The sequence below is a fragment of the Erpetoichthys calabaricus genome, chromosome 17 (assembly GCF_900747795.2).
Source record: "Erpetoichthys calabaricus chromosome 17, fErpCal1.3, whole genome shotgun sequence".
Lineage (NCBI taxonomy): Eukaryota > Metazoa > Chordata > Cladistia > Polypteriformes > Polypteridae > Erpetoichthys > Erpetoichthys calabaricus.
Genome location: NC_041410.2, coordinates 45,606,523 through 45,894,880, shown reverse-complemented (window position 1 = coordinate 45,894,880; position 288,358 = coordinate 45,606,523). Strand labels below are relative to the sequence as shown.

Genomic DNA, 288,358 nt, shown 5'->3' with positions numbered 1-288,358 from the left:
AAAGTGGTAAATGCTGTACTGTCCCAACTTTTTTTGAAATGTGTTGCAAGCCTGAATGGCAAGAATGGATATTTATTTACAAATCAAATGATGTTGACAAAAAAAAAACATGAATTATTTTGTGTTCATACTGTCTGCAATGAAATAAAATTTGAGGAGAATTTATAACTTGCTTTTTTCTTTTTTTAGTCACATTTTCCACACTGTCCCAACTTTTTCTGATTTGGGGTTGTAAATCATAGAACTATATCTCTTCCTACATGCCCTTTCAAACCGCTGACTGGCTAGATATATCCTGTGAATAGCCCAGTCAGTATTTGCACAACAATCGCTACACGAGTTGCTGCAACAATGTTGGGTGAAAAAAGCGAACAACAAGACAAGACAACACTCCTACGCACAATGCTTTTTCCGTAAAGCAGTATTTGACTGACAAAAACATTCCTGTCCTCAATCATCCTCCCTATTCACCCGATTTAGCTCCCTGTGATTTTTACTTGTTCCTGAAAATCAAAAGTGACCTGAAGAGAACGCATTTTTCTCCAATGGATAAAGTGAAGACAGAAATGGCAAGCTTCTTGAAAATCCTCAAGCAAGAAGACTTCGAGCACTGTTTCAATCAATGGAAGATACGTATGGAGCAGTGTAGAGATCAGGAGGGGGAGTATAGAGAAGGTGACAATGTTTAGAATGCTGTAATTCATCAATAAGTATATATTTTTTTACCAATCCAGTTATTTTTGTGTCTCACCTCGTACATTGAATGCAGAAAACTCACACTATTGATCCAAGAGTTTGTGATATGCTAACGCCCACCTGAGAGAGTAATCACGGAGCACACTGCCTTTTTTCTATGTATTGTGCCTACCTGATGTCAAACACATGCGCATGGGAGGCAGCTAAAGGGCTTGAGTAAGGGCAATTCCGAGTCAGGCCAGGATGTGGCAGAGTGCACTGATTCTTTTTCTCCTTGGCCTACAGACCATCCACAGGAGATTCCACCTGGCGCTGTTGACGTCACTTCTGTGTCCGAGCTTATGGAGGAAGACCTTGTTGGCTCCGGCCCCTTTGATGTCAAGCCTATGGCTGAAGACTCTTATGAGCCCGACCCCTCTGACTTCACTTCCTGTCTACCCCTTTAAAAGCCTCCACCTTTTCCTTATTCCCTCAGTTCTGTTTTGGACTCGGTTTTGTGCACATCAGTGCTGTATAAACATTTTTCCAACTTTGCAGCCAGGATACCAATGGGTGGCTGCTCCAAACCTTGCTATAGCTCTGTGTGGAGTTTCTGACATTGACCACACGGTAATACCTGAACTATTCCGTTTGCAATGTTTTGTGTATCTCTCACCCTCATACACCTTTATTGTAAGAGCATCCCTTTTCTATAATGGAACGTTCGATTAGAAGAAAATATGAAGCTGGTTTTAAATTAAACATCATTGAAGAGGTGAAAAAAATTGGTAACTGCGCCTACTGCAACAAAATTTGATTTGTCTGAGAAACTGGTCTGAGATTAGAGGAAGCAAGAGGATGTAAAAAAAAATAAAAATAAAATGTCGTTTTTTTGAATGGGCATATAAGTCGGGATCTGATTTTATGACCGAGGTTTCGGGTTTCAAGACCCAACTTATATGCGAGTATATACGGTAAAAAAATATATATAAAGTCTTGAAAGAGATTAAAACAAGACTAGAAAGAGATCTAACATGTTTTTGACACCATATTCTCAATTTTGACTCCTTTTACCTCATGTCTTTAAGGAATTTTAGGAGAAACATCTGTTAAAAGATGATTCTTAAATGAAGCATAAATGAGAATCTCTTTGAAGTCCCATGAGCCATCATAGATCAGCCACTGAGCAGTCAGATTTTCCTATGGGGCCTGCGTGTGTAATACAATGACATTTCACTGTTGCGTGTACCTCAGCCCTTTGAAATAACTCTGATTTATTCTTTTTGTTTACTGCCTCCCAATGTCTCCTTTTAGCATGGCTTCTCTTGCTGTGCTATCAGATCCTCGTATAAAATATCCTGTGCAGACAACCTGTCTTTGAGAAGTGCAGGTTTGCCCTTTGGCTGTGGAGCTGGCTTGCTGCCCAGCAGGAGGTGCCATTGATGGCTGTTCATTCCACCCTTCAGGCTTGGCTGGTCGGCACAAGAGTGCAACACTTATAAAAAAAATGAAAAAAAAAGCAATTGTCAGAGACATAAACACTGCTGTCAATGGTTCTTGTGGAAGTAAATGATTAGCTTTTTAAATGTTTATTTTCTGGCATTTTCTACTATAGCTAAACAACCGAATAAAAACCCGTTTATAACCTGATTACACAGCAAGTTTGAAAAATGTTACTTTTATTAAGGTTCCCCGTCTGTTTAATCATGAAGCAACAAGCTGCCAATTATTTTGTTCCTATTTTGATTGTGTGTTATACCATTACGTTTATTTTCAAATTCTCATTTAAAGCTGTTCATTGCTTAACTATAATCCTTCACACTGTTGCAGAGGTTTAATGAAGCTGTCCAAGCCACCAGCTTGCAAATTCAAAGGTTTATACAAGTTTAATGATGAAGTCAAATCATTTCAAAAAGAAGTTAAAGCCATATTACGTGATCAAAAAAAAAAAAAGTGCATCGTACATATGCGCTTTTTATTGAACATGAAATATAATTATGGAATAGGACAAGGATATTATGTTGCAGGCAAATTGCATATTAGCAAAAACATTTTTCTTATTGCTAATGTAATAAAGATTACACTTGCAAATGTTACTTAAGATAAACAAGTGCGGCAAGTCAATTATGGAACCAATATTAGAACAATTATATAAAAAAATGTGATGAATGCCGTGCAATAAAATTTTCTGTCTAATAATTTTTAAAACTCAAATGGGGAGCGGGAGATTAGCAGGAAAACAGCAGGATCCAGTCCATGAAGGAATGCCACGCAATTCCACATCACACTGAAGCATGCACCTCTCCATCTTGAGCCACCTCATTCACCTTATGGATGCTGCAGGAAAATGCCAGTGACCCTTGTTCTCAGATCTAGGAAGCAGCAGGGTTACCCACTGCCCCTGTGCATTACATATATGCGTGGTAGCTTAAGGGCTCTGGTGAGGGTAGCTACCAGTCGAACCCGGGGTTTGGCACTGTGGTCTAATGCCTTCTCTGTTCCTCTCTCTGCAGAGCAGGACTGACAGCCATTTCTGTTTTTCACCCTCCTTGACCTGCCCCATCCTGAATCCAACATGGCCGGTTCCATGTTATGTGTTGACTTTGCAGGATGGCAGAAAGCATAACTGACTTCAGCATTGATGCGTCAGTCTTGCATTCCATAGACTGAAGAACAGAGAAGGCATTAGTCCACAGCGCCAATCCCTTGGTTTGGTGGGCAATTACCATCACCAGAGCTCTTAAGCTGCCTCCCATGCACATGTGTGTGACACTGTATTACTGTAGATACTCACGTTGAAGTTCTCCTGTGGATAAGTCGGGACTTAATTTTACTGTATAATTTCAGGTATTTTATAATGTTGTTCATATAAGTCGAATATGGAAAACTTACGCTATTGGTCTAAGGGATTATGGTATGTTAACGTCCACCTGAGAGAGTAACCACGGAGCACACTACCTTTTTTTTTCTATGTATTGTGCCTACATGACCACACGGTAATACCTGAACTATTCCGAAGCGACATTTGCACTGTTTTGTGTTTTTTGTATCTCACACTCTCATACACCTTTATCGTAAGAGCATCCCTTATCTATAATGGAGCGTTTGATCAGTAGAAAATATGAAGTTGGTTTTAAATTAAAAGTCATTGAAGTGGTGAAAGAAATTGGTAGCAGTGCTGCTGCAACAAAATTTGATGTATCTGAGTGTTCTTCTGGGGGCGATAGCTCCCTAGTTGGAATAAGTTCTTTTGTATTTGCGGCATTTTAAGTAACCAAAAACTATATAGATATGATATTAAAAGGCGATATCCCTCCCATAGTGATATGGCGGTAACAAATCACATAAGAGAAAATAACTTAGCTTTCTTTAATGACGATTTACGCGGCATTACAGACGGGAAGCCATAGCAAGACATTACCAAGGTGGGATCTTGATCTATACAGTCTGCCATTTTCCGTCACTGCGCTGGAAGAGTTTTCAGGATGGATGACGATATCACCCATCTATCTGTTGACTTCAAAGTATTTGACTGCTGTCCAAGTCTTTTATACTGTCTTCTCCATGTGCAGGCCCTTACTTCGGTTCTAAACAAGGCCAGGAGAGGATTCAATTACATCTCTAACATACAGAAGTAGTACAATGCCCATTTTCGTAGTTGTACCTTTCTCTCTTCAAATGTTTGCCTAGCAGTTCTAAATGCTGAGAGCCCCTGTGTGCTAACTATGGCCTGGCCTGTACATGTGAGTGGATTTTTGTACAGAGCACAGTGACATTAAAAGTATTATTCTGATTACACTGAGAAACTGGTGCAAGATTAGAGGAGGCAAGAAGATGTAAAAAAAAAAAAATCTAAGTGTCGTATTTTTGAACGGCGTATAAATCGGGGTCTGATTGTGATCGATTTTTCGGGTTTCAAGACCCGACATACGCGAGTATATACGGTATTTTCATTTTGCATAGGGGTTTATGTATGTACATATTAACATTAAAGACACTTATGCTTGTTTGAATATTTGTTCAAATGTATATAGATAATATAGCATAAACCAAAAATTAATAAGGATCTACACATGCAAAACAACAGAATATATTTTAATGCATTTACCTTTTAATTCAGTCGATGCTGATACATATGCACTATGGGTCAGTTACAGCGTACCCTGCTAGCGGCAGATCAAGACCAGACTACGCAGTATAATACTAAGAGGTGATGATCCTCAGGTCTAATGCTGCGTCCATTTGAAGTGGGAAGTTGGAATCTTCACTTACAATGCTCCCTTAAGTCAGATTTCCAACTCAGAAACTCTGGGCTGGTCTGTCAAATCTGAGCTTGTCCGCCTTCAGTTTAGCATATCCTGACTAGAGCTGCTGATTAACTGTACAGACTGCATCTCTGTTTTTGGTCATCAGCACTAAAACATACAGTGCATCCAGAAAGTATTCACAGCGCATCACTTTTTTCACATTTTGGTATGTTACAGCCTTATTCCAAAATGGATTAAACGCATTTTTTTCCTCAGAATTCTACACACAACACCCCATAATGACAACGTGAAAAAAGTTTACTTGATGTTTTTGGAAATTTATTAAAAATAAAAAAAATCGAGAAAGCACATGTACGTAAGTATTCACAGCCTTTGCCATGAAGCTCAAAATTGAGCTCAGGTGCATCCTGTTTCCCTAATCATCCTTGAGATGTTTCTGCAGCTTATTTGGAGTCCACCTGTGGTAAATTCAGTTGATTGGACATGATTTGGAAAGGCACACACTTATCTATATAAGGTCCCACAGTTGACAGTTCATGTCAGAGCACAAACCAAGCATGAAGTCATAGGAATTGTCTGTAGACCTCCGAGACAGGATTGTCTCGAGGCACAAATCTGGGGAAGTTTACAGAAAAATTTCTGCTGCTTTGAAGGTCCCAATGAACACAGTGGCCTGCATCATCCGTAAGTGGAAGAAGTTCGAAACCACCAGGATTCTTCCTAGAGCTGGCCGGCCATCTACACTGAGCGATCGGGGGAGAAGGGCCTTAGTCAGGGAGGTGACCAAGAACCCGATAGTCACTCTGTCAGAGCTCCAGAGGTCCTCTGTGAAGAGAGGAGAACCTTCCAGAAGGACAACCATCTCTGCAGCAATCCACCAAGCAGGCCTGTATGTTAGAGTGGCCAGACGGAAGCCACTTCTTAGTAAAAGGCACATGGCAGCCCGCCTGGAGTTTGCCAAAAGGCACCTGAAGAACTCTCAGACCAGGAGAAAGAAAATTCTCTGGTCTGATGAGACAAAGATTGAACTCTTTGGTGTGAATGCCAGGCATCACGTTTGGAGGAAACCAGGCACCGCTCATCACCAGGCCAATACCATCCCTAAAGTGAAGCATGGTGGTGGCAGCATCATGCTGTGGGGATGTTTTTCAGTGGCAGGAACTGGGAGACTAGTCAGGATAAAGGGAAAGATGACTGCAGCAATGTACAGACACATCCTGGATGAAAACCTGCTCCAGAGTGCTCTTGACCTCAGACTGGGGCGACAGTTCATCAGCAGGACAACGACCCTAAGCACACAGCCAAGATATCAAAGGAGTGGCTTCAGGACAACTCTGTGAATGTCCTTGAGTGGCCCAGCCAGAGCCCAGACTTGAATCCGATTGAACATCTCTGGAGAGATCCTAAAATGCCTGCGCACAAACGCTTCTCATCCAACCTGATGGAGCTTGAGAGGTGCTGCAAAGAGGAATGGGCGAAACTGGCCAAGGATAGGTGTGCCAAGCTTGTGGTGTCATATTCAAAAAGACTTGAGGCTGTAATTGCTGCCAAAGGTGCATCGACAAAGTATTGAGCAAAGGCTGTGAATACTTATGTACATGTGATTTCTCAGTTTTTTTTATTTTTAATAAATTTGCAAAAACCTCAAGTAAACTTTTTTCACATTGTCATTATGGGGTGTTATGTGTAGAATTCTGAGGAAAAAAATGAATTTAATCCATTTTGGAATAAGGCTGTAATATAACAAAATGTGGAAAAAGTGATGCGCTGTGAATACGTTCCGGATGCACTGTAAGTAATATGATAGTTATAATTTGTTACTAACCCTCACCTATTCTGTTTCCCTTCTCGGTGCTCAAATGTGGCACTTGGTGCCACGGCCCACCTGCCAAGTTGTTTTGCCTGCCTAAGGTAAAGTCATCTCTGATGGAGGATTGCAGGAATCGTCGGGTAGAGGGGTCCTTTGATTGGATTGGCTGGCCAGGCACTGTCTCAACTGTGGAATGGCCAAATGGGGGAGGCAGCTTGATGGCTGAGGTCTCCAGGACTCTAAACAAATCCAAATCGTATTATGTGATATCATCGACTGTTAAATTCTGCTCTGTACTTGTAATATTTTTATTGTACTATTATATTGTATTGAGGATTACTTGTGTTTTGTTCCGTGTATTGTATTGTATTGTATTGACCTCCTTCATTTTGACAGTCACTGCATGCCCAACCTACCTGGAAAGGGGTCTCTCTTTGAACTGCCTTTCCCAAGGTTTCTTCCATTTTTTTGGGAGTTTTCTCTTGTCTTCTTAGAGAGTCAAGGCTGGGGGGCTGTCAAAAGACAGGGCCTGGTAAAGCCCATTGTGGCACTTCTTGTGTGATTTTGGGCTATACAAACATAAATTGTATTGTATAGTAAGTATTATGACGTCAACCCAAAATGATGACGTACACCGCAAGCTTTATTGAAAGCTGTAATATTATACTGTTAATTAGCATTCCTCTTATATACACAGTGCTGTCCACCTTCTATCTAAGGACATGTTGCTTTGGTGTTTGCATGCACAAAATACCACTTAATGCATTTTTATCAATTGCTATTTATTCCAACAGAGCAAGCACAGCAATGGCTTTTCCTGGATGTGTCCATATTGGTTTACTGAATGTTTTACTGGAACGCAATCAATTTGGGTGTGACATCATCATTCCCAGCTCCAGCATCAGACTTCTGAGGTAAATGGAACGTTGCATTCATGATGTCTCAGTGATCAGCTGAACAAGATCAATATGAAGTTTCACTCATCCGCAGCTAGTCTTTTGTTGAGTTGTGTTTATCCTCAGTTTGCTCATGTTATTGTCATCAGACAGGATTGAAGAAGGTGGCCAAATCCTTCTATATATTACCAGCAGTGATTTGATTTTTACCTCCACTCCGCTGGGGTACTCAGGTTCAGTCCTGAAGGGCTGCAGTGCAGTCTCCTGAGATTACTGTGAACAAAAATGGAGCAGAAGACGAATATGCAAGTTAATAAAATCATAGTTCAGTACAGGCAGGGGTCATTACCAGGAAGGAAAAAGGTTTTGTTGCCAAAACCAAATCGCTAAACCTAAAACGAAAGTCACAGTAAAGGAGTTTAAAAGGCTAGCATTAGGGCCTACTTGAAGTTGAGGCTAAATAGCTCTAAAAGTCGCACAGTAATGTAAGTATGTCCATCGGGGAATAGTAAGTGTTCTGACCGCTGCCATATCTAGAGCATCACTTCCTGCAACTGAACTAGTCACATGACACTATTTGGAGCATTGCCTAAACAATGAGGACAAACAAATCTTTGTCAGAAATGTAAATTAAAAAAAAAACTTTAAATCAATAATCCTAAACATAAAAAACACTGAATTAAAATAAATACACATATGAAATATATTCTTTATTATAGCTGCAAAGTTTTGTTTTAACCCAAATTCTTAATTTTTAGACAATTATTGCTGCTGAAACAATATTTTCTTTAGCAAAATTTTTCTGCTTCATTTTAGTTAACTTACTTGTTAAGATTCCCAAGACTTGAAAATTTCATTTAGTTTTTGACATTTGCATTTACTGGTAATAGTTGCTTCTAGTGTCTATAACCAAATGTCAATTAACAGTAAGACGAAAATCACAAAGAAATCCGCGGTTTGCTTGGTATTGACACATTTGTATGTGTTTTATTGCTGTTTTTGTTCCCTTTTCTATGTAATTTCAGTTTATTTTGTTTATTATTGGTTATTTGTGTACTGTCTGTTTATGTTTGCTGTACTTAACTTACTTGTTCTTTGTGGGTGGAGCCCAAGGAGGCGGGGCCACCCTGACATCATTATGTTTGGGTCTTCCTCCTGGCTATTTAAATCAGCAGAGAAGGCTCAGGAGTTGGGGATCATTATTTTATTGTGCAGTTCTATAAATATTGCTACATCTGTTTAGATTTACTAGTTTTTCAGAAGTTCCATCGTCTGATTAAGGGTTGAGGATTGTGTTTTTGGACATGTTTGCTGTGGATAGATTTTTTAGGCAACTCCTTTAGGCTCTTTTTTTCTCTGTTAAGCATTCTTCTGTACTTTTCAATTGTTTTGTAAGTAAATCATTTTAAATAGATCCTTTGTTTCCCTTTTTGTTTACAAGCTAGGGGTTCACAGTTATCCACCCTCTTGTGGTCACTCCAGGTTGTTTTACTAGCTCCACTTAAGCAGAAGCCAGCAGGTAGTATTTGTGGAATGACTGATTTAAAGTGAGCCTCTTCTGGGAAGGTTGCTGAAGATCCTGGCCTGCTTCTAAGCTTAGGTCTCACACTCTTTTTGCCTTTGTTAAGACTCCTAATCACCATCCATCCTGGCCTCATTTACACCTGTGTATATTCATTATGAAAAATCTGCTGCAATTGCCAAATCATTTTGATGATTTTCTTGATAAAGAAAAACAGTGCAACATAAAAATGATCTGATGTGGTTTAATGAAAAGATTAATAGCCATTCCAGATGGCATAACAGATCCCAAACTGTGTGCCCACCAGCTCACTTCTCCCACTGTATGAGGTAAGTTAACTGTAAAAATAAAATAAAAACAAACAAATAAATACAAAAATGCATACTTTTATTTGCTCAAATATCTGTATTATTAACAGCTACTTCTGAAAAAAATATAAGTGCACAACAGAAATAGGAAAGGCATTCCCATAATACTGTGCATCTGAGTTGAAGACAGGACTCTTGACCAATGGGAACATGAGGGCGAGGCAAATATTCTGCTCAAAGGCACAGTATCATCAGATACTGATCAGGTCCTTTACTGCTGTCCAGGGTTGGTCACTATTCTGTCAGAAAAATTGTTATGCCCGATCTCCACAAAAGTCTGACAAAATTATTTTTCTCGCCCATCCCTACAAGCTCTATGGGGTAAGTAACATATAAAAAAATTTCATTTTTGTTTGCTGTATTCCTTTAATCACCTCTTCCTTAACATCGACTTGCTTCAGTTCAGATAAGCTATGCCTGTATTTCTATAGTAAATCAATTTTTCTGCTTCTTTGCATTTAACAATGCAGATGTCTAGAGTTTTCTAATTGCTTTAAATTATGACTGTTTGAGAACAGAGATAGAATTTACAACATGTAAACTCGCAACTTGTATCAAGCAGGAGCTCTTGCAATGTCAAGCCCTTTCCAGGTAATTGGCAAAGTGAACGTCCAGTGCTTTATTAACTGATGACACTGAGATATTAAAATATTAATCATTCATTTGCTTTTTAGCATTGGCTGACTATAAGTAAATTGCGATATCCAGCTCAGGGCCATCTTTACAGCATCATAGGTCCCTGGGCAAGGTAGTGTGCTGGGGCCCCTGTTTTGATAGCAAAACAGAAACATCTGGCAACAGTGGATTCAGAAATTCTGATCGCCTCATTTACTGTACACTGTATTGAGTTGTAGATTTCATTTAAAAAAAAACCAATATTGACATTTACGCTCATCAGTTTAGACTATAATGTTACCTGAATTAGGTCTCTGTGATAAACAGATTTAATTGTCTAAGCCTGTCATGGTAGGACACATCCTCAAGTCCTGGGATGCTCTCCCCTGCACAGCTTCAAGTGCTGCTCGTTTTTCCAGTGTGCTGATCAGAACTGCACATAATACTCCAGATGTGGCCTCATTGGTGCATTAGAAAGTCTAAGCATAATGTCCCTTGATTTATATTTAACGGTTTTCACAATTTAACCTAACATTTATTTGACTTTTTGATTGCTTGCACACAATGCTTAGATAAAGAGAACATTGCATTAGCATAAACCCCTGAATACTTTTCAGAGGTTGTTTCCTGTCATCCTATGTTTTATTTATTATCCATCTAAATAAAAGGATAAGTGTGTCTGTCTATCTGTCTGTGTGTTTGTCTGGTTGCTGTGTCTGTGTCACTAAAAATGTTTGTGATGCGCCATCTGTTGGAATGAAAAATGCAACATATTTCATTACTACATGCATTACAAAATACATTCCAATAGGTGGCGCACTGCAAATGTTAAAACTGAAGTCTAAATTGATCTAGGTTGACCAATCTCAGACGAGTAGCATTGCTAGTTTATAATAAAGTTTCTGGGTGTCTGTCTGTATGTTCATCTGGTTGCTATGTCACTGTCATTACAAAGGATGGCACATCACAAGCATTTTCAGTATTAAAATGTGTTGAATTTGTTATTCCAATCAATGGCACCTCACAAACACTAACACTGCTTTTACAAATTCCATACCAAATATCATATAACAGAGACATATGCATTGCAATTGTCTTTCCAACAGATCACACAAATTTGTAGTAATGCATTCTTTACGAAAAATGTAATGTGTATTGTGGCCAGACTAATCAGTATTCCAGATGTTTCTTGCAAGAAATGGACGACGTGTGCTCCGGACCAGGAAGGAAGAGGACGATCCAGACTGTTATTAGCAATAAGTCCAAAAGCCATGTCTGTCATGGTGTGGGGTTACGTCAGTGCCCTTGGCAAAGGTCACTTATATTTCTGCGATGGCAGCATTAATGCAGAAAAGTACTTGGAGATTTTAGAGCAACATATGTTTGCCAAAAACCTTTGCCAAAGACGTCCATTCATTTTTCAACAAGTCAATGCAAAACCACATTCTACACACATTACAAAGGCATGGCTGCAGAAGAAGAGGAGGGTATGGCTACTGGACTGCCTCCAGTAGAGAATGTGTGGAGAATTTTGGAACAAAATATCAGTTAATGATGACCCTGTACTGTTGCACCCTTAAGGTGTGTTTGCAAGAAGAATGGGACAAATATAACACCTGAAACTCTTCATTGCTTGGTATCCTCAGTGCCAAAATACCTTTTACGTGTTGTGAGAAGGAATGGCAACATTACAAAGTGGTGAATGCTTTACCATCCCAATTTTTCTGGAATGTGTTTCAGGCCTGAAATATGGGAATCAATGTACAGGGTGAGTCAAAATTATTTTAGCACTAATGGTACTGCTATATATATATTGAGACAGATAGGGAGCGCTGTCGTCCCCTTGAACCCTCAGACCAGACGCCAGACACCAGCTAAAAGTCCAATTATTATTTATTTTATAATAATAATGTGCACCAAGCACCCTCCACTCCACAATACTCATAAATAATACACCAATACAATAACAATAATCAATCCTCCACTCCCAGACGCATTGCCACCCTTCCTCCCGACTCAGCTCATCCGTCTGGGATATCCCAGAATCCTTTATACTCCATGACCCAGAAGTGCTTCTGAGCCCTCAGTCCATGTGATTATACAGCACTTCCGGGTCAGGGAAAAACTCCTCATTTTTCTTCAGCCCGGAAGTACTTTATTTCTTCCGTCCTCGTGACAGGGAAGTACTTCCGGGCTATACGAATAATACATGTCCTTGAACCTCCCTGCAGCATCCTCCGCTGGCCCCCGCGGCATCCAACAGGGCTGTGAAGGAAAACTCCAAGATCCATGATGCCCTGCTGGAATTTGGGGTATCTCCACGCTGCAGGAAAGGCTCCACCTGGTGGCTTGGGGGTATTGGCTGAGATAAGCTGCTGGCCATAGTCCACAATATATATACTTATACACAATTTTTATAGAAAATGTATGTGCCACATATGGTAGATGGGTTGAACATGATGGCGAACAGGTTGAGACATTCCTATAAATCATCTTGCACATATGAAGTATGTTTTGTGAATAAATTGGTTCCGCCATTCAAATGTTAACATAATTTTGACTCACCCTGTATATTAACAAATGAAATTAAGTTGACCAGACGAAACATGAAATATGTTGGGTTCATTCTGTCTGCAATGAAATAAAAGTTCAAGTAAATTTAAGAATCTGTTTTTTTTTTTTTTTGCATTGTCCATACCGTATAAACTTTTTCTGATTTGGGGTTGTATAACTTAGTGGAAAAGTGAAGGTCTATATTATCTCATATTAGAAGAAGATCTCCTTCTCTTAGTGAGGATCTGTTTTCAGAACTTGGCAAGAACCCATTTATGTAATCCTAAAGTAAACTCACCAGGCCCAGGCTCAACCTTCTTATTTTATTTGCTGTTTTATCCTATACAAAGGAGGTTGAGTGCTGCGTTTCATACACACTTGCTGTTATTTTGATATGTTCTATTGAGGTGTGTTGTGTTACACTGTTTGCTTATCAAATTAAAGGATTAACAAATGTAAAGAAAGGAGGAAATGTGCATTGAGGTTGGTTAGCTGTAAATATCCTCAATAAATCTTCTGCAAGCAAAGTCAACAGCAACAGATGCATATATTTAATAAGTCAAAATCCCACAAGCAGCCACTAGCAGACGAGGAAACTGCAGGAATGAATGAGCTTACAGGGTGTAAGGGTGATACCCCATATGTATTGGACCATGAGGGCAAAGCTCACAATTTGTAAACGTAACACACCATCACAACTTGTGCATGATGAACAATACGCAGTGCCTTCAGAAAGTATTCAGACCCCTTCACTTTTTGCACATTTTCTTAAGTATCGGCCTTATCCTTAAATCGTTTCAATTCATCTGTTCCCCCATCAAACAACACTCGATTCTTCCAGAATGACAAAGTGACAACAGGATTTTAGGAATTTTTGTAGATTTATTAAATTGACACAAGTATTCAGACCCTTTGCTATGACACTTGAAGTTTGGCTCAGCTGCTTCTCAAGTGAAGGGGTGTGAATACTTTCTGAAGGCACTATATACAGGGTGAGTCAAAATTACAGTAACATTTGAATGTCAGAACCAATTTATTCACAAAACATACTTCATATGTGCAAGATGATTTACAGGAATGTCTCAACCTGTTCGCCTTCATGTTCAACACACAAAAACAAACGAGCAGCAGTACCACACATTTCACAGGGAATAGATGATACCACAGTCTGTATTCTGTCCTTCAGGTCATTGATATCACAAACTTTCCTGCTATAAACGCGCTCCTTCACCATACCCCATCACCAGAAATCACAGGGTGTCAAATCAGGGGAGTGTGGAGGCCATGGCAAAGCACCACCACGACCTATCCATCAACCTGGAAAGGTGTGGCCAATATAAAAATAATCCATTAGTGTTAACATAATTTTGACTCACCCTGCATTTATTGTATTATTTTGTATTTATTTAAGATCTGGATGTCACATTGGCTCAGTGGTTAGTACTGGAGCCTCGCAGATCCACCATCTTGGATTTGAATCTCATACCATGCCACTGTATGTGGAGATAGCATGTTCTCCCTGTGTCTGCTCCGGTTTGTTTCTGGATATTCCAGTTTCCCTTCCACGTCTCAGGTGTTAGAAAGGTTAGGGTGTCTGGAAATTGTAAATTGGCCTGTGTGAGTGTGTGGATGTGTGTATGATCAGCATCCTAGGTTCAACTCCTGGACCAGGTTGTTGCTCGTGTAGAGTTTGCATGTCTTACTCAATTTCAAACTGGATTTTCCATCTACAGTCCTAAAGTTAACCAGTAATGCCTTATGGTCAGCTCTGTGAATGTTCTTGAGCGACCCACTTGAATCAAATTGAACATCTCTGGAGATACCTCCCTATGGCTGTCCACAGATGGTCCCCATCCAACCTGACAGAGCTTGAGAGGATCTGTAGAGAAGAATGGCTGAAAATCCCCAAGTCGAGGTGGGGAATTCCAAGAAAACTCCTGGCTGGAATCACTGACAAAAGGTGTTTCAACAAAAAACTGGAAAAAAGGACCTGATTACTTATGTCAATGGGATGTTTCAATTGTTCATTTTCATTACATTTGCAAAAATTCCTTTTTCCACTTGGTCATTTGGGGTATTGAGTGCTGTTTGATGAGGGAAAAAATGAATTTAAATGATTTTAGAATGACGCGGAAATGTAATAGAATGTGTTAAAAGCAAAAGTGGTCTGGATATGCCTTTTTTAAGAAAAATAAGAGTCCCTTAATCTGTGAATCTACTGAAAAATCTTCTTTCCACAGACTGAAGTTAAGGTTAAGGCGAAGGTTCTTGCAAATAGAACAGTGAAAGCAGTGCCTCCCATCTTTTCAAATGACACAACTGGGTTTATTAAAAGCAAACAATCACTTTCAAACCTACAATGTATGTTTAATGTGCTATATACTTCATCATCTGAATCCCCTGAGAGCGGACTGTTTCAGGCTCCTGAAAAGGCATTTAACAGAGGTGAATGTGATTACTTATTTAAAACTTTGCATGAATTAAAGTTTGCCTAACATATCCTTAAGGATTAAATTAGGATACTTTATCCCTGAGGCTGCAATTTGTATAAATACTAAAACCTCTGATTTCTTTGCTCTAGGGGCCAAGCCCTGCACAAGGATCTCCTTTACCTACAATTCTTCTCACTCTAGTATTTGCCAATTGCTTGTACAATAGGATTTCTACAGGAAGGACTTGGAAACAAGTATTCTGTACCTGTCCACTAACTGTCTTGTATTCCTTTTCATCCACAATACGGAGAAACCACACAGTGAGGGCAACAGACTCCACCCCTCCTGGTCCCTGAGCCATAAAAGCACAAATGTCCAGCATAAGGCGTCACTTCACAACCTCCTCAGTGACATAGATGCAGATTGTCTATATTTTGTCAAGCCCACATTATTTGCTGGCTACTAGTTGTGTGTTTTGCACCATCGAGCATTTGTTTTCCGCAGCTGTGCTGACAACACACAGCTGCATTTATCAATAGCGCCTGATGACCCCGACTCTCTTGATTCACTGACCCAATGTCTTACTTGTGTTTCTGAATGGATGAGTAGTAATTTTCTCAAACTAAATAAGGAGAAATCGGAAATCTTAGTGGTTGGCAAAAATGAATATAATGAAGGCATTAGAAATAAACTTGATCCATTAGGATTAAAAGTCAAGACGGAGGTAAAGAATTTAGGGGTAATTATTGACTCTGATCAAATTAATCAGATTACTAGGACAGCATTTTTTCACTTAAGAAATGTAACAAAACTTAGATCTCTTATAATTTTGCAAGATGCTGAGAAATTAGTTCACGCTTTTGTTTTTAGTCGACTAGATTACTGCACTCCTCTCAGGACCACCCAAAAAAGACATTAATCAATTGCAACGAGTGCAGAATGCAGCTGCCAGAATCTTAACTAGGAAAAGAAAATCCAAGCACATCACTCCAATTCTGATGTCACTACATTGGTTACCTATGCCGTTTAGAATTGACTTTAAAATACTGCTTATGGTTTACAAAGCCTTAAATAATCTCCCTCTATGCTGTATTTCAGAATGCCTCTCACCTTACATTCCAAATCGTAACCTTAGATCTTCAAATTAGTGTCTGCTTAGAATTTCAAGAGCTAAATAAAGAAGTGGTGAGGTGGCCTTCTGCTGGTATCTGCTGTAGATTGCCTACAGGGGGATGTGTGGTTTCATGGCTTGGAACCCCTGCAGATTTAGTTTTTTTCTCCAGATGACTGTAGTGTTTTTTTTTCTATCCTCCCTGGCCATCGTACCTTACTTTTATTCTGTATTGATTAGCATTGCCTAATTTTATTTATATATATATATATAAACATACTGTATATATATATATATATATATATTTCTCTTCCTTCATCCTGTAAACCACTTTGAGCTGAATGTTTTGTATGAAATTTGTGCTGTATAAATAAATGTTGCTGTTGTTTTTGTTCTTAACTTTAAGTAAATGGGAACAGCTGGGTTGGCACCAAAAAATTATTTTCTACCGAGCCTTGTCAAGGCTGACCATAAGCTTCAACGGTTCTCTGAAAAACAACTGAAAAGCCTCAACCCCTCTTAATCTAAGTCAGTTACACAAAGCCACAGACTATCCCCGAGGAACTGGACTCTAAGACAGGACACCTGTCCATCACATTTTCATAGTCACAGTGGATCAATTTAGAGTTGTCAAGTGTCGTCAAGACACATCCATCTTGAGGGAAGTAGAAAGAAAACCCATAAACAGAACAGGAAAACTCCACACAAGGTAGTAACAGTAGTCAGAGATGAGCCTGATGGATAGTTCCTTCGGGACATTTCTGATATGGACAAGTGATGCCAAGGCAAGTGGAATCCCAGCATTCTTGCGGACTACTGCTGGATACTTGAGAGGGATATTCCTAAGGCCAAGTAAGCAGATCATTTTACACTTCTACCTTTTAGGTGAGACACTGCCTGCATGTACAGTGGTGTGAAAAACTATTTGCCCCCTTCCTGATTTCTTATTCTTTTGCATGTTTGTCACACAAAATGTTTCTGATCATCAAACACATTTAACCATTAGTCAAATATAACAAAAGTAAACACAAAATGCAGTTTTTAAATGGTGGTGTTTATTATTTAGGGAGAAAAAAAATCCAAACCTACATGGCCCTGTGTGAAAAAGTAATTGCCCCCTGAACCTAATAACTGGTTGGTCCACCCTTAGCAGCAATAACTGCAATCAAGCGTTTGCGATAACTTGCAATGAGTCTTTTACAGCGCTCTGGACGAAATTTGGCCCACTCATCTTTGCAAAATTGTTGTAATTCAGCTTTATTTGAGGGTTTTCTAGCATGAACCGCCTTTTTAAGGTCATGCCATAGCATCTCAGTTGGATTCAGGTCAGGACTTTGACTAGGCCACTCCAAAGTCTTCATTTTGTTTTTCTTCAGCCATTCAGAGGTGGATTTGCTGGTGTGTTTTGGGTCATTGTCCTGTTGCAGCACCCAAGATCGCTTCAGCTTGAGTTGACGAACAGATGGCCGGACATTCTCCTTCAGGATTTTTTGGTAGACAGTAGAATTCATGGTTCCATCTATCACAGCAAGCCTTCCAGGTCCTGAAGCAGCAAAACAACCCCAGACCATCACACTACCACCACCATATTTTACTGTTGGTATGATGTTCTTTTTCTGAAATGCTGTGTTCCTTTTACGCCAGATGTAACGGGACATTTGCCTTCCAAAAAGTTCAACTTTTGTCTCATCAGTCCACAAGGTATTTTCCCAAAAGTCTTGGCAATCATTGAGATGTTTCTTAGCAAAATTGAGACGAGCCCTAATGTTCTTTTTGCTTAACAGTGGTTTGCGTCTTGGACATCTGCCATGCAGGCCGTTTTTGCCCAGTCTCTTTCTTATGGTGGAGTCGTGAACACTGACCTTAAGTGAGGCAAGTGAGGCCTGCAGTTCTTTAGACGTTGTCCTGGGGTCTTTTGTGACCTCTCGGATGAGTCGTCTCTGCGCTCTTGGGGTAATTTTGGTCGGCCGGCCACTCCTGGGAAGGTTCACCACTGTTCCATGTTTTTGCCATTTGTGGATAATGGCTCTCACTGTGGTTCACTGGAGTCCCAAAGCTTTAGAAATGGCTTTATAACCTTTACCAGACTGATAGATCTCAATTACTTCTGTTCTCATTTGTTCCTGAATTTCTTTGGATCTTGGCATGATGTCTAGCTTTTGAGGTGCTTTTGGTCTACTTCTCTGTGTCAGGCAGCTCCTATTTAAGTGATTTCTTGATTGAAACAGGTGTGGCAGTAATCAGGCCTGGGGGTGGCTACGGAAATTGAACTTAGGTGTGATACACCACAGTTAGGTTATTTTTTAACAAGGGGGCAATTACTTTTTCACACAGGGCCATGTAGGTTTGGATTTTTTTTCTTCCTAAATAATAAACACCATCATTTAAAAACTGCATTTTGTGTTTACTTGTGTTATATTTGACTAATGGTTAAATGTGTTTGATGATCAGAAACATTTTGTGTGACAAACATGCAAAAGAATAAGAAATCAGGAAGGGGGCAAATAGTTTTTCACACCACTGTATATAGAGTGCAAATATTTGCTTACCAGTAACGGCGTACTGCACAATATCGTGCAGTGAATACACTTGACTTGACCATACTCCATACCCATATGTATCCGCCGCATGGCCGCCCTGCTGCCCGCTACCGAGAGTTGATTCTACAATTAAATAAAATAAAAATAAAAATTCTAAAACTCTTTGCTTTTAATATAAAGCTGTAGTGCAGAGTTTCAGTGTAATATATGTGTACCAAATTTCAGGCTACAGGTTATTTGATTTTTGACCTTGACCTTCCTGGGTTGATCTTTGACCTTGGAGGTCAATCATCACCCCAAAAGCAGATAGTAGACATCACATAGTATATGTGTACCAAATTTCACATCAATAGGTCAAACGGTTTGCGATCTACAGGTGATTTAAAATCCTGGACAGACAAACGGACAGCCATGGTAGCGTATTATATAAGGAGAAGATTGTAAATTCTAATCATGTGTCACTTAAAATCCTTATGTGGTAGAGAATGTCTGATTAAATACTTAAATTTTGAATGAACAACAATGTGAGATTCACCTATATTGTGGAAGAAGGACACCCATAAAATTGAAAATTACTTAAACAAAAAAGAAACATTAGTACATCTTCTCAGAAGCAAATCAAAATATCGATTGATATGATGGTGGTGGAGCTGGTTTTCAGGATGACAAGGAGGAAGAGGCAGACTCAGTAGGGTGGAAACCGGAGGCAACATCATGGGAAGTCTGTCTGTGTATCCAGCAGGGGACGCTTTCTCCCTAAGATTTCGTTCTTTATTGAATGCAGGACATACCTGTGCCTTATACACTTCTCTTTAGTAAACATGGTGGAAGTAATCAGACGAGAGAAATGTGGTACAAAAAGAAATATATATACTGTACTGTATATTTAACCAGGAATTGAAATGTAACTTTCACTCCCAACATACAATGTATTTATACATACATTTCCAGGCCGAAGAGAAGCCAATTGAACAATACAGTCATCATCCCGTTCTTCAGTTTGGAATGCTAACAACTATATGTCCGATCTGGCAGAGTGTTGGTGGGATTTGGATGGCTTCTGGCTTCTCAGTGGTTCCTTTCCAAAATACTCATATATTTTCAATAATTACTGAATTTTTTAAAACCTGCCAAGTTTGGGTAACTGCCACCTAAACTGTACTCTTCTCAGACCGACATAGCACCTTTCACACCTTCTCTAATCACTCCTAACTTCTGCAGACTGTGGCCCTGGCCCTGTATTGATCAGCACACAGGGCACATCAGCATTTTGTAAATAGCCTACCTGCCCATCTCCCTGGTAGCTTCTCTCTGTCATCTGATCTGCATGGTTTCAGCTTTATGGCCTCGTAACATGATGTGTTTGAAATAAACTTCACAGATCACAGTGGCACACTTCAAACCTATGGCTACAGTCTGCCAATCAACCCTTGTACAGAAGGAGGAACAGAAAAAGCAATAAGCGACAGCACCAACCCCTGTATTGGGCAAGCCCTGAAGTTGTCTCCCAAGCGTACATGTGTGACAATTATTCATGTAACAAAAAAATATGTAAACTCTGTTCACAGTGTAATGTGGAAAATACTTTAATCATACTGTATTTACATAGAAACATGTATATACAGTAATAATTATGCATTAGGATACCAGATCAGTTCAGGTTGGGGAGCATGCGCTGGTTCAGCCTGTTTCTGCACCCACCACATGGAACAGTTTAGAAACCTAGTTTGGCAACCCCCCAGGCAGACACACGGTTCAGTCCCACCCTACGGAAATGACTGTCTATCTGCCACAGCCAGGTGTTATGTGAGTGTCCCCTTGGCCTAGTCCAGCCACTCAGGTCCTCAAAAATTAGGAACCTTAACTGACACTCCCTCACAATGCAGGTAATGTGCATCATTCGGTACTCCATGAGCTACCACTCAATTGACTCAAAGTCAAACCAGCTGTACCCAAGGATTCTCCGAAGAGACACAATACCGAAGAAGTCTAGTCTTCATCTCAGGTCACTGGATAGCGTCCATGTCTCAGAACCATATAGCAAAAAAGACACTCAGATAAACAAATTAAGATCAGAATAATTTTATTTTATATAGCACCTTTCATAGTGAGCAAAAACAGTGCTATGAATCTTAATATATACAATCATCGGCAGTAGTGTCTTTCATTGTAATTACCATGAAGGATCTCCACAGGTGCAGTCAAGTAAAAACACTACAATCCAGAGTACAATGGAAGAGTTTATAAAATGCATTGCAAAGAATCAACTGTAATAAAAGAATGCTCAATTTAAAACATAAAAATATTGAAGTGTCCACTCGAGGTACTGTCAAAAGCTTTGTTAGAATTTAGCAAAAATGTATGAATGTTTGATGGGCATCCTTTAGCCTTTCAAATGCTTGAATATTTCTAAAAACTCATTTTATATTGGGTTTTTGCATTGCTTTGGACTCACACTACAAAGCATCTCAGTTTGCTGATATGCACATGAACTGCAAGTGGTCTGGCTCAGAAGTGGTCTGCATACAGAATGAGCTAATAGGAGATCTCCTTATCTAAAGCCCCGTGCAAATACCACTTTTAAATACAGTGAGCGTAGCGCTTCCTGGTGATGTCAACTGAGCTCAATCCCTTAGCCCCCGCCACTAAACAATGCACATTGTAAGAGACAGCCGGCAACTCAACCCGCCCCTGAGTTGGAAGGATGGGGGAAGGCAGCACTGCCTCACCCAAGACATTAGAGGGCTCCCCTGGATGCTTCATGGAGGGCATTCTGGGACTTGGAGTTCGGTATCTCAGCCCTATTGGATGCGTGGGTGCTGCCAGGGGGTGCTGTGGAACACAGATGGGAGACAAAATTCTCGCCTAGCCCAGAAGTACTAGAAGGTTATGGAGATGGAAGCCCAGAAGTACTTCTGGGCTTGATTAAAGAGCTTGAATTGTCCGTCTGACCCAGGAGTGCTGGCAGGTCACATGGACTGAAGAGCAGAAGTACTTCCAGATCAAGAACTATATAAAGGACTGCAAAACATCCAGCAGGCGAGCCAGAGTCAGGTGGAAGTGGACAAAGCTTGCTGGGAAGTGTGGAGGAGAAAGAAAAAGAGAATATTGTGCTTATTTTGTTTACTTGCTTGTTTATTGGTGGCTGTGGTGCTTGGAGGGCACTGTATAAGAAGAAAAGTTGAATAAATATCTTCTTTGTGCTTTTACCTAGTGTCCTACGTGTCTGTTTGTTGGGTTTAAGGGGCAACAGTGAGCATTCACAACAACCGCAATGCAAACTCCATCCTTGTCACCACATTGATTGACATGGACTCACACCATGAAGCATCTTATTTTGCAGATGAGCACTGTAGTGAAACATGCAGTGGTCAGCCACGAACACAAAATGTCTGCCTCAGAAACAGTCTCCTTACTACGTGAGCTAACAGAGGAGCTCCTTCTGTGAGCAGAATGCTTCTTTAGTGATTTCAGCTGAGCTCCTTCTCTTTCAACCTCAACCTTTTCTGCACAACTTCATGACTGAAGTGAATTTCCATGAACTCACATCTGAAGCATCCCAGCTGGTAGATTTGTGTTGTGATTACTGTATGCTGTGACTGCTCAGAAGTGATCTCCTTGAGCTTACAGGAGGCTCCTTTAGTTAGCTTCACAGAGACCGTCTCTGAACACTCTGTGCATCGCCACTACACGTATTTGATTTCATAGCCGTCCATATGGTTTGGGAATTGGGTAAAACATGAACTGGATATGTAACCTGATGAAATGCATTGCATACTCAGTGCCATGTTTACTGTAATGTAATTGGATACAACTAACAAATCAATTCTAAACAATTAACATTACATATAAATTGGTATTCTACTCTGCACCTTTCCTAGTAAGCAGAATTGCAAACTATTTACAAATCAGTTAACGTTCCGTTTAGCATACAGAAGTAGTGATTAATGACAAATAATTAACAAGTAAATCTCTTCATGTACAGAAAAAGCAGTTTATTACAAAATGTGTGGAAGAGCACAGTTTTAATGTCATACCTTAACAGGTCCTGATGTAAGTGTTTATTAGCTTCTTTTCAAAAAGGAGCATTTCTAGATGTTTTACTTGAAAGTTCAGATTTCTTTTTTGATTTCAATTTTTTTATATTTAATAATATAATAATTCTTTATTTATTTGTCACATACATGCTTATGCAGGACAACACACAGTGAAACGCATCTTTTTCGCATAACCCTTGGGGTCAGAGTGCAGGCTCAGCCATTGTACAGCGCCCCTGGAGCAATTGAAGGTTAAGGGCCTTGCTCAAGGGCACAGCAGAGTAGCATCTCTTTCAGCAGTGACAGGGATTCGAACCGGCAACTTTTGGGATGCCAGCGCAGATCCTTAGCCTCAGAGCCACCACTCCGCCCACATAATATATTATGCATTATAGGTGTATTATTATGGTGGCACAATGATAGCGCTGATGCTTTGCAGTAAGAAGACCAGGGTTCTCTTACCGGGTCCTCCCTTTGTGGGTTTGCTCCGGTTTCCTCCTAAAGTTCCTGGCACTCTGTCCAGGGTTTATTCCTGCCTTGTGACTCTGCTCAGCACTAAGCGGGTTAGAAAATGACTGACTGCATGTTATATTTTATTTTTATATTTTTTGTGGATCATCCAGGGGTTACACAGTGGTGTAGTGGTTTCACAGCTGCTTGCAGTAAGGAGACCAGGGTTCATGTCCCGGGTCCTCCCTGTGTGGAGTTTGCCTATTCTCCCAGTGTCTGTGTGGGTTTCCATCAGCTGCTCTGGTGTCCTCCCACAGTCCAAAGATATGCAAGTTATGCAGACTGGCAACACTAAATTGGCCCTAGTGTGTGGTTGGATGTGTGTGTGCGTGTGTGTGTGTTTATTCACCCTGTAATGGACTGGTATCATGTCTGCTTTGTGCCCAATGCTGCCAGGGATAAGCTCCAAAGATCCCCCCCAACCTCCCCCCGTACCCCCCAACAACCCTGTTCAGGACAAAGTGATTAAGAAAATGGCTGACTGACTGGATCATCTAGGCATTACAAAGGTAAGGAGTTGAAGCCACATACATCCATGTCCTGGTGGAGTGCAACCATCTAGCTGTTTGAACGTGTTTTGTCATGGAGGGGTCCTAGAGTGACCCTTTTTAACTCTAGATTGTATAGACCATAACAGAATGCCCCAAATCCTATGCTTCTACCACACTGTCAGGATTTACTGCTATTGTAGATCAATACTACCCCCTTTCATGTAATCCAGATAATTAGACAAGGTATCAGAGGAGGAAGGGGAAAATGTTGCATGCTTATTCATATATCATACATAATATGCCCTAAACACAAGTAAAATACAAATGGTAGCAAAATAATAACAACAACAATAATAACAACAATAATAATAACAGGGTGGCATGGTGGCGCAGTGGGTAGCGCTGCTGCCTCGCAGTTGGGAGACCTGGGGACCTGGGTTTGCTTCCTGGGTCCTCCCTGTGTGGAGTCTGCATGTTCTCCCCGTGTCTGCGTGGGTTTCCTCCGGGCACTCCGGTTTCCTCCCACAGTCCAAAGACATGCAGGTTAGGTGGATTGGCGATTCTAAATTGGCCCTAGTGTGTGCTTGGTGTGTGGGTGTGTTTGTGTGTATTCTGCGGTGGGTTGGCACCCTGCCCGGGATTGGTTCCTGCCTTGTGCCCTGTGTTGGCTGGGATTGGCTCCAGCAGTCCCCCGTGACCCCTGATTCAGTGGGTTGGATAATAATAACAATAATAATAATAACAACATGACCTGGTTCATGTGAAGCATCCAGTATGCTTAAATTACCAGGTGGCACTTTGTCTTAGTCTCTGGGGTAATCATCGACTCTGACCTAAACTTTAAATCACACATAAACCAGATCACTAGGACTGCGTTTTTTCACTAAAGGAATACAGCAATAGTTAGATCTTTAATAACTTTACAAGACACTGAAAAAATTAGTTCACGTTTTTGTTTTTATTTGACTAGATTAGTGTAATGCACTCCTAACAGGACTACCTAAGAAAGACATAAATCATTTGCAGTTAATGAAGAATGCAGCAGCCAGAATCTTAACAAGAAAAAGGAAACCTGAGAATATCACATCAGTTTTAGCATCATTACACTGGTTACCCATGTCCTTTAAAATTCACTTTAAAATATTAAAAATGGTTTATAAAGCTTTAATTAATCTTGCTATATTTTGGAGTACATGTCCACCTACACTTAAAGTCGTAATCTTAGAGCTTAAATTGTGGTCTGCTTTTAATTACAAGAGCCAAGCATAAAAGAAGTGGTGAGACGGCCTTTTGCTGTTATGCACCAAAAATCTGGAATAGTTTATCTATAGAAATTCGCCAGGCTAATACTGAGGAACATTTTAAAAAACTGCTAAAAAACATTATTTTAATTTGGCTTTTTTATAGCTACATTTTAGTTGTATGGGCATTGAATTATTATATTCTTCAGGGATCTTCATTCTGTAATAATCTCTTCAATTCTCTGCTGTTCTCTCTTCTATTTTTATTTATTTTTTTGTTCTTCTGTGGTGGTGTTCTGCGCCACCATCACCCGATCAAGCATGCAGCTCCCTGAGATGTTGGAATGAAGGCGGGTGTGTCAGAGACCAGCTTCATCAAATCCTATCATGTGAAGCCTGAACACTAAGAGGTTTGGTTTAGGAACACGTATGTTAGTTAGAATGCCCAGTGGGAGCTGGATTGACTGCACATTTTGTTTTTTTCTCTGAAGTAGATAGAGAGAGAGATAGATAGAGAGATAGATAGATAGATAGATAGATAGATAGATAGATAGATAGATAGATAGATAGATAGATAGATAGATAGATAGATAGATAATGACAGGCACTATAAAGATAGATAGATAGATAGATAGATAGATAGATAGATAGATAGATAGATAGATAGATAGATAGATAGATAGATAGATAGATAGATAGATAGATAGATAGATAGATAGATAGATAGAGAAAGGCACTATATAATATGTATAGATAGATAGATAGATAGATAGATAGATAGATAGATAGATAGATAGATAGATAGATAGATAGATAGATAGATAGATAGATAAAGGCACTATATAATATGTATAGATAGATAGATAGATAGATAGATAGATAGATAGATAGATAGATAGATAGATAGATAGATAGATAGATAGAGAAAGGCACTATATAATATGTATAGATAGATAGATAGATAGATAGATAGATAGATAGATAGATAGATAGATAGATAGATAGATAGATAGATAGATAGATAGATAGAGAAAGGCACTATATAATATGTATAGATAGATAGATAGATAGATAGATAGATAGATAGATAGATAGATAGATAGATAGATAGATAGATAGATAGATAGATAGATAGAGAGAGAAAGGCACTATATAATATGTATAGATAGATAGATAGATAGATAGATAGATAGATAGATAGATAGATAGATAGATAGATAGATAGATAGATAGATAGATAGAGAAAGGCACTATATAATATGTATAGATAGATAGATAGATAGATAGATAGATAGATAGATAGATAGATAGATAGATAGATAGATAGATAGATAGATAGATAGATAGATAGATAGATAAAGGCACTATATAATATGTATAGATAGATAGATAGATAGATAGATAGATAGATAGATAGATAGATAGATAGATAGATAGATAGATAGATAGATAGATAGATAGATAGATAGATAGAGAAAGGCACTATATAATATGTATAGATAGATAGATAGATAGATAGATAGATAGATAGATAGATAGATAGATAGATAGATAGATAGATAGATAGATAGAGAAAGGCACTATATAATATGTATAGATAGATAGATAGATAGATAGATAGATAGATAGATAGATAGATAGATAGATAGATAGATAGATAGATAGATAGATAGAGAAAGGCACTATATAATATGTATAGATAGATAGATAGATAGATAGATAGATAGATAGATAGATAGATAGATAGATAGATAGATAGATAGATAGATAGATAGATAGAGAAAGGCACTATATAATATGTATAGATAGATAGATAGATAGATAGATAGATAGATAGATAGATAGATAGATAGATAGATAGATAGATAGATAGATAGATAGATAGATAGATAGATAGAAAAGGTGCTATAGTAGATAGGTAGATCCAGGAAAGGACATGGTTAGATAACAGAGGAACAGAAGTGATGTTATTCATCATATGGCCAACAGCAACCTGAACTGTGAACAAATAAGATGTTGCATGAGTAACAGCGCCCCCTCATCCTGGCGGTGGTAAGGCTTACCTGTCTGGAGCCCTATGGATGTCTCCTAGTCACACATGCCTGAAAGGACAGCGGATAAGTGAGACCACTGCACTACCAACAATCTAAAAACCTTTCAGAGTTTATGCTTTGACATCTGTGAAGATTATAATAATAATAATGCATTTTATTTATAGGGCACTTTACAATCGACTTTTGTACTATTTATGCTTCCTTTTCAGTTTTATTCCTTGACTATTTTCTCATCACATATTTCAGAGTTTTATGATTCATACTGTAAGCAAACCTATTTATGATTTACACATAATATTATTAACCAGAAAAGTAGCATTTAAAATTATCCTGACAAATGTTAAACAGAAATAATTGCAAGGCTGTCCTAATTATATTAAAGTATGTCTACAGGCTTTAAACAGAATCCATTATTATGAGGTTCCTCTTCTTTTTATTGTCATCACCTTTAAATACAAATACCTTTACCATACAGGTAACAACTGTTACCATACAGAAACTTGCATAAAAAAAATCGACAAGACATTTTTTGTTTTGTTTTACTCATAAGAGGAAGCAGGGCTAACAGGATTCCTATTATTATAAGAAAGAGCACTTAAAACATATTAACCTTTCATGTTTCCTCCCATGAGACATTCAAAATGGGGAAGGAAAGGTGGAACCAGACTTAAGGATTTTTTTAGACAGTGTGCACTTGTGTTAAACGTTTGAAGCATTTTTCAATTATTTCCTTTCTTTTAATTCTTTGGGATTATTGATCTTTTTCTTCTACTTAAATGGCAGTATGAATTGAGTTTACTATTTTAACCAAAATTCCTCAGTGAATTAATGGACAGATATTGTTGGTTTCAATTTATGTATAATCAGTTCTACATTGTTCTCTGAGTGTTTTAACAAATGCATTTACATAGATAGATAGATAGATAGATAGATAGATAGATAGATAGATAGATAGATAGATAGATAGATAGATAGATAGATAACTTTATTGATCCCGAGTATCAGTTCCGTATTAAGTAATTAGTATAATCTGTACTCACATTTGAATGGAGAATTGTTCACAGCACTCTGTGTCTGCACTCAGTGAAGAGTGCTATACAAAAATAAGTTTCTTGTATTTCCTCAGAATTTCTGATGGCACCACTTGGTAGTCCATCCATAATTAAGCAGATCAAATCATAAGATACACGATTCAGATTTTGGTGTTCTTTTAGGGGGGACCAGATGCCTTTAAAAATAGGTGGGGTCAAAAGGACCAGGATAGGTTGTATTTGAAAAAGAGGGACACTGATTTTCTTGGAAAAAGGAGGACAAACAGGTTAGATGAGGACCGTTTAAACAGAGGAAAAGGCAAGAGGCAATATGTTTGAAATAAACAATATTTAAATAATGTCTTTCACATTTACATTTTGAAGAAGACTTTGCATTTATAGACACTCAAAGTGCTTTTCATAGTGAGTGTGGAGCCACTTCAACCACCACCAATGTGTAGCATCCACCTGGATGATGCGACAACAGACATTTTGCCCAAGTACACACATGCCACATTAATTCTTAGATATTATTATTTTTATAATTATTTACATTTATTTGCTTAGCAGACACTTTTATCCAAAGAAACGTATAAAAGAGGTCAATACAGTCAAGTAAACAACAGTCAGAGGGACTGTTTAGGAAAAAGTGTTAAAGGACAAGGATACAAAATTGATCACTACAAGTGAAGAGCCCAGAACAAAATACAAGCAAGACACAATTCCTAGGTTATAAAACCTAACAGCTAATATCAGAGAGAAATTCATCAACTGCTTCTTAGACACATTGAGGGGGTCAGAATTTGAAATCAAGGTGGGCAGCTCGCTCCACTGATTAGGAGCTATGCAAGACAAGTATCTGTATTGAGATGTGATGCCACATTGAAGTGGCACCACTAGATGCCATTTATCAGCAGACCTGAGTGCGAGAAGCACAAGGCATCATGAACGGCTCCACATACAGACTGTAGGTTCTGATGCATTAAAACTCTGCAGTCAACCGTCAAGAGTTTGAAGTTAATACGTGCTACTAATATGTGCCACTTTGTCCAATCTGGACAAAGTTTTGCATAATTACTCTCTGGGACCATATTAACAAGATAGAATAGTTTAGAACACCAAATTTTGACCCCCGGTGGGGTCCCAGTGTATTTTTGGTGTGCTACAGTTTGCACACCATTGCCACCTACTGGCTCATATCAAGTGAAACATCTTAACGGAGTGAAGCCAGACTAGTAGGCAAAATGACCAGAGCTTAACATTGCTTACCCAGGCAATGCCGCATACTGCTCAAACCTTCTTTAATATAAAAAGGAGAATTGTGTGCTTTTGCAGGGGGTGCTGGACGAGGCTTGATGGAGAGTGGAAGTGCTGCTCAACAAAAAGGAGGGTTGTTGTTTAACCCCTGATAGGAGCCTTAAAATGGCCACACAAACAAACATAACAATATATTGTGGCGGACGGCTGGGGCTCATGCCCAGTCGGGACGCCTAGAGGATGGAAGGACTGGGAGAGGAGCAGTATCTACCCTGGAACACAAGAGGGCAGCCACCCTTGGTGGGTGTTGGGGCCACAGGAACAGAGCTTGGAAGCTCAACCCTGTGGGGGGCAGTGGCTACTGCCAAGGGGGCACGTGAACATTTGCTAAGTCCTGGACTGCAGCACTTCCGCCACACCAGGAAGTGCTGCCAAAACAGGAACTTGGTACACCCAGAGTACTTCCAGGTGCCCATGCAGCACTTCTGCCACACCAGGAAGTCCTGCACGAAGGTCATCAGGGAGCACCTGGAGCATATCTGGGTGCATTATAAAAGGGGGCACCTCAATCCATTCAGGTAGCCGGAGATCGGAGGCAGAGGACGGAGCTTGAGAGTGAGGGAGTGAGGGAGGCACAGAAAAAGGAAAGAAAAAGAGAAGAAAAGACGGTGAGCAATAGTGCTGGTGGGTTGTGCACTGTGTGTGCTGTGTACTTAAGAAAGAAAATAAAAGCATGTGTTTGGACTTCTGTGTGTCCTGGTGTCTGTCTGTAGTCGGTCTGATCTTCCACAATATGAAAAGTCCTTACATCTCAATTCATATAACCAGCCATGATACGAAGGCCTCCAAGCACTGCTCTCTAGAACTCTGCTGGTACCTTAGTCTGTGGATCTGTTCTTCTCTATACGAATCAAGCTCAATGCAAACTTGATCTTTCTTCCCTAAAACATAACATGTAAAAGCACACAGGGTTAAGAGTAATTGTTAATTCTTTGCTTATCAGTCATTTGTAGGTATCTGAGCTCAATCTGCCTTTGGGAGTTTCTTTTAATACGTCAAATACTTGAAAATGTTTGATTTATGGTCACACCCCCTAAAAAAGTAATATCATATTTGAAGATGAAGAAGTCAAATTCAAATTTTTTAACCACAAACTGAATCACAGACAGTTCACTGGATGAACAAATTGAACTCAAAAAAAGAAGGGATAAAACTGAAATATACATTTATCAATTCACCTATATAAACCTCAATAACCTTGAAAATATGTCATAGACACTTGATTGGGGTATCCCACCAAGCATCAAGGGCCTTGAAGAAATGACATGCAATCAATGATCTAGGGGTTTGGAGGATTGGAGCCCCCCATGAAGTAAATGGGTGCCGTGTGCTGCTAAGCAATGAAACACAGTTGACGAGCGTTGCCCCCACCTGATAACATTTGCACTGCAGTTCAAAATGAGATGGGCTGCACAGTTCAAATTGCTGGGCTACTGACAGGGCCGCCAGCAGAAGAGATGTGTAAGGAGAGTGTAAGCAGTTCAATTCAGCCCCCCTTGTTCCAACCCAGGCAAAGAAATGTCAATGAAACTTCAAAATCAGTGCCATTTCACGATCAGGTCTTGGGCAGAAATCAATACTAGGCCTCGTCCTTCTCTATGGATCATTGCAAGGTCTAAATTTGACTTTACTAATGCTCCAACCGCAGCATGAATTCCACAAGAACACACATTTCGGCAGCTCATTCACAGGTGAAAATTGAGTGTGCAATGCTCATTTCTTTTTCTACCAAAGGACGAGAACATTAACTAATGAATGACCTACAAGTGATGGCACACTGTAAGACACCGACTGCACCACAATAAAGTCGGACAACACACCTCACTCTGTTTTGGCAACTCACGACACAGCCTTACTCTTTGTCGTAACCTCTGGGGTTACAGGCACTTCAGGTTGGGAACCCCTGCCTTAGAGCAGCATAGTAGTGAGCTGGTTTAACTCTGGAAGTGAAAATGCTGTAAAACAAGATGAAGAGAATATTCCCATTTTGGCAACCATAGCAGGATTTCAACCAAATATTTGGAAGCAAAAACATACAATATGACTGCATGGCAGTGTGATTTAAGTTATATGCACAAACGTTAAGTTATATGAGTCGGCACTAATTATTTCCCAGACCATTTTTATAAAATTTAAAAATGAAAGGGTACCTATTAATATGACTTGACTTGATATCTTTCTCCATGGCATCTTAGGGCTCGTTTATACTTCATGCTCAGAACGTTTACGCGCACATATCATGGGTGCCATGCATTCCCAGCATTCATTTGATGCGTCCTCTGAGCAATTTCTCAGAAATTAACGTGACGTGTGCACGAGTTGCAGTACCAGCAAAAATTCGGGGGGCTCAGTGTGATAAAGTCGGAACGTGACTTCAGAGTCTCTGTTTACTATCTACACGTGTGTTGTGATGTGAGATTTTACATATAACTTGATGAATATTTTGTATGTCTTTATTTGTAATTTAGGCATAGCAATGTAATTTAGTGTTTACCCACCCCCCTTAGGAATGGATCTGTTTGAATTTTATGACAGGATTTGGGGGATGTGTCTTAAACCAGTTTGGCAAGTGTTTCTTTGCTAAAGTCATTTCTACCCCTGCAAATAGGCTAAGGTGTACTTTAACATATGGTTTGGGGGCAGGTGTTAAGATGTTCTATCCCCCATTAGTCTGAGGTATGGCTGTTTGGAATTGGCTTGGATCAGAAGCTTTTAAGTACCATGATGTCCTATTGGCTCTAAGGGTTGGACAGAACATCTATAAATGTATGTGTTTAACCTCACAATCTCTCTCTTACCAACCAACATCTGAAAGAAGCATCTCTCTTACCAACCAACATCTGAAAGAAGCATCTCTCTTGCAGATGAAGACAACACAATGAAGAGCACAGCTCAGCAGCCACATTGAACAGACATGTGGCAGAATGCTGAGCACCAATGATGCCTTAACTAGAGACATTTAAGTAACTACAAGTCTGTGCCGCCTGAACTACATATCACCATTTAATCAGGTTGTATGGTTGCCAATATTCAAATATACTTTGCATTTTGTTATTATTTATGAATATTATCAATAATACATTGTTTAAACTGTAACTTAACTTCTGCTTGTCTTTTTACTACATCTAATTGCCTGAGGTTATAGATATAGAAGGGAAGGTGGGGATAAGTTATGTACAATAATACCTTATGAACAGTGGTAAGTCTGTGAAATTAGGCATTCTAAGGCTACATATTAATAATACAATAGGGGAAAGTACAGCAATATATATTACTTTACCGAGACAAAACAACGTGACAGAAAGCCACTTTGAGAATCCTCCGGGATCGATGTGCCTGCTTCGATGTTTGATGAATGGCTCGATGTCGTGAAGCAAAAAGCCGACATACAAATGCATTTGTGGTGCTTTTTTATTCAAGCATCGCATATTCCCCAACGTAATGACACAATACATTTTAAAGGTCTCACATGCTATCTTCTGTGCCATCTTTTTTTTTTTTTTTGCACCTTCACAACAGCATCAGAATGTACGGCAGCGTATCTGAGCCACAGAGAAAAAAATGAAGGGCATGGTGAAAAGGTCTGTTTTGTGGTTAAGGTGGATATTTTGGCTTTAATCTCAAAATGTCCACCTTAACCTCGCAGTTTATTTTATCATTAAAGTAGACCGCTGTAAATGTCATCTTAAAACCGACCCAGTTGTTAATCGTTACGAGCTTCTGAGGCTTCCTTCTGAACTGACAGCAGCGGCAAGCAGCATCACCATACAGAACAGATTACATTTATGATATTCCAGCTCTCTGTACATTTAGAATCTTTAGATTTATACTTGATATCATTTTCATGATGAAATGCATTAAAATATGTATGTTACATTTTACAGATAAGTCGTTAACTTCATTTAAATAATGAATACTGCTAATAATTACACATGTGGAGGTGGCACCGTGGCAGAGCGGTAACACTTGTGCCTCACAGAGAGTCACGTCCCTTGTGTTCCCTGCCTGGAGTTTGCATGTTTTCCTGGTGGGTTTCCACAGCATGCTCCTTCCAAAGACATTAAGTTTTGGGGATTTGGTGACACTTAAATGACGCTAGTGTATCTGAGTGCTTGTGTTCACCTTGCGATGAGCTGATGACCCGTCCAGGGATTTTGTTTCTTTCTTGCTCCTAATGCTTGCCAGAATGGGCACATCCCCGGATTGATGGATGTAATCATTAAACATCTTTTTCAGAAATATTGTGGCAAGGTGTCCTCAGAATTTAACGGATGTTTCAGGCAATTCACAACTCAGTGAAGCCGAACGTTTCCTCACAGTGATGATATCTCGCACTGCCACCTGGGGGAATATTCCAGAGTTACGTAAAGTACGTGGGCAATTATAAACAGTAAAAGTGCAGCAGTAGCATCCGCTGGAGCACATGTCGTGTGAAGTATAAACCTGGCCTTACAGCATTTGAAATGCAACTGGTCGGATTTCTTTCCTTTTTCCAATTGGAGCACAGGCAGGTCAGGTGACATGCTCATGGTCACACAGTGTCAGTAACATTATTTGAAACCACAACCTCAGCACCTGAAGTTCAAAGCCTTAACCACTACACCACACTGCCTACCTTCAATTTCATAAAACGTCATTCAGTTTTGTCCCAGGCTGGACATAAACCACAGTTCCTGTTTATGATCAAAAATGTAAAATGGGTGACAATGGGAGCAACATTCAGTTTAAGTAGAGTCAAGTGCTCTGAAAACACTTTCATTGCATAGTCCCTCAAACACAGCTAAAGTTAGGAGAAGCTGAACTTTAATAGAGAAGCACATTAATAGCCACACATTTTTTCCAGAGTTATTCATGGGCAATTAAAGGCCAGCACTTGACTATTTTTTTACACAATAAAATTCCTGTTCTGTGTTTTACACTAAACATTCTCAATGGTACTTTTTTATTATGGCAACAACATTTCCCAAGAGAGGAAACAGCTGGAGAGAGTCATTTGCAAAGCATCTAAAATAACAGGTTGCAACCTCCCTTCTGTTATCACCATCCACTCCTCCCACAAAGCTCAGAAAAAGTCCAATGACCCAGCCATCCAGCCAGCCTTCTGTTTTAGTTTGCTCTTCCTCAGAAAAGCTTATGGTGTATCAGAGCCCACATTGTAGGCTGTAAGACAATATGAGGTGTCACACACGTGCGCATGGGGGACAGTTCACAGGTTCAAATTGTGTTATTTGTTAGCCGGTGTGGGGGTTATTAGTGTTCACACCTGATCCTCACTCCTCTTGTTCCTCTGCAGTTCAGCCAAGGACCCTGCCTGCAGATGACATCACCACCGGTCCACCTGCCCACCGGTCACTTCCTCTCACAACCTCTTACGATATCATTTCCAGTTCTCAGAACCCATCTTAATGCCACATTAGTTCCTGTTCCGGCTGCTCTCACCCCACCACTTCCTTTTTTTCCACCATATTTAAGACCAGTATACAACCTGTTAGTCAGTTCTGTTGAGAACTCCACTTAAGTTAACCATGTTTCTGATTTTTCAGTATACGGGGTGGCTATTCACAAACGTTTTTCTGTCTGCTGATTATTTTTTTTACCACAGAAGTTAACTGTTCATTTTAAAATTCATTATTATGCACCGAAGGCACTCCTTGATTGTTATCCTGGTAGCATTGGGCAAAATTAAGGAACCAGCCACAGATGGAAAGCTAGTTCATTGAAGGACACTCTCTTCCTCATTCTTGTCCATCTAATTTAAAAATAATTAGGAAGAAACAAATACACTTGAAGAAAAGCAAATCAGACATGTAAATCCCATACAGACAGTGAGTGAGTCTGGAACTGAACTCAGACTCCTAACGACAACTGAGGTGCCAAGTATGGCACTGCAACGCTTCCCATACACTTCAATGTGTCTTCTGACTTTGCATTTTGTATAACATTTTCTTTTTTTCAGAATGTATATTAGTGCTGATGGTTTTATGGTGAACAGCACTAAGGCGTACAGTGGATTCAAAAAAGTATTCAGACCACTTCCTGCAGAATTTATTGCAAGGGTTTCCATCCCTGAAATGGCATTTAAGGGGGTATGACAAGGAAGAAGGCTGCGTCACGATTTGCCAAAAAGAGAATGAAGTGTGTTGTCTGACTTTATCATGGTGAAATTGGTGTCTAGCAGTGTGCCGACATTTGTAGGTCTTTTATTAGTTTGTGCTCCTGTTATATGATATGAAAAAAATCAAGCACTGTGAGCGCAACTATCACCAGTGAATCACCTGCTGAAATGTGTGTTCTTGCATGTTCCTTGCTGCAGCTGGAGTGTTCATGAAGGCAAATATGTTTTGTTAAGAGAAAGGATTTTGGACCTTGCAATGATCTGTAGAGAAGGGCGTCAACTAGTATTGAATTCTGTTCAAGCCCTGATCATAAAATGTCTCTGATTTTGAGGTTTGATTACTATTTTAGCTGGGGGCGGGGCTTTGGGAACAAGGGGGACTGAATTGGATGCAACACCTGCTGCTTACTCTCAGTCCATCTCTCCTGCTGGCAGTCCTGGCAGTAGCGCAGCAATTTTAACTGTGCAGCACATCTCTTTTAGAACTGCAGTGCAGGTGTTATCGGGGGACAAAGATCATCGATTCTGTTTAATTGCATACCCCGTTGCTTCACAGGGGTCTCTAATCCTCCAAACCACTCAATTTTTGATTGTGTGTTATTTTCGCATGGTGATATGCCAACCCCCATATTGTCAGTTGAGTGTCTAAGCTTCACGGGGGACTTATTTACAAGAGTATTGAGATTTATAAAGGTAAATTGCTGAGTTTATATTTAAATTTCATGCACTGAGTTAAAAGATTAATTTTTTTAGTCCAATTTGTTCACCTGTAGTATTGCATGTGGTTCAAAAATGAGAAATCTGACTTCATCTTCAGATGTGATATTAATTTTTGTAAGGGATGAGAACAAAAATTAAACATTTTCAAAAGGGGACAAGACACAGAAAAGGTTTGGATCCACTGATTTATTGTATTGTAGATTTAATTTTAAATGAATAAATTTTATATTCTTGTCCATCGAACTTCACTCAATAGCCAAGAATCAAACAAGTTAGTCAAGGTGCACATGGTGTAACATTCAGGTGCGTTCAGCAACTAAACTAATTGATATGAAAGTTGGAGTGCAGCACATTTTTATTTACTTTATCCAAGAGTCAGGTATTAACATTTTTGTTTATTAAATAGCTTTGAAACAATAAATCATATTCAAAAGTAACAGCAATAATGGAATGCCATTCCATGCGTTAGTAGATATCACAAGCACTTGACATTGGAGTTAAAAACAGAGCACAAAGAGACTTGTGGTGGCTCAATGGCTTTCATGCACAGCAGACTGCATTTCAGGAGATGTGAAAATGGCATCGACTGATGTGTCTTAGTGTTGGGAGGTCTGTGACTAATTGTTCAATTTTTTTTGACATAACATTTTTTGAAAGTATACCCAATAGATAGATAGATAGATAGATAGATAGATAGATAGATAGATAGATAGATAGATAGATAGATAGATAGATAGATAGATAGATAGATAGATAGATAGATAGATAGATAGATAGATAGATAGATAGATAGATAGATAGATAGATAGATAGAACTTTATTTGTCCCCAGGGGGAAAATAAGTAGGACTCAATAATTAGCAATTGAAAAATATCTATTAATACAAAATGACCAATACTAACATAAAATCAGTATCAATATTACCCTATGAATGGAGAACAGGAACTAAAATATGTTCCCCATCTAGCTATTAATATTAGTTAAACCACAGTAATTTGTTAAAATTATATAAATAGGTAAGAACTTGTAAAGAAACTCTATATCATATTGTATGATATGAATGTGAAGGGTATACAATGGGCAAGAAGATCAGAGGGTTGCCACGATTGTTCATATATATCTAGGACTGAAAGATCAGGACTGGGTGCCAAAGATCAGGGGCTTAAGCCACTGGAGCCTCCCCATCTCCCAATACCACTTCCATTGTTGAATCCATCTTGTGTTTATATCAGTTAGGGCAGCTACGCTTTTCCTGTGTTATTATTTCATTCAAACACCATTCAGCTGTGAAATAATAATGTCAGCTTTTTACAATAATAATTTGCAGATAATATTGCTCATTCAATTCAGTCTTACATATGCTTACATAATTGATTTCCTCTTCCATTTATTTCTAGAGAACTGACTCTTTTTATCCACTGTGGTGGACAGCTGGGACACTTGCCCGGCCAGGACGCCTCCACGCTGGGAACACTGGGGGAGCAAGTGTGGTCAGAGCATTACCTCCCCTGGAATGTTAGATGGCAGCAAACCCTGGGTTGCAGTGGTGCCTTGCACTCCGGCAGGACTTCATGGAGAGTTGGAGTTTGGTAAAGCCCTGTTGGAATCCGTGGGTGCTACAATTACTGCTGAGCCCTGGAGAAGTGCTACCGGAAACACATCATCAGACACCTGAAGCACTTCCGGGTGACTTATAAATGGGGCCAGCAGATACTACTCCGGGAGCCAGAGTCGGGAGGAGGAGGAGGATGAAGCTTGCTGAAGAGGAGTGGAGGAGAAAGAAGGACTGAGAGATAAAGAAAGAAAAGAGAGTGAGAGACAAAGAAGATAAAGAGTAAAGAAAGTGTGTGTTTGGGCTACCTGGGACACTGTAAATAAAAACCATGTGTGTTTTGATACTGATGTCATTAGCGTCTGTCTGTGATCCTGGCTGGAATATTCACACCACTATTAGTTAACTTACCTAAAGCACCAGGAGAAGGGCATTGCTCTGTGAGCTGTTGGCACATTTCCTCTACCCGGTGTCTGAGTCGCTTTCATTGGGCATTCGAGTGGCTGTCAGACGAGTAAAAGAGAAAAATAAACAAAATATACAAGTTCAAGCAACCCCTCTCAAGGTAAAACTAAAACAGTAAACTAATTCCTAGTTAAAGATGCACAGAACGCTGCTCCATTTTAAGATTGGATGAGTTAGCAAATTCGTCAGTGCTTTTCAATTGGAAATTTAGAAAACGTAAAACTTCGTACAGCACCATCTGTTGGAGATATCTGAAGAGAAACTGTCTCAACAAATTTCTGTGAAGAATACATGTGCCACATTTCAAAAAAAAAATAAGCCCACAGGGGACTAAGTTGTTTCTTGAGGACTGGCAGACTGACAGGCAGACATGGGCTTTCACAGTAGGTGCTTTGTGCATTATATGCACACATAAAAATTGAAATCATGTTTTCAGAAAGGTTTGAAAATTCTTTTAAAAATTTAAAAAATAAAAAATAATTGGTCAGCGACAATAGTTGGGTATCATATATTTTGTTCTTGTTGCTTTATTTAATCAACATCTTGTAAAATATGAAAGATTCACTGGAGAGTTGACCAACACTATTGATCGGAAACTGAAATATAGCTGAGTGGAATACAAAACATCAAGGATACAAAGACATACAGTACGTCGCTGCATTATTTATTCTTTCACAAGGCTGCATTAAGACATTACTCAGCCATTTTCTACATTTGTTCACACACACAGAAATCCAAGAAGTTTCTGGAAAGTATACTTGGTGTTGACCTACTGAAGCAACTTTCCCGAGATATTTTTGCTTTTGTACAATGAATTGTCTGGACGATTGGACTGGTCACCCTTTGTTCTTCTCAAAGTGGTCTCATTGTTGTGTTCCACAGGCATCAACAACTGCAGTAATCACAATGATTTTATATTTCAGATAAAGCTGATAGTTATGTGATTATGGCAACAGTAGTCAGTTCCGCAGAAGACAGAGTGAGATAGACCTCAGGAAGTAGCAAAAAGAAGGAACAGCGAGTAATGGAGATGTGGCAGCAGCGTAATTGTTATTTGATACATGCCTGATAATAAATCGAGAATTTTGTTAGTTCAACCCTTGCCTTGTATTGAATCTCTTCCTCATGCTACCCAGAGCGAACAAAGAATAAGAGCAACAATTCTCTTTCTTTAATAGTATTCTGCACAGTGAAAAGCTTTTCAAAAGCATTCACAGTGTCTCTTGATGAAATTTTCAAAGAACTCAGTTGGAAAGACAGAGGCATCAAAATCGATGGCAAAATACTCATACTGATGACACGGAGATCACCACCCATACCGTCAATGGTGCAGAATGGTGTCTACATGATTTTGATGAGGAAAATAAAGCAGTGAGCCCGGAGAGCAATAGAAATGAAATGCAGTGCATTCACAGAGAGATAAGACTAAGGGCTGACTTGACATCTCCGTCAAGTGATTATCTTCACACACACACTCGACTAAGAGATATGGTGCCAAGAACTGAAGCATGGTTTACTTATAATCATATAAAGCTAATATAAAAAGAGATCAATAACACCAAAGCAAGGGTAAATAATTCAATGTTATGATTTTACCATCGATGATATACAACTGTAAGGTTATGGAATCTACACAAAATGGATGCGAAGGAGCTTAGAGTAACACAGCTTACAAATGGAGAGATGGAAGCTGAACGTATCGTTCAGAGATCATGTCGAAAATGAGGAAATTCCATGTATAACTGGCTTCAAAGACATTGTGGAAGTGCTAAAACAAAAGAACACATGGGCAGTATGTGTGGCATGCATTCTGATGACAGATGGACACAGAAAGTGACATTCTGGTGGCCCTGCAACTTCATGTGCTAGTTGGGAGACCTCCAATGACATGACGAGATGAACTACAGAAAGACCTTGGTGCTAGCTAGAACATCATAGACAAGGATATATCAAAATATCAACAACTATTGGCCTCCTCACTTCAGATGGTTGAACCCATCTGGGTGAAAATGAAGATCAAAGTATTGAAGCATAATACAAATGTCAAAAGATAGAACATTCTGTAACATAAAATACTCTAGATTAAAATAGGAGTAGAACCACCAATTAACAATATTAAACCTCATGTGCCAACACATTGTGGAAAATATGGAAATATTCTGTTTGTCAGATTAAATGGTCCAGCACAGATTCTACCATATAACAATGAGCAAGGGGTGGGCAGTCAGTTAGGTGAGGTCTCCAGGACTGTGACTCTGTCGGACTTTGTTATTACAAACATGGCTAATTTTCTTCAGAGATGCTGCTGAATATTTCAAGATGGCACTGCTGAGTATGGTTACCGTTTTGCTGGCTCCGATCAGATTGTGTTGCTTGCATTGTGTTATTTCATGTATATTTCATGTTTATCAATAACTGGTGTGACAACAGGAATGTAAGTGTCTTATCACGCTCCAAAATTAATCTCCATTTACAGTACCGTATATACTCGCGTTTAAATTCTCCAGCGGATAAGTCATATAATTTGCAGTATTTTATAATGTCAGTTGTATAAGTCGAATGTGGAAAACTCACGCTATTGATCCAAGAGATTATGATATGCTAACATCCCTCTGAGAGAGTAACCACGGAGCACACTGCCTTTTTTTTACTATGTATTGTGCCTATGAAACCACACAGTAATACCCAAAACTATTCCAAAGCGACGTTTGCACTGTTTTGTGTTTTTTGTATCTCACATCTTCATACATCTTTATTGTAAAAGTATCCCTTATCTACGATGGAGCGTTTGATCAGAAGAAAATATGAAGCTGGTTTTAAATTAAAAGTCGTTGAAGTGGCGAAAGAAATTGGTAACTGTGCTGCTGCAACAAAATTTGATGTGCCTGAGAAACTGATGCAAGATTGGAGGAGGCAAGAAGATGAAAAAAACAAAAATTGTGTCACATTTTTGAACAGGCGTATGAGTCGGGGTCTGATTTTATGATTGATTTTTCAGGTATCAAAACCTGGCTTATACGTGAGTATATATGGTATCTACCTGTGAACTTATCCCAGCACCCTGTGCCTGCATACAGTGAAGAACTCTATACAAAATTAAACTAAATTGAATTGAATTGAAATAATGTGAATAAGACAGTAATTTGCTTCCTTCAGTCTGGAAAAAATGCAAATCCTTCATTTACGTCTCCATAGTTAAATGCATACGGTTTCTCATTTCTACAGTATGCCCTCCTTAATTAGTCCAAATTTTGCATTTGTAGATTTGACCTCTAAGCTGCATTTCTTACTCTACTCTCTCTTTCAAACACATTGTCGGCTGTTTAAATTTTCCCATTTAGCCTTCGTCTCGTGTCTTGTGCTGACTTGCCCCTTTGAATACCCACACGCTCATTCTATCTGTTCAAAATGACTCAGTTGCTTTTACCCTCAAGCTTTAATGTGTTAACACCATTCAGAAAATGATAACCCTTTGCCAATGTACTCTGTGTTATTATCACCTGTCTGTGCTTTATGCTTTCCTGGAAATGGCTAAAAAACATTTGATTTTTTGATATCAAATCTTCAGCAACTCCACTGATATCCAGTATGGCGCTTTACTGGAAAAGTCAGATGACCGTTTTTATTTGTTATCCTGAACTCACAATTCATATTCAAACAATCCATCCTTATTTTCTGTATCACTATCGTTAGCCCGCTGATTGGGTTGCTGTCTCACAGCTCCAGGTAACTTTGTTTTATTCCACCCACTATTCATATAGACATTTCCATGCATCTTTGTGTTTTCGAAATTCCAAAGATGGGCATGTTAGGTTTATTGGCGGCTCTAAATTTGCCTTATACGAGTGACTGTGCTCTGCATTGTATTAAAGCTCCATTCACTCCTAGTGTCAGACCAGCTCCCCATGACACGAATCAGAATTTTAATTCTTATATTCTGTAATTTGTGTGGAGGAGTATTGATTTCTCCATGTGTCTGCCCATTTGATTCTGTAAAAAAATGTCTTGGTTGCCTGTACCAATGAAACGTTTAGTGTATATCTGTATGTGCTTGCAGAAAGCTAGGTATACTGGCTTAAAAAATTAATAAGATAATCAAAAAACAATTGCTGTCATCATTATGTCAGTCTGTCTGTCCACATGAAAAAACTTGGCTTGTACTTATAGGTTGTTTTATTATCAGTTTTGTTTTTTTAGGTGCATTCACATATAAGGTAAAAAGCACCTATTGTGGTAGCCATGTCTGTCTTGAACCAAACGTGGACAGCTTTTGTTGAAAATAAGCACACTTATTCTACAAAGAATTTTGCCTGGACAGATCAATTTTCATTAAGAGATATCTCAAAAAAATTGCACAGTGCAAAATGTTGATATTGCAAAATCTCTCTTTGAAAAGCTTTGGCGAATCTGTGAACTCGTCTATCTTAAAACTTGTGTGACTTCAACTACAAATTAGTTTGCTGTTTCAATTTACTTTGAAAGCAGTTATACCAACTTGTATATTTTTGACTCTTGCTCATCTGATAACCCCTCAGATCCTCTATTCAATGCCATGGAAAAGGCGTGCACATGCAGCAGCTCATACGGTGATACCCTTCTTCTGCTGCTTTAGGTAAGTTAACCATAAAAGTTAAAAAAGTCACTTCTCTGGAAATGAATGGAAGACAAAAACAAGACTGTTCGGCTGTGAGTTCCTATTAGTGGTAGTTGGTGTCGGTAAGTCATGAAGTGGGTTGTGGTGGGTTACCTAAGCATGATATACAGTAGTTCTGCTCCCAGCTCTGATATGCTCAGTTCACCAACACTTCCATGTGAAAAAGTGAATCATGGCACCAATAAAGTTTGAGAAACATTGATATATGAGACTGAATTGGCTGAACTAGTGCCTTTGCAAAGGAGCTCTGCTAATGCCTGTTGGTATTTTACATTGCAGTTTGCAGAAAATTGAAAAAGGTACAAAATCAAAACAAGAGAACAAGCATAAATAAGCAGTAAAGTCTAAACCTCAAATTGATCTTTACACAAAGTATGTATTTTGAATCCCTCAATAATTACAAGGGTTACACTAATAATAATAATAATAATTCATTACATTTATATAGCGCTTTTCTCAGTACTCAACTAATATTTTCATCATAAAAGGTACAGTCAGTATTTGCCAGATGTATATCTCAGTTTTCGGCTTTACAGTGGCATCTACAAACAGAGTATAAAAAATATTTTAAGTGTTTTTTTTTGCAACTTCTCATATTTAATTGCCAAGCTAAATGTTGCTGCCAAGTGTTAAAAATATTTTAAACATGCATACTTTTCTAGCTGGTGATTTCAAAGATATGAAATAAATGATGAGGAAAGTGTAAAACTTGTGAACGTCTGTATATAAATGATGTGTGGTTTAATTATTCTTGCCATTGTATTATACAGTGCCTGTGAAAAGTATTCACCCCTTGGAAGTTATTCCATTTTATTGTTACACAACATTGAATCCCCTTGTATTTAATTTAGATTTTTAACAGAAAAAGACTCTTTAGCCTGATTTGGATGGCATTAATTTAACACCAGGAGGTGGCGTGAAGTAATTACTACTGGAGGACCCCTGTAATTTTAGTCCCGTCAGAATCTCTCATGTCAGTAACTTTACGGACTGTGCTTTCACATCTCACCAAAGATTACGAAGCCTTTTACCTTCTGTAAAAAGTCCATAAAAAAATAACCCCAGGTTAAACTAGTCCCACACGAATCAACATGTTAGTGAACCTTGGACACGTGGAATAAATTACAAAGTAGTGTGGTGGAGAGTATGACTTTAGGGAGCTTCAAATCTCGACCTGATGTCACAGTTTTCGAATGTTCTAATTTTCTGAAAAAATTCCACCCTTTGAGCAATTTGGATTTTACTAAAATCACATAGGCCCTAATAATTAGTTTAACCACTGCCTGAAGAGGACAAAAAGAACTGTTGAATACCAGTGAGGTATCCCCTAGGAGTTGTGAATTGACATATTGTTGTTACAAATAAGTGTTGCTAATGAACTAACAGTACACACCGGTATGCATACAACCACTATGTGGGAAAGGCAAATATTGGTATAGAGTACCAGGCCCACTTCAACCACTGACTTTACCTTACCTTCTGGTGTAAATGCTAATCCCATCTGAATAAGGCTCAAAATGTAAAAGGGAAAGCAGATTTCTGAACCCCAGTAGCTATGAACTCAATGGAAGATCTCTCCCATTGCGACATGTCAGAGCTTACATTATTAGTAATTTCCATGAGTTACAGTGGTATTTCTGTAACATACATTGAGTTTTATGGGACAAAATATATTTTATTATAGAAATAAAATTCCTGAGTCATTACTGTCCTTTTCTAAACTCAAATTTTAGTGTTTTGAGCAAACCCTTGAAGGAAGTAAGAAAGAAACCTACCAGAAGAGGGTGTCAATCACATACAGAACACTGTTTTTACACTAATTCTCTGGTGTAACCTGATTCTGTTTTTCTTTTTTTTAATTTGGTGTAAACACCCAAAAACCACATGGCATCTGATTTTTGAGCTTGGATACAGGCTGCCTTCAGGGACGTGCGGTCAGGGGAGGCATCATGAAAAGTAAAAAAACTAATAATGATAACATAAAATAAATTTGTGCACTAGTCTGTGCTATAAGTTTGTTTTCCCTATGATTCTAATACTTTTAATTATTTTTATAGTCAAAATCGCTAAATTGGCGCATTTTCTGTTAAAATACATGGGAGTAACACAAGGTGCGTTAGCGACAAGCCTCACCTCACCTCAGACTGCGCTCTCCCTCACACACTGGTTTGATGCCTGCAATTGGCGCGTGCTTGCTGCTGTCTCTCTGTATGTCGCCAATATAATGTTTGCAGACATGTTTATTATACACTCTGACTTTCCACAGTCTGGCTAATATCTTTAATGAATGTGTGTGACATATTTAGTCTTGCTGATCAGACATAAAACCGCAGTGAAATGGCTCAAGGTGAGACAGACAATACCATACTGCACTGAAGGGGGTGCATGTGAACCCAACAGGTGCTTGTTGCTGCTGTTCTTCTACGTAGACGCTCTATAAGTTAGCGATATCAGAAAGTCAAGGGCACTGCAGTGGCCCGTTTGTTTTTATGTTTTGTTTTGACTGACTGCCAAAATAGAACATTAAAGTTTTTAAAACTAAAGGAAAATAAGGAGGACTTTTACAAGAAAGTGACTGAGATTTTTGTGGAGAAGGATTATTTATTTACAAATAAAGGTAAGGTCATAAACGGTTTTCATATTAATAAAAAATGCGAGAAAAACAAACAAGAGAAAAAGAAAAAACAATCCAATATTTAAAAACTAAATTTTGTTTTTCGTGTTATCCTTTTGTTGAACAGTCTGTATTAAAATCGATTAAAGCATCACAATTAAAAGCTTTTAAAAACAACTAAATATTTCAATTAAGGTCAAAATTGAAATCCGTTTTTTTTTCTTTTTTTCTACACCACTCAATCCTTTTATTTATATTGAATGGGTATGAATTATGGGGTTGAAACGTCAAATTTAGAACACATGGAAGGTTAGGAGCAAATGCGCTCTCTCCACTCTCTCTCTGCTATAAATGTAATGTTCTTTCTTAGCCAAATATGCACCTTACCGATGTGTGTGTAAAGAAAGCTGATGAGATTTGAAACATCACCAGTAGTCAATGTGCATGCTGCCAATTGAATAGTGAATAAGCTAATCTTTGGGGTTCATATATTTGTAAATCTGACTCTGAAGGAGTCAGTGCCTCACCAGCCATGAACTTCACCGCACGTCACTGGCTGCCTTTATATGTGGTTGTGACTGGGTGGAAAAATGACAGGTTGCACCTCCAGTGAAGAGTTGAGACATCAACTGGGTCATCCCATTTAATTTAAGCAGTCCAACAAAAAAACATGCCTCTTGGCATCACTATAAAGAGCCTCTTGGACACAACAACAAAAGTATTCATTCAGCTCTTTGGCTCAGATTGACTACTTGAGCTCGGTCCAGTGCAAAAGACAACTCCTTCCGGACAGCCGGGTTTCTTATATCACACAAACAGGAAGGGGTGTGGCTAAGTGCCCTCACTGGATGGTTTCTTAGTTCTTTGGGCAGAGAAGGAGAAGAGAATGTTAGCAATAACACCCCTTGTCATACTGGCAGGTTATCACATACATCGATCAAGCCAGTGATGAGGTCCTCTGACACACGTGCATGGCAATGGTGCTAAATTCCATTTCAATTGGAGATATCCACATCTAATCTGAGTTTAAACAGTCTGATTTTTTGCTCAAGGATGTGGCTTGATTTTGACATTATTGTGTAATGTATGACATGTTAAAAGGAAAAGAACCATTCACAGAGACAATTGAGCAAATATTACAAAGTTATTTGTCTCATTCGAAGGTTCTCCAGCCAATCTTTACTCCTATTGCGCATACATATTCTCCAAATGGATGTAGAGGAAATCACAGCACAAAATGCTGGGGTGCAGCATGCCATTGGCCTTCTGCACTGACTGAGCATATTTAGAAAATGAGCTCTGCTTCTAAAAACTTAAAAAAATGAAGAGCGAGCATCAGCAGAAAACAACACATGGGGATCCATATTTATGCCTTCTCTGCTTTACAACGCACATGCATTTCATATAAGCTGAATGTGCATATAAATGCAAAGCACAGACATCAGATCACACTTCTTCACCAATCCTGCTTCATGCATTGAGACTGGGTAATGTAAATGCAGCATAACATTAGTACTATTACTTTTTAGCAAATGCCTCCATCCAAGGCTACTTACAAAGCAAGCTGTACTACATACTAGCTGTGGTCCCGTCTAAGAGAAGTTGAAATCTAACTAATCACTGTAGGCCTAAGGGTTAAAGTTTGTTGTGCACCACGCAATGCGTATGTCTCTGTTTTATGCCATTTGGTACAGAATTTGTAAAAGCAGTGTTAATGTTTGTGATGCACCATCTGTGGGACTGACATAGCAACTGAACAGACACACAGACAGATACACAGACACTTATACTTTTATTAAGGTGGACAAGAATGATTAGGGGGTGCAAATATCAAAAGCAACAGAGAACATTATAAAAACTGAGCAACTGAGAGTAGTAATAATACTATATAATTATACCTACAGATTTAGACCCCAAATCCGTGTCCTAAATGCTTTTTCAGTACAACTATCCTGTAGAAGAGAAGCTAAGCAGTTCCGAAATATTTAATGAAAAGGTATGTATTCAAAAGATTCCTAAATATGAGAAAGTTTAGTGCAATTCGAATAGCCAAAGGGAGATCATTCCAAAGCTTTGGATCAAAAATGGAGAACATCTGTACAGTCTTGGCACATCTGGGGAAAGGAGGAGGGATAGCAGACATGTAGAACAGAGACTTCTTGAAGGAACATGCGGAGAGACCAAAGACTGGAGAACCGTCTGGAGTTTTTTTTTTTTTGTTTTTTCTGTCCTCCCTGGCCATCGGACCTTACTTACTCTTATTCTATGTTAATTAGTGTTGTCTTATTCTAATTCTTACTCTGTCTTTAATTTCTCTTTTCTTAATTATGTAACACACTTTGAGCTACATTATTTGTATGAAAATGTGCTATATAAATAAATGTTGTTGTTGTTGTTATTGAGGAGCAGGACCCTTCAGAGAACTGCATGTCACAAGAGTTTTGAAATGGATCAAAACAAGAAGCAACAAGAAGCCAGTGACCAGAGACCAAAGCAGAGGAGTAGTAGGAATGAAATGAGGAACAAAGAGTACCAGTCACACATTCTGAAGGTGCTGGACAGGTTGGATAGCTATTGAAGGAAACCCCTCTAGGAGAGAGTTGTAATAGCCCACCAAAGAGAGAACCAGTGCTTCAATAAGGAGTTACATGTCATAATTAGTGAGGAAGGGTTGAATCTTCTGAATATTTGAAGAAAGAAGCAACATGATTGGTTCATTAAACAAATATATTCAATGAGTGAAATGAAGGAGTCCAGGGTCATGACGAGATTCTTGACCTTAACTGATAGTGAAAGGGGCCATTTTCAAAATCAATTCTTAGAGGCAAATGTGAGAAACATGCCCATACATACTCAAGCCAGGCCATTTAGGACCTGGCATTCAAACTAACAATCACATCTTTATACTGTGAGATGAACACTGGCAACTCATAAATGAAAATGTAAGCTTTACATAGGGTCACTATACAGAGAATTTATATTAGAATTGAAGCTATGAGAAGTGAAAATGCCATGGTGCTCCCCTATGCTGTCTTTTTTCTACAAAGTTAAATCATTTCATATTTTAAACTTCATCAACAAACCTTAAACAAACAAAAAGAGTCTGAATTAATGTAAACCACCCTAATTTGGTGCGTTCGTAAGAAATGTAATGATTTACTTCATAAGGTAAAAGTACATAATAAACAATAATTGCTGCATCACATGTTTAAAATATTAAAGTGTGTACTTTGATTTAAATATTTAAAATCTAAGTATTCTTAATTGTAATAGAAATCGGTCATTTTTCACTCTCTGATAGAGGTCCATAGAGGGCTAAAATCCCTAGATCGAAAATCAAAAGTAACATCTTATTTGTAGTCATTGACCTTGAAACAAAGGGTCACCTTCCAGGTCCGTCTAAAGTAATTAGTACCACCCCGGGACGAGAGGGAGTGCTGTCACTAATGGTCTTATCATCTTTTTGCCTCAGAGCCTTGAAAAACCGCCCCCTGAGGGCACTGAACTAATGGAAGGCCCGCCTCTTCCAGTCCACCTGGTATAAAAGCACAACATTCCTGAAAGGCGGCATCTCATTTCGTTGCTGACCTTGCTAATGTGCAGATCAGAACCAGAGCTTGCTGCCAAGTAATTCTGAGAGAGCAACTCTACCACTCCAACAGCACATCATTGATTTTCTTGGCCTGTTGGTTCCAATTTAACAGAGTTTTGCCCGGTTGGCACCGGAAGCATTTGGCTTTGCCTGCCTCTTTGTTGGCAACTGCTTCTTCTTCTTCTTTTGGCTGCTCCCATTAGGGGTTGCCACAGCGGATCATCTTCTTCCATATCTTTCTGTCCTTTGTCTCTTGCTCTGTCACACCCATCACCTGCATGTCCTCTCTCACCACATCCTTCTCTTAGACCTTCTTCTTTTCCTCTTGCCTGGCAGCTCTATCCTTAACATCCTTCTCCCAATATACTCATCATCTCTCCTCTGCACCAAACCAACGCAATCTTGCCTCTCTGACTTTGTCTCCCAACCGTCCAACTTGAGCTGATCCTCTAATATCCTCATTTCTAATCCTGTCCATCCTCGTCACACCCAGTGCAAATCTTAGCATCTTTTTTTTGGCAACTGCTACAAGTCTAAAACATCACCCCACATACTTATGTTTGAAATTTGTCATTTTTATCTTCTGGAAGATGCTGTTAGAGGGCTAGGTCCACCATTAAAGAATAAAATATCAAAAATGATATATTTGTGATTAGCAACTTTGAAATATCTTGAAACGACTCCTCATGCCTAAGTTACCGATCTCTGTTTTTTTGAAGTTTTGTGAAAAGGAGTAACTTTGTCCCCTCGTATCCCATTATGGGGTGAACCTCTGGGGTTGGTGGACACGGTATGCACAACTTCAAGTGCTTCTGATCAACTTTGCTGAAGGTAATGTCATAGAATAAAATCCTAAACCAATACTGTCCAAAGCCAGGAAATCATGCACAGTCCAAAAGCTTTCTGGTTTCAGTTCAGACTTATATTAAACACTAGGGGGTTCGCCCCCTGCTCGCTTTGCTTGCTAGCCCCAAAGGCCTGTGCTGTGCACCAGCCACTTCGCATCTCTGTCACTCGGGTTGTGAAGAGAGGGGTTGAATGCACTCCAAGGAGACGCGATCGCTCCTCTGAAACCCCCTCTTAACCAGTTATACAATGGGAAACAAATAGTTTTTTTTTTACCTCCTTTTTGCTCGATCAGCTGTTGGATTGCATCTGCATCTCGTGTGGCACTTCGAACATTTAAAAGCCTGTACAGCAGCTGTCCTACTCTTTGTCTTTTATTTCTGGCCCCGGGTGTGAGTAAATCTCTTGGCACAAAGTCTCGTCTTGCAGGACATCAGTTCTTGATATTTTTTAGTTTATAATTTAAAAACAGAATAAGAATCTGAAAATCTAACAAAATCACATTAAAGTTCGATAAATTCTGAAAAAAATGATTCCAAATATATATATTGTGGAAGCCGGCCCGGACACAGACAGGTGGACACGTTGACGTCACCCAACACATGTTTATTGTACATATTTACAATGCACAAACCCCAAATACCCCAAAAGTCCAGGCCAACCTTGAATGCCTTTTCTTCTTCAGGCCGCCTCTTCTCCTCTCCACCCGAGCTCTGTCCTTCTCCTCACCCGACTCCAGCTCTCGAATGGAGGGAGGCAGCCCCTTTATTAATCACTGGGATGTGCTCCAGGTGATTCCCAGCAATCTTCCACCGGCACTCCCCAGTGTGGCGGAAGTGCCGGCTGCGCACCCGGAACCACTCCGGGTGTCCCCGCTTCTCTTCCCCCCAGCACTTCTGGGTGTGACGGAAGTGCTGAGGTCCAGGGATCCAAAGGCATTGGGGCGCCCCCTGGCGGTGACCACGGGCTCCTACAGGGTAGAGCTTCAAAGCTCTGTACCCGTGGTCCCCATAGGTACCAGGGCGGTGACCACGTGGTCTGGGGAAGGCGTAAGCCCTCTTCTGGTCCTCCAGGGCGTCCTGGCCGGGTCGCCCCCCCCAGCCACCTGCGACAATATGTAGGTTTTAAAATAAGCGCAATTTAAAGCGTGACAAAACATGTGATATAAAAACGTCACATAAAAGTGTTGCACTTTTAGGCAATAGATAGAGAGTAGATAATAATAAAAAGCCATGTTCTATCCGTAGAGAGAGACGCTGTTCCTGAGCACAAAGACACACCAGCTATGCAAATGGATGACACCTAATGGCATTTGGCTGCCTCTGTGTGATCACCCTTCAATCATGCCTACTTCTCATTAATTTCTGTCCATCCGTGCCCCTTATTCAGTATGTTAATGATTAGCACCTCTTGGCATTTTGCCGTCTTTGTCTGGTCTGCTTTTGAACCATCCCTCCTTATTGCTAATCCGCCACCCAGTCTATAGCATCGGCTTTCTGGGTGTCATTTTACATTGGCAGGCAGAGTGTAAGACTCAGTGCATAACAGTGCTTAAACCATATTGGTGAGATTACAATAATAATGTCTTATACAATGCAGAATTACATAGTAAAACAAGTACTTAATTAAAATAAGTGCTTAATCATAGTCAATATTCTAATTTCTGTGCCTAGTTTATTCTAATTATCCAGTGGAATTGTATATAAAATTATCCAGTAAATATCCATGTAGATACAGTAGGTTTTCCATGACACCTTCTCTTTATATGTAATTTTCCAGCACAAAATGTGGTCCAAAAAGTGCATAAAAATTAAGAGTTTTTTGTGCTATAATTCAGACTGCCTCTAAAAAAGATTGAATGTTTTACATAATTAGACATCAAGATGAGTTGAACGATATATCATTTATGCAGGTTTTCTCGTACTGGTGATTTAGGAAGTGTCGGACAAATCATTTCAAAGTGTCACCAATTCATTGAATCTCTCCATGGGTCCTATTCTGCTGGCATGGAACATAAACCAGGCAGCACCAGCTCAGGACACACGTCGACATTCGCTCATCCTGGGTTGGTGAAACTGAGTACGGATGGAGAGAATGGGGAAATTCCACAGGTAGTGAATGGTGTGGGAACTGAACCCATAAGTCATGTTGTTGTGAATCAGATCTGACCATGAAATCACTGTGTTTTATTTACCATATTGTAAGGCTTTCTTTAAAGAAACAAAACAAAAAAATATCAAGTGCAGTGTAAAATAGATCTGTAGAAATATAGGGTGGTCCAGATCTACTTATGCAATTTTCATTACATTATAACTTATTAAGTTTATTACATAGATAATTCACAGGACCTGCTCTGCATTCCAAAATGGCGGGGAGACGGTTGTCAGTCGAACAGTTGCATAATTAGATCTGGACCACCCTGTATAATATTTTGGCATGGAAGGTGGTTAATCTCATTTATAAATATTAATAAAAAGTAGCAACTTTAAACGCTAAGGGAAACTATTAATAAGCTGATTTGATAAGACCTCTCATGAGGGCGGTGTTGACCTTAAGTTAGATACTCCATTAGACAGTGTTAGCATGAACCTTAAATACACAAACGCTTCCAAAGACAGCTTAATAGCTTGGATGTCATCCATTAGTCCAATCTTAAAATAAAAGTTTTAAGAGCTTTGAATACATTTTCAGTTATACTTTAATACAAAGTAAAATCAACACCCCTTATTCATACATCAGCTCTTTATACTTTCTTACAATGCCAATTAACAAAGCCTTGAAAAATCTGATTTTTAACATCTTAAGTAAAAAGAAAAAGAACAATGCACAAGCACATAACTCTTCACCTACAATTTGATCTCAGAACAGCTTAATTTTCAAATTTGATAGACTACAAGATAGGAGTAAGGGCTGTAAAGCTACTAACTTATAGTCTTTCTTTTGACAGGTAACAGGCATAAAAGTGCTCGACCATTAGAGCATTAAATTAATTGTGATGAGAAGGGACCATTCAACCCCAGCAGCCTGTCCATCTCACTCATGGAGATTGTCTGAAATAATATCAAGCTGAGATCTGAGGGTTCCTAAAGTCATGCTGTGCACCACACTACTTGGTAATTTATTCCATTTGTCTATGGTTTTTTGTGTTGTGACTGTAGATAGCGCTATACCAACACTCAACCCGACATAGACAGACACTGGAGGCACACTGCTATACTGTAAACACAAGTGCTTTTATTGTACTTCACTCATGGAGAACGTCTTCCCCGTTCCCACAAGTCCACAACACACAGTCCAAAGCAGAATACTGCACAATACTTTCCTCTTCACTCTCTATCTTCACCACTCCTCTCCGGCAAGCTTCATCCACTACCACCCGACTCTGGCTCCCGGAGTGGTGGTTGCTGGCTTCTTTTATAGCCCACCTGGAAGTGCTCCAGGTGTTTGATGACTTATTTGGTGGAAGAGCCCCCCACATAGGCTCAGAAACAACTGCAGCATCCCCTGGTGGCACCCCTTGGATCCCAACAGGGTTGTAGAGAACTCCATCTCACATGAAGCCCTGCGGGAATCTGAGGCACCACTGCCACCCAGGGGGGCTGCCATCTAGCATCCCAGGGGAGGTACTGCTCTGACCAAGCTTGCTCCCCCAATTCATACAGTGAAGAGCGTCCCGGCCGGACAAGGACCTCAGCCGTCTGTGACAGTGTGAAGTAAAACTTTTTAACATTCATGCAAAATTTGCCCTTGAAAAATGTCCAACTGTGTCCTCAGGTTCTCTTTTAAAGTAACAGCTGAGATCCATTGTACTAATTCCTTTCTCTTATGTTTCAACAAGGGATCCAACCCTGACTGAGGTTCAAATTCTTGCTTAATGTCTTTTGTCTCTCCAGTTTTTGTTTCATTTTCTATGCTAATATTGTTATATAATATGCAACCTTGGCTGTTTGTTTGTCTGTCCAGAATTTTAAATCACCTGTAGCTTGCAAACCGTTTAAACTATCAACCTGAAATTTAGTAGACATATACTACGTGACGTCTACTATCCACTTTCTGGGTGATGATTGAACTCCAAGGTTATTCCTCTTTTTATTTTATTTTATTGTAGACTCAACTCTTGGCAGTGGCCAGCAGGGCGACCGTGTGGCACATGTGTATGGGCGCCGTTCTCATCTCTACCACCTTCGCTGTCACTTCCTCTCCCTCTTCATACCTTAAATCATTCTTGAGGACAGATTGAAGACTTAAGTGCCAGCTTAAGTGAAAAATTAAGGAAAAAGTAATTGCAACACAAACACTGACTTAATCAGTTTTAACGTGAAAAGATGCCAACGAAAGAAGAGAAGAAGTGGGCCGCTATGGTGGAGAAAAGAAGAGCTGCTCAGGAAGCAGCAAGCACATCAACCTCTGAGCAAACGAATGCTAAATGTACAGAGAAAGAGGATGAAAACTAGAATTGCTCAAGTCAAGTGTATTCATGTTGTTCAGTACGCCATTACTGGTATTGTTATATTTGTTTTATTTTTGCATTATTCTGTGTTTTCTATTAGTGTTGTGTATAATGTATTTTTGGGGGGCATTCCCCAAGAGCTGGGATCACCTGTTCATTTCTGTAGTGGGACTGCCCTCAACCATATAAAAGCTGAAAATGCAAGTGGTCCCTTGCAGTTCATTGAATGCTAATGGTGTTGTGAACTATGGATTCCTAAACAAAAAGAATCCCAAAAAATACATAAAAATGCCCACCTTGGGGAAAGGACTGTCAAACCCCAGATAGTTACAAAATGGGCAAATCTTTTATAATAAAAAATGCTCTGAAAATGTTATAACTAAGAGTGCCAAAGCATGAAAGTTGCAAACTTCCAAAAATGCCCACTAGAGATGGAAATCCTGTCAAAATAAAATAAAATAATAATAATCATGGCTAGTAACACAGAGGGACATGTAGAATCTCTACAAAATAAATTCCTGCTGAAAAGCACTCTTTAACACAAAAAGCTCTGTGGAGCACAAATGGCAAAAAGGAATTTCCAGAAAAGGCAAGGCAATCCAAGGCAAAACAAGTCCAAATCACGAATCCAAAGCAAAGTCAAAACAAAGCACATGTTCAAAAATCCAGAAAAATCACAAAGCACGGAAAGAATGACAAAAAGCATAATAACTCACTGACTCCCTAGCGCATTGGAGATGAACCATCAGGAACTTTACAGGGCTGAGGAAAGTCCCTGGTGGTGATGGACAGGTGGTCCAGCCTCTTGGGGGACCACCCACAAAATACATGCAACATAACAAATTATTCTTTAACACACATAAACTAAGTAAAAAACAATATAAATATCATAATCAAAAGAATCGAAATTGAACAAAATGGACATTAAACAAGACTTTGAACTCCAGCTTGGAATCTTAGCGGAAACAAAACAAATAAGAAGCTCTGAAGAGCACAAAAGATACAGAAGGCAGTACATTCAAAAAGGGCAACCCAAATAGCAAACACAGTCCAATATAATGTAAGAGGCAAAGTCGAAAAATAGTGCAAAAGGGCACAAAAATTCAGAAAAGCAGAAATTATTAAAAATAGCAAAACACATGGGAGAGCTCATCAACCATCTAACGTATTCAATGAACAACAAGGGACTGTGGGTTTTCTTCAGCCTTTATAGGGCTGAGAGCAGTCCATCGATGGTGATGGACAGGTGGCCCCTCCTCTTTGGGAACCACCCACAAAACACATGGTGCAATGAGGGAGGTACTTAGGCATAAAGGATGATCTTAACATAAAAAATGAGCAAAAAAGACACTTGAACCCCAACCAGTGGGGTTGGTTTTGGTGAGTCCTTGTGATTATTGTGTCTTTCATGGATTTATTGGATTTTTTTTGACCTCCAGGTCTCATCAGCGTGTTATATAAATTAAGCGTAACCTCCCTTGACTTATACTCCACACATCATGAGATATACCTGAAATTCTTTTTACTCTTCTTGATCATTTCTGTGTACTGTCCTGATGTAAACAGTGATGAGTCCACTATGACTCTCAGGGCCTTGGCATAAGGGGTCATTTTTAAGTGTCAAATCTCCTATTGTGTATTTAAATGTAATATTTTTACTTCCTATGTGAAATTCTTTTTTTTCTGTGTTCAAATTTTTATTGATAAAATTAAAAAGTAATACATTAAAAGGAAACCAACAATAATAATAACAACAATAACAACTGATTTTTGGGCTATATAAGAACAAAAACAAAACACCTCTCACCAGCAACACTTGAGACGGCTATTTAAACAGAAACACAGTAAGAGAGAGGGAGAATTTAGGAGCACGCGCTGATACAGCGTACTGCCGCACCCACCACATAACAAACCATCTCAAGATCCCAGATTAGGACCCGAGTGCAGCCATGTGACGGGTGACACCTCAGCACCACACCAGTTCAGATGAAGTGGAACAGTGTGAGGTTTTTTTGTGGTGGCTGGAGTGCCATTTCTGCCACCAATCGGTAGGTTTTTCCTGCAGGTTGGAGGGCCCACAGGGCTGGATGCAGATTAACATCACACCTGCAAATGCAGGTAAAGGGCGTTGCTCAAGGGCCCAACGAAGTAGAGTCACTTTGGGCGTTTATGTGATTTGAACTGACACCTTTCCGATTGCCCGTGCAGCTCCCTAACCTCAGAGCCACCACTCCGCCCAAACACAGTAAGACAGAGAATAAAAAAGAGTCAACAAGTAAACTGGCACACACACCATGAAGAAGCACAAGCTGCAGTAAGGGAGAAAAAAATGAGGAAAAGTGGACAGGAGAAACTGCATCATGCAGCAACCACCAGCCAGCTCTTTGCTAAATGAACAGCATGAAGCCATTTGTGGATAGTATGGCCAGAAGAGTTGTTGATCTGGGATGCTGAAAGTTCAAGAAGGATAAGATTGTAAAATAAAGAATTCCAGATTGAGGTTAAAAGCAATTTAGCTGCAATGGTCACAGTCATTAAAAGCTGTCGCTGGAAGAGAGAAAGGGAAAGCGAGGACAGAGAAGAAAGGTCTAGGACAGGGGTGTCCAACTCCAGTCCTGGGGCCTCATGTATAAACGGTGCATACACACAAAAATGTTGCGTAAGAACGTTTCCACGTTCAAATCGTGATGTATAAAACCTAAACTTGGCGTAAAGCCACGCACATTTCCACGGTAGCTCATACCCTGTCGTACGCAAGTTCTCTGCTCAGTTTTGCAGACTGGCGGCACCCAGCGTCAAAGCAGTGCTACTGTTCCTGTGTGGTTATCCTTTCTTTTTCAGATCTACATCCCTGACGCGGCTTTATAAATACACTGAAATTAACCGCATATTGTTTATTAGTTTAATGCATTTGATTGTAATTAACCTGTAAAATATAATGGTCCACAGAATGGTCAAACTATTCCAAATACCATAACTCCTTTAGCGTTGTTACTCTCATTGCACCTTCCTCTTCTTCTTTCAGCTGCTCCCATTAGAGGTTGCCACATCGGATCATCTTTTCCATATTACTCTCACTGCACCACTCAGAGTATTTATATCACTGTATCTGAATGTGAATCACAGATCTACAGCAGCTGATCGGAAAGAGAATTATCGGTATACAGCATCAAGCACACGCTGCTTCAGCTATTCGCTATTTGAATTGCTCTCATCAGACAACTGCTTCAGGGTCCTTCCTGTGCTGACCTCACGGTTCACAAACAGTTTCATCCCAAGAACTATAAACGCAATCAATCAGTCCATCAAGTGCTCCTTGTAGAACTGTTTGTACTTATAAGTACAATTACCTCACTGTAAACTTGCGATACAGTTATAATATTGTACAACCTGAGCCACTTTATAAAGCACGTATTTATATATGATGACGATATCATTTTTAAGATGAAATGCAGCAAAATATGTTTATTATATTATACAGATAAAACTTTAACTTTAACTACATGGTGCCGCAGCGCTTAGTGAGGAGCTGGAGCTTCGTTCACGGATTGTTCCTGCCTCGCGCTGTATTCTTGCTGTAGCTGGAGTGACACTGGAAGGATAGATGGATAGAATAATTAAACATTACAAAGATATTTCAATGTTCCTTAAAAGTTTTGAAGAATCGGCGTTCTAAGCTTACAGATGGCTTAACGTCTATTACAGAGCTGATTGTGTGGCGATTGGGTATCTGGAAAAAGAAAAGTAAGGACAGGAATTAAACGTTAGTATGTTTGAAAGAGACAGTACTGCTACAATAAAGTATTTCATCGAAGGATGTGCATGGCGCAGCAAGCATCTTGTGTGAGACATTAACAATCACTGCGCCACCTTGTTCCCATGTTTAATAACACGCTTTAACTCCTATCATCATGAAAATGATATCACGCATACATCTCACTATTTTAATTATTCAAAGAGCTGTAATATCACGAATGTAATGGATTCTGTGTCCTGTCGGAGGAAGAGAAATCCTGGAAGCACGTAGTGATTCACACAAATAGAGCACATAGAAGATCAAATACAAAACAAAGCATTTAAAGTGCTACTTTAGTTATGATGGGATTTGAGAAACTAGTAAATTAAATGATTTTAAGATTAAGTTTATGGTGTTCTACTTTAATGACAAAATAAACTACATGATTAAAGTGGAAATTTTGAGATTAAAGTTGAGATTTCGTTCTGTTTTCACATTGTGTGCCTTTTTTTTTCACTGTACCCTAATAAGCTTTCATATGACACTCAGACGGTGGGCTACGACTCGCCTTTTCACAGCGACTTTGATATGTGACTTCATTTTTATTTCGGGCACTGTGCGACGTTGTGAACTTGAGCTGTCAAGTTTCTCCGACACGCTATGTCACTCGATCAACTTCCTTTTGTTGTTTATACCACTGTTTAAATCAACAAATACAGTAGTACGTTTTTCTTTGCCTCCACTTTTTCTATTTTCCCTCATACTTTTGCCATTGTCTTTTCACAGAAGGCTGATCTTAAGGGCTATTTATATTGATTTGCATATTCAAAGACGCATAAATCTGGGAGTAATTGGGGTAGGACAGCAGGCGCGCACATTTGCATTAATTTTCATGCTAACCGGGATTTATGTAGCGGAAGAACGTGGAAGCTGGCGTTCACACAGATTTATGCATCTGGACTTTTTTGTGCATAAGCACAATTCCGCTTTGTGCTTACATCATGTTATTGTGCAAATTCTACGCACGGCATTATGCATGAGGCCCCAGTGGCTGCAGGTTATCATTCTAACCATCTTCTTAATTAGTGAGCCATTTTTGCTTCTGATTAACTTGTTTTGCCTTAGTTTTAACTGACATGACTCAGACCCCTTAGTTGTTTCTTTTTCCTTAATTAACAGCCAAACAATAACGAGACAGAAAAAAAGCCGCCACATGACCAGCTAACCTGAAAATAAAGAAAGGTGAAGGTCTTGGTCATGTTGGTCTGCCCAGGTCAACAAAACATCTTGCCAGTGGTCTTAAACAAAAACAGAAAATCAACAGTCTGCTGTGGTGGAATGAGAGCAGCAACAAGTCATGATATTCAATAACGGCTTTAATTAACAGCAAGAATTGGCTTCTCATTAAGAAACTGGTTGGAGTGAAACTGGCTGGAGTTTGACATTACAATGCAGCTGATCACCTGTTAGCTGATTTCACATCTCATTTCTGTTTGGCTGCCATTTAATGAAGAAACCAATCAATTCAGAGGACTGAATCCTTAAAAACAGCGCTATTAAAATGAAGTGAAAAGGAGTTAATTAGCAGTCAAAACTGCTCGCTGATTAGGAAAAGAGTTAGAATGAAAACCTGAAGCCACTGCAGCACACCAGGACTGGAGTTGGACACCCCTGGTCTAGGAGGAAAAGATCTTGAGGGAACAAGCCACAGCCAGAGGACATTTCCCAGAACATATGGAGGAACTTGCCAGTGAGTTTAAGAGGACAAAGGTGACCTAGGGGATTTAATTCTAGTTCCCCTGGATAATGTTCCAAGGGAGTATGGTACAGTCAATGAAAAAAATTAAATTGTGCTTGATGGTGATTAGGATTTTAGAGCAATTTTTGACCTTTAGAAAAATGGTTTGCCAACAAAATGCAGAGGAATTGGAAAGGTCTGTCAGCCAATTAGACTTTACTGGTTGAGTTTTGAGGGAAGCTTTGCAGAGGAGGGAATAGAGACCAGATACTGGTTTGGACTTATGAGAAAGAGATGAAGAAAATGAGTATAGGGAAGGAATTGGAAGAAGAGAAGTGAGGAGAAATCGACATATTGATATCTGTGCTCAGGACATGTGGAGTTTCTCCTCTCTACATGAAATTTTCTTTACACTTCCCTAAATTAAGGAGGAGTGAAGGGTGGGTGTGTGGATTAGTCTGCTTTCGATGGATTATTGAGACGTACAAGGTCACTGCTTGCATTCGAAATTAACCACATTGGCTCTGGCTTTCTATAGATACAGTAGATTCAGAAATCGGATGAAAGAATGGTTTCCAAAATGATAGTCTGGTACACTTGAGCAATCAGCAAAGAGCACATTTAAAGATTTTGATATTAGCGCACATGAGCATTGTTATCTTTCATGTCTGCAGTGATACTAAATTCTTCCAATAGACTCGATAGTGCAATTTCTATGACACTGTCAATGGCGATTTAATAGATTGATAACGGATATTAGTCAGGTATTCAGAACATCTGAAATTTAAACATAGTAATGAAACGTCCCCTTGATTCGGAGCAAAGTAATTGAACGAGTGTGAATCGCCTTAAGACGTTAGTATAATGGTTCATTCAGGATTGCTTGAGTTTACTTTTTTTATAATTTTGAATATTATGTTATTAATTATGTTTTTGGTTTTGTTCTGTATGTACTTTATGGATTTAATCTGGCGTATTTCATCTATTTTTCCACTTTTTATTATGTTAAGTTCCAATGTAATGTTTTTTGTAATCTCTTCTAGGTTGAGCCCAAGAAGACAGTGTTGTATAATCCATCCATCCATCCATTTTCCAACCCGCTGAATCCGAACACAGGGTCACGGGGGTCTGCTGGAGCCAATCCCAGCCAACATAGGGCACAAGGCAGGAACCAATCCGGGGCAGGGTGCCAGGACACATACAAACACACCCACACACCAAGCACACACTAGGGCCAATTTAGAATCGCCAATCCACCTAACCTGCATGTCTTTGGACTGTGGGAGGAAACCGGAGTGCCCGGAGGAAACCCACGCAGACATGGGGAGAACATGCAAACTCCACGCAGGGAGGACCTGGGAAGCAAACCCAGGTCTCCTAACTGCGAGGCAGCAGCGCTACCACTGCGCCACAGTGCCGCCCGTGTTGTATAATGTAGTCACAAAAATTTCATAAAGGTTGTGAACCTCTAAAAACTCCACTCATCCCTAGGGGGGCTCCAGTGCTCAGTGTTATGATCATGGAGATGTTACTGCCGATGTGGGCTGTCTGTGGTGTTTCTACCAGACACTTGTATTGTATTCCTGATTCAACATATTTGATGGAATACGTCTCCTCTTTAATAATGTAAGTGACTTCAAATCATTTTCTAACACAACCTAAAATAATTACCTAAAAATTTTAAAAACTCTCATTTTATATAATCCAAGTAAGCTAGTGCTTCAGTGTAGGTGCTAATTTACAGATTTTTTTCTTTTCACTCCACGATGTGCATGCATAACTGTGTGTGTGATGAATAAAACTCTTGAATCTCCTGAATCTCTAATAAGATTTATTTATTTTTTTTACTAAAACAAAGCAATCGTCAAGTAAAACATGGCATTTTCTTATCATTTATTCTATTCTGAAAGGACACCTTAGAAGAGTGGAGCACGTTTTAAGATAAAGAACGCCTCTGGTAACCTGTCCTGCCACAACCCCACATCATGTCATATACATAAAGTTTTTATTTTTTTCACAATAATCACATTCAAGTGCCATCATCAGAAGCCAGCATGCATCAACAGTGTTTATTGAGCTAATTTAAAGTTTTGCTTATTTTGCAATTCTAATAAAAAGGTTGACTGGAATATTTTACAGTATTTTTTGAAGCTGCAATATTGCAGTTTACGCTAGGGGCCACAGTTAATATACTTTGAAAATATTTGCTCAATAATTTAATCTAATCGGGAATCTATTACAGCCATGTTCTCTCCGGGTACCAAACATTTCTAAAATCTTCAAAGACAGGAGATTAATACTGGACTACAGGAGATTTACTCTGGCATTGGAGGGGTGAATGGGGATGCTGTGGCGAGGAATCTTCCCGTGGATGGTGATTTAATTCTCAGCAAATTCAAGCAAACCTGGCCCATGAGTACAGTAAAAAATTAATCAGACTCATCATTTAGTATTATGAAGGAAAACTGACAGAGACTTACTTGTTTAATAAAGGTAACACAGCAAAGCACAAATAATATAAAAGCTACTTCTGTTGAGATAGAGGGTTTTGGCACGTTTTTATTGTATTTATTGGCAGTATTTAGGTAGAGAATTTTGTTCTACAGCAAAGTGAATTTTCACACCTACAGTTAGAGTACATTTTTCTAACTGTCATGATTTGGGTAACTTTAATAATTATTTCTGCCTTTCATGAATTTCTATCATCCTCTTTTTTTTTTGCTGTTCATGTGCCCCTATTTTGTTTTAGAGGACCTGAGGCCTCATTTATAAGGCTTGTGTACGCACAAAAGGAGGCTCAGAATGTACAAACGCAACTTCCCATGCAAAGGTTGCGAGTTATAAAAGAAAATGTGATGGGGGAATATATGTGTATTTAAGGCATCTCCGACCCACATGTATGAAACGTTTCGGTGGAACTGGGAAATGACGACACCTTTGATTTAGTATGGAAATGCAGCCAAACCATCAAAATAACTCACATGCATTACTATAACATTGTAATGTAATTATAATAATGGCTTATTGATATGTGTTATAATAATTCACGGCAAAGCTTTAGTTTAGGTACTGCAAAAATGCATCTTTTACTCATTTACTCTTATGTAACAAGACCTTAACAAACACTTCTTTGGGTCTTAATAACATTTACAAAGCATCAGTAAAGTGTTTATTCATCTCAGCAGTGTGACCTACTAACAAAAACGTCACTTTGGTGTGGTCTGAGAGGGCTTAACTGAAACAAATTTCTCTTGATATTACATACTGTGATGGGAACCAGGGTAGCAGCGAATGTCAAACGCCAACACGAACACACCAGCACAGTCCTGGGTTCAAATAAAGGATGGTTTATTAAACACACTTCCACAAAGTTGCAAAATCACAAGTAACTTCTCTCACCACTGCACTGCCCTCCTCCAGTCGAGTGTTGCACCACATCCTCCCAGCTCCGAATCGCCTGGATAAAGGAGTGTGGTCCCTTTTATTAAGGACCCGGGAGTACTTCTGCTGCCAGGGCTACTGCCTGATGGAATCATTTATGGGTCATACAGAAGTCCCATTTATTAGGGAGTGCATCTCCTTGCAACTTCCCCTTGCGGCACCAATGGAGCCCAGAAGGGCTGTATTACAGGAACTTCATTTCCCAGTATGCCTTACTGGTTCTGTATTGGGGACCAATATCCAGGGCCACTGCCATCTACTGTCCTGGGGGTATAACATCTCCCCTGCTGCATCTTTTACGACTGATGGGTTATCTGTCCATCTCGTCTAGGTCCTCATTTTACCAGCATGTCAGTATGCCGCACAGCACTTAAATGAATAACCTATATACAGTCGACCCTTGATATACGACCGGCCTGACATGCGAACAACTTGATTTACGACCAAAATTTTTGTTTTGATTTACGACCAACATCTTGCGTTACGACCTGAATGTGGTCACGTGTATCCACTTGTGCGATTGTAAACAAACAGCCGAGAGCATTTGTAAGCGTCAGTCGGAGCCCAGATACATGTGTTTGTGGACGTAATTTCGGTCAGTGCAGTGATTTATATAATTTTTTTCGATAATTGCTAAGGAAGGAAGAGAAGGTAACGAAGGTAAAGAAAGCAATCACAATCGAAACGAAGAAATTGTGCGGAAATATGAGAGTGGTGTTTGTGTGACCGATCTCGCTAATATGTACAGCATGTCGAAATCCACCATCTCAACAATTTTACAAAGAAAAGATTTGTATAAGGAAACTCCTTCCAAACAATAACCACCTTCCATTTCATTCTCCTCCTCCTTCCTTCCTGCAGCCCAAAGATGTCAAATTAAATGGTGAGTACAGTATGAAATTGTTGCTTCTGGTAGGCTAGGCACTTTTTATAACTTTTTGGTTAGTACATTAGAAAAATTATTGGTGTTTTGGTAAATTGTGCACATTATACAACCCTTTTTTATTATGAAAAGGTTAAGTAAGTGTTGCTGTGGGAGGTTCGGAACGCATTATGGGCATTTCTTAAGGGAAAAATAATCTTGACTTACAACCAACTTGAGTTACAACCAGCCCTCGCAAACAAATTGAGTTCGTAAGTCAAGGGTCCACTGTACTGATGTTTTATGTGTTATGAAGACCAAAAGAAGTTTTTGTTAAGGTTTTGTTGCATAAGAATAAATAAATAATAAGATACATTTTTGCAGTACCTAAACTAAAGTGTTTTCTGATTCATATTAACGAGCTACTATTATAACATGTGTTAATGAAACAAATATATGAAATGAGAAAAGTGTTGAATATGATGTACAGACTGTATTTCAGTTCCCTTTTAGGACAACTAAGTTTATATTGGCTACTTATTGTCACTTCCCAGGTAACTGGCTGACAGGTCAGGAATATCTCAGCCAAGCTTCACTCCATCATGTCAGCTGTGCTGGAAGCCGTGAGCTGACTGAGGAGGAGCAGCACTCACTTTTCATAAGGTGTGGGTGTGCATACTTTAAATGTGACATATTTTTGCCAACATAAACATTGCAGCCGTGTCCAGCAGTGTAACCCCATCACTTTACTGAACTCATTTTGCAATAAGGGCATCTAGCAAGAATGAAACTGCTTTTGTTAACTTTAACCTGTTACTTTCAATCACTGTACAAGTCATATGTGATGCCAAGCTTTTCTCCGGGACCTCGGTCAATCCGTGATTCAATTATTTTAAGGCAAACTGCTTTCAGCAGACCTTTGTTTTTCATATGTTCTATACTATTCATTGTATCAGCAGTCGTGTCATTACATGTGCCAGGTAACAGCAGCTACCCACTCAGATGTTGACTCCATACACCTTTCCCAGACCCCCAGAACACAAAGGAGAGGCAGCATAATGAGTGCTCAGTTGCACAGACAGATGCTCTTGAATGCAGGTGGTGGGGTCTCGACACGTCAGGAGGAAGGCCTCTCTACCAGCCAATGAATGTCAGTAGAATCATGATCGCATATGTATGAGACTATTAGCATTTGAAACATCAATTGAAAAAGGCAAAAAAAAAATTATAAATTCACTTGGGACTGAGATGATCAAAACACGAAGAGATGCTGACAATTTAACCCCCTAATCGTACACCAGGCACACTAACTTTGACATTTGTAGTAAATGTTAAGCAAACATCCCAAAATGAACATTATTAACAAACCAGTAACAGTGCACTGCATGTTATACACTTGACTTGAGCATTCCTAGTTTTCATCCTCTTTCTCTGTACGTTTAGCATTCGTTTGCTCAGAGGTTGATGTGCTTGCCACTTCCTGAGCAGCTCTTCTGTTCTCCACCCTAGCGGCCCGCTTCTTCTCTTCTTTCGTTGGCATCTTTTCGTGTTAAAACTGATTAAGTCAGCGTTTGTGTTGCAATTACTTAATTTTTCACTCAAGCTGGCACTTAAGTCTTCAATCTGCCTCAAGAAAGATTTAAAATATGAAGAGGTAGGAGAAGTAACGGTGAAGGTGGTAGGGATGAGAACGGTGCCCATACACATGGGCCGCATGGCCGCCCTGCTGGCTTCTGTCAAGAGTTGATTCTACAATAAAATAAATTAAAAATAAAAAGAGGAATAACCTTGGAGGTCAATCATCACCCTGAAAGCGGATAGTAGACGTCACGTAGTATATGTGTACCAAATTTCAGGTCAGTAGATTCAAATGGTTTGCAAGCTACAGATGATTTAAAATCCTGGAAAGGCAAACGGACAGCCACGGTAGCGTATTATATAAGAAGATGCTTCCAAGAATTATGACAGTAGACAAGTTGTTTGAGATAACATAAATTGAGGTTATGTTCATATGTTGGGCACCGGGGAGTAAATACACAACATCTAACAGTTAAATGAACCTCACGCGACATGTCTACTGTCATAAAACTGAAGCACATTAGTGAATGCCTTCAACATGGTTCACCTATTTGAAACGTGTCCTTTTCATACAGTACCATGCATAATACAACATACTTTTCAAGAAGTTTTCCGGTTATTTGATATAACAGGCATTTTGCTCATAGAGCTAGCTGTGTTATGTACTGTAAATAAACTAAACTAGGCCGCATAATCAGGCCACTTTTTTAATGATTTTTAAGCACAGGGAAAAAATTAACATTTGAAAAATCCGTAATTTAATAAACCACCAAGAAAAGTAACATTGTAACAATGCACGGTACGAACCAACATACAATTGTCCGTGACTGAAAACTGGAGGACCGCTGTCGCGCCTTCTCCTCCCAGAGCGAGGGACGGGGGTGGACGGCGCTCGGGTGCGGAGGGCGGAACGGGAGGAGAGGGGAAGGACGCCCATTCCGCCCCCTCCGTCATGCTAGTCTGCTGATTTCTCGTTCAGTATGCACTGCCTGCTCATGTGCCCACCCCCAACTCGTCACCTGAATCGTTTTCGTCTTTGCACAGTCTACACGCACCTGTGAGTCATGTTGACTGTTCATTTTCCAAACAGCACCTCATTCGCTTTTGTCTCTGGTACAGTCCAAATGCACCTCTGAGCCACGTTGTCTTTTCATTGTTCTTTGCAGTCTGGCTGCTTTTCTATATATAATCCACCAAGTCACCCGACCATGGTAGTAGCGAGGGGTGTGTGTGTGTGTGTGTGTACAAAGGGCAGGGACGTAATCAGTGCGAGCGTATGACCCGCACTTACTGGGAATTCCTCATTCGTGGGGAACAAATGCAAGCCCCGTTTTCCAGCATGAATGGGGTTCAACGGCTCACCCACGCCTCTCTGCGATGGGTAGACACACGTTGATCCATTCAGTGTAGCGCACGTGCAGTTACCTGATGCAGGAATCCTTATAACATTGAAAGAAGTGTTGTTTCCATGAAATGCATTTGAAGCAGTGGCCATGGAAGGCAAATGAACAGTCAACGTGGGTCACAGCTGGATTGATGCCATGTTTTGTGTCACCTGACCATGGTAGTAGCGAGGGGGGGGGGGGTGAACAAAGGGCAGGGACGTAATCAGTGCGAGCGTATGACCCGCACTTACTGGGAATTCCTCGTTCGTGGGGAACAAATGCAAGCCCCGTTTTCCAGCATGAATGGGGTTCAACGGCTCACCCACGCCTCTCTGCGCCGGGTAGACACACGTTGATCCATTCAGTGTAGCGTGCGTGCAGTTACCTGATGCAGGAATCTGTATAACCTTGAAAGAAGTGTTGTTTCCATGAAAAACATTTGAAGCGGTAGCCATGGAGGGCAAATGAACAGTCAACGTGGCTCACAGCTAGATTTGGACCGCAGCACAGACCAAAGCGAGTGAGTATGTGTTTGATGAGCTGTTCGAGTTGGCGGGCAGTGCTCTGAGGTGCATTCCCTATCACGTGGGAGGAGGGGGTAGAGTTTCTGGGCGGGGCTTCATTGTTCCTTTCCCATGGTTTTCGATGGTGGATGCGGTCGGGTGTCGTAACCGAAAAGAATAATGAAAAGTCAACGTGGCTCAGAGGTGCATGTGGACTCCTAGCACAGACGAAAGCGACTTACGGGATGGTCGGTGAGTTTTTGCATCTGGGCACATGAGCAGGCAGTGTGAATGCCTAGAGAGCGAGGGTGGATGTGGGCCGGGGAATAAAGAGTGTTGGTGGGCGGGGAAACCTTTTCCGTGTTCCTGCAGGACCATCTAAGAAGACGCATGTTTGTCGCGGATGCGAATTGCTGTATGTAGCGCGTAAAACAGTTTGCGATGGTGCACGCGGTCGTGCGTCGTAACCGAAAAGTCAACGTGGCTCAGAGGTGCATGTGGACTGTAGCCCAGATGAACATAAATGACGGCGTGTTTTCCGAGGCGTCGCGTCCGAGTTGGTGGGCATGGCTCTGCGAGTTGTCGTCGTATCCAATGGTCTTAGAGTTGGTGGGCGTGGCTGTCTTGCGTGCTTTCCATGGGTGTCTACTTGTCGGCGGCTGAGTGAATTATATATATAGATAATTAGAAAATGTGTTGGTGCGTAAACACAACTGTTGTCGACTATCAGTGATGTTTTTCACTGGAAAATAAGGTTTCCACCCAATGAAAGAAATCCATGACAAACCCATAGGGTCTTTATTGATATATTTAGATCTCTTGAAAGTTTGCAACTAACTGGAAATTTAAACATAGTAATGAAACGTCCCTTTGATTCAGAGCAAAGAAACTGAACAAGTGTGAAATGCCTTAAGACGCTAGTATGATGGCTCATTCAGGATTGCTTGAGTTTACTTTTTTTTATAATTTTGAATATAATGTTATTAATTATGTTTTTGGTTTTGTTCTGTATGTACTTTATGGATTTAATCTGGCGTTATTCATCTATTTTTCCACTTTTTATTATGTTAAGTTCCAATGTAATGTTTTTTGTAATCTCTTCTAGGTTGAGCACAAGAAGACAGTGTTGTATAATGTAGTCACAAAAATTTCATAAAGGTTGTGAACCTCTAAAAACTCCACTCATCCCTAGGGGAGCTCCAGTGCTCAGTGTTATGATCATGGAGATGTTACTGCTGATGTGGGATGTCTGTGGTCTTTCTACCAGATAGCCCAAAATCAGGGTACAAAGAATAATATCTCTTAGTTCTCCTTTGTTAAGCAGAAGGTATAGTCTGCCCTTCTTGAACTGTTATAGCTATAGCCCTAACCTGAATGTTAGCTTAGACAATGAAAGAGATAATAACAGATAATGAAAAGACTGTAAACTAAAGGGTAAAATATACGTAGACTGTATAATGTGATTCACAAAAATAACTATTTTCTCTTCTAAAATTTATAAGAAACTCTTAGAATATTACAATAGCTGTGTTGCTCATACATCTGGTCTAGTTCTGAATTTTCTCATTCCTTTAGGCAGAATAACAAAATAAAATCAGATACAGCATCTTCTGCAAGACATTGTTCCTGTTTTTTCTTTCCACCCACACTGTACTTTTCATTGTACACTTGCTGTCCATTAGAACAATAAGACAGTCTATATCAAATAACCTCGGTAAAAATATAAATCATCGTTGATTCACTAAGCAACATAACATAACCGTCACCCTGCCTTTAGGCAGTTCAAGCAAAACGTGCATTTGATACCAGGCAGAATAAAATTTAACACTGCATTGCATGTTTTACAGGAAATTCTCATAATAATCTGCATTACTGAATATTTTATGTGTCCTTGGATGAACTATACTGCAAAGTATGTCTGGTATTTAGATCTAAATATTAGTATGTGGTGTCTATGAATATATAATTATTTGGTTATATGCACAGTGGCTTGCAATCCCCTTGAAAGTCATCGTACTTTTTTTTTTTTGTTCTTTATTTTGCCTTATACAATTTCTTGTATTAGGCATTTATTAGTTTTCGCATACCCCTTGGGGTCAGAGCGCAGGGTCAGCCATTGTACAGCGCCCCTAGAGCAATTACAGGTTAAGGATCTTGCTCAAGGGCCCAACAGAGTAGGATCTCTTTTGGCAGTGATGGGGATTCGAACCGGCAACCTTCTGGATACCAGCACAGATCCTTAGCCTCAGAGCCACCACTCCACCCCATCAAATTGCATAGGGTTATAGATGTGAAAGAAAGGGGGAATTATTCAACCATAATAACAGTCAATTCGGACAATGACCAGACAGTAATAGTAAACATACAAGGGCTAAAGATGAGATTTGGGGAATTCTGTATTTAGTAAAAAGTCTGAAAGGAAAAAAACAGCACCAACCTAGGACACTATCACCAAAAAACGTCTTTTATATAGAAATTTGGACTGTTAAATAAATGCTAGACACTTCAAAAAATGAAGCGTGGTTCACAAACTGTTAAAAAATACTGCTAGCAAGAACAAAACATCCATCCATCCATCCATTTTCCAACCCGCTGAATCCAAACACAGGGTCACGGGGGTCTGCTGGAGCCAATCCCAGCCATCACAGGGCACAAGGCAGGAACCAATCCCGGGCAGGGTGCCAACCCACCGCAGGACACACACAAACACACCCACCCACACACTAGGGCCAATTTAGAATCGCCAATCCACCTAACCAGCATGTCTTTGGACTGTGGGAGGAAACCGGAACGCCCGGAGGAAACCCACGCAGACACGGGGAGAACCCGGGAAGCGAACCCGGGTCAGAACAAAACATTGGACTTTCAAAAGGTATAATAAAGAAATTCTGACAAATGGTAAAAGCCTGCCAATCTGTGAAGAAAATAAGATGACCCCCTCAAAAAAGGGCTTCATTTTTCTTTCCTTCTTTCCTGTACACCATTGTGCTCTGTGCTTGCAGTGTCTGCTCCATTAAAAACAGATGAAGAATGCAGACTTTAAGTGAAACGCCTGGTTTTTCAAATGGCTTCTTTCAGCCAATCCTACTGGAGAGTGTAAGTGATCAGCAGTAAAAAGAAAAACACTAAGAACAATCCTTCCTTTAATTTTATAGGGTTGAGTAGTTTGAAGCTTGGCAACAGCATGCATTTCTTAGAAAAACACAATTCCAGGGGGTCTAATGCCTCCTGTTGAATACATAATTGGTTCACCATCTTGAGGCTGCTGGTTTTGATTTTGGGCAATAAGGACTTGTGAAAATGTTAGTGCACTAGATTGGATTTTATTGTATGCGTTATAGCTTATTCAAAAAATATCTGAACTGTTTCCATGTCACCCACATGGATGCTGAGTTTAATTTAAATTAGATACATTGTTTGCCCAGCTACACTTCACTTTACTTTTATATAAAATATTGTTTCATTAATAACAAAACATTAAGAATGTACCAGCAGCTTCAATGTTATCCTATCCTTGACATCTTTTCCCCTGAAAAACTATTTTCTTTAAATAAAAGAATTTATTTTCTCAAAATTTTTCTCATTAGTTGGATTTCATACACAATCAAGGTCATAATGACCAAAACAGATATTAACAAAAAAATGAATAAGTTGTGTGATTCGCATATTCAATAGTCATTAAATTAATAGGCATGATACTGATAAATAAAAAAATCAAATCAAATCAAAAATCTATCAGGAACAGAGATTTGCAGTAGTTAACACTCTAATCTTAAAATTCCAGGAGACAGGTTTTGAATTCTGTGTTTGGTCCCATGTCTGCATGGATTTTCCCCTAGTATTCCAGATTTTCCAGAGATGTGCCTGTTAGGGCAAATAACAACTGTGTATTGAGTACTGAGTGAGTTTGCCCTTTAATAGACTGGCGCGCTGTGCAGGTTTGCCTCAATAATGCTGTCAGGATAAACTGTGATCCCCTGGTCCCTAAATTGTCAAGTGAAGTCAAAGTGAAATTTTATTTATAAAGCACATTTAAAAACAACATCTTCCATCCATTATCCAACCCGCTATATCCTAACCACAGGGTCATGGGAGCAAATCCCAGCCAACACATGGCGCAAGGCAGGAAACAAACCCTGGGCAGGGTGCCAGCCCACCGCAGGGCACACACACCAGGGACAATTTAAGATCACCAATGCACCTAACCTGCATGTCTTTAGACTGTGGGAGGAAACCGGAGCACCCGGAGGAAATCCATGCAGACACGGGAAGAACATACAAACTCCATGCAGGGAGGACCCGGGAAGCAAACCCTGGTGTCCTAACTGCAAAGCAGCAGCGCTACCACTGCTCCACCATGCCGCCCAACATCTTCCATAAATACATCAAATACATATAGTATATCTCTATATCTCTCTATTATAAAAAAAAAATCTTGGGAGGGAGACAAGGGTGACGAGACGTGATCTTTTCGGAAGACACTTTGATGTAACGCAAGACAAGGCAGTGAGACAAAAGGACAGCTGCTGTACAAGCTTTTAAATGATCGACGTGTAGCGCGACAAACAGAACACGCAGCACGCCAGCAGCAGCACCAAAACAGCAGCAGCCTGGGACCGCATCTCCCCCCTTCACAACACGAGCAGTGTAATACATCCAACAAGAAAGACATTTAACCACGCCCGGGGCCAGATATAAAGGACAAAGAGTGGATGACAAAGTAGGATGTCATAAAGAATTAAAAAATGTTGGCGCGGTTCACATGCACAGCAGGTTAGAGATAATGGAAGTACAAAAAAAAACGATAGGAAAGATCGCATTAGCGCAAACAAATGGAAAATATTACTCAGTGAACTAATGGAACAACGAAAAGAGAATATATTGTTTGGATTTAAACTTTAAGTCGGAGACTTAAATCGTCTAATTCATGTTGCCAATGAGAATGAAAAGATTCCAAAATCGTTGTTGCGGTATAAAGTCCCATTTGACGGAGACTTTTAACATGAGATTCTTTCAAGTCAAGCCCTACTTACAACTATTTTCAAACAAGACCACTTTGCTTTTGTCAGACACACTTCCTGCACTCTCAGCTCTTATAAATTTTAACAGGACAATAATTTTATACGTTCTAGATGACATGTCAATGACAAAGCAAGGAAGAAAGAGCATGGACAAACATTCGAGAAAGTAATTTTATTTATTAGAGAGAAAGAAACAATATTCACTGACAGGCAGAGATATATACATAGCATTGTCACGATGTAAGTCCAAACACGGAATCAAAATTCAATGCAATCTTGAAGAAAAGTTAATTCCAAATATTGTTTTTACTAAAGTTTTAAAGTAAAAGTGAAAATAATGCATATGTAACAAATTCCATGAAAATAACAATCTCTTTAAATTATATATCCGGTAAACCAAACCTGGGGGTGGGCGAGCGAAGCGAGCAGGGGGTGGAACCCCCTGGTATATATATAAAATCCAATGTCTGTCTGTCTGTATGTCTGTCTGCTTTTCATGAAAGAACTACTTAACAGATTTAGATCGGGTTTTTTTCTATTATTTGCTTAAACATTCTGGTTGATTTTGTGACCTCTCTCATCACACTAAGTATCATAGTTTGCTTGCGGTACCGATTTATTTGCGCAAATCCTAGTAGACACACAGTGGGCCAAGGGGAGGGGTGCGGGGCCCTCCTCACTCATGCTCCAGCCTTGGGGTGTAACTTACATCCGCTTAGCTAGTGAACAAGATATCTACTTAATGGATTTAGATTGTTTTTTTCTATTCTTTGCTTGAATATTCAGGTTGATTTTGCGACTTCTGTCATCGCGCTATGAATTATAATTCGCTTGCAGGAGTGATATATTTGCGCTAATCCAAGACAGAGGCTGTGGGCCAAGGGGTGGGGGAAGCGTGACATCAGGAGTGGGGAGCCGAGCAGGGCCCTCCTCAGTCACACGCCAGTCTCCGTTCGTAGCTTGCGATACCTGTTTCTTTATTGATTTTTAAAGTTTGCCCTGTTTTACTACTACACAGATAGAGCCGTGGGGACGGCTAGTATATATATATCTATACTAATAAAAGGCAAAGCCCTCACTGACTCACTCACTCACTTACTCACTCACTCACTCACTGACTCACTGACTGACTGACTCACTCATCACTAATTCTCCAACTTCCCGTGTAGATGGAAGGCTGAAATTTGGCAGGCTCATTCCTTACAGCTTACTTACAAAAGTTAGGCAGGTTTCATTTCGAAATTCTACGCGTAATGGTCATAACTAGAACCTCTTTTTTGTCCATATACTGTAATAGAGTGCAGCTCGATGGCCGTGGGAGGCGGAGTTGTGTATCGCGTCATCATGCCTCACACGTAATCACGTGAACTGACTGTGAACGCAGTACGTAGAAAACAAGGAAGAGCCCCAAAGAGTGCTGAAGAAAACATTCATTACACAATTGAGAAGGCAGTGAAACAATAAAAAGCGAGTGAGTGACGCATACAAGCATATTCATAAGTGCAGCTACTGCGGAAACAAAACACGGTGTAAACTGTAAGTTTAAATTAAGTTTATAGAAACGCTCCCGCTGCCGTTTGCAATACCATATTCGCGACATACAAGTTTAATGAGAAGACACAAGGTATAAATGAGACTTTGGATCACTTTGTAACAGAGTTAAAATTGCTGTAGCGAGAAACTTTTAAGTGCCGGGTCTTAGCTAACATTAAATAAAGCCGTGGACATCGCAACATCACACAAGAGAGCAGCTCACGTGAACTGACTGAACACAGCACGAGTGATCACTTCAATGAATCAAACCTGTTCAAAAAACACATTACACAATTGATAATGTAGGAAAAGAATATGAAGCGACTGACTCTTACAGACATATTCATGAGTGCAGGTACTTCGTAAACAAAGCACCGTGTAAACCTAAAGTTTAAATTAAGTTCATAGACCTACAAAAGGTTGCCATTGATTTGAGGCAAGATTGCTTTTCTCCTGTATAACTATACGTTGCATTCTCAACAGTAAGCTTGCACGGCTTGGTCATATTACAACCGGAGTGCTGAACTGACAACGTGGTATACAAAGAGAACTATAACAATCGTAATAAACGAACAATAAAACAGCAGAGAACCGGTGGATTAAATAAAAAGGCTGCTTCCTTGGCGAAGCAAGGAAAAAGGATGGCCTTATATGGCGTTCGTTTATAAAACAGCGGAGAAGCTGTATAAAGGCTGCTTCACAAAAAAACAGCAGAGTGCCTTATATGAGCAGGCAGTCAGCTAAAGAAGGGAATCAATAAATAACTATAATTGTAATAAATGAACAAAAAATAGCTCAGAATCCGCGGATTACATAAAGGAAATGGGTACCTGAACAGAAAAGTGAGTCTCAAATAGCTACACAATAACTATAACAATCGTAATAAATGAACAATAAAACAATACAAAACCTCTAAGCAAGGAGAAAGGACGGCCTTATATGGCGTTTGTTTATAAAACAGCGGAGAGGCTGTGTAAAGGCAGCTTCACAAAGAAACAGATCCTTAACAAATTGTTATTGGTATATTTTCCCTCAATTTAAAAAGGTTTTCTTTTCTTCTTAATAAAAATTTAAAAGCAGTACTTTGCCGCTGCGAAGCGCGGGGATTTGGCTATATATATATATATATATATATATATATATATATATATATATATATATATATATATATATGTAGATATGTAGATATGTATATATATATATATATGTAGATATGTATATATATATATATATGTAGATATGTATATATATATATATATGTAGATATGTATATATATATATATATATATATATATATATATATATGTAGATATGTATATATATGTGTATATATATGTACATATGTATATATATATATGTGTATATATATATATGTACATATGTATATATATGTAGATATGTAAATATGTATATGTATATATACGTGTCTGTATGTGTATATATATATATATATGTGTATATATGTATGTATGTGTGTATATATATATGTATGTGTATGTATGTATGTGTATATGTATATATGTATATGTGTGTGTGTATGTATGTGTGTATATATATGTTGATATGTGTATATATATATATGTATATATATGTGGATGTGTATATGTATATATATATATATATATATATATATATATATATATATATGTATATATGTATATATATGTATACAGTAATCCCTCCTCCATCGCGGGGGTTGCGTTCCAGAGCCACCCGCGAAATAGGAAAATCCGCGAAGTAGAAACCATATGTTTATATGGTTATTTTTAGAATGTCATGCTTGGGTCACAGATTTGCGCAGAAACACAGGAGGTTGTAGAGAGACAGGAACGTTATTCAAACACTGCAAACAAACATTTGTCTCTTTTTCAAAAGTTTAAACTGTGCTCCATGACAAGACAGAGATGACAGTTCTGTCTCACAATTAAAAGAATGCAAACATATCTTCCTTTTCAAAGGAGTGCAAAGCAAGCAGTCAAAAAAAAAATCAATACGGCTTTTTGGCTTTTAAGTATGCGAAGCACCGCCGGTACAAAGCTGTTGAAGGCGGCAGCTCACACCCCCTCTGTCAGGAGCAGGAAGACAGAGAGAGAGAGATAGAGAGAGATAGAGAGACAGATAAAAAAAATCAATACGTGCCCTTTGAGCTTTTAAGTATGCGAAGCTCCGTGCAGCATATCCTTCAGGAAGCAGCTGCACACAGCCCCCCTGCTCACACCCCCCTACGTCAGCGCAAGAGAGAGAGAGAGAGAGAGTAAGCTGGATAGCTTCTCAGCCATCTGCCAATAGCGTCACTTGTATGAAATCAACTGGGCAAACCAACTGAGGAAGCATGTACCAGAAATTAAAAGACCTATTGTCCGCAGAAACCCGCGAAGCAGCGAAAAATCCGCGATATATATTTAAATATGCTTACATATAAAATCCGCGATGGAGTGAAGCCGCGAAAGGCGAAGCGCGATATAGCGAGGGATCACTGTATGTAGATATGTGTACACTACTTCTCCGCTGCGAAGCACGGGTATTTTGCTAGTATATATATATATATATATATATATATATATATATATATATATATATATATATATATATATATATATAAATATATTTATATATATATATATATATAAATATATATATACAGTATATTGTCACAGGTGGCTTGGAAGGCGACCCGGCTGGGACACCCAGGAGGACCGGAGGAGGGCTTACACCTTCCCCAGACCATGTGGGGGCGACCGCCCTGGTATCTTCGGGGGCCACGGGTAAAGAGCTTTGAAGCTCAACCCTGTAGGGGCCTGTGGTCACCGCCAGGGGGCACCCCTATGCCTTTGGAGCCCTGGAAGTGCTGGGGGGAAGAGGAGCAGGGACACACTGTGGCGTGTCGGCTGGAAGATTGCCGGAACATACCTGGAGCACATCCGGGGGATTATAAAAGGGGCCGCCTCCCTTCATATTGTGGCATGAGTCGGGTGGAAGAAGATGAGGTCTCTGGAGGAGGCAAGGAGGCGGCCTGAAGAGTAAGGCATTTGAGTTGGCCTGGACTTGTGGGGACTTTTGGGGGATTGAGTACACTTAGAACTGTATATAACGTATAATAAATGTGTTGTGGGTGACTTGAACGTGTCTGCCTGTCTGTGTCCGGGCCGGACATATATATATATATATATATAAGCTAAGTCAAAAAGATAGGCTTTCAGGCAGGAATTAAAAGTGACCAAAGTTTGTGCCAACCTATATATACAGTATATATATATATATATATATATATATATATATATATATATATATATATATATATATATATATATATATATATATATATATATATATAAAGACAGACAATTGCAAAGCTTAAGGGCAGCTACTGCAAAAGCACAGCCCCCATCTAGGCTTAAGTCTAGAACTCGCCATGACCAATAACCTCTGGTCAGAAGACCTCAGTGATTCTGAAGGACAGAGTGAGGGTGTAAGAGGTCAGTAAGATAAAAGGGGGTTAAACCATTTAGGGACAAACAGTAAATTGTTAAACTCAATCCTGTAGTGAACAGGAAGCCAGTGAAGAGAAGACTGGTGTGATGTGATTCTATTTTTGTGTTCCTGTTAAAAGCCTGGCAGCAGCATTCTGAACTAGCTCAAGATGTGCAAGGGATGATGGATTAACTCCAGTAAATAATGAGTTACAATAGCCAAGCTGAGAAGAGACAAATGCATGAATTAGTGTTTCAAAATCATATACAGAAATAAATGGGCTTAATATTAGCTAATATCTTGAGCTGATGGAAACAGGCTTTAACAATGGAATTAATATGTTTATTATTTGAGGGCATTATCAAAAATCAAAAAAGATTTTTTGCAAATGAATTACAGTAAGTTGTCAAGGGGCCAAGTATGATCAGAAGGTCCAAAACACACAATCTTTGTTTTTTTGTCATTTAATAGACTAAGAAAATGTAGTGACTTCCATGTTTTAATGGCTTCTAGATTTTCCAATCAAGGTTTAATAGAATTTGTTTTGATCTGTTTCAGTGGAAAGTATATCATTGTGTCATCTACATAGACATGGAAAGAAATACTGTATTAATAGAGATTGAAATGGACAGATAAATATCTGAAGCAGTCTTTGGATATATCTAATATAAGTACAAACGTGTTCTGAAACAAAAAGTGAGATGTTTTCTAGCACAACAGAAGACGGATCACTGATGCGGGGTATTCATCCAATAAAATCAAAATTACAATTTCAGGATTTTTTAATAGCACTGGTCACTGGTTGTCCAACAACAATGATTGTAGTACAATCAAAAGTGCTTTTCACATTGTATGGTCCATTAAATAATGCTGAATGATCTGCCTGCTAATATAAAAAATGCCCCTTCAGTCTCAGCTTTTAAATCCTGGCTGAAGACTTACTACTTTAGTCTAGCATACCCTGACTAGAGCTGCTGATTAGCTGTGCATACTGCATCTCTGTTTGTTTGTCATTCATGGAGAAATGTAAGTAATTCAACATTTATAAACCTTTACTAAACCTCTTCTATTCTGTTTCTCTTCTTGGTATCTGGATGTGCCACTTGTTGCCACTGCTTTTACAATTTTAATTTTTGTGATTGTCAACTGCTCATAGTTCATCATTTAATTAATAGACAGATATTGCTGGTTTCCATTTATGTTTATCATTTCTGCATGTAGCATACAGGCTTTCAATCTTGGGCAACCCTTTTTTTTCCTTTTGTTCTTGCTTTGCTTTATCTTATTGATATTATGTAAATGATCTGTTATTTTTCAGAATGGTTGTTTTGATTAATCTGGGGCAGGGATTTTACGGTTCTCTTGTCTTTTTTAAGTTAGTGCGCAGGTTGGGAGACCAATGCGAGACCAAAAATAGGATAGGAAGCCAACCAGGTGTAGACCTGCTTAATTGATGCCACAAAATATAAAACTAATCTCTAACAAAAATAAGCGCTTGGTGGTACTAGGTTAGTTAGGCAAGTTGCTCTCGTTTAATAAGTGCATGAGGTGTCTGCATGACCTTCCATGTGACGTGTCAGGTCCAATGTGAGATGCCATTCTCTGGGAGCGTCTCTCCTTTATAGCCAAACCAGAAGGGGCAGGGCTTTCTTTTCTATCTATCTATCTATCTATCTATCTATCTATCTATCTATCTATCTATCTATCTATCTATCTATCTATCTATCTATCTATCTATCTATCTATCTATCTATCTATCTATCTATCATTTCAGTTATTTTTACAAATTTTTCTAAATGGGTTTAACTTTTGAGAAAAATTTCTCTACTGGAGTAAATATACTTATTTCCTTTTATCTTCACATTTGAGCTGATTTACTCATCTGTAAAATCTGTGTACAATTTTGCAATCTTAAGTTATGGTAATGTATTCGTTTGGTGCAATGCCTGGCAATGTGACTTCTGCATGAAATATTTACTATTTAAGGAAAAATATATTAGATTTTAGAGTTTCATAGACTGGAGGGAGAGAGGAGAAGATCTTGGAGTTTCCTGTGAGGTCAAAAGTAATATCATGATATATCATTTGCTTCATCAGTTCTGTGAATCACTGTATAACTGTCCATTTGCTTATTTCTTATTTCAGAGGCAATGTGTTAAAATGAAGGGATTTTTTTTTATCAAGATTACATAAGAGAAAGCTTCAAAGCTGAAATTTTGATGTCAAAGAAATATGTTACTGTGTTCGTTGATCAGGGTCATGTAAAATGAATGCAGATGGATGTCCCAACACAATATTTGCAAAGTCCTAATTTCAGATAACGAGGGCAACAATGTGGTGGTTGAACAAAACAGTAAAAGTGGGAGAGCTTGACTTTAAAAATGACGGTGCTTTGCTAGTTATGGTGTGCCAATCAGACCCCAAAAGTTGTTGTTGAACACCTGGCCACTTGACAGCTGTGATTGCCATCACAGAAAGAAATCATGAAAATGTCACTGTCCACATCACCAAAGAAATGTTTTATTTCATTCTGTTTTTTAACCCACCATGTGTTATTGGTATTTTACTAGTGATATACAGTGGACTCAGAAAGTATTCAGACCTCTCCACTTTCTGCATGTTATCGTGCTTTAGATTTAATTTTTAATGAATAAAACTGTCATTTTTGATCATTAATCTCTATTCAGAGACAATGACAATGTGAATACATGTTTTCAGAAAGGCTTGCACGTTTTTTTAAACATCAAAAAACTGAAAATCTCGTTCATAGAAGTATTGAGACCCTTAATTTCATACTTTGTAGAAGCCCCTTTGACAGCAATTACAGGTTTAAGTCTTCTTGGGTAAGTCTCCACAAGCTTTGCACATCTAGGTTTGGACAGTTTATTCCACTCCATCCCATGCAAGTCTGTCTACAAATGATCGTCACGTTTAAGTCCGGGCTGTGGCGAGCCACTCAAGGACAGCCAGAGACTTGTTCTGAAGCCCATCCAGATAAGGTGCATTTATTACAATCAACTGAAAGCCCAGAGAGGGGGTCTCCTTTGAACTAATTATGTGACGTCTAAAGCCAATTAGTTGAGGATTTAGGTGTGTCATTTTAAAGTAGGAGAATACTTATGTTATTTATACCACATTCAATTGGAAGCCCCCTGACTACAGACAGGTGGTTTCCACTTAACAAACTATGTGATATTAAAACTAATAGGTATGTCATAACTAAAGCAGTGAAATAAATGATTTATGTTTTATATTTGTAATTATTCTAGAACCACAAGGCAATGCGGTCTTAGTAGTTGTCGCTATCCTGGTTAAACTAGGGAGGGTTGTGTCAGGAAGGGCATCTGGCATTAAACCTGTGCCAAATCAAACATGCTGAAGAAAAACAGAATGTCCATACTGGATTGGTTATGGTCCGGGATATGAGCAATCACCACCGATGCTGCTGTTTGTGCTATGGCTGGGCGATTAAGGAGCAGAAGAACAAGAAGGAGAAAACTGGCTGAAAGACAATGAGAGAGGAGGAAGGGAAAGAGTGTGGAGTTCAGATTCGGAACTTTGAATGTTGGCTCTATGACTGGTAAAGGGAGATAGCTGGTCGATGTGATAGAGTGGAGAATGGTAGGTGTACTTTGTGTATAGGAGACCCCGTGGAAAGGGAGTAAGGCCTGAAGTATCGGTGGTGGGTGCATACTGCTCTACCATGGTGTGGATGGGAAGAGTAACAGGGTAGGGGGCAATTGTGAAGGAAGAGTATGTCAGGAATGTTTTGGAGGTGAAGAAAATGTTTGACAGAGTGATGAGCATAAAGTTGGAAATCAAAGGGGTAATGTTACATGGCATTGGCGTATATGCTCCACAACTGGGATGTGAGATTGTGGCGAAAGAGGATGTCAGAAGTGAGTTAGATGAAATGATGGTGAGTATACATACATACAGAGGTGATGGACAGGTATGATGCTAAAGATAGAAAGGGCAGATAACGGTTGACTTTGCTAAAAGGATGGAAATGGCTGTGATGAATACATGTAAGAGTGATAGAAAGTGCACGTAGGTGGACTATGTAGGAGATGCAATGTGAAAGAGATTAAAGACTGTAAGGTGATAGCAGGGGGTAGTGTAGCTAGACAACATTGATTGGTGGTACACAGGGTGAATTTCAAGGTGATAAAGAGGAAGAGAGTGATAATGGAGTGACAATGGATCAGGTAGTGGAAGTTGGAAGAGGAAGGCTATTTTGTGAAATTCAGATTTCACATTGCTCTGGCAACCCCTAAATGGGATTAGCTGAAAGAAGAAGAACAAGATTTTTAATTATTCTAGACCATTTTGTAGCAGTCTGTTTTCACTTTGACATTAAAGAGTTTTTCTTGTAATCAATGTCAAAAAAGTCAAATTAAATCCACTGTGATGCAATGTGGTATATCAACAAAATATGAAAACTTCCAAGCAGGGGAACACTTTTTATAGGTACTGTAACTTGCATGTCTTTGAGATGTAAGAGGAACCTTAAGCAATTTTAGATGAACATGTAAATTCCACATTGCAAATGTCTCAGGCCAGGAATCAAAGTCTGTAGAATAATTTTCAGTGTAAACTTAAAAGTGTGTGACACATGCGTGGTGGTGGATCTCCTCACAGGCTCTGGCGTGGTATGTAATAACCAGTTGAGACTGGTTCCTTCTCTCTCCACAGTGCCCAAGAAACCACCCAGTGAGGCAACTGACTCCGCCCCCTTCTGGTTCACTCTTCATAAAAGCCTGAGCTTCCAGGAAGGAGACATCAATTTTGGCAAGAGCTACCCGTTGGACAGAGCTCCACTTTAAACTGACCTAATCAAACTACTTTAATTTGATTCCCAGCCCTGATTTTGTGGGATACCTATGCTAAAGAGCATTCATTTTTGTTAGGATTTTGGACATTAAATGGGACGACCCTTTCTGCAACTGTTCATTTTTAGATGACTGTAAAAATAAAGAATATTTTTGTGCAATTGTGTGATACTTATTCATGACAATAAGTCTGAACTTAATTATGTCAATTTCATCTAGAAACTTCTCATTTGTGTTATTGTGCTCTCAGGTTAAGCCAGTCAGTGCTGAGGTTACGCAGCGTTCTAAGTCTAACAATTTAATGCATTACCCTTGATGTCTATATAAGCACAGGAGCAGTGGCTGTGTAAAACATAATAGGTAGATAACGTAGCAGACGTCTGTCATTTATCAAAAGGAAACCACAGCAAGTGGAAGCAACCACAAGCTGTAGCTTTGGGAGATGGATGAAAGTGCAAGCACTTGTATTTCTCTGATCACACAAAAACAGAGCAAATGGAACAGGGAGTCAGCTGTAAGGAACAAGCACAAAAGATTTCAAAGACTTCCATAAGAGGTATAGGATTTTTATAAACTTGGAAGAAAGGATGAGATGCAAAAATAAAAAAGGAATTAGACAGTTGAAGGACCACTTTGGCTCTAATCCAAAAAATAAAGGAAATTTCAGAACATTTAATCAATGCAAGTTACTTTTGATTTCTTGACAATAGCTGCTTCTACCAAAATTGCCTTTTAAGCCCACACACTTTGTTGTAGGCAAAGATATTTCAAATCGGATCCTCTATTTCCAATCTTCTCGTCTCTCTCTTGTTCTAACTACGCATGTAAGGATTGTATGTAACATTTGCTCCCAATTAAGATTATACAGAAAGAAATTGCAGAGAATAAAGGAAAATGTAAAGGTACTGTAGATAAAAAATGCGTCCATTTGATAAATCCTTTTAGAACATTAAACAAAATAAAAATCCTGTACCATTTAACTTTTTCGATAATGCAAAAGAATGTAAAGTAGCTTATATCACGTCAAGTAGAATCATGCTGAGTTTATTTACAGTAAGTGATGAAAGAGGCCTTTTTTATTCTTTACAGTACTTTTTAAATGGGAGACTCATCCATTGTTAACATAAAAGCTAATTAAAATGCTTTTCAAGCTCTCTGACTGTACCCTTAAACATTTTTATCTGTAACTTAATTTATAATATTCAGCATTTTTTTTTCTTAAGCCAAAATGATAATTTTCAAAGGGATATATGGTAAAATGTGCTAAAATTCACATCAATTTGTCTTACTATTCACTTTGGATCTAATGACATTTTCTACGAGGGAAAGTCAAAAAGTAAAGGCAATTTGAAAATTACACTATAACTGCATTAGATAGAAGGTGACGAAATACAACACATTTGCAATGGCTTATGGGTAGTTTGAACATGCACAACACGGCGCTCTGCCGTTAGTCTAGTTGATGCGAAGGCCAAATGAACATAGTGGAATTGCACCATTGTCAAGCAACAAAGTGAGATTTCTTTGGGAAGAGGGAGGTAAACCTGCGGAAATTTATTAAAAGTTGTTTGGCTCAGTACAGAAGTTAAACAGACTTGACTCAATGAAAACTTTCTGAATGGGTAGAGGGTTTAAAGAGGGAAGAACCAATGAAGCTTGATCTGGTCGACCATCAACGTCGCACACACAAGCCCACATTGACGTGGTGAAGGCCTTCATCAGAGAAGACCAATGGATTATGTTGTCTGCTGTTACTGCACATTTGAATGTCAGCTATGGTTCTACACAAGTCGTAGTGCACGATGACTTGGGGTAGCGTAAAATTTGCACATGATGGGTACTCAGACAGTCTATTACATCTTCGGTCCACTTATAGAGGCTCTACATAGTTGCAGGTTCGCCTTTGCTGATGAGGCTAAGGAAGCGGTGCAAACCTGTTTTCAAGAGCAGCTGAGAAGCTTCTTCTTCCAAGGAATGAAGAAGTCAGTGGAACAATACAAGAAGTGCATCTTCCTGCAGGGAGACTATGTGGAGTATGAAATGATTGGACAGACACAGGAAGAGGTTTGGGGGCAGCTGCCCTTATACTTGAATTAGGCTGCCAAAATTGAAAGGTTGGTTCAATAGAACAGGTCTCAACAGACTTCAGTCCAACAATAGAACAATCATAATAGGCAAAGCTGGGCAGGGGAAGTGATGTCATCAGGGCAGGAACTGGAAATGACGTCATCAGGCCCGGAACCGGAAGTAATGTCATTGGACCCCGAACTAGAAGTGGCGTCATCGAGTCCAGGTGAAATTTCCCGTGGTTGGTCTACCAATGTAAAAGTGCACCCTGCCACCCTCTGATCTGACATAGAATTATCCTTTTGTGAGCCATTCAGCTTCCTCCCGTGTGTGTGTGTTACAGGAGGTTAAAGAACTGTTATGTCCATCTGCTCACAGTTACTGGTAATAAAGGGTAAGTTGCCTTTATTTTATGATTCTCCCGTGTACATTTTTTATTTGGTTAACAAAATTTCACATGAAATTGGCATTCAAACTCTATCTTACTGTGAAGCCAAAATTGGTTTCTAATTAAGGTAATATATAGAGAATCCCACAGCTCTGGAGGACTCCCACCACTCAAAGCCTTGTGAACCATGAAAAGGGAATGGGAATTGATCCCCTAAAGAACTCAGTTAATAACAATGGTCAACAAAGATGTTGCTCTCTGAACACTTTTGCGGGTATCTCTTGGATTTTGGCCAACCGATGGCAAAAATCAGCTTTCTTATTAGGTACCGTTATATTTCAATCATTTATTTTTATGATTTGCACTCTTATAAGTATACTGTATATACGATATAGCAACTACAACTGGAACATCTTTGGTGATCTAAAAGTAGAGGCACCGTGGCTCTGATATACCAGGTACTGCAAATGGGACAGCCATGCCAAACAGTCGCACTACATTGAAAAGCCCCAATAGCATTTGGTTCCAGGGTAGCAAAATTTCAGCCCAACAAAGAAATTTTTGTTGCCTCTTCATACAAAACTTGCATGATGAAATAATAAACGAAAGTGATTAAGAAGGAAGTTGCAGGATTTTAATATTTGAGATGAATGTTCCCACGAATAACTGATGTCAAGATCAATCAAGGTAGTTTTGTTGGTTCACAAATCAGACATGTTATCAATGACAAGAGTTTTAAAGATCTGCTAGTGAGGCAGAAGGAAACCACATGAAAGCATTCATGGATGTTGTTGAGAATTTTCTTGTCAACTATATATCGGAATATATGATTATTTGAAAATGAGTCACATGCATTTGTCCTCCTACTTTGCTTGGTTTATCCTGTGTCATAAATACGTGTCAAAGGAAAGCACTACCACCCCTGGTAGACCAGGGAGCGCAATCACTTACCACCTTCTCTGCTTTTCCAACCAATGACCAAATGACTCCACCCCTTCCAGTCCAACAGCAAAAAAATGTGGTGTCTCATTTGGTAGATGAGCAACTCATATGAAGGAGCTGCTAAATAAAAGCTTGACCACTGCATACAAAAACCTTACATTAGCCAATGGAAGTTTACATCTTGTTTGCCTCTGCTCCATCGAGTGCTGGTTAATTCCATTAAAAACCCTTTTTAATTTCTGTCCTTAATACTGGATGTCAATACTTGTTATCCCATAATTTGTGGTAAATACACCATGTGTTTATTTTATAGAGGTAATCCTTTTTTATTAAATAAAAGGTGAGAGCATTGTAAACCCTGTTCTGTGTTTTTTTTTAGGTAAGGAAAACAGACGTTTCCACGTCAGGTTGTCTACTCACTACTAATGGGGTCAAACACTGGCTACATGTTGCAGGTAGATTACTTTGTTCAGGTCAGAACTTCACTGTGCTCTGTACATGTGACAATAGTGACCCTATACACCTTATAATGGATGGCTGGGCTGGACTGACATCCATGGGATAAAACCAGAACCCTTGCCTGGCTGTAAGGCTAGTAGTAAATGGACAAGGGTTAACTGCCTCCCAAGAATACATGCCCACCCAGCACACTGGGTAGTCGCATTCTTGGGTCAGTATGCCCAATCGTGTGCCTGCAGGGCATGCTGGGAGTTGCAGTCCCATTAGACAGTCTTGTTGGGAGCTGCTAGGGGAGATGCTAGGAAAGGCTGTTCCTACTTTAAGGGGCTTCTGCCTGACCTGGAGTGTGTCCTCCTTGACACCTGATGTATTCCATAAAAGGGGCCACCTCTGTCCACTCAGAAGTCAAAGTCAGGAGGAGTTGGATAAGACTGAGTGGAAGGAAAAGGAGAAGGGGAAACTTATTGCCCTTCTCCGGTGTGTGACCTGGAAAGGAGGAAAATTAAACCCTATAGAGGTATTGTATGAAATAAATGCCTTGTATTTGATCCCAGGACTGTATTGTATAGCTGAGTCTGGAGGGTGTGGTGTGCTATATGAATAAAATGCATTATTATTGTTATCATTATTATTATTCAACTTTTGTTTCCTCTTGCATGATGTCTTTGCAGTTTTAGCTGGTAAATCCAGGCTACAACAAGAAGCCACAGTGATTCACCCTAACACTTTTCTAAGGATGTGATGCAGTGCCCATAAGTGCGATCTTTTGCACTTCACTAGCTGATGGATGGCCTGGGAGTATCTTCAAGTTTTCATCATGATCTTTCTTTAATGTACCTAACGCTCCAACTATAACTGGCACAGTTCTAGTTTTACAGTTCCACATTCTGCTAATCTCGATTTCCAAATATTTGTATTTACTGATCTTCTCAGTTTCTTTTAACATGATGTTCAAGTTGTCTGGTACGGTTATATCGACCAACAGGCAGGTTCTCTCTTTCTTATAGGATTGTTCTATCTGTTGTTATTGGAACATCCCACATGATTGTAATATCGTTGATATTCACAACCTTTTCTGGCTGGTGTTCATCATAGATAGATAGATAGATAGATAGATAGATAGATAGATAGATAGATAGATAGATAGATAGATAGATAGATAGATAGATAGATAGATAGATAGATAGATAGATAGATAGATAGATAGATAGATAGATAGATAGATAGATAGATAGATAGATAGATAGATGAAGAGTCGTATAGTGTTGGGGAGGAACAATCTCCTCAGTCTGTCAGTGGAGCAGGACAGTGACAGCAATCTGTCGCTGAAGTTGCTCCTCTGTCTTGAGATGATACTGTTCAGTGAATGCAGTGGATTCTCCATTATTGACAGAAGCCTGCTCAGCGCCCGTCGCTCTGCCACGGATGTCAAACTGTCCAGCTCCATGCCTACAATAGAGCCTGCCTTCCTCACCAGTTTGTCCAGGGGTGAGGAGTGCCTCTTCTTTATACTGCTTCCCCAGCACACCACCGCGTAGAAGAGGGCACTCACCACAACTGTCTGATAGAACATCTGCAGCATCTTATTGCAGATGTTGAAGGACGCTAGCCTTCTAAGGAAGTATAGTCGGCTCTGTCCTTTCTTACACAGAGCATCAGTATTGGCAGTCCAGTCCAATTCAAATCATCCAGCTGCACTCCCAGGTATTTATAGGTCTGCACCCTCTGCACACAGTCACCTCTGATGATCACGGAGTGCATGAGGGGCCCGGTGCTCCTAAAATCCACCACCAGCTCCTTGGTTTTGCTGGTGTTCAGTTGTAGGTGGTTTGAGTCGCACCATTTAACAAAGTCCTTACTTGTCTGGTACTTGTACCCCTAGATTCTTTCAAATAGTCCAGTGTACATAACTGGCTACTTTATTATGTCTCTGTGTATATTCAATATGTGCAAGTATTGTACAGCCTGCATCAATATGACTAATATGCTCTTCTGCCTTGTTGCATAGTCTATGTTTACTATCTACTGGCTGTTTTAAGATGTTCTTTATTATTATTATTATTATTATTATTATTATTTATAACAATAATAATAAAGCAACGGATGCATATAACAGTGTTTTTATATTGGAATAAGTAAAAAAAGACAAAACTCAGCATTCCTAATAAATAGCAGCATTGTAGTGATACTCACCACCATTCCAAAGACGCATTTGCTTCTCTTGTTAAATGTTCATTTCGCTTTGTCTCTCTCCCCAGGTCTATTCCTAAAGCCCCATTAGTAAAATGTTGCCTAAAATAAAACTCATTTCTTTCATTTGAATTGATTTTTACCTGAAACTATAGTCTCAAATATAGACATGACAATAAATATGACTTCATTTAACTTGATTCCTCTTTAATGACTGTTCTGATCTTACTTTGGCTACATTGCCTTTTCATCCACTCCCGTTTACTAAGTTGTTCATCTTATGTGTACTTATGTTTATTTTATGTAACTTTATTAATGCCACAAACCTCAAAGGGAAAAGCAATTTCAGAAAATGAGACGAGTTTGTTTTGTCATATGTTGAAAGCTTTTACATTTAATGTTATTATTTTTGAAATCTGTGAAGATTGTTATATACAATAAAAATTGACAGGATGACTGATTGATTAATTGCTTGGTTGATTGCTGTGTTGCATCCAGTTTCAAGTTGCAAGCAAACAACAAAAAGCCCTGCTTTGGAAATGTGTATTGTTCTTTCCAAACACTGAAGGGGTTTGAACAACCTTCTGTCCACCTGTCTGATCAAGAGGCAGCTCTAATGAGCAACACGCAGAAGATTTGAAAGAGAGACAGATCCATTCACTTTATAAATCTGCCCCCTCCACTATCCAGCAAAATAAACTTCAAGTCACTCACCAAATCTCTAATAATAAGGATCCAAATTATAAAGATATTGTGAAAAATGTAATACAGTAGTTAAGTTTGAGGAACTGGGTTGTAGCATATGTCTCAATGTTCACTTTTTGGATTTTGTATCTGGAATTTTTCCTTGGATATCTTGGAGTGGTGAGTGAAGAGAAGGGGAGGGTGAAAGACTCCATCAAGATACCAGGGATGCTGGGATGTCAGTATGATGGCAGACTACTGCTGGATGGTTGGTTCATAGGGACGCACCAGAAAAAGTGTAGAAATCAATGACAGGCCATCAAACAAAGTTTTGGATCAAAAAAAATTAAGAAGTGACAAAAACTAGAGAAGGTATTTGTATAGCAATGAATATGTATTGTTGTTTTTTTTTTACATATATTTTTAAAACTGTAAGATTTGACCAAATATGTTGTAAGAAAAGAGAAGCGACACAGAACATGTTTTGGGGTTCATCAGTGACCCCATATCTTAGTCTCAGATCCTCCCATGCTGCATAGCATATTGGGCAAGCAGTGTTTTTGGTCTTCAGTAAAGCTCTCAGCTTTGTCCCAACCGGTGTCCAGCACTTTTAGGTCTTGCACCAATGTTCTTATCCAAGTTCTGCGAGTGTTCTTTTGTGGGTTTGGCATAGGAAGGTACACGTTTTATTGCGGTCTTTAGTATCTGATGGTTCTCCATTCGAAGGATGTGATCGGCCAGTTGGAGTCTTCTGCAGGCAATGGTGATGTGGAGTTTGCATGAACCACTTCTTTCTGGACCCTCTTCATTGGTTATGTGATTGTAGCATCAGATATTGAGAATTTGGCATAGGCACCTTGCTGGAAGACGTCAAGCTTCTTGTCGAAACTTGCTGACGCCTTCCATGTTTCACTGGCATAAATGGCTGTAGGAATCACAATAGACTTAAGCAGGTGAATCTTGATCATCTGGGAGATGGATGACAGGGACCAGATCTTCTTCATCCTCCAGGAGACTGCTATCACCTCCCCGATGCAGTATTTGACATCTGCTACCGTGTCTCCATCTTTGGTGATCAAACTACCCAAGTAGGTGAATCTCTCTGTTTCTTCCAGCCGCTTAGGTCCAGTCATCTCTCTTAATTGCCAGTCCCAAGCCTGGATGTGAAAAAAGGAGGGGTGAGCATCTGGCTAGCAACCCATCCTCATAAAACCCATAACCACTATGGAAACAACAAGCAGATCCCGTATAATGTAAAGCAAAAAGAATTCTTGATCTTTTATGTTTTACAATGATAATAGAAACCTCCTTTCATATGTGAGACCAACAGAGAACTGGTAAAAATGATGGGAGTTTCTGGTCATATGGTTTCCAGGCAAGAAGGTGAGGGTCCAGGAGGGCAGACTTCGGAAGTGACATCAATGATAAATGGCTGTCAATTTTCCATTCTGCAGAGGTAAGGAAGAGAGAAGGCATCTGACAACAGCGCCAAACCTTGGTTAGGAAATCACCATCACCAGAGCCCTTAAGCTGTCTCCCAAGCGGACGTGCGGAACAATGTTCATGTTAAACTGAACAAGAACAATATTGTAAACTTCAATAAATTGTGTAATTTGTTAAGTTTTAAATAAATTACTTTCAATTACGTACTTAATTTTGATGTGATGGAAACATTCCAGTGATATTTTTATTGTGAATGATAATAAAAAAAACTATTCATGATTAAAACAATTGTTTATGAGTTTAATTTTGCAGACTGTACCATTTCAGGCTTTTGATGTTTCTAGCCACAGGTTCTCCCATCCCTATGCAGCATACTTTTTGAGACATTTTCTTGCCTGTCTTTGGCACATAAGACACCAAGGACGTGACAGTTGTGTGGACTTCACCAGCCTATCCCATGTCTTTGTAGTGCCAAGGCCAGTGAGTCTCAGGTTTGGAGAGATAAGTAATTTTATAGTTTGTAAATCTTGGAAATGGGTTCTACAGACCTGCACAAAAGGTATAGGTTAATTCCCTGCTACTTTGGAGGTTGTCCTTTTAATTGTAATTGACTGCTGGCTGCTGACGAGCTGAGAAGACAACAGTGCAAACAAACATGGAATGCTAATGGTCAGCTACACTTGTGTGACGGGTGGAAATCTAACAATCAACATAGACCTCAAGTTTTTTGTTTGATACATGGGTTCTCCTTTTGTACTGGTATAATACTGTAAATACGCATGCCGGCCTTTTGTTCCCTGGATAGAGCCTCCTGTTTTTGCTGCTTTCTGTATTGCTGGGAAAAGATGGGTGTCAATTTATCAGTATTGTCACTCGTCCATTGTCCACCATGCAAAGTTATCAGTCATTAGCACTACAGTTATAAACCTCGTTCGTGTGGCCTGAGCAGATGCAAGAAAGCTGCTACCGCTCTGCTGTTACCGGCGTATAACGTCAGACAACAGAATAGGCCAATAAGACCAATTTACTTATTTTCATACCCTGATATGGAATTTTTATCACCATTTTAAATTTTTTTTACCATTCTTCTACATATTTTGCCTATTTTTAATCTTTTCATCCTAAGCCAAGCAATCAAACGAATACACAGATACACAGACACACACACAGAGACATTTATCCTTTTATTAAGGTGGACAATAGGTTAATATAACCAGAATATTAAAAAAAATATATAGTATAAAGGAAAAGTAATGAATTCTTACCAATTTCACCCAAATTGTTAATCTTTTCTGGAAAAATAAATAAAACTGGGAACTAAGTGAGGACGCAGTGGTATTGCTGCTGCCTCGCATTTAGAAGACCCGGGTTCGCTTCCCGGGTCCTCCCTGCGTGGAGTTTGCATGTTCTCCCCGTGTCTGCGTGGGTTTCCTCCCACAGTCCAAAGACATGCAGGTTAGGTGCATTGGAGATCCTAAATTGTCCCTAGTATGTGGTTGGTGTGTGTGTCCTGCGGTGGGCTGGCACCCTGCCCGGAGTTTGTTTCCTGCCTTGCGTCCTGTGTTGGCTGGGATTGGCTCCAGCAGACCCCGTGACCCTGTAGTTAGGATATAATGGATGGATGTGCTTGTTTAAAGGCCTTGTCCAATCAAAAGCAGAAGCTGGTTGGGATGAACCCTCAGTCCACACTCTTAAATATAAAGGTGTGTGACCACAAGGGGGCGCCACTGAGCCCCAAACCTCAGACACAACTTAACCCAATTCTAGATTTAATTTTTTTTTTTTTTAACCAATACTTTTGAGCACCAATGCCAGCCAAAACACTTCCAAAGCAAATACATTTCTTCCTCCTTCCGCCTGCAGTGAGTGTTGCCCGCTGCCTCCCGACTCTGACTTCCCAATGTGAGGCGGTAGGCTCCCTTTTCAAGCTGGACACAGGAATGCTTCTGGTTTCCAAAAGAGCCATCCTGAAGGTTCCATAAACAACCTTCATTTATTTAGAGTTGCAACAGGCTCCATCAATAAACATGTATAGACAATACATTAACAGATGAGTGAAATACAGTATTCTTGATTTTAAGGAATCTCGCTGCATACAAGAACACAGGCTGAGTTTAAGTTTTCTTGGTCTCTTAATTTCCTACTTGGTACATTCAAGATTTCTATTTTGCCTCATATTAGGAATGTTTTCAAAGTCCAAAGGGCCAGCTTCATATGTAAAGAACCTCTTTCCAAAATCAAATGGTTCTTTATCAAGCAATGGGTTGTCATGCAAGGGTGGGTAGTGGCGTAGCCAGGGGCGGCACATTTTTGGGGGTGGCATTATTGGGCAAAAGGCTCAGTACAATTTGTGTGTAAGCAGCAGGGTTTGGAAAAATATTACTCATGAATGAAAAAAGTAAAATTCTCTGATTTTTATCCACAAATGCTTCAAAAATAATTTTCACACTGTCCTTCTGTGAAAGCATCAGACACAGCAGTTGAAATTTATGAGGCAATAACAACAATAAACATAAACATTACACCGATTTAATAATTTCTAGGAAGATAAAAAACTAATTTACAATTTATAATTTCGTTTCACCATCAATCCGAATGCGTTCTTGCTCAGCGCAGAAAACATCCCCACCTATCACTTGTACACTACACTGGTTCTGGTTTTCACAGTGTAATTATATTAAACTAATAATCAGAACATGGCTTATCAGTGTGTCTGTACTGCATTCTTGTCTAGTTGATGCTTATAAATAATTATATATGAAAAAATATTGGTGTTTCTCTATATATGAATAAATCTATGCAAAATGTATCTTCATTTTTCTCTATACGTCAGTTTAATTTTGTATTTAAATAGGTTAACATATTCAAATATGTTGGAGGGGGGCAAATTGAAGCACCGTACCACACCGAGCGGCACAAACCCGAGATACGCCACTGCCTGAGGATCACCTTTTGGACTCCAGGGCTAGAGGGGGCACAGTTGCTAACAGTCTCATCTCCATTCCCTTCAAAGTACCAAGAAGATGCCCAGTGGTGACAACTGAGACACACCCACAATGTTCTAAGAAGCCACGCCCTTCCAGTCAGACCATAGCAACTTGAATGTCCCCGGAAGGAATGGTCACATTTGGGGAGAAGGCTCTTTATATGAAGGACATCTCCAACCCTGACCTGCTTTTTTGTTGAGAAGCCACATTGACTGTTACGGGCATTTAATACGCCTTTTTTTCTGCTGTTGGTTAAATTCTGTTTTTTGGACTCTTATATTAAATGAGGTGGACCACTTAGTCCCCCAACTATTCCGGAGTGACTCCTCAGCTCATTTGTTCCCTGGCAGGGTCTATAAGGAACCACACAATCCTGCAAAGCAGCATTAAAGAACCAGAATTTTTAAGGGTGTGAGAATTTTTCTTTCTTTTAGGTTGAAATAAATCAGGCATTTCTGACTTCTTAGTCTGATTCGGTTCACTTTCAGACTGGCTCAGAAGGCAGACCCTTATTCATCTGGTGACAGGAAAGTTTACATGCCTTGGAATTGTATTCTACTCTGATTTGAGTTGGCAGAGTGGCAGTCGAGATCTGGCCATCAGAACCCACTCGTGGACCTCAATCTACATCAACAGAAGGAGCTCAACCACATCGGACTGCCCCGTGTGTGCAATTTACTGTATGAAACGAAGGCTGGAGATTTCCTCAGAGGCAGAATGGGGCCTTCTGAAAAGACTACCCATTCTGATTGAGGTCCTGGATATTTTTCTAAAGATTTCAAAAGCATTATAAGACCATTTGAAAAGATATTTAAGAATAACTGCTGCAAAATGATTCTTGAATACTCTTGTGGAATTTCTTAGCTGCATAAAGCATGAACTTGCATTTAAGTGAAAGGTATCCACCTGTATATAAATACAGAAATCCTATTTATATAGCGCATTTCACGCACTATGAAAAGCAATTCATAGCAGTAATTGAATGCATTTGCTGCAAATTAGGACTGCGCAAGTAAGATCAAACCATTCTGACAGTTCCTCAGGAGGTACGGTTAGCTTTGAAATGTCTTTATGCTGTGCCTTTTACAGTACATACTTAAAAATAATAGTTCTATAAAGGCTCCTTACTTGGTTATATAGATCAGTGCTGATATATTACTTCACAGAGAACCATTTCATTTTGGGAAGAATTCTTTGCATATCAAATTGGTTCTTTCGGCTTTGGTTGTGTTCCTAATAATGCATTTGGACAAAACTGAAATTGTTAATGTACAATAGACTACCAACCTATACTAATAGATCAAAACTAACTAACCAAATAAATAAATAAAATCTGATATTAGCCTTATTATATAGAGAAGGAGACTGTTTAAAAATCATATTTTATTATCATCTATTATTTGTTATTTATGGAGCCTGTTATGGCTATAGATTAAGGTTCTTAGCGGGACCATCATGTGGATTGTTCTTCAGGGAACTAAAAATGTCATCACTACTTTGACACCTTTATTTTTAAGAGTACACATGGGCAATCCCCACCTGAACACCTGAACTAGTGAAATATGACACACAGACAGCATTCCCTTTATATTTGGACAAGTCAGTGATTTTCTAACCCGCTTAGTCCCGAACACTGCTGGAACCTATCCCAGCGAGCATGGGTCAAAAGGCAGGAACAAACTCCAGCCAGTGCGCCAGTTCATCGCAGGGCAATATTTGGAAACATGCTTTATAATAATAATAATAATAATAATAATAATAAATACTCCCGAAACTGTCATCCCAAACCCAAACATTTTCCAAAATGAATGATTACTTTCGCTAATAATAATTACTGCATAACACATGTAAGAGCCGCGAAAAACAGCATGTCATTCCCAAAATCAGTTTCTCTTGCATGAATATTTGGTCCGGAATAACTATAATAAGAGCATCTTCATGCTAAGTCGTTAATTACGGACGTATTATTTCCTAACTGTAAATTATTGCCATGCAGGGTACTGCAAACTCGAGCAGCTTTTCCAAGTCCCCCCACGCCGCCACCGCCGCTGCGCTCACACACAGACTCCTTCTGAAGCTCCATGCCTGTGTACACGTGCAGGTCACAGTGGGCGGGGAAGCACCGAGACGCGCCGGCTGCAGGTCACTGCGATCACATGCAATATGAATGGGCTAGCGGGAAGCAGGCAGCTCGGGCGATCTCTTCCACCTTAGTGATCTGTTACTGGAGCCTCGGAAGTGGAGATTTCACACTTCAGTGCGCGTTATATTACTTGAAATATTTATAAGTACACTAATTTAAAGATCGACAGCAATTCATTCCTTATAGGGCCCCGTTACAGTGAATCAACAGTTTGATTCAATCAGTTTCAGACCAAATTAATCCAATGTCAAAAAGTTCAACTCCCTCTAGTTTCAACACAGATCGGCAACATTTTCAGATAATCAAATCATTTGCGAACGTTGTTGTTACAGTTCCTTCAGGGGTTAATTTTAAAATACCTACTGAAAAGCAAACTATTATCTAGAATATTAGAAACTTAAAATCACATGTATTGCGTGGTTTTCCATTGTATGTTAGAATATGTGATTAAAATTAAGAATATTTGCGCCACGTACAGGGTCTTTATCTTCCCCACAGTTCTACTGGGTTGGACGACCCTCTGCTACAATAAATGGCCCGAACAATGTAATATTAATAATAACTGTAATACATTCTATTCGTATAGTGTCCTTCTAGTAAATCAACCTACTATGAGTGAGGGATTGTGCCCTTTGATGAACTAATGCAACGTCCCAGGCTGGTTTTAGTCTTCATCCTTCACTTTCTGGGACTACCCGCATAACATTATTATAAAAAAGCCCGGCCATTCTTAAACCAGCGCCAGACTGACAATGAATGATTGGGGATCTTGTGAGCCCAAGAACCGGGACCAGTGAAGAGGCGCGCTAACCACTGCGCTACCGTGCCGCCCTTAATGTCATGTAGGAAAGGAAAGTACATAATGTTAAAAGACCTATTAAATCACTGGAGAAAATGCCTCAACTTATTAATAATAATAATGTAGATAAACAAATGCAACAGCGAAACGACAGACGTGTCCCAGACGGTTTGAACTTTGTCCGTTTATAATTTATGTTGCATCCGATTTTACCCGGATGCGCTGAAATAGAGAAGCTGGTTAAATATCGGATGGTTACATTGATTGATATTAAGAATTAGTCATGGATAATGATTTTTTTTTTTGTTTGTTTTGTTTTTAATTTACGGTGTCGTTTAATCGTACTACTCAGTTTTATGTTGTGTTTCAACTTTGCAAGGTACATAGTGATGGGGCTTGTTGTTAATTGTAGTATATAACATAATTTAATAAGAAATATTAATAATATTTGGTGGCACAACGGTGCAGTGCATGGTTCCAGTGCTTCCTCAAAACAGTGAGACAAGGTACTACCTGCTTGGAGTTTGCATGTCCTCTCAGTGTAGGTAGGGTCTTCCTCCATTTGTTCCAGTTCCTATCCACAGTCCCAGCAGTGATGGACCTACATTGTTGGGGCCCCGAAGCATTTAACTGTTATGTAGGTCCCCTTTGAAACTATCAAACAGGTATGGGTAATCACTATTAACTAATTCAGTTGGGTTGTTCTATGACAGTTCACCACTTTTTTTTTTTAATTTAATCACTTCATCTCAGATTTTCATTAAACTTGATGTTTTGGATTATCTCACATGTCAAAGCCACTTGTGTGAATAAAAATGTTCTATGCCCTATAGTTTAGTATTATTTCGTATTGAATTACACTTATTAATATTAATATTTTGTTAAAAAACCTTCTCATACAGTAGACACCCAAAATTTATAAGCAATGTGGACTAAAGTCACTTCTGGAACAAAAATAAATTATAAAATAAATGCAAATGCATATAAATCACCTTAAAAATAAAGGTGTCAAAGTTGTTCTTCAGAGTGATGCTATAGGGGAACCATTTTACCCACTGAAGTCTCCAGGAAAAAAACCTTTATTTATTTATATCCATAACAGGTTCCATAAACAGCCCTGAATATTAAACAGATTTGTGAAATAAAAATGGTTTTGTGACTTTAAAGGACTCTTGCTTCATACGATAATACAAATAAGGTCAACTTTTTTGGATCTGTTAATATCCTGATAGGTAGGCTACTATATTTGAAATATATATATATATTTTTGTCCACATAGGAACCTTTTTCAAAGTATAAAAAGCTAGTTTCATATATGCAAAGCACTCCTCCCAGAATGGCATGGTTATTTGTCAAGCAATGGTTCTATGAGGTGCATTCTATTCAGTACAAAGCAATTAAAGAACCAGTACTTTTTAAGAGTGTACGATGCATGTTTCTTAATGTCACTTATGGTTCTTTACCTGGTTGTGTAGTTCCTAATACAGCCATTGCTTAACATTAACTTATTTAGCTGACGCCTTAATCCAAGGCGATTTACAACATCTGAGAGATACAATTGGTTACATTTCTGTTGGTTTATCCAATTGGTGCACAGACAGGTCAGGTGACTTGCGCAGGGTCGCACAGTGTCACTAGCGAGATTTGAAACCACAACCTGAAGGTGTGAAGTCCAAAGCCTTAACCACTACACCACACTACCTAACACTGCACCATTTCACTCTGGGAAGGTTCCTTTGTGCTTTGAAAACTTTACTAATATGTACGAGAAAGATTAAATCTTTAAGGTACGGTAAGCTATAGGGTAAGTAAACGAGGACTTTGCGTGTGTTATTGTATGCAGCAAGAGTCCTTTTAAAAATCAGAAACCCACTGGTATTTCACAGATCAGTTACCATTTAATCTTGGTTATTTACTGTATGGAGCCTGTTACAGATCTAAATAAACAAAGGTTCTTTCTGGGCCCTTCATGATGCGTCTTTTCAATATGGCATCGCTATGCAGAACCCCTCTGGCACCTTAATTTTTAAGGGTGTAGGGTTACTTCATGCAGAACCCCTGCGATCCTGAAATGGATTAAGCAGGTTAGGAGTCGGATGTGCATTTCATTTGACAAGAGAGACAAAAATACGCGTCCACCCGCTTTTCTGTAACATGGATAACTTGCGCTGATCCCTACAGCATAGCGTGTAAAACAGGAATTGACCAGGGTCGGGATGGCGGCTTATGGAAAGACGCACTCTCATGTCAGTTTTGATTAAGCTTCATACAATATTCTTGTTTCGTTATGTGTAAGTAAACCGGGATATTCAAAGCAAACTCATGATGGCTTGAGAAGAACGTGCGAACTCCAATTGGGCAGTGAGCAAATCAAGAGTCATACCTGGGTACCGGGAGATGTACGCCTGCAGAACCGTCCGGTGACGCACAGTGCTGTCGATAAAGAAGAAGAAAAGTACACAAGTAAATGTGATCCATAAACACTTCACCAGGTTCGGAAAAATCGGTATCGTAATTTTCTGTAATAAGCGGACATTGCAGCAACCGAATCTTGCAAGATCAGGTGCCTGTGAGAAACCCGCCCTGCCCAATTCATATGTGTTGTGAAGATGAACTGGCAAATAGAAAACGAATAGTGTGCAGTACAGACATGAATGCAGGATAGCGGAAATCTCCGAACAGTCCTGGATACTAAGTTATACACACATACACTATTTTGCCAGATTTCATGAATGTAAACAAAAAAAAAAATCTTAGCATTACAGTACAAATTTATATGATGAATTTTTTTCTTTTATTTGCAATCAAATTATTCATCCATTCAGGGTGCGGGGAAGCTGGATCTAGAAGAACAACTCTTCAAGTCCAGAGGCCTTTTAATCCACTTTACTTTTAGCAGATTAATTTAAATGAGTTAGTCTTCATTCAACATTGCCAACGCCTTGTCCAGGGATGGCTCCTAATTGACCGGAATGTTAACGGGGTGGGATAAACCTCACCGTGACGCTGTCTGTAGTTAAACGTAATGGTTCAGAAAATGGATGGAGGGTTTGATGAGCGGAGAGAACTCTGTAGATATCCGTACGACCTGTAACTTGTGTGTATTTATTTTTAATTACTTTTAAAATGTTTTTAATACACTTTGATTAATGAAACGGCATTTTGACTGACACTCATATGAAGCTTGCTGGCGTTTACTTCTTGATGGATCATGCAGGTTTCCACCAACAGTTCAAAGCTATGCGGTGAGACTGAATTGCCAGGAGGGAAGCCGCGAGTTTTATCTTCATGAGAGAGTCCTCTGATAGTCTGGCGTCCCGTCCAGGTTTGAATGCACCTTGTGGTCTCTTGACCTTCACAGGCTTCTATTGTTGAGAGATGTGAATGCGAGATTAGTACTTTGAAAATTCTGCCCTTTGTGTTCTTTGAAATCTAAATGTTAATATTTCTCACCATTAAGAACTGGGTTATGCTTCTTTTAAAATAAGTGGATGCATATTTTATTCCATTTTTTGAGCGACATAACAAAATTATTTTAAATTAACACTTGAAGTGTATACGTGGGCCCGCTCTCTACGCGCATTACGCCGAAAGGTTACTTTAACATTATGATACTTAAGCACAGGTGATTCTTCTGTGTAGGTTGAAGCATTTTAATTTGCAATCGTTTTAATTTCAATTGTATTTTTCTGACCTCACAAAACCAATTAGGATTCACCGTTTTACTACTTTTAAAATACCTGAATTTTCAAAAAGCCGCTTATTTCGAGTTTTGGGTCACGACGAGTTTTAAAATACACGGATATAATGAACGCTCATTAGCGAACTCCCCATAAAAGGGGAAAAAGGTTGAAAACCCTGTGAATTAGCTAAACATGTCTTCAATTAACTTATAACCCGTTACTAATTGACGGAGTTAACTTAATCCAACTTTTAAGGTCGTGTGGAGACGGAGTTTATGCCGTCCGTGTCGGACGCAGTCTGAAGTAAATCGCACAGTTCAGGTGCATCAGGGCAGACATTTTTAAGACGACTGACCACAGCTGTGTATAATTAAAGAGTGCAAGTATATAAACGCGGCTACTTTGCGTATGCATCATTTAATTAGTAGGATCGACATGCTTAATATTACCCACGGTGCTGTTCTCATTATGGAGAACAGGCTAAGGAAATAAAAGGCGCATTACGTGCGCATCCTGGCAGCTATGAAAACCAAATATGTTGCTTTGATTCAGCAACGCTTTACAAGGAAAAGCAAGCTCGGTGTGTACCCTTTTGAAATGAACCGAATAATCTGAGCCTGCTGACTAACATCTCCCAGCGCTGTATTATAAGATGTATACAGAGAACTCTTCATTTTTGCCAAATACTCAAAATTTTTTAAATCGTAATTTGCTGCAGAATTTTTCCCTTTTTGTAGACGGCTTCGTTCGCTGTGCAGCTTAAGTGATTGCTTCTAGTGCTTTAAGCATTTCCAATACTATTTTGGGGACACGTGTGAGATTTGTCATCTACCTCCCCATCTATTCGCTCGTCGATTGACAGCTCGTCCTGTCAGCGCTGTGGAGCCTTGAGTGTAAAGCGTTCTCTCTAGCGCTGCCTGTGGACAATCGCGCACACACCCACCTCTATCGAGACTTAACACATTCACATTTCATAGTTCTACTGTAAAATAGACAGAGGGAGTCTCGGAGCCCGCCATTCACAGACAATCTTGCGTGAAATCAAAATAATAGTAATAATAAAAGCAAGACATGGATTCCGCTTCAGACCCAGCCAGCGATGCGGGCAACAGTGCTTCAGAGCCGGCTACCCCGGTGAGGGACACCCCGGTAAACCTGGAGACTCTTCGGAAAGCTGATCATCCAACCCCCGTTCGAAGACACAGCTGCTCCAGTACCAACAGAGGTAAGCGGCGACTGCATGTGGGCATCGGTCTCAGAAATCCGGAGCGGAGCGCTCAGCAAAGGGCTGAACTTTTGCAGAGATAATTGCTGACACATTGTTTACTGGCGCATGAGTTGGGAAATGCCGGCTTTGAGATGCATGTGCCGGTGCTGGTGTGGTCGATTTCAAGTGGAGAAAAAGTTTTACTGGTCTAGGATTTATAGATTTTTGTTTTCCCTGAATCTTGCTGATGAACAAGTGTGGTGCATCATCTTTGGACAGCTTGTTGGCAATCTTAACATAGCTGTGCTATTGAAAATGATTATTTATAAAGACGAGCGGGTGATGCTTCAGGTGTTGATTGAGCATGAAGTTGGAGGATGTGGCTTTAATGTCAAAAAGTTCCTGATATAACCAAACTGAGAACGCCGAACTTGCGATGGGTGTTTTGATATTTGCATCGGTAGAAAGAAGGCTGTGTCCGTTGTCACAATAATAAAACAGCAGTGTGGTTGGTGGTTCTGTTAATAAATGCATCAAATGTTTTTTATTTTTTTAAATCACTGTTTTATGAAGTGACAAGAGTAACCGATCATAATCTATCATTTATTCGTGGATGCACTGTATGCAAGTGTTGTCAATCACTGCCCGTGACATGATTGCCATCAGGACACCGTGGCCTATATGTGTTGAAACATTTAGCCGGCAGTTGTGGGTAAATAGCCTTCATTTATTTCATTTGATTTTATTTGCGGCAATAATATGGCTGATCATGTGCTGGATGTGTTTTACAGTACAGAATTTAGCCACACCCCCTACAGATTCCATTCACATAATGCAAGTACAGTGGGGGGAAAATGCTGTAAGCAAGTTGAAATGGAAATGTAGCTATGGCAGTGCGAAAATGACCGACACATACTGTACAACTTTATTACGCATACACGAAGAAACCGGCGTGCATTTGTATCGCGACCGTTTGTGGCTGTGGAGTCGGCGGTGCGCTTAGATCAGGAATGTAACTGGTTATGTAACAGGTTTAGCTTTTGACAGAGAGAGGGGGGTGCTGGGGGAGACAACAAAACTGGTTGACGTCCGAGGGGGGCATTATTTTGGAAGGCTGGGAAAACACGGGGGGGGGGGGGGGGGGGGGGGGGGGGGGGGGGGGGGGTGGCAAATCAGTGTTGTGAACAGCGAGCGCCGTGGCACTGGACGTGCAGTGACAGAGCGGGTTGCTATAGAAAAAGGAGACATTGTTTCGCTTGGCAACTTGGTGGCGGCGGCGGTGCTGCTGCTGCTGTTTCGGCTCTTATGTAATCCACTACTACTGGGCGACAGGCATGTTCCCTCTGAACATTTTAGGCTCCTCTCGGCAGCCTTTTGCATGTGCGAACCTGGCGGTGACACTGCTAACCCGATGACCCATATTTATTTACGAAAATGCAATGACATGAAAGGTCCTTATTTATATATTAAAAAAAAAGGGGGGGGGGGGGGGGGGGGGGGATGGCTGAGAAACCCGTTTGCGTCTTATTATGTAACGTGCACGGAACAAGAACCGTTGCAGCGTGGCCAGCTTCACTTATACCGCCGTCCTCCTCCAACCAAAGTACTCGCGCTTCAGAAAGACATCACGTTGTGCTGACGGTGGCTTTGAAATCCTGCACGCAGACTTGTACGCGTGCACCTGAAGAGCAAACAACCGGCGAGTGAAACAGAAATGCCTTCTGCTTTCCATGAAGCCCGAGTGTTGAACTGTGGGCACACTTTAGACTCCCATGACTGTGCAGGACACTAAGCGATCTGCAAAAATAAGAGTCCCAAAGGCACTTGATACAGTGTCTGGCAGATGAATGCATATTTTTATATAGCACCATTAACATGAACATAACATTTATGAACTGACACTGTTACAATACAGCATTAAAGACGGAAACCGAGGAAACCTATAACAATCACACTCTGTCACTTTGATACCTGCAGCGTTCCATTTTTTTTTTATAATCCATATCTGAAAATGTTTCAGAATTTTGTTTTCTCCATATTGACAAGTAAATCATTGTCACTATTGCTATATAATTGCCGTTTCTTTGATTTCTGCGGTTTTCATGCGGATTGTCTTATTTACTCCTTAAAGCTCTCTGAGAGTGCTTGGTGTTAGTTGTGTTGTATAGAATTACACATTGAAATCTCAAATGTTAAATTACCACAAACGTGTAGATGGGTCTGCTCTTTTTGTACATGCTGTACTCTTGTAAGGATTGCCTTAACACAATAAGAATTTTGCCACTTGCAGTTTTGTGTGTGTATGTAAGACTGACTGTTAAATTGAGCATTTTAAGTTTTGTGAATGTTAACAAATTTTTAAATGAAAGTCCTTGTGGGGGGAAATGGATATTTGTATTGCTTTTTCAATATGAAATAAGTTCAAGTGCTGTTGAGGGGGGTGAATCAAATCTCAGTTCTTCCAGTTTTCTTTGTACACTCGTTTGACTCTTAAATGATCATTTGGACATTTTATGTCTTGTACTGAGATAGTTCTTTGCTTTTTTGGTGTTAGTAGTATTACTGTTACTTCATAGTGCTAATATTGATACTGTAGATCCTGAAAGGCTTGTTTTACAAATGTTTTTTGAAGCATTTTAAATCCAGCTGTTATACAAAAATCCTCGGGGGATAAGGTTGATTTTTTGTTTTTCTGCAATGGCAGTGAAATGCTGTATGATGGTGTTGTTGAAAACGAGTGCAGAGATATTCATTGCATTTTCTCGAACTAAGCTTTAGTTTTCTGTGTGTGATGGGTTTACGCTAAAGTTAATGGTCTTGATGTGATTTAGTAAAGAGTGTTGCTTTAGAAACATTTTGCAAACGTCACCACAAATTATGTAGTGAGTTACAGCTGCTTTACCTTTATTCCTTTTGAGAGCAGCTTAAACTGATGTATGGTAATGGAAGCATTTTAATTTAACGTGGATTTCTTGCATTTTAGTTTTGATCAGTTACTTTTGGGGAGTCACAAATATTCTGTCTGTTAACTTTAACCATTTTACACCCCCCCCCCCCCCCCCCCCAACTCCCCTTGTGTAACTTCAGTAGTTTTTGAATTTTGCAATACACACAACCTGCCTATTTCTGGTTTTTGTTTTGTGCCAGCTGAGAATATGGCAGGCTGCAGTGTGTGTGTGTGTGTGTGTATAACATGATGTAAAAAGAATTGTGAAAATTGTGTAAAGCCAGCATCTTTGGGATATGGTTATTTCCACACTGAAATGTAAAAAAGGTAAGAGAAGCAACATTTCAGCTGGATAGCCTTTATCAGAAGTTGCCAAAATATTTCCTGTGAAGTATGGTTTTTTTTTTTTTTTTTTTTTTGGTATACCTATTATCCTGATTTAATAATATGTAAAACACACAAGTGTTTGAAACTATATATTTCCTGGTAGACTAAGAGTTGGCTGTTATCCTGGCATGGGGTAGATGGTTCCTTGCCAGGCTGGGATTCATTGTCAGCGGGAGGCTGGACATCCTGGCCAGGTTGGTAAGTGGTACCTATTAAAGTCAGGAGGCCATTATAATGGAAGGACAAGGGAAGGCTGCTTCCTCATTATACTGGGTGCTGACATTCCTCTGCTGTGCATCCTGTTCAGACATCCAAATCCTTCCTTTTAAAAAGGCTTCCTGGCCAGGTGAGAAACCATCCATCCATCCTGGCTGGGATGCCAGCCAAGCCATGTTGTCTATTACAATATATAAAAGTGGCCCACTCCAGAACTGTGATGCTGGGGTAGGCTGTGGCCACTCTGAATTGGATCATGTTTGTTGCTAGATTTTATTTTAATCCAGTTGCAGAGGATTGCCCATTATGTCCGGACTGGATGTGTGTCTGTGTTTGTAAGTGTAGCAGTTTTCTACAGCCATTTATGCTGTTCATGCCGGTAGAGAATGGAGTCTTGCCCAGCAGCACTAGTTGAATGGCAGAAACAAACCCTGGCTGGGATGCCACCATATCCCAGAGCATACTTGACCACATAGGCAGACTCACACCCTCCGTTATCAAGTTATGTTGCGGTGGATGGCCGGGACCCCCCCCCCCCCCCCCCCCCCCTTTGACACTAGATCTGGGGGAGCAGCCGTAGGATCCATGCTACGTCCCCCAGAACACTTGGTGGCAGCCCCCCTGGGTTGCATCGGGGCCACAGGCATGGGACTTCGAAGCTCATCCCTGTTGGGTTTCATGGCCACCGCCAGGGGGAGCTGCAAGGCTTCCTGAGCCCGTTTGAGTGGTAGTGCAGCCTAATTTAGGTTAATTGCCTCCTGAAGCACTTCCGGGTGGGTTGTAAAGGGAGCCTGCGGCCACTACTCAGGGCGCTAGAGTCGGGAGGAGGAGGACAAAGCTACCTGGGAGAAGTGGAGGAAGAAATACCTGAGTATTTTGTTTGCATTTATTTGGTGTGCTTGTGCAGGACTGTGCTGTGGCTGAGGGACACGGGGAAGATGTGTCCTCCAGCTGAAGAAAAATAAATCATTTTGTTTATTTTTACATGTGCCTATATAGCACCTTTCACAATGTACACTTTACACATACAGTTCATAATTATCGTCAGACCCAAAGCAGGCCATGTATATGATGGATTTGCATAGAGAGACGAGAGGCACTGTTAGATGGGAGGTGGAAAGAAAAAAATTGAATTCCAGGAATTTAAACTTTTTATATATATATTTTTTTTTTTGCTCACCAAGGCATCCCAACATGCTCTCCTCGTGTTTCTTAACAAATCTGTTGAAGTCTGACTTTTTAATTTGTTTCATCAAGTGCACTAAATATCCTGCAAAGTGTTTTAAGGAAATAGTGATGGTGTGTCAACAGCTCTAATGGCTGACTGGCCTGCTTTCCAACATTATTCCTATTCCAAGTCTGTTCAGATTTCAGGTATTTCGTCTCCTATCACTTTTCAGCTTATAAATGGAGGCTTTCTCATACTTTAAAACTATAAATCAAAGGAATTTCTCCATAAACTTAAGTATGAGAGTTTTGTGAGGGAAATGTGTCTGTGGGCCATGGCAGTATTGGCTGGTCATTGACAATGTTTTGAAGAGGCAGCCCCTTTTCTCTACTTATTTGAAAGAAATAAGTATTGTTTGTTAGCAAAGGCACTGCACATCTATATATGCATTTGTAACATACGTTTATAATCATTGAAGGGGGGGAAAAATGATCTGGTTTCTCTAAAATATTGTTTCCTAATTATTCACGCATTCTGCCACCACAATTGTTTTTAACCCAAATCGCACAGCATTGCCTGGAATAGTTACAGCAGATTGTTTTTCCACTTTAATGCAACAGAATCTAGAAATTATCCTGGACAGTGTTTGGGATGCCTTTTAGCAGGAGTCATACAGCATTAATGAGACACAGATTTGCACACTGTCTAAACCCCTTGCTGGGGAAGTCTTTAAAATGTGAAGTTTTCGGATGTTCTGTAGGTCAGATTAAGTCACACATGCAGGATGCAGAACATATTAGATAAACGCAGTGAATGACAAAGTGAAAACACCTGACATGACATTGTCAGTTGGGATTAGAGTTAAAGAGCAGGGAGTCTGGAGCTGATTAAGAGAGTCGGAGGACGCAGAAATGAAATATCTCCCGCCACTCCAGATCTGTGATGCAGAGGAATAAACGCAGAGTATTGAAGTATTTTAATGAAGCAAACTACCCTATTAAGGTTTCATGGTAATCCTACAAGAGAATAAACCTAAGAGAGTAGGTCAGGTGAAAGTGTCTCAGACCAAGGATGAGCATTCACCTTAGCTGACCTTCTCAGATCTTCTGGCTCCTCCGTGTAAGTTCACATAAGGACTTTGAAAACAGAAGCCGGTGCTCAGGGAGGTGATGTGCATCTTCTACACTTTTGTATTGAGGGCATACAGTTCGTGTAGACAATAGAACAAGATTTAAAAAAAATTGAGAGGATCTAAACTTTTACATTGTAAACTGGAATAAGGGTGGTGATCCATCCATAAGAACCTGAAATGAGAGAAAAACAAGAAAGCTGCCTTCTCCAGCAGAGTCCACTGCCTTTTTAGCTTTCTGAGTTGAGTTGTGTAAAATTCTTTCCATTTTGCTTTTTCTCCTTTGTCGTGCTTTTGTGAGTGATGCACTCTTAAATTATGAAATAAAAAAAACCTTGTCTAAATCCATTATGACAACTGGGATTCTGTTCCCTATCTATGTTTTTTGTTAAAGACTTAATGAAATATCCAGTTCTAGGCTAACCAAAGCCATTCATATTTATAATGAGAGGCCATTCAACACTTTAATTGGTTATTTCCGAGAATAATGAAGCAATCCCCACTAGTTTGGACTAACTGGTTAAAGTGTTAAAAATGCAAGTTTATCACATTTTTGCATTCCTTTTTATATTGAGAGAGGGGAATCATAGACACATGGAATAAATTACTGGATAGTGTAGTAGAAAGTGGGATTTTTAGGGGCTTTCTAAAACTTGAATTGATTCAGTTATGTAGAAACTGGATGTAGAAGATTCACAAGTGTTGTTGGGCTGAATGCCCTGCTCTTGTCAAAACTCTTCTGGTGTTGTAATTTAATTGCTTGTATTCTTGATATGCCAGTTTCATAAATGGTAAAGGAATTTTCTTTTTTTTTACAGAAGCTAGGAGAGCTTAAACAAGTCATATTCTGTGCCATTAAACTGGATCAGTCCCATGAGCTTTACAATGTGGTCATAATGTAGAGCTCAAAGTTCAGTTAACTTGGGCTGAAGTGACAGCAGCAGTTACCCAGCTCTGATCTTGGTGCCACTACGTCGACTTGATAGGTAGTGTCAAGTTTAGGACAGTTAACCATTATTCCACTACAGGTTAAGATGAAGGCTGAGCTTGTTTCGAAAAAGTGTTGGGCCCTGGAATGCCAATACATTGCAAGGCACCATCATGCACACCTAGACTTGTCCCTAACTGTATAACTTAGAGCTTCCAATTAAACGAATGATGCCTTTGAGATATGGGAAGCAAGGGCCAGACCCAGATACATAAGACGGCTGGGGTGGGAATTGGACCCCGGTCTTCTGGGGCTGTCAAGCATCAACCCTAACTCTTATTGCCACCATTTGCTGACCTTCCCTGTTGGTCCTATGCTAGTGAAGCATTGTGACTTTCTGGATCTGATTTCCTTTCATGGTCTGAACACACAGAAGTGAAATCTTAACTTTAAGACCCCAGATATGTGTGTTTGCTGTATCAGGTATTGTCTGTAGTTTCCATTCCTAGAAGAGCTCCTGCTATGGCCCAGATGCTGCTACAGAAGGCTGTTACCAATCCAGTGCATCCTTTTATATCTATGGCTTGACATGACTAATGAAAATGGGTGAATAGACGGATAGTTCACCTACACAAGTGAAAGCACTGGCCACTTAACGCCTGCATTTGCTGACCTTGACTCTTATCTTTCTAGTGCTTTTTGAAAAGCACTAAAAGCTTCATTTTGAAAAGACCCTCCCCATTTTAAGGTGCAGAGTGAGGAGACCTACTTTATGACCTTGTTGTGTGCACACCCCGTGCACAGGAGCCAAAAACATCCTCTGTTCCACTGAGATTTTCATCCCATTTTTGGCAGAGCTCCGTTTGTCTCCAAATTTTAGTGCTGTTACCTTGGTTCTCCTTTTTAGCAACCGTCTATAAGGATGCAGCCCGGGAGAGTAATTTTTAAACCATTAGAACGGAAAGCATCATTTTCAAAGTTTTAAAGAAAGAAACTAAATTGTTTTTTCCAGGCTCAAAATCAATCTGATCATTAATAGTGATGCCTTTAGTTTACAACATAAGAGCAGATTAAATGAGTCAACTTTATTAATCCCAAGGGGAAATTTTAGAATATTTTCAAAATGTGGAGTACAATGCAGTTTTCCTCCATGTGCAAGTGCTTTTGTGTTTTTTGTGGATATAGTACAGGGGTGGGCAAAAGTAGGTTTAACGGTGGAGTACGCAGAACCCAGTTTATCCTTGTATTTGGTCTGATAGTGTTGAGTGTAGCAATAACCTTCATGTCTTTTCAATATAAATTACTGTAAACCTACTCTTGCTCACTTCTGTATATTTATATTCTATCTACATTTTTACTACAGTATTCCTATTAATATACCCTTTAGAGCAGGGGTGTCGAACTCCAGTCTTGGAGGGCCGCAGTGGCTGCAGGTTTTCATTCTAACCGTCTTAGTGACCAATTTTTTGCTGCTAATTATTTCTTTTAATTAACTTGACTCGGGTCCTTTAGTTGTTTCTTTTTCCTTAATTAGCAGCCAAACAATAATGAGACACAAAACAAGCCACCATATCACACAATATCTGAAAATAAAGGTGATGGTCTCAGTAAGGTTGATCGCTCAACTCGCCAAAACACTTTGACGATGTTCTTATAAAAAACAGAAAATCTCCAGTTTTGGAAACGTCTGCTGTTGTAGAACGAGAGCAGCAACAAGCCGTGGAATTAAATAACGGGTTTAATTAACAGCAAGCATCGGCTTCTCATTAAGAAACTGGTTGGAGTTTGAAGCCCCAGTTTAAGCTGGTCACGTGTTGGCTCGTTTCACATCTCATTTCTGTTTGGCTGTCATATAATGAGGAAACGAATCAATTCAGAGGACTGAATCCTTCTAACATTGCTGTTAAAATAAGGGGGAGTGAATTAGCAGTGAAAACTGGTCACGGATTAGGAAAAGGGTTAGAATGAAAACCTGCGGCCCTCCAGGCCTGGAGTTTGACACCAGTGCTTTAGAGCTTAGCCCAGTTTGGACTGCTACCTATTTTAGGCCATCCGGGGCAGAATGTGAGCAGATAGACATGACCTGCAGCACGTTTTGCAGACAATCGTCATTTTCAGTTGCAGTGCCAGTGTAACAGAGTTTCCATCTCTATTAACATTAGATCCCTTAATAATGGAAGGATTCCAGTATGGGCCTGCCACAAGAAGCTCTCTTCCTTTATTTACTCCCATGTGTTTAACTTAATCTCTGTTGGCTTAAACTGAAAAGGCTCGGCTCTTTTAATCTTTCTTCATAATTTGTCCCCTGTAGTCCTGGAATCAGCCTAGTTGCTCTTCTCTGGACTTCTTTCAGGGTTGCTTTTTTTTTTTTTTTTTTTTTTTTAAATGGAAACCACCATCCATTCTTGTACATTTCTGATGCCATTGAATCTTATGTTGCAGTCAAGAGTGGCTAAAATTTCCCGCTGCTGACTACAACTTTACTGTACTTTTCTCTGTACATGCATCTATACTGTAACTACATACATACATGTGTCTGTTGTGAATTCATGGAGGTGCTTGTTTAGCCGAGAGACAGGACTTTGTTCAGAATGTCAACCCAGCATGCCAAATTTGAAATCTTACCAATCTCCGAAGATCATAAATGCTAGTTTATACTTGATGTGTTGGTGCTGGGAGCGAGTGCCGTAAGGCAAAAATGATGTCACAGAAAAATTTCTAACTGCAGAATTTTTTTTTTTTTTTCTCCTTTCTAATTATGTGGATGTGGGGGCCATGCATCCAAAATGGTGAATTTCAAGGACAGGCTGGTTATCAGAGTACAAGAATGATGCACAAATATGATGCAACATTTCATCACAACACTAATATGCAAAAACCTTTCAAATGAATCTCATGTAGGTCCCTCACTCATGAGAATATTGTACTCTCCATTCCTTCGTTTCTTGCCGGTGGATCACACACTCCACCCTGCCCTTTTCTTTCTCTTATAGTCACTAATAGCAGGTACAGATCTTCTATCAGCAGAGTCTCTCATCCTCTGCTGTGACATTGTTAGCTATGTGACACTGGCCAAACCCTGTCCTTTACTGACTAGGAGACTATCCTCTTGCTGTTCAAACGAGCTGCAACGAGTATAAATGTTTTGTTTGCTCACCACATGCACACTTTGTGCTGTAACCTGCATGTAGGCTTTACATGGCAAGTACAAACCAGGCTTTATTTTGTAGGCTTACATAAGTGAAACCCCTTCTAGTGCATTTGAGGCAGCCTCTCGGACAAAGTTCTTCCTCTTTTTAAATGTAGCTAGGCAGACTAAACTCCAATGGACAGTGTCTCCCTTATAGATAGATACTTTATTAATCCCAATGGGAAATTCACATTCCTCAGCAGCAGCATATTGATACAATAAATAATATTAAATTAAAGAATGATGATAATGCAGGTGAAAAACAGACAATAACTATGTATAATGTTAAATGTTAACGTTTACCCCCCCGGATGGAATTAAAGAGTCGCATAGTTTGGGGGAGGAACGATCTCCTCAATCTGTCAGTGGAGCAGGACAGTGACAGCAGTCTGTCGCTGAAGCTGCTCTTCTGTCTGGAGATGACACTGTTTAGTGGATGCAGTGGATTCTCCATAATTGATAGGAGTCTGCTGAGTGCCCGTCGCTCTGCCACAGATGTTAAACTGTCCAGCTCCATGCCAACAATAGAGCTTGCCTTCCTCACCAGTTTGTCCAGACGTGAGGCGTCTTTCCTCTTAATGCTGCCTCCCAAGCACACCACTGCGTAGAAGAGGGCGCTCGCCACAACTGTCTGATAGAACATCTGCAGCATCTTATTGCAGATGTTGAAGGACGCCAGCCTTCTAAGGAAGTATAGCCGGCTCTGTCCTTTCTTGCACAGAGCATCAGTATTGGCAGTCCAGTCTAATTTATCATCCAGCTGCACTCCCAGATATTTATAGGTCTGCACCATCTGCACACAGTCACCTTTGATGATCACTGGGTCTATGAGGGGTCTGGGCCTCCTAAAATCCACCACCAGCTCTTTGGTTTTGCTGGTGTTCAGGTGTAGGTGGTTTGAGTCGCACCATTTAACAAAGTCATTGATTAGGTCCCTATACTCCTCCTCCAGCCCATTCCTGATGCAGCCCACGATAGCAGTGTCATCAGCGAACTTTTGCACATGGCAGGACTCCGAGATGTATTGTATGTGCTTCTTAGGGTTCTGGTGGCCATCCGATTCTGTGGTGACGTTGTGCTTCTTTTTGAGCTTCTAGGGGATGGTTTGTTTGCATTCGTAGGACACCCCATATGTCGTCTGGGATATGGCTTAAGGCAGACAGTTCCATAAACAGTTTCCTTTTCTCTCTTATACTATGTCACTGTCCATAAATGCAAAATTATGTATCGGTTTATGAACCTACTACAGTTTTTCATCCACTACTGTATGTATTGTGGAATAAATTGAGAGGAATCCTTAAAGTTTGGGTAACCGCTGGGGGAAATCCTGTTTTTAATTGATCAAAATGGTGGTGCGAGTATATAAAGTTCCTAGGTTTTCAAAATGCGGAGTTCTTTGCACACGTGATCCCTGGTGCACTGGTTGGACAAAAAACCCTAATGTCTATTCTGGGTATTCTGTGTTATTTCCACACAAATGGGATTTGCAAATTTGACAATATATAGGGTGGTCCAGATCTAATTATGCAATTTTTAATGCAATGCAGAAAAACAATGGAAGACAATTGTTCGAAATATCTTGTAATAAACGAAAATGGACTTGCATTGAATTCACTGAATTTTCCATGTAATGTCCCACTTGTCCTCCATTCAGTTGGATACAGGCTCGGAGTCTTCTGGCTACAGCATCACATGCATCTCGGCACATTTGCAGAGGAACTTTCCAGAACTCGACAATCACCAGGCACAGATTCTCCAAATTGTCAATAGGATGCACGTGGACCTTTGTCCTTAAGATATCCCCCCCAAAAAAAAAAAAAAATCTGTTGGGGTAAGGTAGGTGACCGTGGAGGCCATTCAACAGGCCCTCGATGTCCTAACCACCAGTTTGGAAACTGTTGGTCAAGGAAGTTCCTCGCATTTATCACAAAGTGAGGTGGAGCCCCATCCTGTTGCCACCACATATGGTCAAAGTTCTTGTTTTTTTTGTGAATTCTCTATGTAATAAACTTAAGTTATAGCGTAATGAAAATTGCATAATTGGATCTGGACCTCCCTCACTTAAGTCTTCAATCTGCCTCAAAAATGATTTTAAGATCTGAAGAGGTAGAGGAAGTGATGGTGAAGGTGGTAGGGAATGAGAACGGTGCCCGTACACATGCGCCACATGGCTGCCCGCTGCCAAGAGTTGATTCTACAATAAAAATAAAGAGGAATAACCTTTGAGGTCGATCATTGCCCGAAAGCCGACAGTAGACGTCATGTAGTATGTGTACCAAATTTCAGGTCAAACGGTTTGCGAGCTACAGGTGATTTTAAAATCCTGGCCAGATAAATGAACAGCCATGGTAGTGTATTCTAGAAGATGCCTAGTGCACTTCTTTTAAGACCTATACTGCATCTCTCCATGTAAAGGCCATATTCTTAAGTAAAATCTGTTCTTACAGCCGCTCTTTGTAGATCCTATATTCTTTGCTAGCTACAGTACATTACTTGTCTAACACAGGTAATAGAATTGATTTAAAAATGTTTATCTCTATCCTTATGTGTTCCTCCTACTCCTTTCCTCACTATCCTTGTATGTGTGATCCTCTCGATCACATTCCTTTAATGTCTGCTTCTTAGACCATGTCATTGAAAGGTGCCTGGCTTGCCTCCGGTCTGCTTTTAGACTACCACCAATGGTAGATTGGCCATTATTTATCTGCTATGAAAACCTCCTTCGTACTTCTGAAATTACTATCCTGTCTTTGAAGGCAACTTGGGCTGTGCCTCATTAGTATTTGGCAACCCAGTGTATGGTAAGCTATTTTGTCATTTGAAGTAATTCAACTAAAAATCTGACCAATTGGATTGCTTGGAAGGACTGGAGACAGACCGCAGCGTTTTTGTTAGAGCAGATCTGTTCGCAAAACAATGTATATACAGTATATGCATTTTTTTTCTTCCTCCCCCCCTCTTTCTCTAAATATATATGATGTACATTGCAACCTTTAGTTGCCCCTGCACTTGTATGCAAGTATGAAGTAAGTCTTTATTTAATTCAAACCCCCACCAAACAAGCAGTTCTATCCCCTGGTCAGCTTGTTAGTGTTTCCTACCAGGAGTTAATTGGAGAAGAGACATGGAAAAGTCTCATTTTGAGTAAAACTCACTTTTCTCCTAGTAGGAAACTTGATGTGGCCTACTTTCTTCTATCACATTAGAGACTCATCCTGGCTATGCTAAATGCAAAATGTGTCCTTTCATTACCCTCCAAAAAGAAGACTTATTTTTTTTCCCTGAAATTTACCACTTTAGAAATTCTCGCAAGGGGGCATGTGGTGGTGGGGGAGAGTGGGTAAATTAAAATAGTTTGAGGTTTTTTTACAGCATATTTGCCATTATTAAGCTCGGGGTGTTCCCCCCCCCCCCCCCCCCTTTTTAATACTTCTGGTATTTTGGAACAACCACCACACCCTCAAATACACAAGTCTAGTTTTGAAAGTCCCTAAAGTCCTACTGTCTACCAAACTACTTGCTCGCTTAATCCAAGTGTCTTTGGTTCTCTGTGTGAAGAAACTCCCTAATGTTTGTGTGAAATTTACCGTTAACAAGCTTCCAAGTTCTTGAATTCATTTTAAAGTCCATTCTGATCCACTGTACTAATGTTTCATAATTTCAAATTCTTTAATCATGTCTCCTCTTACAGTTTTTGCTTAAACTGTAAAGGCTCAGCTCTTCATCTTTCCTCATAACTCATGCCCTGCAGTCCTGGAATCAGCCTAGTCATTCTTCTCTGGACTTTTTCCAGCACTGCTATGTTTTTATAGCCTGGAGGCCAAAACTGTACACAGTACTCCAGAGGAGGCCTCGCCAGTGTGTTATAAAGCTTGAGCAGAACCTTCTTGGACTTGTACTCCACACATCAAGGCGCTATATAACCTGACATTCTGTTAGCTGCCTTAATGGCTTCTGAACACTGTCTGGAGGTTGACAGTGAGTCTACTACAACTCCTAAAGCCTTCTCCTATGGTGCTCCCTCATCCCTCCTTTAATATTCAAACATTATTTCTGACATGTAATACTTTACATTTACGGACATTAAATTTCATCTGCCCAAGCCTGTATGCTGTCCAACTCCTTCTGTAATGATTCTACAGGTTCTAAATTCTCTGCCAATCCACCTAGTATGGTATCATCTAGACTTAACCAGCTTGTTACTTCTATTCCTATCCAACTCAATTATGTATATTAAAAATAGCAGCAGCCCCAGCACTGACCCCTGCTGGGCACCAATCTTATTAGCCAATTCTGATTTAGGTGCCTCGCACCATCACCCTCTACTTCATGTGTCTGAGCCTATTCGGCACTCGCCTACATCCTACGCCGTGTTCAGTTTGCTGCCCAGCCTCTCATGTGCCACCTTACAAAAGCTTTCTGAAAGTCGAGATCAATATCATGCTCCATTTGATCGTATACTTTTGTTGCTTCCTCAGTGTTCCAGCATGTTAATAAAATACCACCTCAGTCTTGTGAACCCATGTGGACTGTTTGTTATAATTGTATTAATTGAGCTTCTATAAAAAGCTAAGTTTTCCCCCTTGGGACAAATAAAGCATTATACAGTATATAGCTCAAAAGAGCCTATTTTTCATTTGTACCGTTCAAGTGTTTTTGGACAGTGTCTTGTTCAAGACTGGATTTTTGCTTGGTGCTTAAGCTGTCCATATACATTTTTTGTTCAACATAGTAGTTGGTCCTAATAGGATTTCTTTGGTTCACATTCAGCCCAAAAAATGGCTGGAGCTGTGGGTGACATTGCCACCTTTGTATTACCTGAAATCTAATTTAACTCTGTTTGGAGTTTCTACTTCTGTGGTGTTCCTCATAATCTGGTGCCTTGCTGTTCTATGGACCAATAATGCTAGATTCCTCTGAGCTAGGAAGAGTGTCTTGTCCAACACTGATTTTTATTATTTTGTACCCATTGATGCTAGGAAAAGCTACACCTCAGTCTAAAAGTGATCAAGTGTACAAAATGGCCAGCTGGCTTTCTAAATGTAATGGATGACTTTAAAAAGAGAGGCCCATGCCAAATGCAGCAACTTTGTTTCATCCTAAATTATATAATAAAACTGAACTCGCTTCCTACTACTAAGAAACTTCCCTTTCATAGTGAATAATATTCTAAAAATAGGGGAAAAAATCTGAGATATTTCAGGAAATGGTTTATAATGTAAACAGTTAAACTTCTGTTTCATTCTGGCAGTGAATGCATTTTTAAATTTATATGCGTTTTAAGTGTCATTTACACACACAAAAATCTTGCAATTTTAAAAATCATGATGATTGTTGCATGGACGGTGTCGGCAGAGCATACTTCCAAACCAGAAACAGCTTATGCAGTTTAGATATTTTACAGGAAAACATCAAAACCCTGGCATTCTGCACAAAAAAAAAAAAATCTCTTGGCACCCTTGAGACAAGTAGCATAACGCCAAGAGTAATTTGAAACAGAATAACCAAATAAGAGTCCAGATCACAATTGTTATGTCATCCAGAATGTGTAAGCCAAAATCAGCTGTTTTGCTGGATGGAAAGAATTACACCAGCAACCTAGTAAATAGAGCGACACCGAGGGTCCTAAAGCCAGTCGCAGAGGTGTACCCGCTGAGGAGGAGACAACCAAAGTGTTGTGAATCTTGAACTTTTATTAAACACACAGACCAAAAAGTAAAATATTAAAATGGGTATCATTTCACCAGAGACCTGGGTTCGATTACTGCTACTGTGGTGTTAGCATATTTTTCTCCGTGAAGGTTTTCAGTGGGAGCTCCAGTTTCCTCCCACAATCCTAAGACCTAAAGGTTAGATGATTATGGACTCCAAGGCATGTTTTGGATTTGCCTTAAAATGGACAGGTGTCCCATCCAGGGTATGTTTCCCCCAAACTAGCATTTAATTCCTGCATCATTTCCAGTTCCTGGAGATCCTGTAATGAGAGAAAAAACAACTTCAGAAAGTAGTGACGGTTTGGTGATGGTCTTGAATACCTTTCTGTGTGGATTGAGTTTTTGTTTCAGCTGTTTAAGATTTGAAAACCCAATGGTAGATCTGAAACTTGAAAGACCAAGAAGTCCTAGAGGACTTGTCACAATCTGCATAAAGTCAGTGTATAGAAAGGCATATTGGATGATAAGCATCACCTCCCTTGACTTGTACTTTGCCTAAGTTGTATAACACACTTGTGAGGTCTCACCTGGAGCACAGTTTACAGTTTGACTTCTATATAAAAAACAAATCTACAGAATTTTGCAAATTTCAGTACCCCTACAACTTATTGGGGTGGAAGTTCTGTATGCCCCCTGAAATGAAAAGCAGTTGTCCCTTGTGCACTTGCATGCCTTTTGATATGTCGGCATAAAGCAAAGCAAGTGTGAATAGAGATCATGTATTGCTTACTTTACAAAGGTATTCTAAAATGGCCAGGACATGTTTGGTACCCCTAGAAAAGATCCTAAATAATTGGATTAGTTTTCTTCACACATCAATGAATTGGCTGAATGATTGCACAGTTGGAGGAGAGAGTCACTCTGCTGTTTGGTATCAGTTATTTTCAATATAGAATGTGGACCAGAGAAAGCAAACGAGGTGAGCTGTCGGAGTAGATCCAAAAGAAAACTTTAAAGCAAGCAGTGCAAAGGCAATAGCAATGCAGCAGACGTTCATTGGTGGCCAAGCAGCCTCCCACCTGATGTTTCCAGATGCCAGTACCAACGTTTAAGTAATCATGTGGTGCGCCCTGCATGACTGTTGAAGCCCCTTCCCTCTATGCTCTGGGTTCAGGGAAAGGCATTCAGTGTCTGAGCCAGTAGTCTCTGTCACCTGGTCCATGTAATGACATGATTGCTGTTATGAGGAGTATAGGTCATAAAAATAATTAGGGTAAGGTACCTTCTTAACAAGCCAGCCATCACGTACAGCGCCGTCTGCAAATTGTCTGATCAATACTAGTTTACCTCTGAATAAAGGAATCCCCGGTTGACCCAGGCCGCAGAGCCTGTTTTTCAGGGACATCTTGGCATCACAGATTTCCCAGGTTACATTAGGAAAACCGGACACTGATGCAAATTTCCTTTATGTTGGCACAACCAAAGTATATGGAAACTGTATGTAGTACCTCATCAGTTGGTTAATGCCATCCAGCACAGTGGGCATGATGGAGCTGAAACTTGGCCGAGATACTCCTGACTTGCCAGCCAGTTGTCTTTGGCAGGTATCTGGTGTGAGAAAGCCAACCTTCTGCCAGACCTGCATATGGACAGGTAGACCCTGATTTCAGGCAGTCTGTCTTTCTACTGCTGGGGCTAACTCGGCATGTAGTTCCCCAGAAAAATGGCTCTTGAAAGTGCAAATATGCAGATAACCCAGTAATCATTATGAGCAAGAAAAATCCAAACCAGTCCCCAAAAGCTTGCTTCCTTCACATATGACTATTTGCTTAGTGTCATGCATACGTGTTAGAGGTTCACCTTCTGGGTTCCTCCCAGGTAGGTAGTTCCACCTTGGACAGAGGGGAGACACTGTTGCTGTGTCCTAATTTTTCAACACGCTATTGAGAACCTGCCCAGTGATGCCATCCCTTCCCGTCCCTGGGGCATAAAAGCAGGACTGCTTGGTCATGAAGGTACACCTACTTCTGGGTAACTAGAGGCTGAGCTTCTCTATAATGAAGATGTTTCAAGAATTTGTCAGCCGCTTCTTAATGGATCACTGATATTTTGTTCTGCTTTTGATGCCATCAAGTGTTTGGTTTTTATTGAAGTAAACTGGATGACCAGGTTGGTGCCTGAACATTTTACAGTATTTTGAGACTCTCATTCCCTCAGAAAATCAATAGTTTTCAAGCAGGGTCTTAGCAAGTTTTGTTTCAAACCATTAGGCTATGAATAGGCTTTACGGCATGAGATTTAGTTTTCTGTATGCAGGGACTGAATAACGACTTTGGTTTTTTTACCGTACTTTGTTTTCTAATCCTTGGAAATGACGACAAGATATAATATGCAGCATTGGCCATCTTCAAAGGGGGAAAAAAGTAGTCTATACATCCCATTCATCACTCTTGAGACTTGATGTTTTATCACATCAACACTCTTCATATCATCAAACCTTTATTATAAATGTTGTACACATGAATTGTATATTGGCCGGTTTTCTTTTATTGCACAACTTTTATCAAGGGTGTCATTTCGCACCTTCTCTAACCCATATGGTTTCCTATCAAGTTGTGTGTAACTTTTTAGTGTGGAAATTTGTGTATGCACATTTTGAGCCTCAATCTGTGTACACAAGCTTTATAAATGGTGTGGTAGAGAGGAGGGCTCTAGGGGCCTTCAAATCTTGAGTTGATATCAATTTGGACAATCTAGATCAGGGGTGTCAAACTCTGGGCCTGGTGGGCCGCAATGGCTGCAGGTTTTCATTCTAATCCTGTTCCTAACCAGTGACCAGTTTTCACTGCTAATTAACTTTTCACCATTTTAATAGCCCTGCCTTTAAGGATTCATTGCTCTGAATTGGTTGTTTTCTTCATTAAATGACAGCCAAACAGAAATGAGATGTGAAATGAGTCTACAGATTACAAAACTAAATTGGGTCTTCAAACTGCAACCAATTTCACTCCAACCTGTTTCTTAATGAGAAGCTAATTCTTGCTGTTAATTAAACCAGTTATTTAATGGACCTGAGAGCTCAACCTTACTGAGAATCTCATTTCTTTATTTTCAGATACTGTGTGATGGGCAGAGGTGAGCTGATCATGTAGTGGCCAAGGAAAGGAACAATTAAGGGGCCTGAGTCAAGTTAATTAAAATTAAGGCAAATGGTAATCCACACCAAAACTCCTCACAATTAAGAGGGGTGTTAGAATGAAAACCCGCAGCCCTCCAGGACTGGAGTTTGACACCCATGATCTGAATGAATAGGATGGACCAACCTGTCCTCTTCACAATTGTTCTCATCCATCCATCCATTGTCTTCCGCTTATCCGAGGTCGGGTCGCGGGGGCAGCAGCTTGAGCAGAGATGCCCAGACTTCCCTCTCCCTGGCCACTTTTTCTAGCTCTTCCGGAAGAATCCCAAGGCGTTCCCAGGCCAGTCGAGAGACATAGTCCCTCCAACGTGTCCTGGGTCTTATCCGGGGCCTCCTCCCGGTTAGACGTTCCCGGAACACCTCACCAGGGAGGCGTCCAGGAGGCATCCTGATCAGATGCCCGAGCCACCTCATCTGACTCCTCTCGATGCGGAGGAGCAGCGGCTCTACTCTGAGCCCCTCCTGGATGACTGAGCTTCTCACCCTATCTTTAAGGGAAAGCCCAGACACCCTGCGGAGGAAACTCATTTCAGCCACTTGTATTCGCGATCTCGTTCTTTCGGTCACTACCCATAGCTCATGACCATAGGTGAGGGTAGGAACATAGATCGACTGGTAAATTGAGAGCTTCGCCTTGCAGCTCAGCTCCTTTTTCACCACGACAGACCGATGCAGCGCCCGCATTACTGCGGATGCCGCACCGATCCGCCTGTCGATCTCACGCTCCATTCTTCCCTCACTCGTGAACAAGACCCTGAGATACTTGAACTCCTCCACTTGGGGCAGGATCTCGCTACCAACCCTGAGAGGGCACTCCACCCTTTTCCGGCTGAGGACCGTGGTCTCGGATTTGGAGGTGCTGATTTTCATCCCAGCCGCTTCACACTCGGCTGCGAACCGATCCAGAGAGAGCTGAAGATCACGGCCTGATGAAGCAAACAGGACAACATCATCTGCAAAAAGCAGTGACCCAATCCTGAGCCCACCAAACCGGACCCCCTCAACGCCCTGGCTGCGCCTAGAAATTCTGTCCATAAAAGTTATGAACAGAATCGGTGACAAAGGGCAGCCCCGGCGGAGTCCAACTCTCACTGGAAACGGGTTCGACTTACTGCCGGCAATGCGGACCAAGCTCTGGCACCGATTTGTACAGGGACCGAACAGCCCTTATCAAGGGGGCCGGTACCCCATACTCTCGGAGTACCCCCCACAGGATTCCCCGAGGGACACGGTCGAATGCCTTTTCCAAGTCCACAAAACACATGTAGACTGGTTGGGCAAACTCCCATGCACCCTCCAGGACCCTGCTAAGGGTATAGAGCTGGTCCACTGTTCCGCGACCAGGACGAAAACCACACTGTTCCTCCTGAATCCGAGGCTCGACTATCCGACGGACCCTCCTCTCCAGGACCCCTGAATAGACTTTTCCAGGGAGGCTGAGGAGTGTGATCCCTCTGTAGTTGGAACACACCCTCCGATCCCCCTTCTTAAAGAGGGGGACTACCACCCCGGTCTGCCAATCCAGAGGCACTGTCCCTGATGTCTATGCGATGTTGCAGAGGCGTGTCAACCAAGACAGTCCTACAACATCCAGAGCCTTGAGGAACTCCGGGCGTATCTCATCCACCCCCAGGGCCCTGCCACCAAGGAGTGTTTTGACCACCTCGGTGACCTCAGTCCCAGAGTCCCACCTCTGAGTCCCCAGGCTCTGCTTCCTCATTGGAAGGCATGTTAATGGGATTGAGGAGGTCTTCGAAGTACTCCCCCCACCGACCCACAACGTCCCGAGTCGAGGTCAGCAGCGCACCATCCTCACCATATACAGTGTTGACACTGCACTGCTTCCCCTTCCTGAGATGCCGGATGGTGGACCAGAATCTCCTCGAAGCCGTCCGAAAGTCGTTCTCCATGGCCTCCCCAAACTCCTCCCACGCCCGAGTTTTTGCCTCCGCAACCACCAAAGCCGCATTCCGCTTGGCCTGCCGGTACCTATCAGCTGCCTCCAGGGTCCCACAGGACAAAAGGGTCCTGTAGGACTCCTTCTTCAGCTTGACGGCATCCTTCACCGCCGGTGTCCACCAATGGGTTCGGGGATTGCCGCCACGACAGGCACCGACCACCTTACGGCCACAGCTCCGGTCAGCCGCCTCAACAATAGAGGCACGGAACATGGCCCATTCGGACTCAATGTCCCCCACCTCCCTCGGGATGTGGTCGAAGTTCTGCCAGAGGTGGGAGTTGAAGCTACTTCTGACAGGTCGCTCTGCCAGACGTTCCCAGCAGACCCTCACAACACGTTTGGGCCTACCACGCCTGACCGGCATCTTCCCCCACCATCGAAGCCAACTCACCACCAGGTGGTGATCAGTTGACAGCTCCGCCCCTCTCTTCACCCGAGTGTCCAAGACATGTGGCCGCAAGTCCGACACGACCACAAAGTCGATCATCGAACTGAGGCCTATGGTGTCCTGGTGCCAACTGCACATATTAACACCCCTATGCTTGAACATGGTGTTTGTTATGGACAATCCGTGACGAGTACAGAAGTCCAATAACAAAACACCGCTCGGGTGTTGTTCTAATGCTCTAAAATATTGATGTAGCTTAGCCTTTCTTCCAGGCCATGCTTGTCATGTTGACACACACCTTTCTCTTAAGTCAGTACATCTGCAACACATTTCCAAGGCTAGAACTGTTAAAAGAATGGTGCATACCATGGTCTGAACTTTAAAGAGGGATCTGTGATGGGCACCAGAGTTAGTAAAGGGGAACCGCATAGGGAGGACAGCATTGGGTGGAATCTGCTTGCTTTAAGTTGTCAAATGAGCATTACTTCAATTGTCAAAAAAAAAAAAAAAGTTTGACAGATCATGGAGGACTGGTGGAGTCCTGCGGTCTCCAAGGAGTTGATGCTTGAAGCAGGTTGAATCCCTCTTTGTGTTTAAGTGATCACCTGGACTGAGATTCAGCAGTTGAGTCTTTGATTCCAGCTTGTGGTTCAGTGATGTAGGTTTACCTGCAAGCACCAGGTAGAGTTCTGGTGAGCTGAACACATTTTCATCCAATTGCTGTCTGTACAGCAAACCCTGTATAGAATTTTAATGACTAATTTGATCCCTGCCTAGAAATGAGTGATTGTTGGATGTAGTGTGCAGAGTGCTTGGAAGGGGGGGCAAGCCATGACACCTAGTAGTCCAAGACAAACCCCTGGAAGGTCCAGCATTGTAGGACAGTTAGTCTTTCAACCCAGAAACACCAAGAAAAGCCATTTGATCATCAACCTACCAACACCAGCACAGTACCTTGTAGTGGACTGGAATCCTGATCACTTTGGCTCCAGTTTTACTTCTATAAATGCATTGTAACGAATGGATGGATGCATTACACCTCAAAACAGATTCACATTGAAGGCTCTCAGCCAAGTATTTCTGTATAGTACCCCTTAGGCAATCCAAAACAACTAGTGATTTAAAAACTGGAGAGAATGCAACTGGAGTTTGTTTTGCTAAACTGGCCGAATTCCTGAAATTGAAATAGTTTATACTTGTTGGTTTGATGTGACTAATGGGTACCATCACCAGTCGCTCTGGACTCCTTTGAAGCTGGTAGGATGTGTTTAATTTGTTCGTTGTCTGTGCCTGGTGTTCTGCATGAGTTAAACCTAGAAGGGCAGAGATCTGTAGATGGTCTCTGGCTTAATCAGAAGAACTTTTTTAGTTGAAAGACTTCTATATTTTCAATATATTTATAACTTGGATATTTATGGAGGGCATGGATGGGCTGGCATCCCAGCCTTCTCAGATCAGAAGGACAGAATAATGGAAGGACAGTGGGAAACACAATGCTGTGAGGCAGCTTTCCTCTGCCCCTGCTCCTGTTTAGAAACCCCCATTGGTCCAAAGGATACTGTATGTATTCCTACCAAGTAGCCCTGCTGCGCTCCTTAGGCACCACTAGAGGGAGTTACTATGATGAGTCTCCCCTGTCATTTAGTAGCTGTCTGACTCAAGTGTTTCTGAGCTAAACTTCTGGGGTGTTGGAAGTACTCCTGGGTCTGACTCAAAGAGAACATTGGGGACAGCTTAAAGGCTCTGGTGATGGTGATTCCTTGACGATGCACCTGGTGGCACGGTTTACAAACCCCTCTTCTCTTCCTCCCTGTGCAGACCAGGGGCCTAATGCATAATGCTGTGTGTAGAATTCACACTAAAACATGGCGTACGGACAAAAGCGGAAATGTTCATACGCACAAAAAAAATCCAGATGCATAAATCTGTTTTTTCCAACTTCCACGTTCTTCTGCTCCATAAATCCCGGTCAGCGTGAAAAGTAACACACGTGCACACGCCTGCTGCCACTTTCCAACTCCTCCCAGAATTATGCCTCTCTTGAATATTCAAATCAATATAAATAGCCCTTAAGCTCCGCGTTCTGTGAAAAGGCAAAAGCATGGGGGGGAAAATAAAAATTTCAACGAATACCGAGTGGAGGCAAGGAAAAATGTACTATTTGTTTTAAACAGTGATATAAACAACAAAAGGAAGTTGATCGAGTGACCGTGTCAGAGAAACTCAAAAGCTTAAGTTGACAAATTCACAGTGCCCGAAATAAAAAAAAGTCAGATATCAAAGTCGCTGTGAAAAGGCGAGTCGTAGCCCACCTTCTGAATGTCAGAGATTGTTCCTGCGTCACGCTTGATGCGCCGTGCGCAACCTTCAATGAAATAATTTATTGCAGCAGTACTAACTCCCAATTCCTGTCCGTCCTTTTCTTTCTCCAAGTAACCAATAGCCACACAATTGGCTCTGTAATAGATGTTAAGCCATCTGTAAGCTTAGAACGCCGATTCTTCAAAACTTAAGGAATATTGAAATATCTTCGTAGTACATGTTTAATTCCATCCATCCATCCAGGGTCACACCAGCCCCAGCAAGAATACAGAGCGAGGTAGGAACAATCCCTGAACGGAGCACCAGCTCCTTGCTAGCACTGCGACACCGTGTCCTCACATGTTTAATTATTAAAAATAGATTATTACATTATACAGATAAAATGTTTTTTAAATAAACATATTTTGCTGCTTTTTATCTTAAAATGATATTGGCATCCTATTTAAATATGTGCTTTATAAAGTGGTGCAGGTTGTGCAATATTATAACTATTGCAAGTTTACAGTGAGGTAATTGTACTTATAGGTACAAACAGTTCTACAAGGAGCACATGATGGGCTGATTGAGTGCGTTTATAGTTCTTGGGATGAAACTGTTTCTGAACCGCAATGTCCCACAGGAAAGGCTCTGAAGCGTTTGCCATATGCAAGCAGTTCAAATAGGCAGCATGGCTGAGGCAGCGTGTGCTTGATGCTGTATACAGATAATTCTCTTTCCAATCAGCTGCTGTACAGCTGTGATTACCCACTCAGATACAGTGATATAAATACTCCGAGTGGTGCAGTGAGAGTAATATGGAAAAAGATGATCCAATGTGGCAACACCTAATGGGAGCAGCTGAAAGAAGGTGTAGTGAGAGTAACAACACTAAAGTAGTTATGGTATTTGGAATAGTTTGGCCATTTCGTGGACCATTATATTGTGTTAGGTTAATTACAATCCTATGCCTTACACTGAAATTAACCGTATATTGTTTTAGTTTATTTGATAAAGCCACGTCGGGGATGGCCGATATGGAGAACAGATAAGCCACCATGCAAACTTCAAATTGGACCCTGTAAGAGGCAGACTTTCTCTTGTGTATGACTACGTACATGGAGTATGTTCTTTCTCTCTCTCTCTCTCTTATATATATATATATATATATATATATATATATATATATGAATACACTTAATTTATTGGTTAATTTTGCTGTTCATAGTTCATTATCTGCCATTCTAATTGCTGATTTAGATGGAGGATGCACATATGTGATTATTTGATTCATTAAAGCTGTCGGCTGTTTGGAATATTGTCTTTAAGGTAATCCAGCAACCCATGGCTGCAATAAAGATTTTTATTAATAACACACTTCCTTCAGTCTGTTCAGCAGTTAGAAGCGTTTGTCGCATTTCAAATGTCGAAACATTGTGCTTCTAGCCACTTTTATGTTTATGCTGTATGGCTTTTAGGTCCTCGGCATCATTTTGTTTTGTTAAATTATCACACATGATGACCTGCAGCAGATTTAATCTGCATTCATGAATTCCCCCCTCCTTCCCATGTCCTAAGGGTCTCAATCTGTCCTGGCAGAGAAGCAGCCCTTCGGGGAAAGTGTCCCGTGTGCCTGTGTCCGCATGTGTTGTCTGGCTTCTAACATGATACTCCCTCCGTATTCTGCTGTAGATAAGACGTTGGCAAATGCGATACTTCTCTGCCTGGCTGTGCTTCTAAAGTCCTACACCCCGTATCTGGAGCCTCTTTTGAAGATCATTAGAGCGGGCGGTGATACAAATGTATGACATCTGGTTACACACGCTTTATACAATTAATGGAGTCTGTGGCTAAAGCAAACTTAACTGAAGCCAGTGCTTGCCTGCCGTTAATCATCCATAATACACAAGGTTTTAAGTTTCTGCGAAGATGGTAAAGGCTTGCTGTGAATGGGATTTAGCAGTAACCCTGTAACTGTAATTTTGAACAAAGTGTTTGCAGGCCGTTAGTGTTCCTGTGAGCATTTCTTATCGAAAAAATACGGAGAAATCCTTTATTCCTTGGCAAAGGAAAATAAGAATGGAGAGTTTTTTTTTTTTTTTTTTTTTTTTTTGGCTTCCATATCGGTATTGTTTAATTGTTGCAGAATTTTTATGATTCAACAGCGTCTAACAAATCCTACTACAAAGCAGTTTAATTCATCTGTACACCCACCTTTTTATAAATACCTGATCTCTCGGAGCACCACAATGTCTTGTCCTTCCAAGATACTGACTTTAAATTCTAGTCTCTTTTGGTGTTCTCGTTTTTGACTCTGTAGGTTTTTCTCCAACTAGTCAAATTTACCTTCATCTCAGAGGTGGCTTAGTGAAAGTGTTGTATCACAAAATGTGAAAACTTCCAAAGGGGTAAATACTCATTTTTATATAAGTACACTACAGTTTAATGCTGCAAGTAACTTTTCCTTGGATACCGTGGATTTGAGAAATATTCAAGCTTCTTCACTTGTTGCATATTTATATTTAAACCAGTAATGGTGCACTGCACAATAACATGCAGTGAATACACTTGACTTGAGCATTCCTAGTTTTCATCCTGTCTCTGTACTTTACCATTCGTTTGCTCAGAGGTTGATGCGCTTGCTGCTTCTTGAGCAGCTCTTCTTTTCTCCACCCTAGCAGCCCGCTGCTTTTCTTTTTTTTCCATCACCATCTTTTCACATTAAAACTTATTAAGTCAGTGTTTGTGTTGCAATTAGTACGTTTTCTTTAATTTTTTCACTTAAGCTGGCACTTAATTGTTCAATCTGCCTCAAGAATGATTTAAGATATGATGAGGAAGGGGAAGTGACGGTGAAGGTAGTAGGGGTGAGAACGGCACCCGTATGCATGCGCCACAGGGCCAAGAGTTGATTCTGCAATAAAATAAAATTAAAAAGAGGAATAACTTTGGAGGTCAATCGTCACCCTGAAGCGGATAGTAGACGTCATGTCGTAATGTGTACCAAATTTCAGGTCAGCAGTTCAAGTGGTTTGCGAGCGACAGGTGATTTGAAATCCTGGACAGACAGCCGCAGTAGCGTATTATATAAGACCGATACATTTGAAATTCTTGCTCAATGATGTATACTCGATAACCCAGTCAGAAGTGTCCTGAAGCTACTTCAGTGTGGTATGTCATTGTCGTATTGAAAGGAACTGTTTCCCCCCACCCCAAAGTCTGAGGTGTGCATTCTGGAGCAGATCTTATTCAAGGTCCTCTGAATTTGGCTGCACTCGTCATTCTGTCAATTCTGGCCAGCCTCCCTGTCCATGAGAAACATCCCCTTAGCACAATTCTGTAACCACTGTGCTTCACTGTGGGGATGTTATTAGGTAGGTGATAAGCGATTATCTGATATTTGCCAAACGTACTGTTTGGAGTTCCGCCCAAAGAGTCCTATTTTTGTCTTGTCAGACTTGACAATTTATTTTTTCTCTCCTCATGCTCCTTTAAATTAGCTTTGGAAAACTTCAAGCAGCAGTAGGCCACTAAACCATAAACCTATCGTTGATGGAGCACTGCTGAGATGGTCATCCTCCTGACATGTTCCCCCATCTCTACAGAAGACCTCTGAAGCTCTCTTCGAGTGACCATTTGGTTCTTGGTTATTTCCTTGACCAAGGCCCTTCTTGCTCAGTTAAGTCCAAGACCAACTCTAGAGTTTTGGTGGTTCCTATTAGAAATGGTTTTATGTCCTTGCCCTGGTCTGTCTCATTAAAATTTAGATTTCGGACGTCTACAGAGGCTTCCTTGGACTTCATGGCCTTTTTAATGTACATTGTCAGATCTTCCATACAGCGGTGTGTTGTGTGCCTTTCTAAATGATGTCCTAGCAATTTGGTTTGTGTCAGATGGATTCCAATCTAGTAACAAGAATTAAAGGAAACTGGATGCACCTGAGCACAATTTGGAGTGCCATGGCACAGAATGAGAGATTTCAGCAATTATTATTATTATTATTTATTTATTTATTTATTTTTTTTAAATACACTTGCAAAACTTGAACTGTTTGATTTAACCCCAATGCTCTTTCGTAGAGAGACCTATATGGGCCTGGGGGAAATGTCCAAATCCAGATGTGCAAAGCTTGTAGAGACTTACCCATTTAGGATCTGAATACTTCTAGTAATGAGAGATTTCAGTTTTTGATTTTAATAAATGTGTGAACCTTTTCTATAAAGATGTTTTCACTTTGTCATGATGGGTTGAGTGCAGCTTGATGGGTAAAAATGGTAAGTCTCTCAATTTAAAGAAAAAATTACACAGCAAGGTGTGCAGTAAGAAATTTTGAATACTTTCTGAATCCACTATTTATCTCTAATTGTGTTTCTAACTTCAGCTATTGCTTTGGGAGCATTTATTTTGTATGAAGTTTACATGATCTCCCTGATTCTATGTTGATTTTCCTCCCAGCTTCCTTCCATTTCCCACAGATGTTTCATTCATTGGTTATTCTAAATTTGCTCCATCCTTGTGCCTGGTACTTTTTCCTGAGACGACCATGGGTTAAGGTCACTTGATAAGGTTATGTTGTTACTATAGAGCAAAGCTTATTGCCTGTATAAAATGTGTAAGCTATACCACATGCACTTCAGAACAGGTCAGCCACCTGAAGAGAAGCTCAGCCAGGAGAAGCTTAAGTTGCTGCTGGAAGAGGTGTTGGTGAGGCGAGCCGGGCACACTCGCCTTGTCCTCAAAGTGGATCCCAATTCCTCAGTGCAGTTATAAGAACACTGACTCTCTGTGGTCCTTCAAGATCCATGGGCATCCTTTTGTAAAGAGTAGGGTGTATCCCCAATGGCCTGGCTTAATTGCCTGCCATGGCTTTGTCCATTCTTGCCAATCCTACCCCCATCATCCTGTCTAGTAGTTAGGTGGTGAGACATAGCCAGGTAATGTGTGGTGAGTGTACTGGCGCAAAGATTCCCAGTGGATGCTACAAATTGGTGGTGGTTGAAGTAGTTCCCCACTTACTACATAAAGCACTGTGACCCTTAACTGTAATAAAAGGGTATATATATATATATATATATATATATATATATATATATATATATATATATATATATATAATAAATAAAAAAAGTGAGCAGTTATTTAAGAAAAGAGTGAGGTTGATTGCACCTCAGAGTATTGGCTACCATATAAAGAACTTTAAGATCTGAACAAAAACGGTGAAACCTCATTTGCAGGCACATCAAAGACGGAGTGTGGTATTTATGGTAAAAATAATGATATGAAACATCTGAAATGAGGAACGCCGTGTGACCTAGTTTAAAATAAAAATACAAAAAAAAAAAAAATAAGATTACTGTATTGAATCAGGGCACCACTTGTGTTAGATTGATGAATTAGCTCCCAATTAAAAAAGCTGGTCTGTTTTTAATGGCTTGGATGGATCTGTAATCAAATGTCACAGGACTGTTTCTAGTTGTCAAAATGCAGAGGACAATGACAAGCCATTTTGTGTGCCGTCCCCCGACAAGTCTGTATTATTTCCACATGTGCCTTCTCCAGATCAAACACTATCTGTTTTTGTGTAAACTGTTAGCTCTCATCTGAGGAGACTGGATACAATAGTGTGATGGAAACTGTTAGAATAAAATACAGATGTGTCCTTAATAACATAACTCATAACATTCTCCGACCTACTTGAGTCAAGTCAGGGTCTCGACATCGTGCACGATAAGGGGAAACCACAATAAATAGTGGGTCCTTTAATGGTCTTAAACGTCAAACCTACACAAGGGCATTTTTAAGAGGAGACGGGGGCGGGTGGAAAGGAAGGGTATGTACTGCCGTAAATTGACCAGTGATGAAGGAGTCAGTTAAACAATGGACAGCCTCATAATTTAACTTCCATATTGTTTGGGCACTATGACTAAAACAATCCTACTTCGAACGAGCAAGCAGAAGGCTCCCTAATTCAAGCTATTTTAAAATTTACAAAAACATTTCTAAAGTTTTTCTAGCGCAATCCTTACAATTGAATCCTAAACTGTACACTTGAGCAGAGCAGTGGAATTAGGAAAAGTGGCCCCTTCAAACAAAAGGGCTACGAGAATCAGAAGCTACCTAGCAGGTCATAGAGACTGAGGCTTTGAAATAACTAAGATGTTGATATCTCAAAGTATCTAAATATGTTCAATAATTATGTAGCACATTTCTTACCCCAAACTCGAAGTGCTTTGGAAGGTTAATTGCCCACTGATCAGCCACAAGATTAAAAGCACTGATGGGAAGTGAATCCATTACAATATCACCTGTCAAGGGGTGGGATATATTAGGCATCACGTGAACAGTCCGTTCTTCAAAGTGTTGGAAGCAGGAAAAATGGGCAAGTCTGAGGATCTGAGTGACAGACAAGTGCCAATTTGTGAGGATGGGTCTTGTGGGATGTTCATGGCCTGTTGTGGTTAGTACTCCTCAAAAGTGGTCCAAGGAAGGACAACCAGTGAACTGGCCACAGGGACATGGGCACCCAAGGCTCCTTGAGTGCAGATAGTGAAGGTTAGCCCATCTGATCCGATCCCACAGAAGAGCTACTTTAGTACAAATTGTCAAGTTCCTCTTATGGCCAGTATCCATTTAACAAAACACCTAGTGCATAGCTGCAGACAGGTCAGGGTGCACATGCAGACCCCCATCCACCACACCATAAACATCTATAATGGACCATGTATCAATGCAAGAAGATGGCCTGGTCTGAATGGAATTTTATTTTCTTTTAAATCATGTGGAGTGTGTGCAGGTTTGTGTGTCACTTACCTAGGAAAGAGATGGCAGCAGGATGCACTATATTTGGGGTCTCCAACTCCGGTCCTGGAGGGCCCCAGTGGCTGTAGGCTTTCATTCGAACACTTAATTAGTGACCTGTGTTTGTACCTAATTAACTTCCAAATTTAATTGACTTGCTCTTGAAGACTCAGACCCCTTAATTGTTTTCCTTAATTTCCTTAACTAGCAGCCAAACAATGAGATACAAAATGAGCCAAAACAAGACCAGCGAACTGTTGATCACACAATATCTGAAAAGAAATGTGAAGGTCTCAGGAATGTTAATCTGCTCCAGTCGCATAAAAACAAAAGCGAATCGACAATTTTGGAAATGTATGCTATTGCGCAGTAAAAGCAGCAAAAAGCTTAAAGAACGAGTTTAAATAAGAATCGGCGCCTAATTAAGCAACTCTGACTTGGTTGGTCTTCTGTTGGCTCACTCACTTTACATTTCATTTCTGTTTGGGTGCAATTTAAGGAAAGAAATGAAGCAATTAAGAGGAACAATGAAGAAATTCAGATGAACAAATCTTAAACAAGTCAATTAAAATTAATTCAAAAGTTAATTTGAAGCAAACACTGGTCACTCAGAAGGTTAGTTGCTGGGGCCCTCCGGCCCTGGAGTTGGGAACCCCTGTAGTACTGTATATGAAGAAGCCAAGCTGGTGACAGGCTATTACTGTATGTGCTGCAATACTGCAAAAATTGTTCAGGAATGGTTTGAGGAAATGGACAAAGATTCTCGTCCCCAAATCTCCACCCAATCCAGCATTTGTGTGATGTGCTAGAAAAAAACGAGACTGAGCCATAGTGGCCTCGCCTTGCAACTGAAGGACGTAAAGGATGTGCTAATATTCTTGATGCCAAATACCACCAGACACCTTCAGAAGCTCTTGGAGTCCAGATCTCTGTGGGTCAGAGCTGTTTTGGTGGCATGGTTGGGGGGGGACTTGCAATATGTTAGACAGGTGGTTTTAATGTTATGGCTGATCTGTGTATAGATAAAGACCAAAACACATTAGTGAGATTTGCTGCTGAATTAACAATAAACGCAGTAATTTAAAAGCTGTCAAAGCCATTACTTATCCTGTAAGTGAAGATATTATAGCGTCACTGTATTAGAGTTCTGTTTCTGATGGTTTATTTTTCAGTTTGATTTTAGTGTTACAAAATATTTTCACTTGTATGTTGGCTTACATGACACAGGTTGGAAGTATCCTGTGACTGTTTATCGCTCTGATGTCATCCTGAGGGTGTTCCTCTAAATTTCAGGAGGTCACAGCATGCATTATGCCTTGGTAGATGCAGTGTAAAGTTCTTGGTATACCTAATTCTATGGAGGTCCTAGTGCCAGGTTTATGCTCCTGCCTGGACTTCAGCCAAAACACAAAACACTGATTTAATGTTGTGTCCTTTTGATCCTGGGTGCTTAATTCTGTTGATTTCTCAGTTTCAAATTCTTACCTTGTCAGACTATGATTATGTTCAAACTGGTATGCTTTTATTTAAATAGGGCCTTTTTTTAAAGGAAAATGTTTGTCCACACTAGCATTTTTCACATCTACAAAAGTATCCCTTCCCATAGTAAAACAACCAAAAACATATATGTGATGTAGATGTTCGCCTATCCTGGGCTTTTGCGCATTGAAAAAAGGTAAATCCTATGGCCGTTAGCATTAACTTTACCTGTCACTACAGTTTTGTGTTAATTATTTGCCTTTTTCCCTTTTGTGTTGTGTGCACTTTGAATGCTGCACACAATGTAGATGCATACAGATCAGCAACAAAACAAGCACCATGGAATGCAACTCTGTCCCCTATGTTGGAATATGGTTCTCTTCCATGAAGGGTGACCAGTCTGATAGTGAAATGGTGTGATGTGTGGTATCCAATCTGGGAAGGGCTTCGTAATAAGCATGAGCAAAATCGGAACACATTTAGAGTTGGCATTTTCAAAATTCTGCTTCTACCTGTCCACAATATAATGCTGAGCTGGCATTTTCAGAAATATTCAACTCTGGAGAGAGTCTTCAAAGTTTTCAAGGGGTAAAAAAAATCCAATGTAGTGTACACACAAGTTGGAAATGGAGACTGTCTGCACTTTTAAACCAAAACCTAGTGCGAGTGTAGCCTGTGTTTTTCTTCATTTCCTGGTTAACCTTCATTCTCAAGGTAATCCTATGTTATGCTCTTATCAATCCAAAATATCATTGCCACAAATGTAATAAGGTCAAAAGTTGATGATAAAATGTTATCTATTCATCAATCTTCCTTCATTTAACCATGCTTTTGAAGTGAGCCCTGATGATTATTCACATACCAGGAGTTGGATGTTTTTGACAATGACGAGCCATTCAATCATCCATTTACTGAACTCTGCTACACCATTATATTGGCATGGTGTGATTAGTGTATCCGCACTGATGCTTTTGCATGAAGTTTGCTTGGCCTTCGTTTCTGTGCAGTTTTCTTTTTATCCTGGTACTCACGTTTTCCTCCTACATATCAAAGATGTGCAGTTGTGAATGTGGCCTGTAGGAGAGTGAGAGCCTGAAGACCGAGTAGGGCACAGCCTTTCTGCTTAGTGCTGCTGGCCTAGACCCCTGTCCCTTTGTTCTAATACCTATGAGCACAGGTGGGTATGTTCCAGTACAGGAATATGGGAACCTGAGCTTATCTTGACAGAATCAAATGCAAGGAGATATTCAACCACTTTAATTCATTAACCTAATTAGCATGTCTAAAATATGGGAACATACTGGAAATCTTGAGGGTGTCTGGAAAAAATTTATAACACCGACATTGACAAGGCAGTAGTTCAAAATTACAATTGCTAACCAGTGTGTCGTTCAGCATGGGCAGTGCAGGATTTACGTATAAGCTACACAAGCTATAGCTTTGGGCCCCCGCCTTCTTGGGGGGGGCCCCCAAAACAAGTTGTCAGAGTGAGCAATTGTCATATACTTAAATATACTACAGCATTATTTGTCCCAATCAGGCCCGGCCTTAGGCATAGGCGAAGTAGGCGACCGCCTAGGGCCCCGGATCGACTCCTTGGTCTAATTTTCACGCATTTCACAGAGCTTCCAGGGGGGCTCTGCCCCCCTCAGGGGGCCCCTGGACCCCCCTTTCGCCTAGGGCCCCATAATACCTAAGACCAGGCCTGAGCATGGGCCAGAAAAAATAAAGTGTAGAATGGTCTGTACAGTATTTCCACAGAAGCTCAACTTTAGTGATACTGTAGGAAATCACTTAAGATTTTATAATGCAATACATCCAATTGTACTGTGTAGTAGAATTAAGAACATTTAACTGGTATATAGTACACAAATGAGGTATGAAATGAACCAATGCGTTTAAAGTAGTTCACTTGATTACAAGTGAAGAAAATTAAGCTGCATACTGTAGATAGACCTGTATGGGGGGGGGCTGCTTAATGTCTCTGTGAACATCAACCTTTCCTGATCTTTTTGTGTTCATTTCTTTCTCAGTCTTCCAACATATACTATTGTAGGGCAAACAATTTGTCTCCTATGTCCACTTTAAATTTGTGTATGGTCTGCTTTCTACCACACTACGCCGTTACTTGTTTCATGTCTATCATTCCCTGAAGAAAATCTTTCTAATGTTTGTGCAAAAGTTGCCATTAGCAAGTTTCCAACTGTGCCCCAGTGTTCTTGAACTCATTTTAAAGTAAAGCTTAGATACACTGTACTAATCTTAGTCTTCAATCATGTCACCTCTTACTCTCTGCTTACTTACACTGAACTGTTTCACTTCTTCAATAATTCCTTATAGCCCAGTGGTTCTCTGATTCACTCTTGGGAACCCCTGTGGCTGTAGAGCTTTTGTGCCCACCAGTTACATAACCAGTCAGCTGTTTTCCCCTGTAACTGATCTCATTTAATGAGCTGGTCTTTTTCCTGAATCCTCATTCAGGAAAAACACACTTTTTAAAATTTATAATACATTTTCCACCACTTATGTGAGACTGGGTTGCAGGAGAAACAGTCTTGGCAATGAGGGCCATGTGACCCTTGTCCCAGCCACACTCACGAACTTGTACTGTGGGATTCCAAGCAATCTAGGAGAAGTAATCCTCCTAATGGGCCATGGGTCTTCCCTGCAGTCCCCCTCCCAGCTGGTCATACCCATAAAACCTTTTGCAGGAAGCTTCTGGGAGGTATCTGTATGAGATGCCCAAACCACCTCCATTAACTGCTCTTGATGCAGAGTGTCTGCAGTTCTACTTGGAGCTTCTCTTGGATGTCTGTACTTCTCACCTAGCCACACTGTGGAAAGGGCTCATTTTGACAGCTTGTACCAGTGATCTTGTTCATGACCATAGGTGAGGGCCGGGATGTAGATAGACTGGGGAGCATTGCCTTCTGGCTCCGCACCTCTTTAGTAGCACAGATTGTTATGGTGACCACATAACTACGCTTGCCGCCCAGATCCATCTGTTGGTCCTGCTATCACTTCCCCTCCTTTGTCACCCTGAGAGAGTTAAACATTTTAAGTAGTTAAACCACATTTCAAATTCTTATAAACGGGAGCAGTTTAATTTTTTTTTTTTTTCTGTGTAGTTTTTTGCTCTATGAATTGTTTCCTAATGAAAAATAAGCCGAGTAGACACCCTGGCAGGCAGCACTGAAGGCCAAAACTACTTCAGCATCAGACCCTCTAAATATGGGTTCAATAATCGGAAGACCAAGAAAAGCAGAAAGATCATGATGAGGATGAAAATCCTAAAAACTAGCTGAATGAAACAACTACCCCACAACTTAAACAAAACATTCACCATAATTACAGTATTTCCCAATGATAATGAAATTACTGTTGATGTGATGCTTTCACTGAAGTATTGCACTGTTTTGTGAAGATGTCTGCTGCTGTAGGTGTCATTGTGCACTCATCATCTGGGGACATTTAGCGAATTAAAAATGGAAGTCTGCTCAAATGAGTTTCAGTGGTAGGGCGAGTAAACATCATAAGAACTCTGGCAAACTAGACGAGACCATTCAATCCATAAAGCCAATTTGTTTAGCCAACAGCAAGGCTGTCCCAATATCTCATCCAGATTCTTAAAGGATGTCGGTTTCTGCTTCAGTCCTCAATTGCATCACTTCCTGTCTGGAATCCACATGCCAAGCTAAGTGGAAGATGACGAGGAATGGCACAAAGTTGCACCATTTTAGATGGACCCTTGGTAGGATGGGGGTGGGGTGAGTGAGTCTTAGTCAGAGCCTCTCCTCTGTCGTCCTGGGTGGTCCTACCAGGATTACGATTCCCGATGGCATTGCTCAGCGGATCATTGATCACACACATTGTCACAGGTCCGAAGTCCACCACAGGTCTCTAACGTACAGGCACACCCACAATTGACATTGTGAGATGCCAATCAACCTTACACTAACATCTTTGGCCAGTCTAAGAAACCCATGGCATGGAGAGGACATGGATGCCCCAAACAGAAATGCTAGGTTTCAAACCCACCCTTCTGGAGCTGTAAGGTATATTTATTATTTTGTATAGACCTGATGGTAAAGGTGCCTAGCTAGGTGTTTTGTGTTTCATTACCTAAACGAATGTTTACTGTTCTAGTATTTACTGAAATATTTTCAGTTTTCTATGTAAATCCATCAAACTGTCTTTTTGCAGGATGTGCTGGGGTGTTGAAAAGCTGCGTCACTGAAATGAAATGAAGTTTCTTAAGCAACCCCCAAAGCCTTCTCTTCTCTCTGTTGAGTAAGTGTGAAAGATGCTCTCACTGTAGTCTTCAAAGTGTGAAAGACAGAAGGCTGGGTTTGTTTTTCTTTTTTAGTTCCCTTACACAGCCAAACCAGGTACAGTATATTACAGGAGATTCTGAACTGTAGTTTTAAACATGCATTTTTGGTTAATTTTAGATCTCGGAAAACCGAATGGCATTGCAGTGGCCCCTGTGGTTAGTGGTGACACCACACAGTTCAAGTATCTTGTGTGTGGGCAGAGTTTGCACAGCACTTCTGAATTTTCTTTGGTTACTCCAACATCCTCTCATGCCAAAGATGCGCAGATTAGGCAACTCTGGACTGGCCCTGTATGGATATCCCATGATGGACTGGCACCCACTTCTGGACTGGTTCCTGTCTACCATCCAGTGCTGCTCAGATGAGTTCCAATCCCTGACAACCCTAAAACTGAGTGTAGTTCTTCATTGAGTGAATTAATGATTAGGTTTGTGCGATATCCAGAATTTCCCTTTTGAGAGGTCTTGCTTTGTGCAGTTTTAATTTTTCTTCTGGGACATCTACTAGAAACCTTCCCATGTGATACAATTCTACGTATGCACCACAAATAAGGTACTATCACTTAATTCATCCATCCAGTTTTCCTAACCTGCTTATTTTATTCAAGGTCACGGTGTGCTGGTGCCTACCCTGACGACAATACTAGGCACCTAACAGCCGGTCCTGGTCAAGGTTCTTGTTCATCATGGTGCTCCCTTGCACCCACATGGTACTCGTTCACAATGGGCCCACCTCTGTTCTTACATTAAGCCATTTTCTAATTTAGCTTTTGTAATTCAGGGTTCTGTCCATACTGGTAGCGCCTGGAGAAAGGTGGGAACCAACCTTGGAGCCTCACATACATGAACATCCACACTTGCTTGCATTAAGCCAATGCAGATTCACCACTTAGCTTGAAAGGAATATCTTTGAGGTACAGGAGAAAAACTGAAGAACCCACATGCACATCAAGAGAATATGCAAGCTCCATTGAAAATCTGGACCAGTGCTCATATATTTATTAAATGTCTTAAAGTAGGAAAATGGTCCTAACTGGCTCAAATCTCAAAGTGATGCAAATTTGGTCCTACTCTTAGGTCCAAGTAGTAGTAATGCATTTTATCAAATTTCCTAGTTTAGGCAACTATTACCAACTTTAAGAGTTCCTGAGCTATCCTAACTCCTTAGGAGCTGCTGGAAGAGGGTGTTTAGGCAGACACCAGGAAAGGTGGAATGTTTTGGAAATGCTGGACGATTAACTCAAAGATACTGATTTGACAGAGATGGAATAACATTTGTAACAAATCCTGTACATCACATAATCAAGCCCTGTGCTGTCAGATAAAAATGTTTGTTTTTTAACGTTGAGTTTCTGGCCACAAGGAGCTTTACTAGCTTTGCAGTAGTAAAGATTCAAGTATGTCGCAACCAACCATTTCTCAAATTTTGCTTCGAACTTTGAATGCCTTTACTACACAAGGTAATGTGTGGTTTCATAAATTAGCACACCACTCCATGTTGAGGTAATGTTAAAGCAAGCTGCAATCGTATAAATCTGCACACGCAGATATTGCCTTGAGTGTGGATGAGTGCACATGAATCTCAAGCGCTATCACAATATCGACACAAAGGTGGACATGGATACAAACTGTATCGTATAGTCGCATGTTACTCTGAAGACGTGGTGCTGGACTGGTGATGACTGCAAAATCTCACATAGGGACATAATGGTGGGAATGGGATTCTTCCTAAAGCCCAGCTCAGGATCATTCATTGTTCTATAAATGTGACCATTTATAGAGCTTGACTCTCATCTAGTGCGTGTCTCTTTCCATCTCCATGTTGTTTACACTGTTACTTTTGATGATGTAAAGTGGCAACAACTACGTGCAGCTTAGCACAACCTTGTAATGTTTTCCTCTAAGTATTTGTGATGAAGCCATAGCGCTAGTATCGGAAAACTACAAAGCACCACCACCACGATTTCCGCGGAAACCACAAAACGAATTCAGGAGTGCCAGTATGCAGCTTGGGTTGCTGTAAAATTTATTCATTCTCAAATGTGAAATCTTACTCCTAGCTTGTGAGTAACAGTAGGACACTTCCTTTATATATATATATATATATATATATATATAATATATATATATATTTAAAAAAAAAAAAAAAAAAAAAAAAAAAAAGAACCTGTTCTACACTGGGTTAGGACCAAGTCTTGTCCTAGTCATACACGTAGTGGAATTCATAGAAATAATTGTGAGATGCTTGATAAATATGGGTACAGATCTGGATGTATTCATCCCCACTCTTAAAAATGGTATGTTTAGTGGGTGGTGTGGTTCCTTGTAGAACCATTGCTCAACTAAGCACCATTTGCTTCTAGGTAGGGTTCTCCATATATGAAGTTGGTTCTTTGTGCTTTGAAAAACTTTGTAATATGTAGAAGAAAAACCTCAACTGAACTATTTAATATATGGTAGGCTACTTAGCAAAAGTTCAGGTTCTTAATCCGTTGGTGTCTATGTGAAAGGTGGAGTCTATTTCAAGTAATCCATCCATTATCCAACCTGCTATATCCTAACTACAGGGTCACGGGTGTCTGCTGGAGCCAATCCCTGCCAACACAGGGCGCAAGGCAGGAAACAAACCCCAGGCAGGGCACCAGCCCACCACAATGGCGCGCACACACACACCAAGCACACACTAGGGACAACTTAGAATTGCCAATACACCTAACCTACATGTCTTTGGACTGTGGGAGGAAACCGGAGCACCCAGAGGAAACCCATGCAGACACGGGGTGAATATGCAAACTCCACGCAGGGAGGACCAGGGAAGTGAACCCGGATCTCCTAACTGCGAGGCAGCAGCACTGCGCCACCGTGCTGCCATTTCAAATCATGATTAGTAAAATATCTATCTGTTCATAGTTATTTACTGTATGGAGCCTGTTATGGATCTTAATACATTCTTTCTGGTGCCTTCATGTGAATGCATCTCTTGTGAACCAAAAATGGTTCCCCTATGTCATCAATCTTAAGAACCGCTCTGGCACTCTTTTTTTTTTTTTTTTTTTTTTTTTTTTATTTATAATATTTTAAAAAAAAGAGTGCACTGTAGTTGCAGCCTGAAGCAGGTAGAAAGAGCCTGCATTGGCACAGGGAGGAGGATGTACAAACACCACATGGACATTTCATTCAGTTTATTTGCATCCAGCACACTTCAATGAAGTGTCCACAATGCTGTTCAAATTTATAGACCCCGTGTAAAGTTGCACTTGAGCTTTGATAAATTCTAGTTTAATAAATGCTGTTGCAGTGGCAACTCCTTGGGTGTGTGTGTGTGTGGTTTTTATGTTCCCCTTTGTCCTACCTTTCTAGAGTGTTCCCCTTTTGTGAAAACAGTTCTGTGATGCTGACCTGTAATTAGACCCTTTTAATTTGCCAGTTTGCTGCCCAGTCTCTGCCCTGAACTTATAGAAGCAGTTGCAGTTCTGATTCTGACCAGTTCTCCCTCTAAAACCCATAATATATAAAGCTTGACATCTGTTACTATCTGATTCTACCCATTAGCCACCAATGAAATGTTGGTGTGAGCGCAGGTCTGCTGTAAAGGGCTGATCGTCAGCATAGCAAATAACCTTATGGCATTAATTATGGGTTTGAAACAAAAACGAACATCAGATTTGTGTAACCCTCCATTAATTAATGTACTTCTAGAGAAAGTAGGAACTTGAGTTTTTGGTACGGATGGCCTGGCTCAGCTTGTCTCTAACACATTTTTTTTGGCACAATGTAGGCGTGTGTTAATCATTTGTGTCAGTTATAACAGTGAAACTCCCTAATTTCTTGTATTACCAGTGATGCCTGGAAGCAGTAAATGATTATGTATGTAAAAATAAGCTGCTGATTTCCTTCCTCTAAAGCTGTTGTCTCTCAGTATTTTTGCCAAATAGTCAAAAAAATTCGTGACTATGAGTTCTCCTTGATCCTGTTAGCTCATGCAGGTTGTGGTGTGTGTGGGGGGGCTTTCTTTCTTTCTTTCTTTCTTAAATTTGCCCACTTCAGGCCCTCTAATTTTACTAGAACAAAACCGAATTTCCTTTCGTTTACAACCAGATTCAATGCATCTTTATGTAAAGCAATGACTGTTGTAAGAGTTTGCTCTTGTGCGTGCTGCCTGTCCACTAGAGGCCGCTCTTGTACAGCAAAACTACTCTACCCTAATGAATGTGCCCAGATGACACATTCACATCTCGCAACACAACCTTGTACTAATTGGAGAGCTACAGGTAACCTAAATCAATTTATATATTTAAAAAAAAAAAAAGAAAACAGTATATTATAGAAATTATATTAAAAAAAAAAAAAATGTGAATTCATTACTGGGTGTTCTGGCCAGCTTGAGTCTTTGGTTGGGAACAAACTATTTAGAAAGCACATTGTGTGCATTTACATCAAGGGTATTGTAATAGGGTGATCTGTTTATTAACATTGCCCTCCATAATGTTTGAGATGAATCCCCAAGTGATGTCAGTTTAAAATTTATAAATCAAACAATATGATTGAAAGAGCACATTAGACTTTAATTTGAAGAAATTTTCATGTATTTCAGTTACACAGCACTTTTTCGACAAGGCCCCCCTGTTTCAGAGCACCATAAAATTTGGCATGGACGTCTTTTTGTCTCCTATCCCCTTTATGAAATGACTACTTAAAGTCTGCGATTCATTGACATGAACGGGTGCTCAGTGTCTTCTCTGGTGCTGCTCTGCCAAGCCTCTAATGCAGCCATTTTCAGCCCCTGCTTGTTTTGGAGGCTTGTACCCTTAAGTTTTCTCTTCAGTATATGGAAGCCTTGCTCAATTGGATTTAACTTGGGAGACCAGCTTGCCCATTCAAGAATTTTTCCATTTTTAGCTTTGTAAAAACTTCTGTGTTGCCTCTGCATCCTTACTGAAGGATGAAGTGCCGTCCAATGAGTATGGAGGCATTTACTGGAACTTGAGCAGATCAGATGTTTCTTTACATCTCGGAGTTCATTGTGCCACTGCTGTCGGTAGTTTCATCATCAATGAAAAGTGTGCCAGGACCTGTGGCAGCCATACATGTCCAAGCTATAACACCCCCAGCCCCATGTTTAACAGAGGAGGTGCTCTACTTTGGAACTTGGTCAGTTCCTTTTAGCCTCCATATGTTGCTGTTGCCATCACTCCGATGCATGCAGGTTCATCTTAGTCTCATCTGTCCACAAGACCTTTTCCCAGAATTCTGCAGGCTCTCGGGTCCTTTCACAAACTGTAATCTGACCATCCTGTTTTTGTGGCTAACTAGTGGTTTGCATTTTCCAGTGTGGCCTCTGTTTTTGTTCATGAAGTCTTCTGCAGATGGTTGTCAATGACACATCCACATTGGCATTTTGAAGACTTTCTGGTCTGTCAGACAGGAGTGTTGAGGATTCTTCTGTGCTCCACAGTGGAGGTCTTCCTTGGCCCACCAGTCCCTTTGTGATTTACTGAGCTCACCAGTGTGTTCTTTCTTCTTAATGATATTTCCAACAGTTGATTGAGGCCATCCTAAGGTTTTACTGATGTCTCGAATGGCTTCTTTGACTTTGATTGGCACAGCTGTTGTCCTTGTTGAACAATGACAATTAGACTTCAAAGGGCAGAAACAACCTGGGGTATCTTATGAAGCCATGAAACCCACCTGAGAAATCGCACACATGACACTTATTGTCCCAAATATTATGGTGCCCTGAAATTGGGGTGGCCAGGGAAGGAACCCTATAGAAATTTTTCTACATGGTGTGACTAACGTTTACACAAATACCACCCCCCCACCCCCTTTCAGTGAAAGTCTGCAATGTGCACTATTTTGTCTGGTTGGGCTTCCGACTTTCTCAGGTGAGGCGGTGAGATTCTTTTAAACTTGACCAGGGACTGCTTCTGGTGTCCTGGAAAAGGTCATGCAAAACATTTTTGGGTTGTGTAGAAACCAGGGCAGTCCTCCCCTGGCAGCACCCACGACCCTGATAGGGCTTAGTTTCTGGACAAATTTGGTTCACTGCCACCTGCCTTGTGGGGAAATTAACTGCTTCTGGGATGCATGTTTTTTCTAGTCCATCCATTATTCTTCTGATCCAGTTTGGATGTGTTAAGGATGTGCATTCCAGCTTGGTTAAGTCTCCTCTCCTGCCGTCCTTCCATTATGGTCTCGTAGCTGGGAAGCAAATCATCCTTCATCCTGACCAAAATCCTTGACCTTCCATGGCACTTTCACCAGCTATGTACACAGAACTATAGCCCTACTCTTGAAATGTACAAATGGCATTTAAACAAATCTCATAACCTTGATTTGGAATCAAATGGCTCAAGAAATGACAGTATGAAAACTGGGTTAAATTTAGACTTTTTTTTTTTATTTTTTTTTTATGAAGTCTTTCAGCTTGGAGCATAAAATGGCATTGGGGGGGGGGGGGAGACAAACATTGACAAGGGAAGAACATTGAAACTCATAACAGGAGGCAGTCCAGAAGGACATCAAAGAAAGCCGTCACCTCCCACTGCTCCACCTCACTTGATGATAAAAAATGTAGATGTTTTTAACGGAATAGATAAAATAGGTGATTTCCATTTCTAAGAGACAGACAGAAAGTAACTTTTGCATCATAACAGTTGTGGGTGTTTTTTATTTTCTCAGATCTGATTTTTCTAATTTACAATTTAAATTAAACCTCCTCATTAATTCCTACACATTTCACATCTTTTTGAAAATGATTCTTGTGTTCAATCCATACCAACAAGTTCTGTTTGCCAAGAACCCTATACTTTAACATTGTTTTATCCATTGCTCCATTAATACGGAATATTCTACAGCAGTGCGATGTATGCCACAGAATGAGTGGTTATTAGTATATAAATAGATATGAAAGGCACTATATATGATCTAAAACTAGATATGAAATCTAATATATAAAGCTGAATGTGTGTCAATGGTTGTGCACAATTTGATGGAGACGGGTTCAGAAGTTTGGATTTGGATACCAGAAAAACAGTCCCCATTTTTATAAGGGAAAAATTGTAGGCATGTTTTGATCCAAAATTGAGTTGGTGTTCCCACTCTGGGTGGTCCTGATACACCAGCTTGTTTGCCTGCTATGCTGACCCACACCGTTGAACCTACTGCATCTCCACCATATTTTCCACAGATTCACCATTTGTGCAGGGGAACAGCAAAGGTTTTGTTTTAGCTGGTGCCTCCACTAAGGGGCATTTCAGTGTATCCCGCTATATTAGAAAAATGCACAACTTGTGTACTTTGTTTCCTGCTTATTCTTTTTTTTTATGCTTGTGAAAATAAGCAGTTGATATTTCCAACCTTAGATGGGCTATAAAGTCACTATATTAGGTACACAGAGAAAATAGCAGGTGGAAAGATATGAAAGGCACTACAAGACAAAGGTGTATATCGACCTTTTTGGAGTGTGTGTATCCTTAAGACTGAAGAGTTGACTGAATGAACAGACTTGTCCAAAGAAATATGGGACACCATCTAGGTCACCCCTACTCCTTAATAACTAAGAAGTTCAACAAAATACAGAGACACATGGTGGCATAAACCATACAAAATGGCTCTGTCCATTCAAGACCCTTGCAGATCTGTCTCAAGTTGGAGATCCATCCTGCATTCAGTTCTTCCTGAAATAACACAACCCCTTCAGCTTTGTATGCATTGGACCAGAAGTGACAGAGTCTGCTGTTTCCATTGAGATAGATATTTTATTCAAACCCTCAAATTCAGGTGTCCAGTAGCTGAAACAAATCATTAAAATTATTAAAGCAAAGAGAACAAATATAAATAGTAAAGGTCAGTTGTTACATTGTTGAAAGGTAGAGTGGAATCATGAATCGTTTGTATTGACAACTGTATTATAAAATCTCATGGCAGTAGGAACAAACGATCTTTAAGTGTTTTGTTGTACTGTGCAGTGAAGGACGACTGCTCTATTTACTTCTCCAGCCCACCAAAATATTCTGGAGAGAGTGACTGCTATTGTCAAGGATGGCCTGGACTTTCTTCCCCCTGGATGGATTATCTGAGCTGTGGATGGACAAAGGGACCATATCTCTGAGCTGAGAAGGTGGCCCTTTGACAAACGCATGCGTGACTACTGGCTTACTCCAACAGATCAAAAACCTATTCCTATACTTTTGGCTTTACAAGAATGGCCTATAGGAGACGGTGTATCAGGTATCCATGATGAAGTGAAAAATGGAAAACCATGTTTTCATATTGTCATTGTGGATTATGGAGTGTATTTAGTTTAGATTGATGGGCAAAAATACCAAATGCAGATTTAAATTTTAAATGGATACAACAGTAAGTGTGTTGAATGTGAAGGGGTCTATACTTCCTGAATCCACTACTATAACTCTTGGCACCTGGATGTGTGCCAATGATAGACTGGTGTCGTGTCCAGGCTAGGTTAAGGATACACTAAAGATTCAACACAAGACTATCTCTGGAAGATCAGAAGTTATTAGTGGAATGTGCTTATGGCAACACTGGCTGGATGAATGAGCAGATGGGTAAATGGGTTGTGTTTCACAAGTGCATAACAAATTGGTGCTACAGATTAAGTCCCCCAAAATGTAGTCTGATATCCACTTACTGCAATAATGGCTAGGGTATTTGTTGTATCGGCATGGGTGTCTAACATTGTCTTATGGATTGGTGTCCATCCACTATGGGCTGAAGCATCAAGCCTCTTGCTGCTAGAATTGATGGTGGTTCTCTGCGATAATATTTTGCAGTAAGTGGAATGCAATAGGCATGGTGCTTTCAAATCTATGCACATGGAAGGGAATGGATTGACTGATGGCAACACAGTGCTGAAATGAAGCTGTGCCTTTGTTGGCATTATGACACCTGTCAACAAGTGTGGCTATTAGCCCACAACACACCCACGTCAATAATTGAGACTCCATTATTCATTTATTTTCTAAGCCTCCTTACTCTGCTGAATGCCAGCACCCTTGAGCATAAGGCAACAGCCAGCCAAGGATGAAATGTTAGTCCATTTTTAGTCCAATAATTTTAAACTCTATCCATGCTATTTGGTGTAGGAGCATGGGGGGCTGGTACAGATGCAAAGTAGAAACCAGCCTTGCATGGGGCATCTTAGGGTACATTTACATGTATACCTGGACTCTGCCAAGACCAGTAATTGTGGACAAATGTATATATATTTTTTAATTATAAACTGTTCTGCTTCCTGAAAAATGTGTGGTGATTTATGATGGATTCAAGCTGGACACAATTTCAGATTGACCGTATCATGAAGTATTTTGGAGAAATGTGAAATTAACTCTTGATAAATTTGTGTTTATCACACACCTGGGCCGGAATTCAATACCTGTGATGTAGCAGTGCTGACCACTGTGCCACCCTAGCTGAAACTGATAACATTTTCTGCAAATGTGTCTTATCTGTCTTCTATATAACACATGTGTCTGGCACCACCAAGCAATCTGATTGTGTTCAACTGTGTAACCAAAGCAAAACTGCCCAATCGAGATGGGGAAATGCCAGGAAAGAGGGTTAACGCACATGAGAACACTGAGGAAAGCGTTAAAGGAACACTGCGTTGCCTTAAAACATGGCAAGTATTTGCAAGAATAAGTGATGTTTTAATAGAAGGTACTGTGGGACCCTCTATCATTGGCAGCAGCCAAAAAGTGGACGGGAGGTGAGCAATGCACCACAAAATAATTGAATGAGCAGACTTTACGGGAACATGACTGGGAGGAAGTATTTGTCAAGAGTATTCAGACACATGGGGATACCAAGGAAAGGGATGGAACAAATGGCATTGCACACAAGGCGCTCCCTGTAACCAAGGCAAGCTGATGGCAAACACGGTTCCAATAGAGCGATCCAAAGAGTGGCTAAGAACGGAACAAAAATCAAAAAATGCCCTATTATTAATGCCTTAATTACAATAAGCAAAAGACCCCATAACCACTCGCTGACTCCATAGCGCATTCACATGAGTGACCAAGAAGTGTAGGAAACCCTCAGTCTTTATAGTGCTGAAGGCCGATGGGAAGGTGATCCTGCATCTTAGGGAACCACCAACAAAACACAAGGCACGTAACAAAAGCTTAGGGAAAAATCAAAAACTAGGAATAATGCCAAAAATTTATCAAAAGTAACCTTATCATAATTAATGGACAAAACAGACAGAAAACAAAAATTGAAACTTGAGCCAAGTGGTGAATCCTGGCTGGAATGTAACATAGCTAGTGTAATATTAAAAAAGTAAAGTCAACTTCTTGCCTGCCATTCTAAGTTGTGGCTGGAAACCGAATAATGATTTGTTACATCGCTGGCGTTGACCATTACAAACGCAACATGGTGTAACTAGGGAGGAAATCTTGTCCCTAGTCCTAGCCGGAATGGACTTGCTGTTGGCTCCATGTGTGTTCCGATTGCTTTAATTTCCATCCTTTTCAGCCTGAATCCATCTTCGCTCAAAAATGTATGCTGCGCATCATCGGCCATACATGCCCGAGCCATAACAACCTAACCACCATGTTTAACAGATGTTTCATCTCCACACTTTGCTTATGCCATCTTTCTGATCAGTTCATCTTTGTCTCGCCTGTCCACAAGATAATTTCCCAGAATTCTGCAGGCTCTTTGAAGTTCTTTTTCACAAATTGTGAATCTGGCCATCCTGTTTGTGTGGCTAACTAGTGGTTGTCATCTTGCAGTGTGTCCTCTGTATTTCTGTTCATGAAGTTTTCTAGAGATAGTTGTCTCCGACACACACCTGCCTCCTGAAGACAGGCGTTTGGGACTTTTTCTAAACCATAGTGAGGATTCTTCTGTCATCGGCAGTGGAGGTCTTCCTTGGGCTACGAGTCCCTTTGTGATTACTGAGCTCACCACTGTGTGCTTTCTTCGTAATGATATTCGAGATGTTGATGTAGTTCTTTCTAAGGTTTTACGGATCTCTAGAATGGTTTTATTCTTGTTTTTTTAGCCTCATAATGGCTTCTTTGACTTTCATTGGCACAGCTTTTGTCCTCATGTTGAGCAATGGCAGCTACAGACTCCAAAGGGTAGAAGTAAGCCAAGGCATCTTATAAAGCCGTAAAATACACCTGAAGAATCTCAAATACCTACGATGCTAATTTTCCCAAACATTATGATGCTGTGAAATGGGGATACTATGTAGGAAAGGCATTGTAATGTCTACATAGTGTGAACGGAATATGTGCAAATCCCCTTAAATGAAAGTCTTCAATGTGCACTTTAATCACAATGTCTGAATGGTTTAATTTGTAATTTTATACTTTGAAGCAGAAGGGTAAATTAAAGAAAAATGTCTTTGTCCCAAATATTATGGAGGACAGTGTAAATGTTCATAGTGATCGAAAGCAAGATTCTCCTCATTACTCACTTGGTGTTGGCTAAGCTTGCCTGCCTGTTTTGTGTCCTCTGATTAGCTGAATCTTGTTTATCCCTCCCACTCTCCAAGACAGCATTGCTAGAACTGTGATGCATTTACATGTTGCTCTTAGTTTGCCTGAGAATATTTTTTTTCATAAAGTGTTTATTGTTGGTTAATTAGTTGTATTTTTATTTAATGTATGTTTACAGCTCATTATGAATTTCTATTGGACAAGGCCACTTAGCTGTACAACAGAATTAATTCTCTTTTTGATGAACTGTGCAATGCAATTATCTGGCACAATACTAACTGTCATTAGCAAAGCTAATCTACGGACTGCTGCATCCCCTCTACGTTTTCACTACAGAAATATCAATGATGCATATGCAGAAATTTTATTGTTTTACCGTACTTGGGGATTATTATTATATATTATGTTATGATAATATATAATTGTCACAAATAATGACGAAAGTGGGTAGTGTGGGGATTCGCACCCAGCCTTGAATCACAACCTCCTAGTAGGTTGGCACAAGTTAGTCTGGATTTCTTGCATCAGTTTTCTTGGATTGATCTGCTACAAATTTGTCTCGCAGGTCCAGGCGTAATTCTTGAATGAGAATGCACCTCTTGGGACAACTTTTGTTTAAAAATTTTTATTTTGTGCATAACATAAAAACTGAACTGCTGCAAAGGTTTTGCCTATAGAGTTTCTTCCAAAAAACCTGCCCCGAATTTCCTATAGTCCATGCATGTTAAATGTTCAGGGTGCAGTGTCCCATTTCTGCTCATGTATTAGAAAAGTGTGTAGAGTAACTATTGAGAGAGGGAGGAAGAATCTGAACAAAAGGCTTGACAATGGAACAGTAAAATTGTTACCAATTCAGGAGCCCAGTAGCACAAGGTGTAACTGATGCTAAATGATTCATTTTGGTGTTGTAATGAGTGCAGTGGCAAAAAAGACAAGTTTAGACCTGTGCAGGTACTTGGCCCCATGAGTTTAAAAATCTTTTGTTTGCAGAGATTTTCTTCTGTCATTTTAACTATTGCATCACTATATATGGCATAACAGCACAAAGTGTAGATAAGCATGGTGGTCTATGTATATACTATATATTAAAATACAGCAGCTATTTTGTGGCATGGCATTTTTGCTATTCCAATTAGACAACAATATTAAGTTTATTTAGACATGCAGTTAGAAGGTGGACATTGTCTGTGGTTTTGCTGGAGTAGTGTCAGTGTTAAGAGTTAAACATCTCTGGAGCCCAAAGTCCAAAGCCTTCTGTATGTGTAAGAGATGATATGTTGCATATTCATTTAGATGAATGTCTGTCTAATATTGCCTTTACCCATCATGGTTATAAGTCCCCTGGACCTCCCTTGTGAGGAATGTAGCCAAGATATGCGTCCAGTCCTGGGGCAGCCAGTGGTGCCTACTCACTGTACCCTTAAAGATTAGGTGCTATGCTTCCTCTATGCCCGTCTAATGCAAGGGAATCCATCCTTGAGTCCACTCAAAGTTATGGGCCTCCTGTGCATCTTATCTTAGTCTCTGTAACCTTGGTCCACTGGACTACTACCTTGACCTGCTGCTGCATGTGTTGCTCGCACATTTGCTGTATAATCGTGGTTACGTTCACCTGTTAACATTTTCCTGGATATCCTGCCGATTTTACACCATTGCAATGAAAAAGGAAGAGGGAGAAAATGAGTGTTGTGGACCAGTCCATACCTCGCTTAATATGAAACAAATATTGAGAAAAAGAATGCAAAAGTTCCAAATGTAGTATTGTGGATGTTGCGTGTCCTTTAGTGCCTCTCTTCTCAGGTTATGCAGTCGTTTCTTAGGTGTGGAGAACTTTTGCTTTTCTTTTGATTCACGATGAATGGCTTTTTCTGGCAACAGGTTTCTTCATAATAATAAAATAATAATAATTCATAATTCATTACATTTATATAGCGCTTTTCTCAGTACTCAAAGCGCTATCCACACAGGGAGGAACCGGGAAGCGAACCCACAATCTTCCACAGTCTCCTTACTGCAGAGCAGCAGCACTACCACTGCACCACCTGTATATAGCCTGCTTGGCAGAAGAGACCAGACCTTCAGGGCCAAGCTGAGAAAGAGGTCCGTGATTTTCATCTTCTGGACTGTGGGTGAAAGAGAGGCTGTTAGCAGTCACACTGCCACCAACGTCCTTAACTCCATGATGCTGTGAGGCTGCTGCCGACTCTCTTGCATGCAACAATAGATTAATACTTTGTCTCAAGTGGGAAATGTTAATACATGCAAACAAGAATTTCACTGTACACTTGACCCTATGAATCTCTAAACCTACAATTACAAGGAGGCAAATACCTAGTATATCCATTATTTAAAAAAATATAACCTATTTTAATTCAAGGTTACAGATAGCTGCAGCTTATACCAACCTCAGGAGCATTGGGACAGCAAAAAATGGCTACAGTATGCTTAACTTTATGTGCCAGTGTTCTTTGCATGGTAACCACCTATATAACACTAAATGCTAATCTGACCCTGACCTGCCAGATGTTCAGCTCATGTTGGCAAGTTAGGTTCCCAAATTGCTTGACCGCCACCTTGGATGCCAAGCATAGTCTGTGAGTAAACTTTTTTTAACTGTATAATTATCAGCCTAACCACAAAGTACTGCGTAGAAAAACAAGTCCGGCTTTTTTATTTTTTGTACCGTTCGAATAACAACGTTCTTTTCATAAATGCTGTGCTGTCATGCATCACAATCAGACACCCAGCACACCTTTAAAATGACTACTTATTGAATAGGAACAGCTTTTGTGGCCACGCTGTTGGAAGCAAAAGTGATAATGCATCCCAGAATCAAGATAACTGATTACGTTTCTGGTTGCAGAATCGCACTGTGTATGAAATGCGCCTCTCCCTGGACAGACCACCCCCCCCATCCAAAACTGTATGGATCAGGCTATCTAAGTACTTGTATTTATGAGTCCTACACTCCCAGTTTCTCTAAAGGTTGTCAAGAAGCTCTAGCAAAAGTATAAGGCTGCTCTCCTGCTGTCGCACTAACCTGCATGGCATATGTGCAGTCGGCAGGAACACATCCTGGCGGGGAGCTAAGCAGCAGCATCTAGCATGGCACAGGGGCTGAGACTGCACCTATCGTGCCTTATACAGACTTTATTAAGGAAGCCACATTTGTATTGCACCTTTCATACTGAATGCAATTGCAGTATTGCTTTCTTTGCGCTACACAGCATAATTTTAAGATCCAGCTGTGGGGTTTTAAATTGTGACCTTGAGGTTTCAAGTCTAATGACCTAACCGTGGAGCTGCACTGCCTTAGTGACAGGAAGCAGTCCAAGAAAAATTACCTAAAAAGGCTGTATTCTTATTTCAATTTGAGGAAATAAATGAAAATATTTAAACAGTCATTGATTTTTATGACTTCTGTGGTCAGAGTCCTCTTAAAATCAGTCCATGTATCCACTGCGGGGACAAGAAAGAAAATAGCTGTGGGTTTGATGCCAGCTCAAACATTCTTAATTAGTCATAAAATGAAAAGAATTGGTGTGTGGATTTTTATTATTTAACTTCGATGCCAGATCTATTTATCCGAGGATTAAATTGTCATTAAAGATCACCTCTTTCTTCCCAACACATTACCAACCAAGTGTCAAACATTACAAACATGCCAGTAAAACGCATTTAAGTGTTTAAGAAGTAGGCACTTTTTTGCAGCCTGTCTTTGCAGTCTCAAGATGTCTTGGAGTAAAGAAGGATGAGTCCCGATTTAATTTGTCTGATAGAATATTGGACAGAAGGTCACCTCGGAATTTAATGGACTACATCCAGAAAGAGCACCGTGCTGCCTTTTATTTTTTTTTCCCCATCATTCCCTGCTTAGCTGTATGTACATGCATAATGGCCTGTAAGAAGAATTCTAAAACAAAAATAAATCCATAGAGATGATTCAGTGCCTCTACAATTTTTAAGAAAATAACTGTGGGAAGAATGAAAAGTAACAAATCATCATGGGAAAAATATCCAACCAACCTTCTAGAGCAGGGGTGTCGAACTCTGGGCCTGAAGGGCCACAGTGGCTGCAGGTTTTCATTCTTTTCCTAATCAGTGACAAGTTTCCACTGCTAATTAACTCCTTTTCCCTTCATTTTAATAGGCCTGTTTTTAAGGATTCAGTCCTCCTGAATTTTTTTTGTTTTTTTCATTAAATGATAGCTCGTTTCACATCTCATTTCTGTTTGGCTAACAGATGATCAGTTACGTTGGGATTTCACTCCAACCAGTCTCTTAATTAGAAGCTGATTCTTGCCATGAACTTAAATAACAGGTTTAATTAACAGCTTGTTGCTGCTCTCATTCTGTCACAGTAGACATTTCCAAAACTGTTGATATTCTGCTTTTTCTGAGAACACTGTCAAAATGTTTTAGTGACCTGAGAGATCAACCTTACAGAGACCTTCACCTTTCTTTATGTTCAGATATTGTGTGATGGGCACGGGTGAGCTGGTCATATGGCAGCTTGTTTTGTGTCATTATTGTTTGATTGGTAGTTAAGGAAAGAACCTACTATGAGACACAGTCAAGTTAATTAAAACAAATGCAAAAGAAATTCATTGGCAGCAAAAACTGGTCACTAATAAAGAAAATGGTTATAATGAAAACCTGTAGCCACTGTGGCCCTCCAAGACTGGAGTTCGACACCTTTGCTCTAGGCCCTTACCAACACATTGGCCCTGCTTCCCAGATGGAGAACTGTGGTGAATGAGTGAAATTGCAGAGTCCCAAAAATAGTTGGGGAGCCTGCTAGTCCTTCCCATTTATTTAATTGCAACATTTTTGTTTTTGAAAGAGAAATGCACAGGGGTATAATAGGTCATCTGCTCATAACTGGACTGATGTTTGTCTTTTCAGTTCATTAGTGTACAGGAGCAAAATGTCCCTTTGACTGGGTGCAGAATTGAAATCTGCTCTCAGTAGCCCCATAAAACATTAAAAATGCCAACCCCCCAAGTCAGTAGCCCATCTAGGGCATGCATTCCCCCATTTAGGTTGTGGCCCATGGGTTTAAGAAATGCTGCACCAGCTAACATTGAACAACTTAAACCACACAGAATACAGACCTAGACATTTAATATATTGTTGTTGTGTGTTTTATGGATGTGAATATGGGTGTGCGAGTGATTTAGTGTTGGGCCCTAGTATTGGAATATGTTAGTTTGGAAAATGAATGTATTGATTAGTATAAGTGAGTTGCCCAGTGGTATCCCATCAAGGGTCGGTTCCCATTTTCTACGCCAGCCTATCAGGAGGAGTTCTGATATTCTGTCACTCTGTATTTGAGCAACTAGATTTGGAAAATAAACGAAAATGATACCTTTGGAATAATCATTTTCCCTCTGTTAGCGGTTTTAAAATAGGTGGTTGTGAAAGAATGAACTAATTAGTATGAGTGTTGGTGTATATGTCGGTATGATCTGTGATGGACTAGTGCCCTTTCGTACTTGCCTTATGTCAGTTACTGTTTGGAAAGTCTGACCCTGAATCTGAATAAATGGATGGGGAAAACAAATGAATGAAATCAATGGTTCAGTATGATTTAGTTTTGGGCTGCGAGCATACCCCAAGATGGACTAGTGCCAGTTCAAGAGCTTGCTCCTATCTTATGTCTGATAATGGTGAGAAAGTTGTCGGACCTCTTTGACATGTTGCTGGGTTCGGAGAATGAATCTGTCAATCCAGTATGAGTGACTGGCTGGCTTCCATATCATATTTACCTTGTAAAATATGTATTAACAGGATCGGCTCAAACTACACCAACCAAATTACTTAAATTGACTTTCAAGGTGAATAGATAGGATTTGTATACCACTGAAGGAGGAGTATCCATCTTAATAAAAGAATAAGTGTCTTTCTGTCTGTGTCCATCTGGTTGCTATGTCTCTGTCATTACAAAAGATGATGCATCACAAATATTTTTAATAAAAATCTGCATTTTTTCATTCCAACAGATGGCACACTACAAACATTAACTGCTATTTTTAATCCCATACCAAATGACATTTAACAGAGACCTACACATTGCATGGTGCACTACACACTAATGCTGAGGTCTAAGTTGATGACTTAATTTCAGTCCATTTTCAGATGGGTGTTTAAAATTTGTGTGCATTTGTAAGGTTTTTATTATTGATTTAAAGTGTTTCTGGGATGGGGAAGGTGTAATTGCTTCTACTGGTGGAATGTTCCAGAAGGGACTGGAGTTGGCCAACACTGATGGCAGTTTGCTAATTTTAATTAAGTTACATAAGCATTCTTTGTGTAAAATGGAAAACTATTTTCTTAATGTTAAAGCCAGAATTTTCACTTTCACTGATTTGTAATTGCAAATAATACTTAATGACAGGTTTTTTTTTCCTTTCAGCAGTTAAGGAGATGTATTACAATTAAATTAATTGATGTAACCAGCATAAAAGTGCACTTTAAATAATTACTTTTTAAACGATGTAGTGTGTGGTAGACTAAACTAGATTACAAGAGTATTCTTTTTAATTCATGTGGAGTGCAAAACAGCATACTGCGCTCACTATGAAATGGTGCTGTTTACCGTAGATTTGTGGCGGATTTCCTTCTGTTGATTTATTTTAACTTGAGCGCTGATTTTGACAATACATCTGCTACAGTATCATTCTGAGACCTTTAAAAACTATGTGAACAAATGTTCCCTCCATTGACTTGGGTTGATTGTAAATGGAAATAGATTTTTGAAGCATCTTGGGGAACTGTTGACAAGAAATAAAATTATTGCCTACTTTGTTTCATTGCGATAAAAACAAATTCAGATATTGTATAGCTTTCTTTTCATGGAGGTCAGTACCTGGTGGTTAGAGCTTTAAGAATTGTGCTGTCGTGCCACCCAGACACAACCACTAATTAATTACTAATTTTCTAAACTCACTGAATCAAATTTAAGTCCCAGAAAGCTCAAGACTAGTAATCACTAATTTAAAATTTTAAATCTTCAATCTACTCCATTGTTTAATGATCTAATCCTTGGCTGTAAAACAGGCTAACTTAGATTTTTTTTCTTTTAATGTAAATGACTGTTTTACTCTCTTGAAACAGGCAGATTCAGATAATAGCACATACTAACACAAAATAATACAAACCCGTTCTCCATTTTAGGGGGTCCAGCCCTGCCTAGCTGGTCACATGGCAGGAAGCAACCCTGGCAGAATCCACCCATTCACTCACCCAAGACCATGCAGAGGCTCTACCTAACCTAACGGGTATCTCTATGGAATTTCATTATATTCTGTATATGTGACAATTGTTATGAATATATGGTTCATTTTTTTTTTTTTTAAGGGTTCAAAAATAGAACATTAGAACAGTCTCAAAGTGAATGGGCCATTCAGTCCAACAAAGCTCTCCAGTTTTGTCCGCTTAATTCTGCATAGACCGTAACCAGCCAAATACAGGGCGAGTCAAAACATTTCAATGGCAGAAACTCTTTATTCACAAAAACATACTTCATATGTGCAAGATGATTTACAGGAATGTCTCGACCTGTTCACCATGTTCAACACATGTACCATACAGTGGTGTGAAAAACTATTTGCCCCCTTCCTGATTTCTTATTCTTTTGCATGTTTGTCACACACAATGTTTCTGATCATCAAACACATTTAACCATTAGTCAAATATAACACAAGTAAACACAAAATGCAGTTTGTAAATGGTGGTTTTTATTATTTAGGGAGAAAAAAAAATCCAAACCTACATGGCCCTGTGTGAAAAAGTAATTGCCCCCTGAACCTAATAACTGGTTGGGCCACCCTTAGCAGCAATAACTGCAATCAAGCGTTTGCGATAACTTGCAATGAGTCTTTTACAGCGCTCTGGAGGAATTTTGGCCCACTCATCTTTGCAAAATTGTTGTAATTCAGCTTTATTTGAGGGTTTTCTAGCATGAACCGCCTTTTTAAGGTCATGCCATAGCATCTCAATTGGATTCAGGTCAGGACTTTGACTAGGCCACTCAAGTCTTCATTTTGTTTTTCTTCAGCCATTCAGAGGTGGATTTGCTGGTGTGTTTTGGGTCATTGTCCTGTTGCAGCACCCAAGATCGCTTCAGCTTGAGTTGACGAACAGATGGCCGGACATTCTCCTTCAGGATTTTTTGGTAGACAGTAGAATTCATGGTTCCATCTATCACAGCAAGCCTTCCAGGTCCTGAAGCAGCAAAATAACCCCAGACCATCACACTACCACCACCATATTTTACTGTTGGTATGATGTTCTTTTTCTGAAATGCTGTGTTCCTTTTACGCCAGATGTAACGGGACATTTGCCTTCCAAAAAGTTCAACTTTTGACTCATCAGTCCACAAGGTATTTTCCCAAAAGTCTTGGCAATCATTGAGATGTTTCTTATCAAAATTGAGACGAGCCCTAATGTTCTTTTTGCTTAACAGTGGTTTGCGTCTTGGAAATCTGCCATGCAGGCCGTTTTTTCCCAGTCTTTCTTATGGTGGAGTCGTGAACACTGACCTTAATTGAGGCAAGTGAGGCCTGCAGTTCTTTAGACGTTGTCCTGGGGACTTTTGTGACCTCTCGGATGAGTCGTCTCTGCACTCTTGGGGTAATTTTGGTCGGCCGGCCACTCCTGGGAAGGTTCACCACTGTTCCATGTTTTTGCCATTTGTGGATAATGGCTCTCACTGTGGTTCGCTGGAGTCCCAAAGCTTTAGAAATGGCTTTATAACCTTTACCAGACTGATAGATCTCAATTACTTCTGTTCTCATTTGTTCCTGAATTTCTTTGGATCTTGGCATGATGTCTAGCTTTTGAGGTGCTTTTGGTCTACTTCTCTGTGTCAGGCAGCTCCTATTTAAGTGATTTCTTGATTGAAACAGGTGTGGCAGTAATCAGGCCTGGGGGTGGCTATGGAAATTGAACTCAGGTGTGATACACCACAGTTAGGTTATTTTTTAACAAGGGGGCAATTACTTTTTCACACAGGGCCATGTAGGTTTGGATTTTTTTTCTCCCTAAATAATAAACACCATTATTTAAAAACTGCATTTTGTGTTTACTTGTGTTATATTTGACTAATGGTTAAATGTGTTTGATGATCAGAAACATTTTGTGTGACAAACATGCAAAAGAATAAGAAATCAGGAAGGGGGCAAATAGTTTTTCACACCACTGTATGTGGCACATAAATTGTCCACAAATTGTGTATAAGTATATACATAGTACCATTAGTGCTAACATAATTTTGACTCGCCCTACATGAAGCAAGTCTCCTAAACCTGTGAAGAAGCAGCATTAAACAATATAAAAGGAAATCCCAATCAACATTGCTTGCCAATCTCTATTTACCTAAAGTGGATTAAGAAAGTATTCAGACTCCTTCACTTTTGGGACACTTGACTGGTGTTGTGGATTTAATTTTAAATGGATGTATATGCCAGCTTTGCCAATCAATCTGCACTCTTTATTCCATAATGACAAAGGGAAAACGTGTTTTTGAAAATTTTCTGGAAATGTATTTAATAAAAAAAAAAAAAAAATGCAATAACTGAAATAGTTTATTCATGTAAGTATTTAGTAATTCAGTATTTTGACCCTTGACTGCAATTACAGGTTTGTGTCTTTTTAGGTTGGCTTCTACAAGCTTCACACATCTGGATTTGGGCAGTTTGTCATTGTTCCTGGCAGAGCCTATCAAGCTCCATTAGACTGGGGATGGAAGCATCTGTAAGCAGCCTCTCATTCAGGTCTCTCGGCAGATATTCTGTGGTGTTTAAAACTGGACTTTGGTTGGGTCAATCAAGAATAGTCAATGATTTGTCCAAAAGCCACTCTAGCACTGCCTTGGCTGTGTGTTTCGGGTCATTGTTATGCTTGAAAGGTGAACAGTCACTCCAGTCCGAGGTTGCATGCACTCTTGAGCAGGTTTTGTTCAATTTGGCTGCATTCATCTGTCATTTAGACCAGACTTTTTGTCTGCTGCTGAGAATCACCCCAATAACTCGATGCTCCCACCACCACACTTCATGGCAGGGGATGAGCAGTCTCTGGTCTTTTCCAGTCGTCCTGCTTGGAGTTCTGCCCAAAATATTGTAGCTCAATTTTTTGTCTCGAACAAAAGTCTTTTGTCATGCTGTGAGAGTCCTTTAAATGCCATTTGGCAAACTCCAAATGGGTTATCATGAGTTTGTTTAGAGTTTTGTCGAGATGTTCATCCTTCCAACAGGTCCTACTATCTCAGCAGAGGCCTTCTGAAGCTCTATTAGAGTGATCTTTTGGGTTCTTGATCATCTCCCTGATTGCTGTCCAACCGTAACCGGGCAAGAAGGGCTTCAAACTCTCTAGCAAGAGCCCTAGTGGTTCCTCCTTCCATTTTACAATTGAGTCCTCCATGGCATTTCTGGGAATACTCTAAGCTTTAGAAGTGTATTTTTAATGTTGCCCTAACTTGTGTCTCGTCACAATCTGATCAAAGTTCTACTGAGAGCTCCTTGAACTTCATGGTTTTGTTTTTATCCTAACATGCAGTGTGAAATGTCAGACCTTTTACATAAAAAGCTATGTGCCTTTCTAAATATCATCCCCCAAGTTCTAGACACCTCTCAATTAGAGTTAAAGCAAACAAGGTGCTCCTGACCCCAGCTTGGAGTGCCACAGCAAAGGATCTAAATACTTATTTGAAGGAGAGATTTCAGTTTTTTAATTTTCAACCCTTTGAAAACCTCTTTTCACTTTGTCATTATGGGGTATCCAGTGTAGATTGATGGGCAAAAATGTCAAAAGCTTTGATTGAAAATTAAATCTTCAAGTCAAAGTGTGCAGAAACTGAAGAAGCCTGAATCAACTATTAGAGCATTGTTGTCGTCATTATGCTTTGTTTTCCGAGGTGGACCTCTTTTGCAATTTTTTTTCCATGCTAATCAGTATTAAAGGCAGAGAGGTGAGTGAAGGGCTCTTTAAACTTTTCAGTAAATAGCCAAGTGTTAGATTTGCGGTTAACAGTGAACATGATGACAATAAAATGATTCTTCACAGCTGTGCAGAAAATAACAGTGAATATTTTACACTCCTAAGCGCATCCTCCAAACACTGAAGAACACAAACCGCATGCATCAGTATTTACCTCCCGCAGACAGCACTTCAGTGCACTGAAGAGCCAGCCTTTGGCTTTTTAATTAGCTTTTTGTGTGCTCCACTGTCTTCTGGCATGTCTCTTGCCCCGATTTTTTTTTTTTTTAGATACGGGACAGGATCGTGGGGTGCTACGCTGTAATGAGGTTTGATTCTCTGCCTTCTTTCAAGCTCTGCTACATCTAATGCTTTCCCTTGTTCTTGTAGCTTTTTATTTGTTTTAGATCAGAGTTGCATTATGAACGCACTAAAGGAATCTTATCCTTAGGAGGCATTGTATTGAGTTAGCCCTGAAGCATAAAACCTTAAAATACAAAGCCCACCAAAGCCTCAGTCCTTGACTCATGTAGGCAAACAATGTGACTGGCTAAATGACCGTGCCACGTAATCCAAATGAAACCTCTAAAGAATTGTGCAAGATTAATAAGTGAAGAGTTGTAAGTTTTCCTCAGTAATTTGCTCGTAAAGAATGTCACTGGGAGATCATTTTTGTCTAATAGATAAAACGTCGATTTTAATGAATACTTTTAACACTTTAGATGAGTTTCAGATATCCACCAAGCAGATTACACATGTTGAACGCAAGTTAAGATATTTTAATTTCCTCTTTTCACTTCTGTTTTAATTAGGTGTGTTGAATTGTTTTTTTATAATAGGTAAGATGATAAAAGGATGGTTAAGTTTTCTCCTAATTGAACTCTCAGCCTGGAGATTTGACTTTTTTTATTAACTTTTTTTTTCATTGTTTTGGTGTATGGATCACGTGTCTAAGTGTAGCTCTGGTTCTGTATGAAATATGACATTACACAGTGCTTAGACATTCATGTCAATGTCAACACGGGGGGGGGGGGGGGGATGAATTGGATTTATTAACAAACTGAATTGGATTTATTAACAAACTGAATTGGAACAGGAAAAAATAAAAATATGGCATAGATGTAATAGTATAGACCTTGTCACCTACATGCACCTACTGTACGTACGATATTACACGTTGAAACCTTTTTATCACAAAGGATGTGTGCACTTCTTACCTCCAAACGTTCTGTAATATTCCCTGCTCGGATTTCTCACACTGGCTTTTCTTCCTCCTCCTTCCAGATGAGCACATCCTTACCTCCAGACTTCAAGTTCAAAGGGTACTTGGGCAAGAGGGGCTTTTAAGTCTTGGCTAGAAACTACAAATTAGTACACCTTGGGGAAGGCTCCTGGGGTATATTAATAAATACAGTGCGTCATCCTCAGGAACTTGGAGTAGACCAATCACACTGCCCTACACTGACATGGGGGACTCACAATACCGTGGGTCAGTGGGATCTAGGGATTTGATGTCCCCATTGGCTGTAAGTAGATAGGTTATTAAAGCCACTATATACAGTATGACAGATTATGAAAGGCACTACATACAATGACTTAGATATAGAGTACTTTATACATCTATCTAAAAGATAAGTAGATAATGACATTCTATAGATATTGTGAGGCACCAAAAGGAATTTATCCTGCTCCATTGCTTGGCCAGGAGTTCATGGGATAGGAAGGTCCTTAGGGCAGTGATATTTCCCTTCCGACCAGGACATGGACACACAGATGCTGCAGTAGCAACTATCCTAGGGCTGGCATCTCTGCAACCTTGGAGGGATACACTGGTTAGGTTTGGGCTCCTGGAAGGACAGTACAGTACTGTGGGTGACTGCCTGATACGGGTAGAGTCTACCAAACCCCTACCCCAACAACAGGGTGGCAGAACCTTGTGTGGTGAGCCTCTATGTAGAAGCCCACAGGATAGCATAGGAGCTGTGGTGCCATGGGCTTGCCATGATGGGTTCTGTGGGAGCTGCCAGAGGGAGTTGTCCAATATTGACAACACAAGGACAGTTAGGGTCCAGCCTTACCCAGAAGTGCTTCCTTAGTTACCAGAAGTATTACCAGGTCTGAATTTAAAAGTAAAAACTTTGCTTGGCCTGTGGAGTCTACGTTGGGAGAGGAGACGAACAGCACTCACCTGGATGGAGTGGAGGACGACAGAGCAAAAAAGCGGGAGTGGTCTCCCATAGACTTTCTTGTATACTTGGATATGAGGATGGATATTTGAGGAGTAAAATACAAGACCATGATTATTTTTATATTATGTACATTAAATAATTATTAAAAACAAATTAATATATGGAACAATTATAAAAGTAAACTTGAATAAATCGGACTCTGCAGCTGCTTGAATAAAGTACCACTTCTGGTTAGCGGAAATAGCTCAAAAGTTGATAGAAATCTGTGTTTTGTACCATAGGTCAACCAAATGTTGCATATAAGTGAAAGCGTACTCAAGTTATCATGTGTTATATATATATATATATATATATATAATATTATACACACACACACACACAGACATAATTCCAAAAATGGTGTTTTTGGACTCGGGGAGGTCTAAAATGTCGATTCATCAAAATCTCAATCTAATTTTTGGATGACTGAAATACTTTCCCTACACTTTGTATATGAGAAAGTAAAAAAGGAAAGACGGAAGAATTTGCTGTGCTTTGCTGTTGAATGATGGAACCTTTTACAGTAGTGTAGGGGGGGAAAAAAATCTGTGAAAGGTACACTTGTTGTAAATAAAAGTACTGGTTTTAAACAGAGTACTGTATCTGTAGCAGTGTCTTGGGTTTTGGTTCTCAGTTTGCCCCCTGCACAACACATAATTATTCTATTCGATAATACCGTAGTCAGGTCAGTAGCTTTATTCTTTTCACAAACCGTTTGGTGAATAAGGCTGGTGAGCAAACCAATACAGTATTGTACTGCAGTATTTTTCTTCACAGTATTTCACTGATGCATTGACAAGAAATACTGGGATCTGTTTGTGTTATGGGTGGGCAGCTGGAAACCAAGTCATCTCTACCATTTAGGTGAGTTAAGCTTTCGCCTAGAGTGGCCAAACTTGGGAGTGTCAACGTTTTTTAAAACCATACAGACCACGAGTTGCAAGCATTCAGACTCCATTCAAATCTTTAATACTTTAATATTCAAATCCTAGCAATGTTTGGTCTTAATCCACCTCACTCGGTGTCGCAGATGTGTGCTCTTCAGGTGCAGGTTCATATATTGTTTTAGCACCGACTTCCTTTCAGCAGTTGCCTTATTTTTCCATCTACATATGTTAACATTAGGGTAAGGCCAAATTTTGAATTTTTATTTTTTAAATACCGTGCATTGCCTTTTACAAGTGGCTTTAACAAGCAGGTTTATTCTGTACTCCTGTTATGAATCTGACAGTATGAAAATATTTCAAGACTGGAGTTTCGCCAAATTGCTGAACTACTCTGCATACAATTTATAACCTTGGCATTTTCTGAATTGCATTTTTAATATTAGATGCTTGTTTTATTACAGCAATAGTATATCTGTGTTTAGTGAAAATTACAGAGAAAACCCTATCACACAACTTAGCAGTGATTTGGTGTGGCTTATATACACACAAGAGTGTGGCTCACGAGTTCATTGACGTCCGTTCCTTGCTTTAGTATTGACACTAAGGTAGCTAGCCTCGACCATCGAGGTCTTGACGGTGAGGTAGCCAGCCTTGGCCCTGGGATGAGAATGAGTGAGTGTCACATAGGTAAGTGTTGCGAGGTGTACATGTAAATCAAGGCTAAACTTGGGCATTTCCAGGGTGAACTTGTCCACCAATATGAAAAGAACCTTCAAGTTCAAGTATCATTTATGGAAACTTTTATACAATAAAATAACCATCAAAGGAGGTTTTGGTGTTCTCTGTTGTCGCGGAAGGATTTTTTTTTTCTCCCTTCTACTCCAACTCCTAATGATGCCCACCATGACAGTTAAATATATTGACAAATAATTCCAGCTTCTAAAGAGAAAAAGAGTGGGCTTCCAAGTGGAAGACACAGTACAGTTTGATGCAGGTTGTCGCAGATGAAGATCTAGATAGATACTTTATTAATCCCAAGGGGAAATTCACTTACTCCAGAAGAGGAGACGGATGCAAGACGCATGCTGGATACTGAGCTGCTGATGCAACCTGATCAATGTGCTCCGTATCGGACACTAGCAGTGCTTCAGCCTCTGGTTTAAATATGGGTTGTGCTGAAGCTGAGGTTAAAGAAAATGAGAACAGTAGCAAGAATTCTTAGTGTACAGTGTGCTAAATGAAATTGGAGTGTATTGCTCGGAGCACAAAATGAAACAAATTGGAAATGCTTCTGTTGTTACACTAGATAATTATGTGGACAGAAACGGAAAATCTGAATAACTCAATGAAGCTGGGAGAACCAACATGGGAGACGTTTTTAACTGCTCAGTCATTGCTGTCAGGTCTCAAGTTGGCATTCCCTACAGAGTCAAAGAGTTAAGTAAAACCTTGTAACCCCAACCATGGAGTCACTCCATTGGCTTCCAATTAGGTTTAGATATTTTAGTCATACTGTATTAGGTCATAAGTATCTCTCTAGTTAATGGTACTTATTAAAGCCTATACTGAAAAATGCATATATTATCAATACAAAATTTGGATTTTTTTTAGTCCAAGAATAACTGTGCTTCTAAGGCACAGTCTTTGTTCCTCAAACTTTATAATGTACCATATATAGCACCTAACCATACATTTACAAACACCTCAATTTGCTTTCCACAGATTAATCAACAAAAACAGATACAGCACATTTACTTGGATTATTATCATTAATACTATAGTACTAGGGTGTTGTACCGTGTTAGCCATTATGAATGTAGAGAAAAGCCAAGCAAAATGACACCTTTTATTGGCTAACTAGAAATATTACAATATGCAAGCTTTCGAGGCAACTCAGGCCCCTTCTTCAGGCAAGATACATTAATACTATAATAATTTCTAATGTATGTATACTAAATATAAAATCAACCAGGCTTTGTTCAGCAAAATGCAAACACTTAAGTGCAAAACAAACCTTCCTTCTATTCAGAAAAAGGTTTTCTAATTAAGATATTTATACATTAAGTTGATAATGATAGATGTACTTTATTAATCCCATGGGGAAATTCACATACTCCAGCAGCAGAATACTGATACAAAAAAAAAATTAGAGTAATAAAAATGCAGGTAAAAAACAGACAATATCTTTGAATTATGTTAACGTTTATCCCCATAACCCCCCACTTCCCCCCACTTCGGCTGGAATTGAAGAGTCGCATAGTTTGGGGGAGGAACGATCTCCTCAGTCTGTCAGTGGAGCAGGACAGTGATAGCAGTCTGTCGCTGAAGCTGCTCCCCTATCTGGAGATGACACTGTTTAGTGGATGCAATGGATTCTCCATAATTGATAGGAGCCTGCTGAGCGCCCGTCGCTCTGCCACGGATGTTAAACTGTCCAGCTCCATGCCTACAACAGAGCCTGCCTTCATCACCAGTTTGTCCAGGCTTGAGGCGTGGTCCTTCTTGATGCATTCTCCCCAGCACAACACCGCGTAGAAGAGGGCGCTCACGACAACCGTCTGATAGAACATCTGCAGCATCTTATTGCAGATGTTGAAGGATGCCAGTCTTCTAAAGAAAGTATAGCCGGCTCTGTCCTCTCTTGCACAGAGAATCCGTATTGGCAGTCCAGTCCAATTTATCATCCAGCTGCACTCCCAGGTATTTATAGGTCTGCACCCTCTGCACACAGTCACCTCTGACGATCACGGGGTCCATGAAGGGTCTGGGCCTCCTAAAATCTGGAATGACCAGATCCAATTAACATATATAAAAATAATGTATACAGCATATATCTGCATTTACCAAGGCATATGTATATGGCAACCCATTGCGTAGAAACAGTCTGCTATTAAAGTTAATGAAAAGATACACAAGCAAATTAAACTGTCCATAGCGGTTTCAGTTGATTTAGGATGTAGATGAAGTTCTTGATTCCTGAATGTGATTATTTTGACCAGCTGACATGGAGGAGAGGAAAACGAACCAAAAAATAAACTACATCCAGTATTAGAGTGGCTTTGTTAAGATACATCATTTAAATGAAGACTCAGACCCATTATTACTTTTAATACTGTAGCCAATGAGGTTGCCAATTTTTATTAACTGTAGGCAATGGTTTGTTATTTAAAATTCTCTTCCTCTTCCCAGGGTTTTGTGGAAAGCCCAGGGCTGTGGGTTCAGAGTCATGGAGTTGGAGTCGAACCCAGAAGCAATTCCCGGTTTACTATAGTTGGAGTCTGTAAAAATGTACTGACTGACTGAATACAAATTATAATGTGTTAATTTCCAATGTCATATATACTAATACATATAAACTTTTTTCTTTTGATACCTTTTTAATTTATATTTAAGACTTTTTTTTGTTTTTTAATTTCAAAATATTACACATTTATGGTAGTTTTTAAGCCTCATGAACAAATTCCCAAATGCAAAGGATTTTAACAAACCTGGCAGTTTTGAGCACTTCACAAATCACAACAGATGGGTGGTGCATTGTAGAAGATGATGGTGAAAGTGTGAGATGTAAAAATCAGTAATTTTACTGGTTCAGAAAAGAATACACCTACATGACCATCAAATTTAAAAAGACGTCTGCAGTGTGTTCATTCAAAGTGATAAACTCTTCATGGCTGTGAAATGCCTTGAGTCTTGAATGTACAGTAAATATTCATGTGTTAACTATACACAGACTGCACTATCATAAATGGAGCAGTCAGAAGCAGAGTTTGTGTCGAAGTCGGTGGTATCCAAAATTGAGCAGAGTTGAAGGTTTTGTGTACTGATACCACAACCCTTTGGGAGTTAAACTGCCACTTGCCAAAACTGCCTCTAGATCTTGGCCCAGGGGTCTCGAAGTGGATGTGCTGTTGGTGTTGTAAGACTTTTGTTGAAAGCAGAAGATAAAGTGGCAATTGCTTGCAATGTGAGAACACACGTATCCTTTTCATTTCCCTCTTGCAATATGGATACTGATAATAATCTAACTAGTGCTTAAAAAGAAAACCATTCTACTCGCATGTACTTGTTAATACTTATGCTGCATGATATCTTATGTTTAATAATTTCAAAACTTTTTAAAAACCACTTACCTTGAAAGTGTAGATAGCCATATTGGAGCCAAATTGTCAGAGTAAAGTGTAATTTTCCCATTTCATTCCCTGTAAAAAGCAAATATACAATGGAGGGTTTCATACGTATTACATGGAGGAGTTTGCTTAAGTCTGTGACAAGCCGATTTAAATCTTGAAGCAAAACCGTTGATTTAATATACATAAATTCTTTTTAAAGTCAATCCCCTCCAGTTTAAATGAATGACTTGATTTCTTTTGATGTAGTTTCAAATGGGATATTGGAAGTAATGCTATGTCTGGCCCACCACGTAACTTTTTTGAGATCATCGGAGACCACATTGTGCCACTCAGACATCAAATAAAAGTGGATCAGCTGCCAGAATACTTGCTTGAAAACTTTAGGGACGGCCTGACGTCCTAATGAGAAGCGAACAGATTTATTAATTCAATCCAGTACTAGAACATGTCTCTCTTCCTGTGTAGGTCTAACAGAAAATTAAGGTTTTTGACTCGAGACTTGGAGAATATTGCATTGTTTTTCACCTTTTTTTTGATTTAAAAAAAAAAATAAAAAAATCTCCACCTGACTTTAGCTACAATACCTTCTAGTTTTCTCAAATTATTTTAATTTCAAAAGTCACTAAATTGTTTATTTGAACTGACAATATACCTGTTTTTAGTCGCATTTTATTTGTACAGTAAATTTTTTAAATTTATTGATTTTAATTCAGAGCACTTTGCAGAGATTTGTTTTTCACTTTGACAGTAAGGAGTCTTTCTTTTTATTTATTTATTTTTCTTCTGATCAATGTGAGAAGTCCAGTTTATCCACTGTGCTTCAGTGCTGTATAACAAAATGTGAAACATTTTTTCAAGGGGTTGAATACTGTATATAGACTATACCATTATCAACTTATTTTTTATTCGATGTGTATAGATTTTCTTTCCTGCCCAAGTGTTTTATTGAATTGGAGGTCTAAGGTAACTTTGGTACTCCAGAGTGGTGTGTGGGTTTGTTTTTCCTCCCCTTTCCTCCTACAGTCTGTTTCCTTCTTTAGACTGGAGGAGCAGTGGCCAGAAGATTTCCTACTCAAGCTTCACCCCTTTTCACCTGACTGGAACAAAAGGGGCAACAACCCAGTGTGATGTGTCATTTGACCAGAGATGCAAGAGCTGGAGCATCTGCCTAGCTCTTGCAACAGTTAATCTTTTATCATCCCAAGACCCCAAAGTACTACATTAAATTTTTTTCCCATTATTGGCATCAGCATGCACTAAATGGAGATCTTCCTCTGAGCTTTCAACATTTTTTCTGTTTGACTGTTAGTATCAAAGAATAAATAAAATTATGGTTATTTACATAGCAAGAAAGCAGCAAAAAAGGACAGGATTGTACCTGTAACATTCTCAAACCCACTTTTCTATTTTTTTGGGGAATGCAAATAACTTGCCCGTTTTTACCCTTTCACAGAGTCACTCTGAGACTGCCCTTCAACTCTAAGACCTGCTACTTCTTGTAAGGGAACTGGAAACCAGAACCAGTATTATGTACAGAATGGACCGGAAGCCTGTCACACGATTAGACACTTGGTTCCAGTACTCAGGAAGGTTCTTAATATCAGAAGAGTAGAAGTCTTTTGACTGCATGTTGACCTTCTTGCACAGCATCGATAACCTCCTCATTCGACTTGAATTTCTTCCCTCCTAAAAATTCCTTAAGTGGACTGAAGAGATGATAGTGCCTTTCTGAATGACTTGCACCAATCGTACACTCCAGACTGAGAGAAATGCTCCTCCCCAAACTGATTTTTAAGTCTCAAATACATCTGAGATGGAATGACCCCTTGTTAAAAAAAATATAATAATTTGTAGCGCAACTCTATGTACCTCCTACTTGGACATGTTGATTACTATTGAAGGGGAGAAAGAGCAGCTAGCACTACTAACGACAAGTTCAAACATTCATCTGTTTGTCCAATAAGTCAGGTCCACCTTGCACTCTTTATAAGAACAGAGCATGAAAATTGTTTTTATAATTGAACGCCCCTCAAATGTCTCTACAAATCCTCCTCCTATTCCTCATTAAAGTTTTAGTGCATCAGGACTGGGCAGTGTTTTGCCAGTTTGTGCCATTCATTGCCAGAAAGCTGCAAGCCTAGTAAAAATTAAACGGAAGTCCTTTCAACATGGATTCCAGGAAGCACTTCCTCTCAGAAGGGGTTTTGAGAATCTGGAACAAACAGTCATGAAGCTAAAGTTATAAACCTAGAATTTTTTAAAAGTATCCTGATGAGACTTTTTGGTCATGTTAGCTAGCTAGATGGCTTGGATGGACCAAATGGGCTCTTCAAATTTGCTAAACCACATTGTTTTATGTATGGGAAGCTTGAATGTTTACCAGGACATTAGATTGCACTATGAAGAATATTAATATGATTTATTAAGCTATAGAAAACAATAGCCCAGGAAGCGGGATGACAAACGTATTAAAACAACAAGACTGGTGTACATTTGTGTTTATCATAGTTGTCCAATTACCTCACAACACCTCAGACTAAGATACATTATTTTAGAGCAGTGAGTCTTTTATAATTTGAGTGGGGAGGCACTCATGAAACGGGATCCTAATCAGACATCCGCCAGAAAGGCAAGCCGCAACAATCTCATGTGGTGCCTACTCCCCCACCTATCTCATCCAAAAAATTTGGATAAAGAGGTCGGTTAAGGATTAAAAATTAATGCCCATGTAGATTATGGAGAAAGGCACGACACACAGAGCTTCAAAGCATAGAAAAGAAATAAATAAAAATGGGAAGAATTAAAGGTTTAGAAAACGAACAGGGTCCAAAGAGCTGTTCAAGCAGCTTTCCATCAAATGCACAACAGTTGTCCCATCTCTATATTGGATCTCGATGATCTGCCGAAAATGCAAGTAAGGCTAGATTAAAAAAATAAAAGTGGTTTCCGGAAATGTTCAGTGAGATCTGGGAAATTTTTCAGCGAGAGGCTAAGGTTGGTTTTGCAGCTCCTGTATCCAGACAAAAAATAACCTCTGCTGGATAAAAGTAAAGGTAAAAGTATTGAGATCCAGGGGAAGAAATGTAGGAGTACAAGGGGGGGGGGGGGGGATATTATTGGAGAGATTAGAGGACAAGCACTAGGGACTGGAGGACAATCCCAGAACACATGATGAAAAGTGACAGATGCAGAAATGAGTCGCATCAAGTGTACAGGGGGTAAGATGCACGTAATGTACAAATTTACTTTGAATATGCTGATAATTTCCATTTTTCAATTATCTGTTTGATTTTTTTTTTCTCTCTCTATCACATACTTGACACTGTTCAAGATACAATGGTAATTGGATGATACAATGGGCTACAGAAATGGAGACATATCAGCAGCCAAATATTTCAACCAGTGAGCCACAGAAAAACAAGGTGGAAGAAATGACTCCTAGCATAAGGAGTTTAACAAAAGGAGAAAAAGACCAGTTAATTGTGTAGTCTGACAAGGCTTCTAACAAAGAGTGAAAGGGAAATCAGAAGGAGCATTACACAGGAAAAAAATGCAAATTTAAGTCATCAGCATATAGACCTTTTATGATGGGAGCCCCGAGATACAAAATCTGTGATCAAATCAAGACTGCGATGAGCTCTCAAGTGAGATATTAAAAAGGGAGAAAATGGTAATGAGGATAATCATAACCTAACTTTCACCAAAACTCTAAGATTTCCAGTGAAAATTTCAAATTCAACAGCCTTCCATGCATCAAATAGAGCTGCAGGATGGGTTGTAGAGGGGGCTACATATATAATATATAGAAGAGGATGAATAATATCTGTCTGGTGAGAGGTAGGTGCATCCAGGTGAATTTTAATTTATGAATAGATTTGCAAACCGCTTTGAATCAGAATTATTTGGGGGACTGAGAAATAGTTGGAGCATTCAGATGATTCTTTGCCTTGTTGGCTGATATCGGTAATCAGGGCTGAATAAATTGACAGGCCCCAGAAATCTTCCAGTGCTTAAGGACTCTTAAGCATCCTTAAGTTTTGACAATGTAATTGGGGATCCCAACATGGGGACAAGCTGTCTTTTTTAAAAAAAAAAAAAAAAAAAAAAAAAAAATCCAGATAGGAAAGACTCGTAGCTTTCAGTGAATAATTTGGAGTAAAACTCCAGAAAGCTGTAATTTATATCCGGAAGGTTGTTAGCGAGGATTCCAAATTTATTTTTAATTGATGTAATAGTCACAAAAGGTTTAGATTTCTTTAATCCCAACGTCTAAGTTTGCAAGGCTTAGCTCCAGAAACGTAATGACTAGCCCATGTACAGTGAATGAATTTTAAATTCTGCTTTAAGCAGCAGTACAGTTTAATTCAGACTGTGTGCCTGTGATCAAAAGCTTGTATTCTGAATTGGCTTCACAAAGGCAGGGAGGCTTTTGAATTCTATTAAAAATGTATTTTTTTTTCTCTTTCTGGAGACTCCGCTTTTTTGTGGAGTAGTCCTAAGTATTTTTTAATTTATTTTATTTTTCTTTTTGTTTTGTTCAGATACATTTTTCTTTGGCGTTTGTTTTGATCACATTAGAAATTGACTTTACTACACAGCAAGTACTTTTCCACTTCAGTATGTCTGAAGGTTTTTCATGGAATTACTAGGAGCTGCTGCTTAGAAGTGCTTCCACCAGTTAGCTGTCAGGAACATTTTAGCAGATGATACTTTATTGGAGAGCATCTGAGAGAGCCCACTGAGTCAAGGTGCTGACACTGTCTTACACCTTCTTTATTACTTGTACCTTTATGCTGCTTCCTTTCTTGCGCAAAAAGCACACTCACTCTTTAGATTCTAGAATTAAATCTTCTCCGGAAGATGTTTTGGAATTGCATTCTTTTTGTTGTAACACAACATGTATGCTACAATATCTTGCATGTCTTGGAACTTCTTTTGGAAACAACTTACAGGCTTACACAGCTAGTTGTATATAAGTATCTTTTAAAAAGCCCGGGCTCCTAGAAACCATGGATTCTGGCACTTCAATCAATCAATCGCATCAGTTGAGCATTAGCAGCTAAACGAGGTTCTTTTATCAGTGGTTTCATTTTGCCGAAGTGCTCACCTCACTTGTGTATTAGCAGTTAAACAAGTTTCTCACTTTCTTTTGAGCTTCATGCTGTAGCCTCACACTTCTGGGCCAGATAAACTCTTCCTCCCGTAAACGTTTATATATAAGATGTGACCAGTACAGGGCGCAAATCCAAAACACTACATAAGTCACTGGTTCAAATAAAACAGGTTTATTAACCAAGTATCGCACAACAAGGCTATTGTATATTTTGTGTTCATAAATATTCTCTCTCTCTCTCTCTCTCTCTCTCTCATATTCCTCCACTCCTCCCAGGCAAGTGTTGTCCAGCTCCTCTTCCGACTCGCCTGGATGAGTTTGGGCAGCTTACTTTATGGGAGACTTGGTGCTAGGGCATAGCTTGATGGAAGCACCTCTAGGTCAAGTGGAAGTCCCTAAAAGTAGTGATCACAAACCCTCACCGCACACTCTGGTGGTACCTCTGGAACCCCACAAAGCTGCCCTTTGGGACTACAGTTCCTAGCATGCATTGTGGGTATCTATACAGGTAGTGCCACCCAGGAATGCTGCCACCTAACATATGTGGGGAGCATATAGCCCTTACCAGTGGTCTCTCCCAGTCCTTCTATCACTTGATCTAACCCTGCCGGGATGCCAGCATACCAAGTTCCGAACTAGCATCTTCAGACATCTTTCTGGTTGAGGCAGTAGTCTTTTTCCTCTTGAGCTTCCGGTGGGCTGACCACCTGTCCAAGTAAGTAGCCTTGCCCCATCCTGGCCAGGATATGTCATTCTTTACAATTTTTATATAGTGCCTTTTTTTTTTTTTTTTTTTTGGTGGTACTTTAAGAACAAATTAAGTGAGAAACCGGGGGGGTGGGGGTGGGGGGGAATGAGCAGGTAAGTCAAAAAGAGAATGTAGTTCAAAGCCAGAAAAGTCAAACCTGACACTTGGGCCTATTTAGCTATGAAGTTAACTGACATTGAAGAAGATGAGTCTTAGCATCTACAGAGGGATAACTTTAAAATCTCACCAGTGTATTTATACGTTACACATATTGATGTCACGTGTGTGATGAAAACAAACGCGTTTAATAAAGAAAAAAAATCGAGATGGTAAGTACTTACATGTCAGTACTTTGTGCAGCCACCTTTTAAGCTTTGTTTCCAGCCTTGAGTCTGTTGGGATTCATCTCTACCAACTTTGCACTTCTAAACTTGAGAATATTTGCCCTCTCTTCTTTACAGAACTCGCCAAGCTCAGCCAAATTGGATGGTGACTGTTGGTGGACTGCAATCTTCAGGTCATTCCACACTTTCAATAGGGTTTAAGTCTGCGCTCTGTCTGGGCCACACAAACGTTCACTTCTGTCTCTTTCAGCCACTGTGTGGTCAGTTTTGCTGTGTGCTTCAGGTCATTGTCATGTTGAAAGGTGAACCTTCTTCCTATTGTCAACTTTCTGACAGCGAGCAACAGGTTTTTATCGAGAAGTTGATGACAATATTTTTCCCATTCTATTTTTCTTTGTCTTGACAAGTCCCCAGTCCAGTCTGCAGAGAAACAACCCACAACACCAGGATGCTACCACCTCCATGCTTTACTTTTGGTCTGGTGTGTTTTGGATGGTGAACTGTATTGGCTTTTCTATCAGGTGTACTGTTTGATGTTGAGGCCAAAAGAGTTTGATTTGACCATCTGACCAGGACACCATTTTCTACCTGGCCTTGGAATCTTCAAGGCACATTTTGGTAAAGCTCAAACGAGACTTGAGACTTGAGGAGTGGCTTCTTCTTGCAACCCTCCCATACAAGCCACATTTGTGGAGCGCTTGTGATATTGTTGTCACATCCTCACAATGACCACTCTTTGCTAAAAATGCCTGTAACTCTTTCAAAGTTACCATTAATCAGTTTTCCCCCTCGCTCTTCCAGCCTGTTTAGCGGGACAGTCTGATCCGTCAAGGGATCTAGTAGAACCATCACACAATTTTCACTTCTTGATTATGGACTTTAGAGTACTGTGCTCCTAAGAACTGAAAGCTTTTCAAATCTTTGTATCCATCTCGAAACTTGTGCATATCCACAGCTTTTATCCCTGAGATCTTTTGACAGTGCCTTGCTGCCCATAGTCAATTGTTTGCTTTCGGTTGCATTACTAAGCATGTAATGCTCCTGGATTAGCTGGTTTTGTGCTAAACTAATCAGTAGGTTTCCAGTTGATTCTGCTCTATACCCACTGTAAGTTTAATTTGCTTTTATTTTTTTTTTCTTTTACTGAACATCATGTCGGTTAAACACTTCAATTTCAAGGAGCATCAGGAGTGAACAGCTATGCACAAGTTTCAGGCAAGATGCCGCACAGAATCCAAACTGTCTATTTTACATTGTCCCTTTCTGTGCTAAAGAATATTATTGCTTTAGAACCGCCATTGAGTAAAAAAAAAAAATTTACAATCTGAATAAACACATGTACAGCTAAAGGTCATAACTTCTTTACATGGTTATACTTGGTCATGCCAACCCTACCTATGCACAAGTCGAGGTATCCGGTCTCATGGTAGAATTGACAAAATGAACTAATTTGCAGTTAGAGACACAATGTTTCTCTGTTTTAAAATAGACAAGTTTGCCAGATCGCCAATGCTTCTCCATGGGAGGTTTTGTAATGTCAAAAATGTCCACAGTGCACTTTATTCAAGATGGCACTGTGAAAATTTAACTATCTGAACAGATTTCCTTGAGGGTTAAGTGTGTCTGGTTTCAACAAAATCGGTTCAGTGGGCAATGACTTTGACTGACTGACTGACATACAGATGTGGCTATCGCAATAAGTGCTTTTTGTATTGTATGCAAATGCACCTAAAAATCAAAATAAAAAAAACTAATGTTCTTGTTACCAACAGACATACATGGCTATCTCAGTAGGTGCTTTTCTCATTTTATGTGAATGCACCGAAACAATACATCCAAGAGATTCTTAGAATTTCAAAGCACTACTCCCAAGATCCTGTATAAGTCTCTTACATAGCCAGGGGTAGTGATGTCAGAATGACCCTGGGTCTAGGGGTATGACCTACAGAACACAAGCAACTGTCATGTCTTAGCCAGGTTTCTTCCTCTGCCTGAGGTTCCAATTCATGTGTTATGTCTCTTTTGTTCCTTTTCAATACTTAGATTTATGTTTATGTGCATGCGTATTGTGGATGGACCCTCCCGAGGCAGGGCCACTTGCCAATCACTGCCAGGAATTCGCCTCCTCCCTATAAATCTGGAGCATCTCCCACACCATTTTGTGTGGTGTTTTGGTGATTTGCTTTTTGGGACTGACTGGATTTTTGACTCTCTTGTTAGATATTTCAATTATTTTGGGGATTTGGTATTGGGACTCGTTGCCTTGGATTGCTCTTTCTGGCAATCCTTTTTTTTTTTTTTGCCTTGTCTGCTCTGCTTCATCTATCCAGCCATCCACCCATTTTCCAACCCGCTGCATCCGAACAGTGTGTCCCGGGGGTCTGCTGGAGCCAATCCCAGCCAACACAGGGCACAAGGCAGGAACCAATCCCGGGCAGGGTGCCAACCCACCGCAGGACACACACACACACACACACACCCACACACCAAGCACACACTAAGGCCAATTTAGAATCTCCAATCCACCTAACCTGCATGTCTTTGGACTGTGGGAGGAAACCGGAGCACCCGGAGGAAACCCACGCAGACATGGGGAGAACATGCAGACTCCACGCAGGGAGGACCCGAGAAGTGAACCCAGGTCCCCAGGTCTCCCAACTGCGAGGCAGCAGCACTACCCACTGTGCCACCGTGCCGCCCGCTCTGCTTCATTTTTGTGAAATATTTTCATTTTATAAGATTTACGATTTGCCCTTATTGCTAGCTGGGTTTTGATGGTGTTATCCCCCTTTAGTGGGTATTATTGGAAATGTTTTGGGTCTATATGCTTTGAACTTATTGAGACTTGAATGATTTGGAACTCCAAGTTCACCACAGGAACGCATTTAAAGGATCAGAACATAAATAGCAATTTACTAAACAAATCGAATAGAAATAACATCAGAACATGATGCGTTGTTATAACTCAAATATGACAATCAATCAATAAATACAAGCCAGGGAAAAACCTTTTAGGTGGATTTGGAGAGATGGACTTCCTACTTTCTTTCCTTTTTGCTCGCATGCAAGTGCATGCTCTGTGAAAATTCACTCCATTTGTCAGCAAGAGAGAATTTGGCGCACTCTGCTGTCAATGTTGGGCAATAACTTGGGGCAACACGGTCACAATATCTGCATGAAGACATTAGTATAATGCTGGTGGGTGAGAGAATACAGAGTCGATTAATGAAGGTTATCATTCCTAGAATGGCTAGGAACAAAGGACAATTTCTTTTTAAATGTTGATTTTAAAATTTTATTACCTGTTGTATTATGAGACTTTTTTTGCCAAGCAACTCAAATTAAAATAGTATCTAAGAATATCATCCCTTTTGTGATCTTGTCAGCAGACCAAATGGTTTGGGAGTTGGTTTATAAATACTCTCTTGTGATGCTTATGTTGTGCAGCTGGAGAGCCCTTTCCTTGTTTGCGTCTGACACTTGATTGACTGATCCTTACTGCCAATGAGCTTCACTGGAATGTTTTACACTTCTAAGCACCTTTTGATGAAGAGCGGAGACCAGGCATCAAAAATAAACTGCGGAGGAAGAATTCATTTTCCCAAAAAAAAAAAAAAAAAGAGTAATGACAAATTAGGTTTTTAATTGTGAAAGAATATTCATTATCTGTCATTTCATATTAGGAGACTGCCACTTGCAAAGCTCATTAATTGCAGCTAGCTCTAACAGCAATGTTTAGAGTCCCATACCTGGCACCGTGCCACGGTATCAGTTGAAAGAGCCACTTCATCTTAGTCAGGGACAGGTGGAAGTTTTCTGTACCATTCTAATTGGACAAAGTGCCTTTCAAACTCTTAGCTATCATTCAGAGATTACACTAGCTGACACAAGTGCCGCCACCCTACACACATTGTCTTGTATTTAGTGTACAGCTTCCAATACTCTTGAACTGACTGATTTAATTTTAGACACCCAGTATATATATATATATATATATATATATATATACACACACACACACAAAAACACCAAACGGTTCCAGCTAAAAGATTGTTGTTCTCTCACAAATTGCCAGAGGTTGAAGAGGCTGTGAGTATCTCAGTGTTGTAGATAGCAATCTGCATAATCAATGTCTGAGCAGAATAATTAAGTTGTTATGTAATGTGCTTTGAATGTTTGAGTCTAGCAGGGGGATGATTTTTTTTTTTCTTCTTTCCAAGAAAATTAAATACATTACATCAGATAAACCAGAATGAAGTATTAGTATGTTGCAAGTTTACTCCTCCCAAACTGAAAATAATAAAATACAAGGACTGTTGAACAGAAATGAGAATCAAGGCTATTACTACAGTATATTATCCATTCAGTCATCTGTCAGTTCATTTTTTTTCAAATAGTTTTTGTGGGATTGTGGGACTGATTTGGGAGCACAGACAAATCTAATCCTGGACACTGATTATACCTTGCTTGAAGAAGGGGCCAGAGCTGCCTCGAAAGCTTGCACATTGTAACTCTGGACAGGACATTGGTGAAGCACTGGACACACGTGTATGGACTCGGAGGCCTCTTAGGGTTAATGTATCCTGGGAAAATGTAGAAGGGCCACCTGAGTAGATACCCAGTTGGGGTTTAAACTCTGAGCTTTTTAAACTCCAGTCATTGGGGCTGTGAAGTAGCACTGCTTAACTTTTGGAATAGAATAGCAAGTAAAATCTGCCATTCATTTCCTTGCTCATTGCCTACATTCTTCTGTTTGTTCCTAGCATCCTGGTGGATTTTTCTCTTGTTATAATGGGCTCTTATTTTGAAAGGTTGGGAACCTAATCATAACCGTAAACTGCTCTCATGATTGGACATCCACATTTGTCAAGGTAGGATAGTAAGCCAAGTACCGAGCCAGAGTTCAGCCAAATGGGGCAATAAGGGACCAATACGCCGTGAGTGGCAGCCTTTTCAGCAGCTCCGTGTATGACTGTATATGTATGTGTACTTTTCTACTTTTATTTTTCTATTTTTATTTATTGATACATAGTTATTGTCTGTTTTTTTCACCTGTATTATCATTCTTTAATGTAATATTATTTATTGTATCAGTATGCTGCTGCTGAAGAATGTGAATTTCCCATTGGGATTAATAAAGTATCTATCTATCTATCTATCTATCTATCTATCTATCTATCTATCTATCTATCTATCTATCTATCTATCTATCTATCTATCTATCTATCTATCTATCTATCTATCTATCTATCTATCTATCTATCTATCTATCTATCTATCTATCTATCTATCTATCTATCTATCTATCTATCGGCTGTGTAAGTCTTGAATTTAAGTCGCCTGTGGCAGGAAGAATCTCCTGTCAATGCTGTAGGACATAATAGTGTTTATGATTGGTTTTGTTAATTCTCTAAACAATTTTAGCTATTCTTTATATGAAATTGTTTTTGTCACTTTCTAAAATGTTGCTTTCATATAATTATGAATTTCTTACCTTTTTTGATGCCATTGCGGTTTTCATGCATGCCGCCAGTTTGGAAGTCCCGTTAGGAAGCACTACTGGTGGCCAGGGGTATAACTTCAGAAGTCACGGTGCTTGATGTTGTAGGACGGGTGAAATTAAATGGTAACTGTTGACGATCTAGCTTGCGATTAACTTTATATAAAAAAAAAAAAAAAAAAAAAAATCTGCTATGCTCTTTTTGGTTGTTTGAACTTTTTTTTTTTTTTGCTTCAGTTTAGATTTTTTTTTTGTTTTCTAATTTGACAAAAGACATTATAGATTCTCTGTAACAATCTTGTTTTTCACATTTTTTAGTGCTTTTATTAAAAACAAGTAACATTCCATACAATCAAATAACGGAACTAAATCAACCCCCACCCAAGAGAAAGAGGAAGGCCAACAGCCAGAGTAAAACTTTGAGTTAGAAGTAAATTATTTATTTAATATTTATTCTAAAATGTTTTTAATTAGATCCTGCCAGGTTTTAAAGTTCTAATCAGATCCTTTAAGTGAGAATTTGATCCCCCCCCATTTTCCAGTAGTATATAACGTCAGTTACTCACTGACTTAACAGAGGGCGGCTAGGATTCTTCCAGTTGAGCAAGATAAGTCAACATGCTACTAGTGTAGTAAAGGCAATCAGTTCGTTTGTTGTTCTCCACTTTAAGCCCATCTAGAAGTACACCAAACACAACGTTAGTGGATTAGAAGGGATTGTGACACCAAGGCTGTCTGAAAGGCATTTAAAGATTTTGGTCCCGAATTATGTTAATTTGGCACAGGCCCAGTGAGGCTGGAGCTCGATTATAATGTTCACAGGTTGGGTCTTGCCCTGAAATGAAATTGATGAGCTTGGTAAGTTGAATAATTGAATGCTTTGTGCATAAGGAGCAAAACTAAATTCTGTGTGTGGCTGCCTTCCACTCTTTTTAAATGTTGAGTATGAGATCCTTTTCCCATTGCTCTCTGGGATCTTTGAAAGGAAGGGACTTTAAAATGTTTTTATATATTCTAGAAATGCTGTCTGAAATTGTCTTTTTTTTTTTTTTTCTTCTGGTCACAATTACTTTTTCATTGTTCTTGGTAAACTATAACAAATTATGTATAAGTATTTTGCTTATTATGTTTTTTACATACAGATTCCATTTGTGTTGTCTGTCATTTTGATTAATTTTGGAATATTTAGTTATTTATATATTTGTAAATGCACCATTGCGATTGTGACATCATAATCCGTATGTTATACATTGATGCTCATGTCCAGCAGTGTTATCCTTCGATAAATGTCTTTTATGTGGTTTAGTTCACTTATTTTTCAAGTAGCAGTAGGTTATGTTTAACTCTCTTTTGCCAATGACTTTTAATTTAACGTATTGCTCTTTGATTTCTATTTTTGATCTCCCAAAACTCTAAATGTGCCATCTGCCTGTCTCTTCATTCTCTCCTAATAATCTTCTGATACTCTTGTGTCTCTTTAACATAGAAGTTCCCCAAAACCAGTGTCGGTGCAGCAGATTTGAGCTCTTTGGATAGGGCAACCTTGCTGTTGTCCCTGTATAAGATGTGCAGGATGACCTGAGGCTTGTACAAAGAGATTCTGAATAGGGTTGTACTCGCCGAGCAAAGACCATAACCATTATTCTCGTGGCTTATCTAAAATTGGTTCAGGTTTGAAGGCCTGGTCGACCCTGTACAATATCGAGCATGGACTTTGATTTTGAGAGGAAGTGTAGTGGAAGGTCTGAGGATTGAGTTTACTTATTACGGTGTGCACTGGACCAACCAACTAATGTGATAGTGAAGGCCTTTAAGTCTATATGTAGGCTCTTGGGTGGGTGTAGATCTTTCTTGTTTTACCCTTTCTTTTGTGCTTTATTTTTAGCCTCTTGTGTTTAACCTTCCCTTTATTAAATGGCTCATATTTTTCTACTTTTGACCTGTTTGGGTTATTTTTGGGTTCAGAGTCTGCTTGGGAGCACCCATTAACCACAGAGGAATTATAAAACTTGAAATTCTGATTTACTGTACAGTCTGCTGATTCAGTCAAAACTTTCATAAAAGACTTTTTGTGGACTTTGCACCAAGGGCCTTTCTTCTCTTGGTTTTCTTGACCTGAACACCTCAAATGGCAAATCTTTCTCAGACTTGGGTTCTTTAGCTGGTCTTGTGACTGGACAAACCTTTGTCTTGAGCCTCACTTCTCTGAAAGACCTGCCCTTCATATTTTTTTTTTTTTTTTTTATCTCTTTAGAACGTGTTGATCATTTATTGACTGTATCTTTGGTTGCCGCAGCTTCCAAGTCTTGGTAAAAGAAGTTTTATGGTGGTGCTGTCTTAAGAGAAATGAGGATCATATGCTTAAAAAAAAATGTTTTTGTGGTCTACACCATATTTTGTTGTATTTTACTGTGTGTTGCAAGTAGTTTTAAATTATCCATTGCTCTGTATTTGAAATGGAATTGTGTGATATAAAAATGGAATTAAATTTACTAAGGGTTGACTTGGTGTGATGGATAGTGGACTCTTAACAGACATGGATGTAAGAAACCAAGGATTTCTTTTGAACCCAAATAACACAATTTTTGGAGATAAACTGTAGCAAACTTTCGGGAAGGCCTTGGTGTATTGTAGGGTACAGTTCATATTTTATAACCATCTGAAGAGATACATATTGATCATTAATCATTACCATAGTTCACCAGACAGAGAGGGCTCAATGTTGATTGACAATAATCACCCTGGAGTAATATTTTCTGAATCCTTTATTGTGGGAATTGCTATTATGTTGTATCCACTTGTTATCGGACTATTCAGAGCTACCAGTCTGATGTTTCACCTTTCCAGTTCAGAGCATTCATGTGGATTTTCAGAGGGACATTTCAGTGGAATTCAAGGTCACTGTTAAATTTGGTCTGCCAAAAAATAAAAATATATTTCTGACCATTCTAATTCTATGCAATTAACTAGGGTGAAATGTCACAACTTGAATTCAGTTGGCTTTATTCTCTTCAAATTGCCTTACTTGTCGTAGCATTCACTTGGAATTTTTGACTTGGAAACTTTTACTTACCGAAAAAATGATTCAGCAATACTCTGTGTTGTCAATGAGACGGATAACATAATAAAAGGTCAACCAGCAGTAACATAGAACATTCACCATGAAATTGCAAGGCATTTAATTTGAAACATAATTGAACATTTAATTTTAGTAATTTTTCTTTTTAGTATCTGTGAATTTAAGGAATTTTTTTAGGATCATTAATTACAAATTAAAAAAGGCGAATAGTTAGTTCTGTACCGCTGATGCTTTGTTTAGCAGCCACATTGTCACCCACATTAAGCCCATGTGCTCTCGTCTACTTGAATAGAACATGGAATTTGTGAATAGGGCTACTGATTAAGGTATCAAAAATTCCTCAGTAAAAAACTGTTAGCAAATGATTGGAACCTGCAAAATGTGTTCCCCCACATATGGATGAACAGATGCCGCTGTGCAGTTACATTTTTCCTTGGCACAAGCTCTTTTCTCACATATTAGATGTGTCATCTAAAATTATTTCCTTTTCTAAGCATCGTTTACCAAAGGACTGATCCATCCACATTTTCCTGGCTTTAAACCTGCATTCTTCTAGAGAGCCATTTTCAGAAAGAATGGAGGAGAAATGGTTCCACAGCATACACATTTTTAAGATTACATTGAAGTGTGGTTTGTTTTTACATTAAAAAATAAATAAATCAAAATTTGGACATATGTGGCTTGCGCGGGTTGAGGATTTGTCACTGCAGCAGACTGCATGTAATGGTGTTCCTTGATGTGAAATTCCACGTCAGCTAGCAGTGTTTAATGCATTCCTTGTTCACTACTTTGAAAATGCAGCATACTGTACTGTTGTTTAACTGTGTAAATAAGCTAAATCTTTCAGAAATGCCATGGATTACATGATTGATTTAAACTTCTGAACGTTTTTAAGGCAGTTAAAATTTGATGCTGCCATGAATGGAGTCTTTTGCTCTGCATCATCTTTTAGTGATTTAATCTTGAATTTTAAACACCTTTTTAAAAGTAGTTTATAATCTCCATAAGTTGCCTTCTTAAGGCTTGTCAGTTGTGAACTACATCAGCGGCTTGTGGAGGCTTCTAACATAGCGTGACAGTTGGCAGCTTAGAAGAACTGAAGCCAATCATGGATTACAGGGGACATTGTTACTTAATATAATTAAATATATTTGTGACTATATACAGTATGTATTGTGACCAGTAGTTGGGAACCAGAGAGAAACAGCAAGAATCGTTGGGGTATCATCCTGATAACCCCAATTAATTGTAGCAAAAGGGTGCCCAGTGGCACAGCAAAAAAGGTGCTGCTCAAAATCTGCGCACATGGCGCTCTCTGTGTTTGTGTTTGTCTTGTATCTTTCACGGGAGCTTGTTTGATATGAAGTCCTGTTCTTGAGTGAGACACCACTTTCTTGGGGCGGGGCCTGCTGTTGGTGGCGTTTTCAAGGCTGATTACCTTCTCACTGCTGTGGAAGCAAGAGAATATACTGTACTGTTAACACCACAGTGCGGCGAGAGGGAGCGCTGTTGCTATCAACTGCTATTTACTTCAAAGGAGCAAGCACAACAATTTTCTGGATACTTCCATATTGGTCTTCCAAATGTTTAACTGGAATGCAGTCAACTTGAGTGTGATGTCAGAGCTGGGATGACTTCTGAGGTAAATGGAACACCGCAATGATGTGCTTTTCCAGTCCTTTTCCATTTGCTTTCTCTTTCTCTCCTTTTGGCCATTTAATGCTGTTACTTTGATGCTGTGTAAAGCACTTTTTCTATGCTCCAGGGGTGTGTGTTGTAAGAAAATGAAAAATATTTATACAAGGCGCCTTTCTAAGCACTCAAGGACACCAAACAAACAATAAATAAAAAAAACATTATAAACAAAACTTAAAACATCAGAAAATATAAAAATTAAAACCAAACAAAGTCACTGTAATCCTAGAGAAACAGCCATTTTAAACAGCTGGGTTTTAAGTTTACATTTAAAGGTTGAAAATAATTCAATATTTCTAAGCTCAGTAGATAGTGAGTTCCAGAGCTTGGGAGCAGAACGGCTGAATGCTGTGCTCCCCATGGTGGTTAGATGGGCGATAGGGACGGTCAGATGGGTGATTATTTATTATTATTATTAATATTATAGTACTCTTTGTTAACTCTAAGAACTAAATGTGTGTCAATAGTAAATATGACCATCCATTTCAAATTTGACTAATGTAAAAAAAGTGTAAATGACAAGAAATTGACAAGAATGAAGGGTTGTATAACTGAGTATGTTGCAAAAGAGTTTTCACAAGATAAATCGGCAATTAACACTAAAGGAAAATGTCTTTCCAGATGCGACTCCGCTGACTAGCATGTTATGTTGGTGGTCTCTCTTTTTTAAGTTGGCTTTTTGCTGGAACCAGAAGTGACACTTCCACTCCTCACTATGTCAGTCATCTGTTCTGAAGTCAAAAGGGAAAGAGGCACATTAGGTGATGGTGCCAGCCTTAAACCCGGGGTGGAAATACCATCAGACAGGTCCTGAGATTGTCTGTTGTGTGTGACAACCGCAATGCAGTGTCTAATTCTTGATAACTGAGCCAACAGTGCCTGCTCTGACATTGACTCTGGTTGTTGTGGTTTCTTATATACCAATAAATGTGTGTTTTTTAAGAACTGGCAGTGTCCGTCTGGTTGCGTCTGGACTGGTTATCTCGTATATGTATACGTGTGTGTGTGTGTGTATATACACACAGTGGTACCTCTTTTCACGAACGTCTCGGTACACGTACAAATCGGTTTACGACCAAAAAGTTCGCCAAACTTTTGCCTCGGTTCATGACCACACACACTGTATACAAACAAGCCAGTTTCTCTTTCGGTTTGTACATGTTGAGTCTCTCCCTGTGCATTTCCTGTGCAGCGAGCAAGAGAGAGAGCGAGACACAGACACACACACACACGGGCAGCGCGAGAGAGAGAGCTGGACGCATAAGGTAGGAAGGCAGTTGAAGAATGCACTGGGCTTGATTTTATTTTCACATCTGTTTACAGTGATCGGTTCGTAGCGTGCATTGTTGCAATGTTACTTTTCTTGGTGGTTTATTAAATTACGGATTTTTTCAAATGTTCATTTTTTCCCCCTGTGCTTTAAAACTCATCTTTTAAAAAAAAAAAAAAAAAAAAAAAAAGTGTTTTTAGCTAGCGGTTGGTAGCGCTATAGCGCGAACTATTGCAGTGTTAGTTTTATCTGTTGTTCAAGGTTTTTACATTTAGTTTACTATTACACTGTGCATTCTATGGTTTAATTAACTATATTTGTGCTTAAAAACTAAAAAAAAAATACAGTTCGTATGGTCCTGGAACGGATTAATTGTATTTACATACAATCCCATGGGAGAAAATTGCTTCGGTTCACGACCAAATTGGTTTACGACCACAGTTTTGGAACGAATTATGGTTGTGTATGGATGGATGGATGGAGTGAAAAAATGCTGTAAATGAAGAATGCTTTCAGAAATATAAATGATTATCAATTTACAAAATGCAAAGTGAGCGAACAAAAGAAAAATCTAAATCAAATCAATATTTGGTGTTACTACCTTTTGCCTTCAAACCAGCATCAATTCTTATAGGTACACTTGCACAAAGTCAGGGATTTTGTAGGATTCTAGTCAGGTGTATTATCAACCAATTCTACCAAACAGGTGCTAATGATCATCAATGTCACACATAGGTTGAAACAGTTATTAACTGAAACCAAAACAGCTGTGTAGGAGGCTTAAAACTGGGTGAGGAACAGCCAAACTCTGCTACCAAGGTGAGGTTGTGGAAGACAGTTTCATGTCATGGCAAGATTGAGCACAGCAACAAGACACAAGGTAGTTCTACTGCATCAGCAAGGTCTCTCCCAGACAAAGATTTCAAAGCAGACTGGGGTTTCAAGATGTGCTGTTCAAGCTCTTTTGAAGAAGTACAAAGAAACGGGCAACGTTGAGGATCGTAGACACAGTGGTCGGCGAAGGAAACTTAGTGCAGCAGATGAAAGACACATCAAGCTTATTACCCTTCGAAATCGGAAGATTTCCAGCAGTGCCATCAGCTCAGAACTGGCAGAAACCAGTGGGACCCAGGTACACCCATCTACTGTCCGGAGAAGTCTGGCCAGAGGTGGTCTTCATGGAAGAGTTGCAGCCAAAAATCCATACCTCCGACGTGGAAACAAGGCCAAGCGACTCAAGTATGCACGAAAACATAGGAACTGGGGTGCAGAAAAATGGCAGCAGGTGCTCTGGACTGATGAGCCAAAATTTGAAATATTTGGCTGTAGCAGAAGGCAGTTTGTTCGTCGAAGGGCAGGAGAGCGGTACAATGAGTGTCTGCAGGCAACAGTGAAGCATGGTGGAGGTTCCTTGAACATTTGGGGCTGCATTTCTGCAAATGGAGTTGGAGATTTGGTCAGGATTAATGGTGTTCTCAATGCTGAGAAATACAGGCAGATACTTCATGCAATACCATCAGGGAGGCGTATGATTGGCCCCAAATTTATTCTGCAGCAGGACAACGACCCCAAACATACAGCCAAAGTCATTAAAAACCATCTTCAGCGTAAAGAAGAACAAGAAGTCTTGGAAGTGATGGTATGACCCCCACAGAGCCCTGATCTCCACATCATCGAGTGTGTCTGGGATTACATGAAGTGAGAGAAGGATGTGAGGAAGCCTACATCCACAGAAGATCTGTGGTTAGTTCTCCAAGATGTTTGGAACAACCTATCAGCCGAGTTCCTTCAAAAACTGTGCAAGTGTACCTAGAAGAATTTATGCTGTTTTGAAGGCGAAAGGATGGTCACACCAAATATTGATTTGATTTAGATTTCTTTTATTCATTCACTGAATTTTGTTGATTGATGAAAATAAATGATTAACACTTCCATTTTTGAAAGCATTCTTTGTTTACAGCATTTTTTCACACCTGCCTAAAACTTTTGCACAGTACTGTATATGTATGTGTGTGTGTATAATATATATATAATAGAGAGAGATATCTCTACATATGTGAGATAACCATTCAGGACGCAACCAGACGGACACCGGCAGTTCTTAAAAAATCACATGTTTATTGGTCCCACAAGTCCAAATCCCGCACACAGTGTTCCCAACACCACAACACCCTTCCTTGGGCCTTTCAATGTCCGTGGGCTGCCTTTCCTCTCCTTACTGGAGCTTGTCCTCCTCCAGCTTGATGACACTAGGGGGGTTTCCCCTTTTATATTCACCCGGATGTGCTCCAGGTGCTTGACGTTCTTCTGGTAGCACTTCCTGGTATGGCGGAAGTGCCGCATGAGCACCCGGAAGCACTCTGGGTGTCGCTGGAAGGACCTTCTCGCAGATCTCCCGGGCTTAGAGACTTGGTGCGCCACGGGCTCCCACAGGTTTGTGCCTCCTTGCTGCGGCCCGGGAGACGTATAGACTGCCTCCCAGTCCTTCCAGGAGTCCCGGCTGGGTCTGGCCCCCAGCCTCCTGCCACACTAATATATAATATTATAAATATTTATAAAATATATAAATTTTTATTTTATTTATCTATGGAAGAGGTCTGTGATACGGTTTGCATATTTGTAGCTGGAGATCCACAAAGGGAGAAAATATATCGTGTATCATAAAGTAGTTTTTATTCCTGACTTGTTTAAGAACATGTTCATAATAAATAAGTTTACAACCATTCTCCCCCCCCCCCCCCCCCCCCCCAACACACTGACTTAGCTAAACCACCCCCCTCCCACCTAATTTTTGCTATATATTGCCTTTGATTCTTGTAAGTCTAAGCATTATCCTCTAATGAAGGCCCCTGGCAGGGGCTGAAAGCTCAAGAATAAAACTACTTTGATACATGATTCATTTTCTCCCTTTGTGGATCTCCAGCTGCAAATATAGATAGGACGTACCAGCTGAGCTATCTGTGTTAGAATTTCATGCCTTGTTGTTGTCCAGTTGGGTTTGTGTTCTTCCAGCATAGGCTCTTCTCTGGAAAGCAGTTTCACTAATGCATTCCCAGAGACGTGCATGATATGAGTTTTAGTGTACTGACATCCTGTCTGGGGCACTTCTTGCCTCGTACAAAATACTACTGGGACAGGCCACTGCCACCCAGAGAATGTTACGCTATACTTGATGTTGTAACTAATGTAGGATGTTATTTACAATGTCTGAAGGAAACTTGAACTTTTAATGTGGGAGAAAAAGTTCAATGATCTGATGCAAAGTTCAGAGATTCTCACTTTCACATTGAACAATTCACAGCCACATCCACACAAGCTGTTGCAGAAGACTTAATGTCAGCCAGTATAAGAGTCTTTGAAAATATGTTGGAGTAAAGGGAAACAGTTGGCCGCTAATCTATGGAGAACTTCGGCACATCTCAGCAGGTGCTTACAAGTTCACCCAAAAATAACTTGCAACCTAGGAGATGTCAGCGGACAAAGAGCTTTCATAAAGCAGCTTTACATTGCTTGAAACTTTCTAAATTTTAATTTTTTCAATGTTCAGATTAGAAAGCGAGAGGTTCATTTTTATTTCATGTTATGTTTTGGTCAGAACAAGATGCAAGTGGTGGTCAGCTTACACAGATTGGTGTATTAACTAGTATGCATGGTAAAGGAAAAGCAGATTAACAGATTTATGTTCAGTGTTCAAACATTTTGCCTCTGTTCTATTGTAATTCCAGTGACTGGATTTTTCTATAATTAAAGAAAGTTTAGAAATCTGGTCATGTGTGTTCACTTAATGTCACAAGTAAGGTAGGGTTAAATGTATAATGTGACACACTTTAAACCTGCAAAGCTCTATTGCACAAGTTACATTGTACCTTTCTAAATTATAAGCTTCGTGTTGATGCTCTCAAAATATTCTGTAAAGAAAATACAATTTAGTAGAATGCATCTGACACATTACTCATAACCAACTGTACAGAGCAGTTATCACGGAAGAATTCCCAGATGGCTTAATATAATTCTGTTCTAACAAAATAAGGAGTTGCAGAAGCAGCTGTAAATTCAGCTCATGTATAAGGAGATAAAAACTAAAATGTTACAGGAAACTTTGAATGGAGCCATGTAGGTTGTGCGCATATATACACTAAACGGAGAAAAGCTTGCAAGATAACAGTGCATCAAATTATTTTGGAAAGAGGGACCCTCATGGAAGCACTTTGTACCCAGGACAAGATGAACGAGACAAAAAGCACCCTTATTACCCAAAGCTAAGTCTATGGAGATAAACACAGGAGCAACACAACATGGAGAATTAAAAAAGGGTAAAGAATAAGCCTGCTGCCCCATGTCAGCATAGCTAAACATGTCTTGAACTTCTGTCTCTCTTGTAGGAAGGTTCACCCACTTGCGCAGTAAGGTTCCACTCCAAGTCTTTCTTTCAATCCCGAACTCTTTCCCATGTCGGTTCGTTTTTCCCTCTGTCCTCCCGACTCTACACTGATATTGCTTCTGCTATGGAAACAACTTTTTTTTTTTTTTTTTTATTAGATTTTGTGTCATCTGCTGTTGGAAATAAGCTGCCAAATGTTTCCTTAAGTATACAAGTAACATTTATCAGCAGGCATAAATATAAAAGCTGTCTTTATTTACTTACAGTATGTGAGGTTTAAATGATGTCTGCTGTCGCACACGCAGGTCTGTGGAGTCTTTTATTGGGATTTTTCTGAAGGTAACATAGGGGGCATAATATTTAGTTAAGAGCTTGATACAGTCAGAGGTCACAAAAGCCAATTTCCTGCTTTGTAGCATCAATGTAATTTATATGGTCATGCAGAGATTTACGGCCGACCAAGGTTGTTGGTTTTTTTGTAACTGATGAGTGGGTGTGATAAGATAACCTTGTACTTTTTATGACACTTTAGTCTCACAACACAACCTATCTATCGATCACCACTTAACACCAACATGTGATTGACGAGAGGGAAGAGTGAGGGCTTTGAAGGGATTAGGGTCCCCTTGAAGTATCATGTAAGGTACCAACATATGAACGACAAGTGCAGTCCCCCATGGAGTTTCAGGAGCACAGCAGTTCGGCACTTTGAAACTGTTGTGTGTAACAAGTGAGCACCGTGAGAACACCTGAGCAGCACTTCACAAGTGTGCGACCCTCAAAAAGCGCTGCCGAGACTCGAATATCAGTGTGTGCGAATCTGTACCATCAGTTCATTTTGGCTCACCCTGTACTTTACACTTGAAGTAGCACATTTGTCAAGGTCATTGCACAAGATAGTGGCATCCGAGTGGGTTGGTGTGAGGGTGCTTTGATAGGCGATCCCTTGTAGTTTTCAGTCGGCAACATACCTTGGTCTAGTGTGCACTGTGCTTTCGTTATCAAAGCGTTCTTCAAAAACAACAAATCCATCATCGCTACACAACGCATCTTCTGAACACACTTCGGCATTCCTCCTAACGGTGACGTCCCAAATTGGAAAACAATTCTTCAGTGGGTGGCTAAATTTAGACAGATGGGTACAACATTGAACAGATAATCTCCAACCATCCAGAATGATGGTAGTTTAGAACTTATTGGGAGAGCCATAGAGTTGTGTGCGAACATTCTGCAAACGAGATGCCATTATGTGCAGCGATGAGGCGCATTTCCATTTAAATGGTTGTGTTAATAAGCAAAACTTTCACTATTGGGCTGAAACCCACCCTCGTGAACTTCATCAGACACCCCTGAGCCGTTGCAGAATTTGGCATTGTAAGCCCTTACTTTTTTGGGGGGGGGGGGGCGGGCGGGCGGTGCCCAACAGTCACCATCACTTCAGAACGTTATATCGAAATCTACCGAATGTTTTGCGGCCCCAACTGAAAGAAATGGATGTGGTGGATGCCTGGTTTCAACAGGATGGAGCAACAGCTCATACAGCATGGAGATCCATGCAAGTTTTGCAGGAGATGTTTCCGGGGAAGTTGATCTTCCCACAGGGTGATGTTGGGTGGCCTTCACGTTTGCCTGATCTCTCTCCGTGCGATTTTTTTCTTCTTATGGGGCTCTCAAGTCGAAGGTATACACACACTGACCTCAAAACCTTGAAGCCCTCAAGTACGCTATTCCCCTTGAAATGGCGGAACAAGTTATGCGAGCGTTCAGAAATAGTCTTGAAGAGCGTATCACTAATGATGGCCACCACCCACCTTGAAGGTATCATTTTTAAAACAGTGGAAAAAATCTTTTGTATACCCTTTCTTGTGTCGTAATGAAATTTAGCTTTTAGCATTTTTGTAGAATAAATGCTTGAAATATGGCACTTCTTTTTGGCTCAACTTTTATCGTAGACCCACACTTGACCCACAGAGCCTGAATGCAAAGACCCGGACACTTTACAGCCAACATGGTCAATTCAATGTTGGGACACATGGCTGGTCCCAAATAGAACTGTACATCAGCACGTGACTGTAGTAACTTATTATTTTTTTTTTTTTCTTTTTTTTGTGTTATTGGATTAAATGGGGATCTCAAAGCTAAATATAACATTCTTATTTGAGGCTACCATTAGAATTACAAATTACCAGGAAAAACACACATCCTAATAGTTTGTATAACAAAATTATGGGTCAGGCAGTAAGACTTATAACTATTTTGCTGAATGCTTCAAGAATAAGGTTCTGGTTCTACTCTTAAATGTATATGGTCTCTGTCTACATTCGTGCAAGAGGTTTTTTAAAAATATATGTTGGGTCACCTGCCCCATGCCATCAGCCACACTGAAGTCAATGAAGCTGATGTCAGATTACTTGACTTTTAGTCAATAGGTATATCAGACTTGTGTCTGCATTACTGTTCTTGTAGCCAGACCTGTCCATTTACATCACTAAAAATCACTGGGTATGTCTGCTTTAGCGACTGTCACGATTTTCCCGCACAGTCAAGCATCTCTTCTATATATGAGGTCCACAACACCCGTGTTCCATATTCCTCATTGCTGCTTTCATCAGGACGACCATTTGTTGGTTGACTGCTCTCATGTACCAAAAGCCCACCCCTGCAACTTAAGACAAAATCAAACCTATTTAATTTTTGTTAGTGAGTCGATGAGCATGTCATATTATCTGACTAGCTTTCACAAGAGCATAGTGCTCGACTTCAGAGTCGAAACAGCTTAAGAGGTCAGTCTCGTGCATTACCAGATTACACAAGACCTGGGCAGACCTAGCAACATAGTATGTTTTGTTTTTGGCTTCCTGGCCTAAAGAATCGCTGACTTGAAGTTTGGCTACTATTTAGAGTTTTGTTTTTTGTTTGGAAAGAGTAATTAGATTGCTTGTTTGTGACTATAGTTTCATCTTCTGGTCCCTCTTTAAATTCCTCTTCAGCATATGGTTAGCACAGCTATATCATAGCCACAGAGCCCTCGGTACAAATTCCAGGATGGATGAGCCCAGCGTGTGTTTGATTTGCATGTGCTGTCTTTTTCTTTTTGTCCAGTAACTTGCATTTGTCTTCACAAAGATCTGTGTGTTAGGTTAAATTAGGGGTCCTCAATCACAATCCTGGAGGGCCACAGTGGCTGCAGGTTTTTTGTTCTAACCCGGTTGCTTAATTAGAAAGCAATTCTTGCCAATGATTTGATTTCATGGCTTGTTAGTGCTTTTAACTCTGCTATGTCAGGTCAGTCTCATATCCTAGATTTTCTTCCCCTTTCTAAGGATATCCTCCAAATGATTTGAAGGCTAAAATGGATGAGTAATTCTCAGTCCTTCACTTTTTTCTCTTTCCTTCCAAGTATTTAATTAAACCCAGTAGTGCATGATAAACACACACAAGTGTAAATGGTAATATGCTAAATGGAGAAATGCTGGTCTCTTTTGTCATTTGCATGTTATTGCTAATTAGGAGCAATTAAAAACCAAGAATACAGCTGTTTAAGACTAAAATAAGCATTAAGGGTTCAAAATCTTAACGAGTGAAACTACTAAAGTGAAGCAGAAGTGTTACTTGAGCAATAAGTGCTTCTTATTAAGCAACTGGTTTGGAGCAAAAACTTTCAGCCACTGCAGCCCTCCAGGACCGTTATTGAGGACTCCTGGGTTAAATGATGACTGAGCATGGATGCCTGCATGAGGGTAGTCTGCAAACAAACTGGCTTCATCCAAAAATGAGCCCACCTTGTGCTCCGTGCTCTCCATGACCCTGAAGTAAATATGCAGGCTGGAAAATTAAATGTAAGGCTTGATAGTAAAATATAACATTTCACACAGAAGAAACCGCTAAAGTTTTTTTAAAAAAAAAAAAAAAAAAGTCTTAAAAAGGCCACCACCGCTATAAAGTCTTCTGGCTTTTTATTTTTATTAATTAAGGTCACCTATGGTTTTTGTCCTATACCCTTTTTCCTTTATACTGATCTGGCTCCATTGTTTTTATAATCTGATCTTGAATAATTCTGACAGACTTTGAGATCAAGTCATCTATCAAGCCACATTCTAAGCGATGAGTCCATACATTTAGATGTAACCGTGACCTTTTGTTTTATATCTCTTAACTGCCATATCAGTTATAAAATGCAAATGTAGGAGAACGTGCATTTCTGAAGCCCACTTGAGCAAGAGCTTTCATGTTCTGCAGCTTTAAAGATACAGTATATACTATTATCTTCATTTGTGCATTATGAGTCAAAGTATGAATAAGAAAATTAAAATGTATGTAATGATTTACTCATCAGTCTACCACACCCTCCTCTGCTACTGCATAGCATTAAAGAGCAGTATTAAAGAATGAGATCTTGAATACAGATTGCTGACAAGAGGTTTGCGGAGATCATTGATAGCGAGGAGCTAAGAAATATGAAAAGACTTCAAAGTAGAAAGCTGAACTACTCTTTCTCTGAAGCCAGCTAAGTGGGTATATGGGCATGCTGTTCAGTTGACCCCAGTGGGTAAAAATGAGAAATGTATTAGGTATGGCTTAAAACCCAGGGTAGGAACAGTAGAGGGATTATTTCTTAGCTGGAATTAAAGAAATACCAGGTAGAGCTGGAGAAAATGTTTAGGGGTAGGTTAGTCATCTGAGGAAGACCTATTTAAAGTTTGTAGTACCTAGTAGAGAAGTCAACCATTACAAAGGCCACACCCACAGGGCTTCACCCTAAAACACCTGCCCCCATCTTCTTCAGTCTGTGCACTTTAGGTTGCTGGGGTTTCGGGGAGAGAGAGCAAAATAAACTGAACAAAAGACTTGAAGCTAAGAGAAAATAAAAGCTAAAACTTGTTATCAATTGAGCTTAACAGCACAAGGTTACAAACTTGATGATTTCATTTGCTTATTGTAGTGAGTGCTACGACAGAAGGGACCAACATACACACACATACAGACCATCTCAGCTATATGGCCCCATGCTTTTGAGAAGTAGTTCTGTCTGCTGCAATATATTTTTGTTATTTTGTCTGTTACTAAATGGCTTAATAACAGCAAACAGAGTTCTGGCATGGCGGTCTGCGTATAAACTACATGTTAAAACGCTGTGCCCATGTTCAGGCATGGCATGATTGCATTTCCAATTAGACAGTAATGTTGCCGATGTTGGCGGCTAAGCGACTTTTTCTTCTGAGGTTTCGTTTACGTGCTGACCACTTGTGTTAATAGCAACTAAGCGAGTTTTCCGTTTCCTTACCCTGACTTCACCTCTCACTTCCAGGCTGGATTTAATAAATATATACACAGTATATATTATAAATAAACGTCTATGCATGGAAGTGTGTATCTCTCCGGTCTGGAAGACATATTTTTATAAAACGTCTGTCCACTTTTCACGAGAGAACTACTTAGGGGATTTAGTGTTTGTGCGAAGTATCATAGTTCACGTGCAGGAGCGATATATTCGCGCTAATCCAAGACTGAGGCTGTGAACCGATGGGAAGGGGGAGTTATGATGTCAGGAGTGGAGAGCCGGGCAGGGCCCTGCTCACTCACATGCCAGCCTCCGTTCAAGTCGGTGTACTTCTGTGTTTTGGAGTGTTCCTTCCTTCCGCTTAGCTAGTGATACCTGTTTGTTCATTGATTTTTAAAGTTTGTCCTGTTTCAGTACTATACGGGCGGAGCCACGGGGAATGGCTAGTTTTAAAATAAATGGATGATTCAGTAATTACCCAATTCCAGATATGAGTAGCAAACATCATGTGAAACAAATGCAAGTTTGTCTTTTACTATTCAGTAATATTTTAGTCAAAATCTTTAGGTTTTCTGTAATTTTCACATGCACTCTGTACAGCAACATCACTAAGGGCAAAATTTAATTACATGTTTACATCCATGTAGCAGTAGTGTTTATTGTAAAAGCATTTCAAATAATGTTAATTTTATCAACTGTTAATGAATTAACTATAAATTACAAGTAGATATTTTAAAGTAGTTTAGATGAAAGAACCATATGATTTCATGTTACTATACTGCAATTAAGATTTTTACTTGGGTATCACTTTTGTTTTAAGTCATCAATGAACAGATTATTATTAATAAGAGTGGCACAGTGATCAAGGTTCTTGGCGTAGTAGGCAAGATTTGCAGTGTTGACAGATGGAGTGTAGTGGAGGTGCCCCATAAAGAGGTTGAGAGAAAGCGAGAGAGAGTTCGGCCGATGTCCCCATGAACTACTCCACTTGCAGTGCTTAGAGACTATCCCTGTGTGCACGAGCTTAGGAGTTCTATTGCTCAGTGTAAAGAAGACTTCTAAAGGCCTTTGTAATCCATATGCCATGAGTTCGCAGCTGACCACCAGCAGTTAACATGGTACAAATATCTGAAGTGAAACTGGCCATGGCATTGTGGATGGGTGGAGGTTAGTGGTGGTGAGAGCGAGCTTTGCTAACATCAGAATTGCTTTGCTTGCTGTGCTTAGAGGCTGTCCTTGCATGCACAGGCATGGGAGTTCTGTTAGCTCAGGCTGTAAAAAGAGGCTGCTTCTGAGTTCTTTTGTAGATTTGTGTTTGGCCACCAGGAGTTACCACAGTGCAAACGTCTAGACAGGGACAGATCATGTTGGGATTCCACAATGTAACACTTGGCAAAATTTGCATGGTCAATGGGAAGAATGTGGTGTTCGTGCTGTGCAAAAGGTTGGGGCTGAGTGAGAGAGCATAGCTGACACAACCTGGAAGCGCTCCATTTGCGGTGCTTAGAGGCAGTTTCTGCACCCACAAGCACAGGAGTTCTTCTATTAAATCACATAAAAGCTGCTTCTGTGCATCGTGATAAGCCAAGTGTCACAGGTTTGCAGCTGATGTCAATGTTCAAACTGGGCCAGATCCTAATAAAATTTTGCAACAAAACACCCTATGAATTTGTGTGTGTGTTTAGGATTTTTTGGTTCTTTGTGTGAAAATAGCCTGGATGGCTGGATATACAGAGAACCTTTCGCCATTTCAGGGTGGTGGGTAGCCATTGATAGATAAATAGATTGATGGATTTGAAAGATGATATAAAATGGATATGATCGGTATGCAGGGCCGGATTTATATGAAAAGAGGCCCTAGGCTATTCCACTTATGAGGCCCTTTCACCTTCCATTTTTAAGTTTGTAAATTACATGAGAGATAATAAAATTTTGCTAACAATTTGAATGTAGGCCCCTCTTGATCTTGAGGCCCTAGGCATACCCTGTCGGTATGATATAGGTTTGAATTGGGTTAATAGGACAGTCTGAATTGCCACCATGGATGTGTACGTGTCATGCAGTGGTCTAATCCATGACTGATACTTTCCCTGCATTCAAGGTTTTCTCAGGATGGTGAGTCCTGTCCAAGGTTAATTTTGCGTGTGCTGCTGTAACAGGTTCTGCTTCCCACATCTCTGAATTGGATCAATCAAGTTAAAAAAAAAAATGGACAGATGAATGAAATTTATTGATGTAAATTCCAAGTAGTTTGGCCAGTGATTTCTTTGTAATACACGAGTAACAAAGTCCACACTAAAACAAAAACGGCTAATTTTTTTTTTTTTTTGCTTGCTTACACAGGTTTGCTGACAAATGATCATTGCTCAAGTATTAGAAGGTGGCCAAGGCCCTTACTACATTATGCAGTATTGACACCGCTCATCAAAACGCAGGATTGCAAACCAAGCTATCCCCTGAAGGATGCCGAGAATTGAAGAACAAATAAGAGAGCTATGATTTATGTTGTAACTGTATTAGTGCTCATTTGGGAGTTTACTCTATAGTTTTTACTGCGGCGGTTCTTGCCCTGATCCCAAACAAATAAGGATGAACACTATTGTTATTATGAAGTACAAAGATGTATGTATCTAGAAAGTCTCATTCATTATTTCCAAGTTTTGTTACCTTGGGACCAATGTTTTAGTTTAAAAGTCTTCACTTGAGTTTATGCGTGTGTGTGCACATAAGAGGTTGTCTTTTGGCTTTCATGCAGTGGTACTAAAGCAGCACACCATATGCAGTGCTATGATATGGCTAGTATGGTAGAATGCTGGGTTTGATGTTGTCTGCTAGCTCCAGGTACCTGGGTGCAGATCTTAATCTGGCTAATAGCTTTGAATGGTTTGTGTGTCTCTGCGGGTTTTCTTCAGATGTCCCACCCAAAGATTTCCATTTTTAAATCCGCTACTGTCTGCATTTTGACCCAGTTTAAAGAAATAAACCTGCTGGTTAACTGGAACTGGCTTCAGCTTCTCTCCCAATTTTGATAAATTACTCTATAGTTCCCTCTCATGGAAAAAGTGAGCTTAGAAAATGGATGGATAGTCTCCATTGTCATTGCCTCATTTAAGATATAAAAGCCTAATGTTTGAACCCCTACTTAATACAAGTTTATCTTTTACTCTGGCTTTGTCTATGTTTTACCAGGTAACCTTCTTCATAATTCATTGAGTGTTATTTATTTCTAACACTCCTTTTATCTGTGTTATGTTTTAGCCAGGGCGTTTTCCCGTTTTCCCTGCCTTACATTTGTTTTATTACAGTTTTTGTTCAATTTGAAAAATTTCATGCCTTCATGCTATTACTGGTGGTTTTATTTTACACTAATTACGTCTAAATGTGAATCTATTCCTTGTGTTTTGTGGGGGTACCTCCAGGTGTGGTCCCTAATATCACTCCTGAGACCTCCTGGTTAATTAAGGGAGTGCACTGAGGTTTGCTGCAGTCATTTGTATGGTGTGGTTTTTAGTTGAACTTATTTTTTGCCTTTTGCACTGTGAACTAATACTCTGATCTGTAAAGATTCTTTTGGTGTCTCTTCAATCCTGAATTTAATCTGGTTTTCTCAAGCCAGTTGTGTTCTTGAGAAAGATCTAAACCATTTTTGGACTTTAAATGCATTTATGAATTTTTAAGGCCAAAAGCCCTTTTTTGGCCCATGTAGACCAAAGCTGCCAGTAGAGATTAGGGGTTAGGCTGTCTGGTGTGAGGTGTATTTTTAGAAAAACCCCAAAATAACAGGACAGGCTTTCCCCTAGACTCCTAAGGTCTCACGTTCTTTTTGCCATGTCTGGGATTAGGTCAGAGTTGACTGCTGATGTAGTTCAATACACTCCCTTTTCTTTTTTGTCTGTTTTCCCAGGAAATTAGAATACCAGAACAAACAGGAGGGTGTCATGGTGTTAAGTGCTTTTGCCACAAATTCTTTCAAAAAGTATCATTTTGCATAAAAGTTCAATTTTGTGTTTTTTTTTTTTTTTGTTATGGGCATTTTGTTTTGTGATTATAAGTAAGAAGTTTATTTGCACGCTGTCATGATGCGTTTTTGTTTTCTTCATAAGACAATGCAGTTACTAATAGCTACCTTAAGTCATGAATCAAGTGATTGTAGTGATTACAGGGTATGAAGCTTGCTTCCTTATCTGATTTTGTGGATTTCTCAAAGTAACACAAAGTTCAATTGCAGTTCTTATTTGTTTAAGCTTACTGTAGAAGTATTCTGATCTATTTCTGATTTTCTTCATTTTACTTCACCTTTCAGGTTTGTTGCTCGAGTCCCTTTTCAGTCTCCTGGTTTTCTGACTTTGACTTTGGTATTTACCTCCCGTTTATCTCCTATACCTTTCATTATTTCTGGTACTGCAAAGGAGGTTATTTTTTGTTCTTATATTAGCTTAAGGTTTCCAATTGAGACAAAAATATGCAGAGTATAAATGTTTGCAAAGTATACCAGTACAGCCTAGATGATAGTCGGTTCATCTTGTTTAAGCTACCAAGTGCTTCTGTCTTCATGTGTGTGATTTAGAGGGTCTGTGGCTTAATGGCTGGTGATTTTTTTTTTTTTTTTTTTTTTTAAATATATAAATAACGGCTGGCTTGATCTCGCTGGGTGTGTATGCTCACACAGCTACGTGGAGATGGTGGGGTGATCAAGATGGGGCTCATCTGCATGCGAGGGGGTGGTCTGTCTTGCTTGCGTCATTGGCTTCCTGCGCTTTATGTTTAATGTGCTGACCCCATGGAGGCATATAAGGTGGAGTCAGACACGAAACAGGGGAAAAGAGGGACCAAACTGAAGGTGAAGGCAGTTTGGAAGTCTCAATAAGAAGTAGGTCAGCCAGTATGGAGTGAAGGAAGCAGGTGGTTAGGTCATCATGGAGGAATGAGTGATGGATGTTGTAGGGGAGGAATAGTTCAATGGAGACAATGGAAATCTCCCTAAGGATGCAGAAGGCACCTTTTAATTTTTTATATTTGGATGTACGTGCGAGGAAAATGGGAGAGTAGTGTCACTGCAGGCATGTCAAAGGAGGCAGCCATGGTGAAAGCTGGAAGTGGAAAAGACCTCAGCTGCTGATGTCTCCGCTAGTTGCTAGACCTGTGAGGTGTGAGTCATGGAGACAATGACAGAATGTGTTGGGCTGAAGCTATGAGAGTGAGGACGGAGGTAGAATGGGGTGAGAAAGAGAGAGGACTGCAACAGACCAGAGGACCGGTGCTGCAGCAGAGGTGCACATGTAGGGGATACGCAGCATGGACAACTCGCATCTATAGATTTCTATGAGGGAATCCTGACTTTGTTTTTGCCTATAATTTTTAAACAATTAGTTTTATAGGAATATTAACTTTCGCCATGAACACATCAGTTTCTTATTTATTGAATTATTTATTTATTAAGGTATTTACGGGATTACTTATTGAGGAAAAATGCACAGCACTTTCTAACTGTATTTAATGGGGCACTTTTGGCATAAAAGCAGCTGTAGTTTTTACAGCCATCCATTGCTGACTCTGTGTTCCCTCACTTGTCGTGGCCCATCCCTGGGTTACTTTCTCAGATGGTACGCGTTTGATTGGCTCCCAAAACAGTTTCTGGGAGAGGGGAGCCGATCCGCACTGCAACTGTATATTGATTGGTCTCTGGTTGGGCATTGCCTTCTGCATCAGTGGAGCAGTAGAGCGTCATCGAGAGACACTAAATCACAATATCAGCCTTAATTTAATGGTACCCTCTGGCTTTTTGACCCACCTCTCAAACCAGTGGGGGGTGTATTACACCAACTCCCTCTCAGGCAGACTCAGCCAGTCAGCAAAATGTCCTTTTATTTCCGCAAACCCAGCCAGCTGGCCAGTCAGTTCCTGCTTTGAAATTTCAACTACCTGCAACTTAAATATCACTAAGCAAGGACTGGCTTATGAAGATTCTCCTGAAACATTACTTTTTGATAAGGATACTTGACAAAATATTTATCACCATATATGATTTTTTTTTTCTCTCTGACCTACAGCACCATAACTGTAAGCACGAACACAAGGCACTTTTCAAATGAAACAAGCAAACCACACAAAGCAAATTAAGAGGACAACCAAAGGTGAGAAATTTAAGGCAGGGTCACAAAGGCTGCTGCAGCCTTTCCCAGCAATCATTGAATGCAGGGCAGGAGCACATCTGCAGGTGCTAATTTAGTAACCCCAATCTACCTAAACTGCCTGTCTTTGAGCCGCAGGATGAAACCTGTGTGGGATGTGAAACATGTCTTATGGGAAAAGTGAAGCTCAACATCTCCCAAATTATGTGTTGGGGCACTGCTGCTTGTCTAGACTTGGCTCCTGCCTTTCCCTTAATGTTGCTGGACTAGGACCGGACTCTCTCTGACCCTGAATTGATAAATACTGACAAATGAATTGACATTTGAAATGACATCTGTCTGTCCTTGTCTATTATATTCTTTAAAAAAAAAAAAAAAAAGCCACCACTTTGTTCTTTAAATGGAAAAACTTCCCCCAAAGGACACAAATGTACACTCTTTATCTTGTTATAATATTTTTAAGATGCCTGCGTTGCAAGCTGTTCTTTACTTTTATTAAATAGCATAATGGGAATTGTGAGGACATTTATTGAGCTCTTTGTTCTACCAAATAGTGCAATTTAGCAGTTTCCAAGTTTTACTTGCACATGGAGAGGCCCAAGGTCCTGGAGCTGTTGTTGGCAAAATCTAATGAATTGCATCCTGTGTGAACAAATGTAGAAGATGGAAATCTTTTGCCTCTTGTTCTCTTTAAAGGGGACACAACCTTGGAATTTATTATACCAATAGTAACATTTTTAAGAAGGTTAGGAAGCCTGACTCGAGTACCTTCAAATGACAGTGGTTTGGATGTCTCTAGTAAAATATCAGCTTATCTGTTACTAAAGACTGACAAAATGGGCAGATCTGTTAAATAAAATCTGGCATTTCTGTTTAGATTTTTTTTTTATTTTGATTTGGTTCTATTAGGATGATCAAAACTTTGCTTGCCATTTCATACCAGCTCCAATGGTAATTTTAATGCAATTACTTAATAGGGGAATGATGAACAACACAGGCATGTCCCCTACTTAGTGGTGGATTGGTACTACAATTATGACTTTGGTATCGATACCAGCTTTCAGAAATCTGTATTGGTACCAAAATTCTGAAGCAAATAATGGAAAAGTCTCACTTGCACCGTCTTACTCCAGCTTCCCTGACACACCACACAGCCGCTCACCTCCCTGGTACACCGCACCAGGCACCACTTCCCCTCTCGAAGTCTTGAATTCCTGATGGCATCAAAGCAAAATTCCTCTGAAGTCCAGATTGCATGGAAGCAATGGGAGTGTGGAGAGGGGTCCCCCATGAAGTCCTGACTACATTGAAGTACAAGTATCCAAGAAAGGGGGTGCGGAGTAGTGGGGGTTTTTTGAGAGGAAAGCTGACGTTCTGGTACCAAAAATCTCTAAGTGCTTGTACCACACTGTACGATTTGTTTTTGTTCCCCCATAGTTTTTCCAGTATTGGAAAAATCCTAAAATGCTGATATGACTGTTTTAAAATGGTTTTATAGTTCTTTTCCAGTATCAGTTTACCATACAACCGTAATTCTTCAATCGTCTTGCAGAATACAGGAAAATATGGGACTGCTTGAGGTCAACTATTTATTCCTCTAAAAGGAGCTCAAGACGGCTCAATGGTTTTGCCTTACAGTCAGTAGTCAGAAGAACTCCTTAACTAAAAGACCCCAGCAAATAAGCAAAACATTAGAGAGATGGGACAAACATGCCAGGGATGTTCATTCAGTAATCATTTAAGAGGCAGCTTTGACTGAAAATAAATAAATCCAGTTGCTCTACAATGAACCGAGTGGCATCCACTCATTTGGAAATTTTGTATTCTTTGTATAAATATTTAGTCTCCAGTTTTATACATAACTAGTCCCCCACCCAGTCATGGCTCTGCCCATGTAGTAGTGTAGTAGTACATGACCGTGAGGAGGGCACTGCCCAGCTCCCCACTCCCCTCGGCCTGCAGCCTCTGTCTCAGATTAGCATGAATATATCACTCCTGCAAGCGAATTATAATACTTCGCGTGATGAGAGAAGTCGCAAAATCAACCAGAATGTTCAAGGAAATTATAGAACAAAAACCCGATCTAAATCCGTGAAATAGCTAGCAAACGAGAGAACTAAGTGGAGGAAAGATAAACCCTGAGGCTGACGCATGAGTGAGGAGGGACCTGCACCACCACCCCTTGGCCTGCTGCATCTATTTCGGATTAGTGTGAATAAATCGTTCCTGCAAGCGAACTATACCAGTGTGAGTGCTGTGCAGAGTGGAGGCAGGACCTCTGCATTTTTCCCCAGTTGATTCTGGGGTTCATCAGGGGTGTGTTCTGCTCCTACTCTTGTTCAATGCTTCAATGGACTGGGTGTTGGGCAAGGTCATGGGGTCCAGCAGCTATGGGGCATCTGTTGGTGAAGAAAGATTCACAGATCTTGACTTTGCTGACAATGCTGTGATCTTTGCGGAATCAATGGAAGTGCTGATCGGGGCTCTCGAGAGACTGAGTGAAGTGTCTGGGCTTGTGAGTGTCCTGATAAAAACCAAGATCCAGGCCTTTAATGACCTCTTGGGCACAGCCATCAGCAGTGTGTCTGTTTGCGGAGAGAGTGTTGACCTTGTCGAGAGGTTTACTTACCTTGGCAGTGACGTTCATATCTCTGGTGACTCTTCCTATGAAGTCGGTAGATGGATTGGGAGAGCATGGGGGGGTCATGAAGTCGCTGGAAAGGGGTGTGTGGCGCTCCCGATATCTATCTATGCAAAAGGACGAAGGTCCAAGTCTTTAGAGTCCTGTGTTGCTATATGGTTGTGAGACATTGTCGCTATCCAGTGACCTGAAACGAAGACTGGACTCCTTTGGTACTGTGTCTCTCTGGAAAATCCTTGGGTACCGTTGGTTTGACTTTGTGTCAAATGAGCGGTTTCTCATGGAGTCCCAAATGAGGCACATTACCTGCATTGTGAGGGAGAGTCTGTTACGGCACTACGGCCATGTGGTGCGTTTCCCCGAGGGTGATCCGGCTCATAAGATCCTCATTGTTGGGGACTCAAGTGGCTAGACCAGGCCAAGGGGTCGCCCATGTAACACCTGGCTGTGGCAGATAGAGGGACATTTCTGCAGGGTGGGACTGGACCACGTGTCTGTCTGGGGGGTTGCCAACTGAGATCCCGAATTGTTTTGTTGTGTAGTGGGTGCGGCAATACACTGGACCAGCGCATGCTCCCTAACTTGACTTGAAGTGAACTATGATTCATAGCGCGATGAGAGAAGTCGCAGAATCAACTGGAATGTTCAAACAAATTTTCTAGAAAAAAAGTCAATCTGTTAAGTAGTTCTCTTGTGAAATGCGGACAAACCGAGAGAGAGACAGATGTTGGATTTTAGAATTTTATATATATATACACACAATGTATATAATATATATTATTATATGAGAGAGAGAGAGATTTCCTACTTATCACCAGCTAAAAATATTCTTTAAAACATTATTTAATGCATAGAACCATTTTATTTCTTTAGCATCAATGTCTTTTTATATATGTTTGCATGCATGTATGTTCTAATTTATTGATTTTTATTTCTCAACACATTTATCCCTTTGAAGATTTCTCAGTTATAAAATAGCCATACAGCCAAATCACCTTTGGGAAATTAACATTTGAAAGTTTACAAATGGATCGACTAGAGGCATGTACATTTGTGATCCCTATCTATACATGTGTGACTTTGATGCTGCCAATTTTTCTGTGCTCCGGGGGTGTTACTTGTGAGAATATAACTCATTTGAAACAATCCATTACTCTGTTAACTCCATAAGAACTAATTGTGTGTCTTTCAATAGTAAATATGACCATCCATTTCATACTTTACTAATGTGTAAAAAGTGTACATGATGAGAATTAGACGGGATGAAGGGTTGGAGCACCACATCTGACCCCTTTATAACTGAGGATGTTGCAAAAGAGTTTTCACCAGATGAATCGGCAATTGACGCTGCAGACGCAGGTCAGTTGACTAGTGTGTTGTGGTGGTGGCAGCTCTTTTAAGTTAGCTTTTTGCTGGAACCAGAAGTAACACTACCAGTCCTCGCTCCAACAATCTGTTCTGAAAGGGAAAGGAAAGGAGAGGCACATTAGGTAACAGTGCCAGCCTTGATCTCCAGGCTCGTCTGATGGCAATTCCACCCCCAGTTTGTCTTCCACTGGTACATGTGTGACAACAGTAACATCGTGTCCACTTGTTGATAACTGAGCCATCAGTGCCCGTTCTGACATCCAGACTCTGAGATATATACACACACACACACATTATATAAATTTATGTACTATTTCCCACTCTATGCATTTTTATTAATCTAACTTTTTTGGAATGCTTATTGGTCTGTCTGTCTTTTTACTGCTGTCCTTCATATTTACAATGACCGCCTAGCTGTGGGATTTTGTCATCTGTAACAGTGAAACTGTGTGGCATCCACAACGCAGTGTCTACTTGTTGATAACTGAGCCAACAGTGCCTGCTCTGACATAGACTCTGGTTGTTGTGGGTGTTTTTTTTTATTATACTCCACCCTCAACTCTATTCGTATTTTTGTCAATAACTTTTTTGGATTGCATTTTGGACTTTCTCTCCACCACTGTCCTTCAGATTTGCAATGATCCCCTTGCTGTAGAGTTTTGTCGTCTGCAGTGTGAAAATGAAAGGCTAAACTGGGCAAAAAAAAAACATGACATTGGAAGGTGGATTTTTGGGCGATTACAAAACTTTTGTTTATTTTAACCTTTTCTTTTCATTTTCCAGTTTCTGATATGGTTTTTTCTTTGAAATTCTGCCTCTTAAGTCGGTGTCCCAGGGTCGTCATTTCCACATTATAGATAACACTGGTATTTGGCATGTAGATAAGGATGTGGCCAACTGTTCTCACCCTACACTCTGATGTCCTTTTCTTCTTATGTAGGTGTGCATATTGCCTTTCGGCTTCTTTTTCTGACCTAATTAGTTTCCCTCATGTCTCAAGACAGTAGTGGACACCTTTGTACACAATCTTGGTTTCTTGCCAATCTGCCCTATAGGATAGCCTTTAATTTGCAAAATTAATAATTGGCTGTGTTTCTTGAGGAAGCCATTTGTCTTTGGTCATTTTTAAACCCAAAATTGAACTTTAGGAATCCCAGTAGCCTGCACCCCATAGAAAGGCAATTTTCTTGCTTTAGTGAACAGAAAAACCGGTTTCAAGCGTTCTAACATAATTATAAACTTTTTTTAGTAAACAAATTACAATTAAGAGTTGACCATTAGGACCCTTGATTAATGGCTTCCTTACAATCCTATGTAAAATAATAAATTATAAGTCCATAATTTAAGGTAGGCTGGGAAATCCTACTGATGGAAGGACTGGGGAAGAAAACATGTTGGGCATTACCTCCCTTGGAACTGCAGAGGGCAGCCACCCTTGGCTTGGTACAGTGCCTTGGGCTCGGAACTTGTAAGCTCAGCCCTGTTGGGGTCCATGGTCACTGCCTGGGGCCGCATGGTGACCTGCAGAGCCCTCTATTGCAGCACTTCCACCACACCCGGAAGTGCTGTCGGAAGGAGTTCGTGGGACACCTGGACCACTTCCAGGTGCTCTATAATAGGAACCGCCTCACTTCATTTGGAGAGCCAGAGTCTGGAGGAGGAAGACGTAGCTTGCCTGGAGAAGTGGAGGCAGAAGAACAGAGTGCTGTGTCCTCTATATTTGACTGTGCTTTGTACTGTGCTTGGGTTGGGAAGAAGTGAAAAGTGTTTCATACTGTAAAATGAATGTGTTGTGTAGAAACTTGTGCCAGATGTTTGGGGAGTTGATGATGAGAGATATATATGAATGAGAAACTGTGTTGTGTATAAATACAGTTTCTCTTTCTCGGTTTCTGGTCCATCTTTTAGTTAAGAACATTTGAGACTATAAAGTCTAGAAATGTTCATTTCTAAGTGTTCGTGTACCATTACCCTTGTCCCTAGCCTACCAGTGGGAAAGGACCAGGCACACCCTGCTTTAGTCTCCATTAAATGTTATCCTGTAACAAAATGGTGAGGAACCACTTACAGTATATTACTGTATATACTAATATATAGTAGGGAAGAGTTTAGCACCAGTTTTTAGAAATTAATTTTTAAGCTATCCACAAGTGGTAATTTGGTAAATGAAACCTCAGTTCTTCCTGTAAAATATGTGTTGGGAACCCCTGCCAACTTGTTATACTAAAACAGGGTGTGACAGGTGGCAAGCGTGTTTCAAAATACATTAAACACCTGATGTTTTCTGGCAAAAACAGGCAAGACATGTGACATACTTTTTTAAAAATATTCTGTTAGGAAATGCAAAGGCAATATATTTGGGGGGGGGGGACTACATATAATTTTTTTTTTTTTTTTTTTTTTTTGGAAATGATTTTGTATTTGCAATTGAAAGCAGATGCCATTAAACACCATAACAGCAGCAGGTCATTTGCTTCCAAAGTTGAAGATCCATCATATTGACGTACTATAAAGAGTGTCAGAAGATGTAATCGTAGCTCCGAGCACACAGAGAAAACCCCAGTGGACACAGCAAGAATGAGAGAGCTCCATATGGGCAGTGACTAGATAAGGATTCAATGCAAGGACGCAGGAGCTATGAATCGGAACTGGAGCCTATCTCGACATTTGCTGCAGCACGCCAGGAACAACCCTCGACAGGAGGTCTGTCAGTCACATAAACACCCACCCAGACTCACTCACACTGGGCTAATTTAGTCAATAATTAACACAACACATGTGTCTTTTGGATAGGACAAATGGTGGTGCTGCAGGGTTCTCAGCACCTGCCTATTCCAGTCCTGTGTCATTTTATTAGATCAGATTAGAGATTACAGATTATCTTTAATTTTGTATGTAGTGTGAGAGCATAGTGAAATTCTTGTGCCTCAGTTTGCAGTGATTTATAATTAAATACATAGGTAATTAAAAACAGCAGAAGATAAAGAGCACAAAATTAAATAAGTAAAAACCGCAAATTGGAGTGAAAAAAGGTAGCATAGTACAATTATCCATAAAGTAGCAGGTGGGTACAGTTCACAAGGCAGTGCAAGTAGGATCAGGTTAGTTATGGCCTTTGTGGAGAAGATGACCCCAAAGCAGCTGGGGCAAGTGCTGAGGCTCTGGTTGTATTTCCCAGAAGGCAGAAGTAAAAACAAGGCCTGAATTGGGTAGCTGTTATCAGATTTGATACATTCAGCTCTCCTCAGAGATACAATATGCTTGAGTAGATGGTATGTGCCCCAATTTTCTTAGAAATTGTACAGATAGTCCTTTTTGGAGGAAGTTGTGATCCTGGCAAGTGAGGTTACCGAACCACACTGTGATGCATCTGATCAGGATACTTTTCAGTAGAGCAGCAGTAAAAGTTTACTAGTGTTTTGGTTTCCAACCAAATGCTTTTTAGCCTCCTCAGGAGACCAAGTCTTTGCTGAGCCTTTTTCAGTATGCAGGTGGTGTTGACAGACCACGGAAAGCACCCGGTAGTGTGGACACCCAGGAACCTGAGGCTTTTAACTGTCTGGACATGGGAGCCTTTAATGTGGAGCGGAGCATGACTGCTTTAGTTCTTTCAGATGTCAACCATGATCTTCCTGGTTTTGGTGAGGGAGAGCTGGTTGTCATAGCAATATACTGTCGGGTCTTTTACCTCTCTCCGGGAGGCAGCTTTGTCATTATCGCTGATTTGACAACGATGTTTTCCATGAACTTGATGATGCTGTCACCATCTTGCTTTGCTTCACATTCAAATCACTGGCAAATAAGTCTGTATAGCAGTGGGTTGAGGCAGAAGCCTCGTGGTACACTGATGTTGGTGAACAGCATGGCAGAATTGTTTTTGGCAGTCTTGACTGAATGGGGTGTATTTGTCAGGAAGTCAAACACCCAGCCACAGATGGAGCTACTTAGACCGAGGTCTCTGGACAGGAGGGCACAATGGTTTTGAAGGCAGAGCTACAGTCCATGAACAGCATCCCATCAAAGGTTTTTTCCTTTCCAGATATCCCAGAGCAGTGTGCAGAGTAAGGGAGATGACGTGATCCATAGATCTGTCACATTGGTTTGCAAACTGTAGAATTGTCTATACATGATAGTCTTTTTTGTGGTATGGTATTTCCATGTGAAAATGTATACTAATAGAAAGTGCACTGGCATCAGTTTAGCAAGCATAACAGACTGAATGGTCCTTTTTACAAGATCCCCTCCCTCAATGGAAAGGGACATTTGTATGAAAAGATGGTTTATGTCAAATGTTATCAATTTTTTTATGTGTTGGTTCAATTTGTGTCTATACCCTTATTGCCTCCATACGTTTGTGCACAGTAGTTGAAACCTTGGGTATTTTGGATTAGCAACATACCTGACAGATGGCAGTTATGAATGGGAGCATTTATGTCTGCTAAAGCCAAAAAAAAAAAAAAAAGCATGGTGGTCATACTCTTATTAGAAATTTTACCACATTGCCTATTAAGAAATGTACATGACGGTATATTTTCATCTTGGATTGTAACTGATCTTCAGTGATGCATTTTTGAATAGGAACAAGATTAATGTTACGGTTTAATGGTCAGATTCAATTTGGTAGAAAGTAATTTAATGACAACTCCTTTTGATAAAGAACAACTTTTATAAGAAAATACAGATATTGTCTCATGTCCTATAAACAAGATCAGTAACGTAGATAAGGCAGCAAATATGTACAGAGTTTTTAACTCTTTGAAAATCAAGATGGATCCAAAAATGTGCCAACCCAGACATTTATGTGTTTATTTGTATTATAAATCTGCTGCAAAGGACAGGCACCCCTCCAGGGTTGGTTTTGCTTTGCATCTGATGATGCCAGGATAGGTTTTGGAGTCCCTTGTCTCTATATTGGATTAAGTGGGTCTGTCTTTCTGTCTCTATTTAATATAGTGCCTTTCACATCTCTCTGTATGTGGAAAAAAGTCTTTGGCTATCCAAAAACATTACTTTAACATATCTATCTGGTCATAGTAAAGAGTAATCCTAAAACGGGCAAATCATCAAAATAGCAATGATGGAGAATATAAGGTGACCGAGGCCTGCTGTAGGTTTTTATGGAAGGTGCAGGGATACAAATCATTTCAGTTAGACTCTTTCTTTCCTCCCACCATTTAGGTCAGAAGGCAAAGCACAGAGTGCCACTAGTGCCACTCCCACCATTTGACTGCTATTTACCCCAAAGTGATATCAGTTTTCCTGGAGCAAATTGTTGTCCAAAAGGAAGACTGAGGCAGAGCCTGTCACTAATTGTAATACTCTTGTGTGGGTTTGGGACTAAGCAGGTCCAAATGGACACATTACAGTATCAGTTGTTACAAACTCGACCAAGAGCCATAGCAAGGTTTGGGGGAGCCACCCGTATAGTTTCCTAGCTGCAAAATTGAGAAATTTATAGCACTGAAGTGCATAATTTGGAGTCCAAAATAGAACTGAAGGGATGGGAGAAAAGTGACGGCTTTCAAAGGCCAATATAGGAAATGACATCGGGTTGGGGGGGGGGGGGGGGGGTTTAACGGAAGCAGAAGGGTCTTACTCCATAGGCTCAGGCCCAGAAATGACATCAGAGGGGCCAGACCTGGAAGGGTCTTCATCCATAGGCTCGGACCCAGAAGTGATGTCAAAGGAGTTTGGAAGCAGGCTTGACGTCATCAGGACCAGGCAGGATTTCCCTTGAACGGCCTGTAGAAAAACGAGAAAAAGAGTCGGTGCACTCTGCTATATCCTGGTCTGGTTCCAAATTATCCTCCAAGCCCTTTAGCTGCCTCCCATGCGCACGTGTGTGACACAGTATTTATTTGTTTATTTATTTGAAACAGAATAGCCAATAATGGGTAAGAGTTGAAACATGGGAGTCAAAGTCTTAGCCCAAAATGCATTTCAACCAGTACGAAAACATATACATTCAGGTGCACTTTTACATTCTTAAAAATAACGGTGCCAGAGTGGTATGTCAGGGTGATGCCATAAGGAAACAATTTTTGGTTCCTAAAAGACCCATCCACATGAAGGTTCCAGAAAGAACATTTATTTAGTTTAGATCCATAACCGTCTCCACACAGTAAATTAACTATGAATAGATGGCAACAGAATTGTGAAATCCCAATGGGTCCCTAATTTTTAAAGGATTCCTGCTGAATACTAACTTTTTTTTTTTTTTTTTTTTTTTTATTAATCTGTTCATGTCCAACTAGGTAGCCTTCCTTTTTCTACATATTAAGAAGGGTTTTCAAAGCACAAAGAACCCTTCACACAATGAAATGGTGCTTTGTTAAACAATGGTTCCACACAAGCAACCACTCAACCCAATAAAGATTCATAGAGTGCCATAGAAGAACCATATCTTTTTAAGAGTATAGGTTGCTTGAAACCTGGTTCATTTTAAAATTTTCTAGTCATTTTATCAAAGATTTTATCACAGTTTTGCTCATTAAATATTTTTGGAATAATCAATAACCTTAAAACCACTATCATGTTTGCATTTCATCAGTGTTTTCTTTCGCATGCTGAAATTCCTTTTGATACTAATTACACTAGTTTAATAAATTCCAAAAGTAAGTTATCTGTTTTTAGGATCCAAAGTTCAAATCCGTACCTAGAAGTTTGCATTGCTATCAGTTTCAATATGTTTGGTAGTTGGTCTCCCAATTACTGACTCTTTAATCGTTGTTAGTTTTTATGGCATTCCATCTGAGAAGTAAAACTGCTATTCAGATTTGCATTAAATATTTGCAGTCCAGGTGGTTCTTTTTATATATTGTTCAATTTATAGTAAATTATGAGTATGAACATTCAATAAAGAAGTTCACTGTGATTTGTTTCCATCACCATGTAGTGATAATAAATAGGTAACAGGTCCTTGCATTGTACAGTGATAAATAAACAATGTCATTATTGTGGTATTGAATAAATGAAGAATAGAACTACTAGCGAGTTGAATGAATGAAAAAATAAATACACAATCTAACATCCTACTTTCCGTACATAGGGCGCAGTCAGAGGGCTGAATGTTTCCATCTCAAGGTGGTCTTGCTTCAGCACATTTGACTGCAGATGTTTCACTGTTTTGCTGTCAGCAGCGGCTGTTGAACTAGTAGAAAAAAAAATTATATATAAAAAAAAAATAAAAAAAAAAAACATACAAGCTGAAGTCCGTCTTTTTAAGGTAAAGTTGAAACACTCTGTGCGACTGCAACTACTAATTACTGTAATGTTTCTGTGTTTTAACACGTACAATGTGCCCTCTGCACACATGATATGTATATGTTTAATGGGGGTCTTTATGGGGATCATTTTGGCTGTAGTGAGGTTATCGCAATCCGAAGCTTGCAGGTTCTTGAGAGCATCACTGCTCTTTGTAGTTCAAAGTCCCCGCCCCTTCTTTGAGCACCACCTTCATGAGACGTTGGATTGGTTTATAAATGTGACATTCAGTGAGCCGTCTAATTGTTCCCACCCACTTTTATGCAAAATTCACTCACGATTGTCTTCAGATGTTTTATACGCCTGGCTCAGTTGAGACTATGTGGCAAGAAGAGTCGCACAGATAATGCTAAAAATGGTTATAACTATAAAAATACCAGTATTAAATACAATTACAGAAATCAAAGGACGTTATTAAATGGTTCCTGACATACTCTTTATCAATATAGCTTGCTTCTCATGCTCAGAACACTTTTATACCGGCAACACAATACTGAAATATTGATTCCATGGCATTCTAGAAATGTTGGAAACAAATTTGTTTAAAAATGTGGGAAATGTCCTGTGTCTGGATTGTAAAGCAAAAAATGCTAAGTCGCCCTCTCCTTCTTCATATCACTGATTTACCAGACATAATTAGATTTGAAAAAAAATAAACGTTCTGCTAGATACCTGCATTTGCGTACCAACCCTACAGGGAGAGTTCCTTCCATTAAAGGATTTCATTTAAACTAACCCCTACTTTCTCTGCTGTTCTTTTTCCGATTTTTTGTGGTGGCGATCACCGTGAAGACCCTACATTGATGGATTGAAGGCCAGAGGTCCACATGGCCATCATCATCTAATTATTGCACGTGAAGCTTGTAAACCATGAGGATTGATTGAGATCATTTATGTTGGATAGAATGCCTAGTGGGGTCTGGGTGGTCTCGTGGCCTCAGAACCCCTGCAGATTTTTTTTTTCTCCAGCCATCTGGAGTTTTGTTTGTTCTGTTCTCCTGGTCATTGAGCCTTACTTTATTCTTTATTAATTAGTATTGCCTAATTTTATTTTTGTTTTTCTTTCTTCATCCTGTAACGCACTTTGAGCTACATCATTTGTATGAAAACTTGCTGTAGAAATGTTGTTAAAAATGTAACATTGTCACTCTAACCACCATGTGTGGTGCAGAGGTGTCACCTGATGCACTCTGGTCCCTATCCAGGTGGTTTGTCATGTGGTGGATGCAGCCACACACTATCGGCGTATGCTCCTAACCTCCTCCTCCTCTGTAATACTGTATATCAAATTTTGCTCACTGGAAAATACAGTTGAAAAGACCTGCTAATTTTTTCATTATAAAACAAATGTATTAAATACTTTTAATGACCGTCACAATCTGAATTGGAATATTAAAACTAGTATTCCTAGTTTTTAGTATTGCAGTTTTGCTAAAAGTAATTCCAATCATTGGACCAAAATATTAGTTATTCTGTATTTCAGGTTAAATTACTAAACTAACCAGCTTTATTCTGACAGTGCTGATTGTACTTAAATCATACAGTTTAAAAGATTGTGTGCATACAGAGAAAATGAAGAGTGTAGAAATTCTACTGTACAATATATTGTCATCCTGTAAGATTTTTTTAAAAATAGGAATTACAAGATGGGAGTAACACGGTAGTCGCAGCCAATCCAGTCTCCAGAGAAGTTTATATTAATTATGTGAATAATGGCCTGCAATCAACTCGCCAGATTCTAAGAGTTTGCTGTTCCACCTCGGGGATCCTGGGACCTAGACCAGTATTCTCCCAAAAGGTAGTCTGATTCTCTTGTGTTCCCATTAGCTACTGTAATCAGAAATCTTTTATTATTATGGTTGTATTTAAAAATATCACACGATACCACACACTAATTAGGCATGTTTTGTGGGATTTTCATTAGCATTTAGTTGTATCGTTGCATTTTAGATTTTTCTCAAAAAGATTTTGGCAGCTTTTCATTTTGCAGGTCCGTGTTGTGTGGGGTGTTTTTTTTTTTTTTTTTTAATAAATGACATTTGTCTAAATTGAAAATGACAAAGGCAAACACCAAACCTCTCTAAGCATAGCAACAGTTTTTGTTGTAAAGTCCGTTTGGCTTTGGTGTCATCGGTCAGTTGGTTTTTGATTTAATAGAAAGAGCAAGTGCGAGAGTTAGACACTTTAGGAAGAGAAACCGCTTAGGAGACACGATTAGAGAGTCTCCTTTAAAAAACAGGAAGTATAAAGTCTGAGAGGGGTCATAGGTGAAGAGAGGAATGGTGCTGAAGGTACACATAGGGCAAGAGAGCAATTCTTTTTCAAGTACTCTGTTACCTGTCTTCAATAGTTAGAATGGTTAATAATATTGGTTGCCTCTGGGTGCTCCAGTTTCATTACACAGACCAAAGACATGCGGGTTAAGTGAACTGGCATTGGGGAATGGTCCTTTCTGTGTGTGGTGTTCTGTCCAGAGAGGTTTCCTGCCTTGTGCCTGATGCTTACTGGGTTAGACTCCATGTTTCGTGTGACTCCGCTCAGGGTAAGTATGTCTGAAGATGGATGGCTAATATATACAGGAGGTACGGTGCAGTAGATTTTAGTACTGCCCTCTCATTGGTCCGGTGTCCTAGGTTTAAATCCAGACCTGTGCCTTGACACAATCCTGTCTCTATGCTGTGTAAGCAGTTTCTTCGACCTCATGGTTTAGTTTTTTATTTTTTTTTTTCCTACAACACATTGTCAACTGTAAGACCTTCTATACACTCTCTTGAAAAGTTTATCTGTGGCATCTCTGCATGAGAGGCACCTTTTTCAACCCTCGCAAACATATGCAGCTTTTAATATCTGGAAAACATTTGGGATTAAATTGCTTAGAGATCTTTATATAGTCAACATCTTTGCATCCTATGAACAATTACATTCCAAATTTAACTTTCCAGCTACACATTTCTTTCACTATCTTCAAATTGGAAACTTTGTTAAACAGAACCTGCCAGATTTTCCTCATCTCGCACCTTCCTCTATGCTGGAAAAAATACTGCACAGTTTTGAGGACTCAGACAGCATTTTTGCAGTATATAAAATTTTACAGTCCCTTCCTTTGAAAGATCCAAGAGGACAATGGGAAAAGGATCTCTCACTCAACATATCAGAAAAGGAGTGGAAGATAGCAATGCAGAGAATTCACCCGAGCTCCATATGTGCAAAGCATACAATTATTCAACTCAAAATTGGATATCAAGCACATCTGTCTTGCTTAAGACTGTCCAAAATGTTTCCAGGACAAGATCCAACCTGCAAACGCTGCAGTCAAGCTCCAGCCTCACTGGGTCACATGTTTTGTGCCTGCACCAAATTAACATCATTCTGGACAAAAAGTTTTTAAGTGCCTTTCAGACAGCCTTGGTGTCACAATCCCTCTTAATCCACTAACAGCTGTGTTTGGTGTCCTTCCAGATGGGCTTAAAGTGGAGAAGGACAAACAAATGGTGATTGCCTTCACTACACTATTGGCATGCAGACTTATTTTTTAAGAATCCTAACTCCTCTTTTAAGTCAGTGGGTAACTGATGTTTTATATTATTTGAAATTGGAAAAAATCAAATTCTCAGAGGATCTGTGCAGAACTTTTTCAAAACCTGGCAGGATCTAATCAATAATATTTTGGAATAAGCTCTGAGAAAGTAGATTCTTTTCCCATTTCTTTTTCTTCTCCATTTATCTTTATCCACCTATTAAACTCCTCAATTTATTTATTTTTTACAAGCTTGACGTTTTACTCCGCTGGCCATGCTCTTTCTCGGGTGGGGGTTGATTTGTTTTTAATCCTATTTTTTGTAAAAATGTATCTATTTTTATGGAATGATTACAATAAAATTAAAAATAAAGGCGCCAGAGTGGTTCTTCACACTGATGCAATAGGGAATCATTTACTTGCTTCCCCAAAGACCCATCCACATGAAAGTTCCGGAGATCTGTAACAGGGTCCATACAGTAAATAACCATGAAAAAGATGGTAACAGATTTCTGAAATAATGATCGGTCATAATTTTAAAAAGATTTTTGTGGCAAACAATAGCACAGGCTAAATCCAGATTTTCTTAGTCTGTGTCCTGCTATGTAGCCTAGAATACATTGAAGATTTTTTTTTTTTTTTGGATGAAGTGTGGTGCCTTGTCAAACAATGGCTCTGTATGGTTCTTCAGTGGGTCGTGTGGCTCCTTAAAGTGCCATTAAGAAGCACTAGTTTTAAGAGTGTAGACCGATATGTGCTTTTCTTTATCATGTGCAGTCAATTGAATTCCCCCACAGATGAACTCCAAACAAGGTATAAAAACATCTCAACAATGAGATGCACCTGTTCCAGATTAGAAGTGTCATAGCAAAGGGTCTGAACACTCAATGTGATCTCATTTATTCTTAATATTTTAAATCCCAAATTCTTTTTTGACTTTATAATTTTTGGGGGCTGACGGGGGTGGGGGGGTTTAAATGATTTTAGGACAAAGCTGCAACATAAAATGTGAAAAAAGTCGAGGGTTCTGAATACTTTTTTAAGCATCATATGTAGTGATAGAAGTGAAAATGGAAGTATTCCAGGAAAAGTCACATAATGAGGCATACATTGGACTGGGAGTCAAATCAAAATCATTGAAGCAAGGACCGCTATTGTTCTAAGCACTCCATCTCGCCTCCATTGTGACCTAACATGAGTAAATGTATGTTTTGCTAAAATTAAGATACTTAGAAGATTACCCATAATACCAAAACTGAGTAATGTGACCATGCCAGGTTTGTAACATTTTCAATTCAGTTGGTTGCCAATGTCAGTAGTGCATAGAAACAATTGGTGGGTATTCTGTGCCACAAACTGTTACCTCTGAGGAAACCTTTTTTTTTTTTTTTTTTGTTTTTTGGGTCTGTAATTTTTAATTTAAATGGACTCTGCATCCTTCAAAGAATAAACATAATTGCAGCATCAAGCTCACACTGCTCTTTTTAATGCAAATGATTGTAATCATTGCCTGATTGTGCCATAAAAATGATTTGACTGTATTAAAGTTACACTCTCTGTCAAAAAGCTAAAATTTTTACTAGCTCAGAGGTATACAGTCACCATTTTCTGGTGCCATGATAAACAAAAATGTAGATACTTCATTTTATTTAATAGATAACAAAAATTCTATGTTTTTTGAGACCAGTTATTAGTTTGATTTTTAAACATACATCATTGTCCAAATGATTATCATCTCCTTTTAACATTTTCATACCCCCCAGTGGTTCACTATGACCATTTGCAATGTTATCTACTTAAGAACGTAAGAAATGTGATAAGAGGAGACCATTCAGTCCATTGGGCCCGTTTGTTTAGCTAATAGCTATGCTGTCCCAATATCTCATCCAGTTTTTTCTTAAAGGTTGTCAAGCTTTCTCTTTCAAGTCCATGTCTCAGTACTTTGTTCCCGAGTTCCACATCCTGACTTCAGTCTTAAGTGAGTTCCTCTTAATTTCCACTGATGTCCTCGAGTATGGATTCATCCTTTAAAGGAAAGGAAAAAAAGCCTGGATCAACATTATCAATGCTTTTGAGGATTTTGAAGACCTGGATTAGGTCTCCACATAGTCTCCTCTGCTCGAGACTACACATGTTTAATTCTGAGTCTGTCATAGTAGGACATGTCCTCAAGTTCTGGGATACACGTGGTTGCTCTCTTCTGCACAGCTTCAAGTGCTGCTATGTCTTTCTTGTAGTGCGGTGACCAGAACTGCACACAAAACTCCAGATGTGGTCTTACTAGTGTGCTATATAATCTGAGCAGAACATCCCTGGACTTAAATTCAATAGTTTTTATGATATAACCAAACATTTTGTTTTGTCTTTTCAATCGCTTCTGTACATTGTTTAGTACAAATGAAAATGTGTCAATGTAAACTCCTAAATCCTTTTCAGAGGTTGCTTCCTGCATAAGTGTCTCCCATATTTTATTTATAATTGATAATTACAAATTACTGATAAACATTTCAGAAGAGTGGATATCGCTATACAAGTTTTGCTTCCTGCAAATTTTTGTTGGTTAGGATAGATGGCATGCACCACATGAAATGACCGGGTTAAAGTTATAAAGGTCAGCGTTGTGCATTTTCTTGGTTATCCAAGTTTTATGGATTCATTCACATCTAGCAGGCTTTCTTTTCTAATTTAGTCTTCCTGATTCTTGATGTTTATGCTTCAGAATTCCGTGTTACTATTTAGTTTGGTTTAGATGTCTTTAGTACTAGAGTGTTGTACCGTGTTAGCCATTATGAATGTAGAGAAAAGCCAAGCAAAATGACACCTTTTATTGACTAACAAGATTACAATATGCAAGCTTTCGAGGCAACTCGGGCCCCTTCTTCAGGCAAGATGTAATACAGAAAATGGAGTTCCCTGTGTTTATATACACACTCTAGGACAAGAAACAACATTGGTAAATCTTTAAATGAGAAATTTTAAATGTAAACAATTAATAGATTCATTCAAGCTATGGTTAATTTAACAAGAGAGAAGAACAATGTATGGTCAAGATCTTTGCATAAGATAACTGTTCAACAAAGTCTTTTGAAGTTTGTAATGAGTTTTTCAAAACAATGTGGATCTGTAGACGGGTTGTCTGTCATTCTGAGAGATGTAAACAATCCTCATATCTGGCCATAAAACTCTTGTCTTTATTCAAGCCATGTTGTATTAAATTTTAGCAAAAGTTTAACTTCCCATTCTTTTCTCTCCTGCTGTGTTTTGAAGATGGCCATAAGCACTGTGACTTTAAAGTCCCTCTCACAGTGTCCATGACTGTTTGAAGTGGGCCGCTACAGGAACATCTGTGTTTCCATGTTTAATGTGGAACCTGTGTAGATTCATTCTCTGGCGGAGTGTTTGTCCAGTTTCTCCCACATAGAGTGCAGTGTCCGGACATTTCATGCAGAGAATGAGGTAGACTACATTAGATGATCTGCAGGAAAACGATCCCTTTATGTGATGTTCAAGTCGGCAGTGTGGTATAACTATACGGTCTGTATCATAAATGCGGGCACATATTTTGCATCTTTTCTGTAGGCATGGAGATGTGCCATTTTCTGTTGGTTCACTTGGGGAGCTTCGGACAATTAGTTGCTGAAGGTTTGGTGGTTGTCTGTCTGTATGCCAGGAGGGGAGGTTCAGGAAATACATTTCTCAGTGTTTGTTTAGTATTGGCTGAAGTTCTTTTATAATTTTTTGAAGTTTCAAGATGTGGGTTAGATTTCTTGAATAATATTTTTCTGGCCTGTTTTCCCCTCCTAGTGCTTTTATTCTTTATTTCTTTCCTCCTACTATTGCCTTTTGTTGTGCAGTTAGTCCACAGTGTAAAATGCATAGCGCTATTGTGGCATTTTCTGTTTTACAACTTCATTTTACATATTTGCAGAGGCAGTTGATTCAAATGACATTAGTAATGTTGATCACGCATGATTAGGCTCAACTGTTTAAAGTAGACTCCTGGGATTTCCTTCAAAGGTGAAAGGGCTTAAAGAAGCAGAAGCAATCACCCCATTGTTAGTGCTGTTTTGTTTTAGTTGTTTAGTCTTTTTTTTATTTTTATTAATTTATTTAGCAGATGCCTTTATCCAAGAAGATTTTAAAAAGCAAGTTATAATCCATGCAAGAGTGAACAGAAGGTGTAAGCATCAAAAGCAAAAGAACGAGACAGAAAACCAAGCAAGGGAGGGTACTATTGCTACAACAACATAGTTTTAATTATACCTGCAGCTAGACTAACACAAAAATCTGTATCCTAATCATTTTGTTTTAGTATAGCAGCAGCTATCTTGCAGAAGAGAAACTAAATACTTAGACTATTTGAATGAAAAGGTATGTTTTCAAAAGACCTCTAAATATGAGTAAATTGTATGTGGATTGAATAATACAAAGGAGATCATTCTGCAACTTTGGAGCAAGACCAGAGAATCACTGTCCAGTCTTGGTAATGTCTAGCAAGTGGAGTGACTGTCACCAGATAGGATGAGGTAAAATGGAGACTTTAGTCTTGACGTGAAGCTCTGAACTGTTCTGCTCCTCAGTATCTCCTTGATGGGATGGATGAAAAGACCAGAGTTTCGAACCGAGTCCTTGCAGCAACAGGAAGTCAGTGAAGAGACCAAAGCAGAGGAGGGGTAGGAGTGAAACAAAAAACCGGGGACACCAGTCGATAGCTGTTAAGACAACCCTTCTGGATAGAGTTGTTATAGTCTGGCCAAGAGAGTGCCTGAACAAGGAAATGTGTGGCAAAGTCAGTGAGGAAGAGTCAAACTCTGTACATATCATGAAGAGAGAAATTACATGATTTGGCCATTGAAGAAATATATTTAATATTCAATAAAACTGAGGAGTCCAGAGTCACACTGAGATCCCTGACCGTGACTTATGACGAAAGGGAGACCTCTTCAAGAGCAATACTGAAAGACATACCTGAAGAAAGCAAAAGAAAGGTTAAGTTTAAGGTGATGATCATTCATCACTGATGAGATGGCTGGAGATCTGGGATGAAACCTTTGGGTTGTAAGACAGAAATGAAAGGAAGATGAGGGCATCATCAACACAGAGGTGCTGGGAGAAGACCTAGGAAGAAGTAACATTGCCTAAGGACAAATGTAGAGAGCCAAAAGCAGTAAAAACCTCATTCCTCACCCCCTTACATAAATGCTTAAAGTAAACTTTTTTTTTAAATTGCACTGCTATAAAAAATAGCATGTTTAAAACAAACTTTTTTTGTACAGATCCACTAAGTGTGAATTAGATTTTTTTTTTTTTTTCTTATTCCAAAAATACCAAATGTCCGTAACTCACTGAGATGTGAAAGGTGGGTAGAGAATCTTCTAGTTAAGCAGGATAAACCTACATGCTATTAGTGGGGTATACGCTATTACAATCAATTTGTTCCTATTTACTTTGGGCCCATCCGGCAGTACACTTCAGACAATTAAAAAAAAAAGTGTGATTGATGGAAGATTGAGTTGTTATTGAGTGCTTGATGCCTCCTGCCTTGTGCCCTGTGTTGGCTGGGATTGGCTCCAGCAGAACCCCGTGACCCTGTAGTTAGGATATAGCGGGTTGGATGATGGATGGATGGATGGGTATACTATGTATGGCAAACTTCCTCTCCTTCTCGGAGATCGTAATTGAAAGGTCCTTTTCCCACCGTATCCTGGGACTGTTGAAGGGAAGATTCTTTGAAAAGTTTTAGATATCATTGAGATGCTATCTGAGTTTTCAAGACTCACAAGTATTCCCTCTGGAACAGAAATGGGTAGGAGGTGTGGAAAATGAAGTAGCTTTCTTTTAACAAAACTTCTCTTTTGAATGTAATGCAAAATTTGTGTTACTGGAAAGTTATGAACAATTACACTTCAAATTTAAAATGCAAATATGTTACCTATATAGAATCCTTAGTATTCCCAAACATTTTCCATACATTAACAAAATGTAGGTTTAAGAAGGTGTTTTTTGTGCAGAGAAGTCTTCTCTACCTTGAAGAGCATCCTGCATTGGTTTCATATTCTGTAATTGGTGGGCAAGTGGATTGTTATATTGACGAATGTTAGTACTTACTGGGGCACAAAGCATGGCATGTAAAGAAGGTGTAGAACAAGATTTGATTTCTACGGCTGACCAGGCTGGTGTAATTTCATTATTTTTATAGTACGTATATTTGCTGCTCAATAATAACCTTGAAAGGTAGTGTCATGCTACCTTTTGGTGTTTGTAGAGTCTCGTTTTAAATTTGTAGACCTCTCGAAATCCAAATAAAATGAAGTTATAATGGAGTCTAGTTTCTTAAAGAATGATTTGTTTGATGTATATAGTGATGCTCTGAAATAGATACAAAAGCTTAGGAAGGATATTCATCTTGACAGTATTGATTTTCCCTGCTAAGGTGAGATTGAGGGTAGACCATCTGTTAACATCTTTTTCTTTTCACTCTGCTACTAAAACTTTTATTTGTTTAAATTCATCTTATTTCAAGTATACAGTTATTCAGGTGTAGTGACTACAATGCAACTCTCAATAACTATTTTTACCAAAGGAGAGACTATAATGGAGCCATACAAATACAATTTTTTGACCAAAAATTAGTTTTTTAGTTTCCAGAAAATAAAACGGAGGCCAAAACAGACAACGTGAACATGTAACTACCCTTTCTGCTCTTGAGGTCTTGCACTGAAGAATCATCCCCTAAAACATTTAAGAGTAGACTTTTTTCAAAGCCAATCATAAATCGAGTTATCCCTCCAAGCAGCCCCAAAGACACTGATTCAAAACACATATAACATGGAATTAAAAATCTCAACTGAAAACAAGGCAAAATTAGCCAGCCCAGAAATATCATAGATGATATATAATGTCCAGAAAGTGATATATATTGTACAGTGTGTCCATTCCAAAGCCTAGAAGTCAATCAAAAATGTATTGGTTCAGATGTAATGATATTGTATTCAGTGGTAGCAATGAGGATTTTCTTTCCTAGAACAGTAATGTTTAGGTCCTACTAGTTCCTGGTGCAAAAACTATACAGCATTCTTCCAGTCCGGAGACGGCCAGGGCACTTTGCTGGAATCTTGGTCAATGCAATGTTGCTGATATTCTGATTTACAGGATGGTTCCTGGTGTCCAACATGGACAGTCCTCCCTGAAATGCTAACTATAGTCTTTAGAATTAGCACACCTCTTTCTCCTTCTTCATTCCTCTTCCTTGAAGCTTCACATTTGAAAAGGTGTTAGGGCAGGACTTATGGATTGAAGGACATTTGTGACTGGTGGATGTCACCCCTATCATTCAGGAATTGTCAAGCTGACGCTGGAATTAGTAGGTAAGTGATTTGCTTACATACTAGTGACACACTAAGACAATCGCTGTATTGGGGAACTGCAACAACTAGAATATCTAACTTATATCTTCTGTAGGTTGCCAAAATATTTTGCAAGCAATTTATAAGTACAGTGATCCCTCGCTATATCGCGCTTTGCCTTTCGCGGCTTCACTCCATCGCGGATTTTATATGTAAGCATATTTAAATATATATCGCGGATTTTTTGCTGGTTCGCGGATTTCTGCGGACAATGGGTCTTTTAATTTCTGGTACATGCTTCCTCAGTTGGTTTGCCCAGTTGATTTCATACAAGGGACGCTATTGGCAGATGGCTGAGAAGCTAGATTGCTTACTTTTCTCTCTCTCATGCGCTGACTATCTGTGATCCTGACGTAGGGGGTGTGAGCAGGGGGGCTGTTCGCACACCTAGACGATACGGACGCTCGTCTAAAAATGCTGAAAGATTATCTTGCTATCTTTTGTGCAGCTACTTCCTGAAACGACATGCTGCACAGTGCTTCGCATACTTAAAAGCTCGAAGGGCACGTATTGATTTTTGACTGAAAAACAAACTCTGTCTCTGTCTCTCTCTCTCTCTCTCTATCTCTCTCCCTGCTCCTGACAGAGGGGGTGTGAGCTGCTGCCTTCAACAGCTTTGTGCCGCGGTGCTTCGCATACACTTCTTTGAAGAGGAAGATATGTTTGCATTCTTTTAATTGTGAGACAGAACTGTCATCTCTGTCTTGTCATGGAGCACAGTTTAAACTTTTGAAAAAGAGACAAATGTTTGTTTGCAGTGTTTGAATAACGTTCCTGTCTCTCTACAACCTCCTGTGTTTCTGCGCAAATCTGTGACCCAAGCATGACAATATAAAAATAACCATATAAACATATGGTTTCTACTTCGCGGGTTTTCTTATTTCGCAGGTGGCTCTGGAACGCAACCCCCGCGATGAAGGAGGGATTACTGTATAGTGTTCATAAATCATAACACGAGTGTATTAAAAGAAGCCTAAGAAACTGCTGATCCCGGAACATGGACAGAAGTTAAACCAGAAATTTTATATTTGAAACCCTAACACATAGTCAAATCTGTACAGTGAATGGACTGAGCTTCTAGCTTAAATGTCGTTGTGTGAATATCATCACTCGGTGTGTTTTGAGTTGTCACCTAGCAAGGTATGGTTATGCTCATGTACAAAATCACAATAAAAACTAATGAATGTAAGGGGTGTGAATGATTAGTTTTGAACCTAGTTTTGTAAAATTTGACTTGCTTGTATGGAATGTTATGATTTCAACAAATCAAATAAAATACATTTAATAAATATCGTGCCATAATGCTAATCCTTAACAAAAATAACTGAAAAATAAGAATCAACCTATTCAGAAATTTTGATAAAGTCAAAGAATCTTATGAGAAAAATAGACGAAGTCAGGGCAGTTTTACAGTCCCTCTTGGCCCCTTCTAACAGGTTCTGAATTCCTTCCTGTCAGGTGTTTGTTATACTTACCCACCTCAAAGCCACAACAGCACACTCCCTCCTAAAATCCAACACGTTCTTTGTGGCCTCTCCTCCTCCTGCCCGTTGAACCCCTGCCTCCCGACTCCAAGTTCAAAGTCCCTCTGGCTGACAGGGCTGCTCAAGCTCCAACTCTTCACCACTTCAAGGGTAATTTTTGGTTGCGTAAGGAATCACCTACAGGTCAGAAGCGGAGTTCACCTTTTAGAAAATCAAAAAATCTGAAATATTACACCAAAAAAAAAAAATCTTGGGGGACTATGGAGTGCTGTCTCTAGTCTCACCTGCTGGCTATGCACCACACTTCTGAAACAATGAGAACTGAACTATATAATAGCTGGATGATGCTTAGCCCATCATTGAGAATACATCACTTTTAATTCATTCATCACATAGCCTAATAATTTTCATCCTAAATTAAATTCAGTTGGAATATGACATTTTAATTGGCACACCATTTCTATTAATTGGACAAATTACTATATGTCTGTAGGGGAACAGCAGTCTTAAAATATGACTATTTAGAATTGCTATTCAACAACTCTGCATTATTTAATCCCCTCTGCACCCCGTCATTGTCAAGTGTGCAATATTGTTACGTCTTGGTGGCACACATTGTCTTCTTTGCAGACAAAGAAGGAATAAGCTAAGTTAACCTAGTGTTTTACGTCGAATAAAAATACAAATCTTAAATGGCTCAGTCTGTGAATCTGATCAGCATACACAATTAAAATACTCCTTCTGAAAGTGCTTATTGTAAGTACATTCTGCCTAGACATTCAACGAGGGGCTTGTCTTCAGCTAATTTTACATGTGCATGGCTCTTGTGTTACATTACCGTTATTAAAAAATTTGCAAACTTCAGTGAGAAGTAGCATTATCATGAAGTGCAACAAATTCTTGTTAAGGTGTGAAAGAGCAAATATAAAAGTCTGTCTCTCTATTTCTGTACCCCAATCTTTTTAAATTACTGTGAGATGTTGAGTGATATGGTTGTACAGGGTGACCTCACAGACTTGTCAAAGTCCGCTCATATCTTGGTCAAGTAACTAACTATGCACTATATGGCCAAACGTTTGTGGACACCTGGCGATCACAACTATATGAGCTTATTAGTCAATTAATATGAAGTCACCCACCGTGAACAGCTATAACCGCCTTCACTCTTCCAAGAAGGCCTTCTACAAGATGATGTGGTGCGTCTTTGGAAATTTACACCCATTCAGCCAAAAGTGCATTTTTGAGGTCAGGTACTGATGATGGACAAGAATATCTGGCTCACAATTTTTTAACCAATTTATCCCAAAGGTAGTCAATAGGGTGGAGGTCAGGGCTCTGTACAAGTCCCTTGAATTCCTCCATACCACAGTTGCCAAACTAAGCCTATATGAATCAAGGAAAATATCATAGAAATGCAATAAAAGAACAAGAAAAAAACAATACTTCTATAGAATTATTTTTTCATTTGATAAAGATGAGGAAAATGTTTTATGTTTATTAGGCAAATTGTAAGACATTGGCAACATTTTGGTAAATGCAGTATTTCTCTGCCTGGCCATAGTCTGAGCTGTATGAAAATGAATGAAGGTCACAGGCTGCCAATTTAATTTTAGAATTATTTCTGTAGTTTTGTTTCATTTTACAGCCACTTCACCTATTGTGCTATTCCTTGCCTCCCATCACACACCACCACATGCACCCTTATTCCCTGAACGAGATACCCACAGAGCGTGAAAAGACCAGGAGCTGATTTGGGAACAGAAGGATAATTTGTGCCCTGCTAACTCTGGATGTAGTCAGGTATTTTTAAGAATTGTGTCAAGAGGTAAAGAAATGACTTTGGGGCTTTCTGTGGGATGAATTTGTTTGGAAACAAACGGCAATAAAAATCAAAGTAATATTCACAAATACAGTGGCATGCAAAAGTATTCAATCCCCCTGAAATCATAATTTTCTGTATAGCATTTGTTTTCAGTATTTGTATTGTGAACTCTTATGCTTTAACAATATGTTGCATTAAAAGGTCAAAATAAACCATTTTCTGTGAATATTTAACTGAAGAAGAAAAACTCAAGTTTGTGTTGGTAGAAGGTTTTGAAAGCTCCAGGATTATACAGATAACAAATTAATCGCACATGACAGTCATAATTAAACATAATTAGGTGCAACTTGGGCCAAGTATATCCAGAGAGCTAAAAGACTCACAATTTGTAAGGACCATAGTCTGTCTTTGACAATCGCTGCAAAAAATGAAGACAAAGGAGCATTCTACTGATGAAACAGTCATTGAAATGCACAAGGCGGGAAATGGCTACAAAAATGTAATGTCCCTTTATGCATTGTTGGATCCATCATCAGAAGGTGGAAGGTTCATCACTGCACTCGGATTCTTATTCGAACAGGCCGTCTTTTAAAACTAAACATCAGAGCAAGACTAAGGGCTCGTTTATACTTTACACTCAGAATGCGCACGCATCATGGCTGCCACGTGTTCACAACGTTCATATGACGCGTCCTCTGAGCAGGTCCTCAGAAATTAACGTGACATGTGTGCGAGTTGCAGTACCAGCAAAAAGTCGGGGGGCGCAGTGTGCTAAAAGTTGGAATGTGACCTCAGAGTCTGTTTACTATCTACATGTGACAGCTGCTTTGAGGATCCTATGGGATCAATGTGCCTGCTTCGATGTTTGATGAATGGCTCGATGTGGTGAATCAAAATGCCGACATACAGATGCATTCGTGGTGCTTTTATATTCAAGTGCTGCATATTCCCGATCGTAATGACATGATACATTTTAAAGGTCTCGCTTCTTTTGTGCCGTGTTTTTTTTTTTTTCTCCCCTCTCTGGGGCTTCTTCCTGACCTGACTGCAGCGGCAAACAGCAATAGATCACCACACAGAACACATTAAATGTATGATATTCCAACTCTCTGCAAATTTAATCCTTAGATTTATACTTAATATCACTTTCATGATGAAATGCATTAGAGTATGTATGTTACATTTTACAGATAAATCATTAATTTTGTTTAAATGAAGAATACTGTTCATAATTACACGCATGGGATTTGCATGGTGGCGGAGCAGTAGCACTACTGTCTTGCAGGGAGTCACGTCGCTGGTATTCCCTGCCTGGAGTTTACATGTTTTCCTTCTGGGTTTCCACAGTGTGCTTCAGTTTCCTTCCAAAAAACATGAAGGTTTGAGGATTTGGTGATACTAAAATGATGCTAGTGTGTGTATATGCTTGTGTTCATCTTTCAATGAGCTGATGCCCTGTCCAGGGATTGTTTCTGCCTCATGCCCAGTGCTTGCTGGAATAGACACATCCCTGGATTGATGGATGTAATCATTAAACATCCTTTTCTGAGATATTGCGGTTTGGAATTTAATGGATGTTTCAGGCAATTCACACCACAGCGAAGCCGAACCTGTTCTCACTGTGATATCTTGCATTGCCACCTGGTGGATTCTTCCAGATTTACGTAAAGTATGCGTGCAAGAATAAACAATAAAACGCTCGCGTAGCAGGCGCGTCCACTGGAGCATGTGTCGCGTGAAGTGTAAACCTGGCCTAAAAATCCAACCGTCACTCTCAGGAATCTGCAATGCTGTTTGGATGAAACTGCAGTGAAGATGCAGGGGTCCACAATTTTTCAAAAGCTCCTCATAAAACCGGCATCTAAGTGAGGGTGGTAAGAAAGAAGCCATTCCTTAAGAAGGCCCACATAAACACACGTAAGACATTTGCAACAAAGCATGAGAAAGACCCAGTTAAGATGTGGGAGAAGGTTTCATGGTCAGATGAGACCACAATAGAACTTTTTGGCCACATGTCAAAGAGGTATATGTGTCGGAAAACTAACCCTGCTCATCTGCCCCTGCCTCAAACACTACACCTAAGGTGAAATATGGCGATAGCAGCATCATGCTATGAAGATGGTTTTCATGTACTGACACTGGACTTCTCATTAGAGTTGAAGGGACAATGGATGAACACAAATGGCGCACAATATTGCAGGAGAACTTGTTCTAGTCTGCTATGAACCTACGGCTTGAGAGAAGATTCATCTTTCAACATGACAATGACCCTAAGCATAAGGCCAAAGTGACACTGGAATGGCTCGGTGAATACTTTGGAATGGCCAATTCAAATTCCCGATCCTGATCTTCTCCTATTGAGAATCTGTGGCACTATCTGAAAACTGCTGTCTCCTGAGGTGCCATCCCATCAACCAAGAGGATCTCTAGAAATTCTGCCAAGAAGAATCCACTGCATCCACTAAATAGTATCATCTCCAGACAGAGGAGCAGCTTCAGTGACAGACTGCTGTCACTGTCCTGCTCCACTGACAGATTGAGGAGATTGTTCCTCCCCCAAACTATGCGACTCTTCAATTCCACCCGGGGGGGTAAACGTTAACATTTAACATTATACAAAGTTATTGTCTGTTTTTCACCTGCATTATTATCAATCTTTAATATTATTTATTGTATCAGTATGCTGCTGCTGGAGATTGTGAATTTCCCATTGGGATTAATAAAGTATCCTATCTATCTATCGAATCCGTCCTGAACAATGTGTAGAACTGGGACATGCTTCCATACCCCAATAGAGCAAAGGCGGTTATTGCATACTTCAATGTTTGAGCAAACACGAACTTTGGAGTTTTTTCTTCTTCAGTTAAATATGTACAGATAATGGTGTATTATGACTTTGAAAATGTATTATTACAGCATAAGAGTTCACATTAAAAAATACTGAATGGATACTTGCGTGTACAAATCTTTGATCATGCAGAAAATTATGATGACTTTCAAGGGGATTGAATACTTTTGCACGCCACTGTCTTTATGTAATATATAAAGAATAGGACTCCGAACAATAGTTACATTAGATGTAGCTTCCACCAATATTTATTTATAAGAATATAATTCTGCAGGATTCATTCAAGCATATTCTAACATGCACATCTTTTAGATGTTGGAAAGAACAGGAGTACCCAAAGGAAACACTGTAGCAGACATGGAGAGAACAAAAAGTGTCCAGTGAAAGTTAGTAGGACTTCAATTAATCCTTGCACTTTCAAGCTATGAGACACTTCTAAGTACGGTTCCACCATTCTACTTTTGTGTTGTCCATTTGCAAAACCTAATAAGTTAACAGGGTCATGGGAAGGCAGAACCACCCAGAACTCCAATGTGATATTTTTAAATACAGACCAGACCTATGCATGTCCTCTGTGTCTTCCCGTCAAAGAGCTGATGACCCAAAAGGTGTCTCTTCTTCCCATCAAACATATTGTTGCCTTGTCCAAAAATGACATTTCAAATAAAAGTAGTATGGACAACTTTTTCACTCAGCCGCCTTATTTAGATGTTCAAGCAGGACTCATAACACAACTGGTTTTATTTTGTTTTTATATACTGTAAGTCCTCCATTGTCTCACTGCACAGATTTCCAGGATGGCTACATTATGAAATCTGGGCATTCTCACCATTGGTCACTGTTGTCCTGGTGCTGTTATGGACATTTCTATAGGGCTTCCACTAGTACTGCATGCAGTTGTTGTGAACATATGAGCTCACATGCACAGTTTCCTTAAATGTACAAGGCACTGAAATTATGCATTATGTTGAACAGTTTTTCATAAAACTCGATCAATTAGTTAAACATTTAAATCTTGTTGGTTTGATTATCTTATATTATCTCTCTTCATCGGAGCCTTTGCTTCAACCGAAAAGTAACTTCTGAAAAAGGGTGTGTGGCCTTTTTGAATTTGTGTGTGTGTGTGTATAATATATATATGTAAAATATGCCACCATTCAGCACAGCTATTTTAATTATGCAAATGGAGTATCTAAAGCTTTTGCACGTAGGTCAGTGCAAAGGCTTGTTAGCACATTTAAATTCAGCGCCACATGCGGCAGATTGCTGTTTGCAGTGTTAATTAGAGGCTGGTTTTCAGGAGTAACAGATATTCCAAGCAGGGAGATTACATTCCCTCCTAATGGGTGCAAAGGAGCTGACCTTCAGGGCCTCAAAAGATTCCCTCGAGGAATGGATATGAAATGTTTTATTACAGTTTTACTTACATAATCCTCACACTTTTTTTTGTGTTTTTTGCCGTCCTATTTCCAATCCCTGAATTAAAACTAAACTATATGTTTAATGTATGCCTGTCTTAATGGTAGAATAAATTGGGAATGTTTTTGAATGTAGATGATTGAATGGTCAGTGAAGGTGTCTTTGTCTCATGGGACATGGCTAGAATTTCTGGTGCAGTCACTGTTTGGCTGGAGTTGTAATGTTTGCTATGTCCATTAAGCTATTGACTTGGGATTGATCCTTGGCGTACTTACTGTCTGTGTGTGGAGTCTGCATGTTCTTGCCACAACTGCATGGTTTATTTCCAGGTTTTTTGTTTCCCTCTTACTCCTAGCAATCTGTGATTCCAAACCAGCCCGGTGTGGGTAAAGACATACACCAATGTGTTGTGACGATAGATGGCACTATACCAGCGCTCAACCCGACAGACACTAGAGGCACACTGATAAAAGCAGAAGAGTTTTTTTCTTCTTCACCTGTGGGCCACTCCTTCCCCATTTCCCACAGGTACAACCCAGTCCCAATAAGCACAAGCACTATCACAATCCTCGTCGTCTTTTATCTCCTCCACTCCTCCTGGCAATCTTGGTCTCCCTCCTCCCAACTCTGGTCTGCTGGCTCCTTTTATGTTACCCGGAAGTGCTCCAGGTGCTGGCAGCACTTCCAGGTGTGATGAAAGGATCGGCCATACAGTCTCTGGAGTAGCTGCAACACCCTCTGGCGGCGCCCTCCGGTCCCAATAGGGCTGCGGACAACTCCATCTCCCATAAAGCCCTGCAGGAGTCTGAGGCATCACTGCAACCCATGGGGGCTGCCATCTAGCATCCTGGGGAAGGTCCAAGCTTGCTCCCCCCGGTCCTCTTTGCAAAGAGGCGTCCTGGCTGGGCAGGGGCCCTGGCAGGGCTGGTTCTTATCTTGCACTCTGGCTCCCCATAATTCTGTTGTATCATACCCTACTATGCCATTTTGTGAGCCCGCTCAGCCCTGAACAGGTTTGTTTGGGGCTGGAGCCTAACAAAGGAAGCGTAGGGAAAAAGGTAAGAACAATCCCAGAACAGGGCGCTGGCCCATCGCAGGGTGGGAGAACACACAAACACACTAGGGCCAATTTAGCATCACCAGTCCACTTATCCTGCATATGTTAGAATTATGATAAGAAATCATAGAACCCAAAGGAAACCAGTGCAGACATGAAGCGAACATGCAGACTCCACACAAGGAGGACTGACTTATGACTGGCATATGGATTAAGGGACACGTCTAAATCTAAATATTTATCCCACCCCCCCACCCCATGGTATAGCATTGGTCACTGTTGGCTTCTATCATGTCATACAATTTTTTTTTTCTTCTCCTCTCCGCATGAAAACATGACTTTCAAAAGTTTTCTCTTCCACCATTCTGAAGTACCATAGGGTATATAGCATAAACAAATCTAATTTTTTGGTGGAGTATTCCTTTAAGAGAGGCTTGTTTTAGTCTTAATAATATCAATAAAATAGTTATTTATCTCTGAGCAATGCAGCATACTAAAATAACTTCACTTTAAAGACTTATTATCACCTACTTAAGTCACCAAATATTGTGTAGATCAGTAGAAGGCGTGTGAATCTTAAATTAATGCTTAATAAGGCCAAATGAAGCTCTCATATTCACAAACAATTTTACCAGTGTATCACAAGCTCTTCATATGCCACACTGATTAGGGATGAATAACCACTTTACTGATGCTTGGTACGCGGTGTTATGACCAAAGAAAGAAGGTTACATAATGGTATGTGGCTAACAGATTCATTCCAGGCAGTGTTAGGAGAGCTAGTAGTTCAGCTCCTCTGACAGCAATCCGAATGTTGCATTTCAGCCCAGTTTTCTCTCCTGACTGGAGCTCAAATGATTGTTTTTACAGATTGTTTGTTGTTGAGTCTTATTTATGTCCATGTTACTTTTGTTAATTATTTGCATTATTCCTTGTTGATTTTCTTCTATGTACTGTATGTAAGCCGTTATGCGCCATGTGGTTTTTGGGTGATACCCCAAGAGACGGGGCCACCTGCCCATCACCACAGGGTATCCCACAGTACTTTGCGGTTAATTTTGAATGCGCTCGTGGTGTGGTGAGTTTCCCTTTTGTTTTCTCTGCTTGTTTACTTAGTTTGTGATACTTCTGGATTTTGATCTACACTGTAAAAAAAAAGTTATTTACGGTAAAGTAAAGCAGCTGGGTTGCCAGAATTTTACTGTAATAAATAAAGGGGAAAGAATTATTAGGTCTACGGTATAACTTTGTAACTTTTTTTTCTTTACAACACATTCCAACATGAAGGGAATGTTTAACCATAAATCCATGCACTGTAATAAATATGCCAATCAATAAACCATTAGAACATATTGTCAGGGTCAAACCCCAGTACATAGCTATTGGTGGTTGTTACTTTACTGATGCAAGCTGACATGTAGTAATTATACACCTTGAAAACAATTCAGTGTTTAAGGAAGTTACAGCACATTGTCTGGTGGAGAAGTAAGTTTGCTTTTGTGGTGTATGGTGTCCTACAGGTGTGTTGGTTTATCGAATACAACCCACCATAAATCAGCTCCCATAACCTCAAAAAAGCCTTCAGCATGCAGGGAAAAAATGTCCCCTAACTTTAAGATTTTTTTTTCCTACTGTTCAAAGGTATGTGGTTCCCCAGGAACAATATGGTAAAAGGGGTGTGTCCTTATGCAAATATTGTAAGTTCAGTGTTACTGAAACAGTGCTTTACTGTTTTATATTTTACTGTTTACCTTTGCTATTTAACAGTTTTACACTATAAAATTAACGGCGACTTTTTTCAGTGTAACGTTATCAGTAAACGGTATGTAGCATATTTTGAAGGTAGAAAAATATCGATTTTACAGAACTTGGCTGTAAAATAATGAAATGTATTGTCTAAGATCTACAGGTAATTTTCAGTAGAACATGAGGTAACTTTCCTTTTTTTCAGAAAAGGTATTTTATTTTCACCATTCACAGTATTTTTACCGTTACATTTACTGACATTTCTTACAGTGTACTCGCTGTTTTTTGACCACTCTTTGAATATGGATTTCCATGTGGGCAACTCCTTTTTGCCTTTGTGCTCCTTGGAGCTTTTTTTGTTATGCAGCAATTTTGAAAAATATTTATAAAAATCCTATATTTGCCCTAATATTGTCTGGGTTTTGACAGTTTTAATGGCGGAAATTTTTGAGATTATTTCGGGGTCTCTTTGCTCTCTCAAAAGGCTAATTCTGTTTTAGTGCTGCTGCAGCATAACACCTTACTGCAAAAGAACTCATTGGGCTTTAGGAGATAGAGGGTTGAAGATAAATAGGAAGAAAACCGAATATATGAGGTTTAATGGTGATCAGGGTTCAGAAGCCAGCCTGCAAGGAGAGCTATTGAGAAGAGTGATTAAGTTTTTAAATATCGAGGATCAGAGGTAGCCCAAGATGGAAAACTACATGCAGGGATAATGCAAAGAGTGCAGTGTGAATGGAAGAAGGTATCAGGAGTGTTGTGTGATTTGAGGAATTAAGGTTAAGAATAAAGATGAGGTTTTTAAGATCGTGGTAAGGCGAGCAATGATGTACAGAGCTGAGATATGGGCAATAAAGGGAGAGGATAAGAGAAGCTGAATGTGCAAAGTTACAAAAAAGGACTTCAGAATAAGAAATGAGGTACAACAAAGTGGCAGGGATATCTAAGAGAGTATCGAAAAGTAAGTTGAAGTGGTATGGAATTGTGATGAGGAGAGACCATGAAACTGTGGGGGAAAAGAGTGAAGGAAATGGAGGGGAAAAGAAAAAGTGAGGGAGACCGAGCTGAATGAAGAAGGCTGGTCAAGCATATTGACCTCACACACAACTGAGAAAGGAGAAGAGGAGCCTGGGACTTTTTTTTTTTTTTTTTTTAATGTTTTGCTTTCTTCAGTTTTTGGAACTCCATGAAGTGTATATTCTGTAATTGTGTATTTTTTATCATTAACTTATTCTGTTATTAATATTAGAAAAAAATATTTTCTTTAAGTGATTTATGTGATTTTTGAGCTGATGAAAATGAAGAACAGTAACAATTAAGAACTTTTTTTTTTTTTTTTAAATTGCTAGTTTTTTAAGTGCTAATCTGGAAGCAAAGTTCCTCCAAAATCAATATATATTAGGGAAGAAATAAAATATCAGCAGCCTTGTATGCGAGCCAAACTATTTTGGCAGATAAATCCTGAATGGCATGCCAGACACCTGGATACTGTGAACTCAATGAGTGTTTATAGATCCTGTGTTTATTTAAAGACAAGGGTGCTTAGATAATGGTTACTTAGTTAAGTGCTCAAAATAGACTTCTCTTTTCTTTTTCAATGACCTGGCAAGTGACTGACTTCTACAATCATTTTGTAAACTGATTGCACTGCAATGTTCTGCAGGAACCAACTAGCAGTGTGACATATAGCCAAGTCATTTTTGCCTGGAGAGATCAGATTTCTATCTCCACCTGCCCATACAGCTTTAATTAACAGCCTCCCTCATTTGTGATGCTTCATGTTACCAGATGGTAACACATTATAAAAGTTTTATCCACCCCAAACATCAAGTGATAAACATGCCTTAATGGGTAATCTTCCTGTTAAATGTTGCTACAGGGAAAAAAAAAAGTTGATCGAATGTAAAAACCATAATAACTAAAATACTAAAAGCAAGATGGTGGACGTTGAGAGCAAATGGGAAATGAAGAAGAAAATGTAACAATTTTTCAGAGTGGTTCAAACCCGTAGATGTGAACATATGGAAAAAGATAAATTAATATTATTGTGAAACTACTCAAGTAAAAAAAACAAATAGTGGAGGTACTAAATAAGAGAGAGAGATAGTGGAGGCACAATATGATAGAATTTTACTTGACTGCTAAAATTGTTGAAGCAAATTTACGTGCTTATTAAAGAATACCACATAACTTATTTGCACAAAATCCAAAAACGGCTTAAGCATTTCTTTTTTTGTTTTTTCTGTATTATATAACTTTTTCATAAAACTTGAAAATGTTATCAGATATAACACCGTTTTTTTGATGAAGCACATGCAAAGGTTTAACATAACTCCATCTCTCCATCTGTTCTCACAAACTTCCACAGGTGCACAGTAGAGTCCGTCCTCACTGGCTGCATCACATCTTGGTATGGCACCTGCTCGGGCTCAAAGCACTGCAGAGGGTGGTGAAGGCGGCACAGAACATTACCGGCGACCAGCTGGCATCTATTCAGGACACAGATAACACTCGCTGCAGAAGAAAAACAAACAGGATAATTAAAGACCTCAGCCATCCTGCACAGCCGCTTTTCTCACTCTTCCTTCTGGGCCGTTGGCACCAGCAGATTCAGGGAGAGTTTTTCTACTCTCAAGTCATAAGGTTCCTGAATAGTCAATCATTAAAACAAATGTCAAATACCAAGCAGTGTGTACAAGTTTTTTTATTTTTATTACATTTTTATTACTGCATTTTTATTACTCTTTAATATTGTTTTTGTATCAGTACGCTGCTGCTGGAGTATGTGAATTTCCCCTTGGGATTAATAAAGTATCTATCTATCTATCACTTTATATATTGTCAGGCTATATATACAGTATAGTGCTTCTAAAAAGAATTCACCCTTTGTTTTATTGTAATGCCAATTGTTTTTCCAAAGCGCAAAGAACCCTTACCAGAATGAAATGGTTTTTTGTCAAGCAATGGCTCAATGAGGAACCACACCACACAGTAAAGAACCAAACAGTACCATTATAGAACCATTATTATATATTATTACGGTATATATTTAAGTGAATTTCCCCTTGGGATTAATTCTATCTATCTAATCTATCTGTTGCAAAGCCTATGGCGAAAACACTCCATTATTAAACTGCTCAAACAAAGAGTTAAACGTCATCCTTGGACACCATAAATCCGACAACAAGCATGAAGCCTGTGATAACTTCGTAGTGTTTTATAAATACTCCATCAAACTCGCGCTTTATTTACACGTTTCTGTTAATGGATTGCAGGCCGCAGCACACATTTTTCTGCTTGGTTGTGTGACTGAGCCCTGCAAAGGACCCGATACATGCGAGTCTTGCTTTACACCCAGTGCTGCTGCAGTAATAATACTGCAGGTATTTTTTACTTCAGTAAGTATTGAGTTAGATTACTTGTTACTTTAAAAGGTAACAGGACTACATAGCACATGTTACTTTTAATGCGTTACCCCCAACACTGTTCCTGGGATTGTGCTGCTGCTTGAACGTAGAGCTGTATGTTCAGCTCATCATTTTAAAGTTGGCGATTTCTGAAATATTGAGACAGATTATTTCAGCCAGGAAAAGGAATAATACAATCACCCAAATATTAACCTCTGGAAATGTATTTTATAGACACTTTTATCCATGGCTTCTAAAAAAAAAAAAATGTGAAGCAAATACATGCATGTAGACCTCGCTGTGGGATGAGGTAGAGCTCGGGGTGGCGGGAGACACAGCCTGATGGACTGCAAAGAACATGCGCAAATAACAAAATCCTGACCAGTGTTCCATTTATGGGTTTACGTGGCCACATATTCAGATAATTCACAGAGAAATCTACCTTTGTTAATCAGGCTTCTCTGAGACCAATAACCTGAAATTCTCTGATCGGTTAAGGTTTACGTGGCATTACAGAAATCGAGTTATTGAAGTACCTGTAGACATGCTGATTGAGTACTTGGTGGGAAATAAACTTGGACAGGTTGCAGGTCCATCACAATGCTTCAATGCTTTGTTTTACATAGTGTATTTTTTTTTAACAACATAATATAAAACCCAAAAGGTTAATTGTTTTGTAAAACACAAGTTTTTGGATTTTAAGTAACAATAGTTGTTCAATTTTTGAAATTTTTGGGCTTTTTTCTCGATCTGTTTGATTATTAGAACCATAGAATATAGGGGTCAAATCTTTTAAGTTGTTTCCAGTCTGGATATCAGATATTGACACTTAAGTCCCCAGTAATTATTTTTCCCACTTGATTATCTGTTGCTTCCGTTTATTATGTAAAATACCATGAAGGACACAATGCTGTTGTGTAAATGCTAGTTAAATATTTAAAGGATTGTTTGGTACAGATTTATCAAGAAATGGCTTCTGTTAATAAAGCAGCCATTCACACACGGTGTGGGTTCAGTTAGCTTCTCTAAATTTGAAGCAGTAGTAAGACCGTGTCTTTTACCGGCCATGGTTTAAAGAATACATGAAAGTGGATGTTTTAAGGTATATCATTTGAATATTTCATATAATAAAAGGCAAAGAACAAATGTTTTCATGATGACCACAGAAAAAGTGTGTAGCTCAACTTCTTCTTTCGGCTGCTCCCATTAGGGGTTGCCACATCGGATCATCTTGTTCCATGTCTTTTTGTACTCTATCTTGTTCTTTTACACCCATCACCTGCATGTCCTCTCTCACCACATCCATAAACCTTCTTTTAGGCCTTCCTCTTGCCTGCCAGCTCTATCCTTAGCATCCTTCTCCCAATACACTCCGCATCTCTCCTCTGCACATGTCGAAACCAGTGCAATCTCGCCTCTTTGATTTTGTCTCCCAACCGTCCCACTTGAGCTGACCCTCTAATGTCCTCATTTCTAATCCTGTCCATCCTTGTCACACCCAGTGCAAATCTTAGCATCTTTAACTCTGCAACCTCCAGCTCTGTCTCCTGCTTTCTGGTCTGTGCCACCATCTCCAACCCATATAACATAGCTGGTCTCACTACCGTCCTATAGACCTCCTTTCACTCTTGCTGATACCCGTCTGTCACAAATCACTCCTGACACTCTTCTCCACCCATTCCACCCTGCCTACACTCTTTTTCACCTCTCTTCCACAATCCCCATTACTCTGTACTGTTGTTCCCAAGTATTAAAACTCATCCACCTTTGCCAACTCTACTCCTTGCATCCTCACCATTCCACTGACCTTCCTCTCATTTACAAACATGCATTCTGTCTTGTTCCTACTGACCTTCATTCCTTTCCTCTGTAGAGCATATCTCCACCTCTCCAGGGTCTCCTCAACCTGCTCCCTACTATTGCTACAGATCACAATGTACTCGGCAAACATCATAGTCCACGGGGACTCCTGTCTAATCTCGTCTGTCAACCTGTCCATAGCCATTGCAAATAAGAAAGGGCTCAGAGCTGATCCCTGATGTAATCCCACCTCCACCTTGAATGCATATGTCGCTCCCACCGCAGACCTCACCACAGTCACACTTCCATCCTACATATCCTGTACAACTCTTAAATACTTCTCTTCCACTTCCAACATCCTCATACAATACTACAACTCCTCTCGAGGCACCCTGTCATATCCTTTCTCCAGGTCCACAAAGACGCAATGCAACTCCTTCTGGCCTTCTCTATACTTCTCCATCAACACCCTCAGAGCAAACATCGCATCTGTGGTGCTCTTTCTTGGCATGAAACCATACTGCTGCTCACTAATCACCACCTCACTATCTCCACATCATCCAACTTCTCTCTCTCGTTCTCTTAATTCATCAGCCTCTCAAAGGACTCTTTCCATCTGCTCAACACACTCTCCTCGCTTGCAAGTACGTTTCCATCTTTATCCTTTATTACCCTAACATTCTGCACATCTTTCCCAGCTCGGTCCCTCTGTCTAGCCAATCAGTACAGGTCCTTTTCTCCCTCCTTAGTTTGAACCTTAGTGTTGGTTCAACCTCTCATACAACTCATCATATGCCTTTTCCTTAGCCTTCGCCACCTCTCTTTACTTTGTGCCTTATCTCCTTGTATTCTTGTCTACTTCCTGCATCTTTCTGACTATCCCACTTCTTCTTCGCCATCCTCTTCCTCTATATACTCTCCTGTACTTCCCCATTCCACCACCAGGTTTCCTTTTCCTCCTTCCTCTGTCCAGATGTCATGCCAAGCACCCTTTTTGCTGTCACCTTTACTACATCTGCTGTAGTTTCCCAACTGTCTGGTAATTCTTCACTACCACCCAGTGCCTGTCTCACCTTCTCCCTAAACTCAACCTTGCAATCTTCCTTTTTCAACTTCCACCATTTGATCCTTGGCTCTGCCCTCGCTCTCTTCCTCATTTTGATCTCCAACGTCCTCCTACAGACCACAATCCTATGCTGCTTAACTACACTTTCCCCTGCCACCACTTTGCAGACTTCAGTCTTCTTCAGATTGACTATCCTACATAGGATGTAATCTACCTGTGTGCATCTTCCTCCGCTCTTGTACATCAGCCTATGTTCCTCCCTCCTCTTAAAATACGTATTCACCACAGCCATGTCCATCCTTTTGGCAAAATCCACTATCCTCTGACCTTCATTTCTCTCCTTGACACCATACCTCCCCATCACCTCCTCATCTCCTCTGTTCCCTTCACCATCATGTCCATTGAAATCTGCTCCAATCACCATTTTCTGTCCCTTGGGTACACTGTTCATCACTTCATCCAACTCATTCCAAAAATCTTTTCTCCTCCATCGCACACCCAACTTGCAGGGCATATGCACTAACAACATTCATTATCACACCTCCAATTTCCAGCTTCATAATCATTACTTTGTCTGACACTCTCTTCACCTCCAAAACAATCTTGACATACTGTTCCGCCAGAATAACCCCTACTCCTCCTATCCACACCATGATTGAACAATTTGAATCCACCACTGATCCACCTGGCCTTACTCCCCTTCCATTTAGTCTCTTGCACGCACAATATATCAACCTTCCTTCTCTCCATCATATCTGCTAACTGTATCCCCTTACCAGTCATACTACCAACATTCAAAGTTCCTACCCTTAGTTCCACTCTCTTTACCTTCCTCCTCTCCTCCCTCTTCTTCGGCCAACAGTAGCCCAATTTCCACCAGCACCCTGTTGACTAACAGTTCTGGTGGTGGTCATTGTTAACCCGGGGCTCGACCGATCTGCTATGGAAATTTTATATTGTCCGCATATTGATTTGGCAAAATTTTACACCGTATGCCCTCCTGACAAAACCCTCCCCATTTATCCGGGCTTGGGACCGGCACGAAGAAACACACTGGTTTGTGTATACCCTGTGGGATGCTCAAAACATTTGTAAAAATCAAATTGTGCCGGTGGGTGTCCTTTTGGTGTTCTGTCTCTTGGTGTCGTGAGCATATGGAGGGCTGATCATCATTCTACCTGCTTACTCATACTTTCCACTTCTCATTTAAGTGTGTTTCTCAAGAAATCCAAAAATCAAACATATTCTCATGAATAATAAATAACAGTGTAGTAAACATTGGAGCATTTGTTTCAATATCAAACAATTTTAAGTAAAATTTAAATGAATCTCACATACTGTATGTACTCTATAGGATACTAGCTATATAACTATATCCACATGATGATAATCAAAAACAAAATGGGGAGATGGCCGAATTTCATTTTGTAATGTCTTTATTCAATAGCATGTTGTTATTTTTGTGAAATATAATGGAGAAAGTTACAGGAATGTGTATTTTCTGTGTTAATCTGTTCATTAACAGCTGGAATAGCAGTAATTTTCTAGGAAAACATCAATATGACAATGTAAAAAATTTACATTCAGCTCGTATGGTCTGGAATGGATTAATTGTATTTACATACAATCCTATGGGGGGAAATTGCTTCGGGTCACGACCAAATTGGGTTGTGACCAGAGTTTTGGAATGAATTACGGTTGTAACCCGAGGTTCCACTGTATATGTGTGTATATATAATGTATGTGTGTGTGTGTGTATGTATGTATATATATATATATATATATATATATATATATACATACACACACCGGTACAGTACTGTGCAAAAGTTTTAGGCAGGTGTGAAAAAATGCTCTAAACAAAGAATGCTTTCAAAAATGGAAGTGTTAATCATTTATTTTCATCAATCAACAAAATGCAGTGAATGAACAAAAGAGAAATCTAAATCAAACCAATATTTGGTGTGACCATCCTTTGCCTTCAAAACAGCATCAATTCTTCTAGGTACACTTGCACACAGTTTTTGAAGGAACTCGGCTAGTAGGTTGTTTCAAACATCTTGGAGAACTAACCACAGATCTTCTGTGGATGTAGGCTTCCTCACATCCTTCTGTCTCTTCATGTAATCCCAGACACACTCAATGATGTTGAGAACAGGGCTCTGTGGGGGCCATACCATCACTTCCAGGACTACTTGTTGTTCTTTATGCTGAAGATAGTTCTTAATGACTTTGGGGTGGTTGTCCTGCTGCAGAATAAATTTGGGGCCAATCATGCCTCCCTGATGGTATTGCATGATGGATAAGTATCTGCCTGTATTTCTCAGCATTGAGAACACCATTAATCCTGACCAAATCTCCAACTCCATTTGCAGAAATGCAGCCCCAAACGTTCAGGGAACCTCAACCATGCTTCACTGTTGCCTGCAGACACTCATTGTACCGCTCTCCAGCCCTTCGACGAACAAACTGCCTTCTGCTACAGCCAAATATTTCAAATTTTGACTCATCAGTCCAGAGCACCTGCTGCCATTTTTCTGCACCCCAGTTCCTATGTTTTCGTGCATACTTGAGTCGCTTGGCCTTGTTTCCACATCGGAGGTATGGCTTTTTGGCTGCAACTCTTCCATGAAGACCACTTCTGGCCAGACTTCTCCGGACAGTAGATGGGTGTACCTGGGTCTCACTGGTTTCTGCCAGTTCTGAGCTGATGGCACTGCTGGACATCTTCCGATTTTGAAGGGTAATAAGCTTGATGTGTCTTTCATCTGCTGCACTAAGTTTCCTTGGCTGACCACTGTGTCTACGATCCTCAACGTTGCCCGTTTCTTTGTGCTTCTTCAAAAGAACTTGAATAGCACATCTTGAAACCCCAGTCTGCTTTGAAATCTTTGTCTGGGAGAGACCTTGCTGATGCAGTAGAACTACCTTGTGTCTTGTTGCTGTGCTCAATCTTGCCATGGCATGAAACTGTCTTCCACAACCTCACTTTGGTAGCAGTTTGGCTGTTCCTCACCCAGTTTTAAGCCTCCTACACAGCTGTTTCTGTTTCAGTCAATGACTGTGTTTCAACCTACGTGTGACATTGATGATCATTAGCACCTGTTTGGTGTAATTGGTTGATCAGACACCTGACTAGAATCCTACAAAATCCCTGACTTTGTGCAAGTGTACCTATAAGAATTGATCCTGGTTTGAAGGCAAAAGGTAGTGACACCAAATATTGATTTGAGTTAGATTTTTCTTTTGTTCGCTCACTTTGCATTTTGTAGATTGATAACAATAAACAATCATTATATTTCTGAAAGCATTCTTTGTTTACAGCATTTTTTCACACCTGCCTAAAACTTTTGCAGAGTACTGTATATATGTATATAGATGTGTGTGTGTGTGTGTGTGTATAGATATATATATGATAGATATATGTGTATGTGTATATGTAATCAACAATGATAGGGTTAAATAGCTGCATTTAGTTGTGTGGATATTTTAAGCAGCAGAAAAGTAGTTTCCAACAAGTTTAATCGGAATGGTTATCTATGGTTTTTATTGAGTGAGCCCACTCCACTGCTGCATTCTTTATTCAGTTCTCAGTATGTATTTTTGATCAGTGTCTGGGGATATATTGTAAATAAAAACACAACAATCTTCTGTGCACAAACCGTCAAGGAGTGGGTGGGATGGAAACTAAAAAGTCTGTTATTTGTATGTTTAAGAAATTGAATACATTGCTATTTAATAAATATTTAAGGCCATAGACATCAGCGGATTGTAATTTCTTGATGATTGCCTCCATTTCTCCCACCTATTCTTTACTATCTCCTTCTAGGATTTTGAAGATAACATCTTCAAGTGGATGCCACATAATTACTTGAACTTATCAAGGATATGCCCACACTTACTAATACCATGTCAGTTTAAAAATGTCACTCAACATAACATTCTTGTCTTTTGGATGTGGGCAGAGGACTTGGAGGAAACCCACAAAGACGTGAAAAGGCTGTGCAAATCCTGCATACATATAAGTTGGGCTGGAAATCCAACCTGAGCCCCTGGTGCTAACCACTGCACCATATTGCCATCCAAGTGGTTTCATTTTATTCAAAATTTTTTTTTTCCACAATCTTGTTAAACTTGACGATAAGTTCTGTTTTACCCTGAATGCCCCCCATCACAGTTGTTTGCAACCTTCTATTTCCCATTTGAATCACCAAAAATGATCTGTTCCCCTTCCCTGCATTTAAGTAGCAGGATGAATGACATCTTTTTCCACTATTTTTCATTCAGTAGTTGTAACCCTCACATGCTTGCGCTACATTGTTTACCAGAAACTGAGACTTCATTATTAGTATTTTTAAGACCCTCTTTTGAGAGTAAGAGGATTATCTCATTCACTGCACAGTAAGCGGCCCCTGGACCGGTAAAGCAATTTGCCAAGTCTTGGCGCTGCTATTGCACTTGCACATCCACATGAATGAAAACGGTTAAGAGGTGATAAAAGTGGAGCTTGCCCTGGGGAGGCAGGGATGCACTGTGGATTTTAAAGTATAAGAAGAAAATGGGAGGGAAAAATTCAAGATTTTCTTGAAGCTGGAATGCATATGTACATTATCCTGTCTTTTCTTTGTGGTAGTCTGAAACTGATCTCTGCTGTCTGCATATGATGATCCTGCAAACAGCGCAAAATACATTAAAAGAGCCTGCTGCGCCAAGTGTCAGAGCTTTTATACTGCCTTCCAGGTAGGACACACTTCAGGCTCAGGAAATCAATGCAGCCTGCCAGGTACGTTGGCAGGCTTCTAACAGTCCTACAGTACTAGCACTGGAAACATGCCAGACATAATTATAGACTAGTGCTGGAGCCCAGTGTCACAGAAGTGAGTGAACAAGTGCTCAGAGGTGTGGGTGCCGCAAAATACTACCAAAGGAAAGGATGCATTTCAGGAAAAGGTTTGGCTTAAATGATTTTAAACTTATTTTATGTAACACCTTTTTATAGGAGCAGCAGCACAGGGAATTTTTCAACACGGCTTGCATGATTCATAAATGGCATCCACTAACCAGTGCACTGAATATATTATACTGTCGGTTGCACAAGAAAATTCATATATTTACTACATCTAATTAAGTTTCTTATATTAAGGACATGAGAAACAGACTTCCTTAGAAACTTCGGATTCAACATGAAGCCAGGATAGAAGGTGTCACAAAGATGAATGAGCATTCAGTGATGGTTTGGGAACGGAAGCTTCAGGATGATCTCTGTGGTCTCGTATAGGTCACAGCTTAGGCAGGTGTCCGAAGGGGGTGTACTGCTTTGTAGGTGAGGGCTAACACCTTTAAAAGAATATTCTGAAACTGACCCAGTTACTTTAAATACTCTAAATTTAAATGTCTACTTATAGGGATAAAACTATTAGTATTGCATTATGTTGCTGTTTTTTTGTTATTTTACTGGTAGGTGACATAGAGGTAAGGTGATGCTGCCCCACCGCCCCAAGGTCCTACATTTAAATCCTACATCTGTTCACTGTCAGTGTCTGCATGTTTCAAAAATTATGTATTGTTTTATTTTAAAGGATCTGTCAGGGAAATTACTATCTTAAATAAAGAATAGTGGAGATCTCTGTTAGAAATAACTTCAACGATGGACGTACTTTATTAAAACAAGCTTGAGGGAACCTGCCGTGTGCATCAGTTAGTTCATCATAAGACCATGGAATTTAACAAAATAACAATCTTGAATAAGTTAGGTTCATTTGCATAACACTGTTGAGAAGTACAGCAGCATGTACTTCATTATTCGGTATTATAGTAGTGTATTATATTCAATGATCTGTCAGGGAAATAGATAGATAGATACTTTATTAAATTACTCTCTTACATAAGAAATAGCCAAGATTTTTATAATTACCTTCAATGATGTACATCCTTTATAGTAACAAGCCTGAGCAAACCTGTGATGTGCACGGGTCAGTTCAATATAACAAGACCTGAGGAAATTAACAAAGCAATACTCTTAAACAAGTTATGCTTCTTAATAGTGTTATGCAAATGAACCTGTCAGTGTGTTTAGTCCATTATTCTCTATCTACTATTTAATAAAAAGCTAAGGGGTGTGTGGGTGTGATCCCTCAGAGGAATATGGTTGGTCAGTTGGGCTTTGATGCATTTGAAAGAGGAAGAGTGAGCCACACCAGGAGAAAAAAAGGCACAGGACCCCTGCTGAGAGTCTCCTTCAAGGACGGGAAAGATTAAAGCAGACAGAAGTTGAGCAAGGTGCCCCGAAATGACAGAGCCTGACAAGCATGCTTTAGGGGAATGTGCTGGCGAGAGGAAGAGCCAGTCTAGAGGTACAGATACACAAGCTTCGAAAGGGAAGGGCTCTGAAGGTGCATGTAGGACAAGAGAAATCACTTTTTTTTTTTTTGATTCTTTTACCTGCCTTCAACAGGTAATGGGGGTAGTTATGTCATATTAGAGAATTTGTGAGGGGAAATTTAGTATCTAAAGTAAAGAATAGTCAATATCGTAGTTATAATTACTTTCAAAGATGGATGTTCTTTTATTACAAGTCTGGGGGAGCCTGCCATGTGCACTGGGGAGTTTCAGCCTTAACCTCGATATGTGTCTTGTATTTTGGGTTATACTGTATGCAATATTCTGGTATCTGACTCTTGGTACATCTCTCGATTTTAAGATTTTTGTCTCTGGGAGGATGAGATTCAAACAAGCAATGTCCAGGAACAGTTTCGACCTTCAAAAATGAAGCTTGGGCAGGATGCCAGTTCATAACAGGCCATACTCATTCAAACAGGTTCAGTTTTAAGTTGCCAGTCCACCCCGTAACACACCTGCAACCCGTCCATCGGTACGATTTTTATTTTCTTTGCAAATGCGATGAATAAAAAAGGGCAATTCGGTGCAGCAGGAGTCACAAAAATATAGTCTCCTTATAATTGATCAGTAGCACCTAGTATCCTTCTCCTTCTAAAAATGACTGCTTTGCTTGCAGGTGACTTTCCCCTTTGCTCCTATGAAATTCTAAAATTTCCACGGCTGGTTAAAGTAGATTTTTTTTTCCTTTGGAAATTAGTTCCTACTGGCTCAGAAACCTTGTGTAATGACTTTATAGTTTGGAGGAATAGAGCTGTGGCACCAGGGTTAATAGCATTGTTCTTCTTCAAGTGGGCTCTTCAATGTCATTGAAAGACATTGTGATGAGGCACTTTCAAGAGCATTGCTTCACTGGAGACCTTGTAGGCAGCAAGGATGTGGGCCTTTGTGGACCTAAATGGACGATTTACTTTTTGTAATACTGGTTTTCTTTTAAAGCCATTGTGAAATGGACTTGTCAACCATGTGCTTTGCTTTCAATCACTTACCCTTCCATGTGAGGCCATTGTGGAATAGACTGGTTAGCAGTTTATAAAGTTAGTTTGATGCAGAAGGTCACTGCTCAGAAATAACTTTATTTTTTTTTTATAATGAAGCCCTGCACAACATCTGCTTCTCTTCTTCAGGCTACAATTAACTTTTGAGAATCTTTGATTCCTGTATGCTCAGCAACCCTGTAGAAACCATAAGCCTAATGGAAATTTAGACAAAAGAAAATCCTTTCATCCACCCATTGCATCCTCCAAAATGAACACCAAGCTGCTCGTTGGATGGCAGAGAACACTCGAATGTAGATAATTATGTAAAATTTTCTGTTATACTATGGGTCTATCATCACCAACACTGGACAACAGCAACCAATTCAAGATATCCAGTTGTATGCTCATAATGTGCACAACACGTTTTCTTTAATAAAATATTGTTAAATTGTCCACTTCTAGAACATGGAACATATGCAGATGCACCTGAGCATTTCAATTGAAGGCATGAGATTAAAAATTCTCCTTGGCTGTCACCACAAACTGCATGGCAGAGTGCTGGCTCTGAGGCTAAGGATCTGCATTGACATCCAGGAGGTTACCAGTTTGAATCCCGTTACTGTCTGAAGGGGTTCTACTCCATAGGGCCCTTGAGCAAGGCCCTTAACCTACAATTGCTACACGGGAGCTGTACAATAACTGACCCTGCACTCTGACTCCAAGGGATAAGTGATAACGACATTTTGTTGTAACTGTACAATATCACTAAATTGTTTATTATTATGGAGAAAAGTAATATATAAATGTTTTTTGGATGAAGTGTTCCTTTCCTTGTGTGAACTGAAATCAATGAATGTTTCACTCAATGGTTCAGCCAGCCCCAATATTAGTTACAGGGGAATTGTATGTGGACGGGTGAGGTTTAGTTTCATTCATTCATTCTTCTAGTTTTAAATGACCATTCATTGATCCATGTATTTTTGAGACCTGCTTTGTCTGTTAAGAAATAAATAAGATTATTAGGAGGTGTTAGAGGGTTGGGAGTAGGAAGTGAGCGGCAAGGATTGATGTCGCAGCCCATCCCTGGTCAATTTGCCATCCTTTAAGCATGTTTAATAAAGGTTAAAACATTCCAAAATAGTATGTCTTTTAAACACATTGTTTTAAGATGGTAAAGTAAGGAGCCTTTCACGGTAGAGAGCGGGTTGTGTATCATGACAAAAGGCTAGATGTTGTCCAAAAAAAAAAAAAAAAACCCAGAGTGCATCTTCATAAATGGGAGTCAAAAATGCACTGGCTCACAATGGTGTTGAATATGGTTTTACATGGCCCAGACAGGAAGGGGCAGATTCAGGAGGGCAGATGATGGAAGTGATGTCAGATGGGGTAAGTCTGTCAATCTTCTGCTCTACAGAGGGAGGAAGAGAAAAAGCCTTGAGCAACAGCACTAACCCCTGGTTTGGAGGGCAATTACCATCGCTAGAGCTCTTAAGGTGTCTCCCATATATGCACGCGTGCCAATATACAGAACAGTAATCTCCAACAGTTGTTTACACATGTAAGAACTCAGAAATTTTGAATGTGTATTTGACAATCACCTACATTTCTCCATCATTCTGTATTCTTCACATAATGGTACTTGAATTTTTTTTCCCCCCTTATTCTTTCTTATTCTTATGATGATCTTTGTCATATCATCAGCCTTTGTGATTTTTCTTGTCGCTTGGCAGATGTTGCTGGTTTTCTTTTTCATTCTGCTATGTCCTTTCATTTGCTAATCACTTTGCCATAATAAACCCACAAGCACAGGCCAAATTGCTGCTACATCAAATATTTTGTATTTCCGTAACCTATCTGGTAATAAGTTTTCAGTCATGACATAAAGGATGTTTGCAAGTAAAAGCATGATAAACTGACAGAACTTACCATTTATATATATATATATATATATATATATATATATATATATACACACACACATGTATATATAATATGTGTGTGTGCGTATATGTGTGTCTCTCTGTGTATATATGTTGTGGCAGGCGACCAGGGACCTTGCCCCACTGGGACGCCTGGAGCAGGGAAGGGCCGGGAGAGGGGCAATATCTCCCCTGGACACAATAGGGCAGCCCCCCTGATTTCCATCAAGGACCACGGATACACCTAGGGGGCGCTTGGCTGGTTCCCGAGGACTGCACTTCCACCACACCAGGAAGTGCAGCCTCTCCAGGAACTGTGTACACCCGGAGTGCTTCCGGGTGCAAGGGCAGTACTTCTGCCACACCAGGCGGCACCTGGAGCACATCCAGGGTGTTATAAAAGGGGCCATTTCACTCCATTCGGGGAGCCGGAGTCGGGAGGAGGAAGACTGAGCTTGCGAGAGAGGAGTGAAGGCAGCCGAAGAGAGGAAAAGGACTGAGTAATCGTGTGTGAGTTGGTGGAACCGTATTGTAAATAAGTGGAAATAAACCATGTGTTGTGGACATTTGGTGTGATGTCTGTCTGTGGCCGGGCTATCTTTTACAATGTATATATGTGTGTATATATATATGTATGTATTGATTATTGTCATGTGTATAGAACACAGTGAAATTTACTTTCATGTGCCAGTTAACATGCAACATGTTCTCATTCTCCTGTGCCATAATTAGTAAATATAAGTACGATGACAGCAGGATTGTCTGATACCATTAGCATTACTAATAATCAAGTGTGTTTATATAATATTAATATATACACGCACACCTAACAAATAATACAAAGAGTACATGTTATGTGTCTCGTTTACAAATACAAGGTATATAAATTAAAACAATAGTCACACAGATGGACAGGTGGGTTTAACAAAGATCTTTTTATGTTCAGGTATTAAATACATTATAAACTTTGTTAACCCTCCTTATAGACAGTAATTTAGTGGCAGTTTTTAAAGAGACAGAAAAAGAGAGGGGGATGTTGATCCACCATGACAGTATCTCAAAAAAAGCTTTGTTGCGGTCGGTGAGGTACACATCATTTTTCTGCACAAAAGCTTTGCACTGTCCCTTTGAGATTTGCACCACCTGTTTGTTTTCGTTTTCGGATGCTGAAATCTTAAATACTTCACCATGCCCACCCCCAGGGAGTGAAGGTGTAAGATTAAACAATAAAGGTGACAGAAGAGTTGCCGTTGTCGTGGCAACTGGGGATTATGATTTATTAATCTGCGCTCCTACGAATTTAAACAAAACCATTTCAGGTTACAGAGCTTCCTCCTGAGAGTAATCTTAATGTACAGAACAACAGAGAAACGATGCTTTTTTATTTTTTAAGTGGCTTCAACAACATAATGTTTCTTGATAGGAAACCCAGGCTGAAAAAAAGTGCAGCGTCTGAGAAACTGAATTTGAGGTTTCTTAACTGACAGTGCACAGAGACTTTTTATTTAATTTATTTATTTATTTATTTGCCATTTTGTCAATGTTTTACTGTCCATTAACTGAACAAACATATATAGAAAGCTGCCCGCTGGGCTTGTATACTGTAGGTAATGGCTGCTGTTCATGAGTTATTTCTCCTTTATCTATTCTCTGAGTCAAGTAGCAGTAGAATAAAGAACTAACATGATGTATTAATTAATAAAAAAATAAGTTATCTTCATAAAAGCATTGTTCAATGACTAGCTAGTGTGTAGGCATATGTGATAGATGAACATTCCAACATCTGATCTGCCTTTATTGTTAAATTGAACTACTGTGTATTTGGAATTAAATCTTTTCATTTGGGTTATTGTTTAAAATTAATTGAGTTAAGTCAGTACAGTGTGCTACTATAGCTGTGTATTTTGATAGGGCAAATCTGTTAATATTATTGTTTGGAGTGATTGTTTCATTACAAATGATGGACCCATTTTCTGACATTTTATATTAAGCTGAAACTGTCATTTGTGGACAGGACAATTTATTTCAGAATGCTTGTGAAATAAGTTAGTGAAAAGCTGGACTGAAAAAATAAAAAATACTCTGGTTGTATAGTAACAGTTGTGATGGATGGCGCACATGAACGGGTGTCCTGGCCTGCAGGCCAGTGTGATGCAAGGACAGGGGGCCATACATCCTCTCAGGAGTACAAGCTCCCCCAATACGCTAGATGGCAGCATCACTAAGAGCTATGATTCCCACACGGACAACCACAGGACCTGTAGTTCTGTGGGTCAGCCCTGTCTGGGTTCCATGGTGTCCACCAAGGTGAGCTGCTGGAATTAGTAATCTCTACTTTTGTGGGGTTTCTGCTTGACCAAGAAGTGCTTCCAATGGGATATGCCCTATGGATCGGAAGTATTCCTGGGTCCAAAATAAAACAAGCTGCTCAACCTCATCCAGGAGAGTTGGAGTTGGGGGAAAGCAGACAAAGTTACTTGGAGCAGTGAAAGGAGAAAGAAAAAGAAGAAAATTTGTTCTTGTTTTCACAATCCTTTTTGTAAGGTAAGAAACACCTATATGTGCATCCGGGATTTGTGTCTGAGATTTGAGGTGCTACAGTGCTCACTACTGGTCACACAGTATACTATATCTCACACTTCACACTTCAGAGGCATGTAGGTTTATAGAGGTGTATAAGTTTATAGGTTTATTATTGTCACGTGTATAAAGTACAGTTAAATTATTACTTGCATGTGCTAATCCAATTCAGTGGATTCAGAAAGTATTTAGACCCTTTAACTTTTTTCCACATTTTGCTATGTTGCAGATTTGTTGTAAAATCACTTTAATTAAACTTTCTCTTACCAAAGCAAAAATAGAATTTTAGAAATTTTGCAAACTTGTGTTTTTTTTTTTTAAAAAACTATCCCATTGACGCAAGTCTTTGGACTCTTTACTCAGTACTTAGAAGCGATTCCTGACTGGCGTTTTCTTGAATTTGACACACCTACCTTTGCACTCTTGGATTTGGGGATTCCTGCCCTTCTCCTCTGCAGATCCTTCCCAGCTCTCTCAGGTTTGTTGAAATAGACAGTTGGTGGACACCTACATTCAGTTCTCATCAGAGATGTCCAGTTGGATTTAAGTCTTGGCCCTGCGTTTTGCCACTCAGACGTTCCTGTGCTATCTTTCCATTGTGCTTAGTGTCATTGTTCTGTTGGAAGGTGAACCTTCAGCCCAGTCTGAGATCCAGAGCATTCTGGAGCAGGCTTTCATTAAGGATGTCTCTGTACTTTGTTCCATTCAGACTTCCCAACATCTCAGTTAGATGCTGGCACCAGCATGTTTCAGTGTTGGAGTTTATATTGCACAAGCATTTAGCAGTGCCTTGATGCTAATCTTGGTTTCATCAGACCACAGAATCTTCTTTCTCACACTCAGTTTTGCAAACATTAAGCAGGCTTCATATATCTTTTATTGAGGGGAGACTACTGTGTGGCTATTGTGTCATAAAGCCATGATCACAGGACTGCTGCAGTGATGGTTGTCCTTGTAGAAGGTTCGTTCATCTCCACACCGTTTCTCTGGAGTTCTGCCAGAGTTGGGTTTTTCGTCGCCTCTCTTAACAAGACCCTTCTCCCACACTTGCTCAGTTTGACTTAGTTGCCAGTTCTTGAAAGAGTCATACTTTTTTTCATGTAAGAATTATAAAGGCAACTGTACTCTTGGGAACCTTCCATGCTGCAGAAATTATTTTGTAGCCTTCCCCAGATCTGCACCTTGACAAAATGTCTCCAAGTTCTGCAGCCCTTTCCTTTGATCTCTTGGTCTAATTCTGGGGCCTTCTATAGATATAGCCTAAATGAACTGACCACAGGTGGTCTCATCAAAAGATGTAGATACATCTCAGTGGCGATCAAAAGAATTTGAGGCACTGAGGCACCCAAGTGCCATAGCAAAGGATCTGAATAAAAGTGAGATTTCAGTTTTTTACTTTGAATAATAGATTTGTAAAAATGCCTAAAATCATGTTTTCATGTTGTCATTCTGGCGTATGGAGTGTTGCTTGATGAGGGAAGATTTAAACCTAAAGCTGCAACAGTGCAAAATGTGAAAAAAGTGGAGGGGTCTGAATACTTTCTGAATCTACTGTAGGTATCCATTATAAACCAGCTATGAAATTTATAACACTTTGTACTAAATATTCTAGTAATAAATCATTGATGATTTATTTCTGTCATTTTTGATTGTTTTCTGTGATGGTTACAGGCTTGTAATATGCAGAAGGTTAATAACCAATTATAGCAGTTACTTAAACTAAAGCATTTTCCTGTATTTTGTTTGTTTATTGCATTATGTCTCTTAGTCTGGTTTTGGATGTTAGTTTCTTTAGGGTATGAGAGACATTGCCTTAATCCCCCATCGTCACACCAAAGCATAAATTGAATTGTTTTCAGTTTTCCAAATTGACTGCTTTCCCATATAAATATTCCTAAATCGGAGATCCTCATGTTGAGAGGCTGTATGTTTTTGTTCCAGCACAACTTCTTAATTTCACTCCACCGTGTCAGGTCTTTTTTTATACTGCAGATTTCTTTTCCGACAATATCAATCAAATAATTTATAGCCCAGAGCAGATTTGTAATTCTATTTCCTTCAGAATTTTTTTTTCTTCCATTTCTTTCCAGACATTTTTATCAAAACAGTAACTTCATGGTGAATACACAGAAGTACAAATGGGACCAAGTTGTATAGAGAGCTAGAGGCTTGTTTGTTATTTGCATATCATTGGTTAAGAAGATAATTGTCGATTTAAAAAACATTTAAAGTACAATGAAGAATTTAGAATAGCAAAAAGGGAGCATCATGATTTAGGGTGAAAACTGATGCTTAGTAGCCCTTTTCTTTAAGAGAAGCCATATTGTGTACCATGGTCAGGGTCACGTCCCTCATTTCTAGGGTTAGAGTCTTCGGGTCATGTGACAAATCTGTGACAGCAATTGTCCCAAACATTATTGTGCCCTGAAATGATGGGGGTACCATTCAGAAAAAGTGTTGTGTGACTGAAATGTATTCAAATCTGGTTAATTGAAAGTCTTCAATGTCCACTTTGATTATGTCTGAATTGTTTGATTTTTAACTTTAAACTGTGCAGCAGAAGGAGTGTCAAGGAAAAATGTGTCTTTGTCCCATATGTTATGGAGGGCACCGTATCTTGCTGCCATTTTGGTTGTTGTAGCCCTAAGTGACGTAACAAAACACAAAAGATGCAAAAGTAAGCTATGAAGTTCTCCCACCCTGGTGGGACACGAGAACTTGCAGCTCAGGTGCTGAACCATAAAACAGCGGTTAGGACTTCAAGCCTCCACTGCACACTTGTTGTTGTTAAAGTTTCCTCTGACATTTCCTTGAAAAGTGTGCCTTGATTTAGTAATTTTCTGATGCGTTTCTCCACATTTAGTTCATTTGAATTATTTTCACTAAAGTGTCACTAAGGGACTAGGAAAAAATAAAATTAAGATTTAAAATGACAGCAGTGGACTTGACTAGCAAGCCGTAGAGCAAACAGGTTGCCAAGCAATTTCAAAGTGCAGTCTGAAAAAGACAAGCGAAGTGCACAGTGAAGGAACAGAGAGCTTTATTGTGTGCTAGCAGCAGGATGACCTCGAATAGGCCAACATCGTCCAGCTACAGAAATCTTGAACTTGGGGAAAAAATAAATAAATAAGCTTGCTTTGGTGGTGAGTTGCACAGCTGAAATTTGGGGAAAAATCAATAGATCTGTTTTTGTACTTTAGCTTTTCTTAAATTATTTGCACTTAATAAATGAAGAAGAAGAAAAACAGCTCTGGTTCTTTTAGTTAATGTAATAACAAAGCTCCCTGCATTTATACTGGTCTGGCAGACGATTAGATGGAATATAATGAGGCTGTGCAGTTATTGATTAAAGAAAAGAATTTAGAACAATGATGGTTCAGATTCCAGCACAGCCACTAATTTACAGGATGACCTTGTGCAGAGCGTTTTGTTCTGTTGAAGAGCAGGCTAAGTGCCGAGAGTACGCTGGATTTAATTTGCCAGTTGTTGATCTAAAACAGAGGTGCCCAGCTCCAATCTGGAGGGCCACAGTGGCTGCAGGTTTTCATTCTAACCCTTTTCTTAATTAGGCACACTAGTTTTGCTGCTATTTAACTTCTTTTCCCTTCATTTTGCTACTTGCTACTTGCGACTCAGCTCTCAATTGTTGTTTTTTTTTTTCGTAATTAGCAGCTAAACAAAAATGATACCAAATGAGCCGCCACATGACCAACAACCATGTGTCCATCACACAATACCCGAAAATATAAGAAAGGTCTCAATAGTGCTGATCTGCTCAGGTCTACAGAAATCAACCCTTTTGGAAATGTCTGCTGTGGCAAATTAAGAGTAGCAACAAGCCATGGAAATTAACTAGCAGGTTTGATTAACACCACAAATCGGCTTCTAATTAAGAAACTGGTTGGAGTGGAATTAGTTGGAGTTTGAGGCCCAGACTTAGCTGTTGGCTCACTTCACATCTCATTTTTATTTTAGGAAAAAAAGTATGCAATTTGGAGAACCAAGACTTAAAAAAAAAAAAAAATAATAATAATAATAAAATGAGTGAAAAAAGTCCATCAACAACAGAAATTGGTAACTGATTGAGAAAGTGGAAGGAAAGAAAACCGGCAGCCACCGTGGCCCTCCAGGTTTAGAGTTGGATATCCCTAATCCAAAGTCAAGTTGGGGAGCATGCACTGGTACAGCATGTTGCCGTACCCACTACACGACAAAAACGACTCATGATCCCGGTTGGCAACCCCCCAGGCAGACACACGGTCCAGTCCCACTCTCTGGAAATGACCATCTGCCGCAGCCAGGTGTTATGTGGGCGACCCCTTGGCCTGGTCCAGCCACTCGAGTCCCCAACAATGAAGATCTTACGAGCTGATCACCCTCGGGGAAACACGCCCCATGGCCGTAGTGCTGTAACTGACGCTCCCTCACAATGCAGGTAATGTGCCTCATTTGGGACTCCATGAGCAACCACTCATTCGACACAAGGTCAAACCAACGGTACCAAAGGATTTTCCGGAGTGACACAGTACCAGAGAGAGAGACAAAATAACTAATATCAATCTATTGCTAGATGTTTCTAAGAACTAGTAGAATTGAGGGTTATTGTTTGCTTTCTGGACAGTACCAGTCCAGAAAGCTACACCACCATACAGATGTTGAACTGTATGTACTGGGATACTGTATCACTTGTCAAGAAAAGCTCCTGGTTCCTTGAAGAGTATTGAAGGTGGAAATCTACTTTGCCCTCTACACCTCAGACCCTCCTAATAAGGTTCAGTGATGGCTGGTCTCCCTGTCCCAACCTGAAACATGATACTTGCACCAGCATGCTTTATCATTGCAATGGTACAGTATTGTGTAGGAGATAAGCATGGCCCGCTTACTCCAGATGTGATGCTTAGGATTGAGACCTTTAGGTGCCTTTTCATAAACTCCAAATAGGCTTTCGTGTGTTGTCTGGCCACTCTGTCATTAAGTCCAGATTAGTGTACTGATTGTGGAGTTGGGAGAAATTTCCAGAAGGATAGTTTCTTAGGACCACAGCCTTCGTGACCATTGGAGTCTCTTAGAAATGCCCCATAGGTGTCCTGCACTATAGGAAGAGTTGTGGTTATTCCATTTTTTTTTCCTTTTAAGAATTACTCTACACTTGGGAACCTTCAATGCTATGTGAATTTTTCTTCTAAAGACAGAAGTGTGCTTTTTCCTAATCATTTGCACTCCATTGAATCAACCACAGATGGACTCCAAATAAGGTGTAGAAACATCTTCGTGATGACCAATAGAATGGGATGAAATTGAGCCAAATTTCAAGTGTCAAAGCAAAGTATCTGAATATTTCTGACAATGTGATATTTCAGTTTTTTATCCACCTTAATAAAAGGGCAAGTGTTGGTGTATCTGTGTGTCCATCCAGTTGCTATACCTTGTCATTACAACAGATGTTAAGGCATTTTCTAACCAACCAAACCCAGATTGGTGGGGGGTTGTGGAGCTTATCCCAGCTAGAATGGGGTGTAAGGCAGGAACAAACACTGGACATGATGCTAGTCCATCAGTGGAAGAATGCACACGCACACACACACACACACGCACACACACCCTAGGGCCAGTTTAGCTTTGTCAATTCACCTCACTTGCGTTTCTTTGGACCGTGGGAGGAAACTGGAGAAACTAGAGGAAACCCACACAGACACGCGGAGAATACATTAATTCCACACAGGGAGGACCTGGAATGGGAACCCTGCTCTCTTTACTGCAAAGCAGCAGCACTACCACTGTGCCACCATGCCTACCATTTCAACAGTTGCTGCATCCCAAACATTTGTAGTAATAACATGCATTACATTTGCCATTCCAACATGTGGCACATCACAAACATAGACACTGGTTTTATGAATCCCATACCAAATGGTATATAACAGACGTGTTGCATTTGCCTTTCCAACAGATGGTGCACCACAATCATTAACGCTGCTTTTACAAATCTCATACCAAATGGCATATAATAAAGACACATAACTTGTATTTGCCATTCCAACAGATGGAGCATCACAAACATTTGCTACTAATATTTGTAACATTTGTTATAAATGTTTGTAATGCTCCATCTGTTGGAATGACAAATGCAATGCATTTTATTACTACATGCATTACCCAACACATTCCAATAAATGGTGCACTACAAGCGTTAATGCTGAAGTCTAGGTTAATTATTTAGATTTCAACCCATCTTGGACAGGTGGCACAGGTAGTTTTTAAAAAATTTACAAAAAAAAAACATCTAAAAGCCTGTTTTCACTTTGTCATTCTGGGGTATTGAGTGTTGCTTGAAGAGAGCGAGAATGAATTCAGACTATTTTAGTGCAGGGCCGCACCATAACAAAATGTGTAAGCAGTGACTACTTTCTGAATCCACTGTATCTGTGTGGCTTTTTCATTCGGGACTCTCTTTTGCCTTTCTAAGATTGTTCCTGTTAGGTTAATGGGCATTTCTAAGCTAGCCCAGCTCAACTGACTGGGACCTGGTATGCCGTTTGCATGTTTCCCAAGTGTCAGCATTTGTTTTTTCCTCTCCTATTCCAAAGTCATGGGGCAAGTTAATTGGCGATTCTAAGTTGGACCCCAGTATGAGTACATGAAGGTGAATGTGTCTTCTGATAGATTGGTGTCTCAGGCCAGAATGGCTTCTGCTTGTGCACGTTACTTTCAGAATATTGCAAAGGAAGCATTCACTCCTCAAAGGTTGCTTTATTATATCCTTTTTCTGTAGATAAATGTCCTGTTTATGTGCTTTGTTTTCGAAACACAGTGAGTAATGAAACTCATTTTACCCGATTGTTCAATATTCCAAATTTATTCTCACTGGGCCCCTGAGTTTTGAATAAGCTGAAGTGAAGAGAGATACATTGGCGTGCAGTGTCATAAAGCAGTTTATTTATTGAGATAAATCTGTCAGTTGTGGTGCGTTAGACTAAATCCACAGATAATAATCAAGTCCTCTTTATTAGAGACTCGCTCGCTTTATTAGATCTCCTATTGCTATATAGTATTATAAATTTTGTTTTGGACTTTAACAGCATTTTCAGCATTTAGCCAAATCCCATTTGCCCGTTTTGTTTCATAGAGCAATTGAAAAAATAAACGCATTCATGTGGTGGTGGTGTGTAAGGAGAGCGCGTGCCTGCCTGCCTTTTCATATCCAGTAAGTTCAAAGAGGGCAGCTGTGGCCATAGGCTTTCGCTGTATCTAGTTGTTTAATCAGAGAGTAATCGTTAATTGAAACTGAACTCCGTTATTAGACACACATTATCCCGATTCAGGTTCAAATTTGAATTCTGTGACTGATGAAATAACCAAAGGTATAAAGGTTTGTGCTAATCCTGCCATATTCCCATCCTGTGCTCCATTTACTGACCCGTTTAATTTGTGAGTCAAGATGGGCTGACCCTAGCAGAATTCGGTGCAAGGCAGGAATCTGCCGGGCCCTCCATAATGTTTGGGACAAAGATACATTTTTGTTTGGTTTTTCCCTCTGCTGCACAGTTTCACATAACAAATCACACATTTCAGACAATGTGATTAAAGCGCACGTTGCAGATTTTCATTTAAGGGAATTTGCATATATTTTGGTCACACAACACTTTTTTTCTTTAAAGTCTCCCAATTTTAGGGCTTCATAATGTTTAGGACACAGCAATGGCAGGTCTGTTAAAGTCATCATATTTAGGACTTTGTCGCATATCCCCTGCATGCAGTGACTGTTTGAAGCTTAACATTCATTGACCTCACCAGGTGCTGAAGGTTCTTCTCTGGTGATGCTCTGCCAAGCCTCTAATGCAGCTATCTTCAGCTCCTCCTTGTTTTGGAGGCCTGTCTCCTTACATTTTCTCTTCAGTATATGGAAGGCCTGCTCAACTGGTTTTAAATCAGGTGACGGGCTTGGCCATTCAAGAATTTTCCACTTTTTTAGCTTTGACAAATTCCTGTGTTTCCTCAGCAGTAGGTTTGGCTCATTATCTGGTTGTAGGATGAAACACCATCCAATGAGTTTGGAGGCATTTACTGGATCCTGAGCAGATCAGATGTTTCTGTACACCTCAGAATTCATTGTGCTAATGCCGTCAGCAGTTCTATCATCAATGAAGAGAAGTGTGCCAGGACCTGTGGCAGCCATACATGCTCAAGTCATAACACCAGCAGCATCATGTTGAACAAATGAGGTGGTCTGCTTTGGATATCGGACAGTTCCTTTTCATCTCCACACTTTGCTCTTGCCATCACTCTGATCAGGTTCATCTTTGTATTGTCTGCCCACAAGAACATTTCCAAGAATTCTGCAGGCTCTTTGAAGCTCTTTTTCACAAGCTGTAATCTGGCCATCCTGTTTGTGTGGCTAACGAGTGGTTGTCATCTTGTAGTGTGGTCTCTGTATTTATATGCACAAAGTCTTCTGCTGATAGTTATCTCTGACACATCCCCATGTGCCTCCTGAAGACTGTTTCTGGCCTGTCAGACAGGCTTTTTGGACTTTATTCTTTACCACAGTGAGGATTCTTCTCTCATCAGCAGTGGAGGTCTTCCTTGGCCTACCAGTCCCTTTCTGATTACTGAGCCCACCAGTGTGTTGTTTTTTCATGATATTTCAGACCGTTGATTGAGGTCATGCTAAGGTTTTACTGATGTCTAGAATGGTTTGATTCTCTTTTTCTCAGCCTCATAATGAAACCCACCTGAGGAATCGCAAACACCTTGGATGCCAATTGTCCCAACCATTATGGTGCCCTGAAATGGGGGGTACCACGTAGAAAAAGTGTTGTGTGACTGAAATGTGTGCAAATACCCTTAAACAAAAGTTGGTAATGTGCACTTTAATCACAATGTCTGAATTGTTTGATTTGTAATTTGAAACTGTGGAGAAGAGGGTGAAATCAAGGAAAAATGGGTCTTTGTCCCACAGACTATGGAGGGCACTGTAACTTGAATGTGATGCCAAAAGCAGAGGCTCTCAAAGTGCTGTAAGTCAAATGGAGCACATATTGGAGTAAAGTGATTATTAAATTGTGAAGATGTCCGTCATTTATGTACTTACAGCAATCAGGCTGCTCCCTGATCTCCACAGTTCACAATAAACCTTCCTTCTGTTAGATCACCGTGTGCTGTCTGTCCAGCTTTCTTGTAAATGATAGCTTTCACTTTTATTCCACTTCTTTCTATTCTGCTCTTGTTTGCTTGTATGGATTGGCCTGCACTAACAAAAATGCACTAAAATATACAACTTGATTTCTATTTTTATTAAGTAAGATTGGCTTACCTGATACACTCCTTCCTTCTGTTTCCACCTAGCATGGTGATTAGAGCTCGGGGGTTACAACTATCATAGGAAACCCCCGGCTCAGAGTGTTATTACCATTAGACGAGCCCTGAAGTTCTGTCCCAAGTGCATGAGTGTGACAATACAGTACATATAAACCTACAAAATGATAATGTCTGCCCATCTGCCACAAACTAATGGGGATAGAACTTTTACCTTGGCCTTAATTCGAAAGCTTATGACCTGGTATGTTCTGGAAATTAATAATAATTTAGGTAATAAAATGCTAATTTGAATTGCATTTTATTTTGGGACTATAGGTCTGTCTGTTTAACAAGTAATAAAATAATTTTCAAAGACCCAGTAAGAGTTTAAAAATAAAAAGCATCAAAGGGGACTAGACAGCCAGAGGAAAACCAAAATGCTATGATAAAACTCCACACAGATGCAAGTCGACTGTGAAAGCACGACAAAGAACAGAGTGCTGGGTGGGGATTTGAACCCAATCACTGTCTAACGCACTCGGCCACTATGTTGCCCAAGGAGAGAATGCATTACCTCTGAATTTGTTACCGCTGAGGTGTGCCAAGTTATTTATTCTCATAAAAAAGCATAAATCATTATTAATTGGTTCTTGTGGAGGGGAAAAAAAATAATAGTGGAGCTTTATTTTAACAGGCTTGCATATTAGGGATAATTGGTAAGACTTTCAAATTTGCTATAATGTACCAGAAAGTAGATCTTTAACCCCCTTCCATTGTATTTTAAAATAATCCTGACTCTTGACACAGAGGGGGTTATAAAATTGGGACACCACACTCTAGAATAGGGTTTAGTGCTTAATTCGAGTCCCTTCATCAGTTTATTTCTTATCCGACAACCCAACATGAACAAAGCTGAAATTCACCCCTCAAGTTCTCCTCTGATCACCGACGGAAGAGCACAGAGATTCTTTAAACTGTGTAGTGAACACATTATAAATCACGGACAGTAAGCAAAACAAAAAATTATTAGTGAACACTCCTATGAAGAATGAGCGAGGTTAAGAATGGCTTTTTCGATCGCCGGTGTTCTTCAGCATAATTATGAAGGGAAATAAAAGGCTGTTTGTGGAAGTTGGTGAACAAAGAGTCTTTTACGCCTCCATGAGTCAAAACATTATTTCTAATGTTATTTTCTATTCACAGCATGCAATATTGTTTGACTATTTCTATATCTTGCTTTTAGACTAAGCCAAAGAAAGAAAAAACTTAGATTTTGGAGATAACTGTTATTGTAAAATGTTGCCAACATTTTCCCCAGAAAGTGGTTTCCCTTGATGTCAATTACGGTGTCTTCAAAAAGTATTCGGGCCCCTTCACGTTTTTGACATTTTGTCATTTGAAACGTTCTGATAAAATCATTGAAATTAATTTTCCCCCCTCAGGGTTTTAGGAGTTTTTGCCAATGTATTTAAAATTAAAAAACTGAAATATCACATTGACACAAGCATTCAGACCTTTTACTGTAACACTTAAAATATGGCTCGAGTGCATCCAATTCCAATCCAATGTAGTACTGTAGGCACAAAGAAATCTCACTATGATGGCGCATTGTCAAGTGTCTGGTTCAATCCTGCTGTGGAGCATCCATTTTCCCTAGACTAACGGCAGAGTGCTTCACTGCGTATGTTCAAACTACCCATAAGCCACTGGGAACGTGTTGTAATGCTTCAGCTTCTATCTCTTGTGGTTACCTTGTAGTTTTCAGATTGCCTTTATTTTTTTTGATTTCCCCTCGTATTTCTGTTTTGTGGACTATTGCTTGGGTTCTCAGATTTTGCTATTTGGATTTCACTTTAGAATTTGATCACCATGTTTCCATCACCCAGTCACAACCACATGACGTCACAGGTTTCCCCTTAACAAACGATGACTGTATCATGGTAGATAGTTTGTGGCCTGAAGCAGATCAGGAATGCTCAGTACTTCACATTTTTCAATTCCACTTCTTTCCAGGTATATTATTAAAACAGAGACTTCGTGATGAACGCACACGGGTATAAATTGATACTGGATGGTGAGCTGTTGGTTCATTTGTCGTTTGAATCTTATTGTTAATTGCCAGCAGGTTATGAAAACCATAAATTAAAAACCGTAAATGAAGCTGCTGAAGACAAAAAGAAACAATTATGGCGTAGAGTTCTGTGCGAGTACACGATGTGTGCCGTCATCAGCGCACCCCACGAGTCCTGTCTTGTGCCATTCTCATTTTTCTGTGTTTGCACACAAATACTTCATGTGTGATTTTTCCGTGTCTTTTTTTTGCCTCTGTATTCTGATTTTATTTTCGTTCACTGGTCTGGACTTGGACTTCTTTTCTGTCTTGGCTGAGGATTCGTTTGTCTTTCTGGACCCCTGCTTTTATTTTTCCAACCTTGTTTCATCTCCTGATCCTTTTATAGGTAATAGGTAATTTTTTTAATGGACACTTTTGATATTGTTACCTCCATTCTGCATAAAAAAACATGACCTTAACATTTTTTTCCTCATTAATCATTACAAATCACATGGGGTAAGTAATACAGGACGACTGAAAAGTATGTTAACATTTGAATGGCGGAAACCAGTTATTCACAGAACATACTTCATATGTACAAAATGATTTACAGGAATGTCTCAACCTGTTCGCCATCATGTTCAACACATGTAGATAGATAGATAGATAGATACTTTATTAATCCCAAGGGGAAATTCACATTCTCCAGCAGCCATGTACCATATGTGGCACAAAAACTATCCACAAAAATTATATATAAGTATATACATAGCAGTACCATTAGTGCTAACGTAATTTTGACTCACCCTGTACTGTATGTAAAAAAAACATTTTTTGTGGAAAATTCCTTTAATATTTCCTGATTTATCTAAGCTTGCAGTTAGAATTTTTAGTATTTGACGAATGTTTATTTGGTTAGTGTTTTACTGCCAATGGACTTAGTGTTATGAATTCTTCGACTTTTATGTTTGGGTTTTGAAATAAGCTTGATGACAGATGAGACTGACTTTGGTTAACTAATTTTGGCTAGGCTTTTGATTAGCGTTTAATTTCCCAGTCCATCCATCCATCCATCCATTCATTATCCAACCCACTATAGCCTAGGATCACGGGGGTTTGCTGGAGCCAATCCCAGCCAACACAGGGCACAAGGCAGAAAACAAACCCTGGGCAGGGCGCCAGCCCACCACATTAATTTCCCAGTCCATTCTCATTTTAAAAAAAAAAAGCCTTGTTCTTCTATTGTGGTATTGCGGAAACTCTGAATGAAAATGTGAGACCTGAGGTGGAACATCAGAGGACTACAATAGATTACAATAAATGCTGAACAACAAAAACAACAGCAAATACCTGATTTTATCTTAGACCTTTATTTTTATTTATAGGATCAGATAATATCTTTGGCCACAGTAATACAAATACTAAAGCTAATTATTCCCTCTAAACCTCCCAGCTCTGTCTCTTTCTCTCTGTCCTTCTCCCTACTACATTCAGAGAGCTTTACCCAGTATACCTCAAGGCTCAGTAAGCTTTCAACAACACACATCTAACCTTCCCGACAAATGCAAAAGGTGACCTGATTTGAGGCAGATCACGAGATTATCTTGTAATGTGGCTTACATTTTGATTAATCTTAACTTCGTCAGTTTACTCGCAAGAGGAGGCCAAGTGTTTCTGTGTGTGTGTGTGTGCGTGTGTATATATATATATATATATATATATATATATATATATATATATATATATATAATGTGTGTTTGTATATATGTATGTGTGTGTATATACAGTACTGTGCAAAAGTTTTAGGCAGGTGTGAAAAATGCTGTAAACAAAGAATGCTTTCAAAAATGGAAGTGTTAATCATTTATTTTCATCAATCAACAAAATGCAGTGAATGAACAAAAGAGAAATCTAAATCAAATCAATATTTAGTGTGACCACCCTTTGCCTTCAAAACAGCATCAATTCTTCTAGGAACACTTGCACACAGTTTTTGAAGGAACTCAGCTGGTAGGTTGTTCCAAACATCTTGGAGAACTAACCACAGATCTTTTGTGGATGTAGGCTTCCTCACATTCTTCTGTCTCTTCATGTAATCCCAGACACACTCGATGATGTTGAGATCAGGGCTCTGTGGGGGCCATACCATTACTTCCAGGACTTCTTGTTCTTCTTTATGCTGAAGATAGTTCTTAATGACTTTGGCTGTATGTTTGGGGTCGTTGTCCTGCTGCAGAATAAATTTGGGGCCAATCATATGCCTCCCTGATGGTATTGCATGATGGATAAGTATCTGTCTATTTCTCAACATTGAGAACACCATTAATCCTGACCAAATCTCCAACTCCATTTGCAGAAATGCAGCCCCAAACGTTCAGGGATCCTCCACCATGCTTCACTGTTGCCTGCAGACACTCATTATTGTACCGCTTTCCAGCCCTTCGATGAACAAACTGCCTTCTGCTACAGCCAAATATTTCAAATTTTGATTCATCAGTCCAGAGCACCTGCTGCCATTTTTCTGCACCCCAGTTCCTATGTTTTCGTGCATACTTGAGTCGCTTGGCCTCATTTCCACATCGGAGGTATGGCTTTTTGGCTGCAGTCTTCCATGAAGACCACTTCTGGCCAGACTTCTCTGGACAGTAGATGGGTGTACCTGGGTCCCACTTGTTTCTGCCAGTTCTGAGCTGATGGCACTGCTGGACATCTCCCGATTTCGAAGGGTAATAAGCTTGATGTGTCTTTCATCTGCTGCACTAAGTTTCCTTGGCCGACCACTGTGTCTACGATCCTCAATGTTGCCCATTTCTTTGTGCTTCTTCAAAACAGCCTAAACAGCACATCTTGAAACCCCATTCTGCTTTGAAATCTTTGTCTGGGAGAGACCTTGCTGATGCAGTATAACTACCTTGTGTCTTGTTGCTGTGCTCAATCTTGCCATGACATGAAACTGTCTTCCACAACCTCACCTTGGTAGCAGAGTTTGGCTGTTCCTCACCCAGTTTTAAGCCTCCTACACAGCTGTTTCTGTTTTAGTTAATGACTGTGTTTCAACCTATGTGTGACATTGATGATCATTAGCATCTTTTTGGTAGAATTGGTTTGATCAGACACCTGACTAGAATCCTACAAAAATCCCTGACTTTGTGCAAGTGTACCTATAAGAATTGATGCTGGTTTGAAGGCAAAGGGTAGTAACACCAAATATTAATTTGATTTAGATTTTTCTTTTGTTTTCTCACTTTGCATTTTGTAAATTGATAACAATAAACAATCATTATTTATATTTCTGAAAGCATTCTTTGTTTACAGCATTTTTTCACACCTGCCTAAAACTTTTGCACAGAACGGTATATATGTGTATATGTATGTATATGTATATACATCTATATGTATGTTTGAATATATACCTTGCTGGTGCGGGGTTGGACCCCCTTCTGCTTTCAGAACTTCCATAATTTTTCATGGCACAGATTCAACAAGGTGCCAGAACCATTCCTCAGGGATTTTGGTCCAAATTGACTTGATAGAATCACACAGTTGCTGCAGATTTGTCAGCTACACATCCATGAAATGAATCTCCTGTTCTCAATCTAACAGAGCACCTTTGGGATTGTGGATCTGGTGATTGTGGAGGCCATTTGAGTACATTGAACTCATTGTCATGTCCATGTCAGTTTATTTATAAAGCACATTTAAGACAACATAGGAATGCTGTTGCCAAAGTGTTTTACAATAAAAGGAAAAAATATACAATTAACATAAAAACATAAATAAAATTAAATGAACATAAATAAAATAAATAAATAGAAGTAAGATTATAGAATCACAATGAGGAAACCATCAGTATTACTGAAGGTCACGGAAAGCAAGTGAATAGAAAACCAGTTTGAGATTTGAGCTATGTGACATGGCGTGTTATCCTGCTGGAAGCTGTCATCAGAAAATGGCTAAGATTGTCATAAAGGGACGAACGTGATCAGTAATAATACTCAGGTATGCAAAAAACATTTAAACGATGCTCAATTGGTACTAAGGGGCACAAATTGTGCTAAGATAATACAACCCCCCATTACACTACCACCACCAGTCTGAACCATTGATACAAGGCGGGATGGATCCATGCTTTCATGTTGATGTCAGATTCTGACCTTACCACATAAATGTCACAGAACAAAATTGAGACACATCAGACCAGGCAACATTTTTCCAATCTTCTCTTGTCCAATTTTGGTGAGCCCGTGTGAACTGTAGCCTCAGATGCCCGTTTTCAGCTGACAAGAGTGGCACCCGGTGTGGTCTCCTGTTGCTGTAGCCCATCTGCTTCAAGGTTCGACGTGATGTGCGTTGAGAGCTGCTCTTCTGCATACCTCAGATGTAACGAGTGGTTATTTGAGTTACTGTTGCCTTTCTATCAGCTCAAACCAGTCTGGCCATTCTCCTGTGACCTCTGACATCAATGAGGCATTTTCACTCAGAGAACTATTGCTCACTGATATTTTCCCCTTTTTCTGACCCTTCTCTAGAGATGTTTGTACATGCAAATCCCATTAGATCAGCAGTTTCTGAAATACTCGGACATGTATGTATGTATGTATATGAATATGAATGAATGTATGAATTTGAGCCCTAGTTAAACTATGACAGTATGAGTAAAAGGAGAAGGCAGGGACTGTTTCTGGTTGAGACCTTGGTTCATATCAAGGGACTCGTATGCATGTTTCTGACTTGGATGAGAATAAGGAAGCCTGCAGAAAACACAAGGTGAACATACAGGGCAGCACAACTGGGAGGAAACAGTGCTGTCCACCTATTCTGGAATAGTCAGTTTGTGTGTAGACCGAAAGAAACTCCGCTTATCACATACTTGTAGAGAAGCATCTTGCTTTTTGGGGAAAGAAGCTTAAAGAAAGTTTAGATTTGAGCATTACATTGGACTCCTTGGAGAGTTATTGCAAGCAGAGAATGCGCCAAGGGTGAGGAAGCTGTGTAATGTGCCAGTAAGGCCTAAGATCCTAAAACGAAACCTCATAATTAGAGAGGGGGTGTCAATCAGCTCTGCAGTGTTTACACCTCGAAAATGGGCCAACTGCAGAGGTTTGTGTGTGTCTGTAGCTTTAAATAAAAATTGATTTATGGCCAGATATTGCACCTGCCTTTAAGTTTTCTTTACCACCAGGGAGTTGGGTCCTTGTTACTACGGCATGCATGATATATCTCGGGAGATGCAAGAGTCCGCTCACGAACTCTAAACACACCATAGGAGGATTTGGCTTCAACCTGAATATTTATATTCTTTAGGCATTTTATAGAATTTCGTTTGTTTTGCTCTAATGTCCTTATCAGAATAGTGATTGTTTAAACTATATGAGATCTAACTTTTTAAGTAAAAAGATTATAAATACACTACTAGTCAAGTCTGGATGCACCCAGAAATGTTCATGTTTTTGATGCAAAAATGCATTACAAGTGTTGCTAATTTGTATTACTGATGGAAATTACTGATTTTTAATTTGTTATTCGCATATTGGGTGCAAAGCCCCTTTTCAGAAGCAATTCCTTCAGTATCCTAATGTTTAGTTTATCCTTAGTTATTTTAAAAGCCAATCTTTTATTAAAGAAACCTTATTAATTGCATTTCTACTGCAAACACCTGTTATTCTGTTCACTTGGGTGGTAAGGTACTGCCATTCCTAAAATTCCATTCTGGGATCAAAAATTACCAAAATGAAATCGCTTTCTCAAGAAACGTGTAATAAGTGTATGTGTTTAATATGCCACTGTGCTCTGTACAAATCTATATACAGTAATCCCTCGCTACTTTGCGGTTCACTTTTCGCGGATTCATGACTTCGCGGGTTTTTAAATACAAGCGATTGCCCGCCTATCGCGGAAGTTATGTTCCAGACCCATCAGCAACAGAAGAAAATCCGCGATATAGAAAGACCATATCAATAAACATTTTTATAGTTTAAGCCTTAAAATATCCATCCCACATGCTTTAAACACATGTAAACTTATAAAACACACTTTGTTAACACATATGATATGTGGATGTCGGGCTAAGGATATGAGTAACATCTCACTATTATAAAACATTTTAACTTCAGGCAAGACAAGACACTGAGACAGGAAAATTGGTGATGTACAGTCTTTTAAATTATTGACAGGCAGAGCGACAAGCAGCACAAAGCCAGCACAAAGTCCACTTCTCCTTAGCGTTCATTCAGCTCCCCACCCCCTTGACAATGCGAACTGCGCCTCCGGGGAGGGGGGTTTGAGCGAACGTGCGTTCAGCCCTCACACACCCACACCCACACACACACACACTCCTCCTCCTTCCGAACGTGCAGAGCTATAAGCAGGCATTTTGGCAGAAGCAGCACAAAGTCCATTTCTGCTCAGAGTGAGTTCAGCTGCCCCCCTTCACAAAGCGAGTGCAGACACATCGACGTCTGATCGCTGTGTGCAGTGTGCAGTGTTGGTCTGCGGTGTTTAAGAATGTAGAAAGTGTTTAAGAGCATAGGAAGTGTTTATAAGAGTGTGGGAAAGGTTAACAAGAGAGTGAGAAAGGTTTATAAGAGTGTGGGAAGGGTTTATAAAGCCTTAAAATATGTATAAATAATAAAATAAATATAGGTCGCTACTTCGCGGATTTTCACCTATCGCGGGGGGCTCTGGAACGTAACCCCCGCGATAGGTGAGGGATTACTGTATATAAAAGCCAAATACTACTGACTCGCTCATCACGAAATCTCCCGAGTCATGAGGACATGGAACTTGAAATTTGGAATGAAAGAAATGGTTTTAAAAATTTTGTGGTCCAAGCACGAAATTTTTTTGCACTTTTTTAGACCCATTTGTATGTCTGTCTGCTTTTCACGAGAGAAATTCTTTTTTTTTTTCTGTAATTTGCTTGAACATTCTGGATGATTTTGCGACATCTCTCATTGTGCTAAGAATCAGTTTGCAGGAGCAATATATTCACGCTTATTCGAGCAGAGGCTGTGGGCTGAGGGGAGGGGGAAGAGTGACGTCAGGAGCAGAGAGCTGGGCGGGGAGGGGCCTCCTCACTGTCCTGTTCCACTAATACACGGGCGAAGGCATGGGGGGTGACTAGTATTTTATAAATCTACTTTTCTTTTTACTCATATGCACAGCTAATACAAAGCCAGATTTAGCACAGGGGCTCATCATGAAGAACTGCTAGGCAAGCATTAGAAGACAAGACAGGGACAACTGCGAGATGGGCATTGTATACTTTTTTTTGTGTGTCAAAGTCAGAATGAAACTGTATCCTTTTTGCCTTGTTTGGAATGGCATGATTCACCTAAGTGGGGGCCTGCACATGAAGAAAGAGTATAAAGCTTTGGAACATTGCCCGGCACACCTTTTGAAGCCGACGGATGGATGGGAGAGATTGTTATCCGATCCGGAAAATCCTTCCAATTCAGCAACGGACTGGGTTCTTGTCATGGCTTCCTTCGTCTCTTATGCCGCGTAAGCCGTAATTAAAGAAAGTGAAATTATTTCTCTGTGTTATCTTACCGCCATATCACTAAGGGAGGGATATCGCCTTTTTATATTCTATCAATATAGTTTCGGGTTATGTAATACGCCGCAATTAAAAAAAAAAAAAAAAAAAAAAGCATTCCAACAAGGGAGCTATCACCCCCTGCTGGATACAACATGTCAATCTATTCTTTATTTGCAGAATGAAGGTTATTCCATGTGACAGATTGGCAAAATCATACCAACGTGTCTATTACTGTCTTATATACAGTATATGTCACTTATAAGCTCAAAACACTATACATTAGTTAAAAATACAGATTTAGGTAAATACAGTAGACCCCCAGTATCCATGGGTGGTACATTTCAAAATCTACTTCAGATGCCTGAAACTGCGGATTGTAGCGAATCCTATTTTTTATAGTTGCATGCATACCTATGATAAGGTTTAAATAATAAAATATACTATTACTAGTCATTTAGCCCGTTACAATAACGGGCGCTAGCACAGTAGTGCATAAACATTAGTAGGAACAGTCTATATTAAATGGCAAGGGACTTTGACCTCATTCTTTTTGTTGGTCGTATTTTTCTTTCTTTCAGCCTTTCTTTTGTTGATGTTTACTTGCTGAGCTGACCATTCTTCGTGGGCTGCTGCCGTGTATTGTGTGTCTTTAATTTTCTGTGACAGTAATACTGTCTTGTACGGCTCTATTCAATAAGGGCGCGCACAAAAAGGCGAGCTTCAAAAGGGCGACCTCAGTTGAGTGCGGCGAATAAAGGCGTTCGTAGATAATTTAATTCAAATGGCTCTGGAATATGTGAAGATCAACAAAGGTGCAGATCTTTATTTACGCGTGCCTTTATTCGCTGCGACCAATTGAGGTCGCCCTTTTGAGGCTCGCCTTTTTGTGCGCGCCTTTATTGAAGGATACCGTCTTGTACGTCCGCTGGCTTGTACGTCCGTAATATACCTTTAATTTTCTCTGGCGGTAATACAGGCGTGCGCGTCGGTAATATGCCTTTAATCTCCTCTGACAGTAATACTGGCTTGTATGTGGCTGTAATATGCGTCACTGTATTGTGTACCTTTAATTTCCTCTCGCAGTAATACTGGTTTGTATTTCCGTAAAACTCCTCTAACTTTCTCTGACAGTAATATCGCGCATCGCACATGCGCACTTCACCAGAAGACACCCACACACGGACACCTGGACGCACATAGGGATTTTATATATATATATATATATATATATAGATGCTTGTGCTCTCTCTCGATTGAACACATCAGCATGGCAAAAATGATGTTCGATACAAAGGCTTGCCCACGTGCTCTGGGTTTTCTCTCTGAGTTGTGCACAGAATGCAGTCATGTGAACGTGGCACTGTGCATCCAAAGTGGTGAAAACATTTGCTCAGGATGGCGTGCAATTTGAAACTTATGAATTATTTTCTGGAATTTTCCACGGTAGACGGCAAATAACTGTAGAAACTAAATCCTTGAATACGAGGGTTCCACGGTAATAAAGAATAACGTGCAAATAACCTACAGTGCTGAAACATAACCAGAAGAGAGAAAAGTGCAATCCAACCAAATAAATATAGCTACTTCTATATAAAGTACTAGCTGTGCTACCCATCTAAGACGTGTTGAAATTTAAGTAATCGGTGTGGACCTCAGTGTTAACATTTGTGGTGCACCATGCAATGTGTGTGGCTCTGGTGTATGCCATTTTGTATGGGATTTGTTAAAGCATTGTTAAAGTTTGTGATACACCATCTGCTAAAAAAAACTAATACAATGCATCTTATTCCTAAAAATGTTATGTGCCATCTTTTTAAATGACAGAGACATAGGAATCAGAAGGACTCAAAGACAAACACTAACCCTTTTATTAAGGTAGATCTTACTACTACTAATAATAATTGTAAAAATAATAACTGTCTTTTTCTGTTGATCGGTGTTAAATCCTCTGTGATTCAATGTTACATAACAATAAAACAGTGGTGGTGGTGAATATTTTTCTTAGGCACAGTAGATAAACACTTTGTAGTGGGAATTTGTTCCTCAATCACTGTCATGGTGGCTTCATTCCTCCTGCCCCTGACCTGGGTTGAGTGTTTTATTTTTTGGAGCGTTGCGTATTTCTTTTATATGTATCAAAGTTGTCACAGTGGTAAATGCTAGTGCCTTATGCATCCAGTGTTCTAGTCCCTCACTTGGCCATAGTCTGTGTGGTGTTTGCATGTCTTCCTCACCCTTTGTTTGTGTGAGCTTCCCTCCAAGAATTCCAACTTTGCTCTGGTGTCTCCAAAGATATCCAGATTAGATTATTTGGTGATTCTGAACTGACTGCTTGTGTGGCCCCATTGATGGTGTGCTTGTCTATCCCAGGCTGCTTCCTGCCTTGTGCCCAGTGCTGCCAGGATAGGCTCTACACCTACAGTTCATGATCCTGAATTGAATTAGGCGGACATCAGAAGGGTGTGTTGCATATAACAAACCAGTACGTGTGAAGACTTGAAAACTAAACATTTCCTTAAGTCATATATTGTTGAATTTTTGTTTACTAGACATCAAGCTTAATGATGCTACAGTCTGCTTGGAAAAATCTAATTCTGATGGAAAAATATGACCAGCAGCTTCATTTCGTGTGCCAGATTATGATGTTCTTTGTCATATCCTCCTTCAGGGGATCACAGATAACCTAACACCTAAACAGCAGAGACACCATGCTAATTGTTTATGATTCAGCTGGCCACCTTGTCCCTAGCCATATGTGACTGTTCACTTGGTCTACTAATTAAGAAATGTCACTTCTCTATCAGTACTTTTTGCCAAGTAAAATCACTGCATTGAACTCAAGCACCATTGCTTGATTGTTAATGTGGTATTCAGTTCTTCATATCCACTGCTCAATTCATGAGTTACAGACTTGCACCAACAGTTTACGATATCATTAATGACAGTGGCCCACAATTGTATATGTGATGTATGCAGTCATGTGAAAAAGTACACCCCACAGAAATTGTTGACTTTTCCACCTTATTTATAAGTGTCTATCTGAATGTCCGCCTGGTTGCTGTGTTGCTGTTGTTCCAACAGATGGCACATCACTAGCATATTTAATAATACAATGCATTAGTTTGTCATGCCAGCAGATAGTTCTTCACAAATATTAACACTGCATTTCTGAATCCCCATACCAAATGGCATATAACCGAGACCTATGTATTTCTTTGTCATTCCAACAGATGGCACATCACAAGCATTAACACTTCCTTTTCAAATCCCATACCCAATAGCATATAACAGAGACATGAGTATTGCATGGTGCACTTCAAACATTAACACTGAGGTCTACATTGATTACTTAAATTTCAATCCATCTTAGACAGATAGCGTAGCTAGTCCAACATATTTAAACAGGCAAACATTAGATCTTCATGCAAACAGTGTGTATGGGTAAAGCTGGTATACTTGACAAAAACCAAGTATCAATCATTTATTCAATGAAAACATCAATGGATGCAATAGTTCTACTGGGGAAAAATTAAGTACACCCTTGGTCTCAGAAGCTGGTATTTCCCCCAAATACAGAACCCCCCCAAACCCCCCCCCCCCCCCCCATCCCCCCAACCTTTGCTTAGTCTTCTTGGCAGTAAACCTGAAACTCAGGGCTCAGAATTCTGTGTAAAACCTGCTAAGCCTGAGACTCTTAGGTTAAGTTGTTATGAGCTGATGTGCAGTGATAGACCAGAAAAACCCTTTGGCAAAATGCATAGAAATAGTCATGCTTTATTTGAAACATGATGTAATTTTATCCACTAGATGGCAGCAGAATTTTGTCCCATCTATGGTAACTCATCAATATTAATGAGTAAGGGGGAGCTTTTGGACAAAACACACAATGGCATGTAAATGAAAAGCCGTAAAGCCAGTTTGAAGACCAACTGAACCTGACCCATTAGTTGAATCAATAAATAGTGATGACAATGTGAATTGGTCAGGATATGTTGACACAAATAGTGAAAATGATGTATACTGCGCTGTACGACTGAACTGCCGTGATATGCCTGGAGACCTCAGTCACGTAACACTGCAGTGGGACGCAGTATCTACATGGCAAAATGACTGCAATCAAACTAACCTTCTGAACACTGCCCTCCTCAGCATTTTAGCATTCTAAAATTCTAGCCTTCCCAGAAATTTTCAACTATTTTGAAGACAAAATATTTTGGTTTATAAAAGTAAAATTTTATTATATAATATTATAAGTCACAATGGTTTAACAGATGAATTCTCTAGAACAAGCTGTATCGCGTTCACTGTTGCAGTTTAAATCATTTTGTATCGTCCATAAAGTCGGTTAACGCACCTCACTCCATTCTGATGATTCTTTGTCACACCCCCTGAAATGCCATCTTGCACTCCTCGAGACGACAATCCCTGCTCTAAAGGTAATTGCATTGTTACCTGTAAAGTCTATGGACAGTTAAGAGTTCTTCGTGTCTCCTAATATTTAGCGCAATTTCTGAAACTGCAATTAGCTTTTTTTTTCCTTCCTCTGTATCAAAATTTATTTTGAAAAAAGTAATCTTCCTTTCCTATGTATCTTCTCATGCACATTCTTCTGCTCTGATATAGTCGCCTCAGGGCATATCTGCCATCTTAAATAAATGAGTGTCATCCAGAAATGTAAATGACATGTTTATTATGACATGTAAGCACTTCGGTAACACTAAACAATACTGACATCATCAGTAACATTCAAGTTTCACCACTGATCAGGTAGGTGTAATAAAGCTTAAAATTGCTGTACAGATTCAATTGAACTTTGCCAGACATACTGATTGGCTGGTTACTGTCAAACTTATTTTTAGGCCTATTTAAATCCGTCTGTTTATATTTGTTGAATTCTTTCAATCATCCATAGATTTAACCTCATTAAAATGTTTCCCAGATGTTTGTCTGACCCTACTGCTTACTTTCTGGGACTGATGAAGTGCCCATCATTTACTTTAGCTTTGGGCTCCCATACTCGTAATTATAGCTGTTTGTTTATTCTGAACTTTGCATTTCATTATTATAATTGTTTTTCCTCTGCCAAAAAAAGGCAATAAGTTTATACTGTATAAGTAAAGAATTAAAGGCAGAATTTCTCACTGTCCTGTTCTTCAGAAATTGGCAAAGGATTCGATAGTGCAGCTGCCCACTGCAGAGCTTTGGATGTGTGCTTTTAATATAAAAAAGAAACGAGCACTTTCAGGCCCTTTCACATTACACAACTTTTTCAGTTATTTATTTATATATTTGCTGTTTTTTTTTTTTTTTCTTTCATTATCTCAGTGAATCAGAAGTAGTCGTGGCACACACTCTCCAGACCACCAGTTGAGTAGTTAGACATCCACACAACTCAGTCCAATCAGTCTGTGACTCACCCTTAATTCTTTAAATTGTTGGGTTGAGCCTGTGTATGCAAGAGACAATGACCAATGAGTGCTCACTTAAAAAAAAAAAAAATTATATATCCGCCGTGGCGCAACGTTAGGGGCATCGCCTCTGGCGCTGACATCCGAGGTTCGATTCCCGAGAGGGAGTGCAGTGGAGTGTGTATGCCTGATGAGCCCAGAATGAGGGCGAAACACGTGTCGCGTACTCTTTGCATTTATTTGACAGTAAACTATTTCAACCATATATATATATATATATATATATATATAAGGAAGCTACAAGGAATAAGGAACACAAGGGTTTTGGACCCTGCAAACAAAATAGAGGCTTGTCTGTCTGATGTCTCATGTTTTGATACACAGTACTGGGAAAAAGTTATAATGTGTGTTGATGTGATGAACATATTTAACCCCAAAAGTGATCATAATGATCTGCAGTGTTTTTTGTTCCCAATGCTGCATATTTGCAATGAAGAACTTTTTAGTTTTTCATCAGTTTATATCTGCTACTTGTTATCATTTCTCAGGAAGCTTGTTGTCAGGTGAATGATATCTCGGCCAGGCTTCACTCCATCGTGCCTGTTGTGCTGGAAGCTGTTAACTGACTGGTAAGGCTCAACATCCAGTTTTCGGGTAACACTTTATAATAACTTTCATTATTAAAGCATTAATAAGCATTATGTAATGCTTAACAGATCATGAGTTCATGTTCATTCAAATAGTTATAAATGTCATTAAATGATAATTCATACATTAGGCAATATACTTTCAAACATTTAGAAATTATTTAGCAAATTCTAGTATGGCATTTTTGAGCATTTGTTAGCACATTACCCATGCTGAGACTACATTCACTAATGTCTAGCTGATTAGTGACAAATATCTTTAAATATTAGTTCCACATGTTTTATTCATCATATTGTGCTGTTCATGAGCTGTGCAGTCTGTCAAACTGCTTATCTCCTGTTCTGGCCTGCTTGTAACACTGCAAGACGTTTTGCATGCTTTCACTCTTGTTAACCATTTATTCATTAGTTGTAAATGTTATTGTAGTACCCAATCTAAAGTTGAAACTCCTGTGTTTATACAGGTTTGCACATGTTTAGAAATGATTTCTGAGTTTTTTCTTCAGTACCTAATCTAAAGATGCAACTATTCGTGCATTATAACGGTGTGTAAATGGATAATTAATACATGAATAGGTACTGAGCTTTAACATGACCAGGTCTGAAGAAAAAAATGTGATGTAAGAAGTAGTTTGTTAAACAGTTTAGTTTTATCTTTGGAACAAAAATGAACAGCAGAAACAACTCCTACTGAATCAAAACATCATGTTTATTGCCTTAATAAAACATTACACTACTGTGGCATCAACAAGTAATTATTTTTAACAATGGTATTTTACATTTTTTCCTTATCTTAAATTTTTTCTTTCAATTTTTTAAATTTATCAAAACTGCAAGGAACAGTACAATTTTTTTTTAAAGTTTAATTTTTCTTAAACATATTTAACATTTACACTGTGTCACAAACTTGACTCAGACAAAGTTTTGGGACACATGAACACAAACACATGAATACACAAATAGAAAAGACAAAATTATTAATTAAGTAATATTTGTCAGCTGATGTTAGATCAAATTTTACTAGTCTATGAAATACTATTACTTATACAAGACAGGCAAAAGAATTTATCAGAAAATATACAGAATATGTAGGTTTAAGAATGAACAAGTGAATCCCTAGACAATTAGAACAAAGAAATTGGTGCATTTAATTCTTATTTGTATTTTCTTGAAAATGTCATGAAATAAGCTGCCCAGTGCTTCATTATAATACATAATGCATTAGCTAATGTATGAATGATCATTTAATGACATTTATAACTATTTGAATGAAAATGAACTCATGATCTGTTAAGCATTACATAATGCTTATTAATGCTTTATTAATGAAAGTTACTATAAAGTGTTACCAGTTTTTGTAATGTGCGGTTTTTACATACCCAAAAAAAATGCTTTTGTCAACATAAGTCAATTTGCAACCATGTCTGTTTCTCCAGATCTAATTGGAGCACTTTACTGTGCTCATATTGCAATTAGGATACCTAATGAGAGTGAATTTGCTTTTGTTAACTGTAAGCGGTGACATTCTGTCAATGCACACGTCTGTGTATGATCTCGCACTAACAGATATTCATAAATGCAGGTGGCGGGGTGTCGACATGTCTGGAGGGAGCTGCTCTACCAGCCAATGAAATTCTCTGGCATTGTGATTGCATATGCATGAGGTTAATTAGCATGCTCCATATATGGATGTTTCAGAGAGGTGTTTGAGGTACACTCACATATGCATATTTTTAAAAGGTGATTGGGATTTATAAATGGTGTGACCACCAGGGGGTGTTGCAGCCCCCCAGACTCAACCCCTGAGTACAAGTAAAGGTTTTATTGTAGTCAAAACACAACACAATTCTTCTTCTTTCTCTCTCTCTTCTCCTCCACACCTTCCAGGCAAGCCTTGTTTGTCCTCCACACCCAAGTTCACCTCACCTGAATAATACTGAGTGGCTTCTTTTCTCTTGGAGAGTGGGAGTACTTCCAGTGCTAGGGCATGGCCCATTGGAAATGTTTCCCGGTCAAAGTAGGGATCAGGGATTTTGCAGCACCCCCTGAGACTATCGACAAGGCTACCCTATGAGACTGCAGTTTCCAGCATGCCTTGCAGGTAGACTGTACAAGCAGTGTTGCACAGAGACACTGCCACCTAATGTATTGGGGGGGTGTGTATTCCTGGTAGGTTTTCTCCCACTCTTCTTGCTTCATATTAGACTCACAGCTCGGTATTGTTCCTTGCTCCATCTGGGTGGGACACCCGACCATGTGCTCCATCCATCACAATGGTAAATTATGCATATGCCACGTTTTATAAAAGTTTTTTTTATATTTTCATGCTTGAATTTACTTAGTTTTATGAGGTCCCTAGACAATACAAAGACCATCCTTTCAAACTTCTAAATGTAAATTCCTGTCTGTTTTGAATAAGAAAAAATGACAGGACAAAAACAAATGATTTTGAGTTGTTTCCACCTCAACTAATGTGAAGAACAAAGACAACTAAAAAAAATATCGTAATGGCACTGACAAGTTAAATTCAGCCAGGAATGAGTCACCCATCACTACTCGCAGGGGCACCTACATAAACGGCAGGCCTGCAGTGCTGCATGTTTTTCCAACTAGTGCAGCAAAAGGTGAGCAGTCCTTTTAAGGATACTGAGCCACCTCAAACAGCCATGTAAAGAGCAGAGAATCCATCGATTGCTGACACTACAATATACTTCAAATAATATTTTGTGCATGAAGAGTGTTTTTCACTGAATCTGATATGTTGCAGAAGTGGTTTCTGGTAGTGAAATACCAATGTCAGAACTTAATTGAGTACACCTAATTCCGTGAAGTTCACCAATTTCTTTGTGTTTTGGTGCACACCACTACTGTCAAACCATTTAATCTGTTGAGGGTGAAGTTGTGGTAACCAAGGGTGCTCCAGCCGCCCCAACCCCGACACAAGTCCAGCACTCGGCATACGTTTATTTATAGTGGGGAAGCGCTTTCCCTCACTCCCCACAGCAGCACAGTACAAGTACCAAATACTCAAGTAAATACAGTCCGTTCTTTTTTTTTTTTTCGTCTCTTTCTCCTCTTTGTCTCACTCCTCCCAACTCTGGCTCCTTGACTGTAGTGAGGTGGCACCTTTTATAGCGCACCCAGAAGTGCTCCAGGTGTTCCCTAACCACCTTCTGGTAGCACTTCCGGATGTGGCAGAAACGCTTCCTCAAAGGGCTCCATTGTCTCTGCAGCACCCCCTGGCGATGCTCATGAAACCCAATAGGGCTGCTCCAAACTCCAGCTCCCAGCATGCCCTGTGGGAATCTGTGGTGCTGCAGCAACCCAGGAGGGCTGCCGTCCAGTGTCCTGGGGGAGATAATGTCCCAACTGTGCTCTCTACCTCGGTCCTTCCACAGCCGGGTAATTGCCCTGGCCATCCGTCACAATGTCAGTCCTGGAAGTAATGGGCACAACGCTGAACATTATGATTATAACTTGATATTAATTAACACAGTAATGATTCCTGCTCTCGGTTATAACCCATGTGGGTTTAGAGAGAACATGAAAGAGCGAGAAGTCCGGGCTCCAGGCAGCATCACATACTCTGGTGTCTCTATGTGCATGGTGATCACATGCATCATCCTTATGTCCTTCAACAAAATATAAAAATGTATGAAATTTCTATTCTAAAGCACTAATATACCTTTAATCTCTATATTCATGTTTTCATAAAGTAAGATACTAAATTTCACTTTATCAAAAATATCAAATTGGTCAGTGTAAGTAAAACCATGTGGATTTAGAGGGGGAAAAAAAAGACACAGTCTCTAATGAGCTACTGCCACAAGTATATGGCGTGAAATAAGAAGGAGCCTTGGTTAAAGCTGCAGCAGATGGAGGTTCAAAAGAATAAGACTGTGCCAGCATCCTGTGTGCGATCTGCTGCCAGCCATACAGTTGGGGAGTAAAATAGCAAGGACATGAGAGGATGAAGAAAGAGAGAGACCGCACCACAGGGCCATCTCAAGTGGGAGATTTGTGTCACTGCATTTGAGATGAGCAAAGGAGCTAAAACTTTAGCGCTCAACCACATCCCACCTCACTTGGTGTCCTTTTTGTCATCGGAGTTAAGAGCTGCGCGCAGACTAACCCTTTAGGCAAATCTGTGATACAAACATTTAGAAAATGTTCAACAGCATAGCGAACGCCAATTTCTGTTTTGTTTATTGACCTTCAGTTACTGTATGTCCAATTCTCTACCCGTGTTTTCCTATATTTTTTGGTAGCTTTTTTTTGTCTTTGTAAACTCCACAAATGACTAGACGAAGAAGGAGACCCACCCACACACACTCTTCAAATAAGATCACCATATTTACCTTGTTTTTAAATCAACTTGACCTTATTTAGCATCATTTGATGTACTGTGCAGCTTTACACTCTGTCCCAGTTTTTTAAACAATGTTTTTATTTTGTGCTTTTGATTGCTAAAGATTTTCTAGTGCTTAGACCACCAATGGAGCCTGAACCTCTGTGCTTTTCCCAATTGATACTGGAATTTGTCAGGGGTGTGTTCTTGCTCCTACTCTGTTCAATGCTTATATGGACTGGGTGTTGGGCATGGTCGTGGGGTCCAGCGGCTGTGGGACATCTGTTGGTGAAGAAAGATTCATGGATCTTGACTTTGCTGACGATGCTGTGATCTCCATGGAGTCAATAGAGGCTCTGATCGGGGCTCTTGAGAGCCTGAGCGTGGAGTCTGAGGGTCTGGGCTTGCGAATGTCCTAGATAAAAACCAACATCCAGGCCTTTAATGACCTCTTGAGCACAGCCATCATCAGTGTGTCTATTTGCAGAGAGAGTGTCGACTTTGTTGAGAGGTTTACTTACCTTGGCAGTGACGTTCATATCTCTGGTGACATGTCCTATGAAGTCAGTAGACAGATTGGGAGAGCATGGGGGGTCATGAGGTCGCTGGAAAGGGGTGTGTGGCACTCCCAATATCTATGCAAAAGGATGAAGGTCCAAGTCTTTAGTGTCCTGATGCTTCCTGTCTTGCTATATGGTGGTGAGACATGGACGCTATCCAGTGACCTGAGATGAAGACTGGACTCCTTTGGCACTGTCTCTCCGGAAAAATCCTTGGAAACCATTGGTTTGACTTTGTGTCGTTGTCGAATGAGCGGTTGCTCATGGAGCCCCTAATGAGGCACATTACCTGCATTGTGAGGGAGCTTCAGTTACGGCACTACGGCCATGTGGCGTGTTTCCCCGAGGGTGATCCAGCTCGTAGGATCCTCATTGTTGTGGACCCGAGTAGCTTGACCAGGTCAAGGGGTCACCCAAGTAACACCTGGCTGCGGCAGATGGAGGGTGGGACTGGCTGGGGAGTTGCCAACAAGGATCCCAAGCTGTTTTGTCGTGTGGTGGGTGTGGCAACGCACTGTACCAGTGCAAGCTCACCAACTTTACTTGACTTGAGAGCACCAATAATGATTTTTGCCTGCTCTCAATATTAGTTTCACCTCCCAGGTCTTTTCTCTTTGCATTTTTCAAGGTGTACATTACATTGGACTCGTAGAAATTTGCAGAAGTGTTGAAAGGTGGGATTCCCAACCTGGGGTACCCAGGTGGTGCGACAAAGAGGAAGGCTGTGTCGCGATTCACCAAAATGGAGTGAGGTGTGTTTTCTGACTTTATTGTGATGCAATTGGAGTCTTGCAGTGTTGTGCCATCATTTGAAAGTCATTTATTAGTTTGTGCTCCTGTTCTATGATATGAAAAGAATTGAGCATTGCGTGTGCAGTTGTGACCTATGAATGAGCCGCAGAAATGTGCATTCTCGTTGGATCTTTACTGCGGGCAGAGCATTCATAAAGGTGAATAACTTTTATTGGAGGATGGACTTTGGACCTTGCAATGATCCGCAGAGAAGAGTGAGGACTAGTATTGATTTCTGTACAAGCCATGATCTCAAAACATCACTGATTTTGTGATTTGATTGACATTTTTGCCCTTACATGGGGGACTGAATTGGATACTACACCTGCTGCTTACAGGGTGACATGGTGGTACAGTGGTAGTGCTGCTGCCTCTCAGTAAGGAGACCAAGGTTTGCGTCCCAGGGCCTGCGTGAAGTTCACTTGTTCTCCCTCTGTCTGTGTGGGTTTCCTTCCATAGTCCTAAAGACATGCAGGTTAGGTGAATTGGTGATCCTAAATTGGTCCTAGCGTGTGCTTGGTGTGTGTGCCCTGCGATGGACTGGTGCCTTGCACCCTATGCTACCTGGGATAGGCCCCAGAAGACCCCCCGTGACCCTGTTCAGGACAAAGCAGGTGTGGAACATGACCCAGACACAGACAGGCAGAGACGTTTAAATCACCCCACACATGTTTATTATACAGTGCCATATTTACAAATGTGCTCCCAAGTCCCCAAAGTCCTGGCCACAAAACAACAATGTCTTCTCTCTTCAGGCCGCCTCTTTGCTTCCTTCCAGACCTTGTCCATCTTCCACCCGACTCAAGTCCTGAATGAAGGGAGGCAGCCCCTTTTATAACCACCCAGATGTGCTCCAGGTGCTTCCTGGCAATCTTCCACCGGCACTCCCCAGTGTGGCGGAAGTGCCGGCTGCGTACCCGGAACTTCTCCGGGTGTCCCTGGTTGTCTTCCCCCCCAGGACTTCCGGGTGTGGCGGAAGTGCTGAGGTCCAGGGCTCCCAAGGCATTCGGGCACCCCCTGGCTGTGACCACGGGCCCCTACAGGGATGAGCTTGAGGTTTCTGAGGATACCCCAACCGCTTGGATTGTCTATTAAGTGTCTAAGCTTCACATTGGACATATTTACAAAATTAGAGATTTATAAAGGTAAATTTGCTCAGTTCATATTTGAATTTTATGCATTGAGCTAAAAGCTTACTGTTTGAGTTCAACTTGTTCACCTGCAGGACTGTATCTGGTTCAAGTTGTGGTTAAAAAAAATTACAAATTTGACTTCTTCAACTTCAAATTTGATGCAGGTATTACTTTTGTAGGAGATGTGAATAAGCAATTTTACATTTTCTAGGGGTGCGTTATATAGAAAGGGTTGGGAACTGCTGGTTTAAGGGGATATTGGTGAAATCTTCCTTCAACGTGCTGATGCACAAGTTTGAAAACAGACAGCAGTTACAGAACTTGGATGGACGGTTCTAAGTTTTCACTCTATGACCCACATCCATTTTGCTCTCTCAAACTTCTACCTTTTTGAAGCCCTTACGTTCTGTCCATGGGGAAGAGGCAGACAGTAATGATGAAATTATGGAGGAAGTGGCAACGAGTGCAAGAATTTGACTTGTACAAGAAGAGCATACATGCTGTATAGGGTGGTCCAGATCTACCTATGCAACTTTTAATGCAATAATTGCATAATTAGATCTGGACCATCCTGTAGTTTCACGATGGCCCAAGACTACTGAAGTTTAGAACAGAAAGACTTTATTGTCTTTGTAAAACAATGCACAACAAAATTAGGAGCACCAGTCCAACTGGGTGCAAAAGCAAACCGACACTACTTTTGTGAAAAACAAACCAATGCAAAACACACAATACAAACAAGAAAAACAACAAAAAAAGTAATACTGTATATGTAAAAATATACTTAAAAAGAAATTAGATAAAATAACAATAAAACCAGTAGTAATGCAATAAATACTGTTTCACTGGGGAATAGCTGCACTAGAGCAACAGCAGCAGTTATATATGAGTCCATTTCCCAGCACAGACCAAAAAGTTTTTAAGCCGCCTTAATTTGCTTATTTTTGTTCATCGTATTTATGGCCATTGGATAGAAACTCTTTCTGAATCTACCAGTCTGTACTTTGAAAGATTTATAATGCCGACCAGAGGGCAACAGTTGAAACAGACGGTGACCGGGGTGTGAAGGGTCCTTAGTGATGAAAGAGCAGGAGTGGGCAATGTCTTCCAGGGAGGGCAGACAACAGCATGTGAATGTGTTTCTGTGCTCTGTTTATGACTCTCTGGAGAGCATTCTTGTCTGTTCCTGTTCCTCCAGTGGTACCATACTGTGATAGAGTATGCCAGGATGCTCTTGATGGTTGAACAATAAAAACTCACCAATAACTTTTGCTCCAGGTTGTAGAGTGCAGTCTCTGTTGTGCTTTTTGCCCTCAGACCAGGAGAGGTTCTCGGAAATGTTGGTTTGCAAGAATCTGAAGGTCTGCATCATTTCCACATGGTCTCCATTGATGTAGAGAGGAACTGGTTCTGTGCTGTGCTTTCTGACGTCCAGAACGAGTTCCTTGGTTTCTGTGGTGTTTAGTGAACACCATTCACTGAACACCATTTTGTCAGGCTCTGGACCTCATCTCTGTAGGGCGACTTCTCGCCTTCTAATATGAGCCCTGTTTCGATCATTAAATTTGCAGATGACACCACTGTATTTTTGGGATGGATTGAAGTGCAGTCGCAGATGTTCAAAGAGTAAAGTAATGGGCTCAACATACAGCCATGATGTTGGAGATTAAAAAAAAAATATATGAAGAGCAGCAAGTATATCCAGTTATCCTATGAGATCGTTCAAAACAATTCTAGAATAAATAGCCATACTCAAGTGTGTTGTAGACCTTCCTGGGCAACCATTACAGTTTTACAGTGCACTACCATTAACCTTTATTATTAACGAGCCACAGTACCTGTTGGAGATAGGTAACAGCAAATTTTTGTAAATTATTCTGTCTCTGGAGTGCCTTTCCTGGATATCCTTATGTGTCTGAACATTTCTTCACCGGCACGTTCCTGTAAAACCTGCTTCTCAGATATCTGTCATTATTTATGAGGCTCCTTTCTCCTCTCCTAAAATTTTTTTTTTCTCCCTTGTACTTTCTTTTTTTGAAGGCAACTTTCATTGTGTTCGCCTTTATTCATCCATGCTGTGTCTCACACTTGCACTTCTACCATGGTCGCATCGCCAAAGCCAAACTGATAAATCTGATTGGTGTGAGGACTTGGACACACAGGCCTAAGTGTTTTGTTATATAGTAGACTAGACAGTAATGTTGCACTGCACGATAACATGCAGTGAATACACTTGACCATACTCTGTTGACCATATATGTGTGCAATGACTTAAGATATGAAGAGGTAGGGGAAGTGACAGCGAAGGTGGTAGGGAATGAGAGTGGCACAATTACGCATGTGCCACATGGCCACCCTGCTGGCTGCTGCCGAGAGTTGATTCTACAATAAAATAAAATGTGTAATAATTCCAAAACTCTTCGCTTTTAATATAAAGCTGTAGTATAGTGTTTCAGCGTAGTATATGTGTACCAAACTTCAGGCTACAGGTTATTTGATTTTTGACCTTGACCTTCCTGGATTGACCTTTTGACCTTGGAGGTCAATCATCACTCCAAAAACAGCTAGTAGACTTCACATAGTATATGTGTACCAAATTTCAGGTCAATAGTTTAAACGGTTTGTTAGCTACAGGTGATTTAAAATCCTGGACAGACAAATGGACAGCCATGGTAGCGTATCATATAAGATGATTTGTCATAAGTGAAACAATTTTTGTGTGAAACTGAACTGGCAGTGAAATGTTTGATTCAAAAAATTTAACTTTTTCTTCCAGCAAAAGTCAAGCCATTGAAACATGAAGACATTTAGTTCCTGCCTAGATCCATTCTTCAGTTGTTTAGTATTTAAATAAAGATAATTAGTTTTTGATTATTGGACTTTTGTATATCCTTAATTAGAACCAGATGGTTGCTTGAGTTTTAATACTTGGGATCAACAGTACAGAGTAATGGGGATTGTGGAAGAGAAGTGAAGAAGAGAGTGCAGGCAGGGTGGAATGGGTGGAGAAGAGCGTCAGGAGTGATTTGTGACATCTGGGTATCAGCAAGAGTGAAAGGGAAGGTCTACAGGATGGTAATGAGACCAGCTATGTTATATGGGTCGGAGATGGTGGCACTGACCAGAAAGCAGGAGACAGAGCTGGAGGTAGCAGACTTAAAGATGCTAAGATTTGCACTGGGTGTGACGAGGATGGACAGGATTAGAAATGAGGACATTAGAGGGTCAGCTCAAGTTGGACGGTTGGGAGACAAAGTCAGAGAGGCGAGATTGTGCTGGTTTGGACATGTGCAGAGGAGAGATGCTGAGTATATTAGGAGAAATTGTTAAGGATGGAGCTGCCAGGGAAGAGGAATAGAGGAAGGCCTAAGAGAAGGTTTATGGACGTGGTGAGAGAGGACATGCAAGTGATGGGTGTAATAGAACAGAACAGAAAGGTATGGAAGAAGATGATCCACTGTGGCAACCTCTAACAGGAGCAGCCGAAAGGAGAAGAGAACCACATGGTTGCTGAGTAATGGCATGGGATTGGGTTTTAGCAATACCAACTTTCTGAGCAGTGAGTATTCTTGTGGAGAAAATGCAGTAAGAGTCTTTTAGTGTGTCTCTGTTTAGAAAATACGCAGCGTATCATATTGAGGGGAAAAAGAACTACTACACTCTTCTGAGGTGACGTAACCATAACAAGAAGTGATTTTACTGGTGCAGTATGGATTATGTGCTTTACATGAACACCGAAGTGTGAGCACAGCTTTAGAGAGTAGTATCCCTTGTTTTCCACCCAAAAGAAAACTTTTTAAAATCCCCAAAATACTCTTTAGTGAGTTTCATGTTTCACATTTGCAAAATAACCTATAAAACTAATTTTAGTGTCAATTTCATGAAACTGCATGCCAATTAAAATTAGCCTGTTTCACTCATCATTAATTACCAATGTTTGGAGCTCTTCGTGTTTTTTTTTGTTTTTTTTAAACTAACACAAAGCCAGTAGGTATTTGTTCTTTCATCTTTTTTTTGTTTATCCTTTGCTTATTTAAGCAGGCAGTATGGTGTAGTTGTTAAGGCTTTGGTCCTCATAACCTTAGGTGTGGGTTCAAATCCTGCTCTTGACACTGTGTGACCATGAGCAAGTCACTTCACCTCCCTGGGCTCCAACTGGAAAAACCAAATGTCAGCAATTGTATTTCAAATGTAAGTTGCATTTGATAAAGATGCTAGCCAAATAATAAATACTTGTCTTGTAAACTTTGAAGAGGTATTAATAAACCCAGTGATAGAACTCATCTACTGTATATATTTTTACCTTTTCCCCAATAGTCACACCTTGCCAGCCTTAAGAATTTTCAAAATTTGCCAGTTTTGCACTCCTTTGTAAAGTATTTCCAGTTTTTGAATACACAATGGAAGGTCTGAAAATTGAAAGTACGCCTTATGAGAAGGATTTTGAAGTCCTAGTGGACTCAACATGATCAACTTCCAGGCAGTGTTCAGAAGCCATTAAGAAGACTAACTGTTTATATAGCGCCCTGATGTGTGGAGTACAAGTCCAAGGAGGTTCTGCTCGAGCTTTATAACACACTGGCGAGGCCTCATCTGGAGTACTGTGTGCAGTTTTGGTCTCCAGGCTACAAAAAGGACATAACAGCACTAGAAAAGGTCCAGAGAAGAGCGACTAGGCTGATTTCAGGGCTACAGGGGATGAATTATGAGGAAAGATTAAAAGAGCTGAGCCTTTACAGTTTAAGCAAAAGAAGACTAAGAGGTGACATGATTGAAGTGTTTAAAATTATGAAGTGAAAGTTCAGTAGATCGAGACTGTTATTTTAAAATGAATTCATCAAGAACACGGGGACACAGTTGGAAACTTAAGGGTAAGTTTTGCGCAAGCATTAGGAAGTTTTTCTTTACACAGACAACCACAGACACTTGGAATAAGTGACCAACTAGTGTGGTATATAGACCAGAAGACATGAAGGACTTT

At 39.8% G+C, this 288,358-nt stretch overlaps 1 protein-coding gene across 2 annotated transcripts; it reads left to right on the top strand.

Annotated features, from left to right (window-relative positions):
* The first annotated feature begins 100,649 nt into the window (after positions 1-100,649).
* LOC114667864 (nuclear receptor ROR-alpha-like) lies at positions 100,650-236,016 on the top strand. Of its 2 annotated transcripts, none has more exons than XR_003718795.2 (2): positions 100,650-101,589; positions 235,820-236,016. XR_003718795.2 is itself a non-coding variant. In XM_028823372.2 (2 exons), exons 1-2 carry the CDS (start codon positions 101,436-101,438, stop codon positions 197,224-197,226), a joined length of 288 nt encoding a protein of 95 aa, XP_028679205.1. In that variant the 5' UTR covers positions 100,650-101,435; the 3' UTR covers positions 197,227-197,882. The 2 variants fall into 2 exon arrangements, 1 of the variants encoding a protein (XP_028679205.1); XM_028823372.2 differs by lacking the exon at positions 235,820-236,016 and adding an exon at positions 197,093-197,882.
* The last annotated feature ends 52,342 nt before the right edge of the window (positions 236,017-288,358 follow it).

What these genes read in the sequence shown, in the direction of transcription:
- LOC114667864 (XM_028823372.2), top strand. Translation starts at nt 101,436, where the DNA reads ATGGATTCCGCTTCAGACCCAGCCAGCGATGCGGGCAACAGTGCTTCA. An exon ending in CTGCTCCAGTACCAACAGAG is followed by an intron (nt 101,590 to 197,092) that starts GTAAGCGGCGAC and finishes TTGCTTACACAG; the next exon opens with GTTTGCTGACAAATGATCAT.